General features: G+C 41.1%; 4 protein-coding genes across 5 annotated transcripts; 2 read left to right on the top strand and 2 right to left on the bottom strand.

The window, feature by feature from the left end:
• The first annotated feature begins 43,538 nt into the window (after nucleotides 1-43,538).
• GDI2 (GDP dissociation inhibitor 2) lies at nucleotides 43,539-85,306 on the top strand. Of its 2 annotated transcripts, XM_081091043.1 has the most exons (11): nucleotides 43,539-43,921; nucleotides 58,263-58,370; nucleotides 60,651-60,750; nucleotides 64,008-64,142; nucleotides 72,881-73,079; nucleotides 73,341-73,472; nucleotides 78,391-78,490; nucleotides 82,174-82,345; nucleotides 83,874-84,018; nucleotides 84,219-84,273; nucleotides 84,359-85,306. In XM_081091043.1, the coding sequence occupies exons 1-11, from the start codon at nucleotides 43,877-43,879 to the stop codon at nucleotides 84,503-84,505; spliced, it is 1,338 nt and encodes a 445-aa protein (XP_080947169.1). In that variant the 5' UTR covers nucleotides 43,539-43,876; the 3' UTR covers nucleotides 84,506-85,306. The 2 variants fall into 2 exon arrangements, with proteins under 2 accessions (XP_080947169.1, XP_080947170.1); XM_081091044.1 differs by lacking the exon at nucleotides 60,651-60,750 and having other exon boundaries at nucleotides 43,879-43,921.
• Nucleotides 85,307-87,299: 1,993 nt separating this feature from the next.
• Nucleotides 87,300-178,747, bottom strand: TASOR2 (transcription activation suppressor family member 2; the record flags this gene model as incomplete). Its single annotated transcript, XM_081091037.1, is given in 25 exon segments — nucleotides 87,300-88,690; nucleotides 89,281-89,462; nucleotides 92,726-92,831; nucleotides 93,854-94,007; nucleotides 94,607-94,732; nucleotides 102,033-105,794; nucleotides 108,562-108,988; nucleotides 110,564-111,440; nucleotides 114,582-114,824; nucleotides 118,391-119,107; nucleotides 124,919-124,981; nucleotides 125,080-125,152; nucleotides 128,799-128,902; nucleotides 130,353-130,453; nucleotides 132,636-132,735; nucleotides 132,834-132,853; nucleotides 132,939-133,063; nucleotides 133,192-133,329; nucleotides 135,940-136,031; nucleotides 149,142-149,214; nucleotides 150,237-150,332; nucleotides 150,612-150,757; nucleotides 154,887-154,991; nucleotides 154,994-155,020; nucleotides 178,687-178,747. Coding segments are annotated over 25 exon segments (8,034 nt in total). The 3' UTR covers nucleotides 87,300-88,574.
• A 10,652-nt stretch (nucleotides 178,748-189,399) lies between these two features.
• On the top strand, nucleotides 189,400-228,529 carry ASB13 (ankyrin repeat and SOCS box containing 13). The gene is made up of 6 exons (XM_081089652.1): nucleotides 189,400-189,633; nucleotides 206,545-206,732; nucleotides 207,939-208,089; nucleotides 211,426-211,560; nucleotides 224,634-224,825; nucleotides 226,649-228,529. Exons 1-6 carry the CDS (start codon nucleotides 189,591-189,593, stop codon nucleotides 226,774-226,776), a joined length of 837 nt encoding a protein of 278 aa, XP_080945778.1. The 5' UTR covers nucleotides 189,400-189,590; the 3' UTR covers nucleotides 226,777-228,529.
• An 817-nt stretch (nucleotides 228,530-229,346) lies between these two features.
• LOC308518898 (mitochondrial intermembrane space import and assembly protein 40-like) lies at nucleotides 229,347-229,766 on the bottom strand (the record flags this gene model as incomplete). The annotated part of the gene is made up of 1 exon (XM_081090692.1): nucleotides 229,347-229,766. The coding sequence occupies one exon, from the start codon at nucleotides 229,764-229,766 to the stop codon at nucleotides 229,347-229,349; it is 420 nt and encodes a 139-aa protein (XP_080946818.1).
• Nucleotides 229,767-235,300: the final 5,534 nt, after the last annotated feature.

Raw genomic sequence — 235,300 nt, 5'->3', positions numbered from 1 at the left:
TTATGGCTTCCATCAGGAATGCCTCTTTTAGGGCCTGTCCTGCAAATGCTAGTGTGCCCGCTTCTGTCTCCAACTTAGTCTTGTCTTTATTCTGCATATGCTTCCAGAACTAATACCTTTTTTAGGGCCTGTAAATGCTAGTGTGCACATTTCTAGCTCTAACTCACTGTTGTCCTTATTCTGCCTATGCTCCCAGAACCATCTCATCCATTCTCCTCATTTCACCTACACCCAAATATTGATGACACTCCATTCTCTAACCTTTATTTTCCACTGCCTGCTGTATGTTTTTTTTGCATAGACATTCTAAAGCTATCCCACACTTCATTCACAGCCTGGGTTTCCACCCTAACCAGTTTGGCTCAGTGGATAGAGCGTCAGCCTGCAGACTGAAGGGTCCCAGGTTTGATTCCGGTCAAGGGCATGTTGCAGGCACATCCCCAGTAGGAAGTGTGCAAGAGGCAGCTGATGGATGTTTCTCTCTCGTTGATGTTTCTAACTTTCTATCCCTCTCTGTAAAAAATCAATAAAATATATTAAAAAAACAAACAAACCTGGGTTTCCCCTTAACCTGCTTAGATGTGTGCCTGTATTTGCTGCCTAACTTGATGACACTGCAGATCACCCAGTCACCCAAGTGGGAAACCAGGAATTTGACTCTTACTCCAGCAGAAAGCCCCGCTTCGTCTATTCTGCTCCTGCCCTATTAAGACTCCCCGTTTCAAGCCCTCAGACTTGTCCAAATCACTATTACAGTAGCCTCCTAACTGTCCCTCCTGCTGCAGTCTTGTTCTCTTCAAATCTGTCCTCCGCACAGCCCTGAGCTCCCACTCACATGACCAAGTGAATTGACTGCTGCGGGTGGTTCACCCAGTCTCACCAGGATTCGGTGCCTTAACCAAAAGTCACTTCCTCAGAGATTTTGACTGGTCCTGAAAGAGCACCTGATCCACTGTGACTGTCTGTTCCTGAGACTAATCAGGCAGAGGTCTTGGGAAGAGATACAAATTGGTAAGAATTATAAACATTTGAAAATAGCTAGGACCTGACACATATTAATTAACAAAAAAAGTATATAATAAAGTATTTTCAAGACAAAAAATAGAAAAGGGATTACAGAATGGAAAAGAAATTATGAAACTCGGACCAAAAAAAGGTATGTGAAGGGAGCTTAAGTAGTGAGATAGGGTCAGGCACTAAATTCAATGTATCCATGGCATTGCTAGAATTCACCAGCAGGTGGCAGACCAGAGAAATGTCCTTTTATTCTCCCAGGTGTGTTTTGTTTGTTTTAAACAAGAAGTTTATTTAAACAATAAGACAGTTGACTTGAAGGGAAAACTATCTAGGATTCACTTTTTTAGAGTAATTTATCCCTACTTAAAGACAGATTGCCCTACATGTAACAGCTACGTACAAAAAAGTTATAAAATTGTCCTTGGTTGTACAATGACAAATGAAAAACATTAAAATTCTCCAAACAAGGTATGCAAGAATTTTTATGTAATTCTTATTTTGTTAAACAGAGCAAAATAACTTACTGGAATATAAAGGTAAGAGCTGAATAAGCATCCCACTAATGGAGAAAGGGTATGTTTTCACAGAACCAGCATTTTTTCCCCATCCCATCTCCATTTGATATAGATCAAAACACACCATTGGCCATTTAGTTATAAAAAAAATGCAAATGCTTGTACACATACATCAGTTACTTTATGTACAATAAAGGAATGGGGAAGGGGAAAATGAAATAACAGAGAAAACTATGCTGTAGTAGTCAGATGTGTTGAACCCAATTGCAGTTTTCTAACTGAGAATGTCTTTTTGGTCTTTAGATTTCTTAAAATTGCTTTCCTGAGCCAGCAAGGGGGTCAAGAGACCATTAGAGTGATGTGATTTCTTTTTATTAAGAAAAAACAAGGTATAAGTGAGGACTGGCCTCTGACCTTAGCTGAACAGGAAGGATTTGCCTGTTGTGCATGACCAAGGTCTATCATAAAGCTTTTACAACATTCCTGACAAGGAAATTCACTATATAATGTGGAGAGGCCTAGGCATTCCTGAGAAAAACACTGGGGAATAATTATATTATTGGCCAACCAGGTTCTGCCACTGCGCCTTATCTGGCCTGTATCAGCTAATCTATTGTTGCTTCTTCCTAGCTTACAAAGAGTGCATGCTCAAGGCCTAGAGGCATACCCAGGGCACTTGAAATAAGAGAAACAAAGGTTGCAGTGCTAATTGTCCCTTGTGCAGAGTTTTACTGCCCCAGAGACCTTCAGGGAGTGGAGGAGAAGTCCCAGAGCTTGGCTATCAGTGTAGACCAAGCATGTCAAACTCAAAGGCTAACACAGCCAAATGAATAAGGTTTAAGTTTATGTGGGCCGCAAAAAAAACAAAAGCTTCAATTTTCATAGAAACGTTGGTTTATTTCAATAGAGATGCTGAATACAAAGGGCTGAAATAAATGAGTCATCGTTAACATAAAACAATAGAACATTTTAATAAAAATTAATATTTTTCTTGAACATTAACTTACCAGACACTGAATAACTGCACAAATTAATAAGCATAACACAAATAAACCTATTTTTCTTGTTCTCCGAAAGCAAAATATTTCCTGTTGTGCACACCAAACAAGTCAATCCAAGACTAATGATGTGGCAATCGGCTGCTAACATGTTTGCTGCTAGTATTAGTGGAGAGAAATGGTGCGCCTGCACGTAAGGCACGTAAGGGAAATGAATGCAACACGATTATAGTAATCGGTCATTAGTGAATGTTGTAGTTCGTTATTAATTATGTATAGCAAGATATTGTAAAAATTAAGTTACAAAATTTTTATTAGAATGTTTCTTACATGCTGTTATATTGGCTGGGCTGCAAAAATATTTGTTGTGGGCTGCATGCAGCCCGCAGGCCATGAGTTTGACATGCTTGGTGTAGACTGGGGACAGCACTGTCTGCCAGCAGGAATACGGGTTCCTCTTCAAACAAGCCATTAGTAGAATCCAGTTCATATCCAGAAAGCTCGCTGTGAGAGAGCCTGGGAAATGTGATAATTTGAAGGCTTCTGCAATGTATGAAATCGCATAAAAAGGAGGTTGGAATGGATCTTGAGTGCCATGCCCACCCACCAGACTTGGTATGTCCAAAACCTACCATGTATAAAATATAAAATTATTGATTCCTCCACACCTTCACAAAGCTGTGCATTACCACTCTTCATGTCTACGCACTTGATGTAATATCTCATTGATTTAGTTTTGCATTTCTTTAATTATCAATCAGATTGAAAGTCTTTAGATTTGCTTGTTAGCCGTTTTTATTTTTTTCCTGTATTTATCTGTACTCGTTAGCTACTACCCCCAAAACTCAGTGGCTTAAAGCAACAGCTGTTAATTATTTCTCAGAGTCTACAGGCCAGCTGGGTAGTTTTTCTGATCCTAGCCAAGCTCTGCCAGTAGCTAGGCGCACTCATGCATCTGCAGTCAGCTTGTGGATCACTTGAGCTGGCTGGCTTGGGATGGAGTTAGCTGCCTCCCCCCTGTGGTCTCTTCCTCTGTTAGGCTGACCTAGGCTTATTTTCATGAATGTGGCAGGGGAACGAGAAAGACTTGGGAGCTTTTTTGATCTTTGCTCTGTTTGGGCAGATACTGCCCTCCCACTGGCCAAAGTGCAGCGTCAGTGTTGCAGGGCACCAACCAGTGCCTGGATACAAAGAGGCCATAGGTTGGGATCACTTATGAAATCCTCTTGCATTTTTTAAAATTTATCCTTATTGTTGATTGCATTATATTTTGACTGATAATTTGTTGATTTGTAAAAGTCCTTTTTCTATTGAGTTAATTATCTCTACACAAAATCAGATAGTAACTATAAAATTGTTGGTATACATTTAGAAGTGAAAAGAAAACCAGACTATAGCATTGCAGAGACAACCTATATATCTTCTTTTTTTTCTAAAAAGCCTCTTGAATAGGTATGGGCGTTACACAAGGCTAACAACTAAAAGGCTTGGAGTGGGAAGACACAGACAACATGGATGGTATAGGTTACTGTGATAACTCAGCTATCAAGAATTTTAGAGTTTATTTTCATCTGGGGGCTTATTTTCCGTGTTTTGCTGAAAATCCACAACTAAGATTCAGGTATACGTAAAAGACACAGGAAGGCCAAAACCGGTTTGGCTCAGTGGATGGAGCGTCGGCCTGCGGACTGAAGGGTCCCAGGTTCGATTCCGGTCAAGGGCACCTTTCACAGGGTGGAGGCTGGTTCCCAGGATGAGCATATGAGAATTTGGGGGCAGGGGGCCCGCAAGGCGGGCAGGAGGAAGCTGGTCACCTTTCTTACCTCACTGAGAGCCAAGCACTTTCTTTTTTAAAAAATATTTTTTATTGATTTTTTTACAGAGAGGAAGGGGAAGGATAGGGAGTCATTAACATCGATGAGAGAGAAACATCGATCAGCTGCCTCCTGCACACCCCCTACTGGGGATGTGCCCACAACCAAGGTACATGCTCTTGACCAGAATCGAACCCGGGACCCTTCAGCCCCCAGGCTGATGCTCTATCCACTGAGCCAAACTGATCAGGGCAAGCCAAGCACTTTCCATTTTTTCAGGGCTGGCCAACCATCTTCTTTTTTTTCCCCATCACCATTTATCCCCTTGTGCCCTCTTGCACCTCTACCCACCCTTCCTCTCACCCTCTCCGCGTAATCACTACACTGTTGTCCATGTCCATGAATGCTGGCCAAGAATCTTAAACCAAACAATCTGGTTTTAGGGGGAAGGAAGTAGACTCCGCCTTATCACAGGGAGTGGCCAAGTTCTAGAACAGCAGGTGGGACCAGAAATGCTGAATTGCTGAACACTTTTCAAACCTAGACTTGGCCACTCTCTTGCCTGAATTACTATAATGACCTCTAAGTGGTCTTGCTACTTCCACTTTTGTACTTCCCTTCATATAAATCTCATATAGCGGCCTGAAAAAGCCTGTGACTGATTAGCTCGTGTCCCTCCCTGGCTCATAATCCTTCACTTGGAATAAAGCCCAGTTTAGGACTGCCTGCGAGTCCGCACAGCCCAGCTTGCCTCCTGAGCGTCCGTGTAGGGAGCCCCTCTCTCTAGGTCATGCTTCATATCACAGACCTTCTTTCAGTTCCTCAAACAGACCAACTTTTCTTCTACCTCTGTCTTCCTGGAAACTTATCTCCCTGCCTTTTCATGTGGTCTAGCCCTGTTTATACTGCTCCCTGAATGTCACTCCCTCAAGCCTTCCCTGGTCCCAGTCTAAATGCAGGCCCTTCTCTCTTAGCACTTTGTTAATATTCCTTCATGTAACTGTTCATGATTTCTTGAATAATGGCTGTCTTTCCCATAAAACTAGATTCCATAAGATTGGGGTTCATGTCTGTTTGTGCTTGGCATAATGAAGGCCCTCCGAATACATCTGTTGAACGAATTAATGGTCTAGGCGAGGAGCACTGCAAAAAGCATGTCTCTACCCTCAAGAATCTGGCCTAGGTTTGGACACCGAGCAGGAGTTGGTGGCAGTGGCTATGGTAGGACAGAGGAAAGGTAAGATAGGGCAGGCTAGGTGAGCAGGCAGACTGGCTGACCAGACAGCCAGTCAACAACGAACTAATCTAGCAGTCTACCACTTACACATTTAATGAACTGCCAAACAAGTTAACCTGGGCCCAACCACCAGCAACTCAGGTTCAGCAGGTCCCGCCCGCCTGCCACAGCTGTGATGGCACCCCTGGGAGGAGCACTGGTGTCCTTTTCCTTCCATCCTCGGGATTTGAAAATGGCTGCACACTCAGCATTGGAAGTTGTGTTAAAAAGCATCACCAGCCCTAACTGGTTTGGCTCAGTGGATAGAGTGTTAGCCTGCAGACTGAAGGGTCCCAGGTTTGATTCCGGTCAAGGGCATGTACCTTGGTTGTGGGCACATACCTGGTAGGGAGTGTGCAGGAGGCAGCTGATCGATGTTTCTCTCTCATCAATGTTTCTAACTCTCTATCCCTCTCCCTTCCTCTCCGTAAAAAAATCAATAAAATATTTTTTTTTAAAAAGCATCACCAAGCCCTGGCTGGTGTTTTTCAGTGGTTAGAGCATTGGCCCACACACCAGAGGGTCATGGGTTTGATTCCCGATCAAGGGTATGTACCTAGATTCCATCTCTGGTCAGTCCAGTTGGGGTGCGTTCAGGAGGCAACCAATGGACGTGTCTCTCACATTGATGTTTTTTCTCTCCTTTCCTCTCTCTCTAGAAATCATAAAAACATAAACTGAAGTGAGGATTAACAACAACAACAAAAACTTAAGCAGACTTTATATGCAAGTCCAGACAGTGGCTATGGAGAGATATGTCCAAGCTGTGGCTAGACATCTGGAGGGTGGTGCCAAGCAACTAAGAGCTTAAGCAGCATCTGGGTAAGGGTAACATCCAGGCACAGGCCAGCCTGTAGAGGCCCTGGCCAGGGAAGTGATCAGAGGACAAGGCCTGCCCATAATCCAGAGAGGCTTGCCCAGGGAAGACTGCGTGGGGGGTATGCTGTGAGAACCCTACTTAGGGGCAGGATGTTACTCTGAGGTCAAAACCTGCTCCAAGGTGGATGAGCCATAGTTCTCCCAATGGCTTAAGAGGTAGCAGTGGAGGTCGTGGAGGTCCTGGGAGAGGGGCCCTAGGGCCTGGAGCTATGGGTCGCGGTAGAATTGGTGGTGGAAGTTGGAGTATGATAGGTCAGGGAAGAGAGGTCTTTGGAGGCAGAGGCCGAGGTCCTGGATGAGGAAGAGGTGCCTTTGCTGCTCACCCTGTACTAACCATGGAGTAGCTGGACAGCCAGTTGGATGCAAATATGTCAAAAACAAAAGGACACCTGGGTGCCAAGTTAGATGCCTACATGGCACAAACGAAAGCTAGTGATTGAGGTCTGCCTGCCCTCCTGGGAGAGACTCTTGTTATCACATCTGTAAATAACCTGAGATAACAGGTGAGAAGAAACCTACCTGATTGATGCTGGGAGTACCTATCACAATGGACTGTGGACTTACCTGCCACCAGTTTATGCATTAGTGTGTTCCTTTTACTTTTTCAATACTGTATTGTATGAAACCCTTTTTTCCCTCTGCCTTGAGTTTTGTTTTGTTTTGTTGTTTTGGGTTTTTTGTTTTTTTCTCTCCCAGACTTCTTTTTGAACATGAATATGTCGGTTCTCTTTCCATCTCTGCCTCCCCTCACCGGTCGTATATGTTTTGATATTCTCACATTTCCTCTGTTTATCTCTGTACCTCCTGAAAAAAAACCATCAATGTTCCTTCTCAATGCCTAGGTTTCTGAGATACATTCTTGTTCTATATCACCTTAATAGCCTCTTAGAAGTATTTAGGAAATCTGGAGTTCAAAAATGCATTCTGCAAACACATGAGTAATTACTTTACAGTGTTAGGACAGCCACCATGCCACTAGGCAATATAAAATTTTCAGCTCCATTAGAATCTTATGGAACCACCATTGTATATGTGGTCCATCATTAACTAAAATGTCGTTATGTGGTATGTGACTGTAATTGAAACCATACAGCACTGCCTTCTCTTACTACTAGTAATATTCATTAGATGTCCTAACGTGTTTTTTGGTGTGTTTTTTTAAAGCTTTTTTTTAAAAAATATATTTTATTGAATTTTTTCAGAGAGGAAGGGAGAGGGATAGAGAGCTAAAAACATCGATGAGAGAGAAACATCAGTCAGCTGCCTCCTGCACACCCCCCACTGGGGATGTGCCCACAACCAAGGTACATGCCCTTGACCAGAATCAAACCCGGGACCCCTGAGTCCGCAGGCCGATGCTCTATTCACTGAGCCAAACTGGTCAGGGCCCTAACGTGTTTTTTAATGGCTTGAGGACCTCATTTCATTTTAGCACTGAATATTCCATTTTCTGGATGTATCAGTTTATTTATCCATTCACCTACTGAAGGACTTCTCGATTGCTTCCAAGTTTTGGCAATTATTAATCAATTGCTGCAATCATACATGTGCAGGTTTTTGTGTGGACATAAATTTTCAACTTCTGTAAATATCGAAAAGTGCAATGCCTGGATCATATGGTAAGAGTATATTTAGTTTTGTAAGAAATGCCAAGCTATCTTCCAAAGCAGCTATATAATTTTGCATTCCTGTTGTTCCACATCCTCACCAGTATGTGGTGGTGTCAGTGTTTTGGATTTTGGCCATTCTGGTAGGTATGCAGTGACATCTCAGTATTATTTTAATTTGCAATTCCCTAATCTATATATATAAAAGGCTAATGTGCAAAGTGTCCCCTTGGGACTTTGACTCGGAGACCGGGAGTTTGATCTTTCGTTATGATGTGCACTGACCACCAGGGGGCAGCATGGAATGAAGGAAGTCCGGGCCAGCAGCGGGCAGCTGGGGAAGGTAGGCCCTAGCTGGCAGCCAGAAAGCCCCCATTGGCCCTGATTGCTGGCTAGGCCTAGGGACCCTACCCACGCACAAATTTTGTGCACTGAGCCTCTAGTGTCAAAGATACTCATAGTTGAGTATCTTTTCAAATTGAAGTCTGTTCAGATCTTTGGCCTATTAAAAACATCAGATTGTTTTCTTTTTTTGCCAAGAATATGATAGAAAAGAACTCTGCATTTAACCACAAATAAACCTTTATTTGCAGAACTCTAAAAAAAAAAAAAAAAAAAAAGCATTCTGCCCTGGTCTATGTGGCTCAGTTGGTTGGGTGTGGTCAAGGCACATGACCAGGTTGTGGGCTCAATTCCCAGTAGGGGGCATGCAGGAAGCAGCCAATTGATGTTTGTCTCTTATAGATGTTTCTCTCTCCCTAAAATCAATTTAAAAACATACTTTTTAAAATGCATTTTGCCATGTCGCTATTTTAGTATAGTAAATTAGGAGCATTGACCTAGCCACAGGGCCACATAAGAGGTTATACATGGTAGCAGCTCTGATTTGAGTAAAGCTGCTACCATGTACATTGACACCCATAATGTTTGTGCATACTTTCTACTCTGAAATAAGATTTATAAACTTTCCTCTTGACTTTGCATCATGTAAAGGGGTACTATTGGGTTGGTTAAGCAGATGCTTCAGAAGGGAAAGGGCTGGGAGAACTATGGCAGGCACCTGCTGGGGAGGGGTCAGAAGATACCCATGCTGAATGTAATTCTTATATTTATCCCAAACCAGTCTTGGGCTTCTCCGTACATTGGCTTTGTTTTACCCTCTTATTTCCCTTGAAGGTTTAAGTTCAACCACATTCTGTCAACTGTTCTAGTCTCAGTGGTATCTTGTAGTTCTGGTTTATTATAACAAGAAATTGTTCTCTCAAATACAAAAAAGAAAAAGAAAGAAAGAAAGAAAGAGAGAGAATCTGATCTAAAAGAGCAAGGCTTGTAGTGAATTGTGTGATGGGTCCAATGGATCAGGGCCGTGAAAAAGCTACACTACACAGGAAGGGTTATAGGAAGCAGCATTTCTCTCATGAGAGAAATGGCATTTGGGCTGGGATTTGAAGGATGGAAATAATTTTGATTTATGGAGATGATTGGAAAGGGCCTTCTAAATAGAGACAACAGCAAGGATGTGATATAATAAGACTGGGGTTGCCAGATGAATAGGGTTCCTGGACCCCCAATTCCAACTTGGGGTTAGGTTTCCCCTCTGCTCCCCCAACAGACAATTCTCAGACACCAGCAGAATGTTCTAAGAATTCAACTCAATTCTGACACACTCTAGCAGGAGAAAGCATTAGATTCTGCAGCACAGGTTAAGAGTTCAGCCCACAACTCCCCACACATGCACATTCAGATACCAGCCACAGTCCAGGCTCTGGCCCCCTCCAACACAGCATGGCAATTGCAAGTCCACATTGTTGCCGTACTTCTGACCAACTAACTATAGTTTGCAGATTCCCACAACCCTATTCTTGCATTCAATTAATTTGCTAGAATGGCTCACAGAACTCAGGAAACCATGTTTACTCACTAGATTACCATTCATTACAAATGAAAATAAAGGATACAAATCAATAACCAGATGAAGAGATACATAGGGTGAGGTCCCCAACAAAGAAGCTTGAGAAATATTCTGGTTCCCCAATGTAGCAACTCCAAAAAAGGGCCATGGAGCTGTCCTGGGTTTTATGGATCATTACATAGTCATGATTGACTAAGTCGTTGGCCATTGGCGATTGAACTCAACCTCCAGCCTGGAGAGATGGGGGAGATGAAACTGGAAGTTCCAATTCTCTAATCTTAGGGTTGGCAACCAGCCCCACCCTTGGGTGGGACCTAAAGTCACTCCTTAACAAAAGACATCTCCTTCACTCTCAACACTTAGGACATGTCAAGGTTTTGGTGACTGTGAGCCAGGAACTGTTGGTGAAGACCCACTATCTTATAAATCACGATATTGTACCAGATAAGATGCAGTTCAATTTTAATTCCAGATTAGCAACAAATACGTTTTTAGGGTATGTCCCAGATATTGCATGGAAGACACTTGTACTAAAGAATTTGTTGTTCATCTGAAATTCAAATTCACTTGGGTGTGCCCCGTATTTTCATTTTTGCGGTCTGGCAATCCTGAATCACATACTAATGTACCAAGCTTGCCTCCCCTGAGCAGCTGTGCACAAGTGGTGCCACCACCTGAAGGTCCTGGGTTTCTAGCCTCACAAACTGGGAAAAGACAGCGTGAAAAGTCACTTGGCTCTTCTGTGGACAGGCCTGTACATGGCCCACCTCAACCCTGGCCACATTCCAGTAGCAAAACCAGACAGGTTGCTCCACTCAGACACAGAAGGGCGGGGAAATGTTTTCCTGTGTCCCCAGAGTTCGATGCCTTCTCTGGAGAGCAGATGCGTAGAATGAGAGAAGGGAACATAGCTTTGGCACCAGAGAACTCTTGTGTTTTAATTACTATTGATGAGACTGGACCAAATTACACAGTTTTTTTCATTTGTAAAAAAGCCACAATACCCCGCCCCCTTGCAGTATTGTCAGAGTTCAGTGCTTGGCACATAGAAGGCACTGACTGAAGAGTTGTTAGTACAGTATTATATTTTGTCATTAAAAATATCTCCATGACTTGCCATGTGTGGTTTTGGTTTCCCCAATAGCAACATAGAACAGCAGTATCAGAATTTTTCATATCTTAGATTTTTCAATCTAAGAAACCATCGATTCCAGTCAAGGCTCAGCAAAGTTCAGTAACTTGGCGAGCCCTTAGAGCAAGTGTCTCAAAGAGCAGCAGGCACCCTGCTCTCCGTCAACAGGGTGAGCCATTCACCAAAAGTCACACATTTCCACATGAATGGTTCAGCTGCAAATAGTTGGGAGATTTTTTTCTTTCTTTTAAATATCAGAATTGTGCCTTGGCTCAAATTTCAATTTCCCACTGCAGTTGCCTGAATATAATCCAGTGAAAGAAAAACCTAAGAAATACTTTTCTTTTTTTAACTTTTTTGTTGAAAATATTACATAAGTCCTCCTTTTCTCCCCATTGACATCTTTCAGCCCGCTCTGGTCCCCTCCCCAGGCCCTTATCACCCCATTGTCTGTGTCCACAGGTTATGCATTTATGCATACAAGGTCATTGGTTGATCTCTTCCCACCCACCCTCCCCTGCCCCTCCCCTGCCTTCCCTCAGAGGTTAGACAGTCTGTTCATGCTTCTATGTCTCTGCGTCTATTTTTTTTTAAAATATATTTTATTGATTTTTTACAGAGAGGAAGGGAGAGAGATAGAGAGCTAGAAACATCCATGAGAGAGAAACATCGACCAGCTGCCTCCTGCACATCTCCCACTGGAGATATGCCCGCAACCCAGGTATATGCCCTTGACCGGAATCGAACCTGGGACCTTTCAGTCCGCAGGCCGATGCTCTATCCACTGAGCCAAACTGGTTTCGGCTCTGGGTCTATTTTTGTTCATCAGTTTCTTTTGTTCATTAGATTCCACATATGAGTGAGATCATACGGTACTTATCTTTCTCTGACTGGCTTATATTTTTATTCACTCATCTGATGAGTACTTAGACTATTTCCAAATCTTAGCTATTGTAGATTGTACTGTTACGAACATAGGGGTGCATATATTCTTTCTGATGAGTGTTTTGGGATTTTTAGGACAAATTCCTAGAAGTGGGATCACTGGGTCAAATGGGAGTTCCATTTTTAATTTTTTGAAGAAACTCCATACTATTTTCCATAATGGCTGCACCAGTCTGAATTCCCAACAGCAGTGTACTATGGTTCCCTTTCTCCACAACCTTGCCAACACTTGTCGTTTGTTGATTTATTGATGATAGCCATTCTGACAGGTGTGAGGTGATACCTCATTGAACCTGAGAAGACTCTGATCTTTCTTGCTGGGGTCCAACCCCAGCAGGTCCAGGGATCCCCAAAGGTGTGGACGCAGTCGGCGAAGAAGGAATGACACGGAGAGGGCATTCAGATGATCATCATAGCGAGGTTCTCTAGCCAAGTTCTGGTCTAGATCTCCAGAGAGGTTCTGCTCTGGATCTCCAGCGAAGTTCTGGTCCTACCCCAGCGGGTCCAGGGGTCCCCAAAGGTGTGGACGGAGTCGGCGAAGAAGGAATGACACGGAGACAGCGTTCAGTTGATCAGCAGCCTAGCCAGGATCTCCAGCCAAGTTCTGGTCAGGATCTCCAGCGAAGTTCTGGTTAGGATCTCTAGCCAGGTTCTGTGTCCATGTTCTCTTGTTAGGTTCTCCAGGTTCTCCAGCCAGGCTCTGTAGCCATGTTCCCTCGCTAGGTTCTCCAGCCAGGTTCTGTCCAGGTTCTCCAGCCAGGTTCAGTCACCAGGTTCTAGTCAGGTTCTCTTGCCAATTTCTGTAGTCAGGTTCAGTCCAGGATCTTTTGCCATGTTCTCTCGCTAGGTTCTGTCTCTAGGTTCTGAGGCCAGTTTCTGTCCAGGATCTTTTGCCATGTTCTCTCCAGCGAAGTTCTTCTGTCTCTAGAGAACGTTCTGTGTAGGTTCTGTGCCTAGGTTCTGTCTCTCGCTGTCTTGTTACATCTGTATTTATACCAGTTGATTCCAATCCTATCAATCTCTATTTCAAAGATTAGGGCGTTTCTTATCTCCATTCCAGGGAGTAAAGATTATGTAGCTTAAGCATGATTGTTTGTAGTTAAAGTGATTAATTACAAGCCTGGCACTTAGTTAAGAGGTTTTATTCCCTCCCTAACTTCAGAGGAAAATCCCTACCTGGGGAAACAACCTTTCTCAGAGACCTTGGTTAAAACACATAGTGCCAAGAAGGTGAGCAAACACATTAAGAACAGTATGCCATATATGCCAGGTCTTTTGAAACAGCAAGCATGGACCAGCTCCTGGCACTTTCTCACTATTTTCAGCACCATGTGCAACTTCTCAGTGGCTGAACTTACCCTCCACAGGTCTTACTCATTTTTTCTAGCATGTATGACACTCCCCATAACAAGAACAAAACACTTTTACTATTCAGATTTCAGATATCAATCTGGACCAAAAATGGGTTGCTGTGACAACAGACAACCTGCTGGACCACATTTTCCCCCTGCTTTGCTTTTTGGTGTTTTTGGTCTTGAACTTGGTTTCATTTTGCCATGTCAAGGACCCAACAAAGGAGGCTAGACTGGCCATGACCCGACAGCAGGGCCTGATACAGCCTGTAACTCGGAATCTTCTGTGGTCACTGCATTGTTGGGTTAATGTATCTTTACCATATTTTCCCAAATGACAAGGGAAAGTGAGTGAGTCAGACAGTGAGAAGGGGATGATGTTACATGAACTTCTCAGACATCTCAGCTGTATCACCTTTATTGGTGTGGCCTTGTTCATCTGCCAGTATCCAAAAATGGGACAGGAGCTGAAATAAAAAGTTCTCCCAGGCTTAGGAAAAAACCAGTAATTTCCCCTTTTAACCCAAAGATGAGGTGGTATGCTATGTAGGCAAATAACATCTTTCACAATGATTAGCCCACTAGCACCTCTAGAAATAGTTCTTTACAAGTTATTTTCAGTCAAAAACAAGATACCATTCTCTGGTCTAGATATTTCAGGGCCAATTACAATACAAATTGTCCTCCTGGCAGATTGGCAAGTAAATTTGTTCAAGGCTATGTTATAAATGAAATACGTAATTCTACAGGAAGGCTAAAAAAATACCGTAGACAAGAATGAGACGAGTTTTAGAGTGTTTTTTAGAGCAATATTTGAAAAGATGTTCCCTGAGAAAAAAGCATGATGCCATTCTGTTTGCTGTGTCCCCTGAGGGAGGAGCAGGTGACCTGAGGAAAAGGCTGCCTTTTGGGTTGAGCCACATAGAAGATGAGAAAAGATCATTAGGAGTCACTGAGCCAACTCCTATGCCTCAAAATTGAGGTACACCTTGAACAACCAGAGACCACATTTGACTACCCTTTTTCTTTTTAACAGGTGAAAGCATTTCATGTGGTAACTCTTGATAAAAAGACCAGCCAGTAAGTCCAGTTCCTCTTATGTTACCCCTCTGAAGTTGGTCATCATTCTTTCTGTTGGCCAACTATAAGACAATATACATAGGTTTCATTTTAAATAAGCAGAGAGAAAAGAAGAGAGAGAAGGCAAGTGAATAGAAGGAAATTATTATATTCAGATGGAAATGACTGTGGTGATTCCATATTTTCTTTTCGCTGAGGCAGGAAGGAGAAGCTATTTGATAGAACAGCTGCTCTTTCCATGATGAGAGCTAGGGAACCTTTGAAGAGTCCCACTGTGCTGGATTTAATTGTTCAATTAGAAATTATAATTCTTTTTTATTTTTAAATATATCTTTACTGATTTCAGAGAGGAAGGGAGAGGGAGAGAGATAGAAACATGATGAGAGAGAAAATCATCTATCAACCCCCTTCAGTTGCACGCCTCCCACTGGGTATGGAAACTGCAACCTGGGCATGTGCCCTTGGTTGGAATTGAACCTGGGACCCTTCACTCTGCAGGCTGACACTCAATCCACTGAGCCAAACTGGCTAGGGCTAGAAATTGTAATTCTTGGTGCTCTCCCTGTAGGAAGCACGTGCCTTTTTCTTCCCTTCCCCCCTCCTCCTTCCATCCCCGCCCCAGGCAAGTTACCAGTAGTTTCCTCATTCCAAGCTCTGAGGCCCCTTCCTTTACCTCTATAACTTGTTTCTTAAGCCCATTTCTTCTAGGGATTACTTTTTCTACCTCTGTAAGTTACCCAATAAATGTTCTCTTACAAAAGAAAAAAAAAGAAAAGAAATTGTAAGCCTCAACTTCAACACAAGTTTCAAGAATTTGATTTTTTTAATGAAATCTTCCCCAAAAAATAAAGCTGAAAAAGGTGATTTACACTTTTTTATTGCTACCACATGATTAAATGCAAGAAAACATAAAAAGGAAGAAAAGCCTAAAGAATAGATGTTAGAGTAATCAAAGTTGGCAGCATAAGTAAACACCTGTACTTGCTGCCTCTCACAACCACATCAAAATTACAACTAAAAGACAGAACAGCTATCATTCAGAACCATGGGAAAGCTGGCTGAGTGGAAGCTCTACAACTAGAAGTGAAGAAAACGCATTGACACTGGTAGGAGATGCAGAGGCATGCGCAGAATGGGCTGGCAACCGGGTGTGCTGCTTTTTTTAATCGAGAGGGAGATACAAGCTCCCAATTGCTCTGAAATCCAGTTCCAGGTGAGACTCTGGGGACCCAGACACCTACTGGGAGAAACTGGACTGTCTGGCATTGGGCCGGAATGTGAGGGCGGCTTTCTTTCAGACAGAGGTACTCCCAGTGGTCATTGTTCCTGCACCAGGACCTCTCTGGCGCAGAGGTGATTGGCAGCCATTGCTGTTTGCTCTGCCCTGGTGATTCCCTGAAGCCCTGCCCTACCCAATTTACAACCCCACCCAAGCTGTGTGCATCAGCTTTTGCATATGAATGCCCTGTCCTTTCCCAGCCTAAAACCTGTCAAACAGGCAGCAGCTGGGTCAGGGAGCCTCAAAGCTACCAAAAGAAGGCCCAAGGCCCGGCAGCAGCAGCCTGCCTTGCTTCACAACTAGGCCTCGCCTGGGCACTTCCAAACCGGGTACAAAGAAGAAGAATCTGCAGATCTCTCAGTGGTTCCTGCTGTGTGATCCCAGGCAGTGGCTGACTTTGCACCTCCTTGGAGATCCAAGAGTCAGTGTCCCCAGTGGTCAGAGTGAGACCATCCAGATTACAACTCTTTACATCCATAAGCGACACACTCAAGGGGGCAGACTCAGTGAGCACCAAAGCCCTACTGAAGCAAGTCCTGCCCCATAAGGGTGTTTCCTGCATAGCAGCTCTTCCATTGTAGACACAGCTGGTTCTCACAGCCAATGGGCCTGGAGGTCAATTCCTCCCAGTGATACCAACAGCAATCAAGGCTCAACTACAATAAGGCTGTGCACACAGCCCACAAAGGGGTGCACCAAGAGTGTCCACCTCAGGTGATTGGGGAGGCTGAGCCACTGGGCCCTAAAGGGCACCTATCATACAAGGCCACTCTATCAACACAAGGAAGCAGCCAAAATGAAGAGACAAAGAAACATGTCACAAATGAAAGAAATGGAAGAAAGCAAACTACTGAATATAGAGTTCAAAACCACAGTTATAAGATTACTCAAGAATCTTCTAGAAACCTCCAAGGAACTTAGTGAGACCTTCAAGAATCTTAATGAGAATGCCAAAAAAATTGGAAAAGGACCAGTCAGAAATTAAGTATATACTGACTGAAATAAAGAATAATATACAGAGATTCAACAGTACACTAGAGGATCCCAAGAATCAAGTCAAAGATTTGAAATATGAAGAAGCAAAAAAGACCCAACCAGCAGAGCAAAAAGAAAAAAAATCCAAAAATATGAAGATAGTGTAAGGAGCCTCTGGGACAACTTCAAGCATTCCAACATCTAAATTATGGGGGTGCCAGAAGGAGAGAGAGCAAGATATTGAAAACCTATTTGAAGAAATCACGACAGAAAACTTCCCCTATCTGGTGAAAGAAATAAACTTACAAGTCCAGGAAGCTCAGAGAACCCCAAACAAGAAGAATCCAAAGAGGACCACACCAAGACACATCATAATTAAAATGCCAAGAGCAAAAGACAAAGAGAGAATCTTAAAAGCAGCAAGAGAAAAACAGTTAGTTACCCATACGACTGTCAGCTGATTTCTCAACAGAAACTATGCAGGCCAGAAGGGAGTGGCAAGAAATATTCAAAATGATGAATAGCAAGAACCTACAACCAAGATTACTTTACCCAGCAAAGCTATCATTCAGAATTGAAGGTCAGATAAAGAGCTTCACAGATAAGAAAAAGCTAAAGGAGTTCATCACCACCAAACCAGTATTACATGAAATGCTGAAGGGTATTCCTTAAGACAAGGAAGAAGAAGAAAAAGGTAAAGATAAAAATTATGAACAACAAAGTGACAACGAATACATATTATCAACAAGTGAATCTAAAAATCAAATGAGTAAAAAATCTGATGAAAGAATAAACTGGTGAATGTAATAGAATCAGGGGCATGGAAAGGAAGCGGACTAACAATTCTCAGGGGAAAGAGGGTTTGAAGGCTGCAGAAAGAAATTGGAAAAAATCTTATACCTATGGACGAGGACAGTGGGGGGGGGGGGCAAGGGCATGGGGTGGGGGGGAAACTGGGTGGAGGGGAGATATGGGGGGGGAAAGAGGAACATCTGTAATTGAATAAAGATTTAAAAAAAGAAAACAATTTTTTGTTTTCTAAACAAGATTTCTAAACAAAAAAATAAAAGTTTATTCTTTTTTAAAAAATATATTTTATTGATTTTTTATAGAAAGGAAGGGAGAGGGATAGAGAGTTAGAAACATCGATGAGAGAGAAGCATCGATCAGCTGCCTCCTGCACACACCCCACTGGGATGTGCCAGCAACCAAGGTACATGCCCTTGACCGGAATCGAACCTGGGACCCTTTAGTCTGCAGGCCTACGCTCTATCCACTGAGCCAAACCAGTCAGGGCTAAAAGTTTATTCTTTTTTTTTTTTTTAAATATATTTTATTGATTTTTTACAGAGAGGAAGGGAGAAAGATAGAGAGTTAGAAACATCGATGAGAGAGAAACATCGATCAGCTGCCTCCTGCACATCTCCTACTGGGGATATGCCCGCAACCCAGGTACACGCCCTTGACCTGAATCGAACCTGGGACCTTTCAGTCCGCAGGCCGACGCTCTATCCACTGAGCCAAACTGGTTTTGGCTAAAAGTTTATTCTTAAGAAAAAAAAAGAATAGATGTTGAATGTTTATTAAAATAGGGATATATATATATATATATATATATATATATATATATATATATATATATATATATATATATATAGAGGCCCGGTGCACAAAAATTTGTGCACTCAGGAGGGAGGGGGGTCCCTCAGCCTGGCCTGTGCCCTCTCACAGTCTGGGACCCCTCGGGAGATAACGCTCTGCTGGCTTAGGCCTGCTCCCGGGTGGCAGAGGGCAGGCCCAATCCCTAGGTGCAGCCCCTGGTCGGGCTCAGAGCAGGGCCGATTGGGGAGTTGGGGCGCCACCCCGTCATGCACAGAGCAGGGCGGATTGGGAGGTTGTGATGCCACCCTCAGTCACGCTCAGGGTAAGGCCAATTGGGGGGTTGGGGCACCATCCCCTGTCACACTCAAGGCAGGGTCGATGGGGACGTTGCGACGCCGCCCCCTGTCATGCACAGAGCAGGGCCAATCGGGGTTGGGGCGCTGCCCCGGTCACACACAGAGCAGGGCCCATCAGGGGGTTGGGGCGCCGCCCTCTATCACCCACAGAGCAGGGCCGATCAGGGGGTTGGGGCACTGCCACTCTCACACTCAGGGCAGGGCCGATGGGGAGGTTATGGCTCTACCCCATCACACACAGAGCAGGGCCCGTGGGGGTGGGGTGGGTTGGGGAGCTCCCCCTATCAGGCACAGAGCAGGGCTGCTCAGGGGGTTGGGGCCCCGCCCCCTGTCACACACACAGCCGCAGGGCAATCGGGGTTTGGGCGCTGCCCCCTGTCACGCTGATCCCGGTGCCGGGAGGCATATTACCCTTTTACTATATAGGGTAGAGGCCTGGTGCATGGGTGGGTGCCAGCTCGTTTGCCCCGAAGGGTGTCCTGGATCAGGGTGGGGGTCCCCACTGGGGTGCCTGGCCAGTCTGGGTGAGGGGCTGAGGGCTGTTTTCAGGCTGGGTGTGACTGAAGTTCCCAACCGCTCCTTTTTTTCTTTTTTTTTTTTTATTCTGGGCCAGCCTTACCTTGAGGCTTGGCTCCAGCTCTTAGGCCTCCAAGCAGCTGAAAGTAGGTTTCTGGCCTTTGCTTACAATGTTGCGAATCTGCTGGCTGAAGTCCGGCGGTATTTGTTACAATGTTTCTTAAACTGCCTGCTCAGAGGCCTGCAGCCGCAGGCGGGGAACGTTGGTTTCCTCCAAGGATCCTCCTCCGTCACTGAGGCAAGCAAGCTTCATGTTAGTTTCAAGCTGCCTGGCTGCCAGCCACCATCTTGGCTGACAGTTAATTTGCATATCACCCTGATTAGCCAATGAAAAGGGTAGCGGTCGTACGCCAATTACCATGTTTCTCTTTTATTAGTGTAGATAGCAAACAACATAGAAATAGTAACACAAAAAGGGAAAGTTCCCTATTCTCCCTTTCCCAGGAACAACCAGAGTTAATGGCTTAGTGGACAGCTTCCAGATCTTTCTCTGTATGTATGCAATCAAATACAGGTTGAGGGAAGGGTACAATAAGAAAATATGACTCTACTTAAGTACTTCCTTTTTGAAATTTACTTTCACTTTTCTCATAACTATATCATGGACATCCTTCCATGCTACTACTTTATATACCTACTTTATACTTTTTAACTGCCATGTAGGGTTCCACTCAGTGGGTATAATTGCAAGTGAATATAACCCCAAAATTTTTGTATTGATTTTTAGAGAGAGAGAAGGACATTGATTTGTTCCACTTATTTATGCATTCATTTCATTTGTTGATTCTTGTATATGCCCTGACCTGGAATTGAACCAGTGATCTCTTGGTGCATGGCATGTCAACTGAAGCATACCGGCCAGGGCAAGTCAAATGCATTTAATGCACCCAACCTATCAAACTTCATAGCTTAGCCTGGCTGGTTTCTGCTGATGGCATATCGTTTTCACACCATCATAAAGTCAAAAACTTACAACTTTAGCTCAGTTAGTTAGAACTGTGTCACCATATGTTGAGGTTGCAGGTTCAGTCCCCAGTCAGGGTACATACAAGAACAAACCAATGGTCCTGGCAAGTGTGGCTCGGTTGATTGAGCATTACCTTGTGCACCAAGAGGTCACCAGTTGGATTCCAGTCAGGGCACATGCCCAGGTTTTGGGCTTGACCCCTAATGGGGACTGTGCAAGAGGCAGCCAATTAATGTTTCTCTCTCTTCCTTTCCCTTCCTCTCTCTCTAAACCAATAAAAACACATTTTTTAAAAAAGAGTCAACCGCCCTAACTGGTTTGGCTCAGTGGATAGAGCGTCGGCCTGCGGACCGAGGGGTTCGATTCCGGTCAAGGGCATGTACTTTGGTTGCAGGCACATCCCCCGTGGGAGGTGTGCAGGAGGCAGCTGATCGATGTTTCTCTTTCATTGATGTTTCTAATTCTCTATCTCTCTCCCTTCCTCTCTGTAAAAAACCAATAAAATATATTTTTTTAAAAAGTTAAGCACCTATCACGCCTATATTCTAGCCATTCAATTCCTTGGTATTTACCCAAGAAAAATAAAAAAATATAAAAATAAAAAGAATCAACCAATGAATGCATAAAAAGTGACACAACAAATCAATGTTTCTTACTCACTCTAAAAAAAAAAAACAATAATTTTTTTAAAATTTAATTTTAAAAAAAAATCTTAAGTCAGAGACCTGCTGTATAAGATAAGGGGACGGTAAAGGAAGTAACGGTGTCATCTGTATGTTCTCCCCATGTCTGCATGGTTTCCTCTGGGGACTCGGTTTCCTCCCACATCCCAGAGAAGCGCACTTGACATTGATGTCCTGCCTGCATTATCCCCTGTCTAGTAAGTGAGGGTGGGTGTGAGTGGCCCTCTGATGGGAGGGCTATTTGTCCAGGATGGGTTCCCACCTTGGCCCTGAGCTTTCTGGAGGACTCTGGCCGCTCTTGACCCTTAACTGGAATCAGCAGGTTAGAAAATAAGAATCTCACTTGTTTATATTTATCAATAGGTTCCAAGAACCTATTGACGCCATTAGGTGAGGACTCACTGTATACCATCACTACCACAAAAATCTGTTATTTTTACCCTATTGAGACATTATGTCACTTGGGAGGGATAATTTCTCCAATACCTGGTTTATTAGTAGGGACCAGTTTACTGAACATTAAATTTAGGGTTTGAATCCTATCCCACTACTCACCAGCCATTTACCTTGGCCAAATCCCAATCTCTCTGAGTCTGTTTCCTTAACTGTATACTAGATTTAGTAATACCTACTTATGTGGTAATTATAAGGATTAAATGAGCCAGTGCCTGGCCAAATAGAACCTGAAAATAGTCGTTTTATTTTGTGTCAGAAGACCTTGCAAGAACGGAACAATGGAATACAAAATGGGAGGGTTGGTATTAGTGAAGAAGAGAAGCCAGGAGTGATCAGGTGTTTATTAACAGAAAGGTTTAGCTGGGCATCTGAATGAGGGCTTGACAATGAGGAAGTGAAAGAAATGGGGGGAGGGGTGGATAATGGCAGACCTGGCCCTGCTGTACCGCCTCCAGACCAAGTGCAGCAGTGAGACTTTCTGGGGAGAGCATGCCATTTGGTTCTGTGATTCTCTCCTCAGTCATCAAGGGATTGCCAGGAAAGCTTTTCTTTTAAAAAAAAATTTTAAATTGATGTTTTAGAGAGAAGGAGAGAGAAAAGGGAGAGAGGGAGGGAGGGAGAGAGAGAGAGAGAGACAGAGAGACGGAGACTTGTTCCACTGGGGATGGACCATGCAACCCTGGTGTAGTGGGACGATGCTCTAACTCACTGTGCTACCTGGCCAGGACCCACAGGAAAAAGCTTCTGATTTGGCCTGAATACTTGGTCAGCCTATACTTTGGGTTCAGAGCAACGAGTGGCCCCTTGCCTCCCCGTCGCCCCACTTTCTGCCGCATGCAGTTTAGACCTGAGTGAACATGAGCGCCCACTACCCCTCAGACATGAAACAGGGTGCTTGTGAAATGGAAAGAAATATTTGCAGGACTGGCATTTCACGCCAGAGAAAAACGTGTTTTCTAACTGCTTCATCCACACAACAGCAGCTTTGTTCCTGCCCAGTAACTTGTGGCCTTCGGGGATGCTGTGCAGGCCCTCCATGATCGGACAGGGAACACACAGTCCTTTGATAATAGCACTTTATCCCGGCCTCTAAATCACAGCAACACACCCACGAAGAATGGTTCAAGCAAACGCAGCCCAGACTCTGGGTCTGACCCTGAAATGAAGACCCACCTTCGTGGGGAGAAGCACTAGCTTCCTTGGACATTCAAAAGAAACAAGAACTTTGGGACCCTGCATACAGCTGCACTTACCTCAGTCACTCAGACAATACACCAGCAGAGAAAATGTGTTACCCATAGAGGCCTTCCTAAGCCCACACTTCGTCACCCGTCCTCTCTGGGAAAGAGAGAGAAAGAAGAAACATCAATCTGTTCCATTTATTCTACTTATTCATGCATTCAGTGGTTGATTCTCTTTTTTAAAAAAAATATATTTTAATTGATTTCAGAGAGGAAGGGAGAGGGAGGAGAGAGAGAAAAAAACATCAATGATGAGAGAGAATCATTGATTGGCTGCCTCCTGCACTCCCCCTACTGGGAATTGCGCCCACAACCCAGGCACATGCCCTGACTGTGAATCGAACCTTGACCTCCTGTTTCATAGGTCGATCCTCAACCACTGAGCCATGCAGGCCAGGTTACTCTTATGTCCCATAACCAGTGATGGTGAACTTATGACACACGTGTCAGAGGTGACACACGAACTCATTTTTTTGGTTGACTTTTCTTTGTTAAATAGCATTTAAATATCCTATCTAATAAAAGAGAAACATGGTAATTAGCCGTACATCCACTACCCTTCCCATTGGCTAATCAAGGCAATATGCAAATTAACTTCCAGCCAAGATGGCGGCAGGCAGCCAGGCAGCTTGAAGCGAATATGAGGCTTGCTTGCTTCACTGACGGAGGACTCCAACATTCCCCTCCTGCTGCTGCCGGCCTCTGAGCTTGCAGTTTGAAACATTGTTACAAATATAGAAGCTAAACAAAACCCCAGAAACCTGCTTTCAGCCAGCCGGGATCTCAGAGCTGGAGTTGAAACAGTGTTTCGATTATAGAACCGAAACAAACCAGATACCTGCTTTCAGCAGAGGAGGCCTAAGAGCTGGAGCCAAGCCTCAGAGCTAAAGCTGGCCCAGAATAAAAAGAAAAAAGAAAAAAAGGAGCGGTTGGGAGCTTCAGTCACCTGCCAGCCTGAAAACAGCCCTCAGCCCCTCACCCAGACTGACCAGGCACCCCAGTGGGGACCCCCACCCTGAAGGGTGTGTGACCAGCTACAAACAGCCATTATCCCCTTACCCAGGCTGGCCAGGCACCCCAGTGGGGACCCCCACCCTGATCCAGGACACCCTTCAGGGCAAACCAGCCGGCCCCCACCAGTGCACCAGGCCTCTATCCTATATAGTAAAAGGGTAATATGCCTCCCAGCACCGGGATCAGCGTGACAGGGGGCAGCGCCCAAACCCCCTGATAGCCCTGCGGCTCTGTGTGTGACAGGGGGCGGGGCCACAACCTCCCTATCCGCCCTGCTCTGTTCGTGACAGGGGAAGGCGCCCCAATGCCCTGATCAGCCCTGCTCTGTGCCTGAGAGGGGGGAGCTCCCCAACCCCCTGATTGCCCTGCGGCTCTGTGTGTGACAGGGTGCGGTGCCCCAACCCCCTGATTGGCCCTGCTCTGTGACAAGGTGCGGCGCCCCAACCACCGCCCCCCCCCCCCAACGGGCCCTGCTCTGTGTGTGACGGGGTAGAGCCATAATCTCCCCATCAGCCCTGCCCTGAGTGTGACAGTGGCAGTGCCCCAACCCCCTGATAGGCCCTGCTCTGTGGGTGATAGAGGGCGGCGCCCCAACGGCCCCCCACGGGCCCTGCTCTGTGGGTGACAGGAGGGAGCTCCTCAACCCCCTGATCGCACCGGCTCTGTGCATGACAGGGTACAGAGCCCCAAGCCCCCTGATGGGCCCTGCTCTGTGCGTGACAGGGGTGGCGCCGCAACCTCCCCATCGACCCTGCATTGAGTGTGACAGGAGGCGGTGCCCCAACCCCCCAATCGGCCCTACCCTGAGCATGACTGAGGGTGGCATTGCAACCTCCCTATCCGCCCTGCTCTGTGCATGACAGGGGGCGGCGCCCCAACTCCCCAAACAGCCCTGCTCTGAGCCCGAGCAGGGGTTGCACCTAGGGATTGGGCCTGCCCTCTGCCACCCGGGAGCAGGCCTAAGCCAGCAGGTCGCTATCTCCCGAGGGGTCCAGACTGCGAGAGGGCACAGGCCGGGCTGAGGGACCCCCCCCCCCCCCAGTGCACAAATTTTTTGTGCACCGGGCCTCTATTATAAAATAAATATCAAAAATATAAGTCTTTGTTTTACTATGGTTGCAAATATCAAAAAATTTCTATATGTGACACGGCACCAGAGTTAAGTTAGGGTTTTTCAAAATGCTGACCTGTAGAGCTCAAAAGGTTTGCCATCACTACCCATAACTATATTGCTTACAGGGCTGTTATTGACACAGTAGTTGGCTGTGCCCCCGACAAATGGGATGCTGGTCTATTCCCACAAGCCTTTACCCCCATCTTCATCACAAGGAAGGCACTGCCATGTGCTCTCGACCAGAATCTCTTGTCCAAGGTTCCTGGTTTGGTTGACCATGTCTTGCTCTATACAACTTTTCGCCATCACAGCTTGAGATATAATGACTGATTTCAGTCCAAGGAACCTGATGGAGAAGAGACAAGTAGCCAATTTGTTTGCGACATTGGGATAATTCTTTCTGCACTTGATAAGATGATAAGGAAACCTGCAGACTCTGATCTGGTGATTTTCTCATACGGACATTGTAATAGCTTTTCAGGGTCCAGGGAATCAGTGTAAGTTTCTTCCATGTTGAAATTAAATAACTGAGTCCAAGTGCTGAGTCAAGACACTCTCTCCACACAGTTGCGCCCACACCCTGGTTGATTCTTATCTGTGCCCTGACCAGGGATCAAGCCTGAAACCTTGGTGTTTCGGGATGATGCTCTAACGAACGGAACTACTCAGCCCGGGCTGCAGGTTACTGTTTTATCTAAATGTCTCCAAACTTTCTACCTTCAGTGCTTTAATATACAGTATAGTATAACCTAAAAATGTATAGCTGAATAGTAGAATGCTATACAACTGTTAGAATGAGTTAGAGCTATATGTGCAGAAACAAAACAATCTGTAAAGTGTGTTAAGTGAAAAAAGGACGGAGCAGAATAATGTTACCTATGCTGCCCTTGGTGTTACCGTGCATCTATAAACAGGTGGATGTATGCTTGTGTGTGAATAGAATGTTTCTGGAAGGAGACATAAGAAACTTAACAGTGGGGAATGGACACCTGGGGAGAAGGAACACATGCTGCTTTCCATTGTATACTCTTATTACCTATTTTTAAAAAGTGTGTGTCATTTTTAAATAAAAAATTAATTAAAAAAATATAGAAAACATTGGCTTTTGGTGGGTGAAATCTGCAATGTAAGTTTTCTAACATTGTAGAAATGAGTCTACGGCAGACAATTTCTCTCCTTCAAACTAGAGTAAGCCACAGAGTGGGTCAAGGTTAGCTTCCCGCGTCACGTAAAGGAAGGGGAGGGGTCTTGTGCACCACAGTATACCCAGACACTTCCCACAAAAGGACATGTGCCAAGTGACCTCAATATGCAGAGAAAGCTATTTGAGCAAGATGCCCATCTTCAGAGCAGTTTTCCTGGGAGGCACTTGGATGAGCTGAATGAAGCAGCATTACACAGCAAGGCATGCCCCCCCAAGTCCACATACCAGGTCACTTTAACTCCACACCAGGAGGGTTTTTTTGGCACTTTGGTGGCAGGCCCCCTGGAGAGCCCTGACAAAACCACCATTTGACAGCACTAAATGGGCAGAGAGAGAGGCAGGGGAAGGAAGTTCATGGTACATCCCAGAGGATGGAAACACCTAATTATGCCACGTTTCCAAACAGCACACGTAGGCAGATTCTACCTTCTTATGTCAGTAATTTGGAAAAGTGTCAAAGGTGCCACGGGAGACAAAAGCAAGAAAAATAGGGAAGAGAAGAGAAGGTGTGGGGAGCAGAGGATGTGCTTCCACAATCCAGGGTAAACCTCGAAGCTCACTGACCCAAATTCTAAACTTGTGATTTGTTAAAAGTGAAAATGCTATATTTTATTTTGTTGAAATGAATTCTGTCCCAAAGCGTTTTTTAATACATTTATTTATTTATTTATTTATTTATTGTTAATCCTCACCCGAGGATATTTTCCTGTTGATTTTTAGGGAGAGTGGAAGAGAGAAGGAGAGACAGAGAGAAACATGGATATGACACATGGATTAGCTGCCCAGGCCTGGGAGGAGCCTGCAACCAAGGTACGTGCCTTGACCGGACTCCAACCTGGGACCCTTTGGTCCGCAGGCTGATGCTCTGTCCACTGAACCAAATCAGCTAGGGCTAAGCCAGAAGTTTTAAAAAATGCTTTGGGCACTCCCTGGTTTGGCACAGTGGATAGAACAGCCTGTGGACGAAAGGGCCCCAGGTTGGAGTCCACGGTCAAGGGCACGTACCTTGGCTGCAGGCTCCTCCCCAGTCTGGGCCCTGGTCAGGGCTTGTGCAGGAAGCAACTAATCGATGTGTTTTTCTCACATTGATGTTTCTCTCTGTCTCTCCCTCTCTCTTCTGCTCTCTAAAAAATCAATGGAAAAATATCCTCGGGTGAGGATTAACAACAACAACAAAAAATTTAAAAAATTCTGGTTTAGCTCTGGCCATGTAGCTCAGTTGATTAGAGCATCGTCCGGATATGCCAAGGTTGCAGGTTCAAACCCCGGTCAGGACACATACAAGAATCCACCAATGAGTGTATAAATAAGTGAAACAACAAATAGATGTTTCTCTCTCCTTTCCTCTCTCTCTAAAATCAATCAATCAATAAAAAAGAAACTTCTGGCTCTAGCTGGTTTGGCTCAGTGGATAGAGCATCAGCCTGCAGACTGAAGGGTCTTAGGTTTGATTCCGGTCAAGGGCACATGTCTGGGTTTCGGGCTCAATTCCCAGTAGAGGGCATGCAGGAGGCAGCTAATCAAGGAGCAGTTTCAGATTCACAGCAGAATTGAGCAGGAGGTACAGGAATTTGCTATGTGCCTCCCTGCCTCCTCATTATCAACATCTGGCACCAGAATCCCATTTGGGTGGATGTGGCATGATGTTTCTCTCTGTGCCCAGTGTGCCAGATCAGGATCTTTCTGCCTCAACCTGTCCACAGCCAACTGCCTGCCTTGGTGGTGGAGGGGAGCCACGCACCCAATGCTCCTTGTACACAACCAGTTCTGTTTCCATCCCCGCTCATGGCCTGACCTTCTGGGTACCTTTTCTCTGCAACTCCTGGTCTTTCTGGGTCCTCGAGCTTGAATGAGTTTGCTTCTTAATGTCTTACCTCCCTGCAGGCCCTGAGGTTTCCACTTTCTCTGGCCTGTTTGGTCAGTTAGATTTGACCATCTGCTTTCTTTCAAAATTTCATTACCTTCTTTTAATAGTTGATCTTTTTCATTCTCTTTGAATGCTTGAGTTTATATTCTTAAATGTTAATCCTTTAATGCCATTTTAGCAGACTTTGGGGAGGGAATAAAGTTAAAGGCATGTGTTCAATCTGTGAAATGTCATCTCAAATTCAGTCTTTCATTTTATTATTGTTTTCCTACTCCCTCCTCAAAGCCCCCCCCCCCCACACACACACACACGCACTCGCACCCTCTCTAATGAATGCCCTTACAGTTCAGCTTCCACTTTGTAAGTATATTTTGAACATGATATAAGATATGCATGTGTCTTTAAATTTTACAGTAATGGTATTGTATTAGAAATCTCATTCTGTTTCTCGCTTTCTCAACATTGTTTTCAGTTGCCTCCACTTGGCTACATTGTAGTTTAATCCTTCTGACGGCTGCATGAAGGTTACCTCCTCAACTCCTGGCTACCATGTATTAGAAATTGATGAACATTTTATACACCAGAAAAATTTTTTCCCTATGTATGCAGGAATAGAGAGCTGGGACATAAGATTCACACATGTTAAATTGATGAAATATTACCAGATTTCTTTCCAGAGCCCTTGACATCTAGAATATGACTCTCTCAAAGGAGGATATGACAGGCAGCATTTCTCAAACTTATATGACCATGGAACTCTCTCCTTGAAAAACACCATGAGCCTTCAGTCTTCATGTCTCCCAATACACTGGGGATACTAGGAAGATTACACAGGACTAGAGGAGCAGCGTGCTGTTTTGGGAAATGAAGCAACATTAGTAGCTATAAACCCAGCTTTTTTTATTTGTTTGTTTTTGTTGTTAATCCTCAACCGAGGATATTTTTCTATTGATCTTTTTAGGGAGAGTGGAAGAGAGAAGGGAAGGACCGAGAGAAACATCAACGTGAGAGAAACACATCGATTGGTTGCCTCCTGCACGTGCCCCAATCAGGGCCCTGGCTGGGGAGGAGCCTGCAACCAAGGAACGTGCCCTTGACTGAAATCGAACCCGGGACCCTTTGGTCCCCAGGACGCTCTATACATTGAGCCAAACTGGCTAAGGCAACCCAACTTATTTTTAATCTAACAAAGTCATTTTTATATCCTTCACTGCTTAGTAAATACTTATTTGCTGGCTAATCCATTAAGTTATTTTTCTGTTATTTGAGGAAAGTCAAGATGTTCTCCCTAATACTTTGATATATATGTATATATATTTCCAGAAGGAATCAAGACTAACCTTGGAATTTTTTTCCAGGGCCGTGGGCAACTGAGATTCAGTGGTCAAAATTGTAACTCCTTCAGTAAACACAGGCATCTGTTCCCAAACCACTGGTAAGAATGCCAAGATTAATATTCAGTTCTGACAGGCAGATAACCCTACAGTGGTATAGAGAGGAGAATTGACTTTAAAACTTTAAAATTAAAAGCAGTAATTAGATTTCAAAGGTAAAATGGCTTTGAAAATGAAAAAAAAAATAAGCCCAATCCAAAGTAGGACTATACCACCACAATCATTAAACAAATAAATCTGGAATTAAAATGTAATTTCTGTGTAGATAGGACCCAGTCTACTTAGCTCACTAAGCCCTAGCCCAGTGCCTGGCACAGAGGAGACACAATAAATAATTGTTGAAGAAATAAATGGAAAAAAAATCATCTATTTTTATTTCAAAAGCCTGATAGTGGAAGATTGGATATAAAATTTTAAAGGTATGTATTTATATAATAAATACAACTATGAAAAAATGTTCCCCTAAACCACCTAAAAATATAGGAGATAGAGTCAGGCTAGAAGACCTTTCTTCTAGAGTTAAGGAAATGTAATGTACACCTACTGGAGTAGCTGTCCATCCCCCTTTCCTGGGAACTAACCACCCCTCCCACAGGTGTGGATTCCTGGATTTCTGCCACTTGACTCTTTGTCCTAGCTGTTGGATCAAGTTAATCGGATCAAGTTGGACAGAGCGCCTGAGGTAGGCCAACCGGATTCTCTCTTCTGGAGATTTGATGTTGAATTATGAACACCTCGATAGTCTAGACCAGTGGCTCTCGCTGGCGGTGATCTTTGCCCCCAGGGACACTGGCAACATCTAGAGACATTTTGATTGTCACACTGGGGCAGGAGAGAGGTTGGGTGTTCTGGCATCTCACAGGTGAGGCCAGGGATGTTGCTAAACATCCTACAACGCACAGGCCTGCCCTCACCACAAAGAGTGTGAGGCTGAGAAACCTTGCCACAGTGTGAGCACCTGAAAAGACAATGTATAACTCAGTTGACTGGGGCTGCCAGCTGTCTGTACTCCATATCTACGGGAAATAGACAGACTTAGCCTGTACAGAGAGAAATAATGAAGAAGTGGTACCAAGAGGAGCTGAGCTTAGATATAGAAATTCCTGATTCCAGTTCCTCCCGGAGACCTGACTACATTTTTGCCCCTTTATCCTTCTAATATAGTCTCCTTTTATACCTAAGATAGCCTGGCATGGGTTTTTTGTTACTTAAAAACAAAGTAAGTTAAATTAATACAAGAAACATTCAAGTAAATTACTTTACAGTGACTTGAGAGATATTAAGGCTCATGCAGCTTAGAGACTGGCCAGTCTTCTAGGATTGAACAAATAAAATGAAATAATCCATTTTCATTACTTTTCCTTGAAAGCCTTGCTGCTTCCCCACAACTTCTCTACAATTAGGTGCTAGAATGAGTTAAAGTGTTTTGAAAGGTAAAGGGATGTAGAACATGCTGGCATTTTGCTTATGGGTCTTCTGGGAATCAGGACACCTGGCTCACCTGCTCTGCCACTCCACGGAGCCCCACCCCACTCACCAACTCCTAGTCATTATTTACACAGCTCCACAGCTCTACTTTGCATATTGTTTTGTATTTTCATGTACCTCATCAGTCTTGGTACTTATTTCATTTCTCTATATACAGGAATTCAATTGTGATCTAGGGTTAGCTACTGAAATGGTCTTTGATACTCAGTTTCGTTCTGGAAGTTACATTTTTCTTTATCTAAGTCTTAGGAATATTGTGAATTCATTATTGTGAATTCATTCCTTTATCCAAACACAAATGGCTTCTTAATTATTTAGGAGTCCTTGACCCCTTTGGGAATCTGATGGCGGATCCTCTCTCAAAAAATGTATATGTGTACTGTCTTTTGCATACAGATCTGAGGGTTCATAGACTGTTTAGAGCCATCATAACTACCTTTCAGCTTATGAACTCGGCATTAAATACTTATTTAGTGTCTCCTATGTTCTAGATGGTAAGGAAAAAGGGTGAAAAAGTAGAGTTCTACCCTTCAGAGGAATACAACTTGGTAAGAAGACTACAGAGCAGCAAACATCCAATTACAACCCAAGTTATATGAGAAGGGTGATAGAGAGTACTGTGGTAACCCTGAACAGAACATAATCTGGACTGGGAATGAAAGAAAGATACCTGGAAGAAGTGACATCTGCACTGAGAATTCTGACAAGCAGAAGAAAGCAAGGTCAGGTAGAAGGATAGGTAAGAACACTGCAAACAGGGTAAAGTATATGTGGAAGGGAAAGAGCCTGGTGAAATGTTCAGAGCAGCATTGCTAATCGTCTGCCTGTTGGCTCTCGGCTCCATTCCTGCTGTATCTCAGGGGGCTGAGTCAGCTAACCACACTGCCCAGATACTTCTGCCAAAAGGTTTCTGGAGAGGTTCTGCCAACGGAAAACCTTGGTGGATGGCTGGAGTGGGGACTGCTGGGCCCAGCAGCAGTGGTGGCCTCAGCCATGTCACTGGCTCCAGCCGTGGCAGTAATGGCTGTGGGTGGGCTGAGCAGCACAGCAGTCATGAGCATTAGTAACATTGTTCCTGCTCCTGCTCCAGCCTAGAGTTCCAGGCAGTTCCTAACTCCTGGGTAACCTTATCTTTTTTTTTTTTTTTAATATATTTTTATTGATGTTTTTACAGAGTGGAAGGGAGAGGGATAGAGAGTTAGAAACATCGATGACAGAGAAACATCGATCAGCTGCCTCCTGCACACCCCCTACTGGGGCTGTGCCCGCAACCTAGGCATGTGCCCTTGGCTGGAATCAAACCTGGGACCCTTCAGTCCGCAGGCCGATGCTCCATCCACTGAGCCAAACCAGTCAGGGCTAACCTTATCTTCTTTGCCCCTCTGGGCCTTTCACGTTTTGAAACCAATTCCCTATATTGCCCCTTTAAAATACTTAGAGTGTTTCTGTTTGTCTGACTGGACATGACTAATACAGTAATGAATCAGAAAATATGGTGAGGGGTGGAGGAGGGTTATGGTGAGAGATGTGGTTGACCAGGTAATTGAGGGCCAGATCATTCAAACTCATCTTAGGAAATGATCAGATGTTTGGATTTTATTCTAACAGCAATAAAAATATTTTATTTTATTTATTCAAAGGCAGTTGTTTAAAAAGACAGCATTGAAATATTTAATTACATAAAAATTAAAAATATCTACAGGTCAATAACAAATAAACATCATAAACCAAACCTAAAGACATATTGCCAGTGGGTATCATTATTCAAATCCACTATGATAGTTTTTATATTCTGAATTTGTTAATGCATTTATAGTTCTATAAGCAAACTATGCTTATTTGACTAAAATATAGGCAAAGGACATAAACTGGAAACTCAGTTTTATAACTTTAGCCAACAACCAGCAGTTATTTCTCATCCACATTAACTGCTTATAGGTGTTTTTTTTTAGTATTTATTATTATTATTTATTTTTTGTTAATCCTTACTCAAGGATATTTTTATTGATTATTTTATTTTTAAATACATTTTTATTGATTTCAGAGAGAAAGGGGGGAGAGAGAGATAGGAACATCAATGATGAGAGAGAATCATTGATTGGCTGCCTCTTGCACGCCCCACACCAGGGATCGAGTCTGCAACCTAGGCATATGCCCTAACTAGGAATCGAACTGTGGACCTCTGGGTCATAGATTGACCCTCAATCACTGAGCTACACAGTCGGCCAGGCTCCATTAATTTTTAGAGAGAGTGAGAGGGAAGGAGGGAGAGAGAAAGTGAAACATCAATGTGAGAAAGACACATCTATTGGTTGCCTCCTGCATGCGCCTGATGGTGCCAGGGATGGAACCTGCAATCTGGGTATGTGCCCTTGACTGGGAATGGAACTTGAGACCCTTCAGTGCTTGGCCTGGTGCTCTACCCACTGATTAACACCAGCCAGGGATGTTTGTAGATTTTTGAAAGTGGTGACAGGTACATAGGTAATCAATGTGTAGAGCTTGTTTGGTGAATCTTCATCCTTATTGCGTTTTCTAGACAACCACACCGGGATACGGCATGGAACATTCCTTATTGCTTTTGCCCAGACAACTTTGTTGAGCCTGGTGAATGTGCACATCTGAAGTTTCCATATCCTTTATGGCAAATTTTTGGAACCCTTTAAGTGCCTGAAGATCACACTTCTTGAAATCTACTCCATGGATGGGCTTGTGAATGTTGATGGTGTATTCTCTGGTCACTACCTCGTTGGTGGCAGAACGGCCCTTCTCACCATCTTTCTATGAGGGAGCCATTATGCTGGGCTCAAGTTGGAAAGCTGGAGACCCATGAAAGATTTTAAATGCATGGTCAATTCAGTCACCTTTAATTTTCTTGCCCCCCCCCCCTTTTTTTAGAGAGAGAGGAAGAGAGAGGGAGAGAAACATTGATGAAGAGAACTATCCATCGGCTGCCTCCTACAAGCCCCCTACCAGGGATCAAGCCCGAAACCTGGGCATGTGCCCTAACTGGGAATCGAATCAGCAACCCTTCGGTGTATGGAACCATGCTCAACTGAGGCACACTGGCCAGGGCAGTCACTTTTGATTTTTATGAAGATCATTTGGGTCATAATATGGAGAACAAATTTGAGACTACCAAATTGAAGGTCAGGTGTCCAATTAGGAAGCGTTTGCAATTATCTAGGAGAGAATTTGATGGTGATCTGTACTAAGTTAGTGGCACTGAGTTTGAAAAGAAGGATTGGAAGGATTTTTATGAGGTGGAATGGCCAGAACGTAATGGGGTATTATGGCAGATTAAAGATGGCTCCAGATTCATTGACTCTTGTTCCATTGATAGGTGGGATCTATGACTCCTCCTTTTGAATTTGGGTGATTTCTGTAACTGCTTTGACAAACAGAAAATGGTAGAAAAGACCCTGTGCTAGTTTCTGGGCACTAAGAGACCAGAAGCTTCCATTTCTTACTTCTTGGAACTTGTACTCCTGGAACACAACCACCACACTTTGAGAAGTGAAGCCAAATGGAGAGGTCACACATACATAGCTGCTCTGGTTGGCAGACCCAGCTAAGCTCCCAGCCAACAGCCAGCTTCAGCTGTCTGCTGTGTGAGTGTGCCATCTTAGATGTCTTGTCCAGTCACAGACAACCTACAGATGACCCCTCCTCAGCCACTAACTACAACTGCATCATAGAGCCAAGCAATTTTTACCCACTTAAGCCCATTCAGCTTACGAAATCAAAAGAGGCTTCTGTTTTAAGCCTCTAGGTGTTTGTTTGTTTTTTAATATATATTTTTATTGATTTCAGAGGGGAAGGGAGAGGGAGAGAGAGATAGAAACATCAGTGATGAGAGAGAATCATTGGTGGGCTGCCTCCTGCATGCCCCACACTGGGGATCGAGCTTGCAACCCAGGCACAATGCCCTGACTGGGAATCGAACCGTGACTTCCTGGTTCATAGGTCTAGGCTCAACCACTGAGCCACGCCGGCTAGGCTAGGTGTTTTTTTAAGTCACTAAGTTTTGGGGTGGTTTGTTAAACAGCTGGTTTGGGCCCAGGGTGGAACCAGTAACTGCTGAGATGGGGAAGGAGAGCAGATGAACAGTTCGTGGAAGTGAGTTGGGTAAATGATCTATCAGAAACTAGGAAATACCCTGATCGGTTTGGCTCAGTGGATAGAGCATCGGCCTGTGGACTGAAGGGTCCCAGGTTCGATCCCGGTCAAGGGCATGTACTTTGGTTGCGGGCACATCCCCAGTAGGAGGTGTGCAGGAGGCAGCTGATTGATGTTTCTCTCTCATCGATGTTCTAACTCTCTATTCCTCTCTTTCGCCCTTCCTCTCTGTAAAAAATCAATAAAATATATTTAAAAAAAAATAAACTAGGAAATATATATTTTTGGAACTTCATGAAATATTTTTTCTAGATGTCCTATGGTGTTTTATCTTCAGCATTAGCTATCCAGGTTTTAGATCCCTATCATTCAGATCTTCTACACTAATTTTAGTATCTTCTGCCATAAGAGCAGCTGCACTTCTCAAAAGTATAAAAGAGGAACTGGTACCTATTTCATCAGATTTTTCTCCTTGTTGATCAAGGGATCAATTTCCAGGTCTCTTTTTCATTCATCAAGTATTTACTCATTATCTGCCAGGTACTCAGCACTGTTCTGGGTGTTAGGGGCATAGCATTGTCACAAGATATGTAATATTCCTGCCCTCATGGAGTTTACATTCTAATTGGCAGGCAGACAAAAACTAAGAAAAGAAAATGATTACCAACTTGATAAAAAGCAATGAAACAAGTAAGCAGGTGCTGATAGAGCATAAAAGTTGAGGGGAACTTACTTTAGAAAATGTGGTCAGCAAATATTTTTAAGCTGAAACTTAAGGAAGTGGAAAAAAGTAGCAGTGGGAAGAGGTGCAGAAGTGAGGGCTGGTAGCTGTGAGAAACACAAAAGTGCAAAGGCCCTGAATGGTTAAGAGCTTGACCAGATTAAGGAACTGAAAGACCAGTATGTTTGGAGTGTAGTGAGCAAGAAGACCGGCAAGATGAAGTTGGAGAGCGACGCAGAGGCTGGATTAAACAATGCCTTTGAGGCCAAATGAAAGGATTTGCATTTTATTCTAAATGTAAAAGATAGGCAAAAGCATGAATATGGACAGATTCACATTTTAAGATGATGGTCAGAACACACAGGGGAAGACTGGTTGAGCAACTGTTGCAGTAGTTCATGACACAGAAAGATGGCCTGGACTAAGGTTCACTCTGATTTTCTTTTTCCTGGACTCAGCCTGTTGCTTTTTAAAGTGTAGGTGGAGGCTTAGTAAAAACGAATCACCAATCATTCCCAAGTACCCAGTATAAATAAGACTCCCAGGGGACTCTTGCTCTGTATAAAGATGTGAATTATTTTCTTGTTTCTCTCTCTCTCTCTCTCTCTCTCTCTCTCTCTCTCTCTCTCTCTCTCTCTCTTGAATTTATTGGGGGCCAATGGTTCACAAAGCCATACAGGTTTTAAAGGTACAACTCCATGAAACATCATCAGCACACTGCATTGTGTTCCCATCAACCCAGCAAAATCTCTTTCTACTCCCATTTCCCCCCACTTTGTCCACTTCCACCTTCCCACCCCCCTTTCCCTCTTTCTAAAACCACACTGTTGTTTGTGTCTATGTGTGATGTGTGATGTGTGTGTGTGTGTGTTTGCTTAATCCCTTCACCTTCTTTTAGCCAGTTGCCCCCCAAACCCCACCCCTCTGACAGCTGTCAGTCTGTTCCATGTATCCATGCCTCTGTTTCTATTTTGTTCTTTTTGTGGCTGTGTCTTCTGGGCCTGGGTGTGCGTGGGAGGGGTCAATATGTGTACAAGGGTCGGCTTCCTCCAGTTTAGGGCTGGGGACAGATCTTTGAAAGGTCTGAGGCTTTCTGAGGTCCGCCTCCCCCTGTCAGCTACTCTGCCTCAGAGGTTGCCTGGTCTTTCTCCAAAGTCTTCTGAAGGAAGACTGTAGAGTGGGCTCAGGTTGGCCGTGACCTACAGATCCTTCCGCAGATCATGAGCTCGGTAGGTGGGGGCAACCAGGGTTAGGAGGATGGGACTAGTGGGCTCCCTACTTGGGGGGCACATGGTCAGGCACTCAATGAAAGGGAGGTGGATCCTACTCTGGAACCAAAACACTCAGTCTCTACCAGAGTCTCCATCTCTAGCTCCCCCAGGAGAGCACTGCAGGTTCAGGTTGGGGGCAGCCAGCTGACCCCTCTGCAGGAGCAAGCTCTGTAGGGCAAAGCTACTGGGACTGCGGGGACAGATCAAAAGAGTCTTTTGTTGCCCTGGCCAGTGTGCTCAGTGGTTAAAGCGTCAGCACATGCACTGAAAATGGGTTTGATTCCCAGTCAAGGGCACATACCTGAGTTGCAGGTTTGAACCCTGGTCTCTCTCACCTCTCTCTCTCTCTCTCTCTCTCTCTCTCTCTCTCTCTCCCTCCCCCCTTCCCTCCCTCCCTCTCTCTCTAAAAATCAATGGGAAAAAAACCCTCAGGTAAGGTTGAACAAAAAAACGAAGTCTCCTATTGGGGGTGGTGCCAGCTGAGCCTGCAGGAGGGGGCCACGCACTTTGTCCCAGTCCCTGAAAATAGCCTCTGAGAGAGACACACGCCAAATGTCCCAGCTCCAAGCAGCCCTTCCTCCCCCAGCCCTCCCCCCCCCCCCACACACACCTGATGGTGCTTAGCTCAGCAGGGCAGGACCAGTGGGACTTGGAAGGGCAGATCCAAATAGTCTGAAGGAGGGGGCAGACACCGGGATAGGAGGGCTGAATTCCCAAGGGAGATAGGAGTGGCTTCCTTGTGATGTAGAGACACAACCCAGCACCTGCCCATCTGATTCCCGGACAAAAGCCTCCCTGGAGACAGTGCTCTGATGATAGTCCCAGCTCTGGGCGGCACTCTCATCCCCTTGAGTGACAGAACTCTGCAGGGTGGGGCCACAGGGAGTGGACACCAGGCCAAGTGATTTGACAGGTGCGTGTGTGGGGTGCAGGCTGGGTGCTTGGGACGGGGAAGAACGGTTCTCTTTTCACTGAATGTCTACCAAGAACTTCTCCAGAAAAGGAGCGCCGCCCTGCTGATTGCAGCCAGCAGACCCTTCCGCGGGCTGAGCACTGTCTAGGTAGAGTGGCATTGCCAGAGTTGCAGGACCAGGCAGTGCAATCCCCAGGCAGGTGCTGTAACAATACAAGTGCTGGACCCTGGGCAGGTGGCGTCTGGGTCTCTAGCAGACTCTCCCTCACGCCTCGCCCCCTCCCCAGACAGACGGAATCCCCACTGACTTTCACCACTAGAGGCTATTCAGGCTCCTCTTCCCATCTCTGTTGCTCTGAGCTGGGGATCCATGTATGAGGTTGCGCTCCACACACCTGGGGGGAGGGAGTTTTGCAGCCAAAATATCCCTCTGGCTTCTCAGTTGCCACCCCAGGGGTGCAGGGGCCAGCCCTTTCTGTGTCTCTGCCCTTCTCGCCCGTCTCCATGTGGCTTCTTCTGTAAGTACTTAGTTAGAATATTTCAGTTCAGCTAGCTTTCAGTTGGTTATTCAGGTTGGTTGCTCTATAATTGAGCTTTAAATCTGGCGGTGGGAGCAGGTGAGTGTGGGTTCTACCTATTCTGCAGCCATTTTGGAAACTGAAATGTTTTAAATATTAATGGTGTTTTCCACTTCTCTCCACCAACCTCCTCCTTCCCCCACACCCAAGATTTTCCTCTATCAGGAACTATCTTCTGTGGCTTTTGCTACATGAACTAATTAGTGGTTTTCAAGCCACTTTACTCTAAACAGTATTTGTTGTCTACCAAGTCCTTGGCAACTGGAATAAGTGGGGTAGAAGATGCAAGAGAAGACAATAATTTGGAGGGGGAGGAGGACTCAATCTGTTGAAGATTAGTCCAGTTTTCTGGTTTTGTTTTGTGCCTTCTGCAGGGCCATAGACTTGAATTGTCAATAAAACTAAACTTTATTAGATTGAGGCTTACTAGCTTTAAATTCAGTTATTTCATCCAATGCCTTCAAGTTAGTAATTTCTTCTGAATATGGATGAAATAGCCTTCACTTAAAACATGGAAACATAGTTCAGCTGATATTCTTTTTTAAAAAGTGAATATCAGAGATAGAAACATCAATGATGAGTGAGAATAATTGATAGGCTGCCTCTTGCATGCCCCACACTGGCGTTCAAGCCTGCAACCTGGGCATGTGCCCCAACCAGGAATCAAACCATGACCTCCTGGTTTGTAGGCCAATGCTTAACCACTGAGCTGTGCCAACAGGCTCAGCTGATATTCGTGAAAGCCTCAACATTCAGCGGCTAATGGTAATCCGAGAAAAATGCTCGTTATTGCTAGTGGTTTTTTTTTTAAAGGGTCAGTATTTCATGTCAGTTCAAAATATAGGTAAGTTTAGAAAAGCAGAACCAGAGGAATCTCTTATGCTTTCTGCCCTGTGAGGAAACAGTGAAAAGACAGCACAAACCAGGAAGAGAGGCCTCACCAGACACACCTTAATCTTGTACTTCCTAGTCTCCAGAACTGTAAGAAATAAATTTCTGTTGTTTATAAGAACATACCCATATATATAAAAGCCTAAGCAACTGAACGACCAAATGACCAGCTGGCCAGTTGCTATGATGTACACTGATCACCAGAGAGCAGACAATCAATGCAAGAGTTGCCCCCTGGTGATCAGTGCGCTCCCACAGTGGGAGCGCCAATTAACTGACTGATGGGTACCAGACTCTGGGCTCACAGCTGGTGAGTGCAGCTGCGTGGTGTGAGCCTCTCCTGCCTCCGCAACAGCATGCTACCAAGCTGCAGCGGCAGGTGCAGTGGCAAGTGCAGCGGGGCTGGGATGTGTGGGAGCAGCGGGTGCCCAGCCGAGTTCAGGGCTCCTCCCCAGTTGCCTGCTGATTTGTGCACTACTACATCCCTTTGGGGATGGATTGAGCCAAAGCCAGCAGTCCAATATCCCCTGAGGGGTCCCGGTTTGCAAGAGGGTGCAGGCCAGGCTGAGGGACCCCACTGGTGCACGAATCCGTGCATCAGGCCTCTAGTATAAATATCCATGGTGACTCCTGATTACTTGGAGAGCAACAGCAGTACCTTCTTAAGCCATCATCTGCTTAGCCACCAAAAGTCAGTTACACTCACTATTACACAATTTGTTCAGCAGTCTAGTAAACTTTGCACTTGAGTTTTGTCTATTTATAAAAATTTGTTTGGTCACTAACGAATCCAAATCCAATTAAGTTGTATGTAAATATAAACTGCTTTCCCTCTTCCCAAGAAAGGTGCATTGTCCAATATAACATACCTTCTCAAACTCACCTTATGGGGCAAAGAAACATTGTAAAAAGTTGTTACATTCTTTCTTGAATCTGAATGATTTAACTATGAAGGAAGGCAGTTCTGTTTAGCAAGATTCAGTTTGAATAGCTCTTATACAGCTGATATTTGATAGTAAATCTTGAAGGAAATACAAACTTTCTTCCTGCTGAGTATGCAGGCCTATCACAGGCTAAAAACTGGTTGTCAAGGCCTTTAGGAAAATCACTTGTACAGGCCTTTATACTAGAGGCCTGGTGCACGGATTTGTGCACATTAAAAGGAAATTAATTAGAAGATGGCCAGCAGGGCAGGACTGGGTGGGGCAGTCGAACAGTCAGATGGTCGCTTAGGCTTTTATATATACACCAGAGGCCCAAGGCATGAAAATTGTGCACGGGTAGGGTCCCTAGGCCTGGCCAGTGATCAGGGCCAATCGGGGCCTTCCTTCCCCAGCTGCTGGCTGCCGGCCAGGGCCTTCCTTTGTTCTGCGCCGCCCCCTGGAGGTCAGTGCACCTCATAGTGAGCGATTCAACTTTCAGACTTTGGTCGAACTCCCGAGGGGACACTTTGCATATTAGCCTTTCATATATATAGATTTGAGAACACAAGCCTCTGCTTATACATTAAAAAAAAAAAGGGTATGTGTGTTGGAGGTAGTATGGGTCATGAAGGCAAACAAGAGAACTTTTCTTCTATGCTCATGGCCTACTAGTAAACCTATTCATATACTGATTAGCTACTATTTTAATAGTTGGTTTTAGTTATAGCTCTCAGTAGGCACAGACTTAATTCCTAATAAAATCTGGCCTTCCCCCTATTTATGCTGATTATTATTATTATTTAATGGTATAGCAAGTTTATTACAAAATTTGAGAGAGCCAAATACTTTAATAAGAACCCCCACGGCCCTAGCCAGTTTGGCTCAGTGGATAGAGCGTCAGCCTGTGGATTAAAGGGTCCCAGGTTCGATTTGGGCCAAGGCTACATGCCTGGGTTGTGGACTCGCTGCCTCCTCCCACAGTAGGGGGTGTGCTGGAGGCAGCAAATCAACGATTCTCTCTCATTGTTGATGTTTATCTCTCCCTTCCTCTCTGAAATCAATGAAAAACGTATATTTAAAAAAATAATAATAAGATCCCCCACGAACATGGGAGCAAAGGAGAGCAGGGGAGGGAGAAGGGCCCCAGATAAAACAGTCTAGTCTCTGAAGTTTCATTCAGGTGGGGGCTGAGGGGGAGACGCACAATAAAGGCAGCCTTTCCTCTTGACCTCCAGGCTGTCCTCCAGGCTCAGCAGGTGTTTTGGATAAGACGCTTCTGAAGGCCATGGAGAAAGAAGCTGGATACCCTCCTGATGTGAATCCCATGCAGAGAATGCCTCTGTAGTTTGTACACTTCCATTATCCGCTGGACCAAGTGGGGAGGGGGCGGGGAGAGAAACATCGATGTGAGAGAGACACATCTATTGGTTGCCTCCTGCACACACCTGCTACTCAGGTAGGTTCCTTGACTAGGAATTGAACCCAGGACCCCTTGGTGCGCAGGCCAACACTCCACCACTGAGCCAGGGAATAGCAATTATTTTCTTTAACATTTCTCTCCTAATGTCTCAGCTTTGTGTAAAGGGAATCTTTAGAGGGATTAGCCTGTGAGGTTTTCCTTCTATAACACTTTAATTTTTACCTTACATCAGTGATACTCAGTTCCTATCCAAATGGGGTCATTTAATCAATTCTAGACAGATGTTTACAAATTACAGTCAGTGATTAGGAAGGAGAAAAGAGCATTTTAACAAAAGCTTCCAGTCTATGAGTTAATTATACCCATTTATAAAAATGGTATTAATAATTACTTAAGAAATAATGCCAATAGAACATTTTCTTAGGACAATGATCTCTTTCAGCAAGGTAAATACAGTCACAAAGATAAGACATTTAATGTAAAACTGTCAAGGCAAAAAAGCCAAGCTTAAAAAACAAAACCAGCAATCATCTTTTCCAGTATGCTACATCAATTATACACTCGTAGCTGTGCCCAAATGAGCATATAGCTTAAAAAAATTGGTTTTTCTTGACCCTGTAATTTGCTTAGTTTGGCAGGGAGGTGAACAATAAATTTAACTTGTTCTCGGGGGTAGGAAGGACTTTTTGCTTTACTGTGCCTGGCTCTTCCTGAAAGAGGACTGAACTCCTTAATCCTTTCAATGGATCCAGACAAATCCCGGAGAGCTGCTCCTTCAAATCTTGAAGTTCTTCATCACATCTTCTTGGGAATTTCTTTAACTGCTTTACCTCTGAAACCTCTCCTTGCGGCTCAGAGGCCACGCATCGTTCTTTCCAGGTCATGATGCATGCTGTCTATGAGCACACACCAGCTCATTACTGGGTGCTTACTAGTACTAAGGATTATTTTTAATTAAAAAATTTTTAAAAAATTTATTGACTTGAGAGAGGGTGGTGGAAACATCAATTAAAAATATTCTTATTGATTTCAGAGAGGAAAAGAGAGATAGAAATATCAGTGATGAAAATCATTGATTGGCTGCCTCCTGCACGCAGCAACCTGGGCTTGTGCCCTTAACTGGAAGGGAACCCGGGACCCTTCAGTCCGCAGGCCAATGCTCTATGCACTGAGCCAAACCATCTGGGGCCGTTCATTTGTTTTCCCACTTATTTATGCATTCCTGGGTTGATTCTTCTATGTGCCCTGACCAGGTATCGAACCTGCAACCTTGGCTATAGGAACAACGCACCATCTGAGCTACCTACTCCGCTAGGGCCATACTAAGGTTATTTTTTAAAAGGAAGTTGTTTTTTTTTCTTCTAAATTTCCTAAGGCCGCACGTGGGTGGGCGACACCAAGCAAGAATTACACAGGCCGGAAAAAAAGATAAAAAAAAGTGATTTCTGAACTCCTTAAAACACGTTAGGTTCTCTCGCCTTTAGAAAAGAGGCAGGCTAGAAAAAAAAAAAAAAGTTGCAAATGACAATCGCATATGACAACCCCAGGCGCTGCCAAGGGAGAGATCCGGGGCGGGCCTCCGCCGGCCGCAGCGGGGGTCAGGCCACTTTGCGCAACCTCCCGGGGGGCGGGCCTGACCCGAGCCGGCCGCCCGCACCTGCCCAGACCCCGCCGCCTGGTTCCGGCCCACGTGGCCGGCGCAGGCTCAAAGTCCAATGGTGCCTCGGGGCGTCGGCTGCCACACGGCGGCGGGAGTAACGAACAGGTCAGCCACTCTCCGGCGGCGAGCACGCTTCCTCCGCAGCCCTCCAGGGCGGCGCGTGACCATCTCCGCTCCCAATCACGGTTGGAGCTGACCGAGCGCGGTACCGGAAACCAAGCCAGGGACGTCCCACCCTCATCCCGCGAGAACTCGGAAAGGAAAAAATGTTGGGCGGGCGATGGGGAAGTGGCCAATGAGAGAGTGAGAAGGGTATGATGGGCGGCTCTCCGTGCTCCTCCTCTGCGCCCCGCCCGGCAGCGGAGGTCCGGCTCGCCGCCCGCCTGCCCCTCCCCTTTCCGCCCTCCCTCCCCTCCCGGCCCGGCCCGGCCCTGCTCTTCTCTTCCCGTCTGAGGTGGCGGCTGGCTTCCCTCCTCTGCAGCTCTGTTCTCCCTCTCCTCCCGACTTCCCTTTCTCCTCGGCCCGAGGCCGGCCTGAGCGCTTGCCCCGCGTCCTCGGGGTGGTCATATAACCCCTGCCCCTCCCAGTATCCGGCGCTTTCTCCGTTCTCTGGGCTTCTGTCCGCGCCTGCCCCGCCATGAATGAGGAGTACGATGTGATCGTGCTGGGCACCGGCCTGACGGTGAGTGCTGAGTCCTGGGCGGCGGCGGCGCCCTGAAGACGGGGAGGGAGGGCGTGCAGGCCCGGCGCGGGGGAAGGGAACTGGGGGCCGGCCCGCACTGCGCCCCTTCTTCCGGGCCGCGGGAACCCCGGCCTGCGCCTCAGGGTTTCCTTGTGGATCCTCTCGCCGTCTTTCCGTGTCTGTTTTTGGAGGGGAGTCGGGAAAGGGCGTCGGGCTGGGTGCGAGGGGCACGTTCCGCCGCGTGTGGATCGGAGCGGGTCGGCTCTCGCTGTGGAAGGAAAGATGCAAAACTCACGCAAGTTGGTGATTCGATGAGCAGTCACCGCGGAATGGCAGTGGGTGGGAAACGAGTTTCACTCTGCTACGGAAGGGACCCCAGAAAGCCGGGCTTGGGGGAGTGCCTTCCCACCTCCCTGACGGGGGGACGGCCTCTCCCGAGTGGAGACGGAAAAGGCTCCGGGCGGGGCGGGGGGGGGGGCGGGGGGTGGAAGCCGCTCTCAGTTGCATTTCCTACTCGGCCTGCAGCCCCTGCTAGTCCGTCCTCAGCTGCCGACGCCAGGCACCAGGCTTTGTGACAGGTCCTTGGATAGTTACTGTTTTGTGATTGTTAGAGTTCCGTTCACCCAATTTTTGGAGAACTTTCGTTTTCTTATTCCCTCTCCCCCCTCTCTAAATGAGGAGCATTAGCCATTATTTTTTTAACCACCCTCCAGTCCCACTTCCTGAGCGTCTGTAGACTTGGAAATGAGTTTTCTCCAAACTTGTCCATCAAAATGCTTTCTCCCTTGACCTTTGCCATCTTTTCCTTTTGTTCCGTCTGTTCCATGCCTCCATTGTCTCTTCTTTATGCTTTCCCCTGAGCAATGATTGGTGGGGAATTTCTAGAGGCCAAGTTCTCTACTACTACGCGCTGTAGGAAGTTAGAAGATAAAGCAATAACAACATAGAGAATGCGAGAGTAATGTGAATAGCACTTGTTCCAAAGGCCAGGGTAAATATATTTTTCTGGGTGCCTGCCTGCTTAGAAACCTTTAATAGTATTCTGCAAATAATGCAGGCAGGTGAGTTGTATCTTGTACTTCTCTCTCTCCGATAAGAAAATGAAGATTATTCATCTTGTAAAAGAAATCCATTTGAAAAGAGGAAGAGAGGACCATTTTCATTATCAAAATTTATTTTGGCCCTGGCCGGTGTGGCTTGGTTGGAGCGTCCTCCCATAGAAAAGTTTCGGGTTCGGTCCTCCCTCCGCAGCCAATTGATGTTTCTCTCTCACATGGATATTTCTCCCTCTCTCCCTTTCTCCCTCCAAAATCAATAGATATATCCTTGGGTGAGGACTAAAAAAAAAATTTTTTTTAAATTTGAAATTCTGACTTTGGGCTACTTCATCTTAATAAGATGAACACTGATGCATATATAGTATGTTCTATAGAATCTGACCTCAAAGTTCCAAATAATTTAATGTAACCCACCACTTCAAATTTGTTGAAATATGTTATCTCTCAGGATCAAATTAATGTTTTTTTTTTTTTTTTTCAGGTAACACCCCTAATTCACTTTTAGATTTCTCTAGATAAGAAAAAAACCTTTGAACTTTCATTTGGCTAATTTTTTAGTAGGAGGTTGGTTAGGAACCAGAATGGCATATATCTGGCCTGCCATTTTTCTGTTTATAGTGATTTGTGGTGAGTGCTGAATACTTATTTCTGAATGCTTCATTATGTTTGACCTGTCCAGAAATATACCTGTGACTGGCTATGAAATGGTACCAAATAGATGAGGTTACTTACCTACATAGCTGTTTCGTCATTTCGTCAATGTGAGATATTAGGTTGAAATTCATTTTTGGTGGTGAGTTGGAAGATTGTTAGTTGCCTTAAATGAATAGGCCTACCTACTGCAGGTTTTTTAAAGCTTTTTAAAGTGCCTATTTGGGAGTTTGAACTAAGCTTAGTAGTTTGTGATGATGGATCTTGCCCATTGGCAGCAAATTGTAAGAGCCAGTTAGTTCCACTGTTTTTCCATGGTTATGGCTAGTCTTCAGATTTGCTCTTGATAAAGGTCACTTGAACGGAAACAAATGAGTGCAGATTTGTCATCGTGCCTGTTTCTACATGCCTAATTCAGAACATTACTTTGTATCAAAGATGCAGTCTTATTGCACAATGACCAAGTTAAGATAAATACACTTTAGATACTCATTTAGATTGTGATGAGTGGTAGATACATACCTAACTATAAGTCAGACCAGTTTTCTGTAATTCTATAGCTATGATAATATAATAATCCCTATAAGCCTTTCTAGATTGTTTCATGAGATATTCTTTGAGAATTATATAAATTCAGAGCATCATTGATGGGAGCAACAGTGATGGGATGATTTTGGTAAGTCTTTTACCCTCATTTTTACTGATACAAGGACTTTGGTTACTTAATGTGAAATTAAGAGACCACCAAAGTTAAAAACCCTCAAATTAAAATTAACTTTGAGTGTTTGGAGTGAACATACCATTTACTTTTTTTAAGTTTTGGTTTATAAATATTTAGTGCCTGAGATTTAAGAACCTAAAAACAGTCTCAGTAATGGGTACCAAATATTACATGATGCCAGCATGTGAAGTATTTTTAGTGCGTTTAACTTGATACTTTTAAAATAAAGTGTAAGAAAGTGTTGGAGTTTTTCTGCGTGCCTAGTGTTGTCATTGTTTTGTGTTGGTTGTTAGAAAATAAGGTCATATTAATTCACAAATACTGATAGTAACTTTAATAAAGAAGGTATAATAGTATTTGGTATGAATTAGAGCAAAATTTTCATCCTCTGTCTAGGATAATTGGAATATTTTGTGTAGTAATTGAATTTTCTAAGGAATTGAGAGGGTTATACCTTTTTTTTTTTTTTTAAATATATTTTATTGATTTTTTACAGAGAGGAAGGGAGAGAGATAGAGAGTTAGAAACATCGATGAGAGAGAAACATCGATCAGCTGCCTCCTGCACATTTCCCACTGGGGATGTGCCCGCAACCCAGGTACATGCCCTTGACCGGAATCGAACCCGGGACCCTTCAGTCCGCAGGCCGACGCTCCATCCACTGAGCCAAACCGGTTTTGGCGAGAGGGTTATACCTTTAAAGAACTACAACTTTTAGATAAAAGCCTTCCAAGTGATATCACAACTTCTTTAACAAACTGAAGGACAGAATTTACTTGATCACTAAGATTTCACATCATGAGGTTAATTACTATGTTATGCTAGAACATGGTGAAGCCACGGAGACCTAGTGAGGAACTTGGCCCTTCTACTCAGTAGTCCGAGACTGCTTAGCTTTGTGAATTCTTCAGTCTACTTTTCATATTCCCCTTTGGTAACTTTGCAGTTAGGATGGAGACTTTTACTTTTCTTTGATTTCAGTGTGTATAGACAGCCTCTGACTACCTAATTTGCTACTTCTGATTGACTTTGGGCTTGGCAGTAAATTCATGAATCTTCTTCAAAGTAGTAAATAAAATAAGGGTAACTAGCTCCACAGTGTACCACCAAAATATTTGTTCTACATAGTAATTCTAGTAAGGAGTTATGAATATAAACTGTACTTTAGTGATATTAATCCAGATTATTCTTTGATACAAAGTAATGTTCTGAATTAGGCATGTAGAAACATTGTATTTTAAAGCATTGTATGTTTTAAAAAAATTGTTTTACATCTCAGACATAATTTCCTCCCTTCCTCTGTTAAAATTTTATGATTTCCAAGAGGAAATCAATTAAAAAACCTTTTTAAATTGCATCTTAGATTTGCTTGAAAATCCTTGACATTGCTGTGTTAGACTTCAGTAGACAAAGGACTTTACCCATTGAATTTGTGATCTTGGTACCATATGTCTTACTTTTGGAAGGTAAAAATGTCTTGTAGGTAGTCTCTAATTTTTTAAAAATATATCTTTATTGATTTCAGAGAGGAAGGGAGAAGGAGAGAGAGAACCATCAGTGATGAGAGACAATCATTGATTGGCTGCCTCCTGCACACCCCACACTGGGGATCGAGCCCGCAACCCAGGCATGTGCCCTGACTGGGAATCGAACTGTGACCTCCTGGTTCATAGGTTAATGCTTAACCACTGAGCAACGTTGGCTGAGCTAAGTAGTCTCTATTTTTAATCAGCCTTATGCATAGTGGCCCAAAAGAATAGAAGTAAAATCAGATATTATAGCAAATAGAAGTAGTAGTGTGACATTTGGTTTGAAGGATCACTTGGTAAATGTTGGTTCACATACATGATAATCTGCAGTATAGGCATACCTCAGAGATATTACCAGTGGAGGGTCTTTTTGCCTTCAGTTTGTAAAAATTTCAACATCTGTGAAGGACAATGAAACAAGGTATGCCCTACCTCTGTTTCCTTTCATTCATTATACCTTATTAAAGACTCTCACTGGAGTAATGGCTTCCCCAAATTCAATTATTTAAACTACCTGTGACTGTTGTGATTCATTATGGGTAATAAGGTAAACACACCTGTCTGTAAGTAGCTTTTCATGTAGGGGGTTAACTATAAGAGTTAATATGAGAAAGTACTAAGTGCCAGAAGAGAGGTATACATGAGGAATTCAGGGTAATACAGAAAACCTTCTTCAAGAGAGGAAGCTGGGCCCTGGCTGGGTAGCTCAGTTGGTTAGAGTATCTTCCCCTTACACCGGGGTTGCGGTTTAGATCCCCAATCAGGGCACATATAAGAATCAACCAATGAGTACAAATTAATAGTTATAAAAAAGTCACAGGGATGTAAAGTAAAGCTGCAGGAACAGAGTCAATAATATTGCGATAACCATGTATGGTGCCATTGGGTACTAGAAATATCAAAGAGAACACTGTAAAGCAAGCATGTCAAACTCAAAGGCTAACAACGGGCCAAATACACAAGGTTTAAGTTTACGTGGGTCGTAAAAAAACAAAAGCTTCAATTTTCCTAGAAACGTAGGTTTATTTCGATAGAGACATGCTGAATGAATACAAAGGGCTGAAATAAATGAGTCATCGTTAACATAAAATAATAGAACATTTTAATAAAAATTAATATTTTTTGACTTACCAGACACTGAATAACTGCACAGATTAATAAGCGTAATGCAAATAAACCTATTTTTCTTGTTCTCTGAAAGCAAAATATTTCCTTTTGTGCACACCAAGCAGGTCAGTCCAAGACTAATGACCTGGCAGTTGGCTGCTAAAATAGTCACTGCTAGTATTAGTGGAGAGAAATGGTGTGCCTGTGCATAAAGGAAATGAATGCAACACAATAATAGTAATCAGTCATAAGTGAACATTGTAGTTCATTATTAATAATTATGTATAACAGGATATTGTAAAAATTAAGTTACACAATTTTTAAAACTTTTCTTACATACCGTTATGTGCCCTTGACCGGCTGGGCTGCAAAAATACTTGTTGTGGACCACATGCAGCCTGTGGGCTGCGAGTTTGACATGCTTGGTGAAAAGTATATGATTGACTAACCACCAAACTACTCTGAAACCAATACAAAATAAAATTGAAATTGAACTGTATAATAAAAGGGTAATATGCAAAGCGACTGAACAGCAGAATGACCGGTCGCTATGTTGCGTACTAACCATCAGGGGGCAGATGCTCAACACTGGAGCTGCCCCCTGGTGGTCAGTGTGCTTCCACAGGGGACCGCTGCTCAGCCAGAAGCTGGGCTCACAGCTCACAGCTGGCGAGCTCAGCAGCGGTGGCATATATGTGTGTGTGTGTGTGTGTATAAATATATATATATATATATATATATATACATACACACACGCACACATATACACACACATGTATATACACACACACACATACATATATATTTATTGACTGATTTCAGAGAGGCAGGGAGTGGGAGAGAGATAGAAACATCAATGATGAGAGAGAATCATCTATCAGCTTCCTCCTGCACGCCCCCTACTGGCGATCAAGCCCACAACTCAGGCATGTGCCCTGACCTGGAATCAAACTACGACGTCCTGGTTGATGCTCAATCCTGAGCTACACCGTCTGGGCTTCTCTGGCTTTAGTATGCTTTGCTTGTTATCATGTTTTCACCAGATAGGTAATGGTAGATTTTAAATTTCAGTTGTTAATTTTGGAAGATAGTAAAATTTTAGGATCACTAATGTGTTTTCTATGCCCAGATATAACAAATTTTTATCAGTGAATACTTTTTATTAGTGAAACTTCATGTTTTAAAGCAAAATTTTAAAGTGTCACGTATGTGCTATTATGTATTTTATTCCTTTGGCAATGTAAAAGCATTCTTTTTCAGAGGAGTTTAGAAAAATTAGTGGGCCTGTGGGTTTTTAATTAGTTTTTGTCATATTAGCTCCAGCTGATGCCTTTAAAGGTAGTTAGTATCAGCTTTTCAGACTTAGCTGAATCTTTATATGATTGGACCCTTTGTTAGGCCTCAGGCTTCAGTGCTTGCTAGAGGAACCATGGTTTAGTGAGTGGGTCATGCTTATTTGCAACCGAGTGTGAAAAGTTATGTATAGAAGTTCTGCAACACTCAAAGTTGCTTCCTGTGATTTTGCTTCCAAAAGTTGAACCCTGAAGTCTACTTTTGTCAGCTGGAAATGTGACTTGTCTTCCGTTTATATCGTAACCTATTTTTGAGATAAATATTATTCTACTTTCATATAAATGTTACATCATATATGTTAGTGCTTTAGATATTTTTTGGAGTGAATTACTTTCGATAGTATTAGGATTGGTTTTTGTAGGTAAAATGCATTCGGATGTTTATCAAGACATTAAGAAAGTGAGCCCTAGCCGGTATGGATCAGTGGTTAGAGCGTCAGCCTGCCTACTGAAGGGTCGCAGGTTTGATTCCAGTCAAGGGCTCGTGCCTCATGTCTTAGTTGCAGGCTGGATCCCCAGCCATGGTTGGGGCAGGCACATGTAGCAGGTCACCAATCTATGTGTCTCTCTCACATCAGTGTTTCTCCCTACCCTACCCCATCCTTTTTTTCTCTAAAAATCAGTGGAAAAATGTCCTTGAGTAAGTATTAACAAACAAACAAAGTAAAAGGCAAGCCACAGAGTAAAAGAAGGTATTTGTAATACATATACCCAATAAAGGACTTTATATATCCAGAATATATAATAAACTTTTATATAGCAACTAGTGGCCCAGTGCACAAAATTCATGCACATTAAAAGGAAATTAATTAGAGGAAATATTTTAATATTGCCATTTGCCCTTTCTCTATAATAGAAGTGTCAGAGATGAAAGGAAATTAGTAAAATGTATGTGAAAATCTTCCTCCTGTCAGAGTCTGGGGTGCACCACAGGAAGCAGAGTCAAGTCCCTGCCCTCCCACATTAGCCTCGAAATCACGCGAGACCCAGACCTGGCCGCCCGCCCCCCCCCCAATTGGGCTAGATCCAGACCCGGTCGGCCCCACCCCCGGCAAGCCTCGCTGGGTGGGGGGCATGGCCTCATGTTGCCTGGCCCGGCACTGGAGTGGGGTGTGTGGCCTGAGGTCCCCCAGCCCGGGGGTCCACCTTGAGGTCCCCCATGAGGTCCCCCATCAAGCTCTGCCAGGCGGGGAGTGCAGCCTCAGGTCCCCTGGGCTGGGGGCATGCCTTGACGTCCCTGTCAAGCCCCGCTGGAGCCGGGGACATGGCCTCAGGTCCCCCGGTGCTGGGGTGGGTGTGGACCTGAGGTCTCCCAGGCCGGGGGGCACGCCTTGAGGTTCCCTGTCAAGCCCCATGGGTGGGAAGCGTGGCTTGAGTTCCCCCATCAAGCCCTGTGGGTGGAGGGCATGGCCTGAGGTCCCCCGTGAAGCCCCACATGGGGGGGGGGGTGCAGCCTCAGGTCCTCCAGCCTGGCACCGGGGTGTGGGGTGTGGCGTGTGGCCTCAGGTCCCCTGTCAAGCCCTGCTGGGGTGGGGGGCGTGGCCTGAGGTCCCTTGGCCTGGTGCTGGTGTGGGGGGGTGGGGGGGACGGGACCATGGCCTGAGGTCACCTGTCAAGCCCCACCAAGCAGGGGGCGCAGCCTCAGGTCTCTGCTGATTGCTCATTAAGGCTCATTACGGGAACTCGGCCTCCACTGTGGGTACAGCCATCTTGTGTTATAGAGTCCCTGTCTCTGCTGTGGAAGCAGCCATCTTGATGGTCAATTTACATATTCCCTCTTTATTAGATAAGATAAGAAAAAGACAGAAAGCCCATTTTATTTACTTTTTGATTTTGAGAGTATGTTTAATAAGCTGGGACAGTGAAACAAGGAAGGGCTTAGGATAGAAGAAGCAACAGGACAGAGCCTAGGCAGGGCTGCTTTGGCTCTCTAGAAATTTTATAGGGAAGAAATGCGCCTAGGTGGGGATGCTTTGGCTCACTGGGAAGTTAGAGAAAAAGGGCCTTGGAGACAGGTTCAGGGGTTTAGACCAGTATGAGCTTCCACTCCGCCCATTGCTCCCCTAGTTGTAAGTTTCATGGCGTATCTGAGAGGGAAGAAAGACAAAAGGTGTGGGTTTGCTCCTGAGAGGGAGAGTGCCCAGAAAGCCCATTTAAAAAATGGGCAAATAGTTCTGGCCGGTTTGACTCAGTGGTTAGAGCCCTGGCCTGAAAAATCAAAGGGTCTCGGATTCGATTTCTCGTCAAGGGCATGTACCTGGGTTGCAGCTTTGATTCTTGGTCCCAGGTGGGGTGCGTGCATGAGGCAACTAGTCTATGTGTCTCTCTCACATCCATGTCCTCTATCTTTCTCTCCTCTTCCTCCCTCCCACTCTCTTTCTAGAGATTAATGGAAAAAATATAATCAGGTGAGGATTAACACAATAATAAATAAAAATGGGCAAGTAATTTGAACTTATCAAAAGAGGATACTGTAATTGTCAGTAAATTATGAATTTGTTATGCGGTGGGGCCACAACATTAGTAACAAAGGAACAGAATTTCCAGAGGATGAGGCCCAGAAATCAGGATTTTAAAAAGATTCCCAGGTGATTCTAATGTGCAGCCAAGGTTGAGAACCACTGATCTACAGCTTTGTTATGCAATGTAGTTCATGGATCACCTGCTTCTGCAACACCTCTTAGAACTTACTAGAATTGCAGGTTAGGTTTCACTCACCCAGGATTAAAAAAAATCAAAATCTACAGTTTAACATGAGCCCCAGGTGATTCTTATGTTTAATAAAATTCGAGCAGCACTCCCTTAATAGTGCAGTGGTTCTTGAAATTGGTCCTGCATCAGTAGCATTAGTAGCTCTTGGGAACTGGCAAGAAATGCAAATTCGCAAGCCCCATCCCCAGACCTACTGACCCAGAAGCTCTGGGAATGGGATTTAGCAATCTATTTTAACAGCCCTTCAAGGTGGTGTGGGTGTGCAAACTGAAGTTTGAGAATCTGCTTATAATTTACATTTCTAAGTTCACAGGTGATAGCAACTGGAAAGCACACTTCGAGACCCACTGATTCTGGCCAAGGGCACATGCCTGGGTTGCAGGCTCAATCCCCGATTGGGGGCGTGCAGGAGGCAGCCAATCAATGAGTCTCTCACATCATTGATGTTTCTGTCTCTTCCTCTACATTTCTCTCTAAAATCAGTAAAATACACTTAAAAAAAAAGGTACATGGAATTTTCTTTGTTCTTTAAAAAAATAACTCTCTGATCACAAAAGCCCCTTGGTATAACAGTTGTGAGTGTATATCCCATCTCTGTGTTTCTCATTAATTGTATTCTTTTTTGTTTTTTCCCCCCAACCTTGATTTTGGTATGTCTTAGTATATCCATGCTTTGTTTACCTTTTTCCTGAGAGTGGTCTTTTATACTCCTCTGTCACTTTTCGATTTATTTGTTTATTTATTTTTAAAATATATTTTATTGGTTTTTTACAGAGAGGAAGGGAGAGGGATAGAGAGTTAGAAACATCAGTGACAGAGAAACATCGATCAGCTGCCTCCTGCACACCCCCTACTGGGGATGTGCCCGCAACCAAGGTACATGCCCTTGACCGGAATCGAACCTGGGACCCTTGAGTCCGCAGGCCGATGCTCCATCCACTGAGCCAAACCGGTTAGGGCTATTTATTTATTTTAAAAAATACATTTTTATTGATTTCAGAGAGGAAGGAAGAGGGAGAGGAGAGGTAGAAACATCAGTGATAAGAGAGAATCATTGATTGGCTGCCTCCTGCACGCCCCCTATTGGGGATCAAACCCACAACCTGGGCATGTGCCCTTGACCAGAGTTGAACCTGGGACCCTCCAGTTCACAGGCTGACACTCTATCCACTGAGCCAAATTGGCTAGGGCACTTTTCAATTTATTAATGGTTATTCTGGATGCTTCCTTTAGGGATCCAGTACTCAGACTTTTCGATCTCAGGATCTGTTGACACTTAAAAATTGAGGACCTTGAAGAGCTTTTGTTTATAAGGGTTTTATCTATTAATATTTATCATATTAGAAATCATCACTGAGAATTTAAAAATATTTATTAATTCACTTAAAGATAACAATGATAAATCCATTAGATGTTAACATGTATAACATTTTATGTTATAACTATATTTCCCAAAACAAAATAAATTTATGAGAAGAATATCATTTGTATATTTTCTGCACATCTCTTTAATGTCTGCCTCAAAAGATTGCTGAATTCCCATCTGCTTTGGTGTTCAGTCTGTTGTGATATATTGTCTTAGCTGAAGTAAATGATGAAAATCAGGTCTCATACAGATGTGTAGGTGGAAAAGAGAGAAGTGTTTGTAGCTTCTCAGATTAGATCATGAATCACACCAAAACACAAGTGGCAGGTTTTTTTAACATAAATTGCAACAAGATATCTAAAACCACATCAGTGAACATTTAGTATTCTATCATATTAAAATCCATTAATCTATCTTGCACTTTGAATTCCTCTTTTATTCCCCCAGCATAATATTATTTATTTTATTTTATTATTTTATTATTTTTTGAAAAATAGGACCTTTTTAATCGTAATAGCTACTGTTTTTTTTAATTGATTAAGTTATTACATATGTGTCCTTATCCCCACATTACCCCCCATCTTCCCCACTCATGCCCTCACCCCCCTGTTGTCTGTGTCCATTGGTTAGGCCTATATGCTTGCATATAAGTCCTTTGGTTGATCTCTCCCCCTCCCCCAGCATGATTTTAAGCATTATTCATTGGTTGGTTGGAAAATACTGGTTTACTGAGTAATGCCGATCTTGAATTGTTGACTCATTTCATTATGCAATACCAGAAACTCATATTTGTTGATGTCATTGCTGATATTGTTTGAAAAGTTCTTTTAAGTATTGGGGATCTGACATATGCCCTGGTGGGGGATGTAAGTTTTCCAGAATTCAAATTTTCATTAAAAATTTTGACTTTTGGTTTTTGGCAACAAATACTGTCAGTTATTTTGAGAAAATATCTACCAGATACCTAAGTCTGAGTAATCATAGTTTGTTGTTCAGTGGTTCTTTCAAATAAAAATGATGGTCCATGAAAAGAGTAGCTAGTTCATCATACGAAAGGCTTTCCTTGAGCCAGAGTGGCTTTATGTGTACATTTAACGGAGGTAATTTTTAAAAAATATATATATTTTATTGATTTTTTACAGAGAGGAAGGGAGAGGGATAGAGAGTTAGAAACATCGATGAGAGAGAAACATCGATCTGCTGCCTCCTGCACACTCCCTACTGGGGACGTGCCCATAACCAATGTACATGCCCTTGACCGGAATTGAACCTGGGACCCTTGAGTCTGCAGGCTGACGCTCTATCCACTGAGCCAAACTGGTTAGGGTAACAGAGGTAATTTTTAATGAAGGACATTAAGTGAAACTGGCCTTGCTATTTTAAACTGTGAGTAAGTAGTGGTGCAGAATATAATGACTAGCGTAGGTAAGAGCCACTGCCCTAATTCATTCTATCCAATAGTGATCTTATGCTATCAGTGCTAATGTCCACAGAGTGAAAAATAGTTTTATTATGAAAATAGTTTTAAAAACATATATTTCTTAGTGATTTCAGAGAGGAAGGGCAAGGGAGTGAGAGAGAAACGTTGGTGAAGAGGGAGAATCAGAGATTGGGTACCTTCTGCATGTCCCACACTGGATGGAGCCCACAGCCCAGGCATGTGCCCTGCCCGGGAATTGAACTGTGACCTCCTGGTTCACAGGTTCAGCCACTGAGCCATGCCAGCCAGGCATGAAAATATTGATTTTTTTTTAATCTGCAAGTTTTTATTTATTTTAAATCTTTATTGTTGAGAGTATTAAAGATGTCCTCCTTTATTTCCCCAGTGCCCCTCTCCACCCAGTTCCCACCCCACCCCAGGCCTTTACCACCCTATGGTCTGTGTCCATAGGTAATGAATATCCTATCTAATAAAAGACAAAAAGGGTAATTGACCATACCTTTGCTACACTTCCCATTGGCTAATCAGGGTGATATGCAAATTAACCGCCAACAAATATGGCGGTTAATTTGCATACTAGGCTCCAAGCGGTGGAGCGAAGCCAAACGTTCCTGAAGCCTGCCGAGCAGTGAGGCCTCACGGCCCCGGGATCAGTGGAGCCGCGAGGCCTCATCCCCCCAGGATCAGCGGAGCCAGGAGGCCTCACAGCCCCAGGATCAGTGGAGCTGCGAGGCCTCATGGCCCCGGGATGGGCAGAGCCGCGAGGCCTCAAGCCGCAAAGCCTGACGGCTGGGGGAGCAGGCTCTGGCCGGAGCCCAGCCAGAGCGAAGGCCTGGGTCCCAGGTGCCAGAGGAAAACTGGTGCCAGCAGCCAAGGGAAGGGAAGGCCTATTGCACGAATCTCTTTGTGCAACAGGCCTCTAGTCTACACTAATAAAAGATAAACATGCAAATTGACCGTACCTTTGCTATGCCTTAAGCTAGCCCACCAGCCAATCAGAGCGACTATATGCAAATTAACCCAACCAAGATAGCGGACAGCAGCCACGGAGCTGGAGCAAGCAGGAGGCTTGGTTGCCCCAATGATGGAGGAAGCCAAGTTTCCCTCCTGCCCGCCCTGGCCGGCTCTGAGCTCCTCTTAAGGCTACAAAGTTTCAGTTATAGAAGGTAAGCCCTAACTGGTTTGGCTCAGTGGATAGAGCATCGGCCTGCAGACTGACGGCTGCCAGTACAGTGTTGGTGGTGGGAGCCTCTCCCGCCTCCTTAGCAGCACTAAGGATGTCCGAGTGCAGCTTAGGCCTGTTCCCCGCTGGCAAGTGGACATCCCCCAGGGCTCCTGGGCTGCCAGAGGGATGTCTGACAGCCAGCTTGGGCCCAATCCCCAGGGGGAGCAGGCCTAAGCCAGCAGGTGGACATCCCTGAGGTGGTCCCAGACTGTGAGAGGGCACAGGCCGGACTGAGGACCCCCCCCCCCCCCAGTGCACAAATTTTTGTGCACCGGGCCTCTAGTCTATATATAATAAAAGCCTAAGCAGCCAAAACCGGTTTGGCTCAGTGGATAGAGCGTCAGCCTGCAGACTGAAAGGTCCCAGGTTCGATTCCGGTCAAGGGCATGTAACTGGGTTGCGGGCATATCCCCAGTGGGGGATGTGCAGGAGGCGGCTGATCGATGTTTCTGACTCTCTCTCTCCCTTCCTCTCTGTAAAAAATCAATAAAATATATTTAAAAAAAAATAAGCCTAAGCAACTGTTATGGTGGAATGAACAGAACAACAGGTTGCTATGATGCGCACTGACCACCAGGGGGCAGACGCTCAATGCAGGAGCTGCCCCCTGGTGTCAGTGTGCTCCCACAGGGGGAGTGCGGTTCAGCCAGAAGCTGGGCTCATAGCTGGCAAGCGCAGTGGCGGTGGCGGGAGCCTCTCCCGCCTCCATGGCAGTGCTAGGAGCAGTGAGCCCAGTGGTCAGGAGCAGTAAGCAGGTGGGCGGTAAGGAGCGAGGGGTCCCGGACTGTGAGCTGTGAATGGGATGTCCGCTTGCCGGCTGAGGGGACACCTGAAGCCCTGCCAGTGCATGAATTTTGTGCATCAGACCTCTAATGTGCATATAAGATCTTTAGTTAATCTCTCCCCATTTCCCTTTCCCCTTCCCTCTGAGATTTGTTAGTCTGTTCCATGTTTCCATGCCTCAGGTTATGAAAATAGTTTTAACCTTGGGACCCGTAGGGGTCTACAGATTACACTTTGAACCCTCCTTTAGGGCTTTATCCTTAAAGTACATCATATATTGCACATACCTGGGTGTTAGTTACTAAAACGTTTCATGAGAGGCTTGAAGAAAATGTATCTGTTTGAAACATGCTATAGCACTTTTCTTCTTTTGAAGATACTATGCTTTCCCTGTAGGAATGTATCCTGTCAGGTATAATGTCAGTGAATGGAAAGAAAGTTCTTCACATGGATAGAAACCCATATTATGGAGGAGAAAGTGCATCTATAACACCTCTGGAAGATGTAAGTATTATAATAAATTAATATGCCTTTTATACTTTGAATCTTCTACTTTTTATTTTTTTTAATTGATTTCAGAGAGGAAGTAGAAACATCAATGATGAGAGAGAATCATTGATCGGCTGCCTCCTGCACACCCTCCACTGGGGGATCGAGCCCACAACCCAGCATGTGTTCTTGACCAGAATCAAACCTGGGACCCTTCAATCTGCAATCTGACGCTCTACCCACTGAGCCAACCCAGCTAGGGCTAAATCTTTTACTTGTGAATCTCAACTTTACTCCTTAGAGGTAATTTTTAATGCTTCATCAAGGGCATTAAGTGAAACTGGCAGTTTTAATTTCTTATTAGATTATCTTTAGCATCATAATTTTCAGGAGCTTCTAGTTTGGGGCTTGCAGAATTGAAATTGTGCCCTTTGTTGCCATCTGGAGCAGTTATCTCTCAAAGTTAATAGAAGTTCAACTTTTGATGAAGCCCTAATGTGTGCCAGACACAATGCCAGTACTTTCCTCATGGTTTGATTTATTTTCCCAGTTACTCAGAGATTTTTTTTATCCCCATTTTTCAGACAAAATAGTCTCAGTGGGGTTAAAATCACAGAAATGGGCTGCGCACCTAGGTTATATGACTCCAAAGCTTAGTTCCTTTTACCATACTGCCCTGTTCCCTACTCTTTGATAACATGGGTATATGAAGCATTTACAAAGTGTGTTTTGCTAAATATATTTATTTCTCTTTGTGATATTTGTTCTGCACCCACATGTATGGATATGAGCTGTACTTTTTTTTTTTAAAAAAAATAGGAAATATAGATACCATCAATTACTTCTTAAATAATGACTTAAAATAAACTTAATATTTATATAAAAAAGTTTTCTTCTATATTCAGGAATACAAAGAAATAGAAGGAATAATACTACTGAATGAGAAACCTCCATCTGGATTGAGTTAACATTTTGCTATATTAGCATGCCTTTTTGTGTTATTGGTTTTGAACCATTGGAAGTAATAGACATAATGATACTTGACCTATTTCAGAATTCATTTGCTAATAATAATATTTTCCTATATAATACTGTTACCACATTTAAGAAAATTAATAATATCCAATCCATATTTGAATTTCCCAGGATTCCTCAGAATGTTATTGTTGTATAGTAGTGTTGTTTTTAAACCAGCTTAAACACTGCCTTTGAGTTGTTTCTCCTTATTCTCATCTACTGAAGTCTCTCCACTTTTTCTGTTTCCTTTTGCAAAGTCCAGGCTAGTTTATAAGAAAGTATTGTTAGCTACTTCCCATTGCATCACATCAACAGGCACATAACATCTGGCTGCCCCACTGTTCATGGTGCTAAGTTTGACCGTGGTTAAGATGATTACCACCAGAGCTCTTCATTGTGAATTATCGGTGGAGTGATGTGCTGGCACCAGTCTTTCCATGCCTAGTACATTTATTAGCTGATCTTCAGTAAGATGAGCAAGCTCACTGTTCTGTTTTCTTTTTCTGTGAATATATGCAAGGACTTAGGGATTTTTATAGAGTATATAAGTACCTACTTTCTTATTCTGTTCCACCTTAGCAATATGTGAATTTGAATGTTCTCAAATTTTAAACTGTAAGCTTTCATCTAGAGTTTCTACTCATCTCACACAAATTGTAAATTAATTGGACTAATTTTAAATCTCTTTTCTAATATGAAGAATCCAAATTTTATTTTTAACTCCTTACATAACTACAAAAGCAAAATTAAGCCTTTTGATGGCTTTCTATTCAGGAAGGAATGAGTTTAAATGATTTCTACAAATAAGGAGTGTATCTGCAGAACTAATTAATGTGTCATTGACAAATAGTTTCGTGTTCTTGCTTTTCTGCTAATAAAACAAACACTGCCTCTGCAGTACTTGTGTTAACATTCATTTGTTTAATAATATACTTAGTTTATGTATACATTAGAACTTTACTAATAGTTTTACCTGATTCAAAACGAAATGTGCTGCTCTGGCCGGTGTGGCTCAGTTGGTTGGGGTGTCGTCCTGTACACCAAAGATTTGATCCCCTGTCTGGCAACCTATCCATGTTTCTCTTTCATGTTGATGTTCTCTCTCCCTCCCCTTAAACCCTCCTGTCGCTAAAATCAAAAATAAAAATAAATGTTCTTGTTATACTTTGCCTCATATACTGGTGTTATTACTCCAAAACCATGTCATCAAAAAACAGTTGCATAGTATAATGGGAATTAAGTTTTGTTACATTATAGGTATTTTTGTTTTGGTTTTAGTTATACAAAAGATTTAAAATACCAGGAGCACCACCATCATCAATGGGGAGAGGAAGAGACTGGAATGTTGACTTAATTCCCAAGTTCCTTATGGCTAATGGTAAAGAATTCTAACTTAAATTTATGACAGAATCTGATTTAAAACTAGAAACTAACTCCTGACAGAGAATATTATTCCAGGTATGTGGAAATGGATTTTTTTAAATGGTTACAGTATGGTGAGTAATATGCTCCATTAGAGGCGTCTGGAAGCAATAAAAATGGAGAGAAATTGAGGTGACTTCTTAGTGATTGGTTCTGAAGAAAGAAAATTATGATATGATATGACACAATACATATTAAAATTGTAAGCATTTATAACAGATTTTTCTCTTGATGCTTTGGTAGATAACTGGGTCTTTCTAATCTGTTGGCTTTTAAAGTTTTTAAAAAATATTTTTTAATTAGAGGAGTTGAGTATCTTTTTAAATTGTTGATATTGTCTTTTTCTGAGATGACTGGAAAGTCTATTTATGTTCTTTAAAATAAAGGACATGCCACCCTTCCCCTTTTTTTAAACTTCGTATTCTGTAATTTGTTTTAAGGCAAAGTTCTTATTTGAGTTTTCTCTGAAATAATGTAGTGTTAACTAAATTGTTTTGAGGTGAATTGTAAACTCAAAATTTTTTATGTAAGTAATAAAATTATTATTTTTTAAATATATTTTATATTTTTTTACAGAGAGGAAGGGAGAGAGAGAGTTAGAAACATCCATCAGCTGCCTCCTGCACACCCCCTACTGGAGATGTGCCCGCAACCAAGGTACATGCGCTTGACCGGAATCGAACCTGGGACCTTTCATTCCGCAGGCCGACGCTCTATCCACTGAGCCAAACCGGTTATGGCTAAAATTATTTTATTGAGATTAGAAAACATAAGCAGAAAGGAAATAAAATTTATGTAATCAGAATTCACCATCTAGAATTATAGTTAATATATTTTGATGTATAACCCGCCAGGATATAGATATATATATATATATTTTTTTTAAAAAAATTTTCTCCCCAGTCATGATTTTCAACTGATATACTATGAGAGTGTGTGTGTGTGTGTGTGTGTGTGTGTGTGTTTGTGTGTGTGTGTGAGAGAGAGAGCGAGAGAGAGTGTATGTGTGTTTATGTGATAAATCTCATTGTATACTTCTTGAAGAGTATTTTGGGGATAAAGGGAATGATGGAATGATTTCTTTTTTTTAATGAAATATGTTTATTGATTTCAGAGAGGAAGGGAGAAGGAAAGAGAGATAGAAACATCAATGATGAGAGAGAATCATTGATCAGCTGCCTCCTGCACACCCCCTACTGGGGATCGAGCCCGCAACCCAGGCATGTGCCCTCGGCTGGAATCGAACCTGGGACCCTTCAGTCCGCAGGCCGACACTCTATCCACTGAGCCAAGCCGACCAGGGCAGAATGATTTCTTAAGGGTTTCCCTTTATATTGCTAATCACCATTAGATTGTGAGACTGCCCCTTCCCCAGTACCTTTACCAAAACCCAGATATTTCTCATTTTATTTTTTGTCATTTTATTGTACTAAAAGACAAAATAATTGATTTTTAAAATCTATTTATTAGAAGGTGAAATGATTTCTAGATGTTTATTGGCTTTTATATTCTTTTTTTATTAATCATCACATGAGGCTTTTTTTTTTTTCCCATTACTTTTTCAGAGAGAGTGGAAGTGGGGGGAGAGAAACACTAATGTGTGACACATCTAATGATTGCCTCTTGCACGCTCGCCTATGGCTGGGAAGGGAACCCAAAACCCAGGAATGTGCCCTTGACTGGGAATCGAACCCGTGACCTTTTGGTGTGCAGGCCGACGCTCCAGCTTTAGAGCTACACCAGCCAGGGTGGTTTTTGTATTCTTTTATTATTATTGTTGTTATTGTTTTTTATTTATTTCAGAGAGGAAGGGAGGGGGAGAGATAGAAATATCAATGAAGAGAGAGAATCATCGATTGGCTGCCTCCTGCATGTCTCCTACTGGGGATGGAGCCTGCAACCCCCATATGTGCCCTTGATCGGATTCAAACCTGGGACCCTTCAGTCTGCAAGCCGATGCTTTATCCACTGAGCCAAACCAGCTACAGTGGTTTTTGTATTTTTTAGTGAACTGTCTTAGCCTTGTGCTTTTGCATATTTTTCTGTTGAGGTTTTGTGTTTTTTCTTATTGTTGTAAAGTGCTCTTTATAAAGACTATACTCTTTCAAAATATGTTTAAAATACCTTTTCCAGTTTGTGATTGGCCTTTTATATTACTGTTGTATTTTGTGTGTGTGTGTGCGCAAAAGCTTTTAAATTTCATGTAGTCATATAGGTTGATCTTTCTTTCATTGTCGTGATTTGGAAGGGTATGCTTAAAATTTTTCTACCTCAAGGTTATATAAATAGTAATACTTTTAAATAGTTTTACACTTTCCTTTTTTTCACCTATTTTCCATGTAAATTACCTATTTTATTATCCTGTTCTTTGAGAAGTAGAGATTGAAATTTATTTTATCAAAATGGTGAGTCATTTGTCCCTCAGCACCATTTATTTTTTCCACTTTGATTTAAACTTTTATGATATGTTAAATTCTTATATGTGGGGTCTGTATTGTTTTTGACTGATTTGTGGACTAACCAATATAATTGTACAGTGTACTTTAATATCTGGCTGCATAATGCTCTTGTCATTATTTCTTGTTTTCAAAGAAAACCTTTTTATTTTGACTGCTTTAGTGTGCTTTTCAAATGAGTTTTAAAATAATTTTATTTCTAAAAGAAGTTTGCTGTTTTTAGCATACCAGAATTTCTTTGGTTTATATGTAGGTAATATTTTAATTGTATGCCTGTCTTCCCACCCTCCCATTTATTTATTTTGCTTTTTTGTTTTTTGCTTTTTCTTTATCTGAAATTAATGTTTGTTTTATTAATATAAATTGACATAGAAACTGTAAAGCATAAATTCCTGAAAATTTTTGCCTTTGATTTGCCTCTCTTTAAAATATAACAGGAACTTAAAAGTAACCCAACCTATTTCAGTAGTATTATAATTGTAACCTCATACCTGTAATAATTGTGTAGCTTTTACAAAAGCAAGTTAATGAAGTTATTAACCTTGAAGTTGTACATTAAAAAATACTTCTAAATATGCTAACAAATAGGTATGCATTCTGATTGTCTCATTTAAAATACGGCTTTGGAGACTTCTTGTAGGAGTTATTGGACAATGCTAACAAATTATGAATCCATTAATATTGGTAAATGTATTTTCTGCTAGTTTTTAAGGATAGTAGGATATTAATTATAGTTTGAATTGTGTGACTTTTATAGGTCAGCTGGTTAAGATGCTACTTTATACAGAAGTCACTCGTTATCTGGATTTCAAAGTGACTGAAGGGAGCTTTGTCTATAAGGGAGGAAAAATCTACAAGGTTCCTTCTACTGAAGCAGAAGCCCTGGCATCTAGTAAGTAATTTTATTTTTTCAGAATGTTAAGGTTTTACAATGGAAAATGACTCTTAGAGATTAAATTTAATATCCCTTACATCAACCCCCATCCACTCATTAGATCAAAAAATATTTACTGAATGTGTATTACATGCCAGACACTATTCTGGGCAGTTGAGAATGCCTTAATGAACAGAATGTTCAAATTTTTCTATTCTTTTTGACATTTAAAGAGAGTTTAAATGACCATCTCTATATCATGACCATCTCTATGTCTAGGTCTAGTAGTGCTCTTTCATAGTAATAATTCAAAATAGCAGTTGCTTTTTTGTGTTTCCTGTGTGTTAGCCTCTGTGCTAAACACTTCACATTCATTTTCTTGCTTGGCTTTTAAAACACCTTTATGAAGTAAGTTTTCCATTTTATAGATAAGAAAATTCAGATTTGGGAATTGAAACCCTGGAGGGATTGCTCCAAAGCCTGTGTTCTTAACCGTATTAAGCTGACCTCCTAGAGTCTAGGACAGCCATGGGCAAAGTACGGCCCGCGGGCCGGATCCGGCCCGTTTGAAATGAATAAAACTAAAAAAAAAAAACGACCGTCCAAAAAAAAAATGACCGTACCCTTTTATGTAATGAAGTTTACTTTGAATTTATATTAGTTCACACAAACACTCCATCCATGCTTTTGTTCCGGCCCTCTGGTCCAGTTTAAGAACCCATTGTGGCCCTCAAGTCAAAAAGTTTGCCCATCCCTGCTCTAGGACCTAGACTATATTGTCCAACCTGCTGAAAAAGAAAAGAACTCTGATCTGGCGAAACCCATCTTCTAAGTTGGTGTTGTTGCCATTCTCCAAAATCTCTGTGTTTAGGAATTTCTAGTGAGTATGGTGTGATTTTATTCTCTGCCCTAAATTATTTCCTCCATTGGCTCAACCAAAGATTCCTGGTTAACATTTTCTGTCTTGATCTCTTAAATAGCAAACACCCCTAGAAAGGACCTCTGTTCTTTAGGGTGTTCTAGTTGTTGTACAGAGCAGTTTAAGAAAGGACAAATTTGTTTAACTAAGGAGTAGATGAATTTTTATATACTAGATGTTTTAGGAGTTTAGAGGAGGGAAAGGTTTGGGAGAATAGGAAAAGAATCGATAAATTCTCCAGTAATTTTATTTTGGCATAAATGTGGAAAAGTTTTCTTATTTATTTTGGCAGTTCTTCCTAACTCCATTTATTTACTTCTTGCTATTAGGGGAGAAAATATTGGGCCTAAAATGTTGAAAGACACTATAGCTGGATAGTAAAAAAAAATCCACTAATAGTTTTGCTAGGTTAGAATTGACAATTGGGAAAGGAAGGGAATGGCTCCAAATTAAATTGAAGGGAGTTAGTGGTGTAATCATGGGTTAGAAATTATTTTAAATCCTTTTTTTAAAACATATTTTTATTGATTTCAGAGAGGAAGGGAGAGGGAGAGATAGAAACATTGATGATGAAAGAGAATCATTGATCGGCTGCCTCCCAGACTCCCCATAGTGTGAGCCCACAACCCAGGCATGTCCCCTGAGCAGAAATCGAACCGTGACCTCCTGGTTCATAGGTTTACACTCAACCACTGAGCAACACCGGCCAGACTGTCTTCCATATATATAAAAGCCTAATATGCAAATTGTCCTCTCGAGAGTTTGACCGGGAGACTGAGAGTATGATCGCTTACTATGACATATGCTAACCACCAGAGGGCAGCATGGAATGAAGGAAGGCCCCGGCCAGCAGCTGTAAGGCCCCAATTGGCTCTGATTGCCAGCCAGGCTTAGGGACCCTACCCGTGCACAATTTTGTGCACCTGGCCTCTAGTTTTAAATATTTTAAAGATCCCTAGTAGGGGGTATGTGGGAAGCAGCTAATTGCCGATTCTCTCTGATTGATGTTGTATCTCTCCCTTTCCCTTCTTCTCTGAAATCAATTAAAAAATATATTAAAAAATATAATAAAATATGACAGTGAGTATAATTGCATAAAGTGTTTTCATAGAACTAGGAATGCAAGAGGTTGAATACATTCCTTTTAAACAAAGTTTGTGCTTTTTATCTTTTATTACCTTTGAGCTCTTACCTATGGATTTATTTTAAAGTATATTTTTATTGATTTCAGAGAGGAAGGGAGAGAGAAAGACAAAAATATCAGTGATGAGAGAGAATCACTGATAGACTGCCTCCAGCATGCCCCGCACTAGGGGTCGAGCCTGTAACCCGTCCAAGTGCCCTGATCAGGAATCGAACTGTGACTCCTGGTTTATAGGTCAACCCTCAACCACTGAATCACTCTGGCTGGGCTTAATGTATACATTTTTAAGCTAGGTTTATTGAGGTATAATTTATATACAGTAGAATTTACCTGTTTTTTTAGTATACAGTTTGATGAATTTTTACCATATCACTACCTTATCAGCAGCTGTATATTAGTGGATAGAATTTTGAAGTCAATGGTGGCAAGGAAATTCTAGACAAAGTTAATGAATGAGATAAGGAAGTGTCGAGGTAGGGAAGTTCAAGAGAAATGTAAAATAAAAGAGAAAGATATGAATAAATTACTTTATAGTTTTAACTAGAGGCCCGGTGTATGGATTTGTGCACCAGTGGAGTCCCTCGACCTGGCCTGCGTAATCAGGCCAAAACTGGCTCTCTGACATCCCGAGGGTGTCCTGGATTGTGAGAGGGCGCAGCCAGGCCAAGAGACCCCACTGGTATACCATTGGGGCTGGGTAGAGATGCGGGATATTGGCCAGCTGGGGAGGAACCATGGAAGGGCTCCAGGGCATGTCCGGCTCGTGTCGCCAGCTGGACCCCAGCAGCAACCTAACCTACCGGTCAGAGCATCTGCCCCCAATGGTCAGTGCACATCATAGCGACTGGTTGAACGGTTGACTGTCTGCCCCCTGGTGGTCAGTGCATGTCATAGCAAGCGATTGAGCGACCTTAGCATATCATTAGCATATTACGTTTTGGTTGGTTGAACGGCTGACCAGTTGACCGGACACTTAGCATTTTAGGCTTTTATTGTATAGGATTATAGCTTACATTTACTGAACATGTTTGCCAGCATACATGTACTGTATGCTGTAACACATTCTGTGTGTTATCTAATTTTAGTTTATGTAGTCCTTTATTACAAACCTGTGAGATGTGGGTGCTATTATTTTTTACAGATGGGAAAACTGAGATATAGCGATGTGAAAGAAAAGCCCAAAGTAGCATAACTTCTGACTGGTGGAACTGGCTGGAAGTCAGATTTATCTGACTCAATAACCCCCCATAGTTATAACTACTGTACTATATATAGTATATACAGCTTTTAAAAATATTTTAACTGTTATGTACCATCTGATTCTTTTTTCTTCATGGTAAACATTTCTAGTTTCTGTGATTGTTTCTCATATAATATGCTATCTTGATCTCTTGTACACTTTTTTTTGTAAATTCTCTGATTTGCCAAAATTATCCTATCCTATCTAATAAAAGAGAAACATGGTAATTGGCGTACAACCGCTACCCTTTCCATTGGCTAATCAGGGCAATATGCAAATTAACTGCCAGCCAAGATGGCCACCGGCAGCCAGGCAGCTTAAAGTGAACATGAGGCTTGCTTGCTTCAGTGACGGAGGACTCCAGCGTTCCCCGCCTGCCGCTGCAGGCCTCTGAGCTGCAACTCTAAGCAACTATGTTACAAATATAGAAGCTAAACAAAACCCCAGAAACCTGCTTTAGTCCGTAGGGCTTCAGCCAGCAGGATCGCAACATTGTTTCAAATACAGAAGGTAAACAAAGGCCAGCGGAGGCCTAAGAGCTGGAGACAAGCCTCAGGGCTAAATCTGGCCCAGAATTAAAAAAAAAGAAAGAAAAAAAGGAGCGGTTGGGAGCTTCTGTCACCCGCCAGCCTGAAAACAGCCCTCAGCCCCTCACCCAGACTGGCCAGGCACCCCAGTGGGGACCCCCACCCTGAAGGGTGTGTGACCAGCTGCAAACAGCCATCATCCCCTCACCCAGGCTGGCCAGGCACCCCAGTGGGGACCCCCACCCTGATCCAGCACACCCATCAGGGCAAACCAGCTGGCCCCTACCCATGCACCAGGCCTCTATCCTATATAGTAAAAGGGTAATATGCCTCCCAGCACCGGGGTCAGCGGAGCCGAGAGGCCTCCCGGCACCGGGATCAGCATGACAGGGGCAGCGCCCAAACCCCCTGATCGCCCTGCGGCTCTGTGTGTGACAGGGGAAGGCGCCCCAATCCCCTGATCGGCCCTGCTCTGTGTGTGACAGGGTGCGGCGCCCCAACCCCCACTGCCACGGGCCCTGCTCTGTGTGTGAAGGGGTAGAGCAGCCGTGGGCAAACATACGGCCCGTGGGCCGGATCCGGCCTGTTTGAAATGAATAAAACTATTGAAATAAAAGACCATACCCTTTTATGTAATGATGTTTACTTTGAATTTGTATTAGTTCACACAAACACTCCATCCATGCTTTTGTTCCGGCCCTCCGGTCCAGTTTAAGAACCCATTGTGGCCCTCGAGTCAAAAAGTTTGCCCACCCCTGGGGTAGAGCCATAACCTCCCCATCGGCCCTGCCCTGAGTGTGACAGTGGCGGCGCTCCAACTCCCTGATCGGCCCTGCTCTGTGGGTGATAGAGGGTGACGCCCCAACCGCCCCCCACGGGCCCTGCTCTGTGTGTGACGGGTTAGCACCATAACCTCCCCATCGGCCCTGCCCTGAGTGTGACAGGGTGCGGCACCCAACCCCCTGATCGGCCCTGCTCTGTGTGTGACGGGGCGGTGCCCCAACTCCCCTATCAGCCCTACTCTGTGACAGAGGGGAGCTCCCCAAGCCCCTGATCGGCCCTGCTCTGTGCGTGACGGGGGAGCTCCCCAACCTCCTGATAGGCCGTGCTCTGTGCATGACGGGGGAGCTCCCCAACCCCCTGATCGACCCTGCTCTGTGTGTGACAGGGTACGGAACCCCAACCTCCCTTATGGGCCCTGCTCTGTGCGTGACAGGGTACGGAGCCCCAACCCCCCTGATGGGCCCTGCTCTGTGTGTGACAGGGGGTGGCACTGCAACCTGCCCATCGACCCTGCCTTGAGTGTGACGGGGCGGTGCCCCAACCCCCCAATCGGCCCTACCCTGAGCGTGACTGAGGGTGGCATCGCAACCTCCCGATCTGCCCTGCTCTGTGCATGATGGGGCGGCGCCCCAACTCCCCAATCGGCCCTGCTCTGAGCCCGACCAGGGGCTGCACCTAGGGATTGGGCCTGCCCTCTGCCACTTGGGAGTGGGCCTAAGCCAGCAGGTCGTTATCTCCTGAGGGGTCCCAGACTGCGAGAGGGCACAGGCCGGGCTGAGGGACCCCCCCTTCCCCCCGAGTGCACAAATTTTTGTGCACCGGGCCTCTAGTCCTATATAATAAAAGGCTAATATGCAAACCAACCGAACGGTGGAATGACTGGTCGCTATGATGTGCACTGACCACCAGGGGGCAGATGCTCAATGCTGGAGCTGCCCCCTGGTGGTCAGTGCGCTCCTACAGGGCGAGCGCTGCTCAGCCAGAAGCCCTGAGCTGGGCTCATGGCTGATGAGTGCAGCCTTCGTGGTGGGAGCCTCACCTGCCTCTGCGGCAGCACTAAGGATGTTCGACTGCTCGGGCTGAGGTGCCCCCCTCCTCCTAGTGCACAATTTTCATACACTGGGCCTCTAGTATATAATAATAGTATTGCAAACAGACCAGACATAATACTCCAGATGTTGTCTGCTCAGTGTCAGTGCGACTGCTACTTTCCTAGGACAATATACTTCTATTAATGTAGCCCGTTACCATTGCTTTTTTTTCAGATCTGTAGACACTCTTGGTTCTCGTGATAGATAGTTCATGATGCCAGCTAAAAAGCCAAGGTTCCAGTAAATAATTTGCTGCTTGGTCAGATGTTATTTTTGTGAAATCAATGAGAAATATATATGACCTCTACAGAATGTTGAACACAATTAGTATGTTCAGAAATGTTTTGAGAAGTTTTCATGAATAGCTTTGAAAAGCTAAATCTTTAGCTTGTTTATTTATTCTTATTCTTACTGCTGTGAGGCATCTATTTATCTGGAGCACCTTGGCATCAAATCACCTTTGATATCACAGATCTAAGTGAATCCCAGGGCTTTAGTGGTCTGAGGTAGCTGTGCTTGCTGCACCTCTAATTCTACCATTAGAATTCTATATTGTGTGCCATATCTTAGTTTTTTTATGATACTGATTCTACCCTAATTTTTAAAATTCTATGGTTACCTCTTAGTTAATTGAAAAGGTTTTATCTATTCTCTTAGTGAAACTACTCTGGATTTTGTAATTTTTTTTTTATGTTTGAAAAGTTTTGGTGTGTTTTTTTGGTAAGTAAACTTCATTGTATAAGTGAATGAATGAAAGTCAAACCTATTGCAAATGAAGGTAAGCCACTACTCGGGACTAATTCTAAAAAAATTTTTTTTCTAATTTTTTAATATAATTTTAATATTTTTGTTTTTATGTGGTATACCTAATATAAGAATCAGTCAGCTTCTTTTATATTTGCTCCCATAAGATTATATGGATTGAATGTTTATTGAGCCCTTGCTATGTGCCAGGTACTCTTCTGGGTTTGGGAGTAGGGAGGGTTCAACAGAAGGAAAAAAGTAAACAAAAATTGCTTCCCTAATGGAGTTTACATTAGTAGGAGACAGACTATAAGTAAATAAGGACAAGTCATGATGATAATAATGCTGTATAGAAAGTTGGAACGTGGAGGAAGTATGGGGGGATACAGTTTTATTTTATTATTTTTTAAAATATATTTCTCTATTGATTTCAGAGAGGAAGGGAGAAGGAGAGAGAGATAGAAACATCAATGATGAGAGAGAATCATTGATTGGCTGCCTCCCGCATACCCCCTATTGGGGATCGAGCCTGCAATCCAGGCATGTGCCCTTGGCCGGAATCAAACCTGGGACCCTTCAGTCCGCAGGCCGATGCTCTATCCACTGAGCCAAGCCGGCTAGGGCAGGGGGGTCCAGTTTTAAATAGGAAGGCATCATTGTAGAAGCAGCTGTTATAAAAATTATACAGTAGGAAATATTTTAACTCTTTCAATTATGACTTTCAGAATGAGCACTGGATCTCTAAAATGTTTGTAATCACGGTGGCTTTGATGCCATACTGCTAGTAATGGATATCACTAGTTGGCACCATGCATGGCACCATGGAAGGGGCGGAGAAGCTGCTGGAGCACCTCTGCTTGGCTGTGAAACAGGGTTACCAGCCATAATGATGAGGGGCGGGAGGGAACGAAAAAAGGAAATGGAGAGGAATTTAAGAAGACACTAGGATTTTTATTCTGGTTTTTAAAAAAAGTTACGCAGTTATCCCCAATAAGCTGTTGGTGGTAGCTTTAGGTTCCAACAGGCAGCGTCCACCAGAATGTACCTGAAATACAAGCGCATTACAGTGGTGACTCACGTTTCTTTTTTAGTCTTTCACCCAACACCAGACAATTAAACTTGGGTCTTAACTATGGTGCTGATGTGGTGATAGAATATTTCTTTTTAGCGTTATGTCTTTACTGTGTATACATTCTCTCCATTTTTAAAGGTAGGTTGTAAAATATGTAGTCAGCTGTCACTAATAGCCTTATAATCATTTATAAATTTTTTAAATTGATTTTAGAGAGAGAGAAAGAGAGAAGAGAGAGAAAGAAAAAAACCCACCAATTTGTTGTTCCACTTAGCATTTATTGGTTGATTTTTTTATGTGCTATGACCTGGGATCAAACCCGCAAGTTGGCATATCTGGAAGATGCTCTAACCGACTGAACTACCCGGTCAGGTTATGATCATTTGAATTTTCAGTTTTGTTGGTTTCAGTTATAGTCTTGGGAAAGAATGTTAAAAATATCAAAACACTAAATTGTCAATAGATAAAAAAGAAACATTTGAGAATTTGTTATTTTTGAAGCTATTGTTGTTTTTGGAAGTAGCTGTACAGTTTAGGAAAGGGGGAAAAAGATTGTAAAACCAGAAAGTTTTCTGTTTCATTGCCCTTGTCTTTCTACTTGCTGTATACTAGTAGTAGTAACTGACTAATAGGAATGTCTGAGGGTTTATTATGTGGTCACTTATTGCTGTATAATGAACTACTTCTTATTGTATAAAGCAGTAAACTGATGATTTAGGACTTCATTAAAGTGACTAGCAGCATAATCAACATCTAAATACAGATAAGAAGAGGAAGAGTATTCAGAATTTTAGGCAGTTGGCCGAGTATCAATTAGAGTTGTTAAAAGAACATTCAGCTGGATGCCTTCGTGAATAAATAGTTTTTGCAAAGTTATCTTGACCTTGTACCTAATAAGAAACATAATTAGACATACTACATTTAATTAAGTACTGGTTGTTATTGTAATTGTACTTTAAAATTGAAGACCTTACTGATCTGTTAAAATTATGTCAGTTTATTTTAAAGTTGTCCAAACACTCATATCTTAACCATTTGTATGCCATAAGAGTCTATAGAGGCAAGTGGCGGACCTTTTTTAATTAAATTCAAAATAGCGTGGCAGTTAACTGGTTAAATTGCACACTGTCTTAGAAGAGCCTCAAATAATAACATGGCAAATTTAAACTTTTCCTTTCATACTTTTTCTCCAGTGTTCTTTTGTGAGTGTGTGCTTTTTGAAAAATTATCTTTTAGGCTTAATGGGGCTGTTTGAAAAACGTCGCTTCAGAAAATTCCTAGTATATGTTGCCAACTTCGATGAAAATGATGCTAGAACTTTTGAGGGCGTTGATCCTAAGAAGACTGCAATGCGAGAGGTGTATAAGAAATTTGATTTGGGCCAAGATGTTATAGATTTTACTGGTCATGCCCTGGCACTTTACAGAACTGATGAGTAAGTTTTCTGGTTTTTAGATTTATATATTGTTTGGAATGCTAACTGAATTTCCTAACTTTTCCAATGTGGAAATTCTAGCTAAACAAATATATAGCCATGTCATACACTGAAAGAAGAGGTTCTAGTTGCAAATTAATGTTAGAACCTTTTAAGTAAAATGCAAAGGTAATAAGTTGAAATCACTGCAGAAAAAGATTTTAAATTGAACACAATAATGAAAACCGAAGCCTCTTGTAATATTTATTTCCTCTTCTCCAGCTATTTAGATCAACCATGTAGTGAAACCATTAATAGGATTAAACTTTACAGTGAGTCTTTGGCAAGATATGGCAAAAGCCCATACCTTTATCCACTGTATGGCCTTGGAGAACTCCCACAAGGATTTGCAAGGTAAGAACCCATATTTATCCTATTTGCTAAAACCCCACTGATTCTGAACTTCATCTCCCACAGAAGTACTAGTGTATCTAGTGTATGAGATACGGTTGTAAAAAATGAGACAAGATATGCCTGTGAATAATGAGATGCTTTTTATTTTTGAAGTAAAATTCACATACAACAAAACCACAGATCTACAGTAAAAATGTTGAGTTTGATACATGTATAAACTTGCGTAAATAAAAACTCCAGAATCAAGATAACATTTTTCTCATTCCAGAAAGTTCCCTTGTATCATCTCATAATCAGCCCTCCCAAACCATAACAATTATGTTTGTAATTTCTATCACTATAAAATACTTTTGCCTGTTTTTGAAGTTTATATAAAGGGGATAATATAGTATGTACTCATTTGTGTCTGACGTTTGCTTAATATTTTTGAGATCCATTTATGTTGATACACATGCTGGTGGTAGTTCATTTACAGTAAAAAGTATTGAGTAGTATTCCATTATGTGAATATTCCCCCCTTTTCTTTTATGGATACTTGAGAGAGTGATTGTACCACTTGATACTCAGCAATGCCTGAGAATTTTAGTTGCTCCATATGCTTGTCAACATTTGTGTTGTCAGTCTTTTTAATTGAAACTACCCAGTAGGTGTGAAATAGTGTCTCGTTATGGTTTTAATTTGCATTTCTTAAGGACTAATATTGATCACCTTTTCATGAGGTTGTTGGCTGTTAGTATAATTTTGTGGTGTGATTGTTCATGTCTTCTGTACATTTTTAAAGATTGGTTGTCTTTGTGATTTGTAGGAGATCTTGATGTATCCTGACAGCAAGTCTTTTGTCAGATATATATGCATTATAAATGTTTTCTCCCAATCTGTGGCAGAAGCTTTACATTTTTATGTTGTATCTTTTTAAAAAATATATATTTTTGTTGATTTCCAGAGGAAGTGAGAGGGAGAGAGAGAAATATCAATGATGAGAGAGAATCATTGTTCAGCTGCCTCCTGCACACCCCACACTGGGGATCGAGCCTAAAACCCAGGCATGTGCCCTGACTGGAAGTTGAACCGTCCTTCCTCTTCTGGTTCATGTCAATGCTCAACCACTGAGCCATGCTGGGCTCTTTTTTTTTTTTCAATGTTTAGTGCTTTTGGGGTCCTAAGAAAACTCAAGAGCATAAAGATGTTCTCCTATGTCTTTTTCTAAAAGCTTTATAGTTTTAGCTTTCTGTTTCAATCTGTGGTTCATCTTGAAATAATATTAGTGTATGGGGTGAAGTAGGGCTCAAAGTTCACTTTTTTCATACTAATGGTAATAGTTGTTCTAGCACCATTTGTTGGAAAGATTTCTTTTTCCAGTTGTCTTGGTGCCTTTGCAGAAAATCGTTTGACCATATATGTGTCTTTTGTTCCAGTGATCTATTTAATTTCCCTATGCCATTACCACACTGTCTTGAATTATAGTTTTATAGTAAGTCTTGAAATCACGTAATGCAAGTCCTCATCTTTGTTCTTTTTCAAAATGTTTTGGCTATTTGAGGTCCTTTGTATTTCCAAATACATTTTAGAACAGGTTGACAATTTCTAGAAAAAGTGCTTGCTGAGATTTTAATTAGGATGAATTAAATCTGTATAGATCAGGAGGGTAGTAAAGAATAAAGGGGGCTAAATATGGTGATGGGAGGTGATTTGACTTTGGGTGTTCACAATGCAATATACAGATTATGTATCATAAAAATGTACACTTAAAACCTATATGATCTTACTAACCACTGTCATCCCAATAAATTTAATAAAAAAAAATCTATAGATCAATTTGGGGGAGAATTATCTTAATAATACTGAGTTTTCCAATGCATGAATTTGCTCTCTTCATATATTTAGGTTTTCTTTGTCTCAGCAGTGTCTTGTAGCTTCATTGTAGAGATCTAGCATTTATTTTTGTTCAAATTTATTCATAAGTGTGGTTATTTTGATGTTGCTGTTAATGAAGTTTGTTTACAGAGTTGTTTGCTGCTAATATACAGAAATATAATTGATTTATGTATACTGACCTTATATCTAGTTTTTATAGATTTCTTAGGATTTTCCTTGTACACAGTTATCTCATCTTTGAACAGAGAGATTAGCTTCTTCTTTTACAACCTTTTTGTTCCTCCTTTTCTCCCCCTGCCTTTATGCACTGGCTAGGACTAATAGAAAAATGATGAATAGAAGTTGTGAGAATGGACACCCTTGCTTTATTCCAAGTCTTAAGGGAAATGTTTTCAATATTTTATTATTAAATATTTTTTTCTAGATGGTTTTATTAGAATAAAAGTTTGTGTATTTGTATCTTGCTGAGAGTTTTTATTATGAAGGGGTGTTGACATTGAGTTAATAATGCAGAGTGGGACGGAGGGGGAGAAAGAGTGAGAAACTTTGATGTGAGAGAGACATAGTGATTGGTTGCTTCCCCAGTGCAACCCAACCAGAGCTGGGGATCGAACCTGCAACCCAGGTTCGGATTACCCTTGACTGGAAATTGAACCCATGATCCTTCAGTGCTTGGGCTGATCCTGTAACCACTGAGCAACACTGATCAGGGCTATCCCTTTAATTTTTTAAAATTTAGTTTGTGTGCGTGTATGCATTTGTGTATGTTAGGTGTCACTATTAGTTTGTGTATATATAGTGGTTTTTTCTTTTAGCTATTTTCAAATATTTTCTTTGGGTTATGGCAGTTTCACTAGGATTTGTCTAGGTGTGGTTTTGCTAGAGTGCTTGAATGTGTAAGTTCATTTTTTATATCAAATTGGTAATTTTTAAATCACTATCCTCTTTAGATATTTCATCCCATATTCTCTTCTCTTCTTCCGAGACACCAATTATTTGTATGTTAGATGCTTGGTGTTATTCCATAGGTCATTGAGGCTCTGCTCATTTAAAAAAAAAACATTTTTATATGTTGATTTTTATTTCTTTAAATATATTTTTATTGATTTTAGAGGAGGGAGGGAGACAGTGATAGAGAATCATTGATCGGCTGCCTACTGTATACCCCTTACTGGGGATGGAGCCTGCAACCTTGGGCATGTACCCTGACCGGGAATTGAACCTTGACCTTCTTCTGGTTCGTAGGGAGAGAGAGAGAGTTCATGGGGGAGGGGGGCGGGGGGGAGGGGAGAAACATCAATTTTTTTGTTCCAGCCATATATGCATTCATTGGTTGATTCTTGTATGAGCCTACACTGGGATCGAACAACCTTGGCATATCGAGAGAATGCTCTAGTCAACTGAGCTACTTGGCCAGCACTGCTCATTTTTTTGTCTATTTTTTCCCTCTCCTTACTTCATTGGATAATGCCTGTTCATTTGTCTTCAAGTTCACTGACTCTTGTTTCTGTTATTTCCAATAAGATGATAATCCCATTCAGTGAGTTTTAATTTTTTTTAATATTATACTTTGTAGATCTAGAATTTCTATTTTCAAATACAGTTTTAATTTATCTTGTGAGATGCTGTGTAACTCATTTTGACTCTCCTATATTTATAACATTCTTGAACATGTATCCTTGAACAAGGATGTTTGCAAATTTTCTTGTTTTGTTTTGTTAGTCCTCAACTGAGGATATTTTTTGCAATTGATTTTTAGAGAGAATGAGAGGGAGGGAGAGAGAGGGGAGAGTGAGAGACAGGGAAACATTGATGTGAAAGAGGTTGCCTCCCACACATGCCCAAACCGGGACCAGGGATTGAACCTGCAGCTCAGGTACATGCCCTTCATGAGGAATTGGATCCACAATCCTTTTGTGCACGGGCTGAAACACTAACCATTGAGCTAACCACTGAGCTAACCACTGAGCACACCGATCTGGGCATCCTTGATCATATTTCTAATAGTTGTCTTTAACCTTCTGCATTTTTTTAACATCAGTAATATGGGTCAGTTTATGTTGATTGCTAATCCTCTTTGGATTACATTTTTTTTGTTATATCTTATAATTTTTAGCATATACTGGACATATTTACTGGTACATTGTAGAGATGCTGGAGTCTTTCTCTGAAGAGTATTAATTTCCAAATGGGCAGATAAGTTCACTTTGAACTTTGGAGTTTTGATTTTATGCCTTTTTAAAGGGGGTCTTTTGTCCTTGGCTGACTTATTAGTCCTGGAACAGTCGGTACTAGGGTTTCCGTGGAAAGCCCATAGTGTCTGCCAAGCTCCTAATTTAATAAGGCCGTTTCAAACTTCAGACTCGTTTGTCCTTATGACCTACAGCTGTAATCTCTGCTCAAGTCTTTTTGCTTTTCAGCTACTGCTTTTTTGCTGGCTTTATTGGAATCTGCCTCATGTGGAAGTACTTTTGGAGTTAGCTAAGGATGGAAGAGATTTTACAGATTTGGTGGCTACTGTTTGTAGGATTCCCTCCCAACCCCCAATTTTCATCTCCATTGACAACCCCAAATTCTGTCCTATGTCATCTCATGATGATAAGACCACAGGCTTTTTCTTCTGTTATAGCTATTCCATGTTATAAGGCCTGGGGAGTTCTTTCCCTCAGGGGAAGACTCATCCATATAAACCACATAAATATTTCATCCAGTTGCCTCCTTTCAAGTTTCCCCCCAGTTTCTGCCTGCATTTAGTCACTCTCCAGTGCTTCTTGATAGTTTTATTTATATGCAAGAGGGTTGGACACATTTAAGCTATTCTTTCATTATTAGTCTGTTTTTTGGTTTTTTTTTTACTTACCATTCATCATTGAGTATGATATTTCATTATTTTTTATAGTTGATGCTCTAATGACTTTTAAACTAATGCCTTTTGGAAGAAAATTGAGCAGATAAATATTGCTTATAATTAAGATCTAGGAAAGTAGACTTTAGTAGTTGAAACAATTATAAACTACCAATTGTAATTTAATAATTTTTTTAGGCTAAGTGCTATTTATGGAGGTACCTACATGCTGAATAAACCAATTGAAGAAATAATTGTGCAAAATGGAAAAGTGATTGGTGTTAAATCTGAAGGAGAGGTAAAGTAGCATTTACAATTAAAATATACTGTGTTCTTGTAAAGAAAACTTTATTATCTAATAAGTACTTAAATTTGGTATGGACACTTATGCTAGATTTCAGACTATATGGATATCTGATTTCTTATAACAAACTGGTATTCATTATGATTAAGGACTAGTTAATGATTCTGTGCTTTAAGAAAACAGATCAATACTTTGTTTTGTTGATTGTTGCTTCCTCTTGAGACTATAAAATATGCATTATGGATGAGTGCTAAGTGGTATATACTATGGGTTGATTCCTGTCTCAAATTTATTTAAGTTTAGCTTTGTTAGTACCACTTATAATTTATTTGTTGAAATTGGGCTTATTAGGCACTACTGTTTTGTTACTATAATTTAATAAATTGTTAAATTTTAACATTTTTTTATATCTATACTAGAGGCCCGGTGCACAAAAATTTATGCACTTGGGGGAGTCCTCAGCCCGGCCTGTGCCCTCTCTCAGTCTGGGACCCCTCGGGGGGATGTCTACCTGCTGGCTTAGGTCTGCTCCCCAGGGGATCGGGCCTAAGCTGGCAGTCAGACATCCCTGTGGCAGCCCGGGAGCCCTCGGGGGATGTCCACTCGCCAGAGGGGAACAGGCCTAAGCTGCAGTCGGACATCCTTAGCGCTGCTGAGGAGGTGGGAGAGGCTCCCACCATCCCACTGTGCTGGCAGCCGTCAGCCTGGCATGTGACTGAGCAGAGCTCCCCCTGTGGGAGCTCACTGACCACCAGGGGCATCTCCTGCATTGAGCGTCTGCCCCCTGGTGGTCAGTGTGTGTCATAGTGACTAGTCATTCCCAGTGGTTCTGCTGTTAGGGTCAATTTGCATATTACCCTTTTATTATATAGGATAGAGGTCTGGTGCATGGGTGGGGGCTGGCTGGTTTGCCCTGAAGGGTGTCCTGGATCAGGGTGGGGGTCCCGCTGGGGTGCCTGGTCAGCCTGAGTGAGGGGCTGAGGGCCGTTTTCAGGCAGGCCACACCCTCTTCAGGGTGGCGGTCCCCACTGGGGTGCCTGGCCAGCCTGGGTGAGGGGCTGATGGCTGTTTGCAGGCTGGTCAAGCCCTCCAGCGGGGATCCTCACCCTGTGGGTGTGTGGCCAGCCTGGGTGAGGGGCTATGAGGGCTGTTTTCAGGCTGGCCACACCTCCTTCAGAGTGGGGGTCCTGCTGGGGTGCCTGGCCAGCCTGGGTGAGGGACTGAGGGCCGTATTCAGGCTGGCCACGGCTGCAGGCTGGAAGCAGGTACCTGGGATTTATCTACTATAATTGAAACTTGTAGCCTTGAGCGGAGCTCAGGGCCGGCAGGGCAGGCGGGAAGCTTGGCTTCCTCCATTGCCGGGGGCAACTCAAGCCTCCTGCTTGCTCCAGCTCTGTGGCTGCCGCCATTTTAGTTGTTAATTTGCATATTTGCTCCTGATTGGCTGGTGGGCGTGGCTTGTGGGTGTAGCAGAGGTACAGTCAATTTGCATGTTTCTCTTTTATTAGATTAGATTTTTATTGCTTTGAGAGGAAGTAAGTGGGAGAGAAGAGATAGAAGAAACATCAATAATGAGAATCATTGATCGGCTGCCTCCAGCATGCCCATACTGGGGATTGAGCCCACAACCCGGGCATGTGCCCTGGCTGGGAAATGAACCGGGACCTCCTGGTTCATAGGTTGATGCTCAACCACTGAGCCATGCTGGCCTGGCATCAATGTTAATTGTTAACATTTAATTTGGGGTTCATCTGTGGAGCTGGCTAGGTGGAGTTTTGAGTAATTTCTCAAATTTGAATTGAATATAAATCAGTTAATTTAAAAAATACGTATTTTTATTGATTTCAGGAGGGAGAGGGAGAGGGAGAGAGAGAGAGAAACATCAGTGGAGAGAATCATTGATCGGCTTGCTTCTTGTATGCTCCCTACTGAGGATAGAGCCCGCAACCTGGGCATGTGCCCTAACTGGGAATTGAAGTGTGACCTCCTAGTTCATTGGTTGATGCTCAACCACTTGAGCCGCACCTGCCCGGCCATAGTTAATCTTGTTGAAGGGCATATTCTGATTCAGTAAATGTTCAGAGGTGGGGCTGCATTTTCTTCCAGGCTCTCAGGTGAGGCAGATGCTATTGCTCTGCAAACCAGATCATTCCACTGCCATGAACTTTCGCCTCTTACAAACAGAAATGCTCAAAAAGGAAACTCAGAAACTAAGTTATAGAAAATATATATGTATACACACACACACACAAATATTTTCTTTTTTATTGGTTTCAGAGAGGAATGGAGAGGATAGAGAGATAGAAACATCAGTGCTGAGAGAGAATCATTGATTGGCTGCCTCCTGCATGCCCCACACTGGGGATGGGGCTGCAACTGAGGCATGTGCCCTGACCAAGAATTGAATTGGCACCCTCTTTATTTTTTTAATATATTATATTGATTTTTTACAGAGAGGAAGGGAGAGGGATAAAGTGTTATAAACATCAGTGAGAGAGAAACATCAATCAGCTGCCTCCTGCACATCCCCTAATGGGGATGTGCCCGCAACCAAGGTACATGCCCTTGACCGGAATCGAACCTGGGACCCTTCAGTCCGCAGGCCGATGCTCTATCCACTTAGCCAAACCAGTTAGGGCCCGGCAACCTCTTGGTTCCTCTGTCAGCGCTCAACCACTGAGCCATGCTGACTGGGCAAAAAAAAATTTTGTTATTCCTGATGGTATTCCATGGGTTAAGACCATATAAGCAACACTCAGTAGTTGGCCATCTGAACTTTTACTGTTGCAGATCTTTTGTTAACTACCTATGCCTTTTCAGCATAACAGGTGTTTTGGGAAATATGGTTAATGTTTTTATTTGCTATCTAAAAGTCCATTTTATTTAAATCTTCACCTGAGGATATGTTTTTATTGTTTTTTTTTTTTGGGGGGGAGGTGGGAGTGGGGGGTGGGAGGAAGAAACATTGATCGTTGCCTCTCATAGGGCCCCAACTGGGATTAAACCTTTAGCCTTTTGGTTTACGGGATGATGCTCCAACCAACCGAGCCACCCAGCCAGGGCTCAAAATCCTTTTTTTGCAGCCCCCTTCCCTCCTCCCATTCTTCCTTGCTTCACACAGCTGCTGCTACTTAGGAAATTTCAAGGCTTTGATATACAAGGGGAAGAAGACTGTAATATATATATCTTGCAACTTAAGTTTTACTTAAAAAGTCTAGTGTTAAAATATTTTGGTCTGTTTGTAATGCTAGTACTATTTATGGAACATTTTACTAAAGAGTTGTTACTTGGTACTTCTCATATAATGACAACCCCTAATTATACTTTTTCACTTTATTCCAACAACCACCTTTGAGATTGCAAAAAGCCAGGATGTGAACACTGATCTGCCTAGTTCTAAAACTCCTGAACACTGCAACAACTTTCCTAGTATTTGAATAGGATTTAGAATTAATGAATTTGTCCCAGGAAAATTTGTAGAGATTGTTGTCAGAGCTAGTTTTTTTTTTTTTTTTTTTGGCAGAGCTAGTTTTAATAGTTATTTTATAGTTCAATTAATTTCTGCAGTTAATGTGAGAACAGTAAGAGATTATATTCAAGAGACAATGGCATCAGTATACTGTCTAAAAGCACCATGGACACCAAATATTGTAACATCTTTAAATGTTTTGTTACAGATTGCTCGTTGTAAGCAGCTCATCTGTGACCCTAGCTATGTAAAAGATCGGGTAGAAAAAGTGGGTCAGGTGATTCGTGTTATCTGTATTCTCAGTCACCCCATCAAGAACACCAATGATGCCAACTCTTGCCAGATCATTATTCCACAGAACCAGGTCAATCGGAAGTCAGGTAAGTTTTGGAGATCAGCCAGATGTTTGTAGAATTTTAGTAGACAAAATTTACTTTGTGTTTTATCCAAAATTCCCAATTTTATTTGCTCTATTATAGTGAAAAAGCCTTAGCTTTTTAACACATGGGAAACAAAATATGATGGATCCTTTTTAGTTGAGATCCTAAATCATCACATTAAATGGACAAATTAAATTAGCCTAGGAGTCCTGCCTCAGGTTTGTATTCACTGCTTTGGACCTCCGATTCCTCATCTGTGGAATTCAGAGGCTGAACTAAGATGAGTTCCGTTTCTCCAGTTCCAACATTACGTGCCTGTAAAGGCTTAGCTTATTAGTGACCTGACACCACTATTTTGAGATGATGATAATGGTGCTTCTCTGTCATTATTTATAAACTTAGTCTCTAAGATCAGGATTTCTAAAATTGTAATTCCTGATTTATTTGCTTTAACCAGCAGATTTCATCTACTAACTCTTCCTGAAGTACTAAATCTTTTATCAAAAATTCAACTAAAAAAAGTTTTTTGGCTTTGAAAAAGACAATTAAAAGCTATCAGTATTTAATTTTTCTGTATAGGAATCCCAATCACAGAAGATTTATTACTAGAACAAAGGGAGTTGTACTCAAATAATTTTTAAAGGGTTCCCAAGCAGATCCCTGGGTTGGTGAAAGTAACAAAAGGGAGCCCGGTAATTGTTTTCTGTTTTTGAAATTAATGTAGTTACTTAGTGGTATACAGACAACTAGACCTATGGAATTATATGAGTTTATTATGCCAACTCAAGAATAGCTTTTGCTGATTTGTAATTTTATAGTAAATATGTGAGAAGTCAATATAGAAGGTCCCCACTTAACAATGGTTTGACTTAACGATTTATCAAGTTGGTGCAAAAGTGATTAACTATACAACCATTGTTTTTTCTTTTCAGCACAGTATTGAATAAATTGATATACTCAACACTATTACAAAATAGACTGTGTTAGATGATTTTGTCCAATTATAGGCTAAAGTAACTCTTTTGAGCACATTTAAGGTGTGCTCAGCTAAGCTATGATGTTTGGTAGGTTAGGTGTATTAAATGCATTTCGACTTCCGGTATTTATGATGGGCTTATCAGGATATAACCCCTCTGTAAGTTGAGGAGCATCTGTACTTAATGAAACCTTTCTTAGCCATTCAAAACCTTTTGCAATGCAATGTTTAGAGAGGCAGAAGACCTCAGAGCAGTTAATATGGTTTGCCAGGTTTCCACAGTTAGCTGGGACAATGCTGGGAAGAGAAATTTCATTTTCAAGTGCAGCAGTTCACTGCCACATAAATCCTTGATCTCCAAAAGGCCAGAAAGTTGCTGAATATTGGCATATTCTATGTATGACCGTCACCTCCATATACATAGAACTTAAGCTTAGAAGCTATTCCAAGTAATTTTAATTCACACCTCTAAATACGGGTGAGACTGAGTGTACACACCCGATGCCCACGTTTTACAAACCTTGGCAGTGAGCTGGCATTACTTGTTTCCAGATATCTATGTCTGCATGATCTCCTCTGCACACAACGTGGCAGCACAAGGGAAGTACATTGCCATAGTCAGTACAACTGTGGAGACCAAGGAACCCGAGAAAGAGATCAGACCAGCTTTGGAGCTCTTGGAACCAATTGAACAGAAGTAAGTGACGTGATTATTTATATCAGCTAAAATCCTAGATTAATTTTGGATTTTGCTCCATGGTGGGGCAAACCTAATGAGAAGAAAACAAGCAACCATCATCCCCACCAATCTCATCCTTTGGGTTTTGAATTTCAAGCAAAGCAGTGAATGGGTGTGGGGTCAGCTCACCTGCTCACTTAATTCTTTTTCTCTTTCAGATTCGTTAGCATCAGTGACCTGCTTGTACCAAAAGATTTGGGAACAGAAAGCCAGGTGAGTGTGGTGATCTGAAAAGGGTATTATCACGTTTTATTGGGAGATTTCCTTAGTTTCAAGTCTTTCTAATTTTTATTTTCAGATCTTTATTTCCCGTACATATGATGCTACAACTCACTTTGAGACAACCTGTGATGATATTAAAGACATCTATAAGAGGATGACAGGATCAGAGTTTGACTTTGAGGAAATGAAGCGCAAGAAAAATGACATCTATGGGGAAGACTAACAGCAGTACATGTTATCATCTAATTAGGACAGACTTAAAATTGGCAAATAATGCATATTGTATGAAATCAGTATTGTAAGGCCTGCTTTTATAATCCAAACTGAGAGATTGCAGAGCACTGCACCAGTAAATATTCCTCCCCTTTCTAATATCATGTATTAACTTGTATTCATGGAATGGCTGTTCAGAATTGGCAGGTGACCATATTCTGTACTGTTTAACCAATGCTGGCTTTTTTTTTCTAGTGAAGGATAAGTTTTAAAAAAACATTGTGATACTGATACAAAGATCTTGATACAGTATTTGTATCTTTTAATCAGTGTAACCTTTACAGTTATGTGCTTCTGCTGCTCAAGAGCTGGATCAGTACAATTTGCGTGCCATCTGTCCTTAATATTAAGGAGATTTGAAATCAAATATTCCATAATTTGGGAAAGCATACCGAAGTTTTCACTATAGATTTACATTTTGGTCCTGTCAAGTATTATGATAGTGTCTATGTAGCCTCACCACAGGTTTGGTTTATGTGGGCTTAAAATTCTGAACTCCAGACTTCAAGAGTCATTTTGGGGGATACCTGTGTGTGTGTTTTAATCTAATTGATGAGAGCAAAGGAGATAGAAAACTATCATAAAGCAGGTAAATGTAGAAGCTTCTATCATATCCCAGGTGTGGCCTTTTCAACGGACCAAGCTGCAATGCAGTATTGATTTGACAGAGCCTCTCCTTCAATGATGTCTGCCTCAAAATGGCTCCAAATGATTTCTGTACTGCAAAATAAAGCCAGACTCTGGAAACCAAGTCCCTCTCGATTGGTCTGTTTGTGCCCTGATGTTTAAGAGCTGTAAGTATTGTGCTGGCCATGATGCAGTTGTTTATTCCTTCGGTAGAGCTGAAACTGATGCTAGGAGAGGTGCTGGCGTGGAACTGTGCTCAGTTACTGACAGCATGTGAAGCTTCAAACTTGGATGGATAGAGAATCAAGTCTGGCTTCATTGTGAGTAAACCCTAAATTATACTCTTGACTCAGTTTAACTGTGAAACTCTTGATATTCTTTTTTTCTTTTTTCTTTTTTTGGTTAATCCTCACCCAAGGATATTTTTCTGTTGATGTTTAAGAGAGAGTGGAAGGGGGGGGGGGGGGGGGAGAGAGAGAGGGAGAAACATTGATGGGAGAGAGATACATTGATTGGTTGCCTCCCGAATTTGTCCCAATCAGGACCAGGGATGGGGTCTGCAACCAATATACGTATCCTTGACTGGAATCGAATCTGGGGCCATTTAGTCTGAGGGCCTACGCTCTAACCACTGACCAACTGGCTAGGGCTTAGATATTCTTAGTAGTGGTTAACAAGTACTCTTTTTTTATTCAAATGCAAGTTACTGCCTTTGATAATTCTGCTTATAGGTAGCATTTGTAAGAGAACAAGTTAATTATCAGGTAGATAGGTGCTTTAAAAGATTTTCATGTAATGCCGTACAGGTTTGGCTCAGTGGATAGAGCGTCGGTCGGCCTGCGGACTGAAAGGTCCCAGGTTCGATTCCAGTCAAGGGCATGTACCTTGGTTGCAGGCATATCCCCAGTGGGGGGTGTGCAGGAGGCAGCTGGTCGCTGTGTCTCTCTCATTGATGTTTCTGACTCTCTATACCTCTCCCTTCCTCTCTGTAAAAAATCAATAAAATATATTTTAAAAAAAAAAGATTTTCATGTAATGTAAATTGTAGTTAGAAATTGTTTTTAACTGGGACCTCCTCTCTCTCTTAGCATTATACAGTAATAGCTACCAGATGAATGAAGACATCTTAACTGTATTCTTATAGGCTGAATTTGATTCTTACAGTTATGTCTAAAGGACATTATTAGGGCATATGACTAATCTGTTGAAGTAATTCGGATAATAATTTAGATTATTATTCAGATTATCTGATTTACATTAGCTCAGTTTCTAAATCTCACACTACTTGTTTTGGCCAGATACTTCTTTGTTATGGGGGACTGTCCTGTGCATTGTATGATGTTTAACAGCACCTCTGACATCACTCCTAGATGCCAGGAGCACCTCCCTAGCCCGAGAACCAAAAATGTCTCCAGATGTTATAACATATCCTGGGGGACAAAATCGCCAAGTTGAGAACCACTACTTTATGTCAGGGGTGGGGAACCTTTTTTCTGCCAAGAGCCAAAAGGATATTTCTAACATGATTCTCATACCATACAAAATTATCAACTTAAAAATTAGCCTGCTATATAGTCAAACATGCAAAATGTACAAACTGGTTAGTATTAAATAGAAAGCAAAGATATCAGGACTTTATGTCCCAGGCCAATGGGGTCCAAAAATGATGAAGGCACAGTTTCTGTAAGAGCCTATAGTCCAGGTTAGACCCGTTGTTCTGTGACTTGGTTAAGTTAAAATAAAGAAATGGTGGAATGGGACTGATGGCCTTGGGGTTGGATGTTGGAAGGCTTTTCAGTAAGGGGAGATGAACATTTGAGGTACAACTTGAAAGATGACTATGTTGGACAGATAGCACCTGACAGGTGGTAGTAGTAGGTGCTCAATAAATGTTTCCTTTTCCTTAGTAATTTCAAATCAACTTAGTGTTATGATCCTCTTATTAGAATCTTATCCCTGAGGTAAAAAATGGGTTTCTAAGCAAAAGCTAGTGTCAAATAATTAAAACTTATAAATAATGAGATTGGCACTTTTGTTTGGGTAAGAAGTATACAAAGTAGATGAATGGCTTTTGAAAGAAGTTTCTGTATAGTTCTAACAGCCCCGCCCTTTTTTTTCTGTAGCTTGCAGCTCAGTGCACATGACCTTGGGAGGGGAAAACACTGGGCGGGTCTGCTGGGACTAAACTGACAGATGAGGACCAAAACGATATAAGTGATAGTATTCCTCTGGAACCCAGTCATTCTTGCTTAAGTGGCTTAAAAAGTGATACAACTCTCCTGACAAACTACAATTTTTGCTATGAAGTCCTTGCAGAAACAATTGACTTTTTAGTTGTCTTTATTAGAAAAATGAAACAAATTAGTTATAAAAACTTGTGTTCCAAATAGATGTTAAGTGTCTTCCAAATGTTTTTTGCTTGGTTTTCATGTTTAAAGATTTTATTTATTTCTAACATCATAAATAAGTGATTATTCTCAGAGTTGATTTTGTAAGTGCACTATTTACAAAATAAGTGGAAGATGACAGTTTATAAATTTGTACCATTTTGGAAAAAAGGTTAACTTTATGTAGTGTTTGAATAATAGCAAATGAAACACTTAAGAGATTATAGTCTTTACAAGGGTAGTAAAAACTTCTAAAACAGACTAATATGCATTTCTTAAGTGTTGCTGACATTAACATGCAAAAATAAAGCTATTGGTTAAAATAGACTAATTTTTGCTACAACTGAGTAGACATGTTTATAAAATTATTTCTAACTAAATTCAATTAATAGCTTTAAATTACAGTTAATTTAAAACAAAATATTTAACACTGCAACCCAAAGTGACTGTGTCATTGTAAATGAAGCCATTTAAACAAAATGTAAAAAAATGAAAGGAATTTTCCGCTAAGTTGTAGAACATTGATTTGTTTCAATTATGAGAAGGGAAGACTTTTTAATAGGTGTCTTAAAGTTTTTTAAAGAAAAGGGAAAATACTAATTTGTTGTTGGCATCACTGATGTCTAGGCAAGTTACAGTTGAATAACCTGGTTAAATAAAATTGATAATTTCATCTTTAAAACAAAATAACCAACAACTATTTTATAAATAGTATGCTACCTAATGGGAAAATTTCTATGCATTGTAAAGGTTACATCATATGTCTCGGTGATCAGGATGAACTGCAGGTGAAAATGCACATCACACAGAAAATGGGTAATTGGGTTGGTTATTTCATTAGTGGATACTTTAGAATTTCATCCCTAAATAGAGTTATTTTTAATTTACAGCATAACACATAAGGTAAAGAACAGAGTTTTTGAACAACTGTTTGCCTCATAGACACAAACGTCAGTATCTTCCCTCAATTCCAGCTGACATGGGAGAGTTGCAGGAGAAGTGTTCTTACCAATAGCTACTCCTAAATGGAGCTGCTACTTTTTGTATATTTTCAATAAAGTTATTTACATCTGTAACAAGGATGCCACTATTTTCAAAAACTTCTCTGGAGACAGGCTTCTCTGTAAAAAGAAAAATATCCTTTTTTGGTAAAAAATGCATTAATGTACTTTCTAAAAAGTATCATTGACATATAATATTATATTAGTTCCAGGTGTGTATAACAGTTATTCAACATTTAAATGTACCTTTTTAAAAGTAGCAGAACCCCCTTTGTTTAAGAAAACTTGTGTGAAACTTCCTAATGTGGGAGGAAAAAGGAGTCTGGTTCTAGTGAAGGAAAAAAAAAAAAGTTTGAAGCTTTGGGAGCAGCCCCTTCCATGGGAGGTGGGAAGAGTGCTGGGAAACCACTGATAAATGACAAAAGAGTCATTCCTTAATTTTTAAATGTTTGGTGAAGATTCACATGAAACATTAAAAATTAGGGGATTAAGTATAAAATTAAGTAAGGAGATGATGAAACTTAAAAGAAACTGTTTGAGGACTATTAAATAGACAGTACCCCTCACCCAGCCATTATCAGGCTAACAACTGATCTTGGATCTATATCCATTTATCTTATGGCATTCAATGACTCCTAGAGTTGACCCATTTGGGCATTAACTGATTGATGATATAAAACTGAGGCAGTACTAAGTCTGTATGACTTTACCTGTTAGGAAGACAGCAAACCTGGCATGGATATGCTGAATTTGCAGGTTTAGGAGACATTTTAAATGTTCTGCTTTTGTTGATGACCGAGAGTCACACTGGTGATAATGAAGCAATTCAATGATATTTGCACCCTGGTAGGCTTTCAATATTAAGTTCTTCTTATGTGCAATTGAATCCACTCTGGAAAATATATAGAAATGTTAAATTCAGATTCAGTGTAAGTTTCTTTTTTACTGTATCTTAATTTTGTTTTATTCCTAAATCTTCTCTTGCCTTCACTATACTTACATTCTTAGTTTAACTACTTCCCATAAAACCAACTGAGATCCTTTGTCCCTGTTCTTTTCCACCATACACTTGCCTTCCTAGAAGTCATTGTCTTGATGTGCTCTTCAAAACATTACAGGTGCACTATCTTTGCAAATACAGATTAAAAGAAAAAATAGTGCCCTAACCGGTTTGGCTCAGTGGGTAGAGCATCAGCCTGCGGACTCAAGGGTCCCAGGTTTGATTCTGGTCAAGGGCATGCACCTTGGTTGCGGGCACATCCCCAGTGGGGAATGTGCAGGAGGCAGCTGATGGATGTTTCTCTCTCATCGATGTTTCTAACTCTCTATCCCTCTCCCTTCCTCTCTGTAAAAAAACCCCAATAAAATATTAAAAAAAGAAAAAATAGCATTCTGATTCCAAGCCGAAGGGACATCTACACATTTATCTATCACCACTTCCAAAAATGTCGCCAGGCAAGCTTCATATGAATTTCTAGTGGACCTCTTAATGCATTCTTTATAGCAGTGATTCCCAAAGTGGGCGCTACCGCCCCCTGGTGGGCGCTGCAGCGATCCAGGGAGGCGGTGATGGCCTCCGGTGCATTTGTTTTAACTTTTTTTGTATTACCTTTCTATTCTGAGTTCAATAAATAGTTTCATAATTTCAAACTTCAATGTTTCTTATTTACACCTTTCTTTACTATATTTTACGAAAAAGGTAGAAACATTGATACATATAGCTTTCTGTTTAATTGCTATTAAAAATTTAAAAAAAATTTCCAGGGGGCGCCGAGTAATATTTTTTCTGGAAAGGGGGCGGTAGGCCAAATAAGTTTGGAAACCACTGCTTTATAGCAATGGTTCCAAATCTGTAAGTTTCTTCAAAACCCCTGCTCTAAACTTCTGATTAAAACAATGTAGCAGCTAGATTTTCCTTAGTTTCTCACCTTCTTTTAAATCTTCTTACTCGCTTTTTTCTTACTCTTTTAGAGGAAAATGTTTAACTTTTAAACATCACTACCTCTGCTCTTGATTCCATCTCTCCAGTCAGTCTTTTCTATCACATTCTCCTTCCTGTTTGCTGGAGAAAACCAAATCATACGTATCCCACCACTGAAGCGAAAAGTACTGTTCACATCACAATGGTGAATTTCCTTCCAGACTTATATGTCAATTTACAGTTGGTATCATACTGTACCTAGTTTTAAGATACCAACTTTTCTGTTATATTCCTTATTGTTATAAACAGAAACTCTTTGTATATTTCTATTTACTGTGTTAAGTTTTGTGTGACATTATTTTGCAAATATTAAAAAATCAGACCCTGGCTGGTATGACTTAGTGTTAAGAGGGTTGGCTAAGCACAGAACAGCCTCGGGTTCCATTCCCAGTCAAATACGTGGGCTGTTTGATCCCTGGGCCTGGTTGAGGCGTGTGCAGGAGGCAACCAATTGATGTGTCTCTCTCCTTACAGCCCCCTCCCCTCCCTTCTAATCTCTCAAAAAATCAGTGGAAAAATTAGGTAACAAAATTAGCCTAGAGATGGAGTTGAGGCTGGTTTTGTAGTTATTGTTAACCATCAATGGCTATAAACCCCTTTGTGGTTTTTAAAAGCTAGGGTTTTCTTTTTGTTTTAGTTATAGATATACTCCCCCAATGTTGAAAGAATCTGACAGGTTTTCTGATGAGCTCTGTTTATGCCAGGTAAGTACAATCTGAAGAGCATGTTACTGTTCTGGCTAACTCTCTGTGAATGCATGGGCCCAGCCTGGGATCCTGTTCGCTCTTGGCTGTCCTGTCCTAGTGCCTCCTAACTATGAGCCTTTTCTGAGCTTCTAAGCCACCTTTCAGCATCTCATGCGCTTCCATAATTTTGGCTGTTTCATCTGAGGTTTGTTTTCCTTTGGAGAAATCACTGTGGTTAAACACAATAATGGACATTTCAGAGATGAACATCCTGGAGTCAAAGCCTACAACTAACTGACTCCAAGTCTGACCTAAGTCGGGCCTGTCATGTGTGCTCTGTATGAAGTTAGGGCAAGATAATTGAAGTAAAACAACTAACAGGGCCTGAAACAGTCATTTAACAAATGGCTTGTCAAATCTGTTCTTTTCCAGTCTGTCTCTGAGCTCCAGGCCTTCCTTTCCCAGTCTCATTAGAACCTGGAGGCACATCTTTTTTTTTTTCTTTTAAATATATTTTATTGATTTTTTACAGAGGAAGGGAGAGGGATAGAGAGAAACATCGATGAGAGAGAAACATTGATCAGCTGCCTCACTCCCAGTGGGGAGTGCCCGCAACCAAGGTACATGCCCTTGACCAGAATCGATCCCGGGACCCTTGAGTCCGCAGGCCGATGCACTATCCACTGAGCCAAACCAGTTAAGGCAGGAGGCACATCTTTGATACGGAGCTATTCTCAGATCCAAGTTCCTTTAGCCAAGGAATCAATAAATACTTTTCTTTAAAAAAATCCCCACTGTAGAATGGCAGGGTGGCTCAGTTGGTTGGAGTGTCCCATACACCAAAGAGGTTTTGGGTTTGATTCCAAGTCAGGAATAGCGATCCTAAAATATCTATAGTTAAGTTCAGACTCTGTTTACGGGAGGCCATCGATAGATTTTTCCCCCTCACATCGATATTTCTCTCTCCCCCTTCCTCTCTGAAGATTAAAAAAGTCCTAGCCATATATTTAAAGAGGCTTGTCAACTGGCAATCTATTGTTTAAGGGTAAAATTCAATTTTCCATCCTAGTTATAACTAGGCAACTTAAAAAGCATTACTGTGGCAAGCCCGTAGTTCAGTTTACTTTTTGCAGTTTATGGTAGCAGAGTCTGAATAACTATAGATATTTTAGGATCCCTATGTCTGACTTCTGTTGGTCTAGAGAGCGCTACTCACAGTGTATGCCTATAAACTTTTGAGTACAACACAAAACTTTCATTGACTAATATGCCCTGCTGTAAAAACAAAATCCCCAAACCAGCCAACAGATCTAAATACTGTGTTTAGTGATGCAGGTGATTTCCATTCCAGTACAAACTTAACCTTGAATAATACCAGTCCAGAGCACATTTAATATTTCAGGGTGAATCACATGGTATTTCCATATCCCCCTGTCAAAGGGAAGACAAGGACCCCCGCCCAATCCCTCACCTGGCATCAGGCCTTACCTTACATCTTCCTTTAGCTTTTTATTTTCCCTGTAGTGAAGCAACCATTTCCATCTTCCATTTCCATTTAGTTTCTCCAGGGCTTTCACAATTTCCTTCAGTTGAACTACAGGATAGAATAAATTGTGTTTTAAAATTCTTGGTTTTCTACTCAAAGCCCAGAATTTATTACTTGTAAAAAAAAAAATACCTGTGTTTGAGTGTATACCATCATTGATTGCCACTTGTATGGCTGTATAGGACCCCATATTGCATTTCAAAGATACAGCAATCTATGGCCCCTCGATTCAGCCCTACCTACTCATACTGCAGTAGGAGAGAGCTCTGCAGAGAAAGCACTGCAACTCATAGCAGTTAAAGCTTTGAACATATAGAGATCACATAGGAGGTTTAGTTGCAACAGCAAAGTCCACGTTTCTAAATACAGAATCTACAAATATTTTTCACCTCCAATTTCCATGTACAATTCATGCTTGAGCTAGGCAGGTTTTGATCGTACATAAAAGTGTCTGCTTTGTGCTCTGACAATCTCCTAGGTCAACTCAGGGTTAGGGTCAATGACTGCCCACGCAATGGATTAACTACATATAACTTAAGTAGATCCCCTACCCTGACAGATTCCCAATCTCCAGTTGACCCTTGAACTACTCAGGTAAAGTATAAGTAGATGCACATAGCTCAAACTCACGCTGTTCAGGGTCAAATGTATGAGTGTTCAAGCAGACAATTAACATGACTTCCAGTAACCATTTTTTTAGATTTCCATATCAGTAAGGTAGTAAGTGTGACAGCAACAGAAATGGAAGAGGACTGATTCTAAACAAAATCTGTATCTGACTTCATTTGGCAAGTGATGGAATCAAATTTAACAAAATCTCAAATGTGTATGACTATTTTAGCCACAATCCTGAGAGAAGGAACTTAGGAGCTGGTTTAGTGGTAAGGACAATCAGTAAAACAAGGGAGGTTAAGAGCATGCATACTGGGAATGAGAACTATATAAAAAACTGCTTAGCATAGCATACAGCAAAAATTAAGCCCTCAAGAGGTAGAGACTGACATTATTTTGAGTTGATATTTTTCATGAAATAGTACTTAAGAAACAGGAAAGGAAATTAAAAGGCTAACCTAATGTTAAAGTTTCTAATATTCTGTCATCTGATACCACAAAGCCTCCAGTCCGGAACAGCTCTTGGAAGGTGTAATTGAGAACATCTTCAGGGCTGTCTACTCCGGCGAAGATGACACTGGGAAAATGCTTGAGCTTCAGCAAAGAAGGAATCTATTAAACACAAAAGGGTCCCACAAAAAAGGTAAATTTACTGGGTTTTGTCACTTTTCATCCGAGGGTTTCAAGATTCAGGACAGCTAAAAATACTTTAACCTTGATGACTGATAGATAATTCTACCACACATAAGGAATATTAACTCAGTTCATCATAAAACATGTAAATACAAAGTCTCTATAACTGCAAAGGTTGGAGATAGGGAAAAGTACACCTGAGGCTTTAGGGACCTGTAATCAGGCAGGTAACAAGCTAACACCATCCCCTGTCTTCGGCTTCACTTGGTATAGGTGCTGTAGGGATCGGTTACTACCTCCTGATAGGCTGCCGCTATGCCCGTAAGTTAGATCTTCTTGGAAGAAGCAATTACTTCTATTCAACTAATAGGTAAATATAACAAAGAGTTAAGAAAAATTTTATAATTCCTATAAAAGAAAGTTTTGTTACTATTATATGAAAATTTATCAGTATCTTTTTATAGTTCTGTCTTAGTTAATTATTATGAATAAAAAAAGGCAGTGACAAGTCTCATAATTATAGAGTAACAAAGGCCTGGAACACATTTCTTTGTAAGAAAGGTTATTTTCAAACCTACTTGATGTAAATGTGATGAGATATCTTCATTTTTGATGATGACCATTAGCATATCATTCTCTCTGTGAAAAGCTTGACAGAAATGCTGAGGTTCAATTTCTGTATGGCCTCCTTTCCTCAGAATATTCTGAAAGATTTACAGATAGCCATTACTAAAAAAAAAGATGAATGCACAGAACTTTTATAATTTACTAAGAACATAAAAAAGCACCTCCTATTTACTAAATTATATCCTAACAAGGCAACAACAAGTGGCAGTTTGTCTTACACTAAGTGAGCTTTCACCTGTGAAAGAAATGACTCCTCAGTATCACTAACGGTTGGGTTTTATAAGTTTATTTCAAAGGCAAAAAAAAAAAAAAAAAAGCCTTGGCCAGTGTGGTTCAGTTTGGAGCACCATCCTGTGCACCGGAAGATCACGGGTTCAATTCCCAGTCGGCACATACCCAGGTTGCAGGTTCAATCCTTGGTCTGGGCACATATGGGAGGCAACTGATTGATGTATATCACATCTATGTCTCTCTGCCCTTCCTCTCTAAAAATCAATTTATAAAAAAGGCAAAAAAAAGCACTATAGGGTTTTTTATGTCCATAGAGTATCAAAGGCTGATTTTTTTTTTTTTTTAACCACCAGACTAATATATTGAGTCTCACCCTCTTCAAGGGGATTTACCTTGGGCATGCTGTGATGCACTAAAAAATGTTTCTGGTCAAAATGTTTCTAGAACACACTTTTGAATATAATACCCATAACAGCTATGTATTACTTCGAGTATCATTAAATGGATATTGGTTTTGAGGTGAGAGAACAGTCTCTTGGATGTGGGGACTTGACCATGAAGATATATGTGCATGGTTATTAGGCAATGCTGTTACACAGAATCGGGCTGTAATAGCCTGCTTGGGGGAGGGTAAGTTCATTTAATAAAAACATTAACTTTGTCCTTTGTGATTTTGACAGTTTGTTTGAAGGATTCTGGATGTTTCCATTGCACACCTTGATGTTCCTAGTTATATAAGAAACACTGTATTTTGACTATTTCAATTCATCACTCAAAATGTATGGGCCATGTATTTTCAAATAAATTCCTACAGGCAAGATTTCTTTTAACAGAGCCCAATAAAATGTCTAAATATAAATCTTTAGCCCTCACTTATTTCAATAAATTATTTGAATAAATACATTTTCTGTTCAACATTTTCACCAAACGCTGTGGCATTCGTGTTGTGGGCTCTTGTCATGCAGTCTGAATTTTGACAGATCTTCCTCATCTTACATAAAAATGGGTCATGACATCCCATCATCAACCGAACGCTTCAGAATTCTTCAGGACTGAAGAATTATAAGGATAGCTTTGTGAGCTTTTAGAAACATTTTGCTTTGACAAGACTTTAATCCTGTTTATTTTATGTGTCAACTCTCTCACTTGGAGATTAGTTTTATCTTTGCACACAATTTGTTATTTTCTGTTGTAAATAGCGGCCATATGATATTATGAAACAGCACATTCACTATTGAAACAGGCATGATGATATCTTGAACTATTCCTACCAGACCTATGATCTCTCCATATGAAAACCAGTATCATCCGTGCTCTGTAAAGGGTTTGAGAACTAAGATATTGCACTGTTGCTTTTGAGAAGGAAGCAAAAAGAATTTAAGCATTCTGTTCAAGGTGGCAAAACAGGGATATGGCGATGATGCTAACTCAATCTGACTTATTTTAGGACATGTTTCAGGAATAATTAGCCAAATAAAATTACAGTACACCCTTAATTTTTCAGACCCTGATTTAATGGACTTCAGATTTAAAAGACAAAATTTCTGGTCCATTTGTCATATGAGTGTCACATGTGAAAATTAACACCCTGTTAATTTAAAATGCTTTTAACCAATAATTAAATTAACAGGTCTTTTTTGTTAATTTATTTTTAAGAAATTTTAGCAAATAGGCCATATGTTGGGGAAAAAATACTAGTGATTTTGTTGACATAAATATTACATAGTTACAGCTATAGTCTACATATTTAAGTCCAAGTGTCATTGCTCGTAAACAATGCTGGGCAAATGATTAGCATGTGATCACACCACATCTTGCGAGGTAACTGGGTTTGTTGTCTCACTGTGTGACTTTCTGAAGTAGTTATATAACTCATGCTGGCCGGTGTTCCAATGTGTGCTAAGCCACACCCCAGCTGTGTGCATTTGTTTACTGGAGATGACTGGTGAATGCACACATTTAACCAGACCTATTCAGTATAAATTTAAAATTACAGTAACACATATAGAAAACTTTTCTGTGAAATTAAAGTTTTCATACATAGTTAAATTTAATTACACAAACATATCTACATAGTAAAAACGGGTTAACAAATTTGTCAATATTTTAACATACATTCAGAAGACCTACTTTATTATATAACAGACTTTCTGCTTTAACAGACTGTCCCTTGCCTGAATTAGTCCATTATATTGAGGATTTTACTGTAACTTTAATTCAAGGTAAAAAGGAAATGAATTTTCAGGTTACTTTTGGAGGCTAAGCACCTTCAAAAGGACTGAAGGCTATTTAATACTTTTTCAATGATACTTCTTACCAAAATGGCATGTAAACTGGAACAAAAACTATGGGGGTTTGGGTAGGTGGGTACAGGGACAAATCCGGCAACCATTTATGAAGTACCTTGGAGAAGAAAATAATCCTCAACAGGAAAATAAAATCTGTTAAACAGAAAGATCAGACTCCATAAATTTGGAATAAATTTTAAATATTTTAAGATCATAATTAAATTACACAAAATAGGAGCCATCAGCTATCTTATCTTGAAGAAAGTAACTAACAATGGATAGCTTCAAGTTAAAGCTTATCTATCATTTTTCCAGTCCATGCTATAGTCTAAATGCCTTAGCATGATTTCTATTAAGGCCCTTCCATCCTAAAATGGCCCTTTCTTACATCTCTAGACTTGTTTCTTGACAGAACACACTATGCTCCAGGCATGATGAAGCAGCCTCTTCACTGGGCCCGTGTACTCTTATGGCCCTTTCAGAAACCCTCTCAGGGTTCCCTTATGCTTTTCTTCCTGCAGCACTGAACCAATGACTAAAACTGCCTGCTGTCCCTCTGGGCAGACTTCCAACCCCTGAGGGGAGTGTCTGTGTTACATCCACTGCATCCTCCACACAGAGAACCTCGAGTTACCAGCTTCACACCTGCCTCTGGGAAGAGCAGGAAGCTGCTTTACATGTTTCATTAGCATCTACCTGATGTGCCCCTCTGTGATAATGTCACACTCATCACATACAACATCTTCAGATGTCTAACGTTACTCAGTAACTCAACATTTATGGACTTACCAAGTGACAGATAATCTGAAATACAGGACTTCTCAGAAGTACTGACATAAGTGAACTATAAAACAAATCTAGCCAAACATTTAGAACCAGAACACTTACTAGTCTAGCCTTCCACACCTCACACAAGAGGTCAACCTTGCTAACTTTAGTAAAATATTCCTGACTCCCTCAAAACAATTTCAAAGCACCTGCACCAATACCACACTTAATTTTACATTCACATTTATGTTTCTTTTATCAGTGTTTTTCATTTCTCCTCGTGTACATGTTAGGGCTCTAAAACAGACACTGAGAAGGATTGCTTTCATTTGAACTGGCTCCTGCCACCAGTGGGGGTGGCTCCTGCCACCTTTGGGCTGGTGCTCCAGGCAGGTGAAGATGGGGCTGGCATGACCACGGCTAATTACACTTGGGGTAGGAGGTGAGCCAAACAGCAGGTACAATGAGGGCAATTGAGAACCCTTACAGCTTGAGAAGGAACTGCAAGTGTGACAAAGGTAGGATAGACCTGGTGGTACTGGACTGGAATTGGGGAGCAGTGTGCCCTATTTTTATTTTAAAAAGAAACATACAGGTGTTATTTGTACATTTAACAGATAGTTCTTGGCTGTTTGCTTGACGGATGTAGATGCAAAGGCATCCAGTAGCACTGAGTTCACCCACTGCCAAGTCTTGATTCTGTGGCAGGCAGGCAGGCAGACATGAGCAGAGCAAGGATGATGGGCCAGATACACAAGGTCACCAGGGTAGAAGGTCCCGGGTGCCTAGCAACGGGCGTTTGTAGGGTCGGATCTCGTCCCCAGGGTGACCTTTCCTCCTCTAGCATATTGTTGGTTTAGACCCCAATCCCATGACATTTCTTTCCTAGAGATAACATCTAGGCCTCAGTTGTGTCTCAGGTCCAGGCCCAGGAAAGCAGCAGAACCAGACAAGCAACCCCACAGCTGACCTTAGGACTGGATGCAATGGAGAATGATCCCCTGCCCTGGCACCAACTAACTAATCAGTCGGGGGAGACCTAGACCCTGAAAGGACACACCTGGAAAGCTGATGAATATTCTACTGACATCTTCCCTTAGGACCTCCCCTGAAATCTCCACCCTTAGGACTGAGGACCCAGCATGCCTTCCCTCCCAGGAGCACACCTATTTCCTTCCCCAGTCCCTTCTCTATCCTCCCCAGGCACGTCACCTATACCTTCCTCACTTCTAAGCTCCAAGGGCCCTTCCTTTACCTCTATCACTTGTTTTCTAAGCCCATTTCTTCTATGAAACTTCTGCCTCTCTGATTTTCCAAATGAATGTTCTCTTATAGTTTGAGTCTTGGCTCTGAATTCTTTCCTAGCTAGAACTCAAGTTCCAAGGTTGCTGAACCCAGATCTGGTCTGACCCCACTGGTCTAACACCTGGTGCCATTCTTGCTGCCCACAACAATTCCAAATGCGATTCTTCACTAAAACGAATTACAGCTCCTTGGAGAAGTGGCTGACTTCAAGGCTGAGTGAGGAAATACACAAGATTAGCCTGTAACATCACATTGTACCACAAAGGGAGAAGTTAGCCAAAGAATTATAGGGACTTGTCTAAAGGACACAGAAGCCAACTCTTAAAGGGACTCCCACTAGCTGGGTCTGGGGAAATCTGAGCATTAACATAATGATAACCAAATGATAACTTTTGAGTAAAATAATATGGAACATGGGTTCACACTGATATAAGCAAAAGAACAAATCGAAGGGAACGAAAAGCTCTACCCTACAGCAGAAGGCCAACTAAGGAATGTACAAGGAATGACAGAATTAGAATACCACGATGTGGCAACCATCACAATATCTGATTCAGACAAGAATCAATCTGGTGGGTGAAAGTCTCAAGAAGAATAGGATATTTACATATTCTATTGTATCTCCCACTTACTAATAACTACAACATGATTATTAACTGTATATTGGAGGGAATTAGTAGAAACTATCAACAAAATGAAAAATGTTAATACTGTAAAACCTTAATATAATGGATTAATTTGGGCAAGGTGGTGTCTTTTAAAGCTGAAAGTCGGTTAAATATAATAAAGCAGAATTTCCAAATGTGTATGTTAAATTGACAAATTAGTTTACTTGTTTTTACTTATTAGACATGTTTGTGTAATTAAAATGAAATATGTATAAAAAAATTATTTCACAGAGATTTTCTATACTGTAATTTTAAATTTATCCTGAATAGGTTTAGTAAATGCATGTATTCACCAGTCACCATGAGTAAACAAATGCACATAGCTGGGGCGTGGCTTAGCACAAATCAGAACACCAGCCAGCATAAAGTCACCTGAGAAAACAAAACCAATCACCTCGAGAGATTCAGTGTGATCATGTGCTAATCATTCTCCCAACACTGGTTATGGTGACTCTAACTTAAATATGTAGACTTTAGTTGTAGATATGTAATAATTATGTTGGTGAAATTACTAGTGGTTTTTCCAACATATGGCCTACATACTAAAATTTTGTTGAAAATAACAGTGAATTAACAATAACAAAAATAACCTGTTAATTATAAGCAAATTTTGATTAAAAGCATTTTAAAAGTAACAAGGTTTTATTTTTCACATATGACATGGACTGGAAATTTTGTCCATTAAATCTGAAGTCCTTTAAATTGAAACCTGCAAAATCAAAGTTTTACTGTACAATAGGAATCTGACAAAAACAGACATATGATAAGCAAAGACAATATGATACTGAACTTAAGATGGGGTCTGTGGGCTGAACTAGCACAGTGCATTAGTGCTCAGGTCCTGATTTCTAGGGTTGTGCTGTGATCATACAAAACAGTGTCCTTCTTGTTGGGTAATATACACAGTTGCTTCCTTAGTGCAGCAGTCTCATATGAAGGTAATACATATGTATTCAGAGGTAATGGGACATCGTAACTGCAACATATTTTCAAATGGTTCAGAAATGTTAACAGTGGGGCATCTGGGTGAAATGTAAATAGTGAGGTATATTTTAACATTCAGAAATGTTAACATTTCTGCAGCCTTCATATGAATTTGAAATTATACTTTAAAAGTTAAAAGAGAGAATACTGTATTTTCTAAAAATATAAGAGAAATTATGAGGGGATAAAATGAGGAAGCTCATGGTAAATGGAGATGGATTCTGGCTCCTGTGAAGTTAGAATTTTACCATGGTTACATCATTTAAAATTAAGTATCATGTTCTTATGAGAACATCAGTTATCCTAAAATTCAATAAAAAAATACATCTAAAACAGTGGTTCTCAACCTTCTGGCCTTTTAAATACAGTTTCTCATGTTGTGACCCAACCATAAAATTATTTTCGTTGCTACTTCATAACTGTAATGTTGCTACTGTTATAAATCATAATGTAGATAACTGATATGCAGGATGGTCTTAGGCGACCCCTGTGAAAGGGTTGTTCAACCGCCAAAGGGGTCGCGCGACCCACAGGTTGATAACCGCTGATCTAAAACCAAAAGAGGTCCCTCTCAATTATCCATATTAATAAAGCAGTTTTAATTTAAATTATATTTTTATTGATTTCAGAGAGGAAGGGAGAGATAGAAACATCAATGAGAGAGAATCATTGATCGGTTGCCTCCTGCATGCCCCCTACTGGGGATCGAGCCCACAACCTGGGCACGTGCCCTTGACTGCAATTGAACCTGGGACCTTTCACAGGCTGATGGTCTATCCACTTAGCCAAACCAGCTAGGGCTTAATAATGTAATTTTTAAAAATCTGCATTTTACCTAAGAACCTATTTGTATTTGTATTTGAATTTGAGTATGTTTATACTGGTAACTTTTTGTGAAAATTAGTCATTCCACTAATTCTGGAACATCATTACATATCTTCAAGTATAGTACCAAAGACAGATAGATCCTTGCAGCATAACATTTGGTATGCAGATAAAAACTGAGCTGTGAAACTCAAATACCACTTCATATATCATCTTTTTCTGAAGCCAAGAATGCTAAATTATTTTAAGCTAAAATTAGACAGCAATCAAAATAATCTAATCTATAAGAAAAAAATCTGTCACCTTACCTTTGTTCTCACAAAGAATGACTTGTCCTCTGTCTCAACGAGGTAAAACAGAAAGGTGCTTTTGCACGCCTCTTTCACGACACTTTTTAGTTTGACGCGCAAACTGTTACACAAGTCGGTAATCATGTCTTCATAGGAGGCTGATCTTCTTGGGGAAGAAGAATACATCTCTTGAGATGTGGCTTCTCCAGAACCAACACTTGACTCTTTAACTCGCAAACTGACTTGATTGCCATTCATCACCACCTTGTTGAATTCCGCATATTCATTGAGAATAAGGGAGATATCATTCCGGGATTCCTTCAAAGTACTATTATATTTCAGTTTGTTGAGGTGGAAAGAAACAGTCTGATTTCTTTTAGAATTTGTAAGATGATTTTTCCTGCGATCACATCTTTCCTTCCAAAAGGAAGAACTGTCTAATTTGCTGGACCTGTGGCGTCTCGGGTGCTGGCTCTGTGGCCTGGAGTCTGAGTGCATGATTGTTACCAAGAGGGTACTTTTGCTCTGGGATGGAGAATGGAGAACTGAGGATTCAGATGTTTTTGGCAAAGGGAAAGCTTCAGAGGCAATTTGGAGAGGTGGTTTCTTCAAAAAGTCATTGGTGGAAGATGGAGAAAGCTGGGAATCCCCTTTCTTTACAATTTGCTTCAGTTTCTGTTGGAAACGCAGATATTCCAGATCTAAAGTGTTCTGAGTAAGGTTATCTTCTATCTGCCAAGTATCTGTCCAGGAGCTTAGCAAGCCATGTTTAGCAGTGAAATTGCGCTGCCTCCTCAGGCCGTGCAAAGTTCTCTTGGTACCTTTGACCTCTTTAGTTATAGTAAAATTAGTGTAAGTCCTGGGGATACCATGGAGATCTCTGATTTGGATGTAACATGGCACACTCTTATCTTCTTTCTTTAATCCATCAAATCGGTTTCGGGGAGGTATGCTGGTCTCCAACTCTGAAACCTGGGTAGAGTAGGCCCAATCGTCCTTATGACTATTGTTTAGGCTCAGGAAAGAGTCATAACCATCTTTCAAAGCACCTTCTTTCTTGTGACTACATCGCAAAGCGCAGGAACTCTCCATGTCTAATTTGGGATTTCTACAATCACCAAAAGAGTCTTGATCAGAGTCTCCGGAAAGTGGCTCATAATGGAAGTCAGAATTCACACTATTATCCATATCTCCCTCGCGGGTTTCAGAGTCCTCCTCAGTCCTGATCCCCTCACCAGAGCTTTTATTTTCCACTTGCTCTTTAGAGACTCCACAAACAAGAGCAGCACAAGATTTGGGAACAAAAAAGGCAGAAGGCTCTTTATTGACATTTTCACTGGTGACTGCTGTGTTTTGATGAGAATCAGCATATAGATACATGGGGGAAAGTCCTTTATTCGACAGATCTTTTGTGTTGCATGTTGACATATCTTGCGGCATATGGGTGGTTTTTTGTTTGCCTTCTGGAGATGATGTGTTTGATTCAGAGTCAATACCTCCTAGGTCTATGTTGTTTTCATATAATTCAGCTTCGGTTTCACTATTCTTAAGCAAACTGGCCATTCTGACTACTGATATTTCCTGTGTTTGAAACCCTGTCTCAACGTTTATGGGTCTTGTAAAATGGGTTACGGTAGCACCACTTGAGGAAAAAGCACGGTTGGGGATCTCTGGGTGCCTGTGTGCCTGTGTATCATCAGCTTCATCGACTGAGTCAGAGCTCAAGGACTGAACTTGCATGTAATTGCCTTCATTTATTTTCAAATCACTGCTAAAGAGACTCTTAATGCTTTTCGGACTAGTCTCCTGTTTTAACGATACATTCGTTATTTCACTTGGACTATTTGTAGAAATAAATGTATCAACCAAAGACTTATTTTCCAAAATCTTTCTAGGACTATATGGGGGCTCACTGGTCTCCAAGGCAAGGTGATTTAAGCCTGAATTTCTGTTTTCTATACTGATCGGCTGCAATGGATTTCCTGACGTTACCAATTTTTCTAGAGAAGTCTTGAAGTCAGCTCTGTAACTGCCAGTTGAGGCAGGCTGGCTTAATTCTTTATTGCAGCATGGCACCTTTTCTGAGAAAGAGAAATCCTCACGATGTTCACTTGGGACAATTTCCTTAGTTACTTTGCCCAGAAGGGTTGAATGCTTATCTTTTCTTCCTGGATGATTATTTAATAGTAGAGGCATTTCAGCAGGAAGTTGTGTTTGTGGTACCTGAGTTACGTTATTTTGTCCCATTGGATGGATAGGACCAAAAGAATTTTCCTTTTCTGTTATGGCCAAATCTACTGACTCAATGTGGGAGAATTTGCCACTTTTCCCACTCTGTGCATCGGGATGTTTTAAACTACATGGAGACACATCCCGAGATGGTTGTGTTTCTTCAACTGGTATCTGGGGGTCAGGACTAGAAGCTGGTGACACTTCTTCAATTAAAGAACCAAAGGGAAAGTCTGAAGTAACATTAACTTCCTCTGTAAGCTCAAGGGCAGAAGTATATTTAGCAGAATTCACTTCTCTGTTTTCTATGAAAGTCACTTCTTGTGGCTCAATTATGTCTTCATCTATATCCTGGAGTTCTAAATTTGGTAATGGGGCCCCCTGATGTTGCTCTGTTTCACCAGCTGGCATTTCTTCTCTGGGACTTGTAGGTGGTGATATTGTGAGAGTTAGGTCAATGTCAGAATCTTCCTCTAACTCTAGGCTTACCTCCTCTCCATTTATAGATAGGCTGGTTTGTTTAGCAAATGCGGACTTAAATGATTCAAAATTCCTATGTTCACTGTTTAGACCACTCTTGTCACTCTTTAATTCTAAAGAGCCATTTGATGTATTACTTCTTGATGGAATGCAGCTAAGTGAGTAATTTTTTTCCAACATGGCAGAGGCTGATGGTGAGGCTTCTTCAATCTGTGATGGCTCCAAAACCTCTTCTGAAGATATGCTTAAGAGACTCTTAGGTTGCAGAAAAAATTCTTGAGAGAGTTTCACTTCTTCTCTGGGTAATGAAGAATTGCAACTTTTAACTAATGGTAATGCCTCCTTTTCCAATGAATTATCAGTTGGCAATGATGAGCCTGGAACAGGAATCTCTTTCTGTAATGAGCACATTTCATTATTAGCTAGTGTTTCTCCACTTACTGAGGAGGCACAAAGGTACTTAGTGCGTTTTTCTCCTGACGTTGCTAGAGATAGAATGTCCTTAAGACCTTGTGTTTGTACCTTTTCAAATGTGGATATAGGAAGTCTAAAACTTCTAGCAGGTGATACTTGTTTAAGCAACTCCATATTAAAGGTTGTAGGTTTATCAGCTCTATTTGCAATTTCTGCCTGTATTGGTATACATGCATTTTTTTCAAAAGTAAGAGTAACTGGTTCCAGATTAATCATTACATACCCCATATCATCTTTCTTTTCCTGTGAAGGCTGACATTCTTTGTTTTGGGGGCTGCTATGCTCGATAAGGGTCTGTAAACCACTTGTTTTTGCTTGCACTGTTGCATGGAAATTATCGACTTTGCTTTCAAGGGTGCTATACACAGATTTTTGACAAATCACTGACTGACTGCTGATCCCATCACAAGTCTTGGTGAATGTGGTTTGTGTGACTGTATCAAAAGAAGTCACTCTTGTGCTATCAAGTGGCTCAAAGGTTTTATCTTCACCAGGAATAGAAGGTCCATTAATTTGGATACTTCCAGTGTTAGAAAGCACAAGATTAGAAGTCTCTGTTTTATCTGATGACTCTTGTTTGGATTTCCCCTCAATGATCTGAAATGACAAAAGTAAAAAAACTAACTCAAGAGTCAAACAGATTATTTTAAACATTTATATGTGAAGAACAGAATAGGAAAGGATTAATTTGAGTTTGTCCATTCTTTTGAATTTTCTAATCTGTAAGAATAAGACAGGGTAAAGATCAAACAAATCCATCTCTTTTTAGACAGGCTTAAAATACCCCACAAATAGGAATTTGTTTTCTTTAAACATAAAACACACAGATGAGATCTCCAAAACTTATTTCACAGCCCATTTTTTAAAAAGAACTTTTAGGAAGAAAAGTGGCTAGTCCACTGACAATTTAAAGACTTGAAAATCTCTTATTCCTCAGCTATTTTCTTTGCTTATAACTGGAGATAATTTCTTTCTCATTGTAATAACTCCTATTCAACAGAGCACAATAAAACATAGTACAGTTTGCATGAATAAAGTGAACCAAAGGGACTGTTGGTGAATGTGGATCTGGGTTAAACATTAGGAGAAATTACTTCTGGATAATTTTGATAACCTCATAAACAGGTGTTTTTTTAAAAGGCTGAAACATAGTCTTGTCCAGAATATAGTAAAATGGACTGATCATACAATTAACCATATATATTAACCATATATTAACTTTTGGAACATTATGATCACAGACTTCCTGCCATGTCTTGTGACAATCATGTTAAAAGTCAGGACCTGGGTTTCAAACCTCACTAAAAACATCTGCCTTAACAGAAAACACTGAGCTGAGGAACTGGCAGCGTGGGAACTGAGACTCAGAGTTTTAAGAGAACATTACTGGCCAGGCACAAAACACAGGAAAGTCTTAATGGTAGGAGTTATTCTGAGAATTTTCCCACCCAGTCATACTGTGGCTGTTAATCTTTGACCACAGTCCCAAACCTTACCATGCCTGTGGTCTTAGGGAAATGCATTTGTGATAATCTTGATATGTTTAGACTACAGGTGAAGTGTAATGTTTCTAAAGCAAAGTGTGATCATTTAAAAGAACTGCAAAATTAAACACACAACTAAAAGCAACATGGCTATTGGTTTCTAATGCCCACTGTGCTGGAATTCTTTTGTGTCCTAGTTTGCCCACTTGTAGAACAAAGGAATGGTATAGCATTTGTGTGTGCATCTTTAAAGTAAAGGCACAGTATCTAGGAAGATGATGGAAAATTTTTAAATACATGCTATAGAAATTTTTAGAAATCATTAATTTTAATACCATTACTTCCTTCTTAATACTCTATTTTACATTTGCAAAGATCATTTCTAAAATTAATACTGATGATAGTTAATTACATATTACCACAACAAAAAATACTTTATAAGTAGTACATATATATCGGCCTGACTAAACTATAAATATTTTCTTATTCTAAGGCAGTAATTCTTAACTGGATTTTATGTATCTTTGAGAATCATATGAAATTTATGAACCCCATCAGAAAAATCATATACACACAGGAAACTCATGTATGTAAATATACACATGAACACACACATATGCACACAGAATTTAACATTAAGAAACATCTAGACCAGTGGTTCTCATCCTTCCTAATGCCGCAACCCTTTAATACAGTTCCTCATGTTGTGGTGATCCCCAATTTCATTATTACAAATTGAACATAATTAAAGCATAGTGATTAATCACAAAAATAATATGTAATTATATATGTGTTTTCCGATGGTCTTAGGCGACCCCTGTGAAAGGGTCGTTCGACCCCCAAAGGGGTCGCGACCCACAGGTTGAGCACCGCTGATCTAGACGGTATAAATTTGAATCCTGGCTTGACAATCTGCTAACTATATGGCTTCAGGCAATTCCCATACTCCTCCATGCCTTAGTTTTCTCATCTATAAGACAGAAAGGAAGGGTCCTTCCTCACTGGGTTTTGTGATAATTAGCTGAGTTAATGTGAGCCAAGGACGGGCCCAAACCATTATCTGGTCCATAGCATTACGTACATCAGTCTTCATTATGATGAAGACGATGAGCGTCAGGAGACATTCACAGACCCTCTGAGGCTCACCCCTGTACCTGCAAATCCCCAAGTAACCCCAGGTATAGAAACACTGCCTACTCATGTGAAGACAGGCATTAAAGGTAACCAAAACCACGCAAAATTATTCTGAAATAAAACTGAGCTGAAAGTTTTAAAAGGCAGGCATTCTGTCAATCCATTTACTTGGAATTTTGATATACAAATTCTTTGCTCCTGTTAAAATTTGGTGATCTGGCCTGTATTTTCTTTATTTATAAATAGTTATCTACAGACCCATGAGAGGCCTGGCATTGTATTTTCTGTGACAGTATTGTTTTCAAATATAATTTTAATATATATTTTAATTTAATGTTTATCAAAGATTTCTAATATTTACTATTACCACATCTGATCCTTAAACACTACTCTGGGTAAAAGACATAATGAATATTATTCGCCTCTTTTTATAAGAAAAATAAGCTCAGAGAGCAGGTAATTTGTCCCAAATTATACAACAAACAAGTGACATAATTATGGTTGGTTCCCAGATCATCTGAACCCCATTATTTTTTACTTCTGTTTCTTCAATCAGGATGACAGATAAGCTCCACCTGCAAACTATGAGCAATACTCATGAAGACTAAGTTTTGGGCATTATAACGACTTACAAAGCTAGAGAATCTACTTCCCTAAAATAAACGAATTTATTTTGAATGTAATTTTATATATAAAGAAGAAAACTTAAAAAAATGCCAGAATTGGTAGTATTCAGCTTTACTTACCTCATTATTACAAGAATAGATGAAATTCTGCTTTTCTGGAGTATCTGGATGATCCTCTCTTACAAAAACTTCTTTCTGTTCATTCTGTACCCAGAGTTCCAAGCCTCTTGCAGGTGGTTTAATGAAAGGAAGCAAGGAGTTAGTGTCAGGGAAGGACACTTCAGCACTATGACCTCTGGGAGCTTCCTCTGTCTCCAACAAAGGGCCTACAGAACATCTTTCCACACTGGGGGACTCCTCAATTTCACTGAATTGAAAAGATTCTATTGTAGTATTGATAGACACATATTTGGCAGGGTTGCTGTGCTCTACTACTTTTCGGGATGATCGTATGACTCTGTTTTGATTGCTGTAAAACAAAGCCACCCACATATGAAGTAAAAGCTTCACTTCTTCCACATTATCAGGTAAATCAGTGTTCCAGGGCCTGAGATTTTAAAGAAAGAACATACAAAAATCATTGAAAATGGTTACTTTATTATTAACATAAGCAAGTGGCCTTCATTATTAACCTTAATTTTTGAGTTTATTTTTATTTTAAAAATTACACAGACATGCAACAAATAAGTTAAAAAATGAAGTTGATTTAACAAATACTTGCAATGAACCTAATCTACTCGTTTTACTGAGACAGAGAAGAAAACTGAACATCAAAGCTTTAAGTGACTTCTTTCAAATCACAAAACCCCTAAGTGGTAGAAACATGATAAAAACAGATCTCCCAACAGATTTTTCTTTGATAACATGCAAACTTTCGTGGACACAGTATACCTATTATCTAGATAATGGTTTTAGCAACTGACTTTGCTAAGTCTGGCTTACTCATTTCTACTTTTGTATTTCTCTTCTAATAGTTGGGAAAGTCTAAAAATTAAAATGTACCCATGGGCAATTCAGTGGAACTATACTATTTTCAGATTATAGTTCTGGGAAACCTCCTGAAACCAAAAGGGGTGACACAAAACAGTTCTGGCCACTGCCAGGCAAAACGATAGCAGAGAGCTGGAATGGGATGAGTCAGAGGGTCTACCAAGCTAGGCTTCAGTTAAATAGGATTAAGGCTCAGAAAACGACCTCATAAATACATGGGAACATAGCAGTAAATGTATACTCTTATGAGTGTGAGCTCCTAACTCCAGTCAAGGAAACAAATCTGACACAATTTAGTCACTCACATATGAAATATTCCACTAATAGGTAGCTCAATACCATTTCATACAGCTAATATTTCCTGCTCTTAGTCTATTCATTAGCATGTGCCAGTCACCATGCAAAACCCAAATGCATGTAACAACTGTTGGTATCGCCTGGAAATCTGTTAGGCCTGTAGATTCTCAGGTCCCATCCCAAATAGACTGAGTTAAAATCTGTAGTTCAGTGAGATCCCTATATGAGTTGTGTACACAATAAAGATTGAGAAGCACTGTCCTGAAGCACAGGAACTTCTGGGTCACAGAAGCTAGTAAGTGGGAGAGCCCAAATGAAACACCACATTAGTCCACACTCCAAAGCCCACACTTTCTGCCACTCTATTACTGCCCTGACCACTTTTTGAGGAAAATTACAGAACAACCCCATGAAAAATTGCTTACTCATAGCAATCTGATCAGCTTTACAAGCTAGAAGTAATTCTTTGAATGTTTCTTCTGGAATTCAATCTGTAAAGCATTACTTCTATATCTCATTATTTTACATTATGACCTCATTTGAATATTATAATTCAAAGACTGCAAAGGCTTATGAAGGAGCACCTCAAAATGGCAAGCTATTCAAGGCTAAAGTTACCTTGCAAAAGTTCTCCATGTGATCACAGATGGTGGCAGAACCAGCCTCATATTCTTTGGTGTCAGTAAACACAACTGCTTGATATTATTATTGAATCATGGATTTACGTAAAATACTGCTTTCTCCTTTCCCACAGTTTGGCACAAGTATCTCTGCTCATTATACTTATTTCAATAGGAAATTTACCTCCATTTCATCAAGTGTTACTCCTACTTACCCATGTAATGCTCTTAGTACAGTTTTCTCCAGTGGGTTGTTGGTATATTTGCTGTCTAAGCTGAATACATAGTTTGTTTCACACTTGAAAGTGACCTTGAAGGAGCCGTCACAGCTGAACACAGTACGAGAGCAGTAAAAGTCTCTCAGGCTGGAAGACAGCAATCTGCTCCTGCGCTTGAGTACTGGGTCCTCAGGAAGTTTTTGAATAGGGGAGGTGCTCAGCTGATGCCGAAATGGCATTACTTTTCCCACTGGGGTTCCTGCTTCAGGGCCTTTTGTGCCATTCTTGGTGAAGGCAGGGCCTGGTAACCCTCTTTGCTGTAGCACCTTCTTTGAATGTTCTGCAAGGAGCAGGGCATAGGAATGTTCCACAGCAACAGAACTTTGGCTTGCATCTGAAGTTTCCATTGTTTCCTCAGGAAGTGCCGACTGGGCTTCCATAGGGGTCTGACTGTCAGGAACCAAGCTCTCTTCCTCTTGGCTGACAGTGGAGTCTGATGTCAGATTACTCTTCTTATCAGAGGAGGGCTTAGGTAACACTCCCCTTTTTTTACTTTTAACTCCTCTATGATATTCATGGTCAGATGTATTGCTCAGAGAATGTTCTTTAGAAAGCAAAACACTGCTTTGTGGCAATTCAGAAGAGCAAGGAAGATTTCTGGGCTCAGATGGTGGTGTGGTAGAGGTAGCAGCGCTTAATGCGAGATCAGCTAACAGGTTTAGGGCCTGGGAGTCACAGTTGACAATGGAATTCTCAGCTGGAGCTTTCTGAGCCACTGTGATATTTTCTGGTTGAGCTGTATTTATACCAATAACATCTTCTTGCCCACATAATGAAATTTTTGATTGAAGCTGAGAAGCAGTTTCTCCTTTGGCTTCAATATAAAAGGAGAAAAAAACCATAGCATTTGATTTCATAAAATTAATTCCTTGCCATATTATTGGTTAAGTCAATATATTCAAGAAAAACATTGATATGCTGCATAAACTTTATATTAAAATGTTACCATCAGACTGAGGTCTCTTTCTAGTCTCATATCTATTATAATGTAATTACCGGAGGAAGAAGGAAGTCCTAAGGAATGTGCATATTAACAAGAAATCACCCTTCAAAAATGCATGTACTGAACCACACACAAGGTACCCTGCTCAGCTAAAGGAATATACGAACAGCAGAAAACAGGAGTCTTGCCCTCAGAGAGCTCACAATCTAGTGCAAACATAAGAACTTCAAAGTTTGAATTGTATATTATAGTATGATAATATACTTCCTTAAATTATTTCCTTTAATAAGTGATTAGAGAAACCACCTAAGTTCAAAATAGAGATGATTTTAACCATGTTGATATTTAATTATAATATGCAATGATATGAATAAAAAAGTTTAAAGTCATGAGTATTCAGAATAGCTAATTGATTTCATTACCTTTTAAAACTTTAATTTCTACACAAACATTTCCTCTCTACTCTATCTGCAAAGTAGCAAATCTCCTTATCTATTGATAATTCTTCTCTCTGCAGATAATCAAATCTACCTACTCACTTGTCTTTAATCAGAAAACTGACATTCTTAAGTGGTTTACTTGTATTGTCAGGACATAAATTCGGCTTTCTTAAATGCGGTTATCATGAAGGACAAAAGTTCATAACAGGTGTTTTGGAAACATGAAATTTACTTTATGATCTAATGTGTTTATTGATACTAATTTCACTTTATCTTTGTTAACAGTATGGCTCTTATCACCTATGAATAAGGTGAACACAAAGTATATTGTGTTGAGTTCAAAAGGGTTTGTGTTAATAAATAAGCATAAGCATTTAATTACTGAGTTGCTAGAGGTTCTCAATCATTGGAAATATGATCTAATAATCTATTTTAAGAAATACAAGTAAGAGAATGCCAAAGACTATATTGAAAACTTTAGAAAGAACAGAAAACCATTAGTTTCAGTAACAAAAAGATTGAGCCTTCTTAAACTCATATTTCAAGTATGAAAAATGAAACAGATTAGTATAGACAATTAAGAAATAAAAGAAAATCAAGAGATTATTTAAGAGGTGGTAATCTTAAAATTTTAACTTGGAATGTGGCTGCACAATATATACAGACATTTGCAATACAAATCAGCCTATTTTTGAATACACATTTTCAAAACTTTTCATTTTCTGGACTCACTTTTCTGTCAATACTCAATTGCATACCTTCTTCCCATTAATCAATTAGTCTATAACTACCTGAGAGCCAAAATTCAAATGTCATGGCTAAGAACATAGGTATTATATAGGTATTTATACTCATTTATAAACTAATTGTAAAGACAGGATCAAACCACACCAAATGATTGAAAAGCAGGATAAATTTAATTCCATAATGTTCTCAAAAACCCAAAAGAAAATGAGAGAAAAGTGAGAGATCAGAAGATCAGAGCAGGAGGAAACCTGGACTGGTGGAGGGGAAGGGCACAGGAGTGAAAAGAGAAGAGGTATGATGTCTGTGGGGAGGCACTGGCAGGAAAGGGACAAGTTAGGAAAGAGCAGGAGATAAATATGGATCTGAGAAGTAAGAAAGAACACATTAACTGTCTTGAGAGACAAGCAGAGTTTTTTGTATGGATGCCAAAATTATAAATACTGCAGGGCCCTAGCCAGTTTGGCTTAGTGGACAGAGAGTTGGCTTGTGGACTGAAGGGTCCTGGGTTCCATTCCAATCAAGGTCACATGCCCTGTTTGTGGGCTTGATCCCTAGTAGGGGGCATGCAGGTAGCAGCCGATCAATGATTCTCATTATTGATGTTCTATCTCTCTCTCCTTCTCCTGCTCTGAAATTAAAAAAGAAAAAGTGGGGTTTACAATATGGTGAGCTTTAAAAAAATATTTAGTCATCAAACAATATTTTAAAAAAATTTAGAAAAGGAAAAACAAAGTCAACCCATAATACCATTACCCCAACAAAACCATAGTTTCTTTCTTTAAAATCTCACCAAATTAGATTTTTTTAAAAGCTAAAAAAACATTAAGAGGGAAAGGAGATCAGGGAAATTAGATAGAAAATTGATAGAAATATAAAGGTATGAGAAAATAAAGTCTTTGTTAAAACAAATTTAAAAAGAAACAACAGGACTCAATATTGGAAGATAAAGTAAAATTTATAGATTTTGCAGATTGGAAGAACTGCACTATACACAGAAAGAGGAAAAGTTAAGGGACGTGGACCTGGGAGAAGAGCTGGTATGTGTTCAGTTTCAGAGAAAATGGAACTTTCAAGTAAAGAGGGTATGCCTAGCATTCAAATCACAGAACTAAAGCAGTCAGCTGACTGTACATATAACTAAGCTTCAGTATCCACTTAGCAAAATTAGGAAAGTAAAACTTCCTTTAAAATAAATTTAATGCCTTTTAAAACCAAATATAGGATTCTGGATTACTATTTCGAACACTCTCTTTACAACTCTCCTGGGACAAATAAAGTTGCAATTTACTTTTTATAACCAATTATAGTCCAGAAAAATAGTGCTAGATCAGGGGTCCTCAAACTTTTTAAACAGGGGTCTAGTTCACTGTCCCTCAGACCGTTGGGGGGCCAGACTATAGTTTAAAAAAAAACTATGAACAAATTCCTATGCACACTGCACATATCTTATTTTGAAGTAAAAAAACAAAACGGGAACAAATACAATATTTGTATTTGCATGTGGTCCGCAGGCCGTAGTTTGAGGACCCCTGTGCTAGATACTACTTGCTCATGCATTTAGTCATAAAAAAAGGCAAGTTATAGTTTATGTTTAGGATTTATGCAAACTAGTAAGTAGGTTTATTTTGTGATACTTGAATCTTTTGTAACTTCCTTATTTACAATGGGAAATCAAGTTACTTGGTCCTATTAATGTTTGAATTAAAGAATATAGGAAGAATTATTGATAGGTTTTTTAACTGTTCTTATATTATTTCCACACACTATATTGTAACCTTGATTATTCAGCATGTGGTGTTAAATTTACAGGAAGAGTATTTCTTACCAGGTTGTGGCTGCTTTCTGATTCTGGGATTCTGATTGCCTTTTACTATATTTACCCTCTGTTTTTGTGGAGATTTCTTCACAGGTGGTTTAGCCCTTGGAACAGTTTTGACTGGAGATTTCTCTTGTTTCCTTGCCCTTTTAGGAGTCGTTGCAACTGGAACATCTTTAGAAATAAGAGCTTCTTGGTTTTTCGTATCCAATTTGGTTGTCTGTACAAACTGTGCAGTCAGCACCTCAGCACCTTATATAAAAAAGACACCATTTTTTTAAGGGTAAGGGGGCTCAAATATTTATCAGCGTCGCTTTTCCTTTTATTTGTGTTTTTACTTTAGGGCATAACTATAGTAATAGGAAATAAAATTTTGGGTATTTCATTAAAATATACATATTTTAATAAAGCAAGAGTTAAAAGTTCTCATATACATATAAAAATATGAACTTGCTAATGTTGGTCTATATCCCTACTAGGTGGGGAAGAAAAATATTAGGGTAAAAGTTTTATAAAAACAAGGTATGACTTCAATTTTTCTAAAAATCTCCATGATCTTTCGTAAAGTAAGCCTGGATATACTAGTTCATAGCACTGGGAGATAGATAATTCATTGTATACAAAAGCAACACAGCCCCTAAGTGGTGATATGGTGAAAACTATAACCACACCACATAAAAGAGATTGTATATTCATAAAGTGCCATCTTACATATTTTACTTTACTACTCGTAAATATCTAAGTCTTAATACTACCTCTAAAAATCATTTTTTAAAGACAAGACAGAAAAAAGCACACTGGACAAAGTGTTCCCCTGATTTAATTTCCTACAAATCTATTTTAACTGCTCATCTCTTTTATAAAATGCTCAGCTTTGCTTCTCACATGGAAGGAAGGAAATAGCTAAAGACAGAGGCACAAGAGGAAAACAAAACTAGCGACTATCTGCTTATATAACACAAAAATAGTGTTTCAATTTTTTAAGTTAAAAAAATATAAGTGCTCCCTTTGAGCACTTACTAGTATGTTTTACCCATTTGCTTTATATAATTTCAATTGTTTCACAGCAAAAAAAAAAATTTAGCCCCAAAGGCATCATCCTATATAATAAATAGGTAATATGCAAATTGACCACCACACCCTAGCACAAATGGCCACCCCCACATGGCCATAAGATGGCTGCCCCCATGTGGTCACAAGATGGTCGGCAGGGGAGGGCAGTTGGGGGGGGGGGGGGCCAGGCCTGCAGGGGAAGGCAGTTAGGAGCGACCAGGCCTGCAGGGGAGGGCAGTTGGGGGCGACCAGGTTGGCAGGGGAGGGCAGTCGGGGGAGGGGGGGACGACCAGGCCTGCAGGGGAGGGCAGGTAGGGGCAACAGGACTGGCGGGAGCACTTAGGCATTGATCAGGCTGGTAGGGGAGTGGTTGGGGGTGATCAGGCTGGCAGGCAGAAGCGGGCAGGGACAATCAGGCAGGTGAGCAGTTGGGAGCCAGCAGTCCTGGATTGAAAGGGGTCTCAGATTGGAGGGTGCAGGCTGGGCTGAGGGACCCCCTCCCTGCTCCCCCCCCCCCCAGTGCACGAATTTCATGCACCGGGCTTCTAGTATAAAATAATCACACATAAATATTGGCAAAATTTTAAAATTACATTATACAGAAAACAATATTTCTAATTGAGAACAGAAAACATAATACTAAATAGTTTCAGAAATTGGGATGACTGCTGATGAAATGTAGAGAAGATACCAATTTATTTCTTGGGGGTTTTGGGAAAGCTTTAGAATCTCTTAATATTGTACATGTCTTCGGGTCCAATTATTTTCCTCCCTAGTAAACTATTACACATAATAAAGCAGCATATATATTTTTTTAAGGAATAAGGCCTAGCATTCCGTTATACATTTTTAGTATAAAGGAATATAAATACATTAGGAATATAAATCAAGTAGGAAAACAGTTAAGTCTAAATCAAGAAGAGACAGAAAATAAGGTGAGATGACAAAGACATAGGGGAAAGTTTTAAACAACTGCACAAACAGAAAGGGAAGATCTCTCACAATCCTGAGAGGAAAAACTGAAACATGAACAAGGTGTCCTGCAGGGACTTTTCTGTTTATTAGTGTCACTCAATGCCATGTTTCTCAAATTGCATGCAATAATCCATCAATGGATTATAAAATAAAGTTAATGGGTTGCAACCAGAATTCTTTCTTAAATGAAACAAAGTGGAAGAGAAAATACCAGATTGTATTACACATAGGGTAAATGTCTTTTGAAATTTTTGTTTCAGTAATGTGTGAATTTGTGTGTACTGACTACAAAATAAAACATATTTCTTATAGTGGATGAAATTTAAAACATCTGAGAAACAGAAAACATATATGTTGAATTATGGATAATTTATTTAATATCTTAAAGTAAACTGGTTCATACAGAGCAGAAACAATATGGTTGGCCTGGAATTTATTTGTAAGTAGTTGTTTAGTCTGATTCACTGCTTTCTATTGTCATAATTTCCAACATTCTCCTAAATACACACATATACACCATTTTCTCAAACTGTAACAGGCCAAAAATAACTATTTGTTGAACCACAGCGTAAAATCTTAATCATCTAGAATCCTGGGGCTCTGCATATCCCTGATGTTTCTTCTCTAAGCACCACAATTTCTAGAATCGAAATACTATCGATAGGGTGGCACACCTTTTTTGTGTGAAGGGCAGATAGTATGTATTTTCAGCTTTGAAGGTCACTGTTCTTATTCACAACCACACACCTCTGCCAACGGTACAAAGCTGTGCTGTATAAAGCTGTGATGTAGCCAGAGACAACTGCTTGAGGAGTCCGTTGATTACACTTTGCTGACTCCTTCTCTAAGGCGTCATACAGCATATAGTTCCCTACTTTTCAACAAAATACACTACCTATAATCTGAGATGGCTCTAAGGCAAAATTGTGTTGTTTGTTGTGCTATGTTCACTAAAGTGCATTTAACTAGAGACTAAATAGCTCTAGACTCTGATTATTACTCAATTTTCAGGGGGGCAACAAAGCCACTTGTGGAATTGTCTCAATACAGGCCACTGGACATTCTGACTCAACAGATCTATGGCAGGATCCAGGTGACTGTTTTTAAACTCTGACACACACAAAGGATTAGAAATCCTACCCCAGCCTGTTTTAGTTTTGAAGGTTCTAGGTATTTCCCCCACCTCTTTATACATGTATAAGCTACTCGTTATTACTTTTTGCTGGTTTTGGTATGCCTGATTTAAATTTTTAAAATTTACTGGTGAGAGAGAGAGAGAGAGAGAGAGAGAGAGAGAGAGAGAGAGAGATAGCATCGATTTATTGTTCCACTTACTGATACATTCATTGGTTGATCCTTATATGTGCCCTGACCGAGAACTGGACCCCAAATCTTGACCTATTGATGACACTCTAACAATTGAGCTACCCACAGGGTGAGGGTATGATTTTAGAAGATCCTCTCCATCTACTTTTATTTGTCTGAGGGTAGATAAGACACTGGATAACGATCTTTCTAGAATGGTACATAAATAACTGACAGCTTGAGCAGTTTTAGAGTGAAATACGGCTTTTGGTGGGTGGGCTTTTGAGGAGACATCTTACAGTTTTTCCTATTTCTTGTTTTTAATCTCTACCTTAAACTTAAGCATGCAGACAAATCACCTGGAGAGAAATGTTGTCATTTCTAACAAACTTCTGATACTGCACATCTGCAGTCCAGTGATCTGACAGGAATAGTGTTAGAATACAACAGTTATTACTAACTCAATCTCCATAAATTGTGCTTACCTCTTTTTCTTTTCTGAGGAAACTGTCCTTTAACTAATTTGAGAGTTGCTGGAGGGGTTGAAGCCCTATTTGCTCTTGCAGGAGTTCTTTTGGGGAAGGGACAGCACACGTTCACTCTTTTACTCTGCACCACAGGTGGCATGCTGGCCTTCCTCTTTGGCTGAACTCTCAGATTTGATGCTGAATTTAATGTAACTATATTTCTCTTCCTAGCTTTAAACATTTCTTCAGAATTCTTTTTTGTTTCAGTTTCTCTTCTTACTTCTGCTTCTGAGTCAAGAAATTCAGGATCTGGAGTCATAACTAAAGAAAATCCAGCATCACAAATTCCATCTGAAATACAAGGAGACTGTGAATGCTCTGCCAATAAATCTAACGCTGTAGATACTTCCAAAATGTACCCACTAGGATCTGAAAAATAAGTCTTCAACTGAGTTAAAGACTGTACAGGGCACTTTTCAGCTGGAGGAACCAAGTCAAAACCATTGGACATTTTGCCAAAGAATAAAGTCTCTTTTACTCCATCCTGAGAAGAAGTTGTCAATGGATTTCTCTCCATCTTGTACAGTTCTTGAAAATTACGTTTTACTAATGTATTTAGACAGATTCCTTCTTCAGTAAATGAGTTCCTTGCTTCTAGCAGTGCACAATTAAGGGCAGGTAAAATAGGTATCACCTTCAATGAGATGTCATCTTCAACTCTCAAGTCTTTCAGCCCTAAAATATATGTATATACATTAAAAACCTAAAATTATTAGTCTTTATTTTACAAAAACATGCAGAAAAAAATGCTTACAAAATTATGGGATGGTTAAATATAACACAGTGCTCCCAGCAGAAATCTAAACGGAAATTAAAAGACTATGGGTACATTTAATGAATACATTTATCTCCATATATATGTAAATCACATGAGAGAGAAGAGTGGGAATAAGAACTGGAAAAGAATCACTCAAATGCAATCACCAGGTTAGAATGAGGAAGGCTGACCTGCCTCTAGACCAGGGGTGGGCAAACTTTTTGACTCGAGGGCCACAATGGGTTCTTAAACTGGACCGGAGGGCCGGAACAAAAGCATGGATGGAGTGTTTGTGTGAACTAATATAAATTCAAAGTAAACATCATTACATAAAAGGGTATGGTCTTTTTTTTTAGTTTTATTCATTTCAAACGGGCCGTATCCGGCCCGCAGGCCGTGGTAGTTTGCCCACGGCTGCTCTAGCTCCATCTTATCTGATGAGGAGCTCAGCATGAGCTCAATGTACCATCAAAGCAACAGCAGAGCCCTGACCGGTTTGGCTCAGTGGATAGAGCGTAGGCCTGCGGACTCAAGGGTCCCGGGTTCGATTCCGGACAAGGGCATGTACCTTGGTTGTGGGCACATCCCCAGTGGGGAGTGTGCAGGAGGCAGCTGGTCGATGTTTCTCTCTTACCAATGTTTCTAACTCTCTATCCATCTCCCTTCCTCTCTGTAAAAAAATCAATAAAATATCTATTTAAAAAAAAAAAAAAAGCAACAGCAGTGATATTTAGAGTTGGCAGGTTTGCTCTTCTATTTTTCAAAGAACATTTTCTGCTTTTAAGTGTCTTATTTTATCTCTGCCTTATATAATTCACTTCAAAAATTCTTAAATGTATTGATTTTTAGAGAGAAAGAGAAACACTGAGTTGTTGTTTCACTTATTTATGCATTCATTGGTTAATTCTTTATGTGTCCTGAGTGGGGATCGAACTCAAAACCTTGGTATATTGGGATGATGTTCCAACCAACTGAGCTACCCAGCCTAGGCTGTTTAAATTCGTTTAAGTTACAATGCTAACCAAGTGAATTGAAAAAAGTAAAACCCTTAAGTAAACCCCAAATTCCATCACTCTATCAAGTAAAATTTTTTTAAAAATTAAGTAATTAAACCAAGTAGTCTGTGTTTCACTTTCTCTCCTTAGCTAAAGGAGATATTAGAAAAAAGAATAGAAAGATAAATAAAAATAAACAAAAAATGTGGGTAGAAATTAAAAATTTCTTTCTTTACAGTTTATTACCTAAAAAGTAACAAGTGAAGAAAACAGGTTTTTATGTACTGCTGACAGTTCACACTAAAGTAGTATTCTTCCAGAAAATTTCATTATTTCAAGAATTTAGAAAGACAGAACCCAGAATGATCTGTAATAGACTGTTATAAAATCTATGAAAAAGAACATTTTAAATCTGCTAAGCAAAGTATCTATCATTTAAAACAGATAACCATAGCTAGGTCCCTGATAGAAAATGACCATTCATAGAAAATGTCTTAATGAACTAGAGGAGGAGGTATACACTATAACGCAACACTGCAAAATTTATTTAAACAAATCCTGTGCTGTTCAACACTGAATGGTATAGGCACTAATGTTTCCTATTTATTTCATAATAAAATGAAGTCAGAGCTCTGAGAGAAGGAGGAGGCAGTATGGGTGGGATAAGAGTTGGAAGCCAGGTAGAGAGTTAGTTGTTTGACCGTGGGCAAGCTTAAGTCTCAGTTTGCTCATCTTTGAAATAATAATATCTATTTTAAGGGCTGCTAAGTTAGTAACTGTATACTTAGCATAATACCTGACATAGTAGATGCTTAAAAAATGCAAACAGCATTATGTTATTATAACAGGTAATGTTTTGCTTTAGTACAAAGAAGTGATGCCCAAGACAGTGCATTTCTCTGCTTTGGGTAACTGAATACGTAAAATGTTAAGAAATCAACTTTAGGAGAGAATCAAGATGGCGGCATAGGTAAGCACCTGTACTTCTGCCTCCCACAACCACATCAAAATTACAACTAAAATATAAAACAACTATCATCCAGAACCACAGGAAAGCTGGCTGAGTGGAAGTACTACAACTAGAGAAATAAAGAAGAAAATGTATTGAGACTGGTAGAAGGTGCAGAGGCACAGAACAGGCTGGCACCTGGATGTGCCACTTTTTTAATTGGGAGGGAGATATAAGCTCCCACTTGTTCTGGGGGGACCCAGACACATACGGGGAGAAACTAGACTGTCTGGCATCGGGGCAGGAACATGGGGGCGGCTTTCATCCAGACAGAGGTGCTTGCATTGGTCACTGTTCCTGGGCTGGGACCTCCCCGGTGCAGGGATGACTGGCAGCCACTGCTGTTTGCTCTGCCCTGGTGATTCCCTGAGACCCTGCCCCACCCAATTTACAACCTCAACCAAGCTGTGTGCAGAGGCTTTTGCATATGAATGGCCTGTCCTTTCTCAGTCTAAGACCTGTCAAACAACCTACAGCTGGGTCAGGGAGCCCCAAAGCTATCAAAAAAAGGCCCAAAGCCCGGCACCAGCACCACCCTGCCTTACTTCATAGCTGGGCCTCACCTGGGCCCTCTTTGTATTGGGTTTAACAATACAAAGAGGAGAAATCTGCAGATCTCTCTGTAGCTCCTGCTGGGTGGCTCCAGGCAGTGGCTGACTTTGCATCTCCTTGGTAATCCAAGAGTCAGTGTACCCAGTGGTCAGTGCTAGACTATACCAGATTACAACTCTTCATATCCATAAATGACACACTCAAGGGGCAGACTCAGTGAGCACTAAAGCCCCACTGAAGCAAGTCCTACCCCATAAGGGTGTCTTCTGTACTGTAGACACAGCTGGTCCTCATAGCCAATTGACGTGGAGGTCAATTCCTCCCAGTAATACCAACAGCAATCAAAGCTCAATTATAAGACTGTGCACACAGCCTACAAAGGGGTGCACCAAGAGTGTCCACCTCAGGTGATTGCGGAGGCTGAGCCACTGGGCCCTATGGACACCTCCTACACAAGGCCACTCTATCAACTCAAGGAGACTTAGCAGCTATCCAATACATAGAAACAAACACAGGGAGGCAACCAAAATGTAGAGACAAAGAAACATGTCACAACTGAAAGAAATGGAAGAAAGCAAACTATTGGATATAGAGTTCAAAACCACAGTTATAAGGTTACTCAAGAATTTTCTATAAACCTCTGAGGAACTTAGTGAGACTTTCAAGGATCTTAGTGAGAATGCCAAAAAAATGGAAAAGGAACAGTCGGAAATTTATCATACACTGACTGAAATAAAGAAAAATATACAGAGATTCAACAGTAAACTAGAGGATCCCAAGAATCAAGTTAAAGATTTGAAACACGAGGAAGCAAAAAAGACCCAACCGGAAGAGCAAAAAGAAAAAAGAATCCAAAAATATGAAGATAGTGTAAAGAGCCTTTGGGACAACTTCAAGCGTACCAACATCAGAATTATGGGGGTGCCAGAAGAAGAGAGAGAGCAAGATACTGAAAACCTATTTGAAGAAATCATGACAGAAAACTTCCCCTGCCTGGGGAAAGAAATAGACTTACAAGTCAAGGAAGCACAGAGAACCCCAAACAAGAGGAATCCAAAGAGGACCACACCAAGACACATCATAATTAAAATGCCAAGGGCAAAAGACAAAGAGAGAATCTTAAAAGCAGCAAGAGAAAAACAGTTAGTTACCCATACGACTGTCAGCTGATTTCTCAACAGAAACTATGCAGGCCAGAAGGGAGTGGCAAGAAATTCAAAGTGAAGAACAGCAAGAACCTACAACCAAGATTACTCTACCCAGCAAACCTATCATTCAGAATTGAAGGTCAGATAAAGAGCTTCACAGATAAGAAAAAGCTAAAGGAGTTCATCACTACCAAACCAGTATGATATGAAATGCTGAAGGGTATTCTTTAAGAAGAGGAAGAAGAAGAAAAAGGTAAAGACAAAAAATTATGAACAATGAAGTGACAACGAATACATGTCTATCAACAAGTGAATCTAAAAATCAAATGAATAAAAAATCTGATGAAAGAATAAACTGGTGAATGTAATCAAATCAGGGGCATGGAAAGAGAGTGGACTGACAATTCTCGGGGGCAAGGGGGTGTGGGTAGAGATTGGACAAAGATCTTACATGCATGTATGCTGTACCTATGGATGCGGACAGTGAGGTGGAGAGGGCCTGGGGTGAGGTGGGAACTGGGTGGAGGGGAGTTATGGGGGGAAAAAAGAGGGACATCTGTAAGAATCTGAAAAATAAAGATTAAAAAAAAATCAACTTTAAAAACACTTTTATATTGGTTATAGCTTTATAAGAGCTATACAAATTTTATGTTTAAACACATAGAATGTGATTATAAAATAAGAAGGAAAATTTCCTCATATGACAAAAACAAATGACTCATTTATTTTATTGATCAGCAAACAGTATTTTTTATGTGCCTGGCACTGCTAGGCCACAGGCATACAGTAGAATACAGGAAAGGCAGGCATTAAGTCATATACAAACAAATATTTAAATTCAATTGATAAGCCTGAGGTTCTCACTGAGGTGAGAATGATGATGGGAATCAACAGTGATATTTAAACTGACACCTGACAGACCTGAGTAACAGACTGGACTAGATCATAGCTTTACCTGATTTTATTCATTATCCCCAAAATTTTAATACTACAGATAAACAATATATCTGTTTATATATTGTCTGAGTAATATCTTTTGCCCTATGGGGGTAAACACCACCCAATAAAAGGGAAGGAGAAAAGTAGTCCAGACAGAGAACTGTAACTGTGCAGACCTTGAGTCCTACTTAGTTGGTAGACTACTATAAAAATGACCTCTTCGCTATTGCAGTTTTTTAAAATATATATATTTTTATTGATTTCAGAGAGAAAGGGAGAGGGAGAGAGAGAGATATAGAAACATCAATGATGCCGAAACCGGTTTGGCTCAGTGGATAGAGCATCGGCTTGGGGACTGAAAGGTCCCAGGTTCGATTCCGGTCAAGGGCATGTACCTGGGTTGTGGGCACTTCCCCAGTGGGGGATGTGCAGGAGGCAGCTGATCGATGTTTCTAACTCTCTATCTCTCTCTCTTCCTCTCTGTAAAAAAATCAATAAAATATATTAAAAAAAAAAAAAAAAAAAAAAGAAACATCAATGATGAGAATCACTGATTGGCTGCCTCCTGCACACCCCACACTGGGATCGAGTGCAACCCTGGCATGTGCCCTGGATTGGAATCGAACTGTGACCTGGTTCACAGGCTGATGCTCAACCACTGAGCCATACAGGCCAAGTTGCAGGTTTTTAAGATGATTTTTAAATTAAATTTCAATTATAGTTGACATTTATATACCTTGCAAAGCAATCACCATTAAATTTACTATATTTCACCATATAGTTATTACAGTATTATTCTCCTATTATTGTTCAATACCAAATATTCAGTTTTGAGTAATGCTGAATTTGAGGAACATGTGAGACATCTTAAGTGAAAAAGTCAATAAACAGGTGGATATCTGGGTGTGAAGCTTAGAGGGAAGGCTAAACCTGAAAAGGGGATAAAGAAGAACCAACCAGGGAGATTAAAGAAAGAGTTATTGAAAGAGATAAACTACATTAGTTACCAGGGTTGAGAGGTTAAGCATGATGAGGATGGAAAAATATGTGACAGATTTAGTAAACTAGAAGTCACTGCGCCCTTACCTGCTGACAGGGATGAATGGAATAAATGTAATCCATGTAGAGCCATCTGCTCATCTCCAAAATCTATATAGGATGAAAATCAGAAGGAAAGTTAGGTTGCTGACCTTATAAAATAAAAGTAAACATTCAAAAAAACAGTATTTTAAAAAATTTGTCCTTACTTGTTTCTGAAATTAAGGCTGATGATGTAAGTAAAATGAAAACCTCCCGATTTTCCAAGCATTTGATGAGTGCCTTAAACGTTAAAAAAAAAAAAAAGATTAAATTCCTCCCCTCACTCTACCGCACTACTAATTCAGTAAATTTTGAGCTCATGAAAAATAAACAAATATGCAAAAAATTTGAAATGTTAGTGTTTATGACAGTGGTTCTCAACCTTCCTAATGTCATGATCCTTTAATACAGTTCCTCGTGTTGTGGTGACCCCCAATTTCATTGTTACAAATTGAACATAATTAAAGCATAGTGATTAATCACAAAAACAATATGTAATTATATATGTGTTTTCCAATGGTCTTAGGCGACCCCGGTGAAAGGGTCGTTCGACTCCCAAAAGGGTCGCAACCCACAGGTTGAGAACCGCTGGCTTATGAGAATCAGGACAATTTTGCCTTTAGTATCAGAAACTGCAAGTTCCTGTTAGGACTACATATAGTAACTAGAACATTAAGGGTTAATTTTAGGATAGTTTTCAACTACATAATAAACCTATCAAAAAAGAGTAATTTCATTTTTTTATTGAGTTGCTTGATATTTCATACTGCTGCCTAAATAATCAATCTGTTACCATTTAGCTACTACAAATGTAAGGTTAATCAGGCCTATGATTAGCATCTTAAGCTCATGTTTATATATAACATGTCATAGAACCCCAGAACTAGGAAGACTGGAAGATTCTATGTAATAAAAGAGTCCTTTCTACAGCATCTGAGAGATAAAAAATAATAGAAAATAACATAATTAGCTTATGAGGCAATGAAAACATGCAGATGAAAATAATTTTTTCTCTTAATCTTGATCTAAAACAAAACAAAAAACAACTCCCAAACAAACAACCTTTAAAATTTTAATGTTTACAGTAAATTGGGGAAATTTTGTCCCCACGTCAGGGCAAGTTATCTAAAAGCTATCATTCTAAATTATAAAAATAACAGTTTCTCTTTTTCATTATGCATCATTTCTAAAGCCAATGCTCATGCAATTATTTAAGTTAAAAAAAAACCCAACACACCAAACTAAAAATACATTGTTTTATAAAATAAAACATTCTATTGAAAAAACTGATAGGTTAGAAGCCTAAAAATATGTCGAATTGATAAATTAATCAATAAACACTTCAAGTATGAAAAAAGACTTATTTTCTAATTATATTAGAACTAAGTTATGACACTGACAATTCACTATTGCAAGTTTCTATGATCTCCTATTACTGCCCGTATGCATCTGATAGCTGACATTTCTGTCTTGTCACACACAGTCTTTTTAAGTTCCTTGATGGTAGGGACTATTTTCTCTTTTTGCTTCTGGCACCTAGTAAGCACTCAAGAATTACCGAATACATATACGAATAACTACATATACCCACAGCTTTGATATCTATTAAGTTACAAAGAGGTAGAACTCTTGTTTCATTTTCGATTGATGTAGCAAGTGAAAGTGACAAATTAGCCTCTATATTGTTCTGTATGTTAGTTTTGTAAAATAGATGAAAAATAAAATCCCTATTTACTTAAAACCATACATTTCTATCTTCCAAAAATATGTGCAAATAGAATAAAAATATGCAGTATATGAAGCAAGAAAAGCATGGAGTACTAAGGAAAAAGAGCTTAAAGTGATATGTAATTCCTATAACTAATTATTATTACTAAACGGGTTTCAATGAAAGCCAAGTTCTGCACCAATACGGGTTTCAATACTACAGCAGGTCCTCGGGTTACATTGGCGATCCGGTCCTACAGTGTGACATAAAGCGATTTTCGCCGTAAGTCAGAACCCACCTACATAAGCACCTACGTCACTCACATGGAGCACATACACAGCAGTAATGAAGTGACACAGTAAAAATATTTAAAAGAAAGATAATAATTCCTGACCTTAACTTGTGGTAAGTAAATAATAAAAAATATAGAGCACATATGTACATATATAGAAATGACAGACTTTTTTTTTTTTTTTTAAATAAATGGGAGATGGCGAAATAACCACGAAATGACGTACGTCGAGTCCAACGTAACCCATAACCCAAGGACTGTCTGTTTAAGTCAGGGGTGGGGAACATCTGGCCCGAGGACCATATAAGGTCCAAGAAATCATTTGGGCTGGCCCTCCCAAGGCATTAGGGGTGAGTTAATTAAATGTTTGACCAAATATAGCAAGCTAATTTTTAAGTTGATAAATTCTGTATGGCCCTCGAATGATGTTATATCCAAAAGGCCCTTGGCAGAAAAAAGGTTCCCCACCCCTGCTATAAGCACTCACAAGTAGTCCCTTCATGAATGCATTTTTTGAAAGTATCTTCGGACTTTATTCCTTTTAATTTCCAAATATAAAATGGACTATGGTACTTTAAAAACCATAGCCTACAATCCTATAGTAGTTAGTTATCCATTCAGCATCCAATGTCGCCGATTCTAACATTTTGCTGTGGAGTACCACTCTCTGTAGACTGGGTGGAACTAACCTTATACCCAGTTCTGGTAAGTGAGTTCTGAATGGTCTGAGCTAATTAGTGTAGGCCATTCCCTTTGCACTTACTGATTGAGAGATGTGCAGAGATTTCTCTCTCCCCCTTCCTCTCCTTCCCGTTCTATCTTCCTCCTCCCCCCTCCTTCTCTCTCTCTTCCTCTCCATTCCCCACTTCCTCCTCTCCTCTCACTCCCCTCCCTCTTAACACCTAGAACTGAAAAGTCAAGCCTATTAAATCCCTTTATTGTTTAATCCAGCTTAGGTTTCTGTTACATGCAACTTCAAGTATGTGAACTGACGCTATCCCTAAGACTTAAGCTTACGTTCAAAGCTGCTATACATGTTCGATTTTAATTTATTAACTTTTTTGCTACCTATTATAGGGTACAGTCCATCATGTCACTAAAGGGCTCAGAATTTGTTTGGTCACTGTCCTACACCTACACCATCTCTTCTGGGATGTTTAGAAATCACTCAAAATAGAATCAGCATTTATTCCTACCCTGACACTGAGGAACTCTGATTAACATAACAGAGAGGTATTTGGTTATTTCTCAGTAGTCTTATTTTCTGTACTATAAAAACAGTAAAAACAGCAACTTTCCCCCCCTTTTTCCTTAGTACTCCATGCTTTTCTTGCTTCATATACTGCATATTTTTATTCTATTTGCACATATTTTTGGAAGATAGAAATGTATGGTTTTAAGTAAATAGGGATTTTATTTTTCATCTATTTTACAAAACTAACATACAGAACAATATAGAGGCTAATTTGTCACTTTCACTTGCTACATCAATCGAATGTAAACCTATGGATTGACACAGGTCACTTTTTTAAACCTATGGATTGACACAGGTCACTTTTAAAGAACTATTTCACAAGTGGTCCTTTGATTAATTCAAAAACACTGGGATCTACTCAATTCTGTCATAAAACAAAAACAACAAAAGAATGAGAAAAATTGTCCTCTTATTCTTAAAATCAGGAGTATAAACTGACTAGTGAAAGACAAACTAAGATACAAAAAAGATGAAAAGATCAGTCAATAAATATTATATATATATCAATAAAAATTAAAGGATAAAAATTCTTTCAGTAAACTAGAATAATTTAATCTAGATGCAGCAACTAATAATTAGCTATCAAAATCTCAATTTAAGGAAAAACTAATTATTTTAAATGGACTCTTACCAATTGCTTATTTTTAATGACTTCGGTTAGTTTATCTATTTTGTCCCCTTGTTTGTTTGACAATTCCACTTCATACATATTGAAGTACATATCTTGGCAACAGACTGGACAAAATCAGAAAAACAGAACATTTCTTATTTTAAATGCTATTTAATTTTTTAAAATAACCAATTTATTCATTTTATATAATAAAAAGTCAGAAAACTAAGAATACAATTAAAAAATTATCATTCAATGTCCTTGGTTATAAAACACCTTAAAAAAAGTTATATTGTATAGCCTGGCTGGTGTGGCTCAGTGATGAGCATTGACCTATAAATCGGGAGGTCACAGTTCAATTCCTGGTCAGAGCACATGCCAGGATTGCAGGCTCGATCCCCAAAAGGGGGCGTGCAGAAGGCAGCTGATAGATGATTCTCTCTCATCACTGATGTTTTTATCTTTCCCTCTCCCTTCCTCTCTGAAATCAATAAAAAATTGAAAACAATGCTTTCATTTATACTGACACAACTATAACAAGGTAAATAAATACTATATAAATAACATAAACATCAATGTTCCATGAATCAATCTAAATGACAGAGAAATTTCCTTCTCAGGTTTTCTGCTTTTCTCCCTTCACTTCGACGTGCATAACTAAACTCTGGGTGATGAGCTAACAATGCAATCAATATACAGATGATGCATTATAGTACACCACACTTGAAATTTATATAATCTTATTAATCAACTAGAGGCCCGGTGCACGAAATTTGTGCACTGAAGGGGAGGGGGGGGGGTGGGAGGAGGTGGTCCCTCAGCCTGGTCTGCACCCTCTCGCAGTCCGGGAACCCTTGGGGGATGTCCGACTGATGGTTTAGGGGGAGCAGGCCTAAGGGGTCAGTTGGACATCCTTAGCGCTGCCATGGAGCAGGAGAGGCTCCCATCACCACCGCTGCGCTCGCCAGCTGTGAGCCCGGCTTCTGGCTGAGCACTATTCCTCCTGTGGGAGTGCACTGACAATTAGGGAGCAGCTCCTCCGTTGAGTGGGATCGTGCCGAAACCAGCTCTCCAACATCCCCAGAGGGGTCCTGGATTGCAAGAGGGCACAGGCCAGGCCGAAGAACCCCACTGGTGCACAATCGGGGCTGGGGAGGGATGCAGGAGGTTGGCCAGCTGGGGAGGGACCGTGGGAGGGCTCTAGGGTGTGTCCAGCCCATCTTGCACAGTCCCAATCGGCCAGACCCCAGCAGCAAGCTCACCTACCAGTTGGAGTGTCTGCCCCCTGGTGGTCAGTGCACGTCATAGCGACTGGTCGACCGGTCATTCTGCCATTCTGTCGCTGGGCTTTTATTATATAGGAAGGATTAAAGCTAGACTTTGCAATCTTACATGAAACTATTTTTCAGTTTCTAGTTGGCCTCCAAGGAACCGAATCACATAGCAACTCTGCATCTTTTACAAATGGCCTTTTTAAGAATCACTTAAGGCAAAACAAAAATGTGTGTATAAGAGGGGGAAATAAATGGAACAAAGTCCAGCACATACACAGTGTATCATTACATTTGAACAAACCTTTTTGCTCCAAGTAATTCTGTTTTCTAAAGATAGCTTCTGGTAGTCTTTTTTTCAGAGACGACACTTTCATTACATACTTAAAATCTAGTTCATGTGGTCTGGAAAACAAAACAGTATCATATGAGGTAATAATCATTGCAATTATCTACAGCTTCATATGCAGTATTTGGTATTCTAATATAAATGCTAATAAAAATATTGTTAACCACAAAAAAATTCTTAAATTGGCGAAATCCAGGTCAAATAATACACACACACACATACACTCTAGAGGTCGGGTGCACGAATTCGTGCACAGGTGGGGTCTGGCCAGCCTGCCCAGATGGGGCTTGATCAGGCAGAGCTGGTGGGTGGAACGGGCCACAGGAGGTTGGATGGCCCTGCCCCTGATTGGGGGGGGGGGCTGTTGGGGTCCAGGGCCGGCCGGGGGGGGGGAACAAGAGAGGTTGGCCAGCCAGCCCTGTCCCCGATCAAGGTGATGGGGCCTATCGGGGGTGGGGCCGGACGGGGGGGAGGGGCCACGGGTGGTTGGAGGGGGCCGATTGGGACCCCAATCAGGCCAGTTGGCCACTGCAGTGTGCATCATAGTGACTAGTCATTCAGGTTGTTGGGCTTTTATATATATAGATATTTCTAAATATACATTTTCAAATATATGACCCTATAAACTGTGGTTTGCAAATATGTTCACATTTTCTGAATACATGTATTTTTGGTATAACCAAAATATCCAGATGTATGGAAGAATTATGCATACTGTAATGTGAATTTGCTATGTAAGGGTTGAAAACTTTTGACAATATTGCATTGCCTACCATGCAATGTCACATCCAAACTTTTGTATCATTTCACCTAAATTCTTTTTTCTTCTTTAAAACTAATTTTGAAATATTTATACGCTTATAGATGCCTTCTTTTCTCTTAAATATTTGTGTCCTTAAAAAAGGACATTTCCTTATAAAACCACAAAACAATGACCAAAATCAAGAAATTAACAATAATATAACACAATTAATTTACCTAAGACCTTATTCTGCCAACTGTCTCACTAAGGTCCTTTATAAGGAAAGAAAAACATTTTGTAGTCCAGGGTCCTATCCAGGATGAAACACTATATTTAGGTATGTCTGTTTAGTCTCCTTCAAGCAGGAACAGTCTTTGTCCTTCTTTAATGACCTTGATATTTTTTTAATATAAATCATTTATTTTGCAGAATGTCTCAATCCTGGTATATCTGTTTCCTCCTGACTAGAGTGGCAGGAATACCACGAAAATGATATGTGTTATTCATGTGTTTCCTGATGTGATGTACTCAACTGTTAATTCCATTCCTGATGACGATAACTTAACCACTTAGTTATGATGGTATCTGTAGTTTTTTCTTTCCATTGTAAAACCTGTATTTTTCCCTTTGTAATTATTTAGTAAGTCGTGGGGAAATACTGTGAGGTAAGTAAATACCATCAAACTTTCACCTACTATTTTAAGCATCCACTGATTGTGATGTTGCCAATGATGATTTTCTAATTCCATCATTCTGTCTATACTTATTAGTTGTACTCTATAGTGAGGAAGAACTTTCTCATTTATTTATTCACAGAATACTTACTTTATTCTATGGGTTATAATCTCTCCTTAAAAAAGGCCAATAGAAAAAAAAAAAGAATTTTGATAGCACACTAGTTTTCGTCTTATATTTCAATTAAACTATATACACCTATCAATCATTTTCAGTACAAATTAAGACCAAATTAAAAAAGATTTCATAAAAAATTTCAGAAATGCTCTTCATTATTCTCCAGAAGAAAATACAATGTAAATACATAGCAGCTACTCTATTTAATACTACAGTAGTCTAAAAACTCAATGTGAATATTAGAAAATCAGATACTGCAAGTCTTAATAAAGACTCGGTAATATAATTAAGTGGTTATAATTTGCTGTATTTGCTCTAGGCAAATCATTTTTTGGGGGGGGGGGGGGAGTCTAACTTCTAGTACCAAATCATTCTCCTATATATATATTAAAATACTAAAATTTAAAAATGGAGTTGTCAAAGATTGTAAAACAAATTTATTTAAGGCCAAGGTTAGAATTTAGATATGAATTTAGGTCTCCTGTATCATGGACCTAGATGCTCTATACATCTGACCAAAAGTACTGTAATCCAACACAGAGTACAATTGCTGTATTTCACACCAGTGCCAACAAGCAAGAACTCAAAATGAGAATCTAAAAAAGTATACAAGCAGTAGTAAAGAATACAAATTCAGTACTTACAGCTGGATGGGAACCACTGTACCATAAGAGGACCAAAGAGTTATGTCACACAGCAGACAGCCTTTAATAATTAATTTCCCATTCCATGGGGAGATGAGAACTTTAAGAAATGAGGGTAAGAAAAAAGCAAATTATTTTACTTATGAACAAAACATTTACTTAAAAAAACCTAAAAGAACCAATTAAATAATTCCTTACCATTTTCACTGAGCTCAAGTCTAGCGGGGGGGGAAAAAAAAAAGCAATTTTATAAGAGCCAAGGAAACAAATACAGTAAAACAAAATATGTACAGAATTACTTACAAGCTTTTATGAGCTGTTGCCGCCATCTTTTTAGGTTCCTTGTACTGAAAAGCTACAATTACGTAAGGATGAATCTGTCTAGGTCGCTCAGTAACAGTGGCACCTGAAAGCTCATACAAGTAATACTAAAAGAAAAAGAATTATAATCAGGGTAACACTATAGAATTCTGTATGCACCAAGTTGATCTCAACCCACCCAGTACTGAAACTTAAGACATTAGAGGCAGAAATGTATCTTAGAAATGATTTATACCTGACTCAGTTCAAAGGCGCGAAAATGACTCGTCTTGTGAGAAACCTTGTCAGTATTTGCAGCCACATGGCAATCATAGCCAGAAGATGGGCTAATATAGTTAGTTGTATAATTCTCAGACACAAACTTGACTTTTCCCTAGAATAAAAATATTAAGACTAATCAGATGTTTTCAAATAGCAGTAATCTTATTCTAGGATTCATTTATAGGTAGCTTAATAAAGATTTCTATGTATTTCAACTGTTAGCTGTGTTAAGAATTAGAAGTATGGTTCTGAGAAAATAATCTTTAAAGCCAACAATAGTTTTAATTATCCATGAACCCCTTAAAATTGCATTTAAAAATCAGGTATGTTTGGGCATCTTTCTGAGGCAGAAGTCCGTTTCTTTTATCACAATACCAAAGGAATACAAATTTAAGAGAACCATCCCTCCCACCCCCCCGCTTTTTTTTGTTAATCCTCACCAAAGGATATTTTTTCCATTGATTTTTTTTAGACAGAATGGAAGAGAGGGAGAAAGAGGGAGAGAGAAGGGAGGAGGGAGAGAGGAAGAGAGGAAGAGAGGGAGAGAGAAAGAGTGAGAGAGCGAGAGAGCGTGAGAGAGAAACATTGATGTGAGAGGAACACATAGATCAATTGGTTGACCCCTGGGCTGGGGACCAAGCCTTCAACCAAGATATGTGCCCTTGACCTGAATCAAACTCAGGACCCTTTGGTTCTTGGCTGACTCTCTACCACTGAGCCAAACTGGCTAGGGCAAGAGAACCATTTCTTTAAAATAAAAATTATATAGTTTACCAAATAGATTGATTATTCAATGACTATAACATGAAAGATGACAAATGAAATCTAAAATTTCAAAAGGTGAGTTTTCACACTGAGTATTAAGTTATCAATTGTAAATTACAGACCATGATATATCTATTACACCAGGACCCAGAATTTCACCAAGTAGCAAATATATACTAAGTGCTTAGCAGACCACTGGCCCGGACTAGTCAATAGTATTTCCCATTAAAGACTTGTCTTCATCAAGGTTACATGTCTTCCAGAAAAAGAAAAAAAGCAGTCAAGTTTTTTTATTTCATATCATGAAACAGCATGATTTTAAAAGCTGTTTTAACAACATGATGATATAGATAGGAAAAAAAATATATACTAAATATATACCAAAATGAGGATGAGATTACAAATTTCATTTTTATTTTTACAAGAAGAATTTAATTATTTAAAAGATGCTTTGTTTTGCTTTTGCTGTTAAGATCCTGCCTCTTTATTTATAGGACCACGAAAGGCAATTTTCTGGTCAAAGAAGCCAAAGAATGTAAACAGTAAGGAGGGCTGAGAACATGTCGGCAAAAACTAAACAGCAATATCCACCAAACAGAGAGGGGATACAGGGGCATAAACTGATGGCAGGCAATCTGGCATAAATAAAAAACCAAACATTTGTTATCTATCTACAGCAGAATTACGGTATTTATTGAGCAAGAGAGGGAAAACTAAGAAAGGAAAAGCAGTGATGTGTGTGCCAGTGCAACACTAATTTTCCTCTAGTTCTTGGGGACAAAATTTTGAAATATAACATATTTACACTCTTTTAAAAATAAATCAGTTGTTAGATTTATAACCAAAGAACTCAGAAAGCTAAAACAAAAGCAAAAACAAAAAGACCACAGAATATGTCTTCAAAAAATCCACCAACCTATAAAAGCAGCACTTTCCTACTTGAATGAAAATTCTAATTGCAAGATTCACTCATATTGAACTATTAAAGGGTGTTTAAGAATTTCGAGATCATCAAGTTATAGGTGCCACATAAAGATGTAAACAAGGTCTGGATGTTTTAGGGATAAAGAAAATAAAGATGTCTTATTGTGACAATTTAAATCAGACAAATGTTTTCTAAATTCATCTCTTTTAACTGTAAGCACACTGTTTTATAAGCAGCTACCTGTTTTCTGTTATTTAATGTCTAAAAAGTGGCACTGTGGCCAGGCTGGTGTGGCTCAGTGATTGAGCCTCGACCTATGAACCAAGAGATCACGGCTCAATTCCCAGTCACATGCCTGGGTTGCGGGCTCAATTCCTAGTGGGGTGTGCAGGAGGCAGTCAGTCAATGATTCTGTCTCATCATTGATGTTTCTCTCTCTCTCCCTCTCCCTTCCTCTTTGAAATCAATATATATATATATATATATATATATATATATATATATATATATAAATTTTTTTTTTTTTAAGTGGCATTGTGAGACAGGAATGAGAGGAAGACTTCACTGAGTACTGTGAAGTCTTAAAGGTTGTTTTTTTAAAAATGTAGATCATATATTAAATAAACAAAAAATCTTTGTCTTTAAAGGAAAGCAGAAATAGCAATTTCATTTTCTGATTTTTTAAAAAAATATATTTTATTGATTTTTTTACAGAGAGGAAGGGAGAGGGATAGAGAGTTAGAAACATTGATGAGAGAGAAACATTGATCAGCTGCCTCCTGCACACTCCCCACTGGGTGTGTGCCCACAACCAAGGTATATGCCCTTGACCGGAATCAAACCTGGGACCCTTGAGTCTGCAGGCTGAAGCTCTATCCACTGAGCCAAACCGGTTAGGGCCATTTTCTGATTTTTAATAGCTGTCTTTGGTGAGGAGTATGTTTAGCAAATGATCTGCAAAGAACATTATCACAGACTGATAACCTTTACTTTTAAAAAGAAAAATTATACCGAAGTACACATAAGCTTTACCTTAATTAGATTACAAATTATAATATAACCAGACTTTCCATGATACCATGGTCTTGCATGAAGACAGTCTGAGTATTTGGAAATGTATACACCTATAAGAGCATAAAATATAGATTAATTTACACTTTTAAAATATTGTTTACACATATACAATTCCAATGTAGGTCTACCCGTAGCTGAACAAGACAAAAGATAAATAAAAGTAAAAAAAAAAAAAGATAAATAAAAGTCAACATTAAAAACTGTTCTGAAACTGCTTACTTAAAAAAACACCTTTTAAAGTTATTCTAAAGGTATAGAAACATTAGGGCTAAGTAAGACAAAACGTATGTAATTGATAACCAATTTTCAATTAGGGTCCCAATAATGAAAAAAAAAGTGTCACACATTTTTGGAAAATTCTAAGTTTGTTTTTTCTCCATGTAATCATCCAGTAAAACAATCTATGGTAATCTGATTCTCAAGTTATTTTCTTAGTAAGTATAGTAACCCCACCTTATCTACAGAGGATACTTTCCAAGACTCCCAGTGGATGTCTGAAACCGTGTACAGTACTGTACCTATATACTATTTTTTCCTGTACATATATACTTACTAGAGGCCCGGTGCAGGGATTTGTGCACCGGTGGGGTCCCTCGGCCTGTCCTACACTCTCTCGGAATCTGGGACCCCTTGGGGGATGTTAAGACTGCCTGTTTCGGCCTGGTCTGCGGGGATTGGGCTGAAACTGGCATTCGGACATTCCCCGAGTAGTAGTGCACGAACGGCAGGAGCTGGGGAGTAGTCCAAGCGTGGGCTGGGCATTGTGCTGCTCCTGTTCATCCCCGCCCCGCTGCTGCACCTGTCACTGCCAGCACCGCTACTCAGTAGCACTGCCTCAAAGGTGGAAGAGGCTTGCGCTGTGGCAGCTGACTTGCCAGCCATGAGCCATGCGTCTGGCACCCGCCAGTCAGCTGAGCGGTGCTCCTGCTGTGGGGGCGCACTGACCACCAGGGGGCAGCTCCTGCATTGAGCATCTGTCCCCTGGTACTCAGTGTGCGTCATAGCGACTGGTCAACTGGTCGTTCGGTGTTTGGTCATTTGGTCACTTAGACTTTTATATATATAGATGATAAAGTTTAATGTACAAATTACGCACAGGTAAGAGATGAACAACAATAACTGATAATACAATAGAACAATGATAACAATCCTATCTAATAAAGAGGGAATATACAAATGCTACATGGTGTTGGGCCAGGGCAGGGGACCTCAGGCCGCACCCCCAACCCCGGTGCCGGGGTATCTGAGGCTGTGCCCCCTACCAGGCGATGCTTGATGAGGTATCTCAGACTGCGCCCCCTGCCTGGCGGGGCCTGATGGGGGATCTCAGGCCGCGTCCCCTGCCCAGCAGGGCTTAACGGGGGCCTTAGGCCACTCCCCCTGCCCTGGCACCAGGCCAGGGAACCTAGGTCTGTGCACTGAGCCCCAGCGCCAGGCCAGGGGACCTGATGGTGCACTGGACAACCTAAAGCTGCACTGTCCCTGCCCAGTGGGGCTTGACGGGGGACCTGAGGCTGCGCCCCCCGCCCAGCGCCAGGCCAGGGGACCTGAGGCTGCGCCCCCTGCCTGGCGGGGCTTTAACAAAGGTGGGGCCAGCCGGGTCTGGATTTCGCCCAATGGGGGTGGGGTCAGCTGGGTCTCGCGTGATTTTGAGGTGCCACGGGTGGGCAGGGACTTGACTCTGGGTCCCACGGCGCACCCCAGACTCTGACAGGAGTAAGATTTTCATACACACTTTACTAATTTTCTTTCATCTTTGACACGTCTATTATAGAGAAAGGGCAAATAGCAATATTAAAATATTTCCTCTAATCCCCTTTTAATGTGCACAAATTTCATGCACTGAACCACTAGTTTATTATAATAAAGATTATGTAAATGTGGTCTTTCTGCTCTCCAAATATCTTCTTGCACAGCCACACCTTGTTTTATTGCTCTTTGCTTCATTATGCTTCACAGATATTGTACTTTTTACAAATTGAAGGTTTGTGGCAACCCTCCATTGAACAAAATCTTTTTTTTAAAAGTGTGTTGTTATTTATTTATTTATTTTTAATTTCAGAGAGGAAGGGGGAGGAAAGAATAGAAACATCAATGATAGGAGAGAATCACTGATTGGCTGTCTCCTGCACACCCCACGCTGGGGATTGAGTCCGCAATCAGGGCATGTGCCTTGACTGGGTATTGAACCGTGACCTCCTGGTTCATAGGTTAATGCTCAATCACTGAGCCATGCAGGCTGGGCCAAAATCTTAAAAAAATTAAAAAAAAATGTTTTTATTGATTTCAGAAAGAGGAAGGGAGAGGGACAGAGATAGAAACATAAATAATGAGAATCATTGATCAGCTGTCTCCTGCATGCCCCCTATTGGGGATCAAGCCTGCAACCTGCACAGGAATCAAACCATGACCTCCTGGTTCATGGGTCAATGCTCAAGCACTAAGCACTAGCTGGGCTGAACAAAATCTTTTGATTCCACTTTCCCAACAGCACATGCTCTCCTGGGGTCTCTGTGTCACACTTTGGCTAATTCTTACAAAACAAAGTGGGGCAAAAGGAGGTTTACAGTTAGACATGAACGCACACAGAGTTTGTTCTTGTATTATTATATTATTTTCTATACAAACAACTGTAAACCTACTTTTATCCCACCCTATATTTCAAACTTTATTATTACATTTGTTGTTTATTTGTGATCAGTGATATTTGATATTACTATTGTAATTGTGTTAGGGCACCATACACCATGCCCAAATAACACAGTGAACTTGATAAATGTGTGTGTTCTGACTGCTCCACTAGTCAGTCATTCCCCATTATTCTCCCTCTCTCCTCAGGCCTCCCTGTTCCCTGACACAACAATATTGAAATTAGGCCAATAATCCCATAATGGCTTCTAAGTTTTCATATGAAAGGAAGAGTCACACATTTCTCACTTTAAATCAAAAGCTAGAAATGATTAAGTTGAGGAGGCATGTCAAAAGCAAAGATAGGCCTCTCACACCAAACAATTCGCCAAGTTGTGAATTCATGAGAAAAGTTATTGAAGAAAATTAAAAATGAAACTCCAGCCCGGTCAGCATGGCTCAGTAGATTGAATGTCATCCCATGCACCAAAAGGATGCTGGTTTGATTCCCGGTCAGGGCACGTGGCTGGGTTGCAGGCTCGATCCCCAGTAGGGGGCATGCAAGAGGCAACCTATCAATGTTTCTCTATCATGGATGTATCTATCTTCTCTCCCTCCTCCTCCTCCCCACTAAAAAAACAAACGAACACAAGAAACAGAAAACACCAACAATCGAAATGTAAATTATATATATACTAGAGACCTGTTGCATGAAGAGATTCGTGCAATAGGCCTTCCCTTTCCTTGGCTGCTGGCACCGGTTTGCCTCTGGCACCTGGGACCCGGGACCCGGGCCTTCGCTCTAGCTGGGCTCCGGCCAGAGCCGGCCCCGGAGCCATCAGGCTTCGCTCCGCAGGCCCCGGGGCTGTCAGGCTTCGCTGCTCTGGCCCCAGGGCAATCAGGCTTCACTCCACCGCTTTGAGCCTACGTATGCAAATTAACCATCTTTGTTGGGTTAATTTGCATAATCACAATTGGCTGGTTAGCGTAGCGAAGGTATGGTCAATTTACATGTTTGTCTATTATTAGGTAAGATACACACACACATACACTATACTCCAGTGAACACACAAAAGATAAGAAAGTGAATTAGCCTTATTGATGATATAGAGAAAGTTTTAGTAGTCTAGTAAGAAGATCAAACCAGTCACAACGTTCCCTTAAGCCAAAGCAAGACCCTAACTTTCTTCAATTCTATGAAGGTTGAGAGAGATGAGGAGGCTGCAGAAAAGTTGGGCTAGCAGAGGTTGGTTCATGTGTTTTAAGAAAGAAACTGTTTCCTTAACATAAAAGTGTAAGGTGAGCCCTAGCTGGTTTCCTCAGTGGTTAGAGCGTGTGGCCTGAAGGGCCTTGGTTTGATTCAGGTTAACGGCACATACCTTAGTCGCAGGCTCAATCCTCAGCCCCAGATCAGGGCACGTTCAGGAGGGAAGCAATTGATGTGTCTCTCTCACATCAATGTTTCTCTCTCTCTGTCTCTCCCTCTCCCTTTCATTCTCTCTAAAAATCAATGGGAAAAAATATCCCCTGGTGATAACAAAAACAACTAAAAGTGCAAGATGAAGCAGGAAGCACTGATGAAGAAGTTGCAGCAAGTTGTACAGAAGATCTAGCAAAGATAATTAACAATGGTGGCTACCCTAAATAACAGATTTTTAATGTAGATGAAACAGCCTTATATTGGAGAAAGATGCCATCTAGGACTTTCATAGCAAGAGAATAGAAGGCAATGCTTGGCTTCAAAACTTCAACGGACAGGTTGATTGTCTTGCTAGGGGTTAATGCAGCTGGTGACTTTAATTTGAAGCCAAAGCTCGTTTATCATTCTGAAAATCATAGTGCCCTTAAGAATTATGCTAAATCTATTCTTCCTGTGCTCTATAACTGGAACAACAATGCCTGGAAAACAGTTTAAAACATGTCTTACTGAGTATTTTAAGCTCACTATTGAGACATACTGCTCAGGAAAAAAGATTCCTTTCCAAATATCAATGCTTATTGACAATATACCTGGTCACCAAAAGCTCTGATGGAAACGTACCATGAGATTATTATTATGTTCATGCCTGATAACACAACACCCATTCTGCAGATCATGGACCAAAGAGTAATTTCAACTTTCAAATCTTCTTAACGAATATATTTTGTAGCTTTGTAAGTTAGATACTGGAGCTGAGTTGTCCAATAGAACTTTTTGAAAAGATGCAGGGGAAAAAGAAATACATTTGTAAGGCTATAGCTGCCAAAAATAGTGATTCCTTTTGATAGATCTGGGCAAAATAAATTAATAGCTTCTGGAAAGGATTCACCATTCTAGATGCCATTAAAAACTTCTATGGTACATGGCAAAAAGTCAGAATATCAACATTAATAGAGTTTGAAAGAATTTTATTGGAATCCTCTTGGATGACTTGAGTTCAAGACTTCAGTGGAGGAAGTAACTGCAGATGTGAAAACAGCTAGTGAACTAGAATAGAAATAGAACCTGAATCTCTGCAATCTCATGATAAAACTTCAACAGATAAGTTGCTTCTTATGGATGAGAAAAGAGAGCAATTTTTAAAAAATATATTGTTATTGATTTCAGAGAGGAAGGATGAGGGAGAGAGAGAAAGAAACATCAATGATGAGAGAATAATTCATTGCCGCTTCCTGCACGCCGCCTATTAGGGGTCAAGCTTGCAATCTGGGCATGTGCCATGACTAAAATGGATTCCATTCTTGGTAAAGATGTTGAGAAGATTGTTGATAAAACAGTGGCTAGGATTGAAAGGATTGATTTCAATTTTGAAAGAAGTTCTACAGTGGGTAAAATGCTATCAAACAGGATTACACACTATATAGAAATTGTTTGTGAGAAGAAAAATCAATCTATGTGGCAAACTTTATTGTTGTCTTGAGAAATTGCCACAGCCACCCCAACCTTTGGTACCAACCACCCTGCTCAGTTAGTAGCCACCAACATCGAGACAAGACCCTCCATCAGCAAAAATATTGCAACTACTTAAGACTTAGATGATGGTTATTATTTTTTAGCAATAAAGTATTTTAAAATCAAGACATACACATTGTTTTTTAGACTTAGTGCTATTGCATATTTAATAAACTATAACATATCTTTTACATGTACTGGGAAACAAAAAAAATTTATGACTCGCTTTATTGAGATATTCTCTGGAACCAAATCTGTCTCCAAGGTATGGCATTACTCACCCTTCTTCTTGTGATACAATGGTGGAACCATTCCATAAACAAGATGGCTATCACCCACACTTTATGATTATGTTGCCAGAACACAGGCAGATAATTTTTCTGTTTTTGAAAGCGTGTGGGGTTCTTGGTTCTGCACACCATACCTGGCTTTATCACATGCCCTGCAGCATTACCACATCATACTAGAGCTAATCTGTCCTTTCATGTTTTATACCGTGGTGCCTACTTTGCATTTTTATAAATGTGGGTCCTACTGGGCATCTTCTTCTAGACAAGTCTGGTTTCATCAAAACTGAAGGTTTGCTTTGGATGGTATACTTTTCCTTAATCAACTTCTTCCATTTTTCTGGAAATGTGGCAGCAGATCCTTCACAGGCTAATGTAGCCTCTTCAGTAATTTTTAAAAATTTCAGTCCAAACCTATTGTTGAATTAGTGTAACCATTCCTTACTTGCAGTAAATGGCTTGGTGCCCACTCATTTCAGAGGGTCCCTTGCTAAAGTCTTCATATAGGCTAAATGCTTTCTTGCACAAGACAGTCCCATCAATTGGAACACGTTTTCTGTTCATGTCATGTCTCCCACCCACAACTTTAATGCTTCTTTTATCTTAAGCACTTACACATTGCCTATAACTTTTGCAGTTTGAGGTGTGACAGAAAAACTAGCACTAATTGTTTTGCCCCTTTTCACAATTTCAGATAGAATATTTGTTCTTATAGATTTTAGTAACTTCAACATATAATTTTTTCTTTATTAAATCAAGAACTTTCATCTTCTCACTTAAAGGCAGCATTTTAGGGCTTCTCTTTGGTATATCTGAATTGCTGATATCACTACTCTTAGCTTTGGGGCCATTATTAAGTCAAATAAGGGTTACCTGAACACAAACATGATATCATGACAGTTGATCTAATAACTGAAAGGGCTACAAAGTGACTAATGGGTGGGGAGCATATACAGTGTGGAGATGCTGGACAAAGTGACGATACACGTCATGGATGGGATGGCACAAAATTTCGTCATGCAGCTCAGAATGATGCAATTTAAAACTTAGGATTTGCTTATTTCTAGAATTTCTCATTTGACAGCAGGTAATGGAAATCATGGAAAAGTGAAACTGCAGATAAGGGGGACTATTATACTCTTATTTAATAACATGTACCAAGGTTTACTATATGGTACGTCTTTGCTAGGCAGCTGTGATACAAAGGGAAATAAAGTAAGGTCCCTGTCTTCAAGCAGCTTATTCTGCTAAACTGTAAATTCTAGTAAAACATGGGTTATATTTGTTTTGTTCACCACTGTACTTACATCATAGCTCAAAATGTAGTATGTACTTAATTATTTATCAGACATATTAGAGGTCCAGCATATTCAAAAGAAATTAGAAGGTGGCCTGGGCAAGACGGGCTGGACATGCCCTGGATCCAACCTCTCGCGTTCCCTCCCTGGCCGGCCGCACCTGGGGCAGCACCGATGCTTAAAGGGCATCTGTGGACTGAGCGAGGTCCTTCTGGCAGGTGGGGTCCCTCGGCCTGGCCTGTGGGGATTGAGCCAAAACCTACAGTCTGACATCCCCCGAGGGGTCCCAGAGTGCAAGAGGGCACTCTGCAAAGTTGCTATTGCTTGGCAGCTTCTGCATTGAGTGTCTGCCCCCTGGTGGTCAGTGAGCATCACAGCCGGTCAAATGGCTGAACAGTCAGGCGGTTGCTTAGACTTTTATATATACAGATATTACATTTGAGGACACACAGAAGTAGAACTAATTAAGTAATTAAATCTGCCTGAGAAAGGAGTTCTTTTCTTTTTTAATTTATTTGTTTATTGGTAATATATTTTTATTGATTTCAGAGAGGAAGGGAGAGGGAGAGAGAGGTAGAAACATCAAAGATGAGAGAGAATCATTGATTGGCTGCCTTCTGCATGCTCCCTACTGGGGATCAAGGCTGCAATCTGGGCATGTGCCCTTGACTGGAATCGAATCCAGGCCCCTTCAGTATGCAGGCCGATGCTCTATCCACTGAGCCAGACCAGTTAGGGCAAGAAAGGAGTTTTTTAGACAGAGAGAGGAAAACAATTCTAGGTAGAGAGCAGAGTGAACAAAAGTATGAAAGCATAAAAAATCATAAATTGTTTATAACAGCAGGCCAGTGTTGAAAGCAGGAGAGAAAGTGGTGAAAGCTGAGGTTGAAAAGAAAGCTTGAAACTATATAGTAAATATTTTTGTAGAATAGCTTAGACTTTATTTTGTAGGCAATAGATACTGATCAAATCTGAGTCTCTAAAGGGGAGAGACAAGAACTAAACCAAACAGAAAAACAATTATAGGAGTTGAGAAAGGAGAGAAGGATCCCCCCAAGGCAGCAGAGCAGCAGTGAGGAGGAGGAGGAAAGGACAGATTTCAGAGATATTCCTGAATGTAGATCTCGCACTTGAAATGTAAAAGACAATGGTGAGAACACTTTGATATAATCAAAGAATAATGAACTAGTGGTCAGAAGTTTAGGTTCCAGTTCCAAGTTTTCCATTTACTAATAACAACCATGTGACTGAGGAGTATGTTACTGAAGAGGGAGATGGCCTTAGAGCACAGACACATAAGCCACAGGGTTCTCAAGAAGAGAAAGAACAACAGCCTCTTAAAATTATATAACACTACTTTAATATAAAGTACTAGAGGCCCGGTGGCCCAGTCTGCACCCTCTCCAATCTGGGACACTGCGGGGGACATCCCCCTCACAATCTGGGACTGCTGGCTGCTAACCGCTCACCTGCCTCCTGCCTGATTGCCCCTAACTGCTTCTGCCTGCCAGCCTGATTGCCCCCCTGCTGGCCTGATTGACGCCTAACTGCTGCCCTAATGGCCCAATTGCCCCAAACTGCCCTCCCCTGCCAGCCCACAACTGCCCTCCCCTGCTGGCCTGGTCGCCCCCAACTGCCCTCCCCTGCTGGCCTGGTCGCCCCCAACTGCCCTCCCCTGCTGGCCTGGTCGCCCCCAACTGCCCTCCCCTGCAGGCCTGGTTGCCCACAACTGCCCTCCCCTGCAGGCCTGGTCACCCCCAACTGCCCTCCCCTGCAGGCCTGGTTGCCCACAACTGCTCTCCCCTGCTGGCCTGGTCACCCCCAACTGCCCTCCCCTGCAGGCCTGGTTGCCCACAACTGCTCTCCCCTGCTGCCCTGGTCACCCCCAACTGCCCTTCCCTGCCGGCCATCTATGGCAGCCATCTTATGACAATGTGAGGGTGTTGTGCGAGGGCACGAGGACCACCTAGGCTTTTATTAGTATAGATTACTATTACACACAGAACAACCCACTTCAACTTGAGCCCGAAACTATAAACTACACAGAGGCAGTGGTGCAATTTTATTAGCACCCAGTATATGTGTTTAAGAAGAATGTGTTATTTGTTAGGAATATACAGCTTCTACTCAACCACCCTATGAAGCCAGCCTCTCAAAAATCATCAATAAAAGCATGGGATTGCAGAAAAATGGCCTTACTTTTTAGTGATGTAAGCTAAGGTATTTACTTGTAATTTACTTTTAAATTCTTCAGCAAAAAAACAAACAAACCCAAGAACCCAAACAAATCAACCAAAAAAACAACCAACAAAAAACCAAAGTTTTTTTAGGAAAGGAAGGGAATGATGCAAAACATCTGTTAGACATACATGATGGGTATATTATACCATGTTCTCTTCTATGGTAGCATCCTATCTAATAATAGACAAACAGGGTAATTGACTGTACCTTCGCTATACCTCCCATTGGCTAATCAGTGTGATATGCAAATTAACCACCAACAAAGATGGCGGTTAATTTGCATACGTAGGCTCCAAGTGACAGAGCGAAGACTGAAGGCGAGCCGGAGCAGCGAAGACGGAAGACGGAAGGTGGCTCTGGCTGGGGCTGCGAAGATGGAGGACGGAAGGCAGCTCCGGCTGGGGCCACGAAGCCGGAAGATGGAAGGCGGCTCGGGCCAGAGCGAAGGCCTGGGTCCCGGGTGCTGGAGGAAAACTGGTGCCCGCGGCCAGGAGAAGGGAAGGCCTATTGCACGAATCTCTTCGTGCAACAGGCCTCTAGTCTATATATATAAAGAGCCAGGGTCCGTAACGACCAAAGGCTCGACATAACACCAGGGTCCATAACGACCAAAGGCTCGACATAACACCGTGGCAACGCAGCACTGACTTTAGCCAGTGCTAGGGCAGCGACCCAACACTGACTGCCAAGGGGGCTACGGATTAGGCCCGGAGAGAGGCCTGCAGAGAGAGAGGCAGGATCTGATATGCAGCCTCAGTTGCAGCTGTTGATCAGCCATTGCCTCTCTTTTTCTCTGGGCTTCACCAGCAGTTGTGCCTCTGTTTCTCTCCAGGCCTCCGTGGGGCTGCTGATCAGCTCCGCCTCTTGATCAGGTCCAGAGATAGGCCCAGAGACAATGACTGGCATAGAAACCGACCAATCAGAACCAAATCTGGGTGAAGTACCAGGAGCCAATGGCTGCCTAGGAGGCGGAGCTTTTGACACTGACTGGCATAGAAACCGACCAATAGAACCAAATCTGGGTGAACTATAAAGGCAGAACCTAAGGTAAGGGCTGAGGAGGGATTTAAAGGGCAACAGCTGTTTGGTGTAATGTGTAAGAAAGCAGTTCAATTTTTTAATGACCGCTTTGGCAGTACAGTGCATATGGCTGGCTATCAGTCCAGATATAGGGATTATGTGTTTTTGTTTGCCAAGAGCATCTCCTCCTGCTGAAAAAGGTTCCCCCGCCATTTAAGCAACCCTATCCTATATAATCTATCTATACTAATAAAAGGGTAATATGCTAATTAGACTGGGTCAACTAGCCATCTTCTGGATGTCCGACTTCCTTTCGGACAAAGCCATGGTGGTGGGGGCTGAGGCAGAGGCAGTTAGGGGTGATCAGGCGGGCAGGGGAGGGCAGTTGGGGGGGAGATCAGGCCGGCAGGGGAGGGCAGTTAGGTGCGAGATCAGGCCGTTGGGGAGGTCAGTTGGGGGCGAGATCAGGTCAGCAAGAGAGGGCAGTTAGGGATAATCAGGTAGGCAGGCAGAGGCAGTTAGGAGCGATCAGGCAAGCAGGCAGAGGCAGCTAGGGGCAATCAGGCAGGCAGGCAAAGGCAGTTAGGGGTGGCTGGGCAGGGAGGCAGGTGAGCGGTTAGAAGCCAGCAGTCCCAGATTGCGAGAGGGATGTCTGACTGCTGGTTTAGGCCCGATCCCTGTGGGACATCCCCCAAGGGGTCCCCAGATTGGAGAGGGTGCAGGCTGGGCTGAGGAAACCTACCCTCCCCCGTGCATGAATTTTGTGCATTGGGCCACTAGTTTTTCATAAAGGAAAGAAGGAGGGGTGTGTGTGAAAAAGAATAGGCAAGAAGAAAGAGGTTTTATGTACCATAAAGAGCCATTGGGTTATGAATTTATCCCCTTTCATGTCTTTTAGAAGAGCTGAATGTAAGTTTTAAAAAATTTTGTTTTAGACAGTTACCACATGACCCAGCAATTTTACTCCTGGTATATAACTGAGAAATGAAAACACATACCTATACAAAACTTGTCATGAATATACACAGAACTTTTTATAATAGCCAAAAGGTGGAAACAACCAAATGTCCATCAACTGATGGATTAAAAAAACATGGTATAACCATACAATGAAATATTATTCAGCCAAAAAGGGAATAAAGTACTGGTACATGTACAACATGGATGAACCCCAAAGGACACTAAACTAAGTAAAAGAAAAAAAGTCTCAAAAGATCATATATGACTCCATTTATATACACTATCTGGAATAGGCAAATCCATTAGGCAAGAAGTAGATTAGAGACTACCTGGACTAACGGTAGCTAACAGGTGCAGGACTTCTTTTTAGGTTGATAAAAACAGTCTAAAATTGTGCTGTTGGCTGCACTAAAAAACATGAAATCGTACATTTTAAATGGATGTATTATCTTGTATGTTAATTTTATCTCAAAAAAGATATATTTTTTAAAAAAATCAGCAGGAATTGAGCCATGAAGCTCAATCATCTTTCTCAGTCTGGATTCTGTAGCACCTGATACAGCTATATATCCCCCCACTTAGATCCTTCTGTTTTCTGTAAAACTCTACCTTCTGATTCTTCATCCATTATACTGTTCTTGACTGCTCCTCCTTCTACACCTTCCCCATCCTCCCCTTCCCTCAGTCCCATTCGATTCAAAAGTTCTGTTCTTTGCCATTTTTTCCTTCTATATTGTTCTATGTAACATTATGTTTGGCTTCAACTAACACCAACCCCTACCACCTTGACCTGAAATCTCCATTTCTAATTCCTTTTCCAATTATTCTTACCACCACTACGATATCTTTCAGAAATGCTTATGAAAATATCATTATTTTTCAAATTCAACTCATAAAAGTAGTAGTGTCCAATTACTGAGAGTTTACTAGGTTTGTGCTGTTTTCAGTACTTTACAGAATCTCATGTACTTTCACAAGAAATCTAGAAGACACAGTTTTACCTTTCCTATATAATAAAAGGGTAATATGCAAATTGACCGAATGGGGGGAACGGCCAGTTGCTATGATGTGCACTGTACATCAGGGGACAGACGCTCAATGCAGGAGCGAGGCTCACGGCTGGTGAGCGCAGCGATGGTGGCGAGAGCCCTTCCCCCCTCCGCAGTAGTGCTAAGGATGTCCGACTGACATCCCCTGAGGGCTTCTGGACTGTGAAAGGGCACAGGACCCTCCTCCCCCCCACCCCCTGCCGTCCCAGTGCACGAATGTCGTGTACCAGGCCTCTAGTCTTATATATGAGAAAACTGAAACTTAAAGAAATTTAGTGCTAATTTACATCCTCAATCATACGATTTACCTCTTTTATCAACTTCCAACCAATCTTCTCCCCTTCTGTGTCTCTTTTCTATCAGTAATATCACTGTAGTGTAAGTTTAAATCTTTATTTCCTTTCTCTTACTCCTCACATTCCATAGTTGCCAAGTTTGGTAAGTTCTATATATTCTCTATTCCTATTGCCATTATGATAGCATAGAAGAGAGCCTCACTAATCTGTATGACTATAATAATCTCTTGGCACTAAAAGTATCTTTTCTAGTCCAACCAACTTTTATAAACAAATTCTGATCATGTAACTTCTATTGGAAAACATTAGGCTCAAAGCTCATTTATATGATACAGTCTATTCCAAAGATTATTATTTATCATTAATGAAACTGGCTTTTAATGTGAGTATCTTATGAAATAAACTATACCCTACTTCATTTTGTAAAAGAAGAAATTCTTTTTTCTTACCTTTTGCTGGGTCACCCAGAGTGGTAATAGCACTGCTGCCAATACAGAGTCCACGCCGACATACTAATTTTGCCTTTAAACAAAAGACAGTACTTCGCTTATCACATTCGTCTTGGGAGAGGTAATGAATGAACACTGTAATCTATAGGCTTTCAAATAAATATAAAATCTTTACACTATACATATTTACGGCACAAGGCAAGGTTATGTAAGGCTACTGCATCTGGTTAATAGTTCAAATTTTTTCATGAAAGCCACCATTTCTGTTAACAAAAATGTCACCAGCAAAACCAAATTAAAAAAGATCACAGGTAAGTCCTTTCTTAAAGTTTTCTTTTTCAAATATAGCTTTGGAAATGTTTTACTCCCAAATGTGTTTTGTAGTACGAATCCATAGCACATCTTATTTGGAAGTAGCTGATTAAATAAAATATCCTGGTATTACTATATCATCTTTATATTATATCCTAATATTAAACATTCTGTAAGTAAACCTACCATTGCTTTTAAAAAAACCATTAACCCTACTAAAACATCACCTTTGAATGATGTTAAAATTATATCAAGGTGCCAAACACATCTTTGGGACATACCCTGTACACAGTTTCCTTCTCCCACAAATCAGGTAAAAGCAACAATATGGATGTTCAATCTTCAAAGATGGGAATGAAATAATTCCAACTAACTAGAATGCTGAAAGTGCCCATTTTATCTCCAAAACTGTATCATTTAAACCTGAAAAACCTCCATAAAGAATAGAAAATATCTATGTAAACAATGATACATAATGGAGAAATAGCCATTCATTCCATTAAAAGGCATTACTGTTACCTAAGAAACCTGTATTAATCCAAATCTGACCAGTTTACAAATGCATTTAAGATAAAACTAAAATAGACCTATAAAAAGTTGCAGAAATCAAATCTTTCATAACTAGCTTCACTGTCATTTACATTGTTACCAAACTAAGTAACAAAAAAGGCTGATGAACTGTTAATCTTATAATACTTAAAGTAAAAAGCCAATACTTAAGTTTAATAATTTATTTTGTACATTAATTCACAAATTTAATTTTATACTACCTAATTCCCTTACCTGATTTTCACTTTCAAACAGAAGAAACCCGTAAGTTTCTTGAAGTTCTTCCTGAGTGTAGTTACTTGCTTTTTTTTCTTGGTAAAAATTTTTGTACTATATAAAGAGAGAATAACCAAATGGTATAAACATGTTATTTTGCCTTGCAAGTTAATTTTAAAAAAATATATCATCTGAATTGCTCCTGCTAAAGACTAATAAAATTTATTTTTCTATTCTTTAGATTATTACCTTCCAAGTGACTGTTTCTAAGAGTCTTTTATCTAATTTGAAAAGAGATAGCTTAAAAGAACTACGCTTATATACCCGAAATGATGGTTCTTTAAAGCTAAAATAAAACTAACACACAGACACAGTGTGTACCAAGCACCTCACCTCATTTAAGAAAATGTCATTTTTCACCAAAGTCACTTGACTGTATTGAAAACCATGCTCAGATGCAGAGTCCAAGTAAGAAGTATGGAGAATTGAAACTGCCCTCTGGAAGAGAGAGTCTGAACTCAAGGACACTGTCTCAAAAACTGTAAAACACAAACAAAAATAATGCAACTGTTTAAGATAACCAAAGGAAGGGATTAAAAGTGATACACTAAATACTTCATCTATTTCCTTCCTATATAACTAAGACTTTTACTATGTGTTTTGGCAATCATATCTTAATTTAAAAGACCTCTCATATGAAGAAAATAATCTAAATGAATTACAATTTAGGGTGAATTATTTTCAATACAAGAGTAAAATGTACCCTGCCGATCCCTTATGGCTGTGGTTTAAGCTGGATGTTATAACGTACTGTTAAGTTGGTGGTCAGCAATCACTCAGACCAATGTTTCACATCTTTATGATTTTTTAAACCTATGTCATTATTTTGATAAATTTACCCTTTCCGTCTTCTCATCAAATCCCCACGTACATCTGTTGGGCTCTTTTTAAGGAGCCTACTATTGCACACTCAGCAAACACATTAGAAATCATTGTATCTTTGGGGTTTCCTCACAAGCTTAGATATGTCTATTGAACATCTTATGGTTTGTATTATAAAATCATTTTTTCATTTTACAAAAATAAAACTTTATTACTTTTTTAAAGTGCTATTTTCAAACCATACTCATGTGCTATCCCACATATTCTGATATGCCCTTCCCATGAGAGGCATGTTTCCTAATTGAGAATTGCTGACTCAACCTAGTATTTCTCTTGATGTGAGCCTTTGTGCCTTTTGATTTTACAAGTCTTTAGCAAGAACTGAACCTAATAACTTCTCATAATATTAAACCATTTGATTTGTTTACTCCTTTCTATTTATATCTTCTCTACTTTCTTTAACAAGGCTGGGAAGGAGTGTACAAACTGATAATTTATAAATAAGAGAGAGCATAGAATAATTTATATGGCACTGTTAGGTTTTAGTCATATAGTACAAATAAATACATTAATGCAGCTTCCTACTTTTACCAGAACTCTGCAAGTTACAGTTCAAAAGTTAAAGGAAAAAAGCGTATTATTATTATTAAAAAATATGTTTTTACTGATTTCAGAGAGGAAAGGAGAGGGAGAGTGCGATAGAAACATTAATGATGAGAGAGAACCATTGATAGGCAGCCTCCAGCATGCCCCCACTGGAGATCGAGCCCGCAACCCAGGCATATGCCCTTGACCAGAATCAAACATGTGACCCTTCAGTCCACAGGTTGACACTCTATCCACTGAGCCAAGCCAGCTGGGGCAAAAGCATATTATTTAAAATTAAATTATTAACAACAAGTAAGAAAAAAAGAAACTAGACTATCACAGAAATGAAAACAAACATTTCAGTGAAATTAATTTGGACTAAACTGTCCTAGCACTTCAATTATAAAGTTAGCTTAAAATGCTTTATAAAAAAACTTCCTACTACAAACAATGAAAGATTGTAAACAGCAAGGAAGGAAAGAAAAGAGGATGAAACACTTAAGAATATTCTGAAGTGGTATATCTGATCCATATCAATTCTGTTTTACTTTTTCTCAGTTTCACTTTCTCCTTCACTATCAGTATAATAGTGCTATACAAAATAAAGATATTCTAAAGAGATTAAAATAGCAAAACACCCATGGTAATAAAACTTATGGCTTTCTAAAGCTGTATTACTTAAACTAGGAGGTCTATGCATTTGCAAATTCATCTTACAAAAGCTTAAATACAAATCAGAATTCGTTTAAAAATTATAAATTTGGAAACCTGTATTTAATATTTAAAAAGGGCAATATAATATAAAAAAATGTAACTACCTTGAAGCTCAATATTTGAGAATATATTGCTTCCAGTGACAGAAACAAAAGTTATCACTGCTTTGAAATGAACTTTTTATGACTATCAATTTCTCTAAATTCTACAAGATGTTAATAAGTAGGCACGTTTTAAGTTTCATAAGTACTGAATACTACTGTAGCCCTATTTTTGAGTGTTAAAACACAATAAACTGAAAACTGTAAAAGCAGTGCAATTGAAAAAAAACCATACCTAACACAGTGTTTCCCAAATACATGTAGTCAGAGAACACTTTATACCAGTGTGCAGGGTATTGTTCCCAATAAAGCTACTAATAAAGATGATTTAAAATAAACAAGAAAATAAGTAAACACAACAACAAAAAATGTAAAGATACCAAAAAAGGAGAAACATGTAGGAAATAAATTACTCTGTGCTTATATATTTTTATTTCTAAAACTATTTCTTTTTAGTTAAAAATGCTCCCCTTTAGGTCAGCATCTTCCAAACAGCAATATATATACAAAAGTAATTCTTTTATGGTTAGAAGGGAAAGCATGTCAAAAGCCATGGTGTTGAAAATCACAGTAAATCTTCAATCTTTCATGACTTCATAAATTACTTCAATTATACTCTCAAGAAAGCACGAGTTTCCTACTCTATATATAAGATAGTTGAGAATTTTATTGAGGAATTATTTAACAGTATCTCTCCTTACATAATATACTTTCATTTAAGAATCTAACTTATATAAAACGGTAAATCTAACTTATTATAAGCGGTAAATTAATGGTCTCATGTTTTGCTAAGCAATACACATTATTTATACATTCAAGGTTGTAAGAACATTAGGAGAATGAAGAGGGGACTGCTGCACAAAGAAACATAGTACATCTAAAGAAGTAACTTGAAAAGTACTTGCCTATAATGTAGAAAAAGTGTCCCTAGGGCTTTAAGTTCAATCATAATGGCTCTGGAAATTGAGTTAATATGCTTTCCTGTTGCACCAGGCTTTGGACACATTTCTCTGCTATTTGTGGATTCAATCTAAAATGTTAACTCAAGCTTGACAAAAGGTAGAATCTGTTCAAAGTACCCTGCATTAATCTCCCCCTTTTCAAAATCCATTAGAGATACTGAGTATCTAGCTTGGGGTACTTTTTTTCTTTTTTTTTTTAACTTCTAATAAAAGGGATCTGAAAATGATAAACGGATTTCTGATGGTATATCATAGGTATATTTTTCATTCTATAAGCATCTGGTCTAACATCAAATAATGAGATGAACTAATGCCAACAACTCAGGTGTCCCAAAACTCTGACAAAAATCAACCACTTCTACGTCTCCCCAGAACTTTCATTACCACATCTCCTGTCTGTGCATTAAACAACAGCACTTATCAATAAGAGAAATGCTCAGATATAATATCTGACATTAAAGGTCCTTATTAGTATCCCCTATAGACGGATTGCAAACTACACCTCCTAATACTATCTATGCCTATATACTTTAAGTCTAAGCAGGCCATTTGATAGTTGTTGAAGAAATAGCCTACCCCTTAATCATCTAATTCTAAATGTATTACCTTTACTTTTAATATACTAAAGAATTGCCAGTTTAAGATAAATACAACTTTTTTTAGAGCACAATTTGGTAGGGCCTAACAAAAACTTAAAAATGTGCATATCGAATAACCATTCCATTTATGAGAATCAACTCCTCAGAAACACTAGCGTAAGTACACAGTATATATGTACAAGGGTGTTTCATGCACCAGAATCCATAATAGCAAAAACACTGGAGATAATGTAAAATTGCCATCAACAGGGAAACACATTGCATTTACTAAGTAAAATAAACTTGCATATACTGGCATATAAAGATATCTATTATATACTACGGAGTAAATAACATGCATTATATAATGTCATTTTGGTTAAATACAAAACAAAACAACAATATTCCAAATTATGTGTTTGAAAGTATACAGATAAAAATCTAGAAAGATGGGAAACCAATTTGTTAACAGTGTTTAAACAAATGGTTATTGAGAGTGGGAAATGGTTAAAATGGGAACTTACATTTTTTACTTTATACATACTTCTACAAACTTAGGTTTTTCCTATATAAGCATATATTCTAAGATATCTTAATTCAGAATCAAGTAAAATACATCATAATTAAAAAATACAAATGAGGAGTATGACAATTTTCCTACAATTTTAAAAATTTAATCAATCACTTATCAGTTATGGACTAATGATTTAAAGAAATTTGTAGCTATTGAAAATTATAAACTTTAAAAGTTCTTTCATATGATTAAAATTAAAATTTAAAAAGTTATACTGGTCTACTTTGAATTTATTAGTAATAACTTATTGCATTTAGTTTAATACCCACTGTTTTCTGATATGAACCCTGTCCTGGTCTTCTCTAAGAGAGAATGTAGCTGGGAGGGTGGTCTTAATTCATTTTCACCAAGTATACCCCCAGAGTTCTTGACATAGTCCTGTTTCCTGTTAATGCCATAGATGCTAAAATGAAAAAAGAAAAAATTATATCGTAAAATGAGTAGTTCGATTTACAGCATATCTACTATATAAGCAAATAATTACTGGCATCTAATTTGCATTAGGTACAATTCTGTAATGGTTACCTCCTATGACAACTCTACAGAACTAAGGGCTAAAGTTGCTATATAAGCAGTAACACACATAAAATGAAATGCTTTTCCTTCAACATATATTTTTTTAAGTTTTAAAGAAAATTTTGTCCACAGAAATAAATTATGCTAATAAAATCCCTTTTGCCTCTCTGGGAAAAAAAAAATCCTTCAAAATGAAGAGATTATAGAATCACATTCATATTCTACTGGTTGGAAATGGCAAAATCAAATAGAATGCAAATAAAATATCTCCCCACACAATTTGGTAGTACCTAACAAAAACTTATAAATGTGCATATCAAATAACTATTCCATTTCTAAGAATCAACTCCTCAGAAATACTAGTGTCAGTGCACAGGACATATGTACGAGGGTGTTCCATGCACCAAAATCCATAATAGTAAAAACACTGGCAAAGTCATAAATTAATCATATGATTCATCAATTCATTAAACACAATTATTAGTGACAATTATTACATACCCAATATTAGAAAAAGTCTCTACAATGAAAACTATTAGATTAGAAAGAAACTAAGCCTGTAAAGAAACTAAGTACTATAAATGTGTAGGAGAATCTGGAACACAATATAGTGAGTACATAATGGTACAAACAACTGATTTCATTGATATGTTAAGAAAGATTTCAGAAAGGCAGAGATTCTTGAAATCTGAATAAGTACTAAAAACAATAAGTCAAAGAAGGGCATAGTGTATATGTTTTCTAGGCAATGGAACAAATCCAGAGGTAGAAACAAGATACATTTAAAGAACTGCAAGTAGTTTTTTATTTGAGGAATTCAATATGCTTTACAAAAAGCAATTTAAAATCACATGAATAGTTGTATAATTTTACACTTTCCCCCTTGCAAAAGTATTTGAGTCAGAATTGTGTGGATATGAATAGTTTTAAGAAACAGTAGCAATATGATGATATTCATAAGCAAGTAGATTATGTGAAGAAGGGAGAATTAAATTGGGAATCAGGATACCAGGATTCTACTGCAGGCCTATCATTAACTTGTTTTGACACCTTCCTGTGATATTACTGACTGCCTTCCCAATAATAATGCCCCTTTTTCTTCCCTTCTCCCAAACAAGCAATTTTGGTTAGGTATTGGGTGATCCAAAGCTTCAGGAGAGGCTTGGGAGCAGGGTGTGTGTGCATATCCCAAATAATCTAAGCTCATTATAGTAATTTCATTCTCTTTGGTTAGTGATTGTTTTAGGAATAAACATGTGACTCAACTCTGGCCAAGACTCTACAAAGAGAATTCTGGAAAAGGTTTCTTACAAAAGAACAGGAGGAAAAGGTGCACTCTTCCTGACTCCATCCTTTTCTAGCCTTAAGGCTTTATCTGAAGATGGGTTTCTTGTCTGGAACTCCCAGCACCCAAGATTAGATTGAGCAGCCAACACAATGTTGATGGAACCAAAAAGAAAGAATCTAGATCCTTCAGGAAGTCCTAGAACTGTTGAATGAACAGGAGCTGCCTTGCCTCTGAATCTTTTGACATGTAAAATTAGAGGCCCGGTGCATGAAATTCGTGCAAGAGTAGACCTTCTTTCCCCTGGCTGCCGGCACCAGTTTCCCTTGCAGCCCTGGCTTTGTTTTGAAGGAAGTCCAGTCTAATTAGTTTATTATGCTTTTATCATTATAGATTATAAATTATCCTGATTGTTTAAGTCATTTTGATTGGCAGCTGAAAGCACACTATGAACCTTGTTAAATTATTTGTTCTAAAGCCTCATCCTATATAATAAAAGCCTAATATGCTAAGTGTCCAGTCATCTCGTCAGCCATTCAACTAACCAAAGTATAATATGCTAATGATATGCTAAGGCCATCCAACCGCTCGCTAAGACCGTGCACTGACCATCAAGGTGCAGACAGTCGACTGGTCAATCAGTCACTATGACATGCACTGACCACCAGTGGGTAGACGCTCCAACCAGTAGGTGAGCTTGCTGCTGGGGTTCAGCTGATTGGGACTGAGCGAGATGGGCTGGACATGCCCTGGAGCCCTCCCACAGTCCCTCCCCAGATGGCCAACATCCCGCATCTTTCCCCAGCCCCGATTGTGTACTGATGGGGTCCGTAGGCCTGGCCTGTGCCCTCTCGCAATCCAGGCTGAGGGACCCTCTTCACCCCCAAGTGCACGAATTTCATGCACTGGACCTCTAGTTTAGCTATAATTATCTTTCTAAGGCACTTTTCAGTGCTAACACTGTGACTATAAATCTGCCTTACTGAAGGCCTAGTATGTCTGAGGCATTGGGAACTGCACTAGATAATTTATCAAATTCCTTCTTTATTTGTTGCCATGAAGAGACATTTATCCTAGTATTTATTAGCAAGGAAGCACAAAAGTTAATATAACTTCTGTGAAAACTTGAAACTTAAAATACAGCAAAACTTCAATATAACAGATTAATTTAGGAGTGGGGATATTTGTTAAAAGTTGAAATTCCATTATATAATAAAGTAGATTTTCCAAATGCATATGTTTAAAAATTGACAAATTAGTGAGTTTACCTGTTTTTACTTAGGTAGTAGTCACATTAGTGTAATTAAAATTAAGTATGTACAAAAAGTTAAATTTCACCCAAAAGTTTTCTGTATGTATTACTGTAATTTTTCCAACATATGGCCTATTCACTAAAGTTTGTTAAAAATAACAATGAATTAATTACAACAAAAACCCAACCTGTTAATTTTCACATGTGACACACAGACCAGAAATTTTGTCTGTTAAATTTGAAGTCTGTTAAATTGAGGCCGCAAAATCAAGGGTTTACTGAATAAGGTGTTTAGTCTTTGCTTGATTTCCACCTTCTCAATAAATCTACCTTCTCCCAGGCACAAGCACAAAATAACCTTGATTCTTATTGCTATTCATGTAATGTCCCTCTTTAGCCACATATAGTCTGATTTTCCATACTGTGTCTAAGTTTTTCTCATATTTAAAGCCTAGTTCAAGATCTAGCTTCTCTGATGTCTTAAGATTTTTTTAGCTTGCATTAATCAATCTTCATAAGTGTTCCACAGATATCTACCACAGTCCTGTTAAATGTATATCTCTGCACTAGAGCTGGGGATAAGCGGAGAAAACTGAAGACCTGTTTGCTGGTAGTCTTTAACATTTAGGTCATAATTTCAGAATTATCTGTGAAACAACTGTGTTCAGGACAATCTCCTCCTCAGACTAAAGGGAGGTGATTAAGGGCATGGACTCTGGAATCAAAGGACTTGGAAAGACAAGATTTTGAACCCAGGTCTTTCTAGCATTGTGGCTTTCTAGCTTTGTGACAGGAATGTGTCAGAACAAGAAAGCTATTTAATCTTCCTTCCCCTTCTTTTTAAAAAATAAATTTCAACAAAGTATATACACTGAATAAAAAGCCAAATGCCACGAGGCTTATCAGTTATTGCCCCCACCCTCCCAGGGCACCCTATTTTCAATTCTCTTAAGTGACCACTTTCAACTTTAGCTGTGTCTTCTGGTGTAACTCCATGTTTCTAAATAAAATACCTGTATAAACTTCAGATATTCCTTTAATGAAAAACACCTTTCCACACACACATAAAAATACACTTCTTCCCATCCTCTCCTAGTAATATCATTATTTTTGTTAAATCAGTATTCAATGTTTCACTAAATTGTATACATTCATCATGAGTGAGCCACAATGGTTAGTCAATTTCCTTTCTTACACAACGTTTTGTTTTTCTGATTTTCAAATTGCCTATGCTTAATATTCAGTTACCAATTAGTATTTCAGCCTAAAATTGTAATACAGCACTAAAAATAAACTCTGAATAGATAGATACATCAAGTGTTTTTGAAGAGCTCCTTTGTGGAGCAACATGTGGTCCAGCTTCAGTCTGTATTTGTGCTTTCTGCTAGCTTTGTGACCTTGTTGGAGGATGCTGAGATAAAATATTGATCTACATATGTCCAACACAATTTCAGTTTGCAGAAACTGATGACCTGATTTTTAAAATGTATGGGAACCCAAAGGATTTAGAACAGCCAAAATAATTTTGGAGAAGAACAAAGTTGAAGGACTCTGAGTTTAAAAATTACTACAAAGCTAACGTAGTCAAGACTGTGGTGTTGATGTAAAGATAATACCTACAGATCAAAAAAACAGCATAAAGAATTCAGATTTTTCAGCAACACTGCCAATATACTTCAATAGGGAAAAATCATTTTTACAACAAATAGTGCTATAACAACCAAAATAGAAAAATCCATAGAAATATTTTTATTGATTTTAGAGAGAGGAAGGGAGGAGAGGAAGAAGGAGGGAGGGTGAGAGAGACATCGATCAGCTGTCTCATATACGTGCCCTACTCAGAATCCAGCTTGCAAAAAAAAAAGTTGAATATAGCTCTGGCCAGTGCTGCTCAGTGGTAGAGCTTCAGCCTGAGCATAGAAGGGTCAATGGTTCGATTTCCTAGTCAGGGACACTTACCTGGGTTGCAGATTCATTCCCAACCCTGGTCGTGGGGAGGAAGGAAACCAATTTTTCTTTTCTCTCTCTTTCCCCTCCCTTCCACTCTCTCTCTCTAAAAATCAATGGGAAAAAATATCCTTGGTTGAGGATTAATGAAAAAAAAAAGAGAAAGTTGAGAATACTGCGTGGGTCTAAGCCGTCAGTTGGACATTCCCTGAGGGCTCTCGGAGGGCGCAGTCCAGGCTGAGGGACCACCCCCACCCCGGGGGCATGAGTTTTTGTGCACCGGGCCTCTAGTTATTTAAAATAGCGAAGATACAGAAATAACCAAGGTGTCCATGGATAGATGAATGAATAAGAAAGAGATGGCACACACACACACATTACACACCAATAAAGAATAAAATCTTGCTATCTGCAACAATGTGGATGACCTAGAGCAGTGGTCGCCAACCGGTGGTCCGCGGACCACTGGTGGTCCGCATGGTCCAAAAGGTTGGTGATCGCTAACCTAGAGTGTATTATGCTAAGTGAAATAAGTCAGGCAGAGAAAGAAAAATACCATAAAGTTTCATTTATATGTGGAATCTTAAACCAAAACAAGCAAAACAAGAATAGACTCATAGAAACAGAGACCAAAGGAATAGTTACCAGAAGGGATAGCTGAGAGGATAGATGAAAAGTGGAAGGGGACTACACTAAAAATATTGTGATAAGATTACATGGAGACAGATGATTAGAATTAGTGAGGTGATCACGCTGTAAAGTATAAAAATGTTGAATCACTATATTGTACACCTGAAACAAATATAACCAATATAAGACTGTGTACCAACTACACTTAAATAAAAATTAATTAAAAATCTACATATGTAAAAGCCAAGCGACCAGAATAACTGGTTGCTGTGACGCACACTGCGGCAGCCAACTGGCCCGGTCGGGGCCTCGATAGCTCCTCCCAACCTCCTGCGGCTCCTCCCTGGCTGACCCAGCCCCCAATTGCCCCCCCATCACCACCACCCTGATCAGGGGCAGGGCCAGGTGACCTCCCACGGCCTCACCTTGACTGGCCCTGCTCCCGATCGGCCCACCACCCCAATTGGGGGTGGGGCCAGCAGCCAACCTCCTGCGGCCTCTCCCCTCAGCCAGCCCAGCCCTGATTAGCCCCATTGGGGTGGGCCGGCTGGACCTCACCCATGCACGAATATGTGCACTGGACCTCAAGTAAAGTATAAAGAAGAAAATTTTAAGGCAGTATCACAAACAAAAATAGATGGTGGAACATAAAAGATACTCTCTTTAAAATTAGAAAGACAGCCCTAACTGGTTTGGCTCAGTGGATAGAGCGTCAGCCTGCAGACTCAAGGGTCCCAGGTTCGATTCCGGTCAAGGGCATGTACCTTGTTTGCGGGCACATACCCAATAGGGAGTGTGCAGGAGGAAGCTGATTGATGTTTCTCTCTCATTGATGTTTCTAACTCTCTATCTCTCTCCCTTCCACTCCGTAAAAAAATCAATAAAATATATTTAAAAAAACTAGAAAGACAATTATCTCTAGTAACACTTTCTAATTAATTCTAGGATTTTAGTTGTCAATTCCTTGGCTAAAGTTTCCCTTCTCATTTACTGATCAACTGGAGTTTGTCTTCTAGTTGTTTCAAGAAAGGCTTATATAAAATAGATCTGAAGCCCAGGCTGAAATGGCTCAGTTAGTTGGATGTTGTCCTGTGCACCATAAGGTTGTTGGTTCAATTCCAGGTCAGGGCATATACATGGGTTGTGGTTTGATCACTGGTTCAGGAGTGAATGGAAGGCAAATGATCGATGCTTCTCTGTGACAGTGATGTTTCTTTTTCTCTCTCCCTTCCTCTCTCTAAGCATGTCGTGAGGATTAAAAAAAGAAAAAAAATATATGAAACCATGAATGTTCAAAACTACTCATCAATAGTCATTACACCCAAAGGACAGCTTGGCAGGACAAAAAAATAAAAAACAAAATCCTTAGCTCACACTTTTCCTTGAGTATTTTGCATGTGGTTCATTGGTTTTCTGGTGTTGTTTCTGTTCTGCACCAACCTGCTTTTCTTTTTTTCCTTTTAAATATATTTTATTGATTTTTTACAGAGAGGAAGGGAGAGGGATAGAGAGAAACATCGATGAGAGAGAAACATCAATCAGCTGCCTCCTGCAGACTCCCTACTGGGTATTTGCCCGCAAACAAGGTACATGCCCTTGACCGGAATCGAACCTGGGACCCTTGAGTCCGCAGACTGACGCTCTATCCACTGAGCCAAACCGGTTAGGGCCCAACCTGCTTTTCTTTCCCTTACAATATAATCTTTAGAAAATAACACCTCACCCAAAGATATGTTTTTAGTGATTTTAGAGAGGGAGAGAGGGGGCGGGGGTGGGGGGGAGGTAGAGAGAGAGAGAAAAAAAAAACATTAATGTGAGAAACATCAACTAGTTGCCTCCCCTACTCACCCCAAAAACCCACAACCTAGGTATGTGTCCTGACCTGGAATCAAATCGGCAACCTTTTGGTATATGAGAAGATGCTCCAACCAGCTGAACCACCTGGCCAGGACAATATGATCTATTGCCAGTCCAACATTTTTTACCAGAATATATCTCAGTGCTGGGCCACTTTTCCTTGGAACATGATGCATACTTTCATTAGGCAGATTCAAATATGTGTTTATTTATTTAAGGAAAAAATACCTTCAATTACACATTGTTTTATTGCATGGTTTTGCTTTTCTTCTTTGGAGGCTCCATTTTTACATATTGTGGAACTCTTTTGCTGTCTTCTATATCATTACCTCATTATTTACTTTAAAAAAAATATGTTTTATTTCTCATGGTTTTTTTGTTTTGTTTTTTTCATTTTCAAACTGTGAGAAAATATACCTAAGATTTCATTTCTACTTTGGTGTTCTTTGCAATGGTGCCTTGTCTCCCACGTGTATCTCATTTATTCTTTGTCTCTGGAAAGGTTTAATCTTTTTCTTCCATTTCTTTTCTGTTTTGCCAGTTCCCATTTCACATCCTCCTACTATCTGACTCTTTCTTCCTCAAATTCTTATATTTCTGCTTTGTATCTTTTCACATAAGTTCTATGGTCATTAATTAATTAAAAAAAATTTTGTTAACCCTCACCCAAGGATATATTTTTTCCACTGATTTTTAGAGAGGGGAAGGGGGAGAGGGAGAGAGAAGGAGGAAGGGAGAGAGAGAGAGAAAAAAAGAAACACTGATGTGAGACACATCAATTGGTTGCCTCCCACATGCACTCTGACCAGGGCCCAAGGTCAAACCTGCAACCCACATATGTGCTCCTGATGGAGAATTAAACCCAAGACCCTTCAATGGGAGGACCAATGCTCTAACTACTGAGCCACGTTGGCCAGAACTAGAATATTCGTTTTTAACACAACTTTATTGACATATAATTAATATAGCATGCAATTCACCCATTTAAAGTGTACAATTCCATGACTGTCATTAAGAGAACCTATCCTTGCTTCAAAGGGCATATACTCACTTCTAAGAGTATTTTGCTAGCATGTTCTAAGAACTCTGGGCTGCCCGGGCACTTCCCAATTCCTCCCTTTCTGTTTTCCTTAATGGATACTATACAGCTGTTCAGTCTTAGGCCAGTATATAGCAATTCTCTTAGTCCTATCTGGAACTGAACGGTTGCTGGAGATTTCTAACCATGCCTCCTCTGCACAACTCTTATCTTTCTCACAGAACTGTTGGAACTTCCTATCACGGCTTTCTGATGGCACTTACAGATAATTTAGAGTTTACAGAGTTCTTTTTCTCCTCAATTTGTTCAAAATGTGGTATGAGAGCTGCCCTCCTCCCATTGTTCTTTTCATAAGTAAAAAGATTAGGAACTAATCTAGTCTTTTTTCCTTTTGGAAGTGTACATTCATTTTGGTGGTTTTGTTTAGTTCTCCTGTTTTCTTATCCAGGGCACCAGATAAACAGTCTCTTTCAATGTAGAAACTCATATTCTTCAGTTCTGGGATACAGATAAATTTCTTTCTACTGTATTAGATGAAGGACCTCATTGACTGGTCTTCTAATTTTCTTACGTTCTCACTCATATTTTCTAATTCTGTGGCTGTTCTATTTTTGGGGAGAGCTTTTCAGGTTTATTATCCAACCTTGTATTAAAATTTTTTAAAAATTTCTGCTGTTAGCCTTATTTTTGCGTATAGTAGGTGCTTAATAATTGTTTATGGAATGCAGTTCAACTGGATTGATTTGCTTTTAGGGGCACTCTATATACATTCATGCTTGCTGATTTAAATCTAGGCATATTAGCCCTTCATGTGTTTCTCCCTTTTCTACCTTAAAGAAAAAAAAAAAAGATGAAGCAAACACTTATTTTCTATTCTTAAGAATTTAAAACTTAAGGATATAAATTGGTGCCTCCTTTTTGGAGGACATGTTAGTGTCATAAAGCAGCATGTAAAATGGACTGAGGTTGTAAACCAGTAAACTTAACCCTAACAATTTATCCTAAGGAAGTAATTATATATTTCAGAGAAAGATGTATATACAAGGAAGTTCATCGCAATATTGCAGATAATATTGAAAATTTGAAAACAATCTTAAATGTTCATGGGTAGGTAACTGGTTAATTAAAGAATGGTATGCCCATCTAGCGTGGCCATTAAAAATGATGATTCCACTCTATACTTATTCATGAGGAAAACATCTATTGCATATTGTTAAGTGATAGAAACAGATTATACATGTGTTTATCAAATTTTATACATAGGTCACTATATGTATATAATAATAGGTATCTGGGAGAAATTTCATCAAATATTTAAAATGTTTATTTCTTCACAATGGATGATTTTTAATTTCCTCTTGTATTTTTTCATATTACTTACATTTTTCTGGAGTACATATTGAAATTATTTAAAAAAAAAACACAATAAAATGATTTCCCTAGTTTCAAAAAAAATTCTGCTGTTACATACCTTTATTCTGTTTTCTGAATAATTTATCTCTTTTAAAAATAGAACTTCATCATCTTTCATGGATGTTGTATCATCTCTTTTCTCTCTAGATACTATCGTTTTATTTTGTTGAAGTTTTGTTCTTTTACCTGCAATGAATCTATTTCTACCAAGTTCCTTTTATTTCCTACTTGTCTTTTTTCTAAAAACATTTTTATTGATTTCAGAGAGGAAGGGAGAGGGAGATAGAAACATCCACGACAAGAGAGAATCATGGATTGGCTGCCTCCTGCACGGCCCCTACTGGGGATGGAGCCCACAACCCGGGCATGTGCCCTGACCAGGAATTGAACCGTGACCTCCTGGTTCATAGGCTGACACTGAATCACTGAGCCACGCTGGCCAGGCTTTATTACTTGTCTTTTATGTTGACTTCAAATGGCTAGTGATCCTTAGATGTTCATTTCTGTTTAGGTGTAGGTACTTCAAACTGGCTGAAAGTTTCATGCACGAAGAGTGTTTCTTGACCAGCAGCACTCATTCCTGATGGCGATGCAGATATTTAATCAAGTGAACTCCAAAAGTCCTTATCTGTTAAATATTTTGCCATAATTTCCCTGGAAAAGAATCCTTTAATACTTTGATTAGGAGGAAGCATAAGCTATTAGTTCTGGAAGCCACACAGAAAAAGGAAGATCTGACTTCACTGTTCAGTATGTAGACTTTAACTTAATCCTCATTTTCATTTAGGTGCTTCACGCCTACCCCAGCTGTCTAGAGCCTGCCTAGTGAATGTCTCCTGAGTGTAAACCTTCAGTCTTCTGTCAGGGTAGAAGAGTGGTAGTTGTGTGGAGTGGAGAAGGGGATCTAGGGCATCAAAATGATAAAAATCACCATCAACCCTTCTATTTCCACCCCACCATGTGTTGCTGCCATAAGTACTTTGTACATCCAAATCCTGAGCCTTTTCAGATTCTGTGGTGGGAAACAGCTTGTATCTTGTTGGCTTCTCTCTCTTCAGCCTTCTCCAATCCACTAAGTCATTTACTATCTCACATCTTCTTTCCCGTTTCCCAAATACTGATTTCACCTATCCTTTCCTCTTTCATTCTCCTCATCTTTCAGGATTTGTATCTTTATTCTTTTATTACAATCTTAGTGGGATTTCCAGAAGGGATATACAACTGAACAAATTAAACTAGAAGTGTCTAATTAATCTAAGTTTTAATTTTTTTGTTTAAAAAATGTGGAATATACCACCTACTATGGCAGCTACTATTACCATTATTTTTTATTTTTACTTTTATAAATGTCATTTTATTTACTTGTGTATTTACAGACCTAATTACACATTAAATCTTCAAGAAATACTTGATTTACTTAAAAAATAATTGCTTTTAGTGTAAACATACTCAATAACTATTTACTAAAATACATAAGAAGTACAACCTAAACTAGGTTTTCAATGATAGCCTCTCAAAGTACCTTCTTTTCTTTCAGAGTACTTATCTAGTAACTAGAGGCCTGGTGCATGAAATTCATGCATGAGGGTGTGGGGGAGGTGTCCCTTAGCCCAGCCTGCACCCTCTCCAATCTGGGACATCCCTCTCACAATCCAGGATTGATGGCTCCCAACTGCTCACCTGCCTGCCTGCCTGATTCCCCCTAACTGCTTCTGCCTGCCAGTCTGATCACCCCCTAACAACTCCCCTGCCAGCCTGATCGACACCTAACTGTTCCCCCGCCAGACCAACTGCCCCCAACTGCCCTCCCCTGCCAGCCTGGTCCCCCCCCCCCCCACCCAATAGACCTCCTCTGCAGGCCTGGTTCCCCCCAACTGTCCTCCCCTGAAGGCCTGGTCACCCACAACTGCCCTCCCCTGTAGGCCTGATCACCCCCAACTGCCCTCTCTTGCAGGCCTGGTTCCCTGCAACTTCCCTCCCCTGTAGGCCTGATTGCCCCCAACTGCCCTCTCTTGCAGGCCTGGTTCCCCCCAACTGCCCTCCCCTGAAGGCCTGGTTGCCCCCAACTGCCCTCTCTTGCCGGCCATCTTGTGGCAGCCATCTTGTGTCCACACGGGGGCGGCCATCTTGTGTGTTGGAGTGATGGTCAATTTTCATATTACCCTTTTATTATATAGGATTATATATTTACTAGAGGCCCAGTGTATGGATTTGTGCACGGCTGGGGTCCCTCACTCAGTCTGGATCGGGGCCAATTGGCCGGGGGAGCACACTGACCACCTGGGGGAAGCTCCTGTGTTAAGCTTCTGCCCCTTGGTGGCCAGTGCGCATCATAGCGACCAGTTGGCCAGTCATAATGGTTGCTTAGGCTTTTATACATATAAATAATGACTTCATTAACACCTATTTTTCTAATAAATCAAGCCCTATGAGGGCAGAAACCATGTCTATTTTGTTTACCTCTAATTACCCAGCATCGAGTCCAATGCCTGGCACATAGGTGTTTAGTAAGGGTGTATTTTGTAAGTGAATGAAAGCATAATATTTACACTACTTAATCTGTTCCAAAACTAAAAGGAATAAAGCTTCTCAATTCTTTTTTACAAAGCAGTCAAATGTTAATACTAAAATCTGACAAAGAAAGCACAGAAAGGAAACTACAGGCCCATCTCTTAGGAATCCGATATAATAAACGGGTGATATGCGAATCAACCGGTTCTAGGACATGCACTCACCACCAGGGGGCAGATGCTCAATGCAGGAACTGCCCTATGGTGGTCAGTGTGCTCCCATAGGGAGAGCGCCACAAACCAGGCTGATGGCTGGCGAATGCAGCAGCGGGTGGTGGGAGCCACTCTTGCCTCTGCGGCAGCTCTAAGGATATCCGACTTTGGCTTAGGCCTGCTCCCCGGACATCCCCCAAGGGCTCCCTGACTGCTAAAGGGCACAGGCTGGGCTAAAGGTGCACAAATGTCGTGCACCAGGCCTCTAGTATTGATACTAAAATATATGTACAGCAAAGAAAATCCATCAAGATATTAATAACTGAAATCAATTAGGGTTTGTTCTGGAAATGTAAGAACTGATTCAATAAATAGGAAACCATAAACTAACCACACTAATAGGTCAAAGTAAAAAAAAAATCACAGATGAGCTGCTGGGATACGGGATGAATTAAGAAAGCCACATGTCAGACCTTCAAAATAAAGCTACTACATAATTCTTTCCCAACAGAAGCCTTATAATATGTAAATTTTTGGCTGTACAGTATTTTTGCATTTATGATTTTTTCCATACTTAACCTTAAAAACAAAATTAAGATGTTCCCAAATAAAAGCTGTTCCTTTAATAACATAGAAAAATGTCTTGCCATAAATTGATTAGGGGAAAGAAAAGCAGATTACAAAAGAGAAGTATGTGTGTATGTAGTCTTAAAAAGCATGGACCACAATTTAAACAATGGTCATCTTTTGCATAATACTTGTCAAAATCTGATATTTTTCTTGGTTTATTATCCTCCCACCATTAGATTATTAGCTTCACGAATAAGAGAATTTGTCCTTTTCCAGTGCCCAGAATAGTGCCTAAAACACAATAAAGTTTCAATAAACATTTATGGAATGAATGGATCTATTCGTTTTCCTGGTCACTTCATTTCTCTACTTAAAACCCTTCCGTGGCTTCTTGTTGCTCTCAGATACAATGTACACTCTTGCCATACCATGTAAAATCTGGCCCCTGATAATTTCCTACACTCACCTTATCCACCTTCCCAAGTTACTTCTAGCTACACTAATCTTTCAGATTCAAGCTCTTTCCTCTCTTCAGGCCTTTGTACTGGTTGTTATTTCTGAAGGGAATGCTCTTTCTCCCATTTTGCCCATGGCTTAGCTCCCTCTCTTCCTTTAGTGTAATCTGGAAGTTATCCCGTTAGATAAACCTCTGAACACCCCATCTACTAGTAAAGTAGGTGTTTTGTTTAAAGCACTCATTATAACCACAATTATTTTATCAATTTACTTTTCTGGGATCTATCTTCCCCAGAAAGTAAATGTATGGTCCATACAGGTAAATACTCTTTATCTTATTCACCAAAGTCCCCCTTGTCCAGCAGAGCCCCTAGCACCACAGTAGATATTCAATACTCTACTCGGGTTGTCTCTGGGTGGGTACAGATAATTTTTGTAACTTTTTTACAACTTTATGTACTATTACCTGAAATGTTACATTCGTATAAATACAATCTGAGGGAAGTAAAGCTATTTTCATTTTGGAAAACAAGATCTCCCATAGTCCTAAGTAGCAACAAGTTAGTTTATTAAATGACAACAAAGTAGAGAAGACAAAATGGAAACAGCAATTCTCATAAGCCAAAACAATAATAAAGAGACCCTATAAAACAAAGTGTCCCCATTAAAAAACAGAAACTACAAAAGAAAGAACTCATGTACATGGATGACAGTGTGGTGATTGTGGGAATAAGGGGGGGTGGGTGGAGGTGTAAGAGGGTATACGGGGGGATAAATGGTGATGGAAAAATAATAAAATAAATAAAAAACAGAAAATACTATAGAATGAGAAATGTATGATATTCATAAAAAATTTTAAATGTTTGTCATATACAAAAGCTTTACTGTTTTCTAATATCAAGATAATCATGCAGAGAAGGAATAAAATCTAAGATATACCTGGTTGTTATCTGGAGTGCAAAGAACATTTGGAGTCAGTTTTATATTTCAAAAGATGACCCAAAATGTAACAAATCTACACACACAAAAACGCTGTAAGAAGTGATGCCATCTCTCTAGCAGTTCTGCAAAGGTTTCCCCCACTACCATACTCACAGAATCCAATAAGGAGTTAGGAACAAAGGCACTCAGTAAACCTTCAAGTACCATACAACCGTGTGTGGCATGTGTCATCACCTCTCTCATGTCGATGGCCCCACCAAAGTCACTCCCTAAAGCCCCCTGCAGGTACGGCATTTTAGCCTGTTCCTTCTGTTTCCTCTGTACCCAGCGCTTTGGTAGGCAGCTCTGGCAGGCAACTCGCCACTATTTAGGCGCCCCAGGCAGCAGAGAAGAGCCAGAGCTGGGGGTAGGGGCCCGCCAGCCCTCCTCACCTCATGGTGAGTGGGGGAGGGGGCTGTGCCGATGCTCCACCGGACCTGCCGCCAGTGAAGTCCAGTGAGGTGGCCAGCCGCGGGACCAGGCTGCCACGGGGCGGCACGGGATGGCGCCTTTTAAAACTCAACGAGGGCGGCCAACCGCGAGCTGGCGGAAGACCTCGGTAGGGGCGTCTTGGGGAGCAGCAGTCTGGTCCGAGTGCAGGCAAGCAAGCATAGTGCCTTTGGTCCTTTGTTTTTGAGGTCCTCCAATACCCAAAGGTGGACGTTATTTTATGACCTCTCCAAGCTTCAATTTCCTAGAGGGTCTTGTCTGCAGGCACCCACTAACAAGGTCAGTGTTAATCCCAGACCGAATCTGAAATCCATGTCTTTTCACTACAGTGACCCGGTATTATTCTAACTCATTGCCTCTATTAAAGTTTTACATTATCTTCTAGTAAACTCACAGCTACGGTCATGAGGCTTTGTTGTACAATTTACAAAAATAAAAGGCCTGTCGAATATCCCCAAGAGATGCTAGTGCCACCAGCACATGGGGTTGTGGTGGGGATGCTAGTCCTTCCCACTAAGCAATGCGGCCTTAATAAAACTCACCAAAACTAAAATTGAATGGGGAGGAAAGAATTAAGTATTTGGCCTGATCTAAGGACATCTTTACTACTGACTCATGTTTTAACCAAGTAACTCAAACATCAACATGCATTTGCTAGACAGAATCTGCTTTTGCTAGAGGAAATCAGGAGATTCTGGAGAATCATCATTACTACTGTGCTGTACATAGAGAAAACAGGAAAATCTGAGCTCACAAAGCAAATTACTAAAATACTTAAAAGAATCAAATTAATTATGTACTATTTAAAATAGTAAATTCACTTTGGATATTTAGTATATCCAATGGTGCCTCTTTTAGAAAAAATGTTTTTTGGAATTATATCTACTGTGTAAAATAAGTTATAGTTATAAGTAATATGACTTTTTCATTTAACTGTGGGTTACTTTTGTATTTAATATTGTTTTTGAGTATTGTTTTAACATTCTAAAATCCAATCCAATTGCAGCAAGTATTTTTGCACATCAAACACATACTTATAATCTTTTATCTACATTGTATAAAAAGTCTGTAGTTTCTTTGGAAACCACACTTTTCCATGTAAAAACCTTTCATTAGAATCACTTCAAAGTTTACATAGTGACATTTTTAGACATTTTTATATATAAAGTAACTGACCTTTGTTCTGGCTCCCCATTTTAAACTTGGCTTATTAATTTGTGCCTTAGCATTAAACTATCAGTCTGCAATGAAATGGCTGCATTAATGTATTTATTACAAAGATATTAAGTTTTTCCCTCTTACAAGAAAATTTAAGAACAAATTTCTCTCACAATTACATTTTAAGACCTGCTTTGAATTCTTTTAATTATTACATATGACAAAAGAGAAAGTGATACCTAATCCATGCCACAAGGAAGCTTTTTGTTTTTGAAATTGCAACACCCCTAGATATACTCCATCTCAAACGCACTGTACACAGAACAGTCCTGTTCACTAAAGGTGGCTCACAAAGAAGCAGAAGATAACCACAGGGTGAAGCAGGTATTTGGACTGGTGAAGCCAGGCCTCAAGAATTGGGGTCTTAAATATTCTTTCTCCTAATGAGGGAGCAAGTGTACCCAAAGGTAATAAACAGAGTCTATTTCACCATGTCTTCACACAGAATATTAGCTAGGGATTTAGTTATTCAATTAAGTATCATTAAAATATTAAGAGAAAACAGAAAGTATGCCCCAGACACCTTTCTTATAATGAAAGTAGTAATTTTTTTTTTAATTATTAGTTAAGGTACAAATAATTAGTTAAGGTACAAATGGAAAGTAGTAATTTTTTAAAAAGGGACAAATTTAAAAACAAAATCCCAACTGAGTTAATCAATAAAAATAGAAGCTGGTTCTTTTGAAATATACTAGATAATCTTTTAGCAAATATAATCAAGAAAAAATTTAAATATCAGGAACAAAAAGAAGGATATTACTACAAATATAGGGGAAAGACTTCTAAAATTATCATACACTATTTATACTAGTAAATTTAAAAATGTAAGAATATAATTTATCAACACTAGTGTAAATGGAAGAAACATTGGAATAAACAAATTATGAGGAAAAAACGATTAGTCATAGTCCTACCCCTTCTCCTAAAAGACAATTCCCAGAGTTTTGTATTTTGGTTTTTGTTTGTTTTGTTTGTTTTTTGATAGAGAGGAAATATCAATTGATTGCCTCCCGTACCCACGCAGACCCGAACCAAATTGCAACATAAGCATGTGCTCTGACAAGGAATCGAACATGCAACCTTTTGGTGTATGGGACAATGCTCCAATCAACTGAGCAACACACCCAGGGCAAGTCACCAGTTTTATTATCAAGTTTTACTTTTCACTTATCAGATTATCAAAAATCCATAAGTTTGGTAATGAATTCTTTTGGGGAAGCTGTGGAAAACAAAATCAAAAGCAAAGCAAAAGGCCAGCAGAAAAATATATACTATGTTATTTAGCAAAGATTTATTTATACATTAAGACAGATAAGTCAATAGAATATAAAAATGGAAATTCACAATTCAGGAATTATGAATAGCCAATAAATACATTTCAAAGCACCTCCAATGTACAGATTTAAGAAGCCAAATAATCACAAGCAAGATAAGTACTACAGCAAAACAGCAGAAAACTAAAGACAAAGAGAAAAAGCAGCCATAGGAAGAGGTAGAGAGACTGATACCTGACTTTTCAATAGCAATAATGAAAATCGAAAGACAGAGGAATGAGATCTTCAATGAATAATAGAGAAAGCAGTAAAAATGTGGGAAATGTACTTAAGCACTGACTGTAAAACACAATAACAATTCTAATCAGGTCTCCCTCTGCTAAGAATATTTTTAAAAATCCTATATAGTAAAAGCATAATATGCAAATTGACCAAATGGTGGAATGACCAGTCAGTAAGGGGCGGGGCTGGTGAGCAGTCAGCACCAGGCCAGCCAAGGTGCTTGCCAGAAGGCAGAGGGAGGGGACAGCAATGGGGGGCGGTGTTGTGCAGCAGTGACCAGCTGCAGTGGAGGGGCAATGGAGGGGGGGGGGGGCAGGGCCAGCCGCCTGGTTGTTTCCCATAGGGGGAGGCCAGACTGTGGCTTAGGCCTGCTCCAGGAGCACAAATTTTTGTGCACAGGGCCTCTAGTTTAAATATATGATAGTAACACATAGTCATGAAGGGTTGAATGAAGTTCTCACAGATGCTCTTTAAGAGTGAATATGATGCTAAAGCTCTCTCAGAATACAGTAATCCCTAGATTTTGCATGCCTCAATTTAACATACTTCAAATTTAATGGTGTGGTTTGTATCTCATGTGAATAATTACTGTTAATTTAAAAATGCTTTTAACCAAGATTTGCTTATAAATAAATAGGGTTTTTTGTTATTATTTCATTGTTATTTTTTTTAAGCTTGTTTTATCTTTTTTATTTTTATTTTTTTTTCTCCAGTTATTTTTTTTAATTAAATCTTTATTGTTCAGATTATTACATTTGTTCCTCTTTTTTCCCCCCATAACTCCCCTCCTCCCAGTTCCCGCCCCACCCTCCGCCCTCACTCCCCACCCACTGTCTTCATCCATAGGTGCACGATTTTTGTCCAGTCTCTTCCCGAATCTCCCACACCCCTTCCCCCCCCCAAGAATAGTCAGTCCATTCCCTTTCTATGTCCCTGATTCTATTATGATCACCAATTATTTATTCACTTGATTCTTAGATTCACTTGATAGAGGCATGCTTGTTGTTCATAATTTGTATCTTTACCTTTTTCTTCTTCTTCCTCTTCTTAAAGGATACCTTTCAGCATTTCATATAATACTGGTTTGGTGGTGATGAACTCCTTTAGCTTTTCCTTATCTGTGAAGTTCTTTATCTGACCTTCAGTTCTGAATGATAGCTTTGCTGGATAAAGTAATCTTGGTTGTAGTTTCTTGGTATTCATCACTTTTCATTGTTATTTTTAACAAATTTTAGTAAATAGGCCATACTTGGAAAAAAACCACTGTAATAAGTTCACTGACATAACTAAATATTACGTATCTACAACTACAGTCTACGTAAATGTAAATCCAAGAGTCTCCACTTGTAAGCAATATTCAGTGAAAGATTAGCAAATGATTAGCACGTGATCACACTGCATCTCAGGAAATAATTGTGTCTGCTGTCTCACTGTGTGACTTTCTGCAGCAGTTTTTTAAAACTGATTTCAGAGAGGGAGAGGAACAGAAACATCAATGATGAGAGAAAATCACTGATTGCCTGCTTCCTGCATGCCCCCCACGTGACCTCCTGGTTCATAGGTCAACACTCAACCACTGAGCCAGCCAGGCATCTGCAGCAGTTTTAACTCCTGCTGGCCTGGTGTTCCAATGTGTGCTAAGCCACACCCTAGCTATGTGCATTTGTTTACTCTCAATGACGGTGAGTGCACACATTTAACTAGACACACAGAGTATAAATTTAAAATTACAGAATACATATAGAAAACTTTTTTTGATGAAATTAAGCTTTTCCACATAATTTTAATTACATAAACTTGTCTACATCTAATTTGTCAATTTTTTACCATATGCATTCAGAAAAACTACTTTATTATGTAACTAGAGGCCTGATTCACGAAGATTCGTGCAAGAATAGGCCTTCCTTCCCCTGGCTGCCAGCACCGCCTTTGCTCTGGCGGGAGCTGCCTTTCCGCCTTCCCATGCTGCCCAGAGGCCTGAAGTGGCTGGGGCAGTGTGGAACACCTGTGTTGTCGCCATGGTAAGAACACAATTGTCCCGTCCCCCGCAGCTCAGCGCCTGCATATGCAAATTAACCCGCCATTTTTGTTGGGTTAATTTGCATATTCACTCCTGGTTGGCTGGTAGGCGTCACAAAGGTATGGTCAATTTGCATCTTTCTCTTTTATTGGTGAAGATTTTTGGCTTTAATGGACACCCCTTGCCCAAATTAGTCCGTTATATCGAAGTTTTACTGTATTTTAAGTTTCAAGTTTTCACAGAAGTTATATTAACTTTTATGCTTCCTTGCTAATAAATACTAGGGTAAATGCCTCTTCATGGCAACAAATAAAAGGGAATTTGATTAGTTATCTAGTGCAGTGTCCAATGCCTCGTACATCCCAAGCCTCTAGTAAGGCAATTTGTAGAGTCACAGTGTCAGAACTGAAAAGAGCCTTAAAAAGAGGCTTTAGTATATGTGTTTTATTTTTTTTCATTTTTTTTTAATAACACAAAAAAAAGAATATTTGATAAAGATAATCACAAAGCCAAAAAAAAAAATTCAATGAGAAGATAATCCTAACTAATAAGCTACAGGCAAAATGAATTAACAGAAAGGGGGGAGGGGAAACCGGAACAAAAAAAATGCAATATTAGAAATAAAAAAGGAGATATAATTACACAAGCTTCAGACACTGATAGTAAGAGGGCACTTTTAACAACTCTGTGCCAATAAATACTGAAAATTTAGACAATATGGACAGAGTCCTACAAAAATCTAACTTACGACGACTGACAAAATTAAAAAAAAAAAAAGCCTTAACCAGTTTGGCTCAGTGGATAGAGTGTCGGCCTGCGGACTCAAGGGTCACTCCCAGGTCCGATTCTGGTCAGGGTCTGTACTTTGGTTGTGGGCACATACCCAGTAGGGAGTATGCAGGAGGCAGCTGATTGATGTTTCCCTCCCATTGATGTTTCTAACTTTCTATCCCTCTCCCTTCCTCTCTGTAAAAAAAAAAGTCAATAAAATATATTGAAAATAAAAAATGAGTCATACTGTACCCATTAAAGACATTACATCATCACTAGTCAAAATCTGCTGCTAGCAGAACTTCAGACCTAAATGAATTCAATGGTAATTACTACCACAACTGATTAGCTACAAGAGAAAAATTTCAATTATATTTATATTCCAAACTACACACAAGTAACAATTTCAATAATTCCAAATATACAGACATGAAATAAAAAAATTTTTAAATCCAGAACTTCTCATAAAAAAAAAAAACCACCATAGAGAAAAGATATTTGCAACCAACTTCATATACTTTAACCAAAACAATATGCTGCAACAGATTGAATGCAGAAGCAGAAGAGACTAGTTAAAGATATTTGCAAAAATGTAAAACAGAGCCACTCTTGTCACTAATATTTTTTGTTTTGGAAAATAGTTATTTTTCATTAAAATATTATTATGTTAAGGTGTAATGGATTTATTTTTATTATTGGTGTAAATATACCAAAAGATGCTAGATTCACTTAAAACTGGCTAGTTTTAATGTCTAATATGATATAATCCACAGAAACAACAGGTCTTTGGGGTCCTCAATAATTTTTAAAAGTGTAAAGGAGGCCTGAGCCCAAAAAGTTTCTGAATTACTCAACTATGGGCACATGTTTAATGTTTAACAAAAGTAATTTACAGAATATACAGTATGGTTCTATTTAAATAAAGTTGAAAACAGATAAAAGTAAACAGTACAATAAAACTATAAAGGAAGGCAATGGAGTAATTAACACAAAATTCAGAATGACCATGGTGATGGGGCAGTATTTGGAATACTTTGCTTCTAGGGAGAGGCCCATGCTAAAGGCTTCTAAGGTACTTGCAGTGTTCCATTAATCTGAGTACACATATAATTGTATATTTCACAACAAAAATTGTAATATAAGAAACAAGGAGACATACCTATTCTCTTAGAAGGAAAAACTCAAAGGATGTCTCTTCTCAAATTAATCTATGAATTCAATGCAATTCAATATCCCAACAAGATTTTCTATAGAACTTGAAAAGATGATTCTAAATTTCATCTGGAAGAAATATGCAAAAGAAGCGCCCAAAACTTTTTTCAAAAGAAAGCATCAAAATATGTTATAAAGTTATAATAATTAAAACAGTGTGGTAACAGATATATAGGTCAAAGAAGAGTTCAGAATCCCCTCGCCCCGCCCCCCCCCCCCAAATAAACAAGCAAAGAATATGACCTAGCCAAAAATGTTTAACTTTCTTGTTACCCAAGGAAGATAAAAATTAAATTAAATTAAATTAAAATATTATTTCAATTACTAGAAAATTAGTAAGATATTACAGAAATAAAGTTACCATCCAGTGCTGACTAGCAGAAAGATAAAAACACACCATTTGAGTGAATATAAAAGCTACAATCACCTGAGGGCCAGTTAACAGTATTATTATCCAGCATTATCATAGGGAATCAATTCTACAGAAATATTATCATGAGCATATAAAGCATTGTTTATAATAGCAAAAAAGATAATCACTGCAGCATTGTTATGGAGAAAAAACTTGAAAATAACAAACAGTTCATAAAGGGATGAAAGATTGATTTGATAGATGCCACATCTACTTAATTATACTAGATAGGTATCATACCGCATTTATTTATCAAATGGCTATGTCTTAAGCAAGTCTTTCGGTAATGCAGATTTTAATTCATTTAAGCAACCATGTTTGGATTACAGGAGATGCTCATAATACAGCTTTTAAAGAGAACTGGTAATATCCGCCCAGCCATGGTGGAACCATGAACCAAGAGGTCAGGGTTTCATTCCCAGTCAGGGCACAGGCCCGAGCTGAGGGCTCCATCCCCAGTAGGGGGCATGCAGGAGGCGGCCCATCGATGATTCTCTCATCATTGATGTTTCTCTCTCTCCCTTCCTCTCTGAAATCAATAAAAATAATTTTTTGTTTTTTAAAGAGAGAACCTGGTAACGTTTGGGCAAATATCCTGAAAACACTGCTCTTTTGTCTTTCTAAAATAATTGTGTACAGTCACTTTTTTTCTTTAGTCTGGGTTATTTACTTATGTACTGAACATACTGCATAGCGCTATCTAGTTCCAGAAGGCAGTTTTTCAATACAAGAGTATTCTTACACTATCACGGAGTACCTGCTTTGTTATAAACCTCCTGAGTAGGCTTACTACCAATCTCAGATCCTGTAATATTAAATATCATATACACACCCTTTTTCCAGGAAAACATTGTGGGCCCTTAGATCACTAATATAACTACAATAACACCATAAACTTGTACAACACCTAAGTTTTACCTTACAGGGATAATAAAGAAGGGTCAGGGAGGTATATTTAAATTTTTGGATTTCAGACAAACGGTGGTTACATTAAACCTGAGAATTTTCAACGTATCTTCTTCAAATTATGAGGTTAATCTGCCAAGTTCTCCCACAAAATGCGGCTTGGTGCCACCCTCAGATAAACAGCTGGGTTGCATGTACCAACCTATTAAGACGCTACTTCGGTTGTTTGCTAAATAACTCTCCCCATGGACAGACGTCTTCCTTTGACACCTACTACTTTAAATAAGAAAGGGCCACACACTGCCATGAGGTCTCCACAGAAAGCACGCGTGGTTCCGAGTTTACAGAGAACCTTTGGAAAATGACTTAACAGCCAGTCCAAACCAAATAAGCAAAGTTTTAAGGGTTTACTATAATGCCCATAAAGATGAAACTGTCCTCTAACAAGCAACTCAGAGGAAATGCTTATACCGTTCCAGACTTTCTGCCTCAAAAAGGGGAAAGGTAAACTCTGAAACCCCATCTATACCAACTTATAAAATGCTGACTTCCTAGAAACAAATTAGGATGACACTGAGAATGGCCGCAAGTGGTAAAAAGGGGGAGACGTTTAAAAAGCAGCGAAGCAAACACGACTCTGTAAACTCCATCCCCTCCTACCCCACTCACCCTAGAGCAGGGCAAATAGGTATGAGTGCGTTAGTCATTAATCATTCACAAAACGCATGCAAATGCAACTTAAAATTTTTAAATTGCAATAGCTAAGCCACAAACGCCCAAGCAACTGCGCCATGCACCGTAGCCAGGTGTCTAGAAGGTCCACAAACCCAAGCGTCCACACGGCGGGAGTTTTACCTGTCCTTTGTGTCGCCGCCGCTCCCGAGATTCTGGGATTCTTCTTCAATGTCTTCCCCATGCTTGTATATGTTTTTTCCGCTCCTCACACACGCGCTTCCTTTCTCTCGATCCCTCCCAGCCACATGTGACAGATATTTTCGGACCTTGTTAATAAGCCGCTTTCTTTGTCTCCTTCCCGGCAAGGGAGCCTTTGAGTCTCCTTTCAGCGGGATTCCCCTCCTCCCGGACAGCCAATGGCCCCTCGACTCCCGGGTTAGCACCAGCCCGTCAGAGGCGCGCGGGACCCTCCACGTCGCAGCCCGTCTCTCTATCCGCCCTCGTGCTTCAGGAGGACGGCCCTGGCCTTGCAGCGCTGGCCCGATGCGCAGGCGGGTGGGACGCGGCCCGGCGTCCAGGCTCGGAGCCCCCAGGCCCCGCCGCGCTAGTCAGCCAAGCGTCGCCCCTCCCTCAGAGGATCCCAGAAAGGAACCGATCCCCGAGACGCCCCGCGACCTAAGGGAACAAGTCGAGTCTCGGAGACGGCGCGGGCCACCGGAAGTAAAACCTCACGGCCTCAGGAAGGGGGGCGGGGAAGAGAAAGTGAAAATTGAACTGCGGCGTACTTACTGAAGGTAGAAGCCAATCACTGAGAGAAGAAGACGCGCAGGCGCAGGCTGGGACCGACGTCCACGCGGCGCTTGCTTTTCGCCTCTGCGCAGGCGCCGTGATGCAGAGCGCTCCGGGATTGGACCGTGGCGCGCACAGCGTGCGGGCGGGTCTTCTCGCGGGGCTTGAGTGTCGTCCATTGCGGAGGCGCCCCTGTGACGGGCTGAGGGAGTCAGTTTCCCTACGGTGTGGTGTCTTTGCGTCTTCTTCGTTGCTCCCTGAAGCTGACCCTGTGAGGCTTGTTTTATCTTGCTAGAAAGTGACATTTACAAAATCTAGTCCTTGTAATTTAATAAATGTTAAATCTATGTAATATTTGTTTACGTGGTTGTTGCTTAGGAAAACACCTCTATAAGTTTATAATCTGCAGAGAGCCAAAGGGACTACAAATAGAACTCATTCTACACGTGATACCATGAAACAGGCCCTGTGCCACATGTTGGGTGTAGAAGTATTCATTAAATGGCATCTCTTCCTGTTTACTGTGGCCAGGTGCTTAATTAGGCACACACAACAAAAACAGAATTTCATTGCACAAGGCTGCTGTGAAACCAAGCTGGCGATGTTGAAGGATGGGGTTGGAGGCTGGAGGCACAGATACAAGACCTCACTGAAAAGGACATTCCGCGTCAAACTTCAATGATAAAAACAGACCAAACTAGTCCTTGGAAGATGTGGAGGAAGAGCTTTTCAAGCAAAAGGACAAAAGCGCAAAGTCCCTAGAAGTGAAATTGTGTTCAGGAACTGAAGAAGGTTGGCTGTAGAAGCAGAGAATAAGATAGATATTTTGAAATACACAAAACCAAAATATACAATTCTATGCCTTATAACTTATGAAACCACCAACCTGGTCAAGAAATTGGACATTGCCAAAACCCCAGACGCTCTCTCTTGTGCCACCTCCCAATTAATACCCAACTCCCTTCCCTATCATCAAACCAAACCACTACTCTAACTTCCATGGTAATGCCTTCCTTAACTTTTTAATTTTTTTAGTATATTTGTATTGATTACAGAAAGGAAGAGAGAGAGAGAGAGAGAGAGAGAGAGAGAGAGAGAGAGAGATGATGAGAATCACTGATTGGCTGCCTCCTGCATGCCCCCTACTGGGGATAGAGCCCCAAACCCAGGCATGTCCCCTGTGGGAATCAAATGGTGACCTCCTGGTTCCTAAGTCCACGCTCAACCACTGAGCCACACAGGCTGGGCTATTCCTTACCTTTCTTAATCGGTTTTGTGGACCCTGAGAAAGAAGGTACCTACTGGTTCCTGAGAAGGACTCCTGGTAGCTTAACCAGGCTTACATTTTAAAAAAGCAAAAATATTTTAAAAGCTTAACAGCCTTTTCCACGTGGGGTCTCTCATGCAAACTGCACTTCAGGGAGAAGCTTGCACTGAACCACCTGCCTGCACTGTGTTTCTGCCATCTGAGCTAACCCTTATATAGGAGTTCCTGGAATCCTACTTCAACCAACAGGACTGAGGCTTTCTCCATCCAATAGGAGCTTTGTAGCTATATGTCTATCAGCTTCTTCATCCTCAGTTAGAGTGGCTCTATTCTGACCAAAATCATGACAGGAAGGGGAGCAGCGGAGAGAAAGTGAAAGTGTACCAATCAAGCTGTGAAGATTTGGAGTCCTCATTTGCATAAGGACAGATCAATCAGGGACTGGGAGTAGAATCTTCTGTCTGTAAGTCAGCTTCTCTCTGGCTCTGGGAAGGCACTTTCTCTTTCCAATGAAGGCTGTTTCCCTGGCTGAGCTGAAACACTGAACATCTTTGTCCGAGTAGAAGGAAGCAGACCAGGGAGGAGCAGAACAGAGCTATCTAGCTGCAGAGAGGCCTGGTCCCAGGGCTGCCTCACAGCTGTGCTGTGCAACAATTTAGTTGTTTTGCATTGAATCAAGTTTCCTTCTTCATCACACCCCAAATTGGGGATTCCTGTTGGGGTTGAACGGGCACCAATGAGCGTCAGTTGACAGTTTTCTGCATAATTGTATATCCCTAAACTTTATCAGTTAGTGGTTTCAAATTTATGTAAATTGAATGATTTCGTGCTTGATTTCTTTGGGGTAAATTCGGAGACTCATAATTTTGTGTGTACTTATTCTTTCATTTTCATTAGTATACAGGTTATCTCTCACTTGCAAATGGTTTGCATTTTGTCACTTCACTTTTATAAAAGACATTAGTACCTGTTTTCACACACACAAAAAAGCCATTAGTGTACTAACGTAGCAGGGTGAAATATCATGATGTTTTGCAAAGTGGGGGATTCTCTTCACTTCTAACCATTTCGGCTTATAAAAGGTTCCACAAGGAACACTCTACTCTTTCAGTGGGGTAAATCTCTACATGTAAGTGTGGATATAGCACATTTTCTTTTTCCATTGTACTGTTGAAAGGCATTGGGTTTTTTCCAGTTTTGGGAAATTATGAACAATGCTGCTTGAACATTCTTATTCATATATCTTAGTACACACATGCATCATTTCTGTTGGGTGTATGGCATGTTGATATCCTGGACATGATAACTTGGATTTTTATTTCAACAAAGATTTCTTTTCTTCCCCCTTCCATGGTTGGCCAAACTTACTTCTCTACCCCATTGATTTGCTTTTGGCCATGTGAATTTTTTGACGGATAGAATATGAGCAGACATGATATGAACAGGAGTCTTAAGGGTCCATGTATAGTTTGATTTGGCTCTTGAGTTCAGATGATGCACATGAGAAGACCACGTGTCATGTGCCATTCCCCTCCAGTGTGGGCTCTCAGAACAAACATATTTGGAGCAAATGGGAATGCAATCCCATTTTATATTAGCAGAATTTTAGATAGCCAAAGATCAATGAGTATGAGAATTAATGCTGTTGTCATAAGCCACTAATTTTGGGGTAATTTATTATGCAGAATTATTGTGGCAATAAAGAAAGCATATGTTAAACTTTAATAGATAATGCCAAACTTTTTGCAAATTGGTTTTACCAAGTTACTTTTCCACAAGCAATGTATGAAAATTCTAATTGCTCTATATGTTTGCCAACACTTTTTTATTTTAGCTATTCTGGGGACTGTTATGGTTTGAATTTGCATTGCTTCCAACTTTTTTCTGTTTTAAATATGTTTTGCTTATTCTCTTTTAAATTTCTGTATAAATTTTAGATTAAGCTTATAATTTCTACCTAAAAAACAACAACTGCTAGGATTCTGTTTGGGATTGATTTAAATATATAGTTCAATTTGAGAAGAATTAACATCTTAATATTCTATCTTCAAATTCATGAATATGATCTCTCTAGATCTTTAAAAATTTATCTGAGCAATGTTTTTAGTTTTCAGTGTATGGGTCTTGCACACATTATCTTTTTGTCTTGGTGATATTTAAAAGTTTTAATTTACAATGGTTTGTTGCTAGTATATAGAAATAAAATTGACTTTTCTATTTTAACCTTATATCCTGCAACTTGCTAAACTCACATATTAGATCTCATAGCTATTTCTGTATTTTTTTCTTTAATCCTCAGTGGATATTTTTTCCACTGACTTCTAGAAAAAGTGGAAGGGAAGGAGGAGGATGAGTAGGAGGAGGAGAAAGAAACATTGATTGGTTGGCTCCCACACGCACCTCTACCAGGGCTGGGGAACCTGCAATTGAGGTACATGCACTTGACCTGAAATTAAACCTGTGACCCTTCCTTCTGCAGGCCCAACGCCCTAACTACTGAGCCAAACTGGCCAGGGCTGTGTTCTTTTTTTCTAAGACAAACATGTTGATTGCAAATAAAAATACTTTTTTGTTGTTTCAAATCATATGTGTGTGCACTGGACACTCCTGCAATGGTGCACATGGATCACATATCTGCAGTGCTGGATGTGAATTACTCTCCCACTGGGAAAGAGGTTGTGTCCGCTAGTTTTGATAAATCTATTCCTGTGGACAAAAGTAGAAGTGGGGAAATAAAACAAAGAGATACAACATGTTATCTATGTAAAATGGACTGCTGACAGCCAGTACATTATATGTGGGTCTGATGAAATGAATATTCATCTATGGAGAGCGAATGTGTCTGAAAAATATGGTATGCTTACATCACGAGAACAGGTAGCCAAAGATTATAACTAGAAATCAAAGAAGAAATTTCAACATCATCCTCATATAAAATGTATTGCTCGTCACTGACATCTACCAAAAATCCACCTACAGCCAGATTCAAGAACAGCGCATCATGAAAGAAGCTTGTTGACAAAGGAAGTGAATGGTATCAAAGAGCAAGACTGGATCTGTGTCAATCATGTCAGAGAAGAAGAAGCAGCTCATAGTAGCAGTTGTGAAATAATATTTGGTATTCCTACCAATACTGATGTGTAATTATTTGTTACATTTTGATTTGCAAACTTTATAAATAAAAATATAGTTAATCCTTGAACAACTGGCCAGAGCCACTTAAATACCACATTTTAAAAAATAAACATACAATTGGCCCTTCGTATTCCCGGGTTGTGCAACCATGGATTTAGCCAACCTTGGACCATAACAGTATTTTCTATCCAAGGTTGGGAATCTGTGAATGCGGAGGGCCAACTGAAGTTATAGGTGGGTCTAAAAAAAGAAGGTTCTTTTCAAATTGAATTTAGAGAGAGAGAGAGAGAGAGAGAGAGAGAGAGAGAGAGAGAGAGAGAGAGAAAGATTGGTGTGAGAGAGAAATATCAGTTGGTTGCCTCTTATATGCATCTTACTTGGAATGGAACCTGAAACCTGGGTATGGGCTCTGACTGGAAATTGAACCAGCAACCTTTGTTGCACAGAGGACATTCAACCAACTGAGCTACACAGGCCAAGGGTATATGTAGATTTTTGACTGCTCAGGGGGTGGGTCCCCCTAATTCCCAAGTTGTTCAAGGGCCAGCTGTGCAGGTTGTAGTATAATGAGCAGTTATACTAGTGTAGAGCTTTATTATTGCTCATTTTAGCTTCCCTGAAAAATTATATTTAAAAGGTGGCCTGGTTGATAAGACTATCCAACATTATATCCTTCATCTGCTTCCTTATTTCATTGAAGAATACAGAGTATTTAAGACCAACCTCTCTTGTGTTACCTTTAACACATTGTATGCGGGAAACATATTTATACGTTTTTCGTTGACTGGTAGTAGAGCGGCGCAGGACACGTATTAATACATTTTTTATAGACTAGCAGTAGAATGCGGGTAACGTATAAATACGTAAACTAAAGTTATTGTAATTTTACTGAACGTTGCCATTTGCGCAAAAAATTAGCAAAAATGGCCCGCGCCACCTGTTAGCGCGCAATAAAAACTACCCACAAACAATGTGTTAATATTACTTTGGTTAATTTATTGCAATAATCCTTTCTAGGATTTCACATAACATGTAGAAGAATTATGTCAGTACATTTTTCAATTGAATTTATTTTCTGTGTTTTATATTTGGCTTTTTGATAATTTAAAGATGATTAGTCTGCATTTATGTAACTTTTATAAATGACTAGAGGCCCAGTGCATGAAGATTCGTGCCCTGGGGGGTGGAGGGCTCAGCCCGGCCTGCTCCCTCTCAAAGTCCAGGAGCCCTCAGGGGATATCCTACTGATGGCTTAGGCCCGCTCCCTCTGCGGAAGGCAACCAGGCTGATCAGGAGAAGACGCCGCCCCCATCACCCTGCTGCTGCTGCCACTGCTGGCCACGGCCACGGTGGCTGCAAAGCCTGAGACCTGGGCCTCACAGCCACTGAAGCTGATGGCTTCCTGAGCCCCAGGCCTCACAACCCATGAGCCCATGGCTGCCATGAGCCCCAGGCCTTGCAGCCACCGGGGCTCATGGATGCCTGAGCCCTGGGCCTCGCAGCCACTGGGGCTCAGGGCTGCCTGAGCGCATGGGTGCCGTGAGCCCCGGGCCTTGCAGCTGCTGTGGCTTTGTCCGGATGGACGTCCAGATGGACATCTGAAAGACATCCACCCTAGTTAGCATATTACCCTTTTATTAGTATAGATAATAATTATAACATCATCAAGTCACTGTAATAAAACATCTTTTTTTCTTTTCAGCTAAACAAAAAAAAGAAAAGAAAAGAAGAAGTAATACTATTTCTAGTTTCAGATTATATGATCTCGTATATAGACAATCCTGGAAAATCCCATAAAAACCTACTAGATGTACTAAAAGTTCAGCAAGGTTGCAGTATACAAGATAAATACACAGAAATCAATTGCACTTGTCTATCCTTGCATGAACAATCTGAAGATAAAACTAAGAAAACAATTCCACTTATGATAGCCTGAAGAATAGAATACTTAGGAGTAAATGTAACTAAATCAGTGCAAAATGTATACTTTGAAAACTACAAAACATGGTTGAAAGATATTAAAGAAATATAAATAACTGGGAAAACATCTCATCTTGGATCAGAAGATTTATAATGGTTAAAATGGCAATACTCACCAAGTTGATCTACAGATTACACACAATCTCTGTAATATTCAAAAATGACTTTTTTGAAATTGAAAAGCTAATTCTAAAATTCTTATGAAATTTTAAGGGACCCAGAATAGCCAATAAACAAGTCTAAAAAGAACAACAAAGTAGATGGACTTCTTGATCTAAAAACTTACTGCAGCCCAGCCAGTACAGCTCAGTGGTTGAGCATCGACCTACGAACCAGGAGGTTACAGTTCCATTCCTGGTCAAGGAACATGCTGGGTTGAGACTCTATCTCAGTGTGGGCCATGCAGGAGGCAGCTGATCATTGGTATTTCTCTCTCATCATTGGTATTTCTATCCATCTTCCTTCCTCTCTGAAGTCAATAAAAAATATATTTAAAAACAACTTAAAAAAAACTTACTGCAAAGCAATGATAATCATGACACTGAAGAAAAGGAAACCCTGGTGTAGTATTAGTGAGAATGTAAATAGGTATAGCCATTATGGAAAACAGTAGGAAGGTTCCTCAAAAATGAAAATAGAACTGCCATATATCCCAGCAATTCCACTTTTGGGTACTTATTCAAAGTAAATGAAAACACTTAAACTTGATAAGATATATGCACCCCCAAGTTCATTGCAGCATTATTTATAAGAGTCAAGGCATGAAAACAACTTAAGTGTCCATTGATGGATGAGTGGATAAACAAAATGACACACACACATGCAAATACACACCCCACTGGAATATTATTCAGATATTAAAAGAAAATCTTGCCATTTATGACAACATGAATGAATCTTGAGGGCATTATCATATGTGAAACAAGCAAGATAAAAACAAATATTGTATGATCTCACTTATATGTGAATATAAAAAAACACACACAAAAAATGAATTAATAGATACAGAGAACCAATTGGTGACAGGCAGAGGTAGGGGGAGGGGTGCAAAGTGGCACAAACGTTCAGTTATAAAATAAGTCATAGGGATGTAATGTACTGCATGGTAAGTGCTAGTAATAACATTGTTTTGTATATTTGAAAGTTGCTAAGAAAGTATATCTTAAAAGTTCTCATCATAAGAAAGAACTTTTAATTGTGGGTGAATGTTAACTAGACTTACAGTGGCAAACATTTTATGATATGTACAAATATTGAATTATTATGTTGTATACTTGAAACTAATATATGCCAATTATATCTCAATAAAAAAGAAAAATAAGATAATTGAACCTAATAGGAGGGCCTTTCGGGGTGAGATCAGGCCCGCAGGGGAGGACAGTTGGAGGCAAGATTAAGTTGGCAGGGGAGGGCAGCTGGGGGTAAGATCAGGCCTGCAAGGGAGGGAAGTTAGGGGTGATCAGGCAGGCAGAGGCAGTTAGGAGTGATCAGGCTGGCAGGGGAGAGCAGTTAGGGGGTGAGATCAGGCCAGCAGGGGAGGGAAGTTGGGAGTGAGATCAGACCAGCAGGGGAGGGCAGTTGGGGGTGACCAGTCTGGCAGGGGAGGGCAGTTGGGGGAGAGATCAGGCTGGCAGGGGAGGGCAGTTAAGGGTGATCAGGCAGGCAGAGGCAGTTAGGGGTGATCAAGCAGGCAGGCAGAGAGGTTAGGGGCAATCAGGCAGGCAGGCAGGCAGAGGGGTTAGGGGCAATCAGGCAGGCAGGCAGAAGCAGTTAGGGGTGATTAGGCAGGCAGGCAGGTGAGTGGTTAGGAGCCAGCAGTCCCAGATTGTGAGAGGGATGTCTGACCGCCGGTTTAAACCGGGGGTCAGACATCCTTCAAGGGGTCCCCAATTGGAGAGGATGCAGGCTGGGCTGAGGGAAACACACCCCCTCTCCCCTACATGAATTTCGTGCACTGGGCCACTAGTATCTCAATAAAAAAGAAAAATAAGATAATTGAACCTAATAGGCAATAAAAGGATATTAACACAAAAATAGACAAATAAACTACTATTTAATGACTATTTTAAGAACAATTCTGTTTCAGTTTAGAAAAAAATTAACTTGGATCCTATATATTGCAACAAATTCCAGGTGAATAAAAGTCTTAATAACAACAAAACAGAGTAATATACATATTCTGACTCTTGGTGGGAAAAATATATTCTGAATATTGAAGAAAGAGGAAATATCTTCACAATATATTTCTGAATACAGAAAACAGGGGTGGGGAAACTTTTTTCTACCAAGGACCATTTGAATATTTATAACATAATTCTTGGGTCATACAAAATTATCAACTTTAAAATTAGCCTGCTATATTTTGTCAAACATTTAAAAAATATGTCTTTATTGATTTCAGAGAGGAAGGGAGACGGAGAGAGATATAGAAACATCAATGATGAGAGAGAATCATTGATCTGCTGCCTCCTGCATGCCCCACACTGGGGATTGAGCTCATAGAGAGCCCACAACCTGGGCATGTGCCCTGACCTGGAATCAAACCCTGACCTTCTGGTTCATAGGTTGACATACAACCACTGAGCCACGCCAGCTGGGTTGGTCAAACATTTAATTAACTCACTCCTAATGACTTGGTAGGGTCAGACCAAATGATTTCAAGGGCCTTATCGGCCCGAGGGTTCAATGTTCCCCACCCCTGACATAAAAGCTTAAAAAGGGTTTTCTGCAATTAACTACTGAAATCAAGTAACAGAATGAAGAAAAACTACAACATAATAAGCTAATAAGGAATATTTGCTTTTTAATATTTTAGCAAATATTTGCATGCATATATATAGACTTAAGTATGTAAATATAAATTTATATTGTATTGATGATAAATATATATGGTATATACACATAAAAATATAAACATATGATCTATACTCATATCTAGATACTTTGTCAAGGAAGAAATATTGAAGAAAATGCAAACATACAAGCACATGGCATTGTCATGGTGAAAACATAACATCCCATGACAAATGTATTAATTACAAAATGTACTACATTTAGTAAATAAACTTGCAAAGAAAATTCAAGAGGCTAATTGTGGTAGAAAAATGGAAAAAAAATGGTACAAACACACATTGCTAATACACTTGAAATGTCATTTCTAGGCCTGGAGTTCTCAATTCCAAGCAGCTTTGAATTCTAACGGGGCTCCAGCCCTGCTCAGTACAGTGCCTGTTGACTGGACTGGACATTCAAGTCCTCAGAGAAGCCTCTGCCTGGGTAACCCATCAAACTTTCTGCTCCCTGCTTGTCCTTATGTGTTTCCAGACCGGGGCAATTCCTGATATTTTTACTTTCCAGCCCAAACTAACTTCTACGTTTAGTAGGCTCAGGGCAGGTCAGGGTGGGTTAAAGAAAAAGCTCCCTTTCTCAGTTGTCAACTGGGACTCATTTGCAAACAGGTTATTCATTTCTGTCATGAGACTTGGAAAGGCTTGTTTTTTGTTTTTATTTTTCAACGAATGTGAATGATTTGGAATTTATGACTTCCTGTCAAAAGACGAAAGAAACAGGGAGTCTGTCAGCTCCGGCAGGAAGTTCATCTTTAAAGCATGGAGGAACGCTGGAGATTTGCAATGCAAAGCACGGTAGTGCGTTTTAGCAGCTGGTCACGTTTGGCTCTTGGACACATATTTTGCACACGGGCGTATGTTTTGCCCAGCTGAGCGAGGCGGCAGCGACGGTGCAGTTGGACGCAGGTGACCACGCCGTGGCGCTGGCCCCGGGTCCCGCGAGGCGCGCCCGCACGACCAGCGAACTACAACTCCCGACGCTCACGGCCATCTCCGCAGGAGGCCCTTGTCCCCAGCACAGAGTCACCCGGATACGGAGCTGGGGGTGCGTGACAGCCAGCGGCATGGAGTCCCGGACTGCAGACGGCTGCTTCCTGGGCGACGTGGGTGCGTGCGGGGCGCCGCGGGTGCTGCGGGCGCGGGGCTCGGGCACCCCGGAGCTGGGGGGTTGGAGCTGGGGGATTGGCAAAAGACCGAGGACCGCCGGAGCCGGCTCTTGGCTCTCGGGGACTGTAGAGGTGCATCTGATGGCACTGGCTTTGTGATCGATGATGCGCCCTTTGAATGTGTCTTCTGGGGCGGTTTGATGGGCCCTGTTTGGAGGGTCCTGTCCTTAAAGGAGCGGGGTCCGGGATCCCATGCTTTCAGACGTGATTTCTGTGCCCTACCCCTTGTCTCCCCGCCCCAGCGCGTCCCAGGGCTGGTCATCATCGTGACGCAACAACAGTGGGACTTCGGAACTGCAGACTCACCACTAAAGCTCTGGCAACCTTGAGGAAGGTGCCCAGCAGGGTGGGGTGGCGTGGGGGGTAAGGGTGGGTGGGTAGTCATTGCCAAGTCCGAGGAGAAACTAGGAAATGGCCATGACGGACCAAGGGTAGGGCAGCCCTGGTGGGAGCTGGAACATCTTCCAGGAGCTGCAGAGAAGGCAGTGCGCTGTGTCCTTAGCATCCCGCCTCCCCCCCCCCCCCCTCCCCACACACACACATACACACCCTGGGTGACAGAAGGAATCAGCTCCAGAGGGAGGATGTGACCTTGAGATGTTGTCACACTGTAAAAAATGAAATCTCGGTTCTTCACTGATTCTTCTTTACCATTTGGGCTACCCAAGAATGAAATGGAGTTGAGGGCAAAGGACATTCTTTCTGGGAGCAAACTTTCCTGCCTCTGAAGTTAAGACTATGGCAGTGGGTGCTCTTCCAGCTCCCCCAAGGAGGCCTGCCCTCCTGCACCTTCTTGGGCCATGTGGGCCAGCCCTAGGATTCTTAACATCGCCTTCTTTCTGCCTCCATCCCAGAATCACTGTGAAATGTCATGATTGACTTAAAGTGAAGGAAATAAAAGTAAAATCACTTCAGGGGGGGAAAAGAAACTATGGCAATTAAAAAATGAACAGTGAAAGCCTGGAAAGAAAAAATCTGAAGTATTTCTACACTGGTAAAAACAGTAGTGGGAATAAAAGTGGGAAGTCTTGAAGGTAAATTTAGCTTAAGAGGAATTGTGGTCATAGCAAGGCAAATATATTTCAATTTATTTTGCAAAAGAGCCATCTTCAGCATGATCAAAAGTATTTACTAAACATCTATTTTTACTTGGCATTCCACCCCAGACAGACACAAGACTTTGAACCTGCCAATGTGATCTATATTTGATTGGATCAGTTAAATAAGCAATGAACAGCTAATCACTGAAGCTGATTAAATTTTTTATTTTATTCAGGTAGAGCATTCAGTAACACGACATAACTTCTGAGCAAGTGTTTTGTTTTGTTTTTGAAGAATTTAAGGAATGTGACTTTAAAAGAAAACACACTCTAAACCTGGCGTCCTCAAACTACCGCCCGCGGGCCACATGCGGCCCACCAAAAACATTTATCCGGCCCGCCGGGTGTTTTTGCCGCTGCTGCCTGTCCTGCTTAGCAGCCAACTCATCCCGGGCCCGCAGTGCGCATGTGCGGAATGTCTGAGGGACAGTGAACTGGCCCCTTGTTTAAAAAGTTTGAGGACCTCTGTTAAACTAATAGATACACAGCTTCTGGAGTTCATGGATATTTTTTATTGTTTTACTATATTTCTCCAAGATATGTCCTGTTGACATTTCTATTCTCAACACTAATGAATAAACTGAATGTGTTCAATCCAAAACAACACTGCTATCCCAGCAGAAGTATAGGTCCATCATAGGGCCATTTTAACATTCTGATCTCAAATTCTTATGTGTATGGTGTTACAACCAACGCATGTAAATTTTCCAGGTTTTTTATTTTATTTTATTTTAAAATTGATTTTTAGAGAGCAAGGACAGGAGAGAGAGAAAAAAAACATGAACATGAGAGAGCTAAACATCCATTGGCTGCCTCCTGTCTGCCCCACTCTCCTGACCACCTCCCCCGCCCCCCCCCCCCCCCACACACACATACTAGGGATCTAGCCAGAAACCCAGATATGTGAACCAGCAATCTTTTAGTGCATGGGACAATGCCCAGCCCACTGAGCCACACTGACCAGGGCAGTTTCCCAGTTTTTAAAATAACACCTTACAGAGGTAAAGATTGTAGAGTCTTACAATATAGTTTTGTCAACAAATACAAAGAATTTAGGACAAGTCACATCCTAAGATGAATCTGGTGTTTATAACGTAGCAAATGTAATACAGTGCTATTGACCCAAGATAAGTGTCTATTTGCAAAGTTGAAAAAGTGATTCCTGTACTCAGCATTTGTCCTCAAGAGCTTCTGACAGAATTTAATCGGTGTAATCTGATAGAATCAGATAGAAAGAAGGGAGGAGGAAAAGAAAAGCACACTATGTTTTCCTTTTCCTGTTTCTACCTTCCTAAAGATTTAAACAGCACCAATTGCAGTCTGAAACAGGGTACTGAAGCAAAGGTTGAAAAGTAAGTTCTTGGAGATACACAAATAACTAGCATTCTTTTAAGGAGCAGAATTTATAGACCTGATAATTTGTATTCTCTGAATGGCCTTTCATGGTCAATGTTAAGTATGAATGGAGATTAGGCCACTCGTAGGCAAAAGCTGAGAAAACACTCCTAAGTTCATGCTCTGCGATCTGCCTTGTTCCCTAGCATTTTAATATACCTACCATTTAAAATGGCCTCTTCCACCTGCTGAGGCTAATGGATGTTCAGAAAGTAGATTAGAGTGAGTGCATCTGTTTCAACATGATTGCTATCAAACTGGCATATATAAATATCCTGGTGCACAAAATTTGTGCACTCAGTGGGGGGCATCCCTCAGGCAGACCAGGAACCCTCAGGGGATTTCTGACTGACAGCTTAGGCCCAATCACTGTAGGGAGTGGGCCAAGGACAGCATTTGGATATCCTTAGTGCTGCTGCGGAGGTGGGAGAGGCTCCCGCCACCACTGCTGCACTAACCAGCCGTAAGCCTGGTTTCTGGCTGAGTGGCGCTCCCCCTGTGGGAGCACACTGACCACCAGGGGGCAACTCCTGCATTGAGAATCTGCGCCCCCTGGTGGTCAGTGCTCATCATAGCGACCAGTTGTTCCACCATTTTGTTGATTTGCGTATTAGCCTTTTATTATATAGGATATTTCAGAGAAGAAGGGAGAGAGAGAAATATCAGTGATGAGAAAGAATCTTTGATTGGCTGCCTCCTTCATGCCCCCCACCAGAGATTGAGTCTGCAACCTGGGCAAGTGCCCTGATTGGAAATTGAACCATGATTTCCTGGTTCATAGGTCAATCTCAACCACTGAGCCACACCAGCCTGGCCAAAGAAGTATATTTTTAACACACACACAGACAAATGCATCCTGCTGTAAGATAACATGGAATTCTGTGTGGGTTGGGAACTCATTCAAAGGTATTTACAGCAAGTCAAATACCAAAAGGGCCCTTTTATTAGGAGTTTTCTGCTATGTGAGGCAAATTTCATTGCATGGTTCCAGAGAACAGAAATATAGGGGAAGAGGGCTCTAAAGCTATGTTTCATTCCGTGTATAGAAGCCCCTACAGTGCCAGAAATGGTGGCCTGCCAGGGGTAGGGAGGGATGTCAGGGGATCACTGAATATCACAGATGTGGTGATATGAAGGATCACGCAGAACCCACTGGAAAAGAGAATAGGAAGAAATTGTTCAAGGATACAAACCTGAAGTTACCTGCGCTTTTTGTATGTACTAACATGTAAAAAAAAAAAAAACCCAGTGAAATCCATTAGATGTTTGTGAGTTATCAAGCTTTGAGAATTTGACTTTGATGGGTTGGAAAAGCATAGCCAGAAATCATTACGTCCTGTTTGGGTTAGAGTATATTTAACATGTTTGTTAGGGGCCAGAGCCAATAATTTAACTTTTTTTTAGGAGCCAGAGCCAAGAATATCAGAGGTGCTGACTGACCTTAAATGGTTTTTGGTTTTGCATTGGGACAGGAAATATTTGCCATGTCCAGATGGACCAGTTCCTAGATATGGGACACACCCACAAACACACACCCATGAGCCTGATGTGGTTTGAGGAGCAGGGATTCCTATGCTGTGTGATCTTAAGCAAGCCTTTTGCTCTGTTTTCTAAAGTGGGTTAAATGAGAAATTATAAAGAATTTCTTATTAGTATTTAAAATATAGTATTTTATAGATATTACACTGTACATGGTTTTAAAAAATTAAATGGAACCACAAGATTTACCATGAAACATTTCTGTCTTCTTCCAACTCCCCCTTGATTCCCACTACATAGAAACAACTACTTCAACTCTTTAAGCTGTTTATCTGGTTTACCTCCATTTGTCTAACTAATATGCTAAAAATTCAATTTCCCGACTTTCAAACTTGACTCTCCCGGCAGACATCCTGTTGGGGGAGATGAAGCCCTCGCTCACTTGGGGCTCCTCCACTTCCATATGCTTCCCTCCAGGATCCTGTAATATAATTACTTTTTAAAAAACTCATTATCTGGGGTTCACTTTATGACTGTGAATATTGCCCACAGCTGCACTCCTTGCTATATTAGGATTGCATTTCTTTCTTCGTATAACTTTTTGCTTTTCTTAGAGGTAATGACTGTTCTGTTTGTTAGTTTAGTTTTCTATATACACAATTACTAATTCATCCTCAGACTGTCTCTTGGTCTGCTCAGGCACCTCAGGTAACCTCGGTCCGCTGTCTTTCTTGTCTCATGGATGACTGGGGATATAACCTCTACAGCTTGCCGCTTCGTGCTCCATCTGTGCAGGGTGCTCCTGAGACTGCTGCCCACCTGTCATCCTGGAGCCTGCTTTGACCAACCCTTGGGAATTTACATCACCTCTCTTCCACATTGAATCCTAGATCCCATATCTCTCTCTTTCTTGATAAAACTCCCTCATTTCGATGGAACACATCTCTGAGGAATGTGTCCAGAAAGAGTGATGAGGAGGCAACTTATTTGAAATCTTGCTTGTTGTTCCTAAATGTCTTTTTAAAAAAAATATATTTTATTGATTTTTTACAGAAAGGAAGGGAGAGGGATAGAGAGTTAGAAACATCAATGAGAGAGAAACATCAATCAGCTGCCTCCTGCACACCTCCCACTGGGAATATGCCCGCAACCAAAGTACATGCTCACGACCAGAATCGAACCCTGGACCCTTCAGTCCGCAGGCCGACGCTCTATCCACTGAGCAAAACTGGTCAGGGCTGTTCCCAAATGTCTTGATTCTATTTCCACACTTCATTGGCAGCCAGGCTCGCTTTGGAATTTTGGGCTGGAAATCCTTCTCTCAGAATTTTTTTTTTTTTTTTTTTTTTTTTTTTTTTTTTTTTACAGAGAGGAAGGGAGAGGGATAGAGAGTTAGAAACATCGATGAAAGAGAAGCATTGATCAGCTGCCTCCTGCACACCCCCTACTAGGGATGTACCCACAACCAAGGTACATGCCCTTGACTGGAATCGAACCTGGGACCCTTCAGTCCGTAGGCCGACGCTCTATCCACTGAGCCAAACCAGTCAGGGCCCTTTTCTCAGAATTTTGAAGGCACTGCTCCTGTCCTCGAGTTTTCAGAACTGCTTTAAGAGATCAGATGCCATTCTGACTCCTGGTTCTTTATTTTATTTTATTTATTTCCTTTTTATTGAATTTATTAGGGTGACACTGGTCAACAAAATTATAGAGGTTTCAGGTGCACAGTTCTACAACACATCACCTGTACACTGTAATGTGTGTTCACCACCCCAAAGCAAGTCTCCATTCATCACCATTTATCCCTATACTGTCTTCTATCTCCTTCCTCTCTTCCCCCAGCAACCTCATTCTTTTTTTTTTTTTTAAATATATTTTATTGATCTTATACAGAGAGGAAGGGAGAGGGATAGAGAGTTAGAAACATCAATGAGAGAGAAACATCGATCAGCTGCCTCTTGCACACTCCCTCCTGGGGATGTGCCCGCAACCAAGGTACATGCCCTTGACCGGAATCGAACCCGGGACCCTCAGTCCGCAGGCCGACTCTCTACCCACTGAGCCAAGCCGGTTAGGGCAGCAACCTCATTCTTTAAATGGGATTTTTCCCTCTCTAGAAACTTTTAGGGTTTTTCCTTATCCTTGCAGTACTGAAATTATTTGGCAGTGTGGCTTGGTGTGGGCCCTCTTTGCTATATACTAGTATATCATTCAGGTTTCTCACTGGACCCTTCCCATCCAGAAATCATCCCTTTCAATTCAGGGACTTTTTAGTGTAATATCTTTGAGGGTTCTCTTTTCTCTTTTTGGCACCCCTGTTAATTGGGCCTTAGACTTCCTGAATGGATCCTTTGTTTTTCTAACTATTTTGTCTTACTATTTTCTATCTCCTCTTCCTGTTTTGTCCTACTATCTACCAGATTTTCTGAACTTCATTTTCCAATTCTTAGTGGATTTGTTTTTAATTTTCACTATCATATTTTTTGTCAAAAGGTCTTATTCCCTGAGTTTTCTTTTAAAATGCTTTTTGCTGTTGTTTCATATTTTCTCTCCTGTCTTCTTAGGTTTCAAAATAGTTTTTTAGATGTTTTTACCTACATTGAAACTGGTTTCTTCTGAATTCTTTATTTTTTGTTCATTCTGATCTCTTTTCTTTTCGTATAAAGCTTGGCTGTGCATTTGCAAGAGGCACCACAGAGAATGTTGGGAGGTAGGCTTATTGATTTGATTTCATGCAGGGAGTTTGGGCAGGGACCTGTCTCTCTCAGTGAACTGGAAGCTCTCTGTACACTTCAGGGTCATCATCTGTGGGTATTCCTCCTGCTCCCCCCACTCCCAAACCACCTGGGTATTTTCTCATGGGTGGAGAGATATTTAGAGCCTGAAGCTTGTCCTAAAACTGACCTTTAAATAAGACTTGTAAACAAACAAACAAAGAAGCCTATTTAGGGCAATTGGAGGTATTCGAAGATACCACACGTAGTGTGAGTTACAAACTCTTATTGAGTACTTTTCTGGGAAAATGGTTGCACGTTATTCTCTTATTTTCTCTTTTAAAGGACACTGTGAAATATGATCTCCAATGATAAGAAACTGACACTTAGATGATTTCAAATGAGAAACTTCCCAAAGTCCCTGGGATAAAGTGGGGAAGGTGGAGGATGACCGTTCAGTGGTTAGGATGTAAAGCCCTCACCCTCTGTGCTCTGTGGTTAGGGGAGGAGGAACCAGGGAGGGGATGAGCATTGGAGATGAGTGGCTCTAATTGTGTTCAGGGAGATCTGCCTGCAGAAAGACTGCGCTGATCACTAAGAGGCCGCCTCCTCTTAATACCTCTTTCCTTTTTCCTGGCTGCCTTTCTCTTTTTAGCAATCTATTTTCCTTTCTTTTCTCTTTCTCTTTTGCTTTCAGTTATTCTCTTTCACTTTCTTTTTTTCTCATTTACTGAGTTCTGGCTGTTTTGTCCCTATAGGAAGATGGCGTTTTCTATTTAATTTTTACCTAATTTAACATATCTTAAAACCACACTGTAGGCCGTTTGACCCTATGTTTACTGACAAACAATATTTTGGGTATTCATAATTAAAACATTGAAAAAGAACTTGCTGAAAAATCTCTTAAAAAGCAACCGTAAATTTAGCCCCATTTCCTAAGTAAGTGTTTCTACATATAAAAATAAAGATTTCTGTTTTCCCTTGAAAATCAAGGTGACTGCTAATTCCCAGTTCACTAAAACTTTAATTCAGACTGCACTATTCAAAATTGGTGGCCGTGATAAGCATCATTAAGCAAGCACCCACTTTGTGCAAGGCTTTTCACATATACTAGTGACCCAGCACATGAAATTGTGCAAGACCCTGACCCTCGGGAAATTGCGTGAGACCCGGGACCCAGAGTCAAATCCCCACCCATCCGCTTGTGCCTTGCTGCACATGCAGCACTGCTCACCTGCTTGCACCTCGCCACGCACACAGCCTCCTGGTGATCAGTCTTTGGTCGTTACGGCATTAGGGCCACTGGGTTTTTATAATATAGGTTGTGTCTTTGGTTCTTATAGCATCGTGCAGAGTAGATATTGTCATCCTTAGATGCTGGACTCTTTGTCCTTATAGGTTTATGACCCTTTTCTTTTTTTTTACTCCGTTATGATCAGAGGGATGGGTATACTTTGCCATGCTTTTCTGGAAGTGTTGATTGTAAAGGATTTCTAAGGCCCTTTCAGTTCTTAAATTTACTGGTAGCTTTTACACACAGCTCCTTGTCCTTTGGGGACCTTGTGGGATGAGTCACTGGGGACCTCTGACTTTCCCCTGAGACCTGAAGTTTAGTCCAGGGAGCAGGCCTCAGAAAAGCAACCGTACTATGACTTTAGTGTTCGTTCTTGGCTGCTACATCTCCCACTCTGGACTCCTCTGCAGGAATGGCCTGCCCTCCCTTCTATCTTGCTCTGCCACCATTTCAAGAATGTTTACTGGGTATTTGGGAGAAGGGTGTATGCCAGAGCTGGCAGATTATTTTCTATCTGTAGCTGTGGCAGAGAAGGACCTTCTGCAGCAAGGACCCCAGGCTGCCCTAATGATGTACTTGGAACAAAATTCCTGGCCCAAGCAACATCTAAAGGTGCATGGTGGATGTTGACCCCCAACTAAACCCAGTGTGTTGGATCAGTTTTGTAGTAAAGGTATTCTCTGAGGCATTTGGAAAACAGTCTGTTAGAGCAGGGCTGTTGTCCATGGAGAGGTCAGCCCAGCTGGGGGAGGAAAGGCCTGGAGCAGGGCCAGGCTCACAGAAGGACTAGAAAAGACAGTGTGGCTTGGGTTCTGATCTCTGGAGAATTTATTGGAGCCAATGAGTGCTCTGATCTACCTGGGCAGGGGGCCTGCCAGGCCATGTATATCGTAGACACAGCTCCCGGGGAGGGCAGGTGGGCCATTGGCTGAAGAGCTGGTGTTTGGGCTCAAGGAGCAGGATTTTGGTCTCTGGCTGACTAAGTGGGATGCTGGTAAGGTGTCTCTCTGGAAAAAAAGGGGGGGGGGGAGAAAAAAGGAATACAAACAAGATTCTGATTTGCTGCTTTTCCTATTGTAAATACTCACACCATGGCTGACTTTGAGCCCCTAACAGTTTCTGGCTGGCGGAATTCCTGGATATTTAACAGTTGGCTGTGTAAGCTGGTAGGAGCTGGTAGGAATGCAGGCGGCAGTGTCAGAGGGCCCAGGAACTGTGCAGGTAAACTCATTATGGAACAAGGCTCATTATAGAACAAGGACAGATGGAAGAGCTGGAACCCAAGACCCAACAGGACTAGCAGAAGTCGTCATAATGATGATGATGATGCCATCATAGTCATAGTGTCTGTCATTTACTGAGTGTTTATAATTGGCTTGGAGCTGTGCAAAATAGCCTCCCTTCAGCTTTCACAGCCACCCTATGGGGTAGTCAAAACTATGTACATTTTATAAGGGAGAAAACAGGCTCTGAGAGGGTAAGTAACTTGCACAAGGTCTCAGAGATTATTGTAAGTGACAGAGTCAGGTGTTGGGTGATTCCTGAGGCTCCTCAGTCACCACATACATTCTCCCTCAGGGCAGCTGATGCAGAACCACTTGAAGTACTCAACTGGGGCTTTTTGATCCCCAAAGGATAGACTTGGGCCTGGGGCCTTCAGATGTGAGGTGTCAGGGGCCCAGCTAAGGCAAAGAGGGTGTTGGAGCTGGGAGCCAGAAAGGTGCACATCTGGTGCACAGGCTGAATTAATTAGGTCATACTCAGGGGCAGAGAGGTGGCAAAAGTGTTTCCAAGCACCGATCATTCCTCCTTACATAACCCTGACTGCCGGTGAAACTCTCTAGTTTTCAAGAGGAAGGTCTTCATTTAGCCCTTCATGAGCTTGGGCTTGCCAGCAGCTGGTCGACCTGAGGAATGACAGGTGTCACTATGACCTCCAACCAAAGCCCAGACAAGAGGCAGGAATAAGTTGGATGCAGCTAGCAGTCTGGAGCACAAGTGCCCAGATGCTCTTCCAGGACTGTGACCTTGGCTCTTGTTACAACAGACTCCTATGTAATTGATGCTCTGGCACCTGGCTCAGTGCCAGGAGCTGGGCAGGCCTGTGAAGGGCAGGGAAGGTGGTTATACTTTGGCAGGTGGGAGGTGGGGGGAGGGCAGACACAACTGCAGGGGGAAGGCATTGTCTGCCAAGTCAAACCTGCTCTGCAGAGTATTTACTCATCCCATACCTGGGTGTCAGGTGCCCTGCTGGAACCAGAGGGTGGGCTTGTCCTATCCTAGAGATGCTTGAGGAGGGAGGGGAGAGGAGTGCAAATGAGTTGCAGGTGTGAGGGTGTGCACGGCTAATGGTACAGAGATGGAATAAACAAGGTAGTGGGTGGGTGGGCTGCACGCTGAAAGGCTTCTGAAGGAACAGACATTCCACTGGGTCTTACTGGGTGAGGAGGATTTAGTCACTCAGGCAGAAGCTGTGGTATGGGAAGCTAGGGAGTGCATTTCCATAGGGAGGCAGGGACAGCAAACACAAAGGCACAAGGCCTGACCCTCTGTGAGCTATGTGAAGTTCATTATAATTAGAGACAATTGTGTGTGTGTGTGTGTGTGTGTGGGGGGGGGCGGGCAGGCGATGGGAGGGACAAAGGTGGTAGTGGGGAGGGGGAGAAAGACTAAGAAAAGAGGTCAAGACTCCATCCTGGAGGGCCTGTGTGCCTGGCTTGTAAAGGAGTGTGGATTTTATTTTGAAAGAAGGGGCAATTGAAGGGTCCTGAGGAGGCCCCACACAATCCACTTATGATTTAGCTGCATCATAGGGAGGGGGTGAGGGGAAGGGCCCAGGGGAGGTATGGGAAGACTGGAAGTGGGTGTGATGGGACTGAGGGATGGTGATGGGAAGAGGGAAGCTCAGAAACCAATTAAGTGGCAGGTTTGGGATTTAGGGGAATGCTCATCCCTGAGGGAACTTGCCAGAACAGGGGTTCTCAGGTTTCTAGGGTGGCCCCTCTCCCAGGGGGATGGGGCATCATGTCACAACTGGGGTTCAGGCACAGGGCTGGAAACAAAGCCTGAGGTCAGGCCTGGCAGTGGCCTGACTAATGTGTAGTGTTTTCCCGTGCTCTCCCCACTGAAGGCAAGCAGATGCATCTTTTTGCCTTATGGTTAATAGGTCCCAGCCTTTTCATGGGGGAAAGCCGAGCTTTCCCTGGAGGGAGGGCCAGCGCCCAGTCACACTGCTCCATGGGGCACCATGCAGCCCCACATTCTTTATGTGCAGGTGGTTCTCCCCTCCCCTTGCTTCTCAGCCCTTCCTAGAGGCTGTTGAAGTCACATTCTTCCCCTCATCCCCTCCCCCGCCCCATAACTGTCCCCTGTTGATGACAGCCTGTGGTTGGTACCAGCTGCAGGTGACAAACTTCCCAACCTCAGGGAATCCACCATCTTTTTGTTACTTTAAAAAAATAGAATTTTTAAAGTTTTAATTGTGGTTTAAAAAAACCACACAGCAATTGTTAAGATGCTATAGTTTAAGTTTAGTAGCGTTAACTATGTGCACATCGTTGAGCAACCGATATCCAGAACTTTTTCTTCTTGCAACAGTGAAACTCTGCACCTGTGAAACTGCCTTACTCCCCTCCCCTTGGCAACCACCATTCTACTTTCTGTCTGTATGAATTCAATGACTCTTATAAGCGGAATCATATAAGTATTTGCTTTTTTATGACTTTTTAAATTTAATTTAATTTTATAAAAAATATTTTTATATTTATTTCAGAGAGGAAAGAAAATGGAGAGAGATAGAAACATCAATGATGAGAGAGAACCATTGATTGGTTGCCTCCTGCACACCCCCCACAAGGGATCGAGCCCACAACCCAGGCATGTACCCTGACGGGGAATTGAATTCTGACCTCCTGGTTCATAGGTCAACGCTCAACCACTGAACCATGCTGGCCAGGCTTTTTGTGATTTTCAAAAAATTTTATTTTTTAATATGTTTTTATTGAAGAAGGGAGACGGATAGAGAGAAACATTGGTGAGAGAGAAACATCATTGATCAACCGTCTCCTGCACAACCCCTACTGGGGATCGAGTTCACATCTCAGGCATGTGCCTTGATCTGGAATTGAACCCATGGCCTCCTGGTTCATGGGTCAACGCTCAACCCCAAGCCAGACAAGCCAGGCTCTTTGTGACTTTTTAAATTTCACTTAGAATAATGCTCTCAAGTTTCATTAATGTAGGATGTGTCAGAATTTTTCTCCTTTTTAAAAGGCTGAGTAATTTCCATTGTATGGATAAACCATATTTCTTTATCCATTCATCTATCCATGGACACCTGGGTTGCTTCCACTTCTTGGCTATTGTGAATAATTCTGCAGTGAACATGGGGGTGCAGATATCTCTTCAATATCCTGCTTTTGGTTCATTTGGATATATACCTAGAAGTGGGATTCCTGGGTCATATGGTAAAATCTTTAATTTTCTGAGGAACCAGAATACTCTTTTCCATAGTGGCGGTACCATCTTATATTCCTCACCAACATTTATTTTCTGGTTCTTTTTGTTTGTTTGTTTTAATAGTGGACATCTTAATGGATGTGAGGTGATTGTGGTATTGATTTACATTTCTCTGATGATTAGTGATGTTGAACATCTTTTCTTTTCTTTTTTTAAAAAATATATTTTATTGATTTTTTACAGAGAGGAAGGGAGAGAGATAGAGAGTTAGAAACATCGATGAGAGAGAAACATTGATCAGCTGCCTCCTGCACATCTCCCACTGGGGATGTGCCCGCAACCCAGGTACATGCCCTTGACCGGAATCGAACCTGGGACCCTCAGTCCGCAGGCCGACGCTCTATCCACTGAGCCAAACCGGTTTCGGCAAGAACATCTTTTCATATACTTGTTGGCCATTGTATATCTTCTTTGGAGAAATACCTATTTAAGTCTTCGCCAATTTTTAAATTAGATTATTTATGTTGTTGAGTTACAGGCATTCTTTATATATTCTGGATATTAACCTATTCAGATATATGATTTGAAAATATTTTCTTCCATTCTGTAGGTTGCCTTTCAATCTGTTGATCGTGCCCTTTGATGTGCACAAGTTTCTTTTCTCTGCTTTGTTATCGCACGTCCTGCTTCTGATCTCTGCCCTCCATCACTGCTGCTGGTTACCAGTAAGTTGCATTTCCTCTATAGACTGATCATAAAGAAAGAAAATTCAAATTTTTTTAAAAAAATTTTATGTCCAGACTTTATAGTTTCTTTTAGTAATTCCATTCATTCATTCATTCATTTCATTTCATTCAACAAGCCGGTGGATATAAGCATCTTTGTTGAGCTATATTCTGTGACAGATGCTGTGAATGCAAAGCCAACAACTGATGTTTGTCACAGACTCACTGCAGCCCTTCTCCTCCGTGATGCTTTCCTGACTGGCCCTGGATGCTTGGGTGGTCCTGCTTCCAACTTCCTATAACTTGAAATGTTCCTCCAGTGTTGCAGTCATCATGCTTTGAATTATTTGTACATCTCCCTTGCCCATGACAGTAAACTGCTTTTTGTCACATCTTATTCATCTTTGTACACTGCAGTGGAAGTTGCTACATCTCTTTAGGTAGCTGCTGGATGGATGCATGTGTGAGCCATGCCAGGCTGCCCACCACTTAGCCACAGGTCTCCCCAGTGCCCAGCCTTCCTGAGCAGCACCTCCCTTTCTGGTGCAAGACCCAGGGCCTCACCTTGCTCTCTTCTTTTTAGGGTTGTAATTGCTCATTCTGCCGTTGGAACATTACTCCCCTTAGATTCTCTTTAAAGTGATCCATAGCCACTTTTCGTTACTTCCCAAGACAGGCCTGCAGGTGACTGTTAATTACCTGGGAAATATGCTGGGGCCCTTTCTTGAGATGGTAAGTAGAAAGTACCATAAGCCTGGCTTATATATTTTTGTGGAAATTAAATATTCCTCCATATTTCAGCTCTTTCTTGGTTCCTCCCATACCCTATTATTGAGTCGTCATTTCATGGGGTTACATAGGCTCTCTGGCTAAAGGGAAAAATAGATAGGTACAATTAATTGTGGGGGGTGTAAAATACTACAGATCAATAGTATTTATTGGGGGGGGGCCCAAATGGGGAGCTGCTAACCCAAAGTGGACTGAGGCTTCAGGGTGGGCAAGGCCTGCTGGAAAAAAAACCAAACCATTGGATTTCAGTCAAGAAAGGTGCAGATAGGTTATCTAGAATGAGTGGGGAGAGGTGGGGGTGGAGGGGTCAGGGAGAAATGAATTAAAGAGGCAGAGCTGGGGAGCAAAGGGGTTCTTTTCAGAGGAAAAAGTATTATCTAAAGCAGTGGTTCTCAAAGTGTAGTCCCCAGACCAGCTGCATTGGCATCATCTGGGAGCTTGTCAGAAATTCAGGTTCTCAGGTTCCATCTGAGACCTACTTACTCAAAAACTCTGGGGGTGGGCTTAGTCTTCTAGGTGATGCTGGTGCTTAAGTATGAGCACTACTGGTTAAAGGTATGGGGAGGTCAGAGTGCTGCGTTCTGTGTACCTCATTCTCTAGAGCTGAAGGCAGGTGTTGGGTAGGGAGTGATGAGAAGAGGCAAGCTATTGCATAAAAAAGAGGGATAGGAGTAGTGCCATGCTAGTTGAACATGTATTTTATGAGATTAGAATGCAAAAATAAATAATTGTAGTTTTAGATGATTGAAAATGAAAACACAACACACCAAAACTAAACAGATGCAGCTCAAGCAGTACTTAGAGGAAATTTATAGTAGTAAACACCTGTATTAAAAAAGAAAGATCTCAAATCAATGACCTAAATTTCCATCTTAAGACATTGGAAGAAGAGAAAACTAAACTTAAAGCAAACACAAGGAAAGAAATAAAGATTAGAGAGGAAATTAATGAAATAGAGACCAGAAAACAATATAGAGAATCCACAAAACCAAAAAGTTGGTTCTTTGAAAAGATCAACAAAATTGACAAACCTAACTAAACTGACCAAGAAAAAAAGGAGAAAAGACTCGAGTTACCAAAATTAGAAATGAAAGAGGGACAGTACTGTGGACCTTACAGAAATAAAAGGATCATAAGGGAATAATACTATGAACAGTGGTGGATTAGTCAGCTCAGGCTGCCATAGCAAAAAAACCACAGATTGGGAGACTTAAACAACAGACATTAATTTCTCACACTCTGGAAGCTGGCAGTCCAAGATTAAGGTGCTAGCAGGGTTGGTTTCTCTTGAGGCTTCTCTACTTGGCTTGCAGATAGTCATCTTCTGTCTATGCCCCTGAAAGGTTTTCCTCTATTCATGGACATCCTTAGTGACTCTCTGTGTGTTTTAATTTCATCTTGTTATAAAGGCTCCAGTCAGGTTGATTAGGACCCATCCCAATCATCTCACTTAATCACTTCTATAAAGGCCTTATCTCTAGATATAGTCATATGCTGAAGTACTAGGGGTTAGGGCTTCAACATTTGAATTTGGGGATGGTGAGGGGGACACAATTCAGTCCATAACAAATTGTATGCCACAAGTTAGATAACATGGATGATGTGGAGAGATTCTTAAAAAGGCACAAACTTCCAAAACTGACTTAAAAACAGAAAATATGAATAGATCTATAATAAATGAAGAGATTGAAATAGTAATTAAAAACCTTAACATAGGAAAGCCCAGGCCCAGATGTCTTCACAGGTGAATTTGACCCAAGGCCCTTATATGCCGCCAAAGACCAATTACATGATTCTTCATAAATTCTTCCAAAAATTAGAAAAGGAGAGAATATTTCTCAACTCATCCTAGTATCGCCTTTATATCAAATCCAGACAAATACATTGATCACAAGAAAAAGGACGCTTATGAACACAGACACAAAAATCCTCAACAAAATACTAGAAAACCAAATCTAGCATGATATAAAAAAAATTATGCGCCATGAGCAAGTGGGATTTATCCCAGGAATGCATGGTTGGTTTCACATTTGAAAATCAACATATTACCCCATTTTGATGGAATTAAGAAAAAAAAGCCTGCATAATTATTGCAATAGATGCTGAAAAAGTATTTGATAAAATCCAGCACCCTTTCACTAGAAATAGAAGGGAACACCCTCGACCTGATGAAGGCTCTCTACACAAATCCACGCTAACATCATCTTTAACTGTGAAAGACAAAGCTTCCACTCCAAGACCAGGAACCAAGCTTGGATATTTGCTCTCATCGCTTCTGTTCAATATTGTGCTAGACGTTCAAGCCAGGGCAACCAGGCAAGGAAAAGAAATAAAAGCATTCAGATTAGAAAGAAAGAAGCAAAGCTATCTCTATTTGCAGATGACATGGTTTTGAGTGTGGGAAATCCTGAGGAATCCATTAAAATTGAGTCACTAAAACCTGGTCCTTACTTTCAAGGCACTTCCAAGCAAGAAGGGGGGCAGTGTAAATGAGTGTAGATGTGTGAGTACTGTGGGAGAAGTGTTTCCCAGAGAAGTACATACTTCATCTGAGTTCATGTAAAGTATGTAGGTGTCTAAACAGGAGATTGTAGGATGGACAATTGGGGTGGAGAGCAAAGGTAGGTATTTCAAGCATAGAAGAATATATGCAAGGAGACTGAGTGTGATGAAGCAGGGTCAATAATGAGCTGTGAGTGTGTCTGGGGAGTTGGATTTGTGAGGCAGTGTGGGAGATAGGTCAAGGAGGTGAACAAGGCCCTTATATGCCTCCAAAGACCAATCACATGATCGTTTCCAGTGTCTGGGTTTCGTCAAGGGTCTCTGGACTTGTACTTGTGTTCATCTCATTTGGATAGAAGTGGTGTGATCTCAGCACCAGGTCTGTCTCTTTTCCAGGTTTCTGGGTAGAGCGCACCCCTGTGCACGAGGCTGCCCATCGTGGTGAGGCCTTGGAGCTGCAGCAGCTGATCGAGAACGGCGCCTGTGTCAACCAGGTCACAGTGGACTCCATCACGCCCCTGCACACAGCCAGTCTGCAGGGCCAGGCACAGTGTGTGCAGCTGCTGCTGGCTGCCGGGGCCCAGGTGAGCAGCCCTTTAGGACACCCATGGAGCCTGGCTATGGCTGTGGGCATAGAAGGGACCAGTTCAAGGGATGTATAGAGGGAGGAAAATACAGGGTTTGGGATTTGCATCCTGTGATTTGCAAATGCACCGGAAATAAGGAAACCACTGCAGAAGACTGAGCAGGAAAGGAAGGAGGAAACCAGAATGGGGTGTGGTGGGAGCCCAGGGAGGGGAGAGGAAGTCTCTGTGTCAACTGCACACTCGGACCAGTAAGTATGGTCATGGGCTTGGCTGTTAGGGGGTCACTGGTGGCTGAAGAGAAGGCAGTTTTAGCAAAATGGTGGAGGGTGTGCCCTGCTCTGCACTAGGAAGGGGACAGGCTGTCTGGAGGGCTGGCAGGGCCTTGGCTCAAGAGCTGCTGTTTGGGCTCAGAGAGCAGGATGACTAAGTGGGGGAGGCTGGCACACTTCCCTGGTAAAAAGGAAAAAAACAAGATTCTGATCTGATTTGCTGCTATCCCTGGTGTAAGTACTCATGCCACACTGATTTCAGCCTCCAGTGCTTTCTGGCTGGCGCAATTGCTGGATGTTTCATAGTGGCTGGGTGAGCTGGGCCGGACACCATTGGGCTGAATGGTGTTGGGGTTCAGAGTGAGGCTGAAGTGAAGATCGTGCACTGCTTACTCTTTCTCAAAGCTTGGCATTGAAAGCAGGTCAAGAGGAAGTGGAATAAGCTTCCGCATGTAACCAGATAGCAGCTGAATTTGAATAAGTCCTAAGCAGAATCTGCCAGTTGGGAGCTGCGTTTTTCCTGCCCTATGATTTTCCAGCTAGAGGAGGCATGTTAAGCAGTTTCAGGCACTCCTAGCTGAGGCTGGAATTAAAGCCCCTTTTTATGCCCTGCCTGCTTCAGCTGGAACCTGGAGCTCTCCTTACTGGCTGTGTGCATATTAGGTGCTGAGGTGGTGGCAAGAGTGAGTCTGAGTTGATTCTGCCCAAGAAAGAAAAGAGCCACAGGCTTAGGAGGCTAGCAGGTGATCCCAACCCTAGTTCCTTTGATCCCTAACTGCCTCCCCCGCCTGACACGGGGCCTCAGCACATACTAGAAAACCCAAGAACTTCTTAGAAAAACTAAGAAGTGTCTTTGCCCAGATGAATGTGCATCAAGATGAGAAAGCGCATTTCCTCCTTGATCCTGTAACACTTATTTCTCCCTCCCCACAAGGTGGATGCTCGGAACATCGATGGTAGTACCCCGCTCTGCGATGCTTGTGCCTCTGGCAGCATCGAGTGTGTGAAGCTATTGCTCTCCTACGGGGCCAAGGTCAACCCACCCCTGTACACAGCCTCCCCACTGCACGAAGCCTGCATGAGCGGTAAGTCAGGTGGAAGGGAGCTACCTGGATAGGGAGTGGGAGCCATTGGCTGGCCCAGGAGAGCTGCTGGTATCTGGCTATTGGTTGTTCCACCAAGGAAATGCTCACATTTCCTTCTGGAGATATAGTCCTCACCCAGGACTAAGGGGCCGTTGTTTCCATGATAGGATTCTATTTCTTAGCAGATGCTCAGTGCCTCTCAGACACTAACACTGGAGATGGGTCTACTCTGCAGTCTCTCTCAGTCTTTGCTGTCATGTTGCCTTGTGAGCACCTGATCTAGTTAGGAGATGAGACCCAGACAACATCTCTGAGGACAGGTACTCATAGAGGAGGGGAAGCTGGTCCTTCAGGCTCAGGGAGCTGGTGGGATTTCAACTGCTCTCCAAGAATGGATGGACTTCAGTTGGGAGGATAAGAGGAAGGCTGTGCACAGGAAAAATGACATTGAGTCCCATTGAATCAGAAGCTCCCAACAGACAAGCAACAACAGATAAGACTGGAAATTTAGGGCAAGGCCAGCTGGTGGAAAATTTTTAAATGACAGACTAAGGATTTTGGATTCCACTCTTGAGCAAAGGTTGCAAACTTGTAGCCTATATTTTGATTGACCAGTACAGTGTCTATCTTTGTTGTATTTCATTGGGGTGTGTAGTGTGTCCTCCTCTGTGTCTTCATGCAGGGACACTGTTCTCTGCTGCCTCACACCCAATTCCCATAGCTAGGTCCCCTTTCATCATTCTCAGGCACTAGGGATCACTATAGGCAGCTCTTGAAAGTTTCGGAGCAGATGTTGAATGACTGGAAAACAGCATTTTTGAAAGGTTAGTTTAGTGGCCATCCTTATACAGTGTAGAGGAGGAAAAACTTTTCCTTTATCTATCTTAGATTCACTGGCTGGGCTCCACCAATTAGGTGACAGGGAACCGATTAACAAGAGAAAACAGACGTTTGTTAATGTGAGTAGTGCATTGTGGATAGGCATGGGAGAACTCCGCAAGGTGTCACGCAAAGGGGTGGTTAAAGCTTGGGCTCATATAGAACAACTAGAGGCCTGGTGTACGACATTCGTGCATGATGGGGGTGTCCCTCAGCCCAGCCTGTGCCCTCTCACAGTCCGGGACCCCTCGGGGGATGTCTGCTTGCTGGCTTAGGCCCACTTCCCGGACATCACCTGAGGGGTCCTTAGCACTGCTGTAGAGGCAGGAGAGGCTCCCTCCACTGCTGCTGCACTTGCCAGCTGTGAGCTTGGCTTCTGGCTGAGCAGCCCTCCCCCTGTGGGAGCGCACTGACTACCAGGGGGCAGCTCCTGCATTGAGCATCTGCCCCCTGGTGGTCAGTGTGCATTATAGTGACCGGTTGTTTCAACATTTGGTCAATTTGCATATTAAGGTTTTATTATATAGGATCAATTTTTAGGAAAATGACAAGACAAAGGAAAAGGACTTTGAGCTTCTAGGATGTCAGGTTGTGGGGAGGCAAATAAATGGAGGAACTAATGGTAGATGGGGCTAGTTTTAGCAACTCCAACTAGAGTTGTCTCTGGTGACTATCTTTTGTCCTTCCTGGTAGATAGGGGAGGGAGACACCTTTACAAATATATATCCTTATTTTAGGCAATTTGGGGGAGGGAAGAGAGCTTTTATTCTATCTGTTTCTTCTCAATTGTCATAAGCTCAAAATAAACATTATGCCAAAGACATATTTTGGGTTACCCTTCAGTAGACTGAAATGGTGGTGGTGGTAAGGGATATCCTGGGAGTGAAGAAATGAGTTAGGAGCTATCACAGTGATCCAAGTGCAAAACTCTTAGAGTCCAAGTGGATGGATTCATTTAGAAAACAGAAGAATTAATGGGCTTGATATAAGGGAGAGGAAAGCATGGGGTCATAACCTACTCAAGGTTGAGTAGGGAGTAATGGCTGAGATAGAATGGCCGGGAGGATGTGCCCCTAGGGAGGGGTGAGAGAGGGCCTGGTAGTGATAAGACATCCAAACAAGAATGGCCGGCAGACAGCTGTAGATGAGGGGCTAGGTTTCAGGACTAGAGGTGGAAACTCGGTAGCTACTAACAGGTGGTGTGATCAAGAGATGGGAGAGGATGAAATCTTGTACATGATGAACCTTGACCCTAACCCATGTTAAAGATACCTGGAGAGGAGCCAAGGGAAGAGGCAGGAAAGGTGTCCGTGAGTTGGGAACCCCTGGTAAGAAAGTTTAGGTAGCTCACTGAGAAGGCTTGGACTGGGGATGCCAGCAACTTTATGTCAACAGCTTGAGAGGCAGCCCTGAAGGGGGAGCACTTTCTCTCCCACTGAGGAACTGGGAAGCAGTGAAGAGAGTCTTCTCTGGCTGTTCTGAAGTGGTATTTCCCAAACTTTCTGTTTTCCCAGTAACAGGGCCAGCTGTGCACTCCATGTCTGCTGCAGCCAGGCAGGTTTGGGGAACTGTTGTGCCTTCAGGAGAAAGGGCAACTATCCACTTGCTCTAGGGCCACATGGGGTCATGAAGTGCTCTTAGCTTGTGATATAAACCCAATTCTCCTCTCTGCCCCTGCAAGCATGGGGCTTACCTGTTCTAGCCATCAGTTCTGTCATGCCTATTATTTCTAATGTATATATTAGTGATATTCAACCAGCGTGCCCTAAGAATTTTTAAAACATGCAATACCTGACTATTTAGTCAAGGGCACTGACCTCTTTTCCTTTAGATCATCAAATAAAAAAAATGACAACAGCCAACACAACAAAGTCATCTGGAATGAATGCCCTGTCATGGAAACATATAGATCATAGAATAGAGTTGCATTTAATTGGTCACATTACATAATAAGGTTGTGTCTGATTGGTTAATTCTTGGCACCGGAAATCCTTATATACATGTGTAGGCATCTGCTTTTTTAAAAAGTCACTTTGCCCTGGCCAAATGGCTCAGTTGGTTGGAGCATCTTCCCGTACATCAAAAAGGTTGCAGGTTTGATCCCTTGTCAGAGCACATATGGGAGGCAGTTGGTTGATATTTCTCTCTCATATCAATGTTTCTCCCTTCCTCTCTCTTAAAAAAAAATAATAAAAACATATCCTTGGGTGAGGATTTTTTTTTTTTTTAAAAGTCACTTTGGAGCAAAAACTAGGTAATTACTATTATATATTTTTGTAAATCGATAAAAATTATACCTACTTTTTGGCAGATTGGCAAAAAATATAATTTATTTTTTGGTGTGCCCCAGAATTTTAGTTATTAGTTTATGTGTGCCATGAGATGAAAAAGGCTGAAAATCGCTGGTATATACTATATATTCATTGACAGTTTTAATTGTTTTCCATTTCTCTTAAGGAAGTTCCGAATGTGTGAGGCTTCTAATTGATGTTGGGGCCAATTTAGAAGCACACGATTGCCATTTTGGGACCCCTCTGCACGTTGCTTGTGCCCGGGAGCATCTGGACTGTGTCAAAGTGCTGCTCAATGCAGGTACGTTGGTGTTTCTATCTGCTCTGTTCAATGCATCTGCACTGCTCAAAGCAGGTGTGTTGGTGTTTACCTGAGCTGTTCCATGCAGGTTTGTTGTGTTTATGTGCACAATGTGCCAACTGAGAGCTAAATGGTGGAGTCAGCTAAGGTTTGAAACTAGCTCTCTCACTGGCCAGCTGAGAAGTTTGGCCTCAGTTCTATATTTATAAAACAGGAAATAGAAAACCTATTTTGTGGGCTTCTTAGGATGATTTGTTTCCACAATACCTGGTGCATCGTAGTGCTCAACAAGTGCTAATAATTATTTTTAGTGGCTACAGGGAACCACCCACAAGACCTGTCTAATCAAGTTGCTATCTAAACCAAAAGGAGATGGGGATCCAATGGAAAATGGGGTTGGCAGCTTTTGGAATCCAGGTTATTGTCAGGTGTTCTAAAAATACTCAGGATACTCTGGTAAACATAGTACAATAGATAAACACTGTACTCACCTCCTCCAACGACCACCTCAAAATCATAACCAAATTATGGAACCCATCATCATTGAGAACTCCCTGAAGATTAGATGAACAGAAGTCCTGTAACTAAGGATGTACAGAAGAAACTACATCAAACTGTGTTTTGGTGGCAGGAAGGGTACCAGGTGTTAGTCCAGTGGGGACGGACCAGACCTGGGTTTCAGCAACCTCAGTAGTACTCGAGGTGTGACCAGGAAAGAATTCAGAGCCAAGACTCTTATGTATATAAGAGAACATCTATATATGTAAAAGCCTAATATGCAAATTGTCCCCTCGGGAGTTTGACCAGGAGACCAGGAGTTCGATCGCTCGCTATGACATGCACTGACCACCAAGGGGAGGTGTGGAATGAAGGAAGGCCCTTGCTGATAGCCGGTAGCTGGGGAAGGGAGGCCCCAGCCGGCAGCTGGAAGGCCCTGATGGGCCATGATCACCGGCCAGGCCTAGGGACCCTACCCATGCATGAATTTTGTGCACTGGGCCTCTAGTTAATTTATAAAATCACAGAGGTAGAAGAAGTAGTTTGTAGAAGAAGTGGACTGAGGAAACAAGTTATAGAGGCAAAGGAATGGCCCTAGGAGCTTGGGAGTGACGAAGGCAGTGGTAATGTGCTTGGGGAGAATGGGAGGGAGAAAGGGAAGGGAAAGGCACAGGCATGCTCCCAGGAGGGAGAATGTGTTGGGTCCTCTGTCCTAAGGGTTTTAAAGGTGGAGATTTTAGGGAAGGTCCCAGGGGAAGATCTGAATAAAATATTCAGCAGCTTCCCAGGTATGTCCTTTCAGGGACTCCACTGATTGAATTGATTGGCACCAGGGCAGGGAATCATTATCCAATGCAGCTGATCCTGAGGTCAGCTGTGGGGTTGCTTATCTGATTTTGCTGCTTCTGGGCCTGGAGCTAAAATACAACTGAGGCACAGATGCTATCTCTAGGGAGGAAAGGCCAGAGGGTCCAAACTGCATAACCACTGAGTCTTACTAACTTTTAGGTGCCACTTTTAAGTCTTTTCAGTGAAGAAGATGAATTTTGTGTAAGGCTGGTCATGGTGGCAGTTTTTATTGCTTATACAATAACATATTTAGATTAGAAACAGTCATAGTCTTCCAGCCAAGCCACTGATCGGATGGTTGGATCCCACTTCTATCAGTCTAGGGCAGGAGTGGGCAAACTTTTTGACTCGAGGGCCACAATGGGTTCTTAAACTGGACCGGAGGGCCGGAACAAAAGCATGGATGGAGTGTTTGTGTGAACTAATATAAATTCAAAGTAAACATCATTACATAAAAGGGTACGGTCTTTTTTTTTTTTTAGTTTTATTCATTTCAAACGGGCCGGATCCGGCCCACGGGCCATAGTTTGCCCACGGCTGGTCTAGGGTATCTATGTATCATTACTGTTGAGATTTTAAAGATTTTACAGTGCAACTATCCTCAGCTTTTAAAATAAAGGTTTGATGGTGCACCAACCCTCTGCAATCCCATTTTACTTTGCAATCAGGATTTTGATAATGAGCAGAGTGCCTGGTATATATGTGCTCAGTATATCTTCATTCATGATTTTAGTCCCTTTTGTACCAGAAGGAGAAAAAAGAGAACAAGGGATTTAAAACCTATTTGAAGTAGTGGCTATAGGACCGTGGACAGCAAACTGCGGCTTGAGAGCCATATGTGGCTCTTTGGCCCCTTGAGTGTGGCTCTTCCTAAGCCTTAGGAGTACCCTAATCTATATATATAAAAGCCTAAACGACCATCCAGTAGCTATGACGTGCACTGACCACTGGGGGCAAACGCTCAATGCAGGAGCAGAAATCATAGGAATGGAAACATGAAACAGACTGTTAAATCTCAGAGGGAAGTGGGGGAGGGTGGGAGAAGATTAACCAAAGATCTTATATGCATACTAGGGGCCCAGTGCAAGGATTTGTGTACTGGTGGGGTCCTTCGGCCTGGATTGCGGGTATCAGGCCGAAACTGGCTCTCTGACATTCCCCAAGGGGTCCCGAATTTCGAGAGGGTGCAGGTCAGGCCAAGGGACCCCACTGGTGCACAAATCTGTGCACCGGGCCTCTAGTTAAGTTAATAATAATGTACCTACCTATATGGTTTAAGTTTAAAAAATTTGGCTCTCAAAAGAAATTTCAATCGTTGTACTGTTGATATTTGGCTCTGTTGACTAATGAGTTTGCCGAACTGCTATAGGAGAAAGGATCAAATTAGTAGTTCTAATCCCAACATCCTCTCTGCAATAGTTAGGACTTTAGAGAATTGATTTCTCCTTCATAATTAATAGGAGACCAACTCCACATGGATGAGGGGCTTTATTTCTTGGTTGGGGTAACTGAAAGGATCAGAACTAGAGACAGTTTCAGGGTCTGTTTGACTCAGGGTTTCAAGCATGTCATCAATTTTCTTTGAATTTTACGATTCTGCTTTCCTCAGTGTTCACTTGACCACACTTCTGGCGTCCCCAGTGGGATAGGATGGCTACAGCAGAATTGGGCTGAAATCTGAATGCTTCACTTCATGAGGCTTCTGATAGCTTTCTCAGAGGAGTGAAAACTCTCCCAGATGTCTCCTGCACACCTCCCCTTATGTTCCATCAACCTGAATTGAGTCCAGGGTCCAAACCTTTTCCAGTTCCTTTGGCTTGACTCTGCAAATTCCAGTTGACTTGGGTCTAGGTGGGAGCAGGGAGGAGCCCAATCAGGGCCCACAGGGAGCTGGAGGTTAGGTCATCCTGCTCACTCCCACCCCAGGACTGCACTCCATACTGCAGGGTGGCAGTTCAGTGGGGGTGGGGTTGGATAAAAGTAGAAAGGGGACCATAATGGCCTGAAGCAGGGGACTTGGTAATTTTTAAAAGGAGTTTCCATACACCTGGGAGCTTGAGTGAGGGATGATCAGAATTCTCCTGGGACAGCTTGCAGTTGTTGACTGCCACTGTGCTGTCAGCTCTAGACTCAGTCCTTGCTATTTTCATCTCAGATGCTCTCCTGTACATCCTTCTTAGACCACATGCAGTCTTTTACTTATTTAACAAAACTAGTATTTAACTACCAGAGGCCTGGTGCACAAATTCATGCACATTAAAAGGAAATTAATTAGAAGAAATATTTTAATATCACTATTTGCCCTTTCTCTATAATAGAAGTGTCAATCAAATTCACGATGGACAAAACACATGCATGCAATTGGCACAGTGAGAGCTTTGTATATAGATAAACTTGCTTAATTAGACCTGCTTTCTGATTTAGCTAAACTTTTTCCAGCCCAGTGAAGCACCCCAACTTCTCTTTCAGGTAATTGTCAGCAACACAGCAGTAAATATCAACATGAAGCAGATTATTATTGTAGATCATGCAGGGAGAACAAAGGGTGAAATATTTAACTGTAGCAGTGTTTGACTATATTCTGCGCAGTGAGAAAACCTGAAGTCATTTTCAAGGTTCACCATTTCTTACTTTTTTTCAGTTGGGTCAAGTTTCTAAACTTTCTAGATCTCCATTTTCTGGCTAATGAAAGAAAATAGGATTCTACCAAGTCTCCTATCTACCTACTCCAGGACTTCTGTGAGGATCAAATGAGATGAGACATGTGAAAACACCTCACAGACATTTGGTTAAAGTGTAAAATGTTTGCACCTGGCTATAAAGCAAGTTGTGTTCCTGGGCTGAAGAAACACCAAGGAGGCTAGTCGCTAGGGACAGGAAGCCGGGCGTGCTATGTGACGTCATTACCTGGTGCCCACGGACACCGTTTCTGGTCTGGTCTGGTCTGTGGGCCACATTTTGCGCCACGGGGGTCTTGGCAGTGTTGGCTGTGATTTGGTGGGGTGTTGCTCCAGGGTGGTGGCTGGGCCTGTGTCCTACTTGGGGGAAGCCAAGTGTTGCTTTGTTGGTGCCAAGTCCCTGGTGCCGTTTCTCTGTAAATGGCCAGTGTGCAAGCATCTGCCCCCTGGTAGTCAGTGTGCATCATAGCATTTGGTTGGATGGTCAGAGGGACATTTAGCATATTAGCCTTTTATATATAGATAGATGGGAAATCTCACACATACAAAAAAGTAGAGAGAAGAGGACAGCATATGGATTCTTTTCAAGGTAGTGATTCTTAACTTTGTGGGAGGCTGGTCACAGACCCCTTGGAAGATAAAATGATTTTCTGACCATGCCTCTAGAAACATAAGCATTTGGGCACTTTTGCACTGGCTGTATGAAAGGGTTTGTCCCTACTTGAGGAGCTAAGCTGGGCGGGGGGGCATATGTGCCTCAGGGGTGTATAGGAGGCTGTTGATAATTTGTGGGAAGTGAAGCCATGTTGCTGAATTGCAGATGATTTTTGCAGAGGAGGAGGGCTGGGGAAGGGGAAAGTCCAGTTATTACTGTGTGTAATTTTTAATCTGACAACTGGCAGTAAATATTTTACTCTGCTGGAGGTACTGAGAGGAGCTAATTGAGCAGAGTTTGCTTGTACCTTCCCAGCACAGGACTTGTCACATGTTTCTCAGGTAATGTTTCAGTAAGCATAGCACTGAGCTATGTGTGTCTGCTCTGCCCAGAAACTGTGTCAGGTTCTTGGTGTGCTAAGCTGGTGACAGCCCCTTGTCGTTGCTGGCTAAGATTTTACTCAGCCACTGCAATCCCATTTCACTTTGCAATCAGGATTTTGATAATGAGCAGACTTTGACCCATTTCTCTGAAGCATGAAGTGGAGACTTTTTAATGCCCAGATGGCATTAGCGCGCTCTCTCTCTCTCTCTCTCTCTCTCTCTCTCTCTCTCTTCTTCCTCAGTTCATGACGATCACTAGGCCCCACAAAGTCACTCTACCCTTCCCCTGTCCCCCTCTGATGCTTCTCCCTTGCTTCTTTTCTCTGGTCCCCCATCCCACCATTCTAATGTATTCTATCTATATATGTTTTGTACGATACACATTATTGAGTGAGGCATGTATTTTTAATTGACATAAATGGTATTGTGTTATATTTCCTATTTTTTTTCACTCGGGCATGTTTTCAAGACCCACTCACGTTGCCCTGTGTACCTCTGATGTACACCTGTGTACAGTTCAAATGCGATTTCAAAGAGATCTTGGAAAATATATATTTAATCAATTAAAATGTTTATCTGTAAAAAACAAACAAACAAACAAAAACCCCAAAATTTCCTTATATTTAAGAGACACATGAAGCAGGTTCCAAGATTCTCTTCTCTGTCCAACCCTAGAGAGGGATTGATCTCCAATCCTGGTCAGGGTCTGGATGGTGATGCCCTGTCCCTGTCCTTCAGCACAGGGGGTGGCTGTAGAGGGTTGGATGTGGAAGGTCATGAAGTTTCTCAGTTCAGAGCCGGAGCTGTGAAGGGAGAGGCATCCTCGGGCTCAGGAGGGAGGCAGGCTCTTGGTGCTGCCACACTGCTCTTGGTCTGGCAGTTCCTCTTCCTTCTGCTCCAAATCAATGTTCTGTGGACAAGGTTTCGGGTGAGGCCTGGCCCTATGCTTGCCTGCCTGCGGCGATACATCCACGGCGGTGCATGTGCCAGCAGGTGCTGCCTCAAGCTCCTGCAAAACCTCATCCATGAAGTCCTGGGAATTCTGCTTGTAGGACACAGCTAATCGAATTGCGTCGTTGAAGAGCATCGATTTTATTGGCCACCACGACACACGGGATCTCTGGCCTGAACTCCCGAAGCTCCGTGTACCAGGTGCCCAGGTTCTTATACGTGACTTTCCTCTGCACATCGAACACTTGGACTTGCCCACAGCGCTGTCCCCCAGGCAGATGATCTTCACGTTGTCATCAGCATCATATTTCTCTTGGTCCACCTCACAGGGGTTGGCTTTGTCCCTGGCCATTGGCCCCTGGCTCAGCATGTTTCCAGCTGCTGCAGAGCATGCCAGCTTCCCTCTTAGTCACAGTCCCTTCTTCACATCCAATCAAATAACGCCAAGAATACATTTTTTAAATATATGTTATTGATTTATTACAGAGAGGAAGGGAGAGAGATAGAGAGCCAGAAACATCGAATGAGAGAGAAACATCGATCAGCTGCCTCCTGCACATCTCCTACTGGGAATGTGCCCGCAACCCAGGTACATGCCCTTGACCGGAATCGAACCCCGGACCCTTCAGTCCGCAGGCCGATGCTCTATCCACTGAGCCAAACTGGTTTCGGCCAAGAATACATTTTTAAGAGATCCTGTTTTGTACCTTGGGATGGCCACCTCTTGGAAAGAGTCACCCTGCTGAGGCCTTGTATATTGAGAAATCACATGGGATAGAAGGGGAGGTGTGTTTTTTTTTTGTTTGTTTGTTTGTTTTTTTGTTTTTTTTAAATATTTTATTGGTTTTTTACAGAGAGGAATGGAGAGAGATAGAGAGTTAGAAACATCGATGAGAGAGAAACATCAATCAGCTGCCTCCTGCACATCTCCCACCGGGGATGTGCCTGCAACCCAGGTACATGCCCTTGACCGGAATCGAACCTGGGACCTTTCAGTCCGCAGGCTGATGCTCTATCCACTGAGCCAAACCGGTTTCGGCAGGGGAGGTGTGGTTTTTAGAGCTATTTCCAACCATAGTATTCTCCTTGATCATGAGAATAGCTTTACTTCTCCTGTGCCCCTTTCTCTGTCACTAAGTAGAGACAATCTTTTTCATTCCCTATTGGCAAGAATATCTGTAAACTGCTTGTGGTTATGGATGACTTTGTTCTTTGCCTCTTGTGTTTTCAGTTTTCTAATATATGCACATGGTAACTGTTGAAAAAATAAATGTTATTTTGAAAACTTGGAGGAAAAAAAAGAAGAACATTGCAAGAATTAATGACCTGAGAGAAAGCTACTTGAATTTTAGATTTGGTAGACTTTACAATTTATTTTTCATTACAAGTTTGTGTTTAGCATTCAAATTCATATTTGCATTATGATTGCAACACTATACAATTTTTTTTCACATAAACAACTATTGGAATAATACCCCTGATGTAGTACAGTGGTCAGATTGCAGGGAAAATGTTTCTTTTATTTAATGTATTGCTTTTAAATATTATTTTTATAATACACATCTGCCAAATTAAGTAATTAGGGAATTTAGCTTTCTTTCTAATTGAGGGATTGTTTTTCCTGACCTGGCTTCTTAGTTTGGCTGTGGGAAATGGAAACAATTTCTCTTCACTTGTGTTATCATGATGGAGTGCTTGCTGTATTCTAGGATCATACAGTGAACACTGTCATGAACAAGTTTGTATGTTTTACTAGGGGCTTGAAACTATTTTAAGTCAGAAGTCAGAAAGAAGAATTTTTCAAATATTTTTGAGCAGTGGGACTAGAAAATTTAATAGCCTTATACGCTCTTAAATCTTCCTATTTTGGCCTTCTAAATTCATCCTTACATGGACACATGACCTGATTTTTAAAAATCCCACTTTAATGACATTTTATGATTATCATTTGAATCTATTATTGGAGGGAAAACTTCACTGATTCTGAGCTATTTGTTTGACTTCTTTAAAATACTTTTCTCCAAGGAACCTTCATGCACTGATGGTAGGATTATAAATTGGTGCAGACACTATGGAAAACAGTATGGAGGCTCCTCAAAAAACTAAAAATAGAACTGCCTTATGACCCAACAATCCCACTTTTTGATATTTATCCAAAGAAAACAAGAACACTAACTCAGAAAATGTATGCCCCTACCCCCATGGTCACATAGTCAAGATATGGGAACAACCTAAATGTCCATCAACGAATGGATGGATAAAGAAAATGTGATATATATATATTATACAGCCATAAAAAGAAGGAAATCTTTCCATTTGCAACAACATGGGTGGACCTCAAGGACATTATGCTAAGTGAAATAAGTCAGACAGAGAAAGACAAATACTATATGATTTCACTTACATGTGGAACCTAAAAAACAAACAAGCAAACAAAACAGAAACAATTTCATAAACACAGAGAACAAATTGGTGATTGTCAGATGGAAGGGGTGTTGGGGAACTGGGTGAAAAGATGAAGGGATTAAGAAGTACAAATTCCCAATTATAAAAATAGTCATGGGGATATAAAATAGAGCATAGGGAATACAGTCAATAATATTGTAACGATTATGTATGGTGCCTGATGGGTATTAAACTTATTGAGGGGGGGGGATATCACCTAGTAAGTTATATAAATGTCTAACCACTATGCTGTACACCTAAAGTAATATAATATTGCATGTCTGCTGTAATTGGAAGGTCTGACCCCATAAATGCAAAAAACAAAAACAAACAAAACCCTTTTTCTTTATCCCCTTTCTCTATAACCTCCTTATCCACTTAGGAGCAAACTGTGAAGACCTTGGCACTTTTTCTTTCTAAAAAAAATTGAATCTATTGAAGTGACATTGGTTAATACAATTATATAGGTTTCCAGTGTGTAATTCTATAATACATCATCTGCATATTGTACCGTGTGCTCACCACCTCAGGTCAAGTCTCCTTCCATCACCATTTATCCTCCATTTATTTTACCCTCTCCCACCTCCCCCCACTCTGGTAATCACCATACCATTTTCTGTGGCTGTGAGGGGTTATTTTAAAAATTTTTTAAAAAATCCCTTCACCTTTTTCACCCAGCCCCCCAATGACCTTCCCCTCTGATAGCTGTCAGTCTGTTTCCTGTATCTATGAGTCTGTTTCTATTTTGTATGTTAGTTTATTTTGTTCATTAGATTTCACATAATACTCTCGAGGTTCATCTGTGCAGTCACAAAAGGTAAGAGTTCCTTCTTTCTTTCTTTTTTTTTTAACTTTATTTTTATTATTGACACTATTACAGGTGTCCCTAGTTCCCTCTCCTTTGCCTACCTCCACCCAGCCACTGCCACCCCCTTCCCTCTGGCCATCACCACACTGTTGTCAGTGTCTATGGATTATACATGTATGCTCTTTGGCTAATCCCTTCACCTGCTTCCACCAGTCATGCCCTTCGCCTTCCTCTCTGACAGCTGTCAGCCTGTTCCATGTATCCATGCCTCTGTTTCTATTTAGTTCATCAGTTTATTTAGTTAATTAGGTTCTACATATAAATAAGATCATATGGTAATTGTCTTTTTATGACTGGTTTATTTCACTTAGATAATAACCTCCAAGATTTCTTTCTTTTTTATGGCTGAGTAGTATTCCATTGCGAAAATGTACCACAGCTTTTTATCCTCTCATCTACTGATGGGCACTTGGGCTGTTCCCAGATTTTGGCTATTTGTAAATAACACTGCAATGAACATAGGGGTACATATAGTCTTTTGAATTAGTGTTTTGTGTTTCTTCAGATATATTCCCAGACGTGGAATCACTGGGTCATAAGGCAGTTCCATTTTTAATTTTTTGAGATAACTCCATACTGCTTCTCACAGTGGCTGCACCAACTTGCATTCCTACCAAAAGTGCACGAGGGTTCCTTTTCTCCACATCCTCACCAGCACCTGTTGTTTGTTGACTTATTGATAGCCATTCTGACAGGTGTGAGGTGATATCTCATTGTGGTTTTAATTTGCATTTCTCTGATGATTAGTGACATTGAACATCTTTTCATATGTCTATTGGACATCTGTATGTCCTCTTTGGACAAGTGTCTATTTAGGTCCTTTGCCCATATTTTAATTTGACTGTTTGTTTTTTTTGTTGAGTTGTACAAGTTATTTATAAAATTTGGATATTAACCCCTTATAAGATATCTCGTTAATGAATATGTTCTCCCACTAAGTGGGTTGTCTTTTCATTTTGTTGATGGCTTATTTTGCTGTGCAAAAATTTTTAGTTTGATGTAGTCCTGTTTATTTTTTCTTTTGTTTCCCTTGCCTGAGAAAATATATGAAAAATATTGCTACAAGAAATGTCTGAGATTTTACTGCCTATGTTTTCTTCCAGGATTTTTATGGTTTCGAGTATAACATTTAAATCTTTAATCCATTTTGAATTTATTCTTGTGTATGGTGTAAGAAGGTGGTCTAATTTCACTTTTTTTGCATGTATCTTTCCAATTTTCCCAAAACTATTCGTTGAATAGACTACCTTTACCCCATTGTATGTTTTTGCCTCCTCTGTCAAATATTAATTGACCATAAAGGCTTGGGTTTATTTCTGGGCTCTCTATTCTGTTCCATTAACCTATATGTCTATTTTTACACTGCTAATATGCTGTTTTGACTACTATGCCCATGTAGTGTAGTTTGATATTAGGTAGTGTGATTCCTTTACCTTTGTTTTACTTTCTCAAGATCACTATTGCTATTCGGGGTCTTTGGTGGTTCCATACAAATTTTTGAAACAGTTTTTCTGGTTTTGTGAAGTTCTCCATTGGTATCTTGATGGTAATTGCATTGAATCTGTGGATTGCTTAGGGCAATATGGACATTTTAATAATGCTAGTTCTTCCTCTCTATGGACAATATATATGCTTCAACTTATTTGTATCTTCTTCAATTTCTTTCTTCAGTGTCATATAATTTTCCAAGCACAGGTCTTTTACCTCCTTGGTTAGATTTATTCCTAGGTATTTTATTCTTTTTGAAGCAATTATGAATAGGATTTTTTTTTTTTTTAGTTTCCCTTTCTGATAGTTCATTTTTGGTGTATAAAAATTCAACTGACTTCTGGATATTTACATTGTATCCTACTACTTTACTGGATTCATTTACCAGTTCTACTAGATTTTCTTTTTATAAAACCTTTAGGGTTATTTATATACAATATCAGGTCATCTGCTAATAATGATAGTTTTATTTCTTCCTTTCCAATTTGGATGCCTTTTATCTTTTCTTGTCTGATCATTGTGACTAGGACTTCCAGTACTACCTATACTAATAATAGAGGAATATGCAAATTGTCTGAGATGCCATCACAGTAACAGTAACGACCTAACAGCAGGCTGCGTAGGGTGACCAGGCTGGCGGGGGGGGGGGGGCAGTTGGGGGTGATCAGGATGGGTGTGGGGGCAATTGGGGGTGACCAGGCCAGCAGGGGGACAGTTGGGGGTGACCAGGCTGGCAGGGGGTCATTTGGGGGCAACCAGGCTGGCAGGGGGGCAGATGGGGGTGACCAGGCCAGCAGAGGGGGGCAGTTGGGGTGACCAGGCTGGAAGGGGGGTAGTTGAGGGTGACGTGGTTGGCAGGGGGGGAAGTAAGGGGTGACCAGGCTGGTAGAGGGGGGAAGTTGGGGGCAACCAGGCTGGCAGGGGTGGCAGCAAGGGGTGACCAGTTAGGGGAGATCAGGCCAGCAGGCAGAGGCAGTTAGGGGTGATCAGGCAGGAAGGCAGGTGAGCAGTTAGGAGCCAGCAGTCCCAGATTATGAGAGGGATGTCCGACTGCTGGTTTAGGTCCGATCCCCAGAATTGGGCCTAAACCGGCAGTTGGACATCCCCCAAGAGGTCCTGGATTGGAGAGGGTGCAGGCTGGGCTGAGGGCCCCCCCCCTTGCACAAATTTAGTGCACCGGGCCTCTAGTGTTGAATAAGAGTGGTGAAAACAGACATCCCTATCTTGTTCCTGATTTCATTTGAACTCCAGAGTGTTGGGGGAACATCACCTATTTTTCCTTTGAGCTTCCCTTTTGTAAAATAATATTTCTATTTAAGGAACATTCATTCATTCATGCAACACACATTGTTAGAGCCTCTGTTTCTGTAGTGTGTGTGCATGTGTGTGTGTGTGTGTGTGTGTGTGTGAATGCATGTGCAAGGACAGGCAGGAGAGCTGAGTAGTTAAACCTGAGCTTCTAGTCAGGACCTATGGGGACAGACTGCATAGGGCATTAGCACTGCTTCATAACTCACAGGGAAGTTTTGTTTAATTTTTCTTCATTTTTGTTCTATTTTCAGTTACATTATTATTGACTAGAGGCTCAGTGCATGAATTCATGCACCAGTGGGGTCCCTCGGCCTGGCCTGCAGGATCAGGTTGAAACTGGCTCTCTGACATCCCTCAAGGGGTCCTGGATTGCAAGAGGGTGCAGACCAGGCTGAGGGACCCCAATGATGCACGATCAGTGCCTGGGAGGGATGTGGGAGGTTGGCCAGCTGGGGAGGGACTGCAGGAGGGCTCCAGGACATGTTCAGCCCATCTCGCTCAGTCCCAATTGGCTGGACCCCAGCAGCAAGCTCACCTACCGGTCAGAGTGTCTGCCCCCTGGTGGTCTGTGCACGTTATACTGCCTGGTCGACTGTCTGCCCCCTGGTGGTCAGTGCACATCATAGTGAAGCAGTTGGGCAGCATTAGCATATCATTAGCATATTACGCTTTGATTGGCTGAACCAACAACCGAACTCTTAGCATATTAGGCTTTTATTATATAGGATACCTTTCTTTAGCTTTTTATGTCATAAGAAAAAATAATAATCCACTGCTTTTGGATTTTTGAAAAAGATTTTGTAAAGGTTGCAGCAGAGTCTGTCTTGATTTTGTTTCCTCAATGGGGATTGTTTTTGTAGATTGTGCTGGATGAAAAAGCCAAAGTTGATGTTTATCTCGGCTCCAAGTTCTCTCCTTGGTGATACTTGTTTCTGTTTTACCTGCAGGGGCCAATGTGAATGCAGCAAAGCTTCACGAGACAGCCCTTCATCATGCAGCCAAGGTGAAGAACGTGGACCTCATTGAGATGCTGATTGAGTTTGGAGGCAACATCTATGCACGGGACAACCGGGGAAAGAAGCCCTCTGACTACACGTGGAGTAGCAGTGCCCCTGCCAAGTGCTTTGAGCACTATGAAAGTGAGGCCAGGCTCTCCTTGTTGTGTGAATGATGCAATGCACAGTGAATGAATAGCACATGACACTTATGCACCAAGCTCTGCTCTGACAATATATTAGGTCATTTATGAGTAAATAATTAATCTCAGACTAAGTCCATATGAGGCTGAGAATATAGATCCAACCCTCACTCTTCAGGAAACAATCTGGCTAAGGACAAGATGTCTTCTTTGTAAATCAATTTTTTAATGAGTTTACATAGAATTAGAGTCATAAGAGGCTTCAAACACCTATCAGTTGAAAAAAAATGATTTATTCAAATTTTTGCCAGCCCTTCCTAATTCAAATCCATTATGAACTTAGAGCAGCCGTGGGCAAACTATGGCCCGCGGGCCGGATCCTGCCCATTTGAAATGAATAAAACTGAAAAAAAAAATGACCATACCCTTTTATGTAATGATGTTTACTTTGAATTTATATAACTTCACACAAACACTCCATCCATGCTTTTGTTCTGGCCCTCCGGTCCAGTTTAAGAACCCATTGTGGCCCTCGAGTCAAAAAGTTTGCCCACCCCTGACTTAGAGGCACATTCTATCCCTGTCTGTCAGCTAACCATTTCCTGGAAGATAATGTTTCTTTTACAAATAATTTGGGGGACAAAGTAACACAGGAAAATGAATTTCATCAGTAATATTTTTTTTTCCCTTTCAAAGACTATTGTATTTTAAAATTTTTCATAAATTGAGAAAACTCTCTTTGGTTAATTTATATTTTTGTCAAACACAGATCATTCTAAAAGGCAGGTCCTCAAGGCCAGGCTCTGTTTTGCAAATGACCCTGTGATTCATCTGCCAGGGACCTCTAGGTATCTTCCATTGTTGGCCCTAGCTTGCTCCCACTGTGAGCCCCAGCTCCAGGCTTGTCTGTGGTCCTGAGGTCCTGACCCTCTGCACTAGGATATGCATTGTGTACTCTGCTGGAGCTGGGATGCGCATCAGTTCTCCTGAGATCTGTTTGTGCCCTATAGCCCTCAGTGGCCTGGAGCAGCAGGAGCTGGCAGCCTAGACCAGTGGTTCTCAACCTTATGACCCTTTAAATACATTTCCTCATGTTGTGACCCCAACCATAATTTTGCTACTGTTATGAATCGTAATGTAAATATCTGATATGCAGGATGGTCTTAGGCGACCCCTGTGAAAGGGTCGTTCGACCGCCAAAGGACTCGTGACCCACAGGCTGAGAACCACTGGCCTACACTCTCTCATTTGTCTGGAAGTTTGACAAACAAGCCTACTAGCTGTAGATTGGTGCATTGCTGACAAATCCCTGTGCTAGGGTTATAACATTATGGGGCAAAAGTCACATACACACACATGCACACAAAGCAAAAACCTACACCCCCCGCCCCCCTTCCAATGAAATCCCTCTGGACAGCACTGGAATTCCATTTCCTGCTCTTGTGTCCTTGGGCCCTGGCTGTCCTTCCTGGTAGCTTTCAAGAGAATGCTTGTAAGGCATGTCCTATTTTTAGGGAAGGGAGGTGTTTCCAGTTCTTGATATTTTTAAAAAATATATTTCTATTGATTTCAGAGAGGAAGGGAGAGGGAGAGAGAGAGAGAAACATCAATGATGAGAGAGAATCATTGATCGGCCTCCTGCACACCTCCTACTGTGTATGTACCCTGACCAGGAATCGAACCATGACCTGGTTCATGGGTTGACGTTCAACCACTGAGTCACACTGGCTAGGCCAGTTCTTGATATTTTTTAGGTTGAAGGATGTTAATCTGTGTTCAACTATGTTAAACTAACCTCATGTGCTTCATGTTCCCTTTTTACAGAGACACCGCTAACCCTGTCACAGCTCTGCAGGGTGAGCTTGAGGAAGGCCACCGGTGTCCGAGGGCTGGAGAAAATCGCCAAGCTCAACATCCCTCCCCGGCTCATCAATTACCTTTCCTACAACTGAGCTGCAGGCACGGGAGGCAGGAGCAGGCTGGTGGCACCCTGGCTGCTGGCCTTGCCCAGCCCAGTGTTGTTTGTCTGAAGCCCTCAGTTCCTATAGATAGAACAACGTTCCCCGAATCCCCATTGACTGTTGTGTTTCATCTTCTCCGTGGACTCCTGGAGAATATTTCCAAGGCATTGGGAAGGACCTGCCTTAGCTTCTGCTGGGGCCGTGGCCCTGTGCTGGCTCTTCTGGAACTTGGCTCTAACTCTGGCGTTCCCAGCGTCCAGCTGTCCTCTTTTCACTGACCTTCCTCAGAAGGACACTCAGGAAAGACTGTTCTGGGAGCACAGGGGAAGGCCAAGCAGGGCTGGGGCCCAGGCTACTGCTGTTGATTTCCACATGTCTGGGAGGTCCAGGGGTGCGGTGCCATCTCTAATTCATTCAGCACTACGCAGCCCTGGGGGGCTCAAAGGGACAGCCTGAGCCACAGGGGGTGGACCTGTGAGAGGTGAGGTCCTGACCACGTGGCCTGGGATGGATGCATTAGTGACATCATGCCACTTGAACGCTTTTTTTCTGGAGCCAAGGGTGGGCACTTTCCAAGGCCCACCTCCACCCAGGTGTACCCATTACTCAGGGACTTTGTACGGGTTTTATGGGGGAAGCTCAGGGTCTTCATTCCCCACAACCAGCACAGTGTTTCACAGGAAACTTTTCTTCAGTTTTAGGTCTCAACTTAAAACGTTTATGTGAGGGATAAATAAACTTTTAGAAGATATGTAGGTATGTACATAGGTAATGTGAAGGGGTGTTAGCAATTACCATGAGCAGTCATTTCCAATGTGAAAGATTGTTAGGAAATGCTTTGGAGATTATTTTTAATCATTTTATGGTTGCCAAATGAATTCTTCCCTAAATTTTGTTAATTCCTTGAAGTTCTGAGATTGGTAGAAGAGGTTGCCAGCACCCAGTGGGTATTAGCAACCATTGATTGGTGCATTCTGTAGATATCTGTGGAACATCTATTATGCTTACAGCATTTTCTCGGTGCTTTGACCTGGATAGAAATCAGACTCATTATCATAAGCTGGGGAAAATAGAGTTTTGCAATCTGTTCCTATAGTAATAGAAACAAGTGGTTCTAGATTATAAGTCATATGGTGAACTAGTAAGAATATTCAGACTGCAATTGTCTGTCTAAGATTCTGTATCGTAATAAAAACAAACAGAAAACCAGGGAATGAAAGTAGGCAATTTTGCATGATTAAGTTCAGGTATATTTGGTTTCTGGGGAAACAGAGAAGGTGCCACTTGTGAACACCCCAGAAATGTGGACGTTACCACATTCTTCCAGAGAGTGTAGAATAGAGTGAGCCTGAACTGTCGTCCAAGGTAATGCCAAGTGTGCTACACAACCAGAAGTGTCTGCACAGGGTTACTTGGGTGGGGCCCCAGATCTGATGGTAAGTTTCATGCTGGTTGTACAGTTATTTTCCATCTCACTGTTCCAGCCATGGTTAGATCATTCTATGCTGAGAGCAAGAGCCACTCCGATTTGGTTACAGGCTTAAATACAAGTTCTGGGTAAATCAGTGTTTCTGTATGTACTAATAACAATGGGGGGAAAAAAAGCATTGGGTTCTGCCCTTTCATCTTTGTAACAGAAACTTGCTTCTAGCAATAAGCTGGTAACATTTCCATAAGGGGGTGCACAGAGTACAGAATCGCAGCCCCACACTCGCTGCTCAATAAAAGGTGTTGAATAGAGTCCATCCTTGTGGTCATACGCTCGTTTCTTGTTGGGAGCAGAAACACTGGATGAGCAAATAGGTCCCCACCTCTCAAGAATATTGCATCTGAACAGGCTGAGCCAGAGCCAGTGTGTACACAGGCCCTAAACCAGGGCTTTTGGAATAACAAGAACAGCACAACCAGCTTTTTCTTCTCTTAGAAAGGGACTGTGAGTTGGAAGTTCCAAAGTTCTACTTTCTAAAAAGAAAACCTGGAGCTCAATATAAAAATGGAAACCAAAATCGATCAGAAATGAAGCATAGTACCTCATGTACTCAAGGTTCAGATGGTTTTTGAGAAATAAGTATCTGATTATCTGGCCTCTTCTATAAGGAATGGCCCCATTCCAGCATTTTTAAAGGAAGATGTTTTTGTTTCTATTTCATTTTCCAAACAGGTACAAAATCTTCTAAAAGGGAGATAATCAATCAGAATAAATCAGCTCACTCATGAGAGACACTCCTAGATAACGATTTTTGGTTGCTGAGAGTATTCAACACATTATTTCAGAGTGGCAAATTTAGAAATAATCTGAAAAGAGAATTTGAAAGTGGCAGCCACAGTCACTGATAGAGTTATGTGAGACACACAGACATATAACTCCTCTTTTCTTTTTAATCAGTGTATATGGCAAGGAGCCTAAACTCCTGATCATCAAAATAAGTTATTTTGTACATTACAGTGCACAGAACAATAGAGAGAAAGACTTTCTTATAGAGTGACCGAAAGACATTTGCAAAAGGTTCATATCACTCTGAGGTGGAAGGCCTGGAGCCAGTGCTGCAGCATGGCCCTCATTAGCTTGACCCCTCTTGTTCTTTGGTTGCGGTGGCCTTAGCTAGAGCTGCCTTTTCTAAATGTTCTGCTGGCTTCTCCTCTTCCTCCTCCTCCTTGTCTTGGGGATAGAGGTCCAGGTACTTCTGCATGCATTCCTGCATGGGCCAGAACTGGTCTACACAGCCTGATCCTTTGAGATCCTCCGTGCTATAGTGGAAGCAGGAACAGGCTGACTTGAACTGTTCCCCACAGGGGCCACTAGCCATTCCCCCAGGGCACGGGCAGTACCAGTTAATGTCTCCATTTGGCAGGATCAACCCGTGCTCCTCGTATGGATCATTGGGATCGTCAGCCACCAGCTCTGCATTGCTTGGAGTTTCATGGTCTTCTTTGGTCACAAATATGATTTGATCTTTTCCTTCCTGACAGCAGTAGGCCATGGCTGCAGTCCAGCACTCCTGTTTTGGTATTCTTTTTACAACAAAAATTTAACGTATGGAGAAACAAAGATGGCGGCATAGGTAAAAACCGGAAATTGCTGTCTCCCACAACAACTTCAAAAATACAACGAAAAGACAAAACGGACATCATCCAGAACTACAGGAAGGCTGGCTGAGTGGAAATTCTACAACTAGAAGGAAAAAGAAAAGCACATGTAGACTCAGAGGAGGTGCAGAAGTAAAGTGCAGAGGTACGGCGGCTCGAGCGCGCGCGGAAAGGGGCGGGCACCTGAGGATGCGGCTGTCTTTTTGAATCTGGAGGGAGTCACAAGCTCCCAACAGCTCTGAACTCCGGTTCCGGGAAGTCTCTGGGGACCCAGGACTCATATGGGGAGAAACTGGACTGTCTGGCAGTGGGCAGAAGTTGGAACCTGAGGGCGGCTTTCCCTCAGAGGTGCTTGCAGCAATTACTGGGACACTGAGATGCTTGGCCCCTTAGGGCAGGGCTGAGGATCCGCCATAGCTGCTGGCTCCGCCCTTTGATTCCCTGAGACCCCCGCTCCACCTGGGCTGTGGCAGAGGCTTTTGCATATGAATGCCCTGGCCCTTTGCAACCTGAAAATTACCTAACAAATTTCAGCTGCACCAGAGAGACCCAGAACTTCCAAGAGAAGGCCCAAGGCCCCACATCAGCTTGCCTTGCTTCACAGCTGGGCCTCATCTGGGCACCTCCAAACTCCAAAAAAGGAAGGGGAATCTGCAGTTCTCTTCTTAGCTCCTGCTGGGTAAGCTAAGACAGAGGCTAAATTAGCACCTCCTTAGATCCAAGAGCCAGTGTACCCAGTGGTCAGAGTGGGACCATCCACATTACAACTCCTCAGATCCATAAGGGACACACTCAGGGGGCAGACTCAGTGAGCACCAAAGCCCCACTGAAGCAAGTCTTGCCCCATAAGGGTGTCTTCAGCACAGAAGTTCTCCCACTGCAGACACAGCTTCTCACTGCCAATTGCCTGGAGGTCAATTCCTCCCAGTGATACCTACAACAATCAAGGCGTAACTACAACAAGACTGTGCACAAAGCCCACAAGGGGGTGCACCAAGAGTGTCCACCTCAGGTAACTGGGGAGGCTGAGCCACTGGGCCCTACAGGACACCTAGCACACGAAGCCACTCTACCAACACAGGGAAGCATAAAAAATGCGGAGACAAAGAAACAGGACACAAATGACAGAAATGGAGGAAAGCAAACGACTGGATATAGAGTTCAAGGCCACGTTTATAAGGTTTTTCAAGAATTTTCTGGAAACCGCTGATAAATTTAGTGAGACCCTGGAGGATATGAAAAAAGACCAACTAGAAATTAAGCATACACTGACTGAAATAAAGAATAATATACAGAGATCCAACAGCAGACAAGAGGATCCCAAGAATCAAGTCAAAGATTTGAAATACAAAGAAACAAAAAATACCCAACTGAAGAAGCAAAAAGAAAAAAGAATCCAAAAATATGAAGATAGTGTAAGGAGCCTCTGGGACAACTTCAAGCATACCAACATCAGAATTATAGGGGTACCAGAAGAAGAGAGAGGGCAAGATATTGAAAACCTATTTGAAGAAATAATGACATAAAACTTCCCCTACCTGGGGAAAGAAATAGACTTACAAGTCCAGGAAATGCAGAGAACCCCAAACAAAAGGAATCCAAAGAGGACCACACCAAGACACATCATAATTAAAATGCCAAGAGCAAAAGACAAAGAGAGAATCTTAAAAGCAGCAAGAGAAAGACAGTCAGTTACCTACAAGGGAGCACCCATACGACTGTCAGCTGATTTCTCAACAGAAACCATGCAGGCCAGAAGAGAGTGGCAAGAAATATTCAAAGTGATGAACAGCAAGAACCTACAACCAAGATTACTTTATCCAGCAAAGCTATCATTCAGAATTGAAGGTCAGATAAAGAGCTTCACAGATAAGAAAAAGCTAAAGGAGTTCATCACCACCAAACCAGCATTATATGAAATGCTGAAAGGTATTCTTTAAGAAGAGGAAGAAGAAAAAGGAACTCTTACCATTTACCACAGCATGGATGGAACTGGAGAGCATTATGCTAAGTGAAATAAGCCAGTCAGAGAAGGATAAACACCACATGATCTCACTCATTTGTGGAATATAATGAACAACATAAACTGATGAACAAGGACTGATCCAGAGACGGAGAGGCATTGATTGGACTGTCAGGCCTGGGAGGGAAGGTAGGGGAGGGTGGGGGCAAGGGGGAAAGATCAACCAAAGGACTTATATGCAAGCATATAGGCCTAACCAATGGACACGGACAACAGGGGGGTGAGGGCATGAGCGGGGGGGTGGGGAGGGTAGGGGGTAACTTGGGGATAAGGACACATATGTAATATCTTAATCAATAAAAAATATTAAAAAAAATTTAACATACAGAGGAGGGGATTAAGGGGAGAAATGTTGTAAAAAAGGAAGATACCTGTGTGACAGTTGTAAACTGGATTCTGTTTAAGAATATCTTTCAGCTTTCTATTGGCTACAAAGTCATATTTTGGGTTAAAAGGTTTTGTATTCCATAATAGGTGCTGATGCTTTTTTTTTTTTTTTTTTTAACCAACCTCATTTTTAAAATGAGGAAACAGGTTGTAGCTACTTTCTTAGATATGCTAGACTTTAAAAGCCCTGAATGTTCTCTGTGGCACACAGAGAGCCTGTCTGCATCTCAGGGAAAGGAAGTGTCAGGTAAAGTCCCTTTTCCCTTTCTCTCATTAGTCTGTCCTGCTTGGCATGACTCACTCCCTAGACGTTGTGAACCTTCTAAATATGGCTTTGGGCCAAATCCTATCCCTTGGAGCAAGCATGTCAAACTCAAAGGCTAACATGGGCCAAATAAAGAAGGTTTAAGTGTATGTGGGCCGCAAAAAAACAAGAGCTTCAAGTTTCATAGAGACATAGGTTTATTTCGATAGAGACATGCTGAATACAAAGGGCTGAAATAAACGAGTCAACGTTAACATAAAATAATAGAACATTTTAATAAAAATTAGTATTTTTTTCTTGAACATTAACTTACCAGACACTGAATAACTGCAGAAGTTAATAAGCATTACACAAATAAACCTGTTTTCCTTGTTCTCCAAAAGTGAAATATTTCCTGTTGCGCACACCAAACAAGTCAGCCTAAGACTAAAGACGTGGCAATCGGCTGCTAACATATTTGCTGCTGGTATTAGTGAGAGAAATGGTGCACCTGTGCGTAAGGGAAATGAATGCAACACGATTATAGTGATCAGTCATTAGTGAACGTTGTAGTTTGTTATTAATAACTAGTGGCCCAGTGCATGAAATTCATGCACATTAAAAGGGAATTAATTAGAGAAAATATTTTAACATTGCCATTTGCCTTTCCTCTATAATAGAAGTGTCAGAGATGAAAGAAAATTAGTAAAATGTATATGACAAAAATATACAAATTTATTAATAAATACATAATAACAGCATCATATCCCCTGGCTAGCGCTGGGCGGGGGATGCAGCCTCACATCCCCTGGCCTCACTGTGCATGCAGCCCCTCCCACCCATGCCTGCTATGCATGCAGCACGGCCTGAAGGTGTCACGATCATTTGCATATTAGCTCTATTATATAGGACCATATATAACAGGATATTGTAAAAATTAAGTCATGAAATTTTATTAAAACATTTCTTACATACTGTTATATAGGCTGGGCCACAAATATTGGTTGTGGGCCGCATGCAGCCCACAGGCTGTGAGTTTGACATGCTTGCCTTGGAGAGATGGAAACCAGTTCCTCTAAACTGAGGAACCATTTCACAGCAGACAGATGCAGCCTGCTCTGGGCGCTGCCTGCCCTCTGCAGGTGGGGTGAGAGAGGTGTAGGGAGGAAGTGGATCACCTAGCAGCACCTTCTCTCCTGTCATCCCTAAGTCCCCTCTGGTCCCCAGGGGAGGACACTGCCCTTTCCCTCACTGTCATTTTCACAGAAATGCCACGTGCCATAACCCATCCATACTTCCAGATGAGTCTGCACAAAACTTTGAAGTTGTTTGGGACAGAAAGAATGCTTTGCATGTCCATTTCCTCCCCTGCTTTGTTAGAACTACTGTACATGCTTTCTTTCCAGGGGGCAGTACTCATTACTTCTGAGCAGTTGAGTTTATTTACAAAAATGACCCCAAAACTGGCTCTAAACACAAAGCCCACCAGCTCACTCATGTTATGGGCAGCTGTGCTGTCTTACAGACATAAGCTGGGATGGGATCTCAAGGGTATAGCAGGTTGGGAGGGCTTTCCCACTCTCTGGGCAGCACTGTAGCATTTGCTGTTCTCCTATAATGGTCTGGAAAGTACTTCCAGACCCCGGAGTCTGCTTTGTCTCTTTTCTTAGTATTGGTACCACATGGCATTGACAGCTAGGCCTCAGTCATGTTGTCATGAAAATCTTGTGATCTTTGGCAATTTGAATGAAAATATGTCTTAAGTTGGTCCAATCTAAATAGGGTGCCTCCTAAAAGCCGAATGTCTTAAAACCATAAAGATTCATGACAGCTCTCTCTCTCTCTTACACACACACACACGTTTATTTATATAAAAGTTTACTTTCTAGCATCTGGTCTCCAGGTGTGCAGTTCTTGTCAACCACAGACTTCAGAGCTGAAAGAGAATTTGCAACTGAATTCTGAGCCAGAATGTACAATTTGTTCAGCTCTCTGTTTTCTGTGTGATCAACAGGGAAACTCCCATTGCTTCTTGCTGTTAATTTGAATCTTGAGGCTCATTCTGCTGTTAGAGACAGAGGTTTAGAAGAGACAAGAAGTAAGAACATTCACTCATGCCGAAACCGGTTTGGCTCAGTGGATAGAGCGTCGGCCTGCGGACTGAAAGGTCCCAGGTTCGATTCCGGTCAAGGGCATGTACCTGGGTTGTGGGCACATCCCCAGTAGGAGATGTGCAGGAGGCAGCTGATCGATGTTTCTCTCTCATCGATGTTTCTAACTATCTCTCTCCCTTTCTCTCTGTAAAAAATCAATAAAATATATTAAAAAAAAAAAAAAGAACATTCACTCATTCCTTGGGCCCCTTTCTCCACCCATCCATCCACCCACCCACCCATCTATATGTCCATTTATCCTTTCTTTCTTGTTCTTCATTTTTTAAAAAGGAATGAACATTTTTAAAAAAATGTATTTTATTGATTTTTTACAGAGAGGAAGAGGGATAGAGAGTTAGAAACATCAATGAGACATTAATCAGCTACCTCCTGTACACCTCCTACTGGGGATGTGCTCGCAAACCAAGGTACATGCCTTTGACCAGAATCGTACCTGGGACCTTTCAGACTGCAGGCCGATGCTCTATCCACTGAGCCATACTGGTTAGGACCTTGTTCTTCATTTTTAAGCAATAATTCTATTTTAGGTACTCTGCTGGGCACTAGGATACAAAAATAAAACAAATCAAAATGAAACAAACCAAAAAACCAACATAAACA

The sequence above is a fragment of the Myotis nattereri genome, assembly GCF_964212035.1.
Source record: "Myotis nattereri genome assembly, chromosome: 1".
Lineage (NCBI taxonomy): Eukaryota > Metazoa > Chordata > Mammalia > Chiroptera > Vespertilionidae > Myotis > Myotis nattereri.
The sequence above is the reverse complement of the archived record's forward strand: the minus strand, read 5'-3'. Positions and strand labels throughout refer to the sequence as shown.

Bases quoted from the DNA above. Each gene is read 5' to 3' on its own strand.
- ASB13 (XM_081089652.1), top strand. From the start codon at position 189,591: ATGGAGTCCCGGACTGCAGACGGCTGCTTCCTGGGCGACGTGG. The intron at 189,634-206,544 runs GTGCGTGCGGGG...TCTCTTTTCCAG, and splicing joins CTGCTTCCTGGGCGACGTGG to GTTTCTGGGTAGAGCGCACC. The intron at 224,826-226,648 runs GTGAGGCCAGGC...CCCTTTTTACAG, and splicing joins GTGCTTTGAGCACTATGAAA to AGACACCGCTAACCCTGTCA.
- GDI2 (XM_081091043.1), top strand. From the start codon at position 43,877: ATGAATGAGGAGTACGATGTGATCGTGCTGGGCACCGGCCTGACG. The intron at 60,751-64,007 runs GTAAAGAATTCT...TGACTTTTATAG, and splicing joins CAAGTTCCTTATGGCTAATG to GTCAGCTGGTTAAGATGCTA. The intron at 78,491-82,173 runs GTAAAGTAGCAT...GTTTTGTTACAG, and splicing joins GTGTTAAATCTGAAGGAGAG to ATTGCTCGTTGTAAGCAGCT.